Source organism: Muntiacus reevesi, chromosome 12 (genome assembly GCF_963930625.1).
Source record: "Muntiacus reevesi chromosome 12, mMunRee1.1, whole genome shotgun sequence".
Lineage (NCBI taxonomy): Eukaryota > Metazoa > Chordata > Mammalia > Artiodactyla > Cervidae > Muntiacus > Muntiacus reevesi.
The window spans coordinates 73191177-73479534 of NC_089260.1; the positions used below are offsets into that span (position 1 = coordinate 73191177).

Below are 288358 nucleotides of genomic sequence, written 5' to 3' on the forward strand. Positions count from 1 at the left end.
AGAATATATATAAATAAGTCAAGAGTCAAATGGAGAATCAGAAGAAAAATTAGAAGACATTTTAAATTGAGTGAAAACAAAAATATGGCAATAAAACATGTGCAAACAGCTACAGCAGGACTTGAGGCATTTGTAACATTGAATGTTTATGTTAGAGAGACTGAAAGTCTCATACCAGTGATTTGAGCTTCTAACTTTAAAAAATGGGGTGGGGGGGGGTGGCGGGAAGCAAATGAACCAAACCAAGTGAAAGAAAGAAAAAATAAAGAGGAAAAAAAATGTAATTGCATAGAGAAAAAAATAGAAAATCATTGGAAGAAAGAAAAGGTTCTTTGAAATGATCAATAAAAATGATAAACCGCTAGTCAGACTGAATAATGAATGACAGAGAAGAGACACAAGTCGCTAAAGTCAGAACTGAAACAGGGACGTCTCCATAGATCAATCCTTCAGACACTGTCAGGATAAGAAAAAATACATGTAAGGTTGTTTTGCTGTTTAGTCTCTAAATCATGTCTGACTTTTTGTGATCCCATGGACTTTAACCAGCCAGATTCCTCTGTCCTTGGAATTCTCCACAAAGAATACTGGAGTGGGTTCCATTTCCTTCTCCAGGGGGTCTTCCCAAGCCAGGGACCGAACCTGTGTTTCCTGCATTGCCTGCGTTTCTCACACTGCAGGTGAATTCTTTACCACTGAGCCCCCAGGGAAGCCCAAGTAAGGTTATGTACATGTGCGTGAGTGAATCAACAAATCACACAGTTGGTTCTTTGAAGAGACCAAGAGAATTGAAAAGCCCTAGCAAAAATGTTGTGAGACAGAGACATTATAAGGAAATATCCTGAATGATCAAAAGGCACAGTATTCTAACTCTTAAAGACACTAAAATATATAGCAAATAAGTTTACTAACATCTGCATTTGAAAATGCAGATAAAAAAGACAAATTCCTATGAAAACAAGTGTTTCCACAAACTGAAACAAAGTGTAACATCAACAAAATCTGAATAATTATAATAAATACTTCAAAGATGTACATAAAAATATCCTCAGGAAAAGATGGCTAGACCGATAAACTCTTCCAGGTATTTGAAATATATATATAGCATGCTTCTTTTTCCCCCTCAGAAAATGGGAAAATAGAGAAAATTCTCTAATTTGCTTTATGAAGCCTAGGCATAAATTTAGTGTGGAAACTAGAAAGGAGGATAACAAAACTGAAGAATACTAACCTATCTCTCTCACAGACAGAAAATGAAAAAAAAAATCAGTAAAATATTAATAGATATGTAATAGACATCAAATACTTTTCAACCAAGTTGGGTTTATTTCAGGAATTCAAAGGTGGCTTAATAATTGCAAATTAATTGATGTAAGTTAGAATATTAACAGAATAAAGGAGAGCCATCATATTGTCATCACAGGAGATGGAAGAAAATCAACACTTTTATCAACATCATCATCACTTCACAATAGAAAAGAAACACTCTAAGCAAAGAATAGAGGCAAACTTTCTTAATAGACATTATGAAGAAATAGTTCTGTAGCCAGTACAAAGGAATGAAATAAGATATATGGATTGGAAAGGAAGAAAAGAATTAGCATAATTACAGAAGTAAAATATGTAACAAAGTTGACTAATCACCATTTAGAATCAAAGAATGAACTTAGATAATTGTTGGATGCAGATCAATGTACAAAACTCAGTTGCATGCCTATATTCCATCAAAAAATTTTAAATATGCATTTTTTAAATGCCACTTAAATATCATTAAAATGTCAGATATTTAACAGTAAATCTAAGAAGTGACATGCTTTGCATGTGATGCCAGTGGTAAAGAACCCTCCTGCCAAGAGACACAGGAGATGCAGGTAAAATCTCTGGGTCAGGAAGATCCCCTGGAGGAGGGCACGGCAACCCACTCCAGTATTCTTGCCTGGAGAATCCCATGGACAGAGGAGCCTGGTGGGCTACAGTCCATGGGGTCGCAAAGAGTCAGACACGACGGAAGTGACTTAGCACAGCACAGAGCACAATAAATGACATATAAGACCTGTATTCACAGTACTGCAAAATACAAAAGAGAACAGTTAAATGAAACCTAAATATAAGGAGAGATACATCCTGATAATCCGTTGAAAGAATCACTATTAGAAATATTTCGGTTTTCCTCAAACTGAACCATAAAGTGATTGTAACAAAATGCCACATATTTTTAAAGTGAGTATTGATAGTTCAGTTCAGTCATATTGATAAGGTGATTCTAAATGTATGTGGAGTTTCAAAGTGATAGTCACTGCAAGGGCAAACTTAAGGAAAAGGCTGTGTCATTTATTAGTAGACAATAAGAGTTCCCCGGGTGGCTCAGCTGGTAAAGAATCTGCCTGCAATACAGGAGACCTGGCTTTGATCCTGGATTGGGAAGATCCCCTGAAGAAAGGAAAGGCTACCCACTCCAGTATTCTGACCTGGAGAATTCCATGGACTGTATCCATGGGGTCACAAAGAGTGGGACACAACTGAGCGACTTTCACTTTCACTTTCAAGACTTAATATAAAGCTACAGTAGTAGCCTTCATGACACTGTGGTATTGGTACAAACATAAACTATACACAGAGTCATGCTCAAGCAGCTTTCCAGGATTAACTAGGCAGAATTTGGAGTCAAATGAGTTGGACCTAGAATTTCTAATTCTTCCAGTTGTTGTCACTTTCAGTGGCTCAGTCACGTCTGACTCTTTGTGACCCCATGGACTGCAGCACACCAGGCTTCTCTGTCCATCACTGAGTCCCAGAGCTTACTCAAACTCATGTTCATCAAGGCGGTGATGCCATCCAACCATCTCATCCTCCGTTGTCCCCTTCTCTTCCCGTCTTCAATCTTTCCCAGCATCAGGGTCTTTTCCAATGAGTCGGTTCTTCGCATCAGGTGGCCAAAGTACTGGAGTTTCCCTTGTTGTGGCTTTGGGCTAGTCATTTAGTATCTCCAACCTTGTATATCATTTGTAATTCAAATATTATTATAAAAATTAAGTAATGTATTTAAGGTGTATAGCATTTAACACAATGTCTCACACCCAACAAACCCCAGAAATGTTAGACATAACTGTCAATGCATGTTAAACAGTTAGGAGTATATCTAGCCTGCAGTAAGCAATCAATGTTAACAGCAATCGTTATATTAATATTAACAAGGCCAACGTGGAAATGTTTGCCCAGTTCTAAGCACTTATTATTCACTCTCTAAAAAGGATTGTGCGTGAATAATCAGAAGTGACACTAAAGTTCTAGAGACAGGCAGACTTGTCCTCAGTCCTGAAGTGGGTAATTGCTCCAAATGTCCTTATTTTCTAAAAGACCTGGAGAGTGTAGAGGGGGAAAAAAAAAAAAAAAATGAGCATGCCTCTTTGGTAGTTATTCCTGAAGTATGGGGACCATGCTGATAATTACTAAAAATTGCAATTAGAGGAATTACTTCACAGCACCTCTGGGTCCCATCACCCCTGTTTCACTACAAGAGTGGCCGTTTTCCATCTGTGCCTCATCAGACAGCTAGCAGCAGGTGCTTCCTATAGAGACGTTCAGAAAACAAGCTTTGTGAGGGGGCGGAGGTGGGGTCCTCTCTCACCCTCCCGACCTTGTCTGCTCTGTTCAGCGGAGGCTGGGGGACGCTGGGGGGGTGCTTTGGAAGAGAGGCGTCTCACCGCTGAGCCGTCCGCACAATTTCTTTCTCAGTTTGCACGTGCGCACAAAGCCGGGGTGACGGTGGTTTAGTCCCTCAGTGGTTCCGAGGCTTTGCACCTCTATGAAAAGCGCCCCGACGGGCTCCTCTGTCCTTGCGATTTCCCAGGCAAGAACACCGGAGTGGGTTGCCATTTCCTTCTCCGGGGGAACTTCCCGACCCTGGAACCAAACCCGGGTCTCCTGCACTGCAAGTGTATTCTTTACCAACTGAGCCTCCAGGGAAGCCCCAAAGCGTGGGAGACGTTGCCGTTTTTGTCTCATCATGGAGTCCTTAGCTCTTGTGGAGTCCTTCAATTTCCTGTAACCTGACTGGGCATGCACATGGTCTGAGAGGTCAAACGGTCCAGCCAAATGCAGTCACTTTTTTCCTGGGCAGAAAAGACCTAGGAGAGCCCCACGACTACCCACGTGGCCTTGGCACAGCCACTTCACCTCTGCATACCCCGGTGTACCTTTCTGGGAAATAGGAGGGAGGTGGGGGGAGGCAAGAGGGAAGGGACATCGGTGTACCTGTGGCTGATTCCTGTTGCTGTATGGCAGAAACCAACACAATATTGTAAAGCAATTATCCTTCAATTAAAAATACATAAATTTAATTTTAAAAAATCATTATCAGGCCAGAGCTGAGGATTGAATGCAATCTAGAGTGGTCAGCTTTGCATGTCTATCTCTTCCTATTTGACTTCAAGGAATTCCCTCAGCTAAAGCTCTACCCACACCCATCTACTCCAGAATCCAGGAAATTTCCCAATAGAAACCTTCCAACCTCTCCTCAGGGTCTTTGCTCAGCAAATGACAATCCCCCCAAGATGTGCTCTTCCCTTCCAGGTGTGCCTGTGAAAATAAAACATTGCTTTCTAGGGAGAATATAGCTCTGTCTTTTGACCTGGTTAGAATAAACCTCATGGGATTCCAGGGGCTCTCAGTACGTGGTGATTTCCCTCTCCTGCTCCAGGGACATCCTGCAACATCAGCAGACAATCTTGATCATCAGAAGTGGGGTACACAGTGATGAAATGCTTCTACCATGCTACAGTTCACAAGTGAGCCCTCACAATGAAGAACTTCCCAGCCAAACATGCCACCAGTCCTAAAGTTGAAAACCCCGCCCCTTATTCAGCGTGGTGCCCGAATCCTCAGCTTGTCCTTCAGACCCTCTGTGACCCAGCTCTGGATAAAACGTTCCCATTTTATACCTTGGCCCTTTTATATGTCATTTTTAGTCTTCTAAAATGTCTTTTTAGAAGAAAAACATATCTTCTTTAAAGAAGAAATGACATCTTCTTTATGTCATCTTCTTAGTTTAATGCCTGAAACATTAGGAATGTGTGAATTCCATGAAGACAGGGTTTTTTTTTTTTTTTCCATTTTATGCACAGCTGTATCCCCAGGTGCTCAACAAACAATTGCTGAATGAGTCGGTGAACAGAAATTCAGTGACTGCCCCCAGGGTTTGCACAGACGCACTCCTCTTCCTGGAATGTCTTCTCTTCTCCTCGTTGAACTAACAAATCCCTCGTCATCATTCAACATCTAAGCATGCCCTCTTCAAGATGTCCCTCCTTGCCCCAGACCCAGTGTCCCACCTGCTCCGCTGGGCTGTTTGTACCTTTGACATCTGTCTGGCTTGTCTCCTCACATTGTTCTGTAATTTATCTTCCTTGGCATTCCTCTTCTCTGCGTGATTACAAGAGCCTTCAAGGCCAGTCTCCTGTCTTAATTATTTGAATATCTCCATCACTGTTCACAGCACCTGACACCGAAGAGGTTCTTAGTAAAGATATTTTGAATGAATGAGTGAGCAGGCGATGACTCGAGATGTGACAGGCATGGTGATAAGTGTGAAGCTGGAATGTGGGCGTCAATTCATCTATGAGGTGGCAGAGGGTACCACGCAAGCAACCCTTCTCCACGTGACTTAATAATTCTGCTTATCACTGGGGAGGATGCAGGGTCCTTGCACAGGGTACCAACTGTTTCCTAGTAGCTATTGTGGACATAAGCTGGGATTTGGGAGAATAGAGACAGCATGTTGCACAGATTCACAAGAATAGGAGAAATTGAGAACATGTATTAAGACAGATGCAAAGTGTAACTTGCACCATTCTGGGTCATTTCTTCGCTTTTTATGGAGGAAATACCACACTTTCATAGAGGCATTGGGGGAGAATTGATGTTTTCAGGGTTAAGGCAGACACTAAGAGGACTGATGGAGTAGACAAGGGTCAGGCAGTCACACTGCCTCCCTGCAACTGGTTACGATAAAGGTGATCCTCCACACAGGGCCAGGTGGGCTGAATGTCAAGGTGGCAGGGAAGGTGGAAGAGGAGAAAGAAGTCAGGGCAGGGGATCAGCCCGGGGGAGGGTACACATTTACCCCTGGAAAACTCTCCCAGGGTCGAGTCTGGTGGGCATAGTAACTGTGCTAATCCCTCAGAATTTAAGGTGACTCTGCAAGAAAATGGAGTAAAATGTGTTGTCCCAAATAGTTGATTTTAATGTGTTTGCTGATGCTCAGAGTAAGGAAGAACAGATCTAGCACTGGTACAGGTCTAGAGAAAAAGGGAAAGAGAGGGACCCAAGAAAGTTATTACAGAAAACTGCTGGCTAAATTGCTAAACAAAGTTGGCAGTCTAAGTCGTCTTGTTGAATAATTCCATAAATACAGCTTGTGAAACTGTTCAAGAAAATACTGCAGGCAAAGAAAAAATAATCACCCCTTAATAGAGAAGAATTACCTAAAATAAAATCCAGAGAGTATTGAACTTATGATGCGGAGCCACCATATGTAAAGGGGCTTCTGTCCATGGTATTCTTCAGATAAGAATACTGGAGTGGTTGGCCATTTCCTTCTCCAGGGGATCTTCCTGACCCAGGGATCGAAGCTGGGTCTCCTGCATTGCAGGCAGATTCTTCGTCATCTGAGACACAAGGGAAATCCCCTCAATTCTCTAAGGGAAGAGATTTTGGGGTCAGTCAGACAGCTGCACAAACAATTCCATGAACCAATGAGGAACAAACGCTTCTCTTAGAACTCTATGCAGTTGTCATGTTGTTCTGAGAGCACTCTCCTTTGAGCTTAAGAAGCTCAACAAGGACAGAGTTTTAAGTCAAACCAAGCACTTTGGAAATTTTTACAGAGATAAATGTTGGGATTTGGGCTCATTTGGCAGCAATGTTTATTTGAAGTTTTCAATTAGCAAAGTCCTTGATAGAATTACCTGCCCATTTTACATTTTACATCCATTGGTCTTAATTGCCCAAAGCATCTTTGCCATGGTATATTTAAGCTTGGGGCTTCCTTGGTAGCTCAGACAGTAAAGAATCTGCCTGCAATGCAGGAGACCCAAGTTCGACCCCTGGGTCAGGCAGATTGCCTGGAGAAGGGAATGGCTACCCACTCCAATATTCTTGCCTGGAAAATTCCGTGGACAGAGGAGTGTAGGAGGCTTAAAATCTGTATCAACATTTGAGAAATGAAGGATTTTATATTAAAATTCATATTTATTCTTTCAATAAAAAAATTCCTGAAGATCTGGCCACTTGGGACCTTCTTTTCCTCATAGTGTCTTTGAATGGATCTGCCCCCTGCCAGTTCCCTTGTTGCCTTCCATCATGATTTAACAGCATTTATAAATGTTTTTATTGAAACATAGTGGAGTTACAAAATTGTGCTTGTTTCAGGTGTTTAGAATCTTCTCCATTATGAATTCTGGGAGGGTCTTGAGGATTCTGGCTGCCCTCCCCCACCACCTCCATGGCCTCATCCCAATCTTTGCCCAGTTTGCTCTGATGGATATTTTGTTTCCCCAAGTCACTCTGTTCTAATGGTCTGTTGGTCCAGTGAAGCCCAAATATGGTCCCCACTTACAGACCCCACACAACAGCTCCTGCCCATCCAGAAGGGATCTCCAGATAGCAATTGTCAGGATCTCCAGACAGATCATTACCTTGGTCCTTAGTTAATAGGACCATCAGAGAGTTTGAATAGAGTGCTGTTTATCAGCTGTACCTGAAAATATTTTGTGGGGTACTTTGATGCTTGCAATTGCAGGATGCCAGAAAAGGCATGGATACCATCCCAGTGTGTGTCAGGGCTGGCACAATCACAGAGGCTAGCGCAGTGCTGACAACATGTTTTGTAAAATGATTGAATGATTTAATAGCTACTGTTTATTGAATACATACTATTTACCAGCTACTTTTCATATATTTTCTCAACCAACTGTCATAGCAGTCTAGTGATGTGGGTGGATGTCTTAGTCTCCAAAGTCAACATGAGACCCATGAAGTTTAGAGAGGTAAATCATTTATTTGTGATATCACAGTTGAATTTCAAAAACTATCTGACTCCAAAGCACTTTAGATGAACGGATAGTCGAATGAATGAAGCCATCAGTGATGGAATGAATGATTATGAAAACCCTAGTTGTCAGGCTTGAGTCTCATATCACAGTCAGACACAGTGATTGTCAATCCAGGTTGCCCACTGGATCAACCGTGGAGATTTAAAACCACATATGACCTGGGCTCCACCCCCAGAGACTCTGGTTGAATTGGGGACAAGAGTGGGTATTAGGGAATTTTTTTAAGCTCTGAGATGATATTCACATATACTTGGATCTGAGAGCCACTTGGTTAGGGAAAAGGACATTATTCACCAGGCCTGCTTACATGACAGAGATAAACCTCATATTGGATATTTCTGGAGGTCAAGTATATGCATTTTTAAGAATCACACATAATGATTCTTATCATCCAACAAGTTTGAGCACCACTGTAGTAAAACTGAGGCAGCTGATTATGTGTCTCCTGTCCAAGGATAAGGATTATGCCTGGACGTGGCAATTGGTCTGATTTTGCAAGGGGGTCAGAGGCAATAAAAACCCCATTGGTCCCACCTAGTGATGGACAATAGAGACCCACAGGACAGAGTGAAGTAGATGGCCAGTAATTTGATGCTCTTCAAACTGACCATCTTTAAGTGTTCTTTAACATTTATTACATAGGGGCTTGGAGTGATTGATTTGCTACTAACACAGACGTGTGTACATGAATGTGTTTCCTCCGTTTTCATTTTACTACTTTTTTATAACATTTTATTGCTGTGACAGCATTTTGTAAGAAGAAAATCACTTAACAGAGAAATGTTAGGTTTTTGTTTTGAAATTCATTTGTATTACTTTCTAACTTTGGCATAATAATAATGTCAAATTATATTAGGCCATTTTACTTTGTGGGTACTGAGAACTACTTATGTGATATCCCTTAAGAGACCAAAAAGCTGACCATATACTGTTAGAGGCATTGTGCTAGGCCCTTTGAAGGGCCAACAAAAGAAAAAGCAGTGAACTCTGCTCTCTAGTGGGGAAAATTGTACATGCAGGGACTCAGAAACCACACATTGTAAAATCTCAGGAATAAGACTGGTTTAAGGCCACCAAGGGGCTTCCCAGGTAGCTCAGCAGGTAAAGAATCCTCCTGCAAAGCAGGAGACCTGGGTTCAATCCCTGGGTTGGGAAGATATCCTGGAGTAGGGCATGGCAGCCCATTTCAGTTTTCTTGTCTGGAGAATCCCGAGGACAGAGGAGCCTGGAGGGCTACAGTCCTTAGAATCGCAGAATCGGACACGACTAAAGCAACTTAACACAGCGCAGCGCAGGGCCACCCATTCAGTAAGAAAATAAGGACAGGGCTTAGCCTCACCCCAGGCATCTCAGAGGGACTGGTGTGGCCGGTTTTGTGCTGTGTGCTGACCTAAAGGCCCTGCATAGGAATGAACAGAATGAACAAGAAAGATCCTCACTTTCCTAAAAGGTATATTCTAGCTGAGTTTTAAATTATCCATATTAAAAAATCAGCAAAGACCTGAATAGACATTCTTCCATAGAAGGTTTAGGCCCACAGACACATGAAAATGTGTTCACCATCACTAAGCACCAGGGGAATGCAAATCGAAACCACAGTGAGCTATCTCCTCACATTTTTAGAATTTTTGTCATCGTTCAGCCACTCGGTCATGTCTGACTCTGCGATCCATGGACTGCAGCACGCTAGGCTTCCCTGTCCTTCACCATCTCACGGAGTTTGCTCAAACTCATGTCTGGCTACTATCAAAATGACAAGAGATAAGTGTTGGCGAGGATGTGGAGAAAAGGGAACCCCGGGGCACTGTTTGTAGGGATGTAAACAGGGGAAACCGCTCTGGAGAACAGTGTAGAGTTTCCTCAAAAATTAAAAATAGAACTGCAAGGTGATTAGTGATTCAAATTTCTGTGTATATATTAAAAAACAAAACAAAACCTCAAGGAGATATCTGAAGTCCCATACTCATTGCATTGGTCATAATAGTCAAGACATGGAGACAAACTAAGTGCTCTTTAAATGAATGAATGGAAAATATATACACAAAATGAAACATTTTTCAACCTTAAAAAAAGGGAAATCCTGTCATTTGAAGCAACATGGATGAAAGTGGAGTGCATTATGCTGAGTGAAGTAAAATCAGATGGAGAAAAAAATTTCTTCATGCTAGCACTTACGTGTGGAATCTAGAAAAAATGTTGAATTTATAAAAACAGAATTAAAAAAATGATTGTCGTTTCTGATCTTACATTTAGATCTTTAATCCATTTTGAGTTCATTTTTATGTATGGTGTTAGAAAGTGTTCTAATTTCATTCTTTTATGAGTGGTTGACCAGTTTTCCCAGCACCACTTGTTAAAAAGGTTGTTTTTTATCCATTGTATATTCTTGTCTCCTTTGTTGAAGATAAGGTGTCCATAGGTTCATGGATTTATCTCTGAGATTTCTATTTTGTTCCATTGATCTATATTTCTGTCTTTGTGCCAGTACCATACTGTCTTGATGACTGTGGCTTTGTAGTAGAGCCTGAAGTCAGGCAGCTTGATTCCTCCAGTTCCATCCTTCTTTCTCAAGATTGCTTTGGCTATTTGAGGTTATTTTGTATTTCCATACAAATTGTGAAATTATTTGTTCTAGTTCTGTGGAAAATACTGTTGGTAGCTTGATAGGGATTGCATTGAATCTATAGATTGCTTTGGGTAATATACTCATGTTCACAATGTTGATTCTTCCAATCCATGAACACGTTATATTTCTCCATATATTTGTGTCCTCTTTGATTTCTTCCATCAGTGTTTTATAATTTTCTATGTATATGTCTTTTGTTTCTTTAGGTAGATATACTCCTAAGTATTCTTTTTGTTGCAATGGTGAATGGTATTGTTTCCTTAATTTCTCTTTCTGTTTTCTCATTGTTAGTGTATAGGAATGCAAGGGATTTCTGTGTGTTAGTTTTATATCCTGCAACTTTACTATATTCATTGATTAGCTCTAGTAATTTTCTGGTAGAGTCTTTAGGGTTTTCTATGTAGAGGATCATGTCATCTGCAAACAGTGAGAGTTTCACTTCTTCTTTTCCTATCTGGATTCCTTTTTATTTCTTTTTCTGCTCTGATTGCTGTGGGCAAAACTTCCAACACTATGTTGAATAATAGTGGTGAGAGTGGGCACCCTTGTCTTGTTCCTGATTTTAGGGGAAATGCTTTCAATTTTTCACCATTGAGGATAATGTTTGCTGTGGGTTTGTCATATATAGCTTTTATTATGTTGAGGTATGTTCCTTCTATTCCTGCTTTCTGGAGAGTTTTTATCATAAATGGATGTTGAATTTTGTCAAAGTCTTTTTCTGCATCTATTGAAATAATCATATGGTTTTTTCTTTCAATTTGTTAATGTGATGTATTGCATTGATTTGTGGATATTAAAGAATCCTTGCATTCCTGGGATAAAGCCCACTTGCCTTGACCAGACGGACCTTTGTTAGCAAAATAATGTGTCTGCTTTTTAATATGCTATCTAGGTTGGTCATAACTTTCCTTCCAAGGAGTAAGCGTCTTTTAATTTCATGGCTTCAATCACCATCTGCACTGATTGTGGAGCCCCCAAAAATAAAGTCTGTCACTGTTGCCACTGTCTCCCCATCTATTTCCCATGAGGTGATGGGACCAGATGCCATGATCTTAGTTTTCTGAATGTTAAGCTTTAAGCCAACTTTTTCACTCTCCTCTTTCACTTTCATCAAGAGGCTTTTTAGTTCCTCTTCACTTTCTGCCATAAGGGTGGTGTCATCTGCATATCTGAGGTTATTGATATTTCTCCTGGCAATCTTGATTCTAGCTTGTGCTTCTTCCAGCCCAGCGTTTCTCATGATGTACTCTGCATATAAGTTAAATAAGCAGGGTGACAATATACAGCCTTGATGTACTCCAACATGGTTACTACAATTGATAACACTGTATTGCCTACCTGTAGTTTGCTAAGAGAGTAGAACTTGAAAGTTCTCACCCTAAAAAGAAATGAATATGTGATGTGATGGATGTGATCATTACTAGTTGGAGAGGGATCCTTTTACAATGCATTTGCACATCACATCATCATGTTGTCCTCTGTAAATACCATCCTCCCCAACGAGGTGCTCCACACAAGAGCAGCCACTGCAGTGAGAAGCCAGAGTGCTGCAACCAGAGAGGAGACCCTGCTCACCACAATTAGAGAAAATCTGTGCAGCAACGGAGACCCAGTGTGGTCAAATACATAAATAAAATTATTTAAAATTTTAAAATATCTTATAATCGCATTTGCCAACTGGGTGAATGGATAATAGTGGACAGTTCAAAGTCCCATGATCAGTGCTCTGCACTAGGTTCTGGGGCTGTAATAATAAGCAAGAGACAGAGCTTATAGATGGCTGGAATAGGTCAGGTTTTACAAGATATTTAGCCTTTGCCCCAAGAACAATGGGACTCACTGTGTTGTTACAAACTGAAGGCAGCATATCACATTTACATTTTTAAAGATGAATTTGTGAAGTGAGAGTTTTGCAAATGTAAATGGGTGAATTTTTCCCCCATGAGGTCCTACACCCAAAACCCATGAATTCCACTACCTCACTTCTGATTATCATCCTTGAGGCCAGTGGATCAGCCACCATGAGCCCTATCATTGAGGGTGACTGTGGAAAGAGTATGAAAAAAAAGGAAAAAAAAAGAAAAACACATGGCCCAAAGCCTTTTCCGTTTATTATATTGGAAAATTCAATTTAATTTATTGAAAAATATATTACTGGCAGGAGTAATAATTATATGAATTCAAAAGGCAAATATTAACACTCAACCTACAAGCCCAGGACTTAATGAGAACTCATCCAACATCTGGTCTCGCATTAAAAGGGCTCAGAGGGCCCTTGTGATTTATGTCTGAGTAAAAGTCACTCTCTGGCTCTCAGAAGATCATTTTTTTAAGGGACAAGATGGAGAAAGGAAACTTGGGCAGAAAATTTTACAAAAGCGGCCCCAGATCCGACTGTGGGGTAACCCACTGATGGAGAAGCAGCTGTTAACAGGCCGAACTTCAGGCTCAGACAGTGTCAGTAAACCCCCACACAGACAGAAATCCAGTCTGCAATGGAGCCCGCGTGGGGCCTGGTCACGGCTCCTAGAGGCCAGCAGGCAAAGACCTGGGCCCTAGAGCATCTTCGCCGCCTCCTTCTGAGTCTCAGTTTCCTCATTTGTAAAATAGGTGCTTGAATCCATGATTTTTAAGGGACGTCCTCATTCTAAAAATGCCAGTGCCTGTCTGTCATAAGGAAAGAAGGGACTGGTTCCAGGGTGGCCAAGAGTACTAGGTCCTGGGGAAAGTTTGGCCAGTTCTTTGGATTTTTTGAAAACTCTGGGCAATAGATACTTTGGTCTGTGGCCACTCCATTCTCCTCCCTACACATTCATTGTCTGACAAACTTCAGAGCCTTTCATAAACTCTTGGAATAAACAAATTCATTTAACATATAAATAGGAGGGTTAAGAAGAAGTGGAAAGAGGGAAAATGGTGCTAGAAGTATCCTGCTGTAAGTTTTATAGAGTAGGAATTCTGGACCCCAACTCCCCAAGTGAATCCCTGGAGTCCTAGTTTCCTTTTTGACAGCTGGGGGTTATGGCTACTGTTTGCAAATGAGGAGCAGGAAATCTAGAAGGGTCAATCCCTGTTTTATTCTTATTCACATATTCCTCCGAGAAGAATACAATCTGACAGGGAAAAAAAAATCAAGCCCCCAACAATAGGAGAAGGCATCAATAATACTATTAACTATTAGCCACAAGAGTCATCAGCGGGCCAGCCCAACAGGAGCTACACTGACAAGTTTCCACTGGAAGCGGGCAGTGGGCATGAACTCATTGCAAAGGGCCTTTCCATGTAGCAAGAAACAGTTGGTTCTTTTTCCCATGGTGTGCTGCTGCTTTTCTTTATGAAAAAAAAAAAAAAAAGCTGTTATTTGTCCTTGTGATTTCTAGCAAAAAAAAAAAAAAAAAAGATAACAACAAAAAACACCTCTTTTTGGAGAGAAGGAAATTATCCATGTAAAATACTTAGAACACTTAATCCCAGTAGTTGACTTAAATATATTAATTCGGTTTCTCTCAGAATATTGATCATCCAGACACTTTCAGCCAAGCCACCACCCAGAGTCTGAGAGTTCATTCCTCCAGAAGTACTCTGAATGAGCAACTCCGATAGTTAAACTGTCCAAGTAAACAGGCTGCACTGAGCACATGGATGAAGACTTGGGTGTCCCCAGCTCATTGAAGGACACGGCCCCGTGTCCTGACCTGACCCTGCTAGAGTCCAGTTTGGAGTCTCCTCACTGCTCTGTTCAACCACCCCAAGACACCCTGGACCCTTTCTGCAGTGTGTGTAACAGAAATAACTTCCACATGCCAGACGTCCTCTGACCAAACGTAGAAATAACCCCTTCAGCCCTAGGAGCATTCCTAGAGAGAGGCTAAGGTATGGTTCATAAACACAAAGTCCTGGTCAAAGAAAGTCAAAGGATTTTATTATTATTATTATTATTGTTGTTATCATTGATACACATCACGAGCTACACAAAATGCCGACCAAAAAGCAAATGTAGAAAAATAGTAGAATTATATTGGTTCTGATGACTTTGTTATTCCCATCACCGTAATTTTACAATTTCCAAGGATGTTTGGGAGATTATAATTATTGTATACATTGTCACCAGAATAAATATGCATTAGGAATTCACAGTGGCATCAAGCTATACATTCAGGTTCTTTTTTCAGAGAAAGGGACCGTGCGGAAGACCCTGCCTCTATTTACCTTCTACAAGGTAGGAGGTCACATTTGAAAACTAAATTAAAACAGAATAAAACAAAATGAATTCCAGAGCCCCACGTTGTATGATGGATAAACAAAAAGCCACAGGCTGGTTCACCTGGTTAAGCTGAAGTGTGATAATGTTTATGGACACAATCAGTGGACCATTTATTTATTTGATAATCTGTTTCACCTATTAAGGGGCTTCCCTGGTGGCTCAGATGTTGAAGAATCTGCCTGTAAGGCAGGACACTTGAGTTTGATCCCTGGAATGGGACGAAACCCTGGCAAAAGGAATGGGAACCCACTCCAGTATTCCTACCTGGAGAATCCCATGGCAGAGGAGCCCAGCAGGCTGGACTCCATGGGGTTGCAAAGAGTCAGACAAGACAGAGCAAGTAACACTTTCACTTCCACACTTTCACTTATTAACTTGAAAAAAAATTAGAATAAACAGTTTAGCCACAGAGCATCCAGAGACTGTACTACAGACAAATAACATGCCATTCAGGGGGCGGTGCTTCTAGGCAGACTGAGCTGTAACTGGCACCACTGAACATCTCCTTTTACAAATTTCCTGACTTGACACAGACCTGGGGATGGTGTCAGTGTCACCATGGAAGCTTGGAGGTCCTGCGTGAGAGGCACAGCTTACAGCACTGCGGCATCTCCTCTGGACTGGTTTCCCCCTTCCAGACCCTGGCAGGATGCTGGCATCCCGATAAAAGCAGTTTGGCTTGTTCTAAGAGATGCTGAGATGGTACTGCTATTGATGTTTCTCATCTGCTCTTTTCCCTTATTACTCTAAGTGAACATTCTTCTGTGTATGTGGGTCTCCTCTCCTCCCCCCCAGATTATAAACTTTTGTATGGCAGGGTCTTGTCCAATGAACTTCTGTAGCGACCTGTAGGTAGCACAGAACTCAGCAGAGACTAAATAAACACTGTTTAAAAAGAAATGCATTCAAGTGTAAGCTATGGAAATATTAGGAATGAAGGTAAAATCTGACTTTGATTTTGTTACATACAAGCAAGACAGTGTGTTGGACAAAATGGGATGCTTCCTTAAAAAAAATAAAAGTTTAAAACAAGCAAAAGATAGTAATATATGCATAGGTTATCAGGATTATTATTAAGTTCAGTACCTGGATTATTATTAAGCTTCCTTGGAGCGAAAAGGATGGAGCAGGATATTTTGCCATATGCAGTAAGCTTAACCTTGGACTAAAGGATATTCAGCCCAAGTGCTAAAAGTCTTTTTTGTTTGAGGCAGTAAAAAGATTCTGAGTGACATTTGCAGAATTAACACTTTTGAACATCTTAAATTTGATGTAATATTGTTCTTAATCGGGTGTCAGGTTTCAGCTCTTCCTCTCAACTTAACCATGGCTCACATTATACCCTGAGCAGGAATAGAGTTTTACTACATAGATCATCCAGTTATTCGTAGAACCGAGCTGGAAAACTCCAGTTTAGAGGCTCCTGGAATCACAACGGAATGTTCTAACTTCTGGAAGTTTGAGTCTTCAAGTTTCAAACAGGGTTATCTCCCTCACGCCATCAAGTATGAATGTAAAAAGGCGTTCAGTTATTATAAAGAAAATTCTTCAGAGCTAACTTTTGCTATGAAATATTTCTGAGCCATCCCATCAGCACTTACTCTGCATGGGCACTGTTCTTCTCTGCTTACCCCTTTCTCATCCAGATGTCCCCCCAACCTCCACAATGACCTTTCAAAGTAGACATGTGAAAACCTATTTTATAGATGGAACACTAGCCCCCTGGCTTGAAAGCACACCCCAGAGATACAGTGGTTCTTCCCATTATAGGAAACTGTCACAGTGATATCTTCTCTTATAAAACTACTTTCCTCTTGCAAATCCAGAAGCCTAGAAGATAAACAGGAACCAAGGCCAAACTGTTTCTTTATGGGAATCAGTTGCCGGTGTTGGATGAGGTGCTAGAGAAGGAAATGCAAGCTTTCAAAGAACTGGCCCTGTCCAGAACTTCCTTACTGAACCCTGACTCTGTAATGGGAAACACTGGCAAATCAGACATGATTCCTGCTCTAAGGAGTGCACATGCAGGAGAACCACCGGGACACAGGAATGAGATGAGAGTGGGCTCATGGAAACATGAGGAAACTGAGCTCTGATGGGAAGACATCATGCTGTAGCAGGAATCTATAAGCCAAGGACCACTGGGTGCAGGTTCACAACCAATGGACAAGGAACTGATTCCCACATGAATATGAGCAGCCCTTCCAAGGTGGGAAAAGCAGAAAGAGACAGGAGGCAAAGATGGAAGGGTATGGTCTGGGCAGTTATGGAACGCATTGTGGTCTAGGGGAAAGTGGTTTCAGGCTGGTAGGAGAAAGAAAAACTTGAGACACAGTGATTGGGAAAGACAGATGATTAATCAAGAGCCAACAGGCCAGTCAATCACCCCATTATGATTATGGACAGTGCTTTATAAAACCACCCTTTTCATTGAATTATGTTTTCCTTTGCCATCTCATTTATCAGTTATGTAGGTGCCTTGAACGGGAATATGTTATGAGAGAAAGCTCATAAGATTACGGTTTAGGATTTGAATCCTGTCATTGATTTTTAATAGATATATGACTTTTGCAATCTATTAACTTCTCTGGGTCAGAGGCATTGAATAGCATGAAGGATAATAGGGAAGCTCAGGGCTTGAATCTTGACTTCACCATGGCTGAGTTGTGTGACTTTAGTCAAATTACCTGACTTCTCCCAACACCATCTGCACGTTGTATGAGTTTTAAAGATTAAATGAACTCATAGGTGCACATGACCTAGCAAACCAAAGTTGAGTGCTGCATGTTATTTCCATTCCTTTGCTCCTTCACATGTTAAAAAGAAGATAAATGAGAGCCTGGATTTGTCTTACCTCTAGAGGTCTCTGAATCCGTATTAAGTCATGAAGTTTTGGGTTTGAGGATCGTGCCTCGCAGTTATACGATCATAACCACATCTATGAAACGAAGACACACACACGTGGAGACATTTGATAATTTAGTTGTGAAAAGACCAGTTGTAGGGACATGACCTGGTTTAGATATAAACAGAGCATCACCCACACGGCCACATGTTTACATTTGCTCTAAGTGTCCTTCTACACATAAGGACATTCCTTTGTGTGAGAGAAGGCACTGGAGCTTTTTCCCCTAAAATTAAAACTGGCTCTTAGAATTTGACCCACTGAATAGTGAGGTGTGTGATTACCATTCAACATAAAAACAAGCACTGGGAGAAGTTCAAATTTTTCAAGACTTTCCATAGTGTTTTCTATTGCAATATCTCTAGCATCATGTGTAATGGTAAAGAGGTACTTTGGGGATAAAAAGCTTTGAAAAAAAGGCAAAAGAGAAAGGGACACAGAAAGACTTGGGAAGGCACCTTGAAGGTTTAGAAAAGTCTCCGTGGGGCAGTCCTTTATCTGAAAGAAGCATGTAGGCAGGCATGCATGTACCACTGCCTGTAACTTCAAAACAGTGTATGTCGACATACATGGATGAAGACTCACGTGGTTGGTGGAGGTCGGGAGAACAAAGCTCAGATGCTAAATATCAGGTAGAGTCTGGATGAAACAACCCCTTGGTCCTCTTCCAGTTCTGATATTTCAGGGTTTTAATTTAAAAACTAACAGCTAAAAATAAAACATAAAGTCTGATGGCTGATCCAGATCCTTGTAGTGTTTAGAATTACACGATGTATCTTAATATCTCTACAGCCTAGGACGACAACCAACACAAAAGAGATTTATAATAAAACATGGAAAGAATAAGTGAATAAAAAAAAGAAAAAATGGATCCAGATTTCAGTACATGGTGTTTGGCTGTATAAATTAAAGAACGGCATTTACCCTTCCTAAGGATATTGAGAAGGACTCCTTGGAAGAATGGCATAAGACAATGCCATTCCTCAATGTGTTTGGGGCCGTGACCTCACTTCCCTTGTATTCAACCTGTGCAGGTGCACATGGCGGCCTGGTTATCACCGAGGCTTAGAAGTAAATTATGTGAAGTCAGGGCAAGAAAAGTGTTACTTGCTCAGTCGTGTCTAACACCTTGCGACCCCATGATGGCCTGTAGCCCATCAGGTTCCTCTGTCCATGGAATTCTCCAGGCCAGAACACTGGAGAATTCCCTTCTCCAGGGGATCTTATCAAAGCAAAGAGCATGGCAAAAAAAAAAAAAAAAACCCACCTGTCAGTTACATTTGAAAGTGAAAGTCTCTCAGTTGTGTCCGGCTTTTTGTGACCCCATGGATTATACAGCCCATGGAATTCTCCAAACCAGAACACTGGAGTGGGTAGCCGTTCCCTTCTCCAGGGGATCTTCCCAACCCGGGGATCAAATCCAGGTGTCCTTCATCTCAGGCAGATTCTTAACCAGCTGAGCCACCAGGGAAGCCCTCGCTGGGGGCTTGTAAATATCTAAGAATAGCCTCCCTGGTGGCTAGATGGTAAAGACTTTGCCTACCAATGCAGGAGACACAGGTTCATCCCCTGGGAAGGAAAGCTCCCCTGGGGAAGGAAATGGCAAACCACCCTAGTATTCTCGCCTGGGAAATCCCATGGACAGAGGAGCCTGGTGAGCCACAGTTCATGGGGTCGCAGAAGAGTTGGACATGACTTAGCAACTAAACAGCAGCATGCAGCAAAATACCTAAGATGATGCTTTAGGTTCAGTAACCCTGGAGAGAGACGTGATGACAGGTGTGAACCTTGATTTCTCACGGTACCCTCCTTACTGAGCAGAAATTTCCCTACTAGTGTTAATGATGGAAATTTCCTCCTGATATAAGAAGACAATCCCCATGGTGGCTAACTTCCCGCACCTCTTTTCTTGTACCAAAACGGACTCTCTATCTGCCTGTCTGATGTAACAAAGGTTCTCAGCTCTCTCTCATCTGAAACCTTTCACTTACCCTGTTCCCTCCCTGAGGGTTCCCACAACCCACCCTCCACCCAGCCAACTCTTCTTCAGCCTGGCATCTGGGTGTAGACACGGAATCTTCTACAAGGCCCTTCCTGATCACATGCCACCCTACATCCGCAGGGTCCCTCCTCTAAGCCCCCATCAGATCCCTGCCACCTCTATGGGGCCCGCCTACTCTAACTTATTATCTGATTGGCCATATTCCTTGCTAAACTATGAACTACTGAATCTTACCAATACATTACTGGCACACAGTAAGCCCTCGAGATGTGTTTGTTGAATGAATGAGTGAATAAATGAATTGATGAATGCATGCACTTGGTGGTAACAGGCTGTGCAAGGTCAGTATCTCCCTTTTCAGGTCTCACTTTGAAAGCCCCATTCTTATTCTCCAGGCAATGAAGACTAGACTTCTAGATCCCTTTGACCCTTTCTATGTCTCATCAAAGCCCTCATTATACCACGTCTTACTAACAAGGCTGGATCTTCTTGCATTCTCTGAGGATACAGACTGCATATTAGCCCTGTGCTCCCACCTGGCACAGATGAAAGCTGTTCAGTGAATACCTGTGGGCTCCAGAAACCAATAGGAATCCATTCTCTCCACACCTGCTCCCCGGGTACACAGCACTCCAGCCGATTTCAACCTGCCATGGAGGTATCACTTTTGCCCCAAGGTGACATTAGCTTCATGTTTGTTTCTCTGGGTGTATCTGGCTCATGAACAACAAATTCCCATTCATTCTCAATATTAGTCATTTTTACTTCTAAACTAGTTCTGAGAAATTTAACAAATCATAAAGACAAAAAAAAACATTCTGTTGAGAATGAAGACATACTATTATTATCTTGGCAGGCATTTTGTTATAATTTTATAGTCAATAATAGAATGCCCCTGTTTTACATTATATGTATATTTATGTATATATATATATATTATATGTCTATACTTCGATAGAAAGAGACATAAAAAAGCCTTTCAAATGAGGCATGACACGCAACACTAGACACTCTTATTTACAATATAGAGATGTATACTTTCTACACAATTATAATAGATGCTCAGAGGCCAGAGAGGGTTTACAAAGACAGCAGAGCACCCCTATAAAAAAGAGGTGCATCACACAGCTGGATGTTTATTGCCATTAGTTCTATGTCCAGACAGCATATTGAAGTTAAAAATGGCATCTGGTTATTGGAAAAGACGACGGTCATTGATTCACCCTGGCTTCATAGCCGCTGGCTGCACGGTCTTTCAGATGACCGGGGAATGACAAACTTTGCTGATGGACACAGGAAACACAAACATGAAATGCTCCTCATTTGGCCAGAAAGGAGAAGATGCTATAAACCATGGTCCCACCCTGCACTTGGGCACTTGTGAGAACTGCAAGTTCCCAGGTTACGCTGTGGGGTCCACACCCACTCTGCATCATACAGCAGACTGGTCATGTTCACAAGTAACCAGAGTCTACGCCCATCAAGAGCTTGGAAAAATACCCAATGGGAGAGTGACCCGAGGCATTATTATCCCATGCATGTTAAGACTAAGATACAATGAGATTTCGAAGAAGACCCACAGAGACCCTAAATCTCGTGTGGGAGGTCTTTCCAAGTCCCTCTCCAGCTTTTCCTTAGAAATGCCTGGGTCTGCTCTCCTGCGAAGTTGTCTACCTGGACTTGACTGCCATGGTCTACTATGTTTTCCAAAGTCACACTGTTACTACCTGAGGAACTGAAATTCTCAGCTGAGTCTAGAATTCCTTGGCTTACTACCATGGCACTGGTGGGCATCGCTAAGGTTACGGTCTAGGTGCTGGGACCAGGAGTCTGTTTCCAGACAAATTTGCACAGTTTCAGAAGCAACTTTTGCAGAAGTGGGAGGAGCTTCTGTCTGCAGAAGACGTGACTCCTGTGTCAATGATCCCTATAGGCCTTGTTCCTGTGTTCCTTCATTACAACTACATGATCTGCAGGCTTCTGTTAGCCTGTACTGCATACTCAGTCTTTGGGACCATATTAAACATTCCAGTAATTTTTCAAAAGTCCCCTTAAGTCACTTACCGATAACAATTTGAGTCCCCAACCTGGCTGTTGTTCTCTCTGATCTCACATTTGCCCTGCTGTCTCTTGTGTGTATATGTGTGTGTGTTTTAATCAATGGTTAAATCAACCTTCCCTAGCCCTTTATTTTCCTAAGGCAAGAAGACATTTCTAGTGAAAGATAACCAGCACCCTTCTCAGAGCCCCCCCTGAGGTTTTAAATCCAGCACTCCTCCATTGAGATGTCTTTCCCCTTCCATGGAGAGGAGAAGCAGCTGGCCATGTGGATGGTTTTAATTTTTTGCGAGTGCATCAAATGCTAACATAGCATTTCTTTGGACGTGTATCAGCAGTAGCTTCACCCAGGTGTGTGTTCATTTTAGGGCCACCTTCTGCTAGGTTTAGCCTCAGTCTGTTTTCCTTACTACAGACAGAGATGTCAGAAATCACAAAAAATAATGTGTGAACCAGGGTTATGCATAGAAAAAGTCTGGAGGAGTAGGTGGAGCAGCCAGGTCACCAGTTAATTTTTTCTCTGCAACAAACTTGCATTTACCGATAGCATCACTCTATACCTCAGATCACCCCACCGGCTGCCGTTAAGAAATAAAACCAGAGTTTATGAAGCATTCCTTTGTCCCTTGTTGAGAAAATATGAGGAGAGCATAAGAATATGGGTTCACACGGTCTTGAACAAGTGGCACATTTGAATCAATTAAGGATTATATTTACACAAATATGTTCCACTTCTGCACAGAGGTTAACCTGAGTTCTGAAATGCTTGAGTGCATCAAAAATGATAAAGCTATGAACTAGTCACATACCCAACAAACCTAGTCAAGTTGGAGCCATCTCTCTGTGAGCCAGTGGGAGTTAAGAGGGTGGGCTCACCAACTCCAAGGATTCTGTTTCTTTATTTCTTCCAAATTTTGCTAGAAAGCATCTTGAATGAGACTCCAGGTGGCTTGACAGGTTCAGGCAAAGTCTGTTGTCTTTGACACCATCGATTCAGCTTTCCCAAACTCTCCGAAAACGGAAGCACCTCGAATGTCTGGTTCCATCCCACCCTCCACCCCTCAGCGCCTTCCTCTCTGAACTCAATCCTGGAATGACAGAGGTCTGTAAAAGGATGTCTCAGCCAGAGCTCTCACGGATCTTAAACGTTTCTGGCGAGCTCCCCAAGGTCCACGCGTTCAAAGCCACTACTTGAAGTAGTTGAGTCCCGCCACCAAGAAGAACTTCTCCAGGAAGAGCTCGGAGTCCAGCACAGCGATGTGAGCTGCTCGGCCAATCAGGGTGTTGGCAGTGTTGGGCAAGGCGTGGAACACGTTGTGTCGGATCAAAGTGCAGTCCTTGGCGTCCACCAGAGGGCGGAGAAGGTTGTTGATCATTTCTGCATAAACAGGGCCTAGGAGGAGGGAAGGTGGATGAGAGGCGGGGGCAAAAGTTCAGCAGTGGGATCTATAGAAAAACACCCGCGAGTGTGTGTTGGCTCCTAGTCCTTGGCAGAATATCTGATGCGCCCTACTAGGCAGAGTTGCCTTCATCATGGTTTCCTTCTGCTTTTCAAATCAGAAAGTCAAGAGAATGGAGAAGAAGGAAGAGGAAAGAAGGAGAAGGGGGAGGAGAAAAGAAAAAGAAGAGGGAGATGCAGGAGAAACGGGAAGGGAAGGGAAAAAAAGGAAAGGAAATGTGGCTTACCTGTGTGTCTATCTCTGAGGGCGGTTTTACACATCTCGATCCTGGCTGAATGAAAGGGCACGTAGCGGTCTTGGGGAGAAGCAACCAGCACAACATTTTTAAAATACTGCAGACCTGTAACAAGCCAGGTGGGTGCTGTTTTGCTCAGGCAGTTTCAACCCACAGCCTCTGATTTGCACACATTTCACAAACGTGCCCGAGAGAAAGGAAAAGTGGGAAGACACCAGACTCATGGGTAGAGTCACTGAATGATGCTCTCTGGGTCTGGGAGGGGGAAAGAGGCTCTGCAAGTTAGCGGGGAGGGCCAGCTTTGACCTCATCCACCACAGACACTAAGGAGCTCACGACCCTGAGTAGTGGAAGATAAATAACAGGTAAGTGACAAAAACGCCTCTCTGAAATGGGAATAGTAAGGTGTCCATAAGGAAGTAAATCTAGTATTTTCCTGCTCCTCCTCCCCAACTGCATGGCCCCCTGCATTCCAGCCCCAGTAATGTCACCTGCTGGAGGAAAACAGCCTCTGACCTCATCGCTCTGCAGGTCACCTCACCTCCCTGAATCAGCCTGCTCTGAGACAGAGGGATCTCCCAGTTGAAGCATCACAGCCTATTCTTTCAATCCCCGAGCTCACCAGGGATATCCCAGTGCTGCGGTGCTCCACCCAGGTCCCCCATCAGACAGCTTTCAGCCCAGGGACCCTATGGGGGGCGCCTCCAAATGAAATGAGCCTTTTCGTCACAGATAACAGCCAGAGACCACAAGCTGGGGGCTGGCGGACTCTCAGTGACCAGCAAGGGGCAGGTACCAGCCCTCCTCCCTCTGCAGGGTAACTCCGGAGGGACCACGCTGTGAGCCGACTGCTCCTCTGCCCAAGCCTGCTTCCCTCCTTTCCCCATGGGGCTGTGGCTCTCATGGTAGCACAGAGAGACAGACATGGGGGGTAAGGAATCTGTCCAAGGTTACCATCAGTCCAGGGCTACGCCAGACTCACACCCAGGGAGGCAGAGATAGCATCAGAGTCAGTGTTCTGACACTGACGGAAGATTGTGGGCCGTGAGGCAGACCCTGAGCTAGGCCAGGTTGCTGGGCAGGACTCAGTGGAACAACTGGTCAACCTCTCTGCTCCCTCAGTGGACATGAGGTCACTGTTGTGCTCTGCTCACTCCCTTGGCAGGTAGAGTCTTTAACACCTGTATGAGCTTCCTCATTGCAAGTGTGGGTGAAGGTGTGATCTCAGGCACCCCCGTGTCCCCCTGCCCTGTCAACAGAAATGGACAGTGTCCACCTGCCCTTTTGGTAGGGGAATCTGCACCTGGGTAAAGAAGCTGTCAGTTGGACAGAGACCTGGGGACATTGAAAGCTTGGTGGGAAGTGGAGGCTGCAGCTCTAGGGCAGAGGACACTGCACACACCTGCCTCTGGTCCCCAGGCTGCGGGGGAGGCGGTCCAGGGGCAGCTAGTCTAGGGGTAGCTGCTGGGCTTTCTGTGAGCTGAGGAGACTATGTCACACTGCAACTCCTGATGACATCCCTCTGTGAGTGAATTAACACAGCCTTGAGTCTAACTTGGCTCTCAAGGTTTGGCTCTCCAGCTCTCACTCATCACCACCTCGGTGTGCAGCTGGGGGATCTACTCACCTGTCTTTTGGCTTAGTTGGTAGAGGAAACATTTGCGCAGATCAGCGTTATCCCTGAAGGTCAGCTGCAAAAGTGACCCGGATTTCTTCAATTTCTGCATGAGCCACAAGCCTAGAAAGATGAAAACCAAGCCAAACCCACATCAAACAGATCCAACCAAAAAAAAAGCAAAAAAAGAATAGGGAAAGATTAACGTTCAACTGTGGCTTTTAGTTAACTTAAAAAGGAGAGTGTGCAATTTAGCAAATACTTGGAAAGTTAGAGGTACATGTGTATTGTTACATTCTGGAGGCAGAGATAAAATCTTATGAGACAGGCTTCAGGAGTCATGAAGTTAACCAAATCCTTTGATTTTTCAATCCCCTTCCATAAATCTAGCCTAAGGAAACAGTCTGAAATATAAAAAAAAAAAAAAAAAAAAAAAATCTTTAAAGACGCTTCTTATAGAGTTTTGCCAAGAGAACACACTAGTCATAGCAAACACCCTCTTCCAACAACACAAGAGACAACTCTACACGTGGACATCACGAGATGGTCAATACCAACATCAGATTGATTATATTATTTGCAGCCAAAGATGGAGAAGCTCTATATAGTCAGCAAAAACAAGACTGGGAGCTAACTGTGGCTCAGATGATGACTCCTTACTGCCAAATTCAGACTTAAATTGAAGAAAGTAGAGAAAACCACTAGACCATTCAGGCATAACCTTAATCAAATTCCTTACAATTATATAGTGGAAGTGAATAATAGACTCAAAGGATTAGATCTGATAGACAGAGTGCCTGGTGAACTATGGACAGAGGTTTGTGACACTGTACAGGAGGCAGTGATCAAGACCATCCCCAAGAAAAAGAAACGCAAAAAGGCAAAATGGTTGTCTAAGGAGAACTTACAAATAGTTGAGAAAAGAAGAGAAGTGAAAGTCAAGGGAGAAAAGGAAACATATACCCATCTGAATGCAGAGTTCCAAGGAATAGCAAGGAGAGCCTTCCTCAGTGATCAATGCAAAGATATAGAGGAAAACAATAGAATGGCAAAGACTAGAGATCTCTTCAAGAAAATTAGAGATGAGATACAAAGGGAACATTTCATGCAAAGATGGGCTCAATAAAGGACAGAAATGGTAGGGACCTAACAGAAGCAGAAGATGTTAAGAAAAGGTGGCAAGAATACACAGAAGAACTATACTAAAAAGATCTTAATGAGAGCCAAACATCCTGGAGTGCAAAGTCAAGTGGGCCTTCAGAAGCAAACACTAGGAATAAAGCTAGTGGAGGCGATGGAATTCCAGCTGAGCTATTTCAAATCCTAAAAGATGATGCTGTGAAAGTGCTGCACTCAATATGCCAGCAAATTTGGAAAACTCAGCAGCAGCTACAGGATCAGAAAAGGTCAGTTTTCATTCCAATCCCAAAGAAGGGCAATGCCAAAGAATGCTCAAACTACCGCACAATTGTACTCATCCCACACGCTAGCAAAGTAATGCTCAAAATTCTCCAAGCCAGATTTCAACAGTACATGAACTGAGAACTTCTAGATGTTCAAGCTAGATTTAGAAAAGGCAGAGGAACCAGAGATCAAATTGCCAACATCTGTTGGATCCTAGATAAAGAGAGTTCCAGAAAAACATTTTCTTCTGCTTTATTGACTATGCCAAAGCCTTTGACTGTGTGGGTCACAGCAAACTGTGGAAAATTCTTAAAGAGATGGGAATAGCAGACCACCTGACCTGCCTCCTGAGAAACCTGTATGCAGGACAAGAAGCAACAGTTAGAACTGAACATGAAACAACAGACTGGTTCCAAATTGAGAAAGGAGTACATCAAGGCTGCATATGGTCACCCTGCTTATTTAACTTATATGCAGAGTACATTGTGTGAAATTCTGGGCTGGATGAAGCACAAGCTGTAATCAAGATTGCCGGGAGAAATATCAATAACCTCAGATACACAGATGACTCCACCTTTATGGCAGAAAGCAAAGAGAAACTAAAGAATCTCTTGATGAAAATGAAAGAGAGTGAAAAAGCTGGCTTAAAACTTGACATTCAAAACACTGAGATCATGGCATCCAGACCATCACTTCACGGCAAATAGATGGAGGAACAATGGAAATAGTGTCAGATTTTATTTTTCTGGGCTCCAAAATCACTGCAAATGGTGTCTACAGCCATGAAATTAAAAGACACTTGGTCCTTGGAAGAAAAGCTATGACCAACCTAGATAGCATATTAAAAAGCAGAGACATTACTTTGCCAACAAAGGTCCATCTAGTCAAAGCTATGGTTTTTCCAATAGTCATATATGGATGTGAGAGTTGGACTATAAAGAAAGCTGAGCACTGAAGAATTGATGCTTTTGAACTGTGGGGTGTTGGAGAAGACTCTTGAGAGTCCCTTGGATTGCAAGGAGATCCAACCAGACCATTCTAAAGGAAACCAGTCCTGAATATTCATTGGAAGAACTGATGCTGAAGCTGAAGCTCCAATACTTTGGCCATCTGATGTGAAGAACTGACTCACCAGAAAAGACCCTGATGCTGGGAAAGATTGAAGGCAGGAAGAGAAGGGAATGACAGAGGATAGGATGGTTGGATGGCATCACCGACTCAATGCATCGAAGTTTGAGCAAGCTCTGGGAGTTGGTGATGGACAGGGAAGCCTGGTGTGCTGCAGTTCATGGGGCTGCAAAGAGTTGGACACGAGTGAGTGACTGAACTGAACTGAACAGATCCATTTAGGATACAGAAAAGTGAAAATCAACCTTTCATTTCGAAGTCCAGCTATTTACTCTGGTTATGCTGACATTAACATGGAAGAGTATTATGTCACATGCACAAATAAATAAATTTGATAAAGATGCAAGGAAATAAGACACAGGGTGTATATATATTATGATTGACGTGATGATGTGCATGCTCAGCTGTGTGACCCCATGGACTGTAGCCTGTCAGACTCCTCTCTCTGTGGGATTTTCCAGGCAAGAATACTGGAGTGGTTTGCCATTTCCTACTCCAGGGATCTTTCCAACCCAGGGATCAAACCCATGTCTTCTGCATTGGCAGGTGGGTTCTTTACCACTGAGCCACCTGGGAAGCCTTACTGCCATGCAAATGTGCGTGAATGCAAATATAAGGAGAGTGAGCCATACAAAATCACTCTAAATATGCTAGGTGGGAAGGATTATTGGTAATGTCTCATTTTTCAGTGAGACATTTCACTAGTGTTGCAAAATTACTATTGGGGAAAATGTGGTCTAAATCATTTATTTCTGTTCAAAACTGGCTTCCTTGGTTTGTGAGGAAAGACAGCTTGGCAAAGGAAAGAACTTCCATTTGTTATGTATTGATGTCTCAAATAACCCATGTTCCCAGCTTATGTTCTGCAATAATGTGAAAGCAAACGGATCTGAGCCACCTCCTATGAGGACATCAAGCAGCCCAGTCCACCCTGAGGGCAGGCGGATACAGGTGTGGGACGGTGGCTGACCAGTGCCACCACTTTGCAGAGGCTGGCTCTAAAGCCAGGAGGCTCCATCAGGAAGAGCCTCCATCTCTGCTTTGCCTCCCCTGGGCCCTGCATGACGCTGAGGGGTGCTGATGCTGGCGGCGTCTTACCTGTGCTGACCAGGGCACTGTTGTTGTACAGGGTCCCCAGGTGGGGCCCGGACAGCGACAGGAAGGTGTGGAGTTTGTTGAGGTAATACCGGAACCGGGGCCGCGTGAGGACCGATCGGATGATGATGTTGCCGAGAGAATGGCCGATGAAGCTGCGGAGAGACGGGGAGGGTCCACGTGAGTGACCGCAGGACGGCAGCAGCCAGGGGGATGCTACACCAGGAGCACCGAGGGGTGAGCCAGCCTCCAGCTCCCTCAGGACTTAGGGGAAAATGCAGGGTGAAGGTGGAGGCAGTAATTCATCCCCATTAGGGTTTCCAAATGCTGGATACGTGGAGCCCAGGATGGAGCCCTCGTGATGGAGACCCTGGGCCCAGTGTGGTCACAAGTACAGACACCTTCCCACTTTGTGTTACTAGAGCAGCCCCTCCACACAGTTCTGGTCTCTACGCCTCCCTTGGGGCACCTGGAGGTCCTTTCTGGAATACAAATGGAGCACGGACCCTCCGGTCATTCATAGGGTCAAGTCCCAGCTTCTCAGCCTGGCCCACTTCCACCTGCCTCTCCAGGGCTCCTCCACCCTCCGTCACCCCCTCAGGCCCCCATGCATACTCTGCTCCGGCCGCTCCACTGCTCCGAGATCTGTGGATCCCACACATTAGCACTTTCGGCTTAAATTATTTATAGAAACCCAACTAGATGAGAGGCAGAGTTCCCTAGCTCCCCTTGAAAAGTGAAAGTGAAAGTGCTAGCTGCTCAGCCCTGGCCGACTCTTTAGGATCCCGTGGACTATAGACTGCCAGGCTCCTCTGTCCATGGAATTCTCTAGGCAAGAATACTGGAGTAGGTAGCCATTCCCTTCTCCGGGGATCTTCCCAACCGAGGGATCAAACCTGGGTCTCCTGCATTGCAGGCAGGTTCTTTACCGTCTGAGCCATCAGGGAAGCCCCCATGTCCTCTTACTTTTTAGTATTATCATTATTAACTTTGTCCGTACTGTGGGGCTTGCAGGATCTTAGTAGCCCCAGCAGGGATTGAACCCAAGCCTTTGGCAGTGAGAGCACCGAGTGCTAACAACTAGACTGCCAGGGAATTCCCGTGAATTTCTCAGCTTGTTGACAGTCTGTTTGCTTGTCTGACTCTGCTGTGCAGCTTGTGGGATTTAGGTTACCTGACTAGAGATGGGACCCAGTCCCTGGCAGTGAGTAGGGAGCCCTAACCCCTGGACCCCCAGGGAATTCCCACGTCCTTTTATTTTTACCTAACTTTGTAGGCCTCTGCATCCTCATTTATGAAATAAAGAAGTGATAGTTCATCCCCAAGGCCTAAATGGGATCGTGGATATCGAGGACTCACTTCCAGATACGTCCACATCGGCAGGTGCCTGCAGAACACAGTATGGACTATCCCCTTAATCCTTTCAGCATTGACACCCAGTGGTCTGTTACAGTGTAAGGACACAGTTAGTGCTGAATGAAGCCCTTTTATGTGGCAGCTAATGAATCCCTTCAGGCTGGTCCACTTAATAGATGGGGAAACAGGATCAGAGATGTAGAAAGTCTGTTCAAGGTTACATGGTAGAATGTGGACACAAACCTGTAACTGTCAAAAAAACAAGGACTTAAAACCTAGAGTATTTATTTAAGGGCTTCCCCAATGGCTCAGCAGGTAAGGAATCTGCCTGCATACATTGACATGAATCAGCCATGGATTTAGCCTCCAACTAATAAAAATAAATGAAAAAATACATAAATAAATGAAATAGAAAACCTTCAAAAAAAGAATCTGCCTGCAATGCAGGAAATGCAGGGACACAAGTTTGATCTCTGGGTTGGGAAGATCCCTGGAGAAGGGCACGGCTACCCGCTCCAGTCGTCTTCCCTGAAAAAACCCTGTGGACAGAGGAGTCTGGCAAGCTACAGTCCAAAGGGTCACAAAGAGTTAGACAGGACTGAGCACACGGAACACAAATATTTAAGTCCAGTCCTCTGTCCTGAGCTGCACAAGCTGTAGGCTCCTACACAGCGGCTACGCCAGACAAGGGCATGTCAAGCAACCCTGGGACCCACGGCTGCTCTGAAAGTAATCTTGAAAAGCCCCAAGTTAACTAATCCCAGCCTGGTATTCAAGTGGCATCATGCTGAGCTTGTATACAGCAAACACTTAAAAATGGCACCGCTCGCCCCAGCATTAACTACCTGTGGTTTCCTTTTACCTAATTCTCGATATGGAGAGGTTGTACAACTGGATGTGCTGAATGATTTCATCCAGTAACCGATCAGTCATGGTATCAAAATCCGCAAATGTGTCCATCTGAAAGGAAAGAGAGGAAACTGGTATTGAGGGGCCAGTCGCACAAGGCCAGGCTCTGTGCACAAGCCCGTTTTCCTCCACCAAGCCTCAAGGTACATCCCGGGGGCATGCCCATGCTTGACCTCAGGCTACAAGTTAGGATTCAACATCAAGAAAAGTAACCCCCAACTGGGGCTTTCCAGGTTGGACTATGGGTTCCTTCTTCCACGGGGAGATAACAGGGTCCACCCTTTAAAGAAAGGTTGTGACGATTAAAAGAGCAAACAGGTGCCAAGGGCTCAGCACATCGTAGATGTTCGAAATGATTCTCTTTCCTCTTCCTCACATGTCTGTCCCTTCACCCTGCAGAGTACACGGCCTTGTACAGAGCAGGTGTCAGAGAAAAGGCAGAAGGACTGACCACTAAGCGGGAGCAATGAAGCTAAGTTCCGATGTTTGCTTGTTGACTACTCTCTGTGCGGCTCCCATGCCCCGTGGCCATGAGGCCCTTTAGTTACAAGCAGTACTCTGCCTCTAGAGGATACTTAGCCTCATCCGTTTCAAGTCCCCTGAACTGGGAATCAGTGACAACACCCAACCCCACCTCTTGGTCATGGACTCTTTCAAGTCTCATCTACCTTGACACCCCATTAAAGCTCCAGCCCTGAAATGGCAAAGGCTCCATAGTTCATAGTTTCCCTCTGATGATGAAAAGGTCATGATCCAGCTCCACTGGTTACACCAATACCAGTGACAAACCCCTTCCCCAGACAGACCCACAGATCGTTTATGCTCCAAGCTGTCACCCAACCTATGACCTGTGAGGTCGAGAGGGCCAGTCACCTGACTCACATGTTCCCCTTTCTTATTATTTCCTCCTCCCCAAGGAAAATGAGCTCTCCAGACCTGAGCACCTGGCCAGGGTCCCCTGGCAAAGTTCCATCCCACCTGTGTGGCCATAACCATCACGGTGAATTTAGGAGGCTCATCTAAGACATGAGTCAGGGACTGTTTCGGTTCTGATGTTTTTGTTGTCATACCTGATTCTTCTCAGACATGAGGAAATCCAGTTTTCCTCCAGGGAGCCCCAGTTCTATGAAAGTCTTTACCAGTCGGAGGTCGGCACTGTTCCCTAAAGAGGACAGATAACCCCACACAGACCCACACTGAATCATGTGACATCTGACACACTAAGGATTTATTTCTTATTTCTCTCCTATCCCTCCCATTTCCCATTTTTTCCATTAAGTCCATAACAAAAGCAACTAACACATGTCCGGCCCACTGGTCCCCACTGGCCATGTGCGGCCCCCTCCTCCCGTCCACATAGGCTCAGGGCCACCCTGGAAGCCCTCTCTCACTGGGATTAATCCCCGACCTATCAGTTTCTGGCTTGAGAACTTAACAGTCCAGGAACAGTTGAAGACACGCTGCCTCCCCCTTCTTCAATTAGTTCTGTTTATTCAGGACATTCTTCAAGTGCTGTTGATAAGCAGCAAAACCCAGCCTGATAGTTGTTTTTTTAATTTATTTTTAATTGGAGGATAATTACTTTACAATGTTTTGCTGGTTTTTGCTGTTACAGTGCAGATGAGCTGCAAGTGTGTGTGTGTGTGTGTGTGTGTGTGTATATATATATTCCCTCCTGCATTGATAGCTATTTTTTTTTTTTTTTTTGACGAGGACCATTTTTAAAGTCTTTATTGAATTTGCTACAATTTGTTGAACTTGTCCCTGTTTTATGTTTTGGTTTTTTGGCCATGAGGCAGGTGGGATTTAGTTCCCTGACCAGGAATTGAATCCTAGCTCCTGCACTGGAAGACGAAGTCTCAACCACTGGACCACCATGGAGAGTCAACTGCAGTAGCTGTGGGACCTTATACAAGTTACTTAGCTGCCCTCTTACTCAGTTTCCCCCTTTATAAATGGGCCAGATAATAGTAGCTACTCTGCAGGGCTGTTGTCAGGATCAACCCCATTAATATATATTAAGCATCTAAGAAGGCTCCGGGACCATGGTGAGTGACGTATACATCCTGGTCTTCACCATCATCACCACCACCACCACCATCATCATCATCTGAAGTGGATGATCTACCACTGGATTCTTGGCCACTTCACCAAATAGACCTATTGACTCAGCGTTCTGCTATGTGATGCGTATAGCTAGGACTGGATGCAGACAATTAAAGGCATTAGCCCCAAGAGTGAGAAAAAGTAAGGATATTAATAAGAGTGTGCCACAGAAGTGAAGCCATCACCATTCCCTATTTGATTATCATAAGAAGTATGTGACCACAGGTTTTGTTGCTTAGCAACAGTGAAGCCCTAGAGGGGCCCTTTCATTTCTCTGACCCTTAGTCATTTGTTAGATCCCATATAAAGTGGATGTGACTTATTTATCCCTCCATTGCATTAATTCATCATTTGGGTATTTCATTAACTCAAACATATTTTTTGCCAAAGAGATCTTTCCTTTGGGAGCAAGACCATGCCATTTTCCTAGATCCAGTATACTTAATATCATTCCACAGTTGCCTACTGAACATTTGTTGAACAAACCTCTAGATTCAATCATAAATGTGATAATGTGTCTATATCACAACATTTTGAGGAGGAAACCTTTACTCACCATCCAGGCCATGGACACAGACTACCAGGTGAATCCCATCTTCCAAATTTTCTTCCTCTTCCTCTGGTGGGAAATACGGTATGTCAGAAGCTAGTACAGATAAGTCACTGTACAGAAATCCATCAATCTTCAGCTCTTTTTTAAATTTCTCTTTGGCCTGATAAAAACTGGAGAATACACTAATTAATCACGAGTTGAGCTGTGTGCTCCACGCTGAACCGGAGATGAGTTGAGCTGAGATGCAGGAGTGATGAACATCTATAAGGAAGTCTGTGCCAAGCGGCAAAGGCTGAATATGGTACCTCATGGGAGAGGTTAGTGAGGAAGGCTTGGTTCTGAAGGAGGCAAGAAAGCAATCCAGGAAAAACAAAGGCTAGATTGAGTTGGTTTCTGCAGATGTGGTTCCTGTAATGAACAGAACCTCAGAGATTCTATCCAGCTTCAAGGACCCACACAATCTTTAATTAGTGCTCCAGGAATGAAAGTTTATTACCCTGACCTCCACCGACTTCTCCAGTATCATCCCCCAGCCCCCAAAAAGAACAGTTGGAGAAGATATTTCATTCCCTGCAGGAATTATGTCTCTTATCTTTATTTCCATGTGTTTGTGCATTCGGGTCCATCTGTCTGAAACGCCTTTTCCACCTGGTTATCATCTTCTTTGCCTGGTTACCTGACCAGGTGGTGATTAAAAGCATGAACACAGGAGTCAGAACTCCAAGGTCACAATCTCAGCTTTGACACTTACTATCTGGGGGTTTCCGTAGTGGCTCAGTAGTAAAGAATCTGCCTGTCAAGGCAGGAGACGTGGCTTCCATCCCTGGGTTGGGAAGATCCCCTGGAGAAGGAAACAGCAACCCACTCCAGTATTCTTGCCTGGGAAATCCCATGGATGGAAAATCCTGGTGGGCCACAGTCCATGGAGTGGCAAAGAGTTAGACACAAGTTAGTGACTAAAGAGTACAACCACCACCTGCGGGCCAACTGTTAACCTCCCTGCGCTGTTTCCTCATTTGTAGAAACAGAGGGGCATCACACCCTCATTGAATTCATGAAGTTGTCTTTGTTTTGTGTATGAAGCTATATAATCAATGCAAAATGCTTAATATAGTACTTGAAACAGATTAAATAGTGAAAGCAAAAGATGAAATCTATTACCAGCCATATCATCACCACCATCATTGTCATCAACATGATGCCTCATAGTTTCTCCTCCACTTAGGTGTCATCTCTAAAAAGCTTCTCCTGGCCACCATTCATTTCCATCCACACTGATCGCGCCACAGAAAAATTAGGTCCTTCTTTTTCTGGCTCAGCTGTGCACACATGAACCACCCCGTATACGCAACTGCCCTCGTTTGCTTCTGTCATCTCTCCACCTCCTTCTTAGGCTGGGAGCACAGGACACGAACCGGTACTGGACAGTGCCTGCCATGTGTTAATTAAACTGATGACATGGGCGTTACTAGGTATTTAACAGTCTTCGCAAAACACAGGATCCAAAGTTTACCTGTCTGTGCAATTTCTTTTGGAGATATTATAAATGTGTAACTGTTCAGCACTTTTTTGAACAAGTGAGTGAAATGGGATATTTTGGTTAGATGGTTCAATACTATATTTAATCAAATGCATAGTTTATAGGGGAAGGACTGCTATGAATATGGACCCAAGACAAGGATAAAGGGATGGATTCTGGCATTTCAAAAGAAATGATAAACTTAATAATCACCCAAGAGGTGTTTAGGAAGAAAATCTGATGAATTAGTCCTATTCTCAAATGGCTCTTAAAGGAATTGTGCAAAGACAGAGGTGGTTCATCATAAGAAAAACTGAAAAAAAAACATTTACGGTTTATCTTTAAAGGATTTTGTTAATAATTCATGGTACATTTATACAATGGAATATTATTTAAACACTAAAATGGCAATGCAAAATAGATTTATAAATATAGAAAGATGTTTCCAATATATGAAGCTGCAAAAAACTTGGAGCTTGTAAAAATTATCTTACTTTTGCAAATTAATAATATATACATTAGAGAAGGAAATGGCACTCCAATGTTCTTGTCTGGGAAATCCCATGGACTGAGGAGCCTGGCCAGCTACAGTCCATGGAGTCGAAAAGAGTTGGACACGACTTAGTGACTAAAGAACAAGAAAATATATACATAAAAGTGCTCATAGGAGAAAACATAGAAGAACTTACACATGGGTTCTATTTGAGAGATGAGGTTATTGATCATTTTACTTCCTTTTACTATTCTACCTTCCTGACTTGTACAAGAGGAGTATATTACATTATCTAAATCAGAAAATACCTGATACGCCATCCTGACACAGTATGCATGAAACTGAGCAATATGTGGGAAAGTCTGAAACATGATGTTGGGATAGAAGCTGGCCATCAGCAAACCTACCTGAACATCCTCTCGCTGACTTCCTCCTCCAGCTTCCTGGAATGGTTGGGAACGACTCCAAAGGAGCCCAAAGGTTGATGAGTGATGGGGAATGGGGTCTGTTTGGAGGAGAATCCAGCCCTGGCAGGGGTCTCCTTGGGCACAGACGAGAAAGGGAGACAGGTGGCAGTGCAAGACACAGACAGGTTGACAACCTCAACAGATTTCAGGCTGTCCAGAGAGAAGGTCTCTGCAGAGGTCACGTGGGACAGCATGATGGAGGTGCCTGCCCTGGGCTCTTGGTTTCCCGTAACCTGGGAGGGAACGGACTGAGTCACAGCGGAGCCCATGGTGTCTGCTTCTCGGACATCCTCTGGGCAGGTGTCAGCTCCTCCGCTCGGCGCCGTGTCCTCCACGACGCCAGGGCAGCTGCTTTGCTCCCCTGCAGAGTCCACGTCGATGGTTTTGGCACTGCCTGCACAGCTCACGTCAGGCACCTTGGCGTGGGTGAAACTCTCAACGTCCAGCATGCCACTGTCGAGAGAAGCTCCTGTCCCCGCAGCAGAGTTTCCAGGCACACCTTTCGGGGTCTCCACGGGTTCTCTGGGCAAAGCTCTGTGCCCAGGCGCTGCAAGTCCGAGGAGGTGTGGTATTTTTAAACCCAGACCTTTGGTTTCAACACCTGGAGGGTTGTCAGTCCTGCCATCCAGACAGCAGGGGCCTTGGGGGTCAAACCGACCCTCCTGACCTTTGGGGATATCTATGTAACTGGGGCCCTGCAGGTTGTTAGCGTCTGAGACTTCCTCCACAAGGGCATGGTCGACCCCAGCTTCCTGGATTGCGGGGCCATCGCTGAGTCGAAGGCAGCGTCCTGAGGGGTCGGTGTTCTCGGTGGGCACGGCTGAAGTTTCAGAGGGACCACCCCCATGCCGCGCGGAGTCCGCATCCTCAGCAGACTCCTCGGGGCTACTGATCTGGGGCGCAGACACTGACTTAGTCAGTTTCGTGAGTGCCAGTTCCCGCTCCTCCTCCTCAAAAGGCAAAGAGCTGATGGACGTGAGAGAGGCCTGGATCCCGCTAGGCAGGCTCGTGTTGCTCTCGGTGTGCCCCCCCTCCAGAGAGTTTCTGTGCAGGGCGTGTCTCCGGACCAGCTGCTGCAAGAAGTCTCTGTCACTGGTTAGCTCCAGGGTTCTGCTGCGAGCCTCGGACCAGGCCACGGAGCTTGGCTCGCTCTCAATGCCTGAGTCAGAGATGATGGAAGAAGATCTCTTGATGACCCCAGAGAGGACAGACACTTCCTCCTTCTCCTCTGCGTGAGGGTCCTTTGGCAAACCCTTGATGTCCAAGGGGTCCCTCAAAGAAGAGTGCAGGGGCTCGCAGGGCTCCGAGGGCGTGACCTTCAGACTCAGCAGCACCATCTTGCTCCCTTGGTCCACGCCCTTTCCTAGACAACTTAACTCATGTAGGGTGGTTTTCTCTGAAAAGACGGCACTGTGATGACTTCCACCTGCCACCCCCTTGCTTCGCTCAGTTCTGCCGAAATCGTGCTTGTCTCTGGAGCACCCACTCTCGTGCTGGGCACCAGTGAGCACTGTGGGTTCTGCTCTGAAGGGGTTCTTATTGCTAGATTTCACATCAATGTAGGTCCGCACTGGGGCCTGGCCATCCTCTGGACCAGGGCTCCTCCTGGGCAGGTCCTCATCTGCCAGCGGATGCCCCTCAACATCAGACCTTGGGCCAATCTGATGGTCAACTTCAGGCACACCCACCTTGCTCTGGAATTCACCTACCGTCAGATACACCTGAGACTCAGAGCACACGTCCACATGACCGGGTGTGGCGGCCTTCTTACTGGGCCCGGGACACCTAATAACCTCCTCACCAGACTCCCTGCGGAGCGGTTTCATGGAGGCCGAGACAAGGCTTTCCTTCAAAGGTGATTTTCTATTTACAACAAGGTCCTCCTCTCTGTCGTTTAGGTTCATTATTGCTGGACTTGTTGCTGGAACATCAAAATTAGGGTAAATACTCAAATTACATCCTATAGAAAGAAAAAAAGAAAGAAAAATGTGTTATACTCTTCAGACTCTACTTTCACAAGTGATCCACCTGATTGTATGATAAAGAGATTGTCTGCACTCTATTCCTTGATCCTTGACCCTGAGAGATAACCTCTAAATTCCTGAAATTTCACAAGTAAGAAGGGCTTCCCTCATGACTCAGTGGCAAAGAATCCACCTGCCAATGCAGGAGATGCAAGTTCGATCCCTGTGTCATGAAGATCCCCTGGAGAAGGGCATGGCCACGCACTCCAATATTCTTGCCTGAGAAATCCCATGGACAGAGGAGCCTGACAGGCTACAGTCCCTAGGGCTGCAAAGAGTTGAACATGATTTGGCAACTAAGCAATAACAAAGGATGTCAGTTGCTCATGTTGGGTTCTGATAGACAGTGGTGCTTATTTTAAATATATTTTCCAACTGTTCAAATTTTCTGTAGTTCAATCATATAAATATAATGAAGATTAACACACATATAACATATTAGCATAGATATATACATATATATACACACCTGTACACGTGCATGTGTGTATGCACGCACACGCACAAACACACACACACACACACACACACACACACACACACACACACAAGCCAATGTTTTGCGCTTGTTTTGAGCAGCTGGGTTGGCTGCTATCTCTGGACCTTATACACATTCAAGCTGTCATGCACAGTGTAGACACTAGATGTCAGGGTACAACTAACTGAAAACCCACTAACATGTTTTGTTTGAAACACTGCACTGTTTTCAGAAGTTACCTAGACTTTTATGTTTTAATTGGTGGATAATTGCCTTACAATACTGTGTTGGTTTTTCTGCCATACATCAACACGAATCAGCCATAGCTATACACAACATCCCCTCCCTCTTGAACCTCCCTCCCACACCTCACCCCAGAAGTCCAGAAACAGGTCTTTCCTGTAACTGTCCTTGAGTTCCATGAGTTTGTCCATTCACTGCAATGAAGTCACTTCCAATAACAAGCTTAATCTTAGTTCCTGTTTCTCCTCTATGAACTGACAAAACACCTCACTGATTTGTTCCCATGGCTATTGGGATGTAAGCAGAATAGCTGATGGGAACCCAATGGTAATTCCAACCCTGAGTTTTTCCAAAACTAAAAAGACACACCTGTGGCTGGGCAGTCCACATATCTGTCCTCGAAGATAACGGGCAGGGTGTTCCAATCTCCGTCAATGTCCAAGCACTCTGCGGGCAGTGGGGGCATGGTGGTGAGGTACTCTGAATTCCGGATATCCAGGGACAGCTGGCTGTGGGTCTGGATCCTGGGGAACATGGACCCGGTGAGCATCCAGGGGTGATTTAAAGGTTTTATTCTTGCTGCCCCTTTCCTCTCATCCCAAGACAGCATTTAGAAGATGTCCAGTAGACTCTAACAATTGCCATCTGTCTATCCACCCTTCCTTTATTCCCAGCTACCTATCCAGCCCCCAAAGCCCTGGCTACATGTCTTCGTACTATCAACATTTTCATATTCATTCATTCAACAAACTCATTGAACACTTCCTTCCTGTGTGAAAAGAACTGGCTGGCAGTGGTCAAACAGGAAGAGGGGTGATAAAACATACCCTTGCTACTAACCAGTAACTTTTAAACACTTTTTAAATAGTGCAACCCATGGCAAGAAATGCCCTTCATTTTCCATGACCACCCAGTACAATCACAGACACTCCCAGAAACACACATGCTGAAACAAAAGCTTCTTATTACTACCTGGCCTATCTTATTTCATTCAAAAAGTGTTGTTCCAAAGCCATGAAGACAATTTCACAGTCCACTAAATGGCTGTAACCTATTACTTGAGAGACACACTCTAGTCTGTGCTTGAACAAGACAAGCCTTGACAGCTGAGTTTCACTTGTCCACCCTGATTTGGGAGGATGGTTCTGTCTCTGATGCAAACAGCATGACCTCCCTCCCCTCCATCTCTGACTCCTAGATGAGAATGCCCGTGTGCATGCTGAGTTGCCAGCATCACGGAGCCCATGTTCACTATCTCAATCTAAGGTTTAATTCTGTTTACAGCACTTAGGACCTGAATCTGAAATAAAATTTTCCTCTCAATTCTATAGTCCTTATTCTTTTATTTTTTTAAATTAACTTTTAGTTGGAGGATAACAGCTTTACAATGCTGTGTTGGTTTCTGCCATACAACAATGTATCATATAAGTAAATATAAACCCCCTACCTCTTGACCCTCCCTCCCACCCCTCCATCCCACCCCTTTAGGATATAGTTCTTATTCTTAATGACTTAAAACTTATGTTGTTGTTGTTCCATCACTAAGTCATGTCTGACTCTTTGTGACCCCATGGACTGCAGCACGCCAGGCTCCTCTGTCCTTCACTATCTCCCAAAGTTTGCTCAAATTCATGTCCATTGAGTCACTGATATCATCTAACCATTTCATCCTCTGTCGGCCCCTTCTCCTGCCCTCACTCTTTCCCAGCATCAGGGTCTTTTCCAGTGAGTTGGCTCTTCGCATCAGGTGGCCAAAATATTGGAGCTTTAGCTTCAGCATCAGTCCTTCCAATGAATACTCAGGGTTGATTTCCCTTAGGATTGACTGGTTTGATGTCCCTGCTGCCCAAGGGACTCTCAAGAGTCTTCTAAGTTTACCTCCTCTTACATAGCATCATTGGTATCCTAGTGTATGCTCTTTATTATAGGTTAATATCTACTACTAATTGAATGGTAATCAATTTCTCCAATATCTGAAGTTACACTATGGGACAAATGATATAATCACTTGGTATCTACAGGGCTCAGTCCCTCACCTGCTTTAGAGCTCTGCTCAAATGTCTCCTCAGGGAGCCCATCTCTGAAATGTCAGAGAGATAGCACCTTCTACAGCCTGCCACACTGATATGTTTCTCCAAAGCATTTACTACATTTGGCATAGCACATTTATTTGTTTATGTTTAAATATGTTTTCATTACTAAAATATGAGCTCCATGAGAATGTGTCTGTTTGGTTCACTGCTGGATGTCCAATGCCCAAACTAGTGTCTGGCCCACAGTCAACACTAAATAGGCACTTGCTGAATGAAGGAATCTCCCTTCTACACCTAAGCGCAAGCTAAGAGACGCTCAGTAACCAGTCAGATGTCACAAGTAGCATAAGTTCCAGGATCAAAATTTCAAAACATGCATATGAGATTTGAAATCCAAGGTCTTTCCACCACAGTCACTTGCCAGTTTTTAAGACGTTAGTTATAATTATCATAGCATGAAGTCTGAATTCTTTATCCTGGCCCATAAGATCCCACATAGGCTGGGTCCTACCCTACTTCTCCTACTTGCTCACTCCAGTGTAGCTATACCTGCTTCTTGATGCTTTCAAACACCTTATGTTCCCATATAAGAAATCTTTACACCAGCTATCTCCTCTGACTCAACAGTCTTCTCTCATATCAGGATATGACTTATTATAACCCCAATTCAGTTCAGTTGCTCAGTCGTGCCCGACTCTTTGTGACCCCATGGACTGCAGCACACCAGGCTTCCCTGTCCATCACCAACTCCCAGACCTGGAGTTATAGTATAACCCCAGTCTCTGCTCAAATACTACACCCTCAGAAAAGTGGTATTTTACCACTTTGGCCAAAACATTCCTAACCTCTAAGTGATGCTTTAGCCATATTACATTGACATACAGGTTGTTCTCCAGTTGCTCCATTGAGTCTGAGTCTGAATCTTTGCCACCTCATGGACTGCAGTACGCCAGGCTTTCCTGTCCTTCACCATCTCACAGAGCTTGCTCTAACTCATGCCCATTGAGTTGGTGATGCCATCCAACCATCTCATCCTCTGGCATCCCCTTCTCCTCCTGCCTTCAATATTTCCCAGCATCAGGGTCTTTTCCAATGAGTTGGTTCTTTGCATCAGGTGGCTGAAGCTGCAGTTTCAGCATCAATCCTTCCGATGAATATGCAGGGTTGATTTCCTTTAGGGTTGACTGGTTTGATCTCACTGCAGTCCAAGAGACTCACAAGAACCTTCTCCGACACCATAGTTTGAAAGCATCAATTCTTTGGCACTCAGACTTTTTTATGGTCTAACTCTCACATTCACACATGACTACATACAGGTTTTACAGGTGCAAAAAAGAAAGTGAAAAGATCTTCAGGTCTGTCCTAAGTGATAGATGAATTTCAGCGTTTCTCCTACTGGATTTACTGGGGCATCTCAAACATTATTCCATTCAAATGTATTTTGGAGGCAAACATACTATTTGGAAACAGAAAGAAACCTCTAAACTTGTGTAGCCAAGACCAAACATCTTGGAGGAAGCAGGAAGCACTGACTCTGCCCACCAGGGAAATCTACAATGAGAGACAATGACCTCATCTTCTGTCAACCCTCTGACTTTTTTGAGCATTTTTACACTTTCCCCGTCTATCCTCTTAATTAGGTAGTTCAGTATTAATTCTTATGCTAAATGCATTTCATAGCTGCTGCAAAGTCTCAGGTGAATTCTGTGGGGTTTTTTTTTCCCTGACATAGCTTGTGGCCATACCACCTGCTCCTAATTCATTTTGCAAAGAGGACTCAGCACAGATGTCTTCAAGGACCTAGGAAGTTTCGAATCTGTCTACAGAAACATCATGATACTCAACAACAGCAAAAACTCTGGCTATTGACCTTCTCTGCCACCTGCCAGCTCCAGCCTCAGCAATCTGTCTGGCTCTTGCCTTCAGAGAAAATGTACCTGAATGTAAGAAGATGGGCAGACTCTCTCCTTCATGACCAAGGATGAAGGGAAGAGCTAACTTCGAACACGAATGTCTTTGGCGCTCACAGTATGATGTGGACATGCCATTGGTTACTTACAGATTTTCCTGAAAAGTCAGGACTGCAAGTTTTTGGTGCTCCATATAAAAGAAGGCTTCGGAAAACCTTCGGACCTGAAGAATAAAACAGTATAAACAACGTGACTCACTGGGTGGGTTTGGCCTTCAGTTTTTAAGTGGAAATTAAGGCTCAATGAGGGAAGTAACATATATTAATAAGACAAGAGCTGAGCCCACAACCCAAAGGTTCTGAAACACCTTTCTGCCCTCCACAGCTGCCCTCTCTCATTTCTAGTTCTTAACACAAACCTGATTTATGGACACAATTGAACACATGTTTATTGATCTGCTCTTGTTTTGCATTCTGTCGTTTTTTTAAATTTAAGTCTTATTTCTTCTATTAGAATAAAAGACACTTGAAAACAGAGGCCATAAATAAATGCAGATGAAATAGAAGGTGCAAAATCAGTCATGTAAGTGTGTCCACTATGGATTTTGTAGACAGCTCTCTGTCCTGTTTCTGGAAATGAAAAGACCAACATCTTTTATTAAACATGAGTCCCCACCCCCTGTGCACTTCCATCTGGTGGCAAAAAAAAATGGCCTTAAGAACAATGGATGACATGTGAAGATACTTCTTCAAAATACTTTCAAAGCACTTCATCATATTCTTTAAGATCGGCTCGCCATCACTTGGTAGCCAAGGCTGGTACTCTATGAACAGTAGAGCAAAGAACTTCCCTAGAGCAAATGGGCTTCCCTTGTGGCTCAGTTGGTAAAGAATCTGCCTGCAATGCAGGAGACCCTGATTTGATTCTTGAGTCAGGAAGATCCTCTGGAGTAGGGAAAGGCTACTCACACTCCAGTATTCTGGCCTGGGAGAATTCTATGGACTGTAGAGTCCATGGGGTCACAAAGAGTCAGACAGGACTGAGCAACTTTCAGAGCAAAGAACTGAGAACCAAAGGAAGTTCACAAAATTTCTCTGCAAGTTCATGGTGGGTCAGGACTAGCACTTAGGTTGACAGAAGCCAATCCTGACTTTTATTTTGCCCAATGAACCAACTGTTGAAAAGCTTCCTTGAGTTATCTCTGCCATGTGACTACAGAACTTATACTGTTTGACCCCTTACCCGCAAGGTGTGATGCTCCTGGGTGAGATAAGTGGTCACTTGGGAGTGCAGTGTCACTGTGTCCAGGAACTGGGTCCACAGGGCCATCAGGTGGGAGGCCAGCCAGGCGAGATCCTTGCTTATCTGCTCAGCTATCTTCTCTGGATTATTCAACATCTGGGGAGGCAAAAGTGTTGTAGTGAAGGACCTCTGCTCTATGCAGCTACTGCCATCTTCCTCTGAAGCCTTTACTGGCTTCTCGGCTTGTAATGAATCCCTCTCTTTCTCCAGACTCTCCTCTATAGCCCATTATGTTCTGAACTCAGTATCTGGCCATCATGATAGCTTCCACTTATTAACAGCGAGTACTTGGTAAGTAAAACACAAAGCGTCTTTTTAAATATATACATGAACTACTTAATCTCTACAATGAACCTATGTTAGAATTATTGTAACCATCATTTTACACAAAAATAAAATGAGAGAATTAAATAGAGCATACCCAAAGTCACACAAAGCTGGGATTGAGCTGTAAGATCATCCCCCCACAAAGCCAGGGCACCATGCTGCCTTTCCAGAGTAGGTGCTGGAAAACATCTACTGAGAAACGATAAAGTCTTTATAACTTCACACACAGCATCTAACTCGCTAGGTGATTTCCTCATGGCTGGGCTCCACAGACCCAGCACCAACTTGCTGCCACGACTTCACATTTCTTAAGGAGAATCCTAGGTTGCCTTAATGAAAGCTTGAAGGACTCAGCCTCAACAGGGCCTGGAGCTGGTGGAGGAACCTCGGGCTAGCTTCAGTTTAAAGCTGGGACAGCCATCTGCTTGGGGGTGACTTTTATTCTGGAGTGGTGAGAGAGAGATTACATCTCTGAGTATAGCCAGAGAACCAGTGGTCCAAGCCTAACACTGAATCCTAGGTGTCATCATTTATCTATCAGTAATTTAAAGTGCATCTCCCATGACCCAGGCATATGCTTAGAATACATGGGGACATGAAGATGAATAAGAGAGTGTCTCTGCCTCCAGAGAGCCTCATCCAGGGCAGGAGGTGGGAAGGTGAGTTTACCATGAAGAGTAGAGCCAATATTTTAGAATAACTAAATTTAGTATAATCTATAAAATATCAAAGATTATGTTGTACACCTGAAATCAATGTAATATAATTCAAGAATACTTCAATACAAATGTGTATAGTATCCTCTTCCTTAAGATATGGTTAAACATGAACTCAAGAACATTGAAAAAAAAAAAAGTGTAGGGATCTATCTGCCCTGGAAAATAATGCAAAGATACATAACCACGGCCATTTCAAACTCCTCTCTGAACTCCTTCTTTGATGGGTGCCTCAGTTTCTCATCTGCAAAACGAAGGTGCAAAGCAAATAACTGTTTATTGGACATAATGATGTCCAAAGCCTAGCTTGAAACACTGAAAGTTCTCTTCACTCTTCTTAGACTAACAGCTGACACTAGCATAATGCACATAGGGTGGTGTAAAGCATCTGAGAGCAAGAAAAACAGAGAAAAAGAAATCTGACACCCAGTAAGGCTCTTTAATTGCTGGGTATTGCAGCTTTGTAATTAAAGACTAGCTTCCAGATACAAAGCATCATTTAACTATAGCATCTCTAAGCTGCTTCTTCCACGGGGAAAGATATGTCTTTGATGAAGACACAAGGTACAAAACTCCAAAATGAAAGAATGACCCTTACTTTCTTCTCATGGAAGCATTGCTTCCATCACTGGTTCTGTTGGGAGTCAGGGAGAAAACAGGATGTTCAGTCTTGATTCAGGTCCATAATCCATGACCCAAAGTGTTAAGAGTCAGAAAAGGAAGGACTTGGAGGGTGAGGGACACAGTCAGCCACTGGAAAACCTGTAGGCTGGAGAGTAAGGCTTTTAGATGGACTACTAGTGGCTTATCTTTAAATTCTCCAACCAGTTACCCTCATTAATGGACATCAAGTTCCTGCATCAGCACAGGGCACTTTTTGCCCTGATCATGTTCCCAGCTGTACCTCCGGCCTGGGGCTACCCATGGCTCCAGCCACATCAACCTGAACACACAGCTCTTTGCAAACACCAGACCCTTGATCAGCTTGTACTTCTCTTTGGAAGGTCTCCTCTCATCTTCCAATCTCTTTTCCTGTTCTCTCCACCACTTTGGACTTGTCTGTTCTGCACCAGGGAACTGTTTCCAGAGCAAAGCAATTTGCCTTGTTTCTTTCTTTTCAAATTAACTTTTATTAGAACTGCTTTATAATGTTGTGTTAGTTTAGATGCAAAATGCATCAGTCATACATATACACACATCAGTCTGCCTTGTTTCTGATGGTTCTTTTGAAACTTCCACTGTGTTTCAAGTGTAAGACCAGCCCTCCTCTCCTTGAAGTCTACTTGACCTTGCACAGACTATTCTCAGGATACCACTTGCCAGGTATTGCTCAGTGCCCTGCTTGGCCTGCACACTGAAGTTTATCCTTTTCAATATTATCTGTTCCTTCTCCACAGCTGATGGATGATGAAAGCTCAGCAGCTCTTTTCTGAGTAAATGGGTGATTCTGCATCTGTTGAGAGGCACCTGGGCCTCAGCAACTGAACTTCCCTCACTGGGCTTCTTATCCTGACACTCCAGCCCTCCCCACCCTCCATTTCAGCAATACTGGCAAACGCAGCATGAATTCTGAGCTCAGCCACCAGAGAGGAATGGCAAAGCCATTCATTAAATGTGTCTTTGCGAGAATTATTTTTTCCCCTAGTTGATGACAGAAATGGCTCCAGGTAAGATTAAGAAAGCTTCTAATTAAGCCACAAGAGGACTTCCTACCTCACGGAGGCCTGGGCCTGTTCAATTACAGATGATGGGCGTGGAAGGGTCTCTCTTGTGAGAAAAAGAGAAGCCCTTCAAGCTAACAAGGAGGCAGCTTGGACCCAGTGCCATTTCAGGGGAAGCTGCCTGCAAACACACACCTGTTCTGCTTTGTGACTGCCCTCTTGCTGTTCACCTGGGCCCAGCCAAGCTCCTTTGCTCAATCATCCCTGACCCCCACCCCCTTGTGTGGTTTACTGATGCCTGTTGTGAGTTTGGAGGATGTTGAGCTCTGGGGAGCCAAAGATAAATACGTCCAGTCCTGGAAGAGGCACATGGTCCAGTTATAGCTATCTATCTCCATAGTTAAACCTACAAACTGCTATGAAAGAGATGGATCCTGAGTACTGTAAAAAGGTCATGGAAGGCTTCCTGGAGGAGGTGATGGCAGCATTGTGTCTTCAAGGTAAGCAGGGGTCAGGTGGAGAAAAGCCTGCTTCATATCCCCTAAACTAACTGTGTTCTCTCATCATGGGCCTCAGTCCTGGCTGCAAACTGAATCATGTGCTAAGTCGCTTCAGTCATGTCTGACTCTTTGTTACCCTAAGGACCATAGCCAGCCAGGCTCCTCTGACCATGGGATTCTCCAGGCAAGAATACTGGAGTCAGTTGCCATGCCCTCCTCCAAGGGATCTTCCCAACTCAAGTATCGAACCCACATCTCCTAAGTCTCTTGCACTGGCAGGCAGGTTCTTTACCACTAGCACCACCCAAAGCCCCAAACTGAATCACTGGGAGACTATAAAGGCTTTGGGCTCATCTCTGAAGGTAGGACCCAAACATCAGGATTTGGTGGATACTCTGCATGATTTGACCCCGTCTGCTGTACCGAAGCGTGTAGCTGAGTTTCACTAGAACCTTCCCATCGGTTACGGAGAGCACAACCCATCCTTTCTTAAAGCACTGCACAGCAGGGCCCCTGACCAGCTGCTCCAGCTCACCCTTCCAGCCCAGCCTCCCATAGCCGGCTTCAAATGCCCCCACCCCCCCGACCCTGCAGCCATCCTGGGTCCCAAGCACCAGTGGCACTCCATCAGGTCCAGTCTCACCCTGGTTTTGCACGGTGGTCCCTCCCTGCCTCTCTCCTGACCTCACTGAGAGCTGCCTGTGCTCCCAAAGCCCTGCCCCCCATGTTATGCTCCTGGTCCAGCAGTGATGCTACCGACAGCTCCTGCCTCACGTGGGCTGTTAGTCCTGGGAAGCTCTCTGCCATCTTCGTGTCTGTTGTATTCCCAACAGAGTAGTCGGCACATAGTAGGTGCTTAAGAAATGTGAGTAAGAGTCACATAGAGTAAAAGTGCAGGCACACCCCTGGCAGTCCAGCGGTTAAGAACCCACGGATCCATTGAAGGGGGCAACAGGTTCGATCCGTGGTTGGGGAACTAAGATCCCACATGCTGCATGGCACAGTCAAAATATAAAAATAAATTTAAAAAAAAAGTGCAGGTGAATTGCTCTGTGACTGCAGAGTTCTATGTTTGCTTTCAAATTGTCTTAAAGCACCCAAAACAGTTTCCACTTCGTAGTCCACCCTTGAAATGGATGCTTTTGTGACCATATGCTTGGTTGACCACTTGGTGGTGATGCCCTGCCTCTAAACACCCTGTGGGCAGTGATGTGCCTTTCAGGAAGGTTCTGGGGAGGGAGCTCTTTTTCTTTCACTCCCAGCAGTGGGCTAGCCCTTCTGCAAACCACAGAGCAGCCCGATGCACACCCGAACTCCCCCTTTCCCTCCCTGACACCCAGCTGCCTCCCTCCCTGCAGCTAATCTGGTTACTCTGAACCAGATTAAAGTCTGCGGCAATACCATCACTCAAAACCAGGGGCCATTTCCCTGCAGCTTGTGGGCTCCGTGCCAAAGCAGGCAGGCAACCCACCGGCTTTTCGTGAAGTATGTCCAGCAGCCCCAGTTGTCGCCTGAACCACTGCGGGGACCAGATGCATCAGTACCACAGTGGCTCCCAGATGGCCTTGGGTTCAGGCCCCAGGTCCACCCTTAGTGGTTCAGGGCAGCATGCTCCTCTGTGACAAAATGAATGGGGACACACATGTGTCCCCCGACCCCAGGCACTCGCGGCTGCCGTGGGGGCAGCACCTGGGGAATGTGCATTTCAGGCGCACAGCATGATGATACACATGTATTCTGTGACCCCGACACAGGCTGGGATCTGGGATTCTGTGCAGCAGTGCTGCAATGCCTGCATCTGGACACCCCTCTCCTCCAGCAATAAATACAAAGAAACTGTGTGAGACTACAAGTAATGGGTGCATGGGCACTTGAAATAAATTCCGGGCAAAAAATACAAAGAGACCAAAACCCAACTGCCAGTTTTGAAGAACCCGAGGCAAAAGCAGAGTTCTGCACATGCCCCCTGTACATGACACCTCCTAAGGGGTGGACACAACACCTAAGCCCTTCCCCTGGCCCTGGACACACCCTACCCTCACCCCATATAAAGAACCAGCTTGCCCCCACCTTGGGGAGTGAGCAAGCAAGGGAACCTGTTACTTGTTCTCTCTCCCTCCTTCTACAGCAGGGACCCCAATAAAGCCTCGCCTGAATTCCCTGTCCGGCCTCTGATCAATTTCTATTGATTAAGAAGGCTGAGAACACTAGTTGGTAACAACATGACTGCCACAATAAAGTTATTTAATACGCCTATCACCTCATAGAGATAAAACATTTCTTCTTGTGATAAGCACTTCTAAGATCTACTCTTCTGGTAAATTTGAATATATAATACAGAAGTGCTATAATCACCATACTGTATATTACATCCCCAGAACTTAATTATAATGGAAGGTTTATACCTTTTGACCACCTTCACTTGCTTCCCTCACCTCCACCCACCCCTACCCCTGGCAACCACCAACGTGGTCTCTTTTCCTATGAGCCTCTTTTTCTTTTTAAGATTCCACATATAAATGAGATAATATAGCATTTGTCTTTTTCCAAATGACTTATTTCACTCAGCATCATGCCATCAAGTTTCATCCATGTTGTCACAAATATAACGATTTCCTTCTTTTTGTGACTGTATAATATTCCACTGCACATAGACACAGTGCATCTTCTTTATGCATTCAGGTCGACATTCAGGGTATTCCCATGCCTTGGCTATTGTACATAAGGTTACAATGAACACGGGGGTGCAGATATCTCTTCATGATTTCATTTCCTTTGAATAAATACCCAGAAGTTAGAATTGCTAGATTGTATGGTAGTTCTATTTTTAATTTTTTTGAGGAAACTCCATACTGTTTCCCATAGTGTCTGCACCAATTTACATTCCCATCAACAGTGCACAAGGGTCCTCTTTTCTCCACATTCTTGCCGGCATGTATTTTTTGTCTTTTTGATGAGAGCTATTCTAACAGGTAGGCTTTCCTAGTGGCAAGGATGGTAAAGAATCTGCCTGCAATGGGGAAGACCTGGATTCGATCCCTGGGTTGGGAAGGTCCTCTGGAGGAGGGCATGGCAACTTACTCCAATATTCTTCCCTGGAGAATCCCCCTGGACAGAGGTGCCTGGAAGGTCACAAAGGGTCAGACACGACGGAGCGACTAAGCACAGCAGAGCACATTCTAACGGGTGTGAGGTGATTCCTCACTCAGTTTTGATTTTTTAATATCTGGGGAGCTTTTAATGAAAAACGCAAACCCATGAGCTCCACTCCCACCTCCCCTGTTTCAACCAGTTTAGATGCGACACAGGTCAAGATGTTAGTCCAAGTGTATTTCTACTGAAAGGCCAGGGATAAAAAACACTGGTTTAAAAGACAGAATTGCTAGTTTGCAATAAGACCATCTCAAGTCCTACCCAGACATGGATTAGCCATGTCACCAACCCTGAAGGGCATGCTCCCTACCACTTCATGTGCCTCTCATTACATGAGGATAACCGTGTTCACCCAGACCTTCCAACACCATGGGATGTAACAGTGCTCCAGAGACTGTAAACAACTGCTTGCATCAGCTGAGTACTTATTAAGCACAAACTCTTAGTACATGCTTGATGAACTTTTGGTGAACATACATTACTGTTTCAACATCATTGTCATCATTGAAGCTAGCCTCATGCCAAGTGTGAGCCATTTGAGCCAAGGTGCAAGATTTCTGTCACTCTCCATGAGAAGCACATGACCCAAAGTCAACAAACATTTGTTAGGTGGATGGGTAATGGACAATAAAAAGTGTGAGTGCTAGGGTGCTTTAGTCATGTCCGACTTTGCAACCCTCTGGACTGTAGCCCACCAGGCTCCTCTGTCCATGGGATTCTCCAGCCAAGAATACTGGAGTGGGTTGCCACGCCCTTCTCCAGGGGATCTTCCCAACCCAGGGATGGAACTCACGTCTCCTGTGGCTCCTGCATTGCAGGCAGATTCTTTACCACTGAGCCACTGGGGAACCCCAGTAAATAGTGTAAATGTCAGGGAAACCAAGACCTGTTAACCTGTTTGGTGTTTTAAAAATATCTAGCACATGGCCGGGCACACAATAGATGTCTAAGAGACCCAGAGATTTAGGGCAGTGGGATAGGAGACTGTTTCTTCAGTTGAAGATATAACAGGAGGTTACCAGTCGTGTCTTTTCATCTCTGATCTCTACACCAAGCAAGGAACTCTGCCCCATATAATGACTGCCGTTCAGAACCAAGGAGTTAGCTCCCTGATTACCTGTAGCTCTGAGCACAGCTGAGAGAGTGTTTCTTCAACAGCAAGTGACTCTAGAAAGAAAAAAAACAATGAAACAGACACATACTGAACTGTGGAATTGCTAATGGAAGGAAAGAAGCACAGATTTCAAGTCAGCATTGACGTCACAGAAAAATTACAGGCTCTGTGAACTCCTGTCATCTTTTGGGTCTAAAAGATCCTATTAATAAAAAGCATGATTTGAAGCCATGTGATGTCACCCTGGGTTAAAGTCAACATGCTCCATGGGTGCATTTCTGAGAAACAGAAGATCCCCAGGTTCACTTAGTGAGGTCCAAAACAATCCCACATTCTGCTGTGCTTTTGTGGGTATGTGGGCGTGCACACACACACACACACACACACACACACACACACACCTGGGTCCTGACATCTGGTACCTAGATCTAGATCCCCTTCACACAGCTGGATGTTCAGAAGTCCAGGAAAGTGAGGTCGCAGAGCCTAGCCTCCTGCTCAGCACCACCACCTCATCATGACCTTCCCAACAGGCAGCAGAGGAGCCTGCAACCTTGCCATTTTCTCAGTTGGAACTGGGTGCACTCTGGCCATTTGTGGTTTCAGAGTTTTGCCTGTGTTTGCACTCTCCCTAGTTCCAAGAGGCTGTGATGAGTTTTCACATCACATGTGGCTGAAGCATGAGTTTTAACGAAAGCATTGCTGAAAAGCTGAGAGCAAGGAAACCTTCAGCTCCGATGGCCCTCATGAGTGGGCACTCGCTTGTCCACCTGGCAGCTGCCCTCCACCCCCTACGAGGCAGCACAGACTTTGGTCCGTGCCCATGGCTGTGACTTGGTGTCTGGCACAATGCCCAGTACACAGTAAACCTTCAATAAAAATATGGTGAGTGAGAGAATGGACAAATAAATTCAGTTCTTTGGGTAAAAAAAAAAAGTTGAAGCAAGAAGCCAACTATGAGTACACGTGTCTTCACTTTCTGCCTGAGCTAAACTGGCTCTGAACTATGCGGATCTCCTTTGAGTGCATCTGACCTGAAAAATTTCAACTCCAAGATCATGTGCTTCAAAGACAGCATGAGAGGGACTTCCTCGGCAGTCCGGTGGTTAAGAAGACTCTGCGCTCCCAGTGCAGGGAAGATGGGTTCAATCCCTGGTCAAGGAACAAAGATCCCTCATCCCACGTGGTGTGGCCAAATATAATTTTTTTCAAAAGAGGACCATAGAGCTGACAAAACCCAGATGGTAAGAGGGCGCCAGAGGTCAAGGCAACAACCACAATGTTGCATCTACTCCTTCATTCTGCACACCAACCACTGGGTGTGAGAGGTCTGGGCTCAGGTCCAGCTTCTGCCCTTAAAGACCCCCAGCCTAGTGGGGAAGAGAAATATGCAACTACACGATTGTTGTATGGTGTGTTCAGTGTCATAACAGACAACCCACAAGGCTACCGATCCCACCAAAGCTATGACTCGCTCTGCAGGTGAGATCTCAGGGCTCAGGGAGAGACGCTAAGGTTCCCTGCAGCAGGACAGTTATTAACTGTGAAAACCAGGCCGAGTTGGAGAAGGAAATGGCAACCCACTCCAGTGTTCTTGCCTGGAGAATCCCATGGGCAGAGAAGCGCGGCAGGCCACGGTCCATGGGGTCGCAGAGAGTCAGACACGACTGAAGCGACGAAGCACGCACCAGGTTGAGGGCCTGGCTTCTGTTCTAAGGACAAAGGGCCTCTTTAGGGGACTTTGAGCAGAACTATGACCCACCACCTGCTGTGAATGAGTGTGACCTGATAATAAAAGGCTGCCCTAAGCACAGAACCTCTGTACTCCTGCCTCATCCTGCCACACCAGGCTGTGTGACTGAGTGGTCATTTCACGTCTCTGAGCTGCAGTCCCACCATCTGTCAGTCAAGAGGGAAGGGGCCCAACGATCATGATGTCTGATGATGGACAAGGAGCCATCCACCCCTGGAAAACCAAAGACGATGACTACTGAGAGCTTTCTCTAATCACCCATTAAACACATACATGTAGGTATTTCTTGGACGGTTTTACACTCTTGTAAGTTGCAATCCCGTAGCTACAGCCTCATTAAGGAAAAGCCTGTAAACAGGCATTTTCCCTTAGAAAGCAACTTCACATTATGTACCCAGAGTAGATGTTTAATACATGTTTAATAAATTTAATCACTTGGTGGATGAATGGATTAATGAGTAAATGAACATGATGACTAGAGGCACATGTGTCTTTTCCTGCATTGGCATGCCCAAGATGTCTTCCTGCTAGAATGATGTAAAATGCCAAAACACCAAAACAAAAACCAAACCAAACCCACCCGAAACAGGGCTTGCTACTGTGACATTTACAAGAGCGTGCTGACTCTTCTAGGGCCCCAGCCCAAGAGCGGAGGGTGGGCTGCGGGGGTGAGTCTCCCCCGCATGTAAGTTCCCAGCCCCTTACCCAGCTCCATGCGTGGCAGTTCCGGGATGTCCCTCAGGATGGTCAAGAAGTAGGCACGGAGTCCCCGGTAGGCGTGCAAGAGCAGGAAGCACAGCTCCCGGTGCCACTTGTAAGCGTGCTGCATGCAGTTCTCGGAGGGCACATAGAAGCTCCCCTGTGGGGGGAAAACAGAAGCAGAAGCTGAGGACCACCCTGTGGCCTGGTCCTGAGAAAACTGGCGAAGATGGTCAAGACTCCAGCAGAAGAGCTGGAGTCTCCTCCCTACCCTTCTACATGGGAAACCCACTGAAATTGGCCAAGTTACTGTCTAATAATCTTCAAATTAAAGCAATAATGATAGTAATAACAACCTTAGATGATGATGATGACCACGATGAGGGCATGGACCTCACAGGTTTGGGGCAAGTGAATGTCGCCCCCTCTTGTAAGCCTCTTTCTCTTGCCACTGTAAGAAGAAGCCACGTGACCGACAGAGGGGGCTCCTTTTCACAGGGAGAGAAGGCACTGAGAAAAACCTTTGTATTGGTAAATGAAGAGCACAGTGCTGAGAAGGAGAAAAGTGCTTTGGGATAAAATAAGAAGTTGGTGGCTTTCAGCTCTCAGTGTTGAAAGTGTCAGAGGCTGTGGGTGTGACCATGGAGTTTGAGAATGCTGCATATTGTGTTTGCAGGTGTAAGACACATCACACCCATAATTACACATCCCAAGTCATTTATCTGAAGAGGAAAATACGCCTGAGTCCACAAGCTACTTGTAGGCGAGACATGATGGAGGAGGACCAGGACAGTTCGGAATTTCTTGCAACCCCTCCAGAGAAGGATGACTTTGGGTGAATTTCAGGAAGGATTTAAAAACGAGAGATAGGATTCTCACAGAATGGGTTTGGACAGAAAAACAGAGGTACTGAGTACTGTGAGCTTCCCAGGTGGCGCTAGTGGTAAAGAATCCAGGAGCCAATGCGAGAGACATAAGAGACACGGGTTTATCCCTGGGTTGGGAAGATCCCCTAGAGAAGGGAACGGCAACCCACTCCAGGATTCTTGCCTGGAGAGTCCCGTGGAGAGAGGAGCCTGGCGGGCTACAGTCCATACAATCGCAAAGAGTTGGACGCAACTTAGCACACACCCACGCACACACACCGAGTACTGAGCTGGAGAATTTCATGGGTATAGGAATCTATGGCTCGTGTGGCTATGAGCGGAGCAAGTAAATGTCTCTTCACCATCCCGTGCTTTCTAGCCTGTCCTGCTGGGTGAAACTACAGGTAAAATGTTGTCGGAACTACATCCTCTGGGCTCCTGTGAGTTGACCTGCATGCTGTCCATGAGGCAGCCTCCTGCCCTCGTTGTTGCCTTCTCCCTTGGCTCCTTCTGAGAGGGCTGAGTCGGTGCAGTGGGGGCAGGACAGGTCTGATAGGGGTCAACAGCCATCTGAACTTCCTCTACTCCCAATGGTGTCGCAAAGGTGGGTGCAATTGCATGAACTCTCATCACTACATCATGATTGCTGGGTCATGGAATGCAAAGTGGTACAAATTAGGAAACCTGGCTGGAAGTCTCAGTCAGGTCTGCTGTGACCTCTCCCTGAGATAGTTTTAGGTTAATTCCTTGTTGTTTATCAGGCACTAAGTCGTGTCTGATTCTTTTCAATCCCATGAACTATAGCACACCAGGTTTTCTGGTCCTTCACTATCGCCCAGAGTTTGCTCATATTCATGTCCACTGAGTTGGTGATGCCATCCAACCATCTCATCCCCTGTCACCCCCTTTTCTTGCCCTCAATTCTTGTCCAGCATCAGGGTCTTTTCCAATGTGTTGGCTCTTCATATCAGGTGGCCAAAGTATTGGAGTTTCAGCATCAATCCTTCCAGTGCAAATTCAGGGTTGGTTTCCTTTAGAATTGACTGGTTTGATCTCCTTGCAGTCCAAGGGATTCTCAAGAGTCTTCTTCAGTGCCACAATTCGAAAGCTATCGAATTACTTTTTGAATTCCCTGGTAAAAGACTGCAAGACAGACATCAGCCTGAAGGAAGATTGTGGTGTGTGTTCTGGGGAGCAACACCCATGGGAGGGGGGGGTGGGGCAGAGGGAGGAGCCCACTGTACCCTCCTGCAGGCAGAGACCTCAGTCAACCCCAGGGGGAGCTCTGGACCTGCAGAGCTCTCTGGCCAGGCCTCTGTACTGCATTAACTGTTACTAGTCACCCAGGGAGGAGGTGTGACCTTGGTCAGCTGCTCTCTCAGACAGAGCAGCCTTCATAGAGGGAACTGGCCACCCACTATTGGCCACCATTGTCCTTGGTAGAGCAGGAAGGAGAGATTCAGATCTAAAGGTGGAAACTAGGCATCACAGAATTCCCTATGGAAAGTCCCAGCAGCGTGCTTCACTCCCGAGCACCTCAAATTAACCCTGGCTTTGCCTCACGAGGTCACTACTGATTTGAACTGAAGAGAGACATTCAACAATCTTTGGCATTGAAAGACTTCTCCATTTCATCAAGCAGAAAACCCAGGTAGGACACCTGTAGTCACCAGGGGCCCAGGGTAATCTGTATATTCCTGATTCTCATCTTTCCTATTATATTGAGATCAGAAGCCAGTATAGTTGTGGGAAGACAAGCGAAGCTTGTGCATAGCAGGGAGTGTGTGTGCTGGACTCTCCAGGTCTACGGAGCAAGAAATAATTCACTGTTCATAAACCACCTAGACGTTCCCATCACCCTGTATCTCACTGAATCCTTAACAAGCACCTTATAAGGCAGATATTCTCACTTTGATTTTCAAAATATAATATGGTAAAAAAATTCAATATTACCAAAGGAAAAACAATATAAAGTTCCCTGTTCCCCAGAGTCCAGTAATTTTCTTGTACATCCTTCTATGAAGCTTCCATATGCATACATACTGATGTATATTTACATGCACTTACATGCACGTATGTCCTAGAACAGACAGACTCACACTGGAAGATGTTCCGGAACATTTCTCTTTTACTTATTTTTGCCACTTATGCCTTGAAGTTCTTTCTATTCAGACCAAATAAGTGATAGGACTGCAATTCCCATTTCGCAGGTTAAAGGCTGTGGCTCAAAGAATACAGTGAGCTGCACAAGGTCACTCTGCATTTCTGCCTGCAGCAGGAAGGATTCTCAAGTTCAGGTGCTCAACGAAGGCAGTCCTTGCTCACCTGCCACGTGTGCTTCTGGGAACCATGCTGGCAGAGGACAGCTGCTCTGCTTAACTGTGACAGAGGCCTGAATACAAGCCCTGCGGTGCCTCCCTCAGCTGTGACTAAGCAGAAATAAAAGCGACAGAGGATTAACAAAGGCATCAGATCCAGTGGCTCTGAGTTCCCAGCTTGTTTGCTTCCAACACCCCCGAAACCCTCCGTTTTCCAGTCCTGCTCACAAGTGCATTTTCCTATCACCAAGGCCTCCTTTTGACAGTGCTCCAGGACCCATGGATGAGGCAACGGATCTATAAAGTCCATTATTAAGTTCCACTTTTCAGACTAGACACGAATCTTAGACAGATGTTCTTATGCAGAGAGACATACAGAGAATGTTGGAGAATCTTCAGAAGGCTGATTCAACGTGATTACTGAGATAACATGAAGTCAGAATGCTAACCCAAAGAGAAATCCTAATAAAATATGCCTGGATATTATATGCCTATTACTATAAACAAAACAAAAGGTATTTTCCATAAGTATTCAATGGCACAACATTTGGAAAGTGAGTGATTATATTTGCCATAGAAAATTGCATTTGCCAACCCTCCAGGCCTGCAGAGCCAGTATAGAGGAACCTATACTCCTAATAGAACTGCAAGAAGTGTAATGAAAAATCCTGCCCAATCTTCCCAGCACAAAGGAAGAACTCTTTAGCCTTCCTCCTGATCAACGGTCTGGAATGGAAACCCTAAAGAATACAACAGGATTCATGCAGGGTGAGCCAAACACAAGGCTGTGAGCAGACCCACAATGGAAGGCACTCCTGGCCAGGGCCCACCCCCATGGGGTCATCTGTACAACATGTGCATAAAAGGGGTGATCATAGTCTGGTCTATTAGGGTTAAGGACTAAACAAAACCACTGGGTAAAACACAGACCTCTGTGATGGCTCAGTGCAATGCCAGGGTACACCAAAAGGAAATTTAAAAATCAGGACACATCCATTGACGGCCTCTGAAAACCCATCTATCAATTATGCAGCTCGCACCTCCACGGTCAACCAGGTAGAAACTGACAAGTGGACTTTAACTTAATGGAACTCTTCAGGGAGCTGTGCAGGGATAAGGTTTGGTTGGAACACAGAATCCAAAGTCAAATAGGGTCTATTCCTTGCTTGAGGACTATCCATGTGACTAAGTTAGTCCTTCAATATCTAAAATGTCAGTTTCCAAACATGGAAAATGGGGATAATAAGTTCAATTGTTTAGTACAGTGTCTGGTTTATATTAGGTATCTGTTAAATGTTAGTTAGGAAGTTCTTCTTTCTCCTTCATTTATTACCTAATGAAGATAGTTAAACTTTCCATCAAATCAGACCTTTATATGCATGCCTCTCAAATCTACATTTCTGCATCTAATCCCTGCTCTGATCTCTAGATCCCTATTCCAAACTGCTCAATGGATAGCTTACCTGTTGTCACAAAGGCATCTTAAAACACCTGTTATACAGAGTGAAGTAAGTCAGAAAGAGAAAAATAAATATCATACATTGATGTACATACATTGAAAGGACTGATGCTGAAGCTAAAGCTCCAATACTTTAGCCACCTGATACAAAGAACAGACTCATTAGAAAAGACCCTGATGCTGAGAAAGATTGAAGGCAGGAGGAGGGGATGACAGAGGATGAGATGGTTGGATGGCATAATTGATTCAATGGACATGAGTTTGAGCAAGCTCCGGGAGATGGTAAGGACAGGAAAGCCTGGCGTGCTGCAGTCCATGGAGTTGCAAAAAGACACGACTGAGCAACTGGTGGTTGCTCAGACACAACAACAACAAATGGCATCTAGAAAAATGATACTGACGGACCTATTTGCAGAGTAGGGATAGGGACGCAGATGCAGAGAACAGATTTGTGGACACAGCGGGCCAAGGAGAGGGTGGGATGAATTGAGACAGTGGCATTGAGATATATACACGACCATGTGAAAAGTGGCTAGCTAGTGGGAAGCTGCTGATAGCACAGGAAGCTCAGCCTCGAGCTCTGTGATGGCCTAGAAGGGTGGGATGGGGGGAGGTGAGAAGGTGGCTCAAGCCAGAGGGGATGTATGTATCCTTAGAGTTGATTCACATTGTTCTACAGCAGAAACCAAAACATTGTAAAGTAATTATCCTCCAATTAAAATTTTAATTTTTTTAAAGGAGATTACTGTCCCTCTTACCTGATCCTTCTCTTCCCTCTGGTCTTTGTCAATGGACCCATCTTGCCCAACATTCAAGGAAGCCAAGGAATTCCTCTAGTCTCCAGACCTCTCTCATCTCAAGAATCTAAGTCTTGAAAGTTTGAAAGCACTATTGCCTCTGCTCTACCTTGAGTCTTCTCTATAGCTTACTTTAATTACTACCACACCCTTCTAATCATTCTCACTGCCCAGGTACCATCTTTCATCTGCAGCACTACTATATTCAAGTTGGTTTAGAGCAGCCCCACTGACATCTGAGGTGGCGCTAGTGGAAAAGAACCCACCTGCCAATGCAGGAGATGAAAGAGACACAGTTTCCATCCCTGAATTGAGAAGATCCCCTGAAGTAAATGGCAACCTACTCCACTATTCTTGCCTGGAAAAATTCCATGGGCAGAGAAGCCTGGCAGGCTACACTCCATGGGGTTTCAATGAATCAAACACGACTGAGAAAGTGAGCACACAGACACTGTCTACAAGATTGAATTCATATTCCTTAGAATGGCATGCAAGGCCTCAAGCCCCAGTCACAACTCCAGGGTCAGTGGCTGCCTCTTGCTTCACTCCAGAATCCACTAGTTGCTATTCCTTCTTTTAAGATCCTGTCCCCTTGCTGCTCGAAGCTCACCACCAAGAATCAGATCAATGTCCTGTCCCTTGTGAAGCTTCTCCAACTACTCCCTCCTCTCGGGTCCCTTACACATACCTCATTAGACCAGTTATTTCTGTAAAGTTCTCTCTCCAAACCTCCATGCACATGTTGAGGTTAGACAGTGTGCTATGTCTTTGAACTTGAAACATTTACCTAAAGAATGGATGTTTTCAAACTGCGGTGCTGGAAAAGACTCTTGAGAGTTCTTGGACTGCAAGGAGATCAAATCAGTCAATCCTAAAGGAAATCAACCCTGAATGTTCACTGGAAGGACTGATACTGAAGCTGAAGCTCCAATTCTTTGGCCACCTGATGAGAAAAGCCGACCCACTGGAAAAGACTCTGATGCAGGACAAGATTGAGGGCAGGAGAAGAGGGTGACAGGATGAGATGGTTGGATGACATCACCAACTCAATAGACATGAGTTTGAGCAAACTCCAGGAGATAATGAAGGACAGGGAAGCCTGGTATGCTACAGTCCACAGGGTCTCAAAGAATCAGACATGACTTAGCTACTCAATAACAACAACTGTTCATTGTATGCCTGATGTGTGCCTGGTACTAATTTCTGGTGCCTGAATTCCTCTTCTTGGTGATTTAGTGAGTTTTTCACCACTATCTTTGTTTTAACCAATAAGAAAATAACAATAATAAATGCAACATCATTACATAGCCAACATTTATTATTTAACTCTATTAAATGTCAGGCAATAAGTGTTTTATATGTATGAATTATTTAATTCATATGCCAACCCAATGAAATAAACACAATTATTTATCCCCACTTTATAGATTGGGAAACTGAACTCCAGAATGGTAAATACCAAATCACTTGTTTGCAGGCATATAAAAGATAGACCAGCAATGCAGACACAGTCTGACACTGGAAACCATACATTCCTAGCCTTAATGCTGAATTTAATCTTCAATTTGAGCTTCAGGGAGTTGAAAGAGTCTGTGTTCACACATCCAGGAGGCAGAAGAGTTAAGCTTCTAATCCCTGTTAAAGCCTCAATTTTCAAAGGAAACTAGCTCTACAGATTTCAAGAGGAATCAAAACTTCCTTGTACTAACCTTCACTTTGTAACTAACTAGCTGCAATCCCAGGAAAACAGCTTTAACTTTCTGCCCTCTTAATTGTCAGCAGTACATTGATGCTGGGCTTCCCAAGTGGTAAAGAATCTGCCTACCAGTGCAGGAGACACAGAAGACCTGGGTTTGATTCCTGGGTCGGAAAGATCCTCTAGAGGAGGAAATGGCAAGTCACTGCAGTATTCTTGCCTGGGAAACCCTGTGGACAGATACGACCGTGGACTATGGTCCACGGGGTTGCAGAGAGTCGGACATGACTGATAGAGCATACACAAAGCACATTGCTGCTACCTTAGTTAACAGTTCCCAAGTTTTGTGTCCCAACGCACTGGATCATGGTGACTAGCTGTGAGTTGAGTTACAAGTATTTCTTACCAAAAATGGTTAATATATAGAAATCACAAATTCAAAGTCGTTCCTATCACCCTCTTACTGGTAACCCACAGAGTTTCCTTTAGCAGGAACAAAGGGTTAGAAGAGTTGCCAGGCTTGGACAGATGAGCAGACACGATGTGGGGAAAGTAATTCACAGTCTCAAGCCTAGGCCATGTTCCCACCTAGGCATCTGCTCCAATTTGCATGTATGTCCTTGCTGCCCTCCAGCATCACACGGCCCCAGGTAACTGAATGATCATACAAACGACTGTTGAATGATCCCAGGGAGATCTATGTGGCTCCAGCCATAAAATGAATACATTTGGTTTTGTGTTTCTCTCCCTCTGCAAGTTGGATGTACCCCCGCCTTCCCTCCTGGAAATGAGGAACAGAATGTTATTCATCTTCTAATCCCAGCTACTTTCACATACTTTCCATCCATGTGGCTGACTGAACGGAAATTTAGATGAAAAGAAGGGCAGTAGTGAAGATAAAGAGATGCTCTGTAAAGGACTGTCATGGTGGTGGGAGGGGCAGTTATGGCATAATGTCCCACTGAGGGGAGCTACAGACAATGGATCAAAGTCATAAAGGCACACGTTGTGGATAAGAACACTCTTTCTCTACTCTAGATGTGTTTTTGACGTGGAGGGACATCCACTAGCTTCATACTTCCAGTGCCTCTCCACCCACTTATTGAGCAAAAGGTGAGTTTTGGATAAAAAGTGAGGTTCTTCCCTGGAGTCTTCCTCTCTTGGTAGCAAGTCCTCTCTCATCCTGAGATGGCAGAGTCTCCAAGGGGGGCCTGCATTTATCTAGCACAGCTGTATCTGATTAAGCAAGCAGCTGATTCTGGAGTTCAAGATCTAGGAACATTCTTGATCAAATATATAAACCAAGTGTTCTCACATCTTCATTTTAATTCTAATCTGTCTTATTATTTTGTCTTATTTTCCAAATGGTGCAGCACTCAGTTGGGGGGAATAAGATATTGTGTAGCAGTTTCCCTTCACACCTAGCAGATCTGACCTCCTTTGAGGACATTAATTCTTCCCTGTGTCATATTACCTGGGGTGCTTGGGAACAGAGGGAGCAAACAGAAGAGCTGGTCACTGATGGCTGGAGGGTTAGAATAGATCAGTGGACTTCAGTCGCTATTTTGAGAAGTCATGGGGCTACCACAGCAGCAGCAAAGAGGCAGGGTGGGTGAGGCCCCCACTGCATCAGAGCCTTTCTGTTCACAGCAGTTGTATGTTGGACTCTGCCTAGGCATTCATTTGAAAAAGAAGTCCTTAGTTAAAAAATAAATAAATAAAACTTGAAAATCACTGCACAAAGCTAACGCCCCTGAGTGCTCAACTGTTCTACTGTGGTCCAGAGGACAAGCCTAAGTTGTGTGGCTGAAAATCAGACCTCAACAGTCTTTGTTGTTTATTGTTTTCCTTCCTGATTCTTGATTGTTTTCTTTCTTCTTTATTCATACTGCCTGTTTTAAACAGCAGCTTTTAAAAGACTTTAAAAAGTTTTTAAAAGGAAAGAAATGACCCCAGGTCATTTCTGTAATTCCAAGTTCAATGAATTTTTATGGAATTCTGTTGCTTTACCCCACAAAAATTACGGAAACACTGAGGGGTTACAATCCTGCTTTTGCTGCTCAATAACTTCAGCGCCTCGGACAGTAGCTGATTGTCCTCATTGGACAAGATAAAGGAAAAATGCTCTTTGCCTTTTTTTCTAAAGCACAACAAACACCAGCCCAATAGTCTTATAATCATTATTGGTAAGAACTCCATATGAATTCTCCCACTGATGCACTGAAGGGATGGCATTTTCTTTAATAATTTTTTAAATCTCTATATCACCAAGACATTGTGACTTATTTAAAAGTTTAAAAAGTAATAACTCATTGGTTATTAGAAAAGATGACATATTGACTCTGAACAATTCATAACTATCTTCAAAGTTTCCTTAATGCCTATTAAGTAATTTGGGTGAATGCATATACTGTTGTTTTGGATCCACTTGACTTCAGAGAACTGTATCCTTATATTAGAAGTACTATGACTGGAAGTCCCATTGGGTGTCTTCAGCATATCAATAGGGTCAGTTCAATCCGGCTTATCATCATGATCCTAATTAGTCTATGTTCAATGCTTCCTGTGTGCCTGTCATTGTCTTAAACACTTGGGCTCCAGACATTAGCACACACTGCCCTCCTCCCCCTGGAAGAAAATAGTCCCAAGTTGGAGGAACCAGGGACATGAATGCAAAATTGTAGTGCAACATGGCAAGCATCATACTAGACAAAACCTTAGGATGCTATGAGTATGTGGAAAGGAGCAGTTAGGGAAAGCTTCTTAGAAGAAGTGTTGCTACAGCTGAATCTCAAAAGTCTGGGCGGGTAGACCATGGATGAGGGAGGGCACCAGAACAGTCATAAACAAAGGTAGTGAGGGAACCAATTAATAAAGTGCAGGGAAATATAATCAGTACTTTGCTGCTAAGAGAAATGAATCAGGAGAGACAAGCAGGAGATGATTCGGGAGAGACAGCCTGGAGGGTCAGGCATATCATGTTGTGTGTGTGTGCTAAGTTGCTTCAGTCATATCCAACTCTTTGTGACCTTACAGACTGTAGCCCCACCTCAGGGCTCCTCTGTCCACAGGATTCTCCAGGCAAGAATTGGAGTGTGTTGCCATGCCCTCCTCCAAGGGATCAAAAAACAATTCCCCGGCAAACAGAGACATGTAAAAAATGGACAATACATGGCTGGTATGCCCATCAGTGGGGGATGGGAAGACACATATTTAGCCCTCTTCTATGACTGGCTTCTCATTAGTCATTGCATCTGGCCCTCCAAACATTCAGGGAAGTTGAAATCATGATGTAAATATGCAAAAATGGAGCAGTCCCAGAGATGTTAAGCAAATAGCTTGAGGTTCCATAATCACTATAAGACACGTCCAGGGTTCCGAAGCAGCACAGCCTTGCTCCATTCTTCCACCAGGTCCTATTCTAAATTCACCAGAAACAACATCTTCTCAACAGAGGATAAGACAGCAAGAACAAGGACAATAAAAATGGCAGAGGTAAGGTGAAATGGCCATCAGATACCGTGGGTTAATTATGTAGCATGTTAAGGGTCAATCAATTAATACTTCCATCCCAAGGGACTAGTTTCAAGATCATAAACCCAGACATATCTGCAGAATAAGTGAGCGATCAGTCTCAGCGCCTTGGGATATGGTGACCATGGTAAATGTCTCTACTTGGAATGCTGAAGGGGTTCACTACAGTCTCTTAAAGATGTAAAATTCTATGCCTTTGTGACTATAATTATCAAAGGTATTAAATTCCTTTAGCTGCCACTGGAATTAAGTCAGCATAGAGTCAGCATCTATAATTACTCTCCTATTTTAGAGTTCCAAAGTCTCCTATGTGAATTTGGTCCTTATCTTTCTCCCTAGTACTTTGGGTAGACTTTCTATTATACACAGCTCATTCTATGGGGAACCGGGAAAGCAGACCAGAATAGGGAAACACTGAAAAAAAGATTCTATGCTCTGATAACAAACATATAAACACCACCCATGTGACTCCTTATAAACCTTATCTGAGACACACAGCACTCAGAGTCATTTCTAAGTGAGGTGGGGGACGACTGGCTCAATGTCACATGGAAGGTACAGGTCACGGCTATGGCTGGAATGAGGTGTGACTAATCCCAGAGCCCACTCTCCTAACCACCAACAAATCCAGCCTCTCCAGAGTGAACACTGGTTCTCTCTTGGCCTCTGCAGAAAACAGATCATGCTGTTCTGATATATTATTAAGGCAAATGGGAGGCCACTGCACCAATACTGTCATTTTAGAATGTTTATTTCTATAAGAAACCAGCTCAGAATACTTGTGACTTTTATTGGAATGATTATAGCCATTGCAGAAACCAAAATAAGAGTGTTTGCATAAGAAGCTATAGTATAGCTAGAGCTTTTAAATCAATCCTATAAAGGGTGTGTCATTATTATCCTCATTTTATAGATAAAGAGACAAAGTGTCAGGAATTGAAAAAGAGTTTTCTATAAAATCCTATCAACATTTATAGACCAACAATAATCTTAACACATGTTAAGTAAAATATGGATTGTGTCCACAGCCATGTTGCATTCAAATATTGCTGTGCAGTTTAAGTAGCTGCATTTTCCTTAGTGTTCAAGACCAAATTGTTAAATGTAAGGCCACTAAAGTGACAGCATTAATAATGCAACACTTCTTAACTGAGGCTAGGGCAGTTGACTTATTTTTATGCTGGTCTATACGCATCATTGTTTAGTTGTGAAGTCGTGTCTGACTCTTTGCGACCCCACAGACTGCAGCACACCAGGCCTTCCTGTCTTTTACTATCTCCCAGAGTTTGTCCAATTTCATGTCCATTGAGTCGGTAATTCTATCCAACCATCTGTACTTATTGACTGCTTATTATTTGCTATTACTCTGTTGAATACGGTGAGCACCTTCTGTATGACATATAGCCCAGTTTGAATGTATGATTAATATCTCACCTACAAAACAAGAATAGTAAGAACAGTTACTGCCAAGAAATATAGTGAGGAACAACCGAGACAGGAAATGGAAGCAGAGTACTTAGAAGAGTATCTGGCAAAGAATGAATATCTCACAAATAACAGGGGCTTGTGTTACGGCAATACAGAAAAGGTGCACGCATGCCACTTTATAGATGTAGGAGGACAGATGACAGAGTTCTAACTCACACAGAGAGGACAGGTCAGATAACCCAGAAGCTAGCATGATGCTGGTGGCCATCGTACTTGTAACCACACTATACAGACACTGTCTCCCTTTTCTCTGTGCTCAAGAGATCGAGGCATAGAAGTGGGAGGTGAACCAGAACCCCATGTCCCTGCTCTCTTCCAAATAGAGGTGATTTTTTTTTTATAATTTTAATTTTAAAGTTTATTACAGACTTAGTTTGAGAGGATGAGTAATACTGGTTTTGTTTTTAATTAGTTTTTGTGTTTTTGGCTACATTGTGTGGCAGGCAGGATCCTAGTCTCCTGACCAGGGATTGAACCCATGGTCCTGGCACTGAAATTGTGGAGTCTTAACCACTGCACTGCCAAGAAAGTCCCTAAATATGGGTGATTTTGACTTTCAGTATTATAGACAGAGCCTTCAAAAGTATGAATAGGCCACTTGAAAATTGTGTGTACTAATGAAGGTTCTGCAGACAGTAGATTCTTTAATTAAGGTGACTGGAATCAATACACATCCTTACAATGCAGAAAATTCTGAAATATCCCACATTTGAAAATGCTGAATCTCTCCATTAAAACATTTATAGCTTTGACACTTTCATTTTCTAGTATGTTACTTCCATTTGTTCTTCATTAAAAGCAGTTCCCCAAACTGTGTGTAACGTTCAGCAATTTTGCCAGCAGTTGGCAAACTGGATGCTTAATATTTAATCTAATTGAGAGCAACATTACACAACTCAAACTGAACAAGCAATTGAGTTGTCAGATCATCATAAAAACCCCAAACACCTTTCTGATGAATGTCTTTATTTTTAAAGTCTAGTTTAAAGGAAGGCTCTGACTTAACTAAATAACTATCCATCAATGCAATTGGATGCATATCAAAGCTCTTTAAAAATTCCCAAACAGTTGCTGTGTGTAATATTATAAAAACACGAGAGACCACGTGTTGAGTGAAATGAGCATGCCCTCCATTGTCAGGGTCAATCTGAATTGACGTGTTGGCGTAGCAGACTCTAACCCCATCAGGGCTCCACTCCGCATGTGTAATCGCTGAATCTATCTGTTAAAAAAAATTTTGGAATGAGATGTCATCCATAATACAAGACTGATGACAGATTTTAGTTATGTAATAAATCAAGAGCCTGGTAGATATTAAGTACACCAGATGGCCACTCCATAAATAGTAGATACAATGAATAAATAATAATGATGACTGTTATCACTATCACAGCTAATTCTATTATTTTTATTAATAATATTTTAGTGTTACTATAATGTCATCTCATTTCTCCTCATAATCAGATCACACTCAAGAGTTACAGGAGCAGGCAGTGGCAGCAATAAGAGAGGTCAGTTCCACTCTGGGCATTATTTCTGATTTCATGTAATTCCTTTTTTGTTTTACTTGATGCCTTTAGTTCTTAAAGACTTGACTCCCTGTTCTGGCATGAACATCTTTTGGGAATCGGATTTTAGCTTGTTCAGGATCAAATACTGAGGAGGTTTATCTCCCTTGCAAATTGCTGTTTGTGGATTTAAGCAAAAGAAGGGTAGAGTCAGAGGTGAAAGGAAACAGAGTGCAAAGGAGGGAGGGTTTACTGCGCTTGACGAGCAGCAGAGAGAAGGCCACCAGCCGGAGTGGGCTAGGACCCACACAGAGGCTGGCACCAAGGAGGCACCACACAGAACAGGAAGGCGTGATGGATGTGGATCCCTCCAGCCTGGATGTGTGTGGATCTCCAGCCCTGGAGACCAGTGGCTGGACGCCTGGCTCTCAAGCTCACTCGAAGCAACTTGACAAGTGGGCCCCCTGGGTTTGTTATGAAAACCACTCTAATCCGGAGACCAAAGCCTGGGCCCTCTGCCCCTGGCTTCCCCTTGCCCTGACTTCAATTGTCTGGACACCAGCCTATTGTGATCCTGAATCCAGTCTCCCATCCCCACCTGCCGACATCTATATGCCTTCACCTCACCAAACCCAAGTCACAGATGCCCTAGGGCTGGCCACTCGTTGCTTCTCAACAGGAAGAAAGAAAGTGAAGTTGCTCAGTCGAATCCGACTCTTTGCGGCCCACGGAACTGTAGCTTACTAGGCTCCTCCATCCATGAGGTTTTCCAGGCAAGAGTACTGGAGTGGGTTGCCATTTGATCCTAGTATATTAGAGCTGTTCTCTTTTTACAAACTATTCCACCATTTCCCTCAGGCAAATGTTACTTTTAGTAATACTTCTACACACAGGCAAGAGAAACTTTCAAGAAGCATTTTGGGTGGTTTTAACCCTAAGTATGGTTGATATTATTACAAAGAGCCACTATCTTAGAATGAAGAAGAATACGTCTGGTCTTTGTTAACTAAATCATGTCCGACTCATTGCAACCTCAGGGACTGTACCCCACCAAAGGTCCTCTGTCCACGGAGTTTTCCAGGCAAGAATACTGGAGTGGGTTGCCATTCCCTTCTCCAGGGGATCTTCCTGACCCAGGGATCAAACCCAGGTCTCCTGCACTGCAGGCAGACTCTTCACAGACTGAGCCACCAGGGAAGCCAGAAGTAGAATATACATATGTAAAATATTTAGCGTGGTGCCCAAATCAATCATGTATATAGTTTCTTCAAGAATCATTTATTGGGTGTTGTTTCTGGGCTAAGCACTAAGCAGAATGCTGTTAGAAAATTTTAAAATATTATTGGTACATAATTTCTGGATTCAGGTCCCTTGTAGCTGAGTGTGTGAGGCAGCACACAGATGAAAGGCTTTGGCACAGCTTGGTAAACGCTGTGATAAATTTATATATAAATGCTGCAGCAACACACACACACACAGGGTATCTGTATCATTCTTGGGCAAGTCAAGAAAAAATGCCATGTAAGAAGTGACCCTATAATTTAAAAGACATAGTCATATATATTTTTTTAAGGAGGATGAAAATTCCAGGCATGTATGTGAAAGCTCAAGTAAAGGAAAACCTTTGGCAGAAGTGAAAAAAGAAAACAGGCACAATTTTAGCACAGTGCACATGTGGGAAGAAAGCTGAAGATGAGTGTAGATTTAAAGATGTAAAATAAGTGAGTATGATGGCCCCTCTTGCTTGTCATGATGACACACCTACAGTCCATCATCTCAGATCAGCCCGGGTGAGACGAGCAGAGGGAAGGGATCAGAAGATGAGCAACAAATGGGGAAGCTATGCATTTTCCAGGTAAAGGGGATCTGCTCAGGCTGTAGAAGAGGGATAAGGAGTGAGGGGTACAAACTAAGACTCCTGGAGTTTGAAGGAATCAGTCACTGATGAGGATGGAAGGGAGAAGGAATCATAGATGATTTTGAGGTTTCCGGTGACTCACTCAGATAAGCAACACAGAAAATGTGTTTGGGTCCCTGGAGGATGACCCCAACTGAACAGATATAATGGCTAAGGGCAAATCCCTAGAGTCCACCAGCTTGGGCTGAAAGTCCAGCACCATCATTCACAGTCTCCCTGGACTTGGGCCGGTTGCTTCTCTCTGTATGCTTCAGTTGCATTGTCTGTGAACGAGGGAAATCACAGGCAGCTTCTTCACAGGGTGCAAGCAAAGAGCACATCAGAGAGTGTACACAAAGGCTTAAGACAGTGCCTGGGAAAGATATTTTAGTTAATATTATTAGTATATTTTAGCTAAAATTATTCTATTAATTCACAGAGAGTACAGAGTCTGATCTGAATCATAGTCATGGAACAAAACTCCTTACATCTCTATGAATTCCCTGCCATGACACCAAGACAACTTATGTAGCAGACAGAACACTGAATGCAGTCTTAATTTCAACATCTAAGGTTTACCAGATGGACAATCCTAGGCAAATCACTTTCCCCCTCAGGGCTTCAGGGTCCCTGTCTATGAAAGGGGTTCAGGAATCAAAGGGATGTGATTGGCCGTTAAGTAAAACAGGATGAAAGGCTTTGGGACAGAGGGCGCACTATGGTACTCAGGGATCATGCTGCTGAGACTCAAAGTATCAACGATAAGTCTCAAGAAGCGTAGCTAAGGCACCTTGGGAAGTTCTCAGGGGCTCTCCACCCTCCAACCCTCCCTCCCTCCCGTGAATGGATCAGAGCCTACAGGCAGGGCTGAGCCAAGGTTGGAGTGCTCCCTGAAGCCTCCAGCTGACATCCCGGCAGCCACAAGCAGGCATCATTTTCATTGAAAGTTCTCTTGGGAAAGACAATGAGATGAGTATGAAACAGGACTCTCTGTGCTACCCAGAGGCAGCATCCAAGGAGGCAGAGAGGATGGCAGAAGTCAGCGAGGAATGAGATTCAGTTCCAACAGTTATTAGCGGAGCAGACTCTGTTAAAGTGAGAGGTATGGTCTCGCTCCCCGGTCGCGGCCAACCCAATACCATTCACTCAACAGTGGCCACGTGCCCGTCACTTTAAATACATTAACTGTGAGAACAACCCATGGGGGCCAGCGTTATGCTCAGAACCACAATGTAGTTTAGGGCAAAACACAAAGAAGAGCAATCACTTCAGAACTGCATACAGGTGGTTTAGAATTATGTTTCAAATAAGTGCCCTTAGGAAAAACGCTTGGCCTCTCAGATCCTTAGTGTCTTCATCTATAGAATGGGATTCATAATATGAAATGTTCATGGATCTTACAGGGCTCAGAAGAGATCCTGTTTGCAAAAATTGAACATTCTGTACACCATATAGTACTTGCTCAATAAAAATCCCTCTCCAGTTTTACTGGATTTCTTGCTTCTTATAGTGTGCTATAGCTGTTCAGTCTACACTCCAGAAATCCTGTTCAATGACCTGCCTCCCTGAAACAAACACCTACACACACACTAATAAAATGTCTCTCGTAAGACTAAGCAATATCGCCAAGAAATATCTTACCAAACACTGGCAACATGCCCTTCAAAAAATTAAATGGAACCAAACTAGAAAATAAAGCCATTTATAAAATCCCAATGACAAACATAAGTTGAAATGAGTTGAACACATTGCAGGCGATGATAAATATCATTTGCTTACTTACCAAGCTCACTGACTGTGCCTTATATGAGCAGATGCCATTAATAATCACACAACTGAACACTGGTGATTTGGTCTCCATGGGAACAGAAGGTAATATCACACCACTGTTCTTTGATGGATCTTTTATTATTTCAATATTTGAAAAGTGATTTTTCAAGATGATAGAAACTATCAAATATATTCAATTATGCATAACACAGGAGATAGAAAGTATGGAGTTTTGGAATATTCCATTGGTCCTGCTCATTTTTCAGTGAGAGAAAAAAAAGGACACTGATTAGGAGAACAGGCTGATATGTGGGGGGAAAACATCATAATATCCAGTTTTCCTGTAATTTCTAGAACTGCTTAGCCTGGAGCCTGACCTAGGCAGCTTTTATCATGGGCTTGAACTCCTGCCTTCAGTCATGTTACAAAAACCCACCAGGAACCAGTGAATGTTCAGAGCCTTGTAAATTCAGGGAAAACACTCAGCAATCACATGGTAAAAGGCATCAGATCTGATTAAACATTGCAGATGAAGATTGAGAAAAGACCAAAAAAGAGTTTAAGGGAATAGACGGGAAAAGCTACATATACCATTCCCAATTAACCAAAAACAAAACCAAAGTTGTCTTTGAATTTTTTCTCCCTCACCCAGATCTATTTATTCTCCCTCCAAAATTCTTCTCACCCTTGACACTCCTCCTCCCATTTCCTGGGGTAAATATCTGGGGGCAGGTGCTTTCTTGGATTAGTGCAAGACCCCTCTGGTTGTTCACCTGTTTCGCTCTTTCCCCCAGGAGCCATCGGTGACAGGCATACAGGCGTGCAAGTGCTCATGGTAAGCAGTTGGTAGGAACTACACGTACAGAGACTGGCGGAAGGTTGACCTTGTACTTTGTGCTATGCCATAGGTTTTCATACATTAACACATTGATTTCTCATCCCAAACCTATACTTTGTCCATATGAATATTATTTATATTTTACAGATGAATTTAACTCAGGTATAGAAAGAATAAGTGACCTGTCTAAGTGACACACGCGCGCATGTGCGTGCGCGCACACACACACACACACACACACACACACACACACACACACACCACACACACTCACGCAGAGAGTCAAGAATGCAACATTAGCAACCTGGATCCAGAGTCCAGGGTTCATGGCAGATACTGTAGACACTAAAACGGGTATATACATATAGGTCTTTCGTATCTTTAGGTAGATATACTCCGAAGTATTTTATTCTTTTTGTTGCAATGGTGAATGGTCTTGTTTCCTTAATTTCTCTTTCTGTTTTCTCATTGTTAGTGTATAGGAATACAAGGGATTTCTGTGTGTTAATTTTATATCTTGCGACATTACTGTATTCATTGATTAGCTGTAGTAATTTTCTGGTAGAGTCTTTAGGGTTTTCTATGTAGAGGATCATGTCATCTGCAAACAGTAAGAGTTTTACTTCTTCTTTCCCTATCTGGATTCCTTTTATTTCTTTTTCTGCTCTGATTGCTGTGGCCAACACTTCCAAAACTATGTTGAATAGTAGTGGTGAGAGTGGACACCCTTGTCTTGTTCCTGACTTTAAGGGAAATGCTTTCAATTTTTCACCATTGAGGATAATGTTTGCTGTGGGTTTGTCATATATAGCTTTTATTATGTTGAGATATGTTCCTTCTATGCTTGCTTTCTGGAGAGTTTTTATCATAAATGGATGTTGAATTTTGTCGAAGGCTTTTTCTGCATCTATTGAGATAATCATATGGTTTTTATCTTTCAGTTTGTTAATGTGGTGTATTACATTGATTGATTTGCGGATATTAAATAATCCTTGCATTCCTGGGATAAAGCCCACTTGGTCATGATGTATGATCTTTATAATATGTTGCTGGATTCTGTTTGCTAGAATTTTGTTAAGGATTTTTGCATCTATGTTCATCAGTGATATTGGCCTGTAGTTTTCTTTTTTTGTGGCATCCTTGTCTGGTTTTGGTACTAGTGTGATGGTGGCCTCAGAGAATGAGTTTGAAAGTTTGCCTTCTTCTGCAATTTTCTGAGGAGAACATAGGCAAAACACTCTCTGACATAAATCACAGCAGGATCCTCTGTGACCCACCTCCCGGAATATTGGAAATAAAAGCAAAAATAAACAAATGGGACCTAGTTAAACTTAAAAGATTTAGCACAACAAAGGAAACTATAAGCAAGGTGAAAAGACAGCCCTGAGAATGGGAGAAAATAATAGCAAATGAAGCAACAGACAAAGGATTAATCTCAAAAGTATACAAGGAAAAAAACATATATACAAGCAACTTCTGCGGCTCAATTCCAGAAAAATAAATGACCCAATCAAAAAATGGGCCAAAGAACTAAACAGACATTTCTCCAAAGAAGACATACAGATGGCTAACAAACACATGAAAAGATACTCAACATCACTCATTATCAGAGAAATGCAACTCAAAACCACAACGAGGTACCATTACACGCCAGTCAGGATGGCTGCTATCCAAAAGTCTACAAGCAATAAATGCTGGAGAGGGTGTGGAGAAAAGGGAACCGTCTTAAACTGTTGGTGGGAATGCAAACGAGTACAACCACTATGGAGAACAGTGTGGAGATTCCTTAAAAAACTAGAAATAGAACTGCCATATGACACAGCAATCCCACTCCTGGGCATACACACCGAGGAAACCAGATCTGAAAGAGACACATGCACCCCAGTGTTCATCGCAGCACTGTTTATAATAGCCAGGACATGGAAGCAACCTAGATGCCCATCAGCACACGAATGGATAAGGAAGCTGTGGTACATATACACAATGGAATATTACTCATCCATTAAAGAGAATTCATTTGAATCAGTTATAATGAGATGGATGAAACTGGAGCCCATTTTACAGAGCGAAGTAAGCCAGAAAGATAAAGACCAATACAGTATACTAATGCATATATATGGAATTTTAAAAGATGGTAACGATAACCCTATATGCAAAACAGAAAAAGAGACACAGATGTACAGAACAGACTCTTGGATTCTGGGGGAGAAGGTGAGGGTGGGATGTTCTGAGAGAATAGCATTGAAACAAGTATACTATCAAGGGTGAAACAGACCACCAGCCCAGGTTGGATGCATGAGACAAGTGCTCAGGGCTGGTGCACTGGGAAGACCCAGAGGGATGGGATGGGGAGGGAGGCAGGAGGGGTGATCGGGATGGGGAACACGTGTAAATCCATGGCTGATTCATGTCAATGTATGACAAAACCCACTGAAATGTTGTGAAGTAATTGGCCTCCAACTAATAAAAATAAATGGAAAAAATTTAAAAAAATAAAAAATAAAACAGGTGTATATTTTCAAATGTTTGGGTTTCCCAAAGATGATCATATATAATAAGAGTTCTCTGGCACATAGTTGAATCCTCCTAAACAGGACATAAACATGACAGAGAGAGTAGAAGTGCAATCACTTGCTCTACTCATTTTTAACTCATCACAATTGTAACGTATGATTTAATAATATAATGGCTTCCCTGGTAGCTCAGATGATAAAGAATCTGTCTGCAATGCAGGAGACCTAGGTTAAATCCCTGGATAGGGAAGATACCCTGGAGAAGGAAATGACAACCCACTTTAGTATTCTTGCCTGAAGAATTCCATGGACAGAGGAGCCTGGTGAGCTGCAGTCCATGGGGTAGCAAAGAGTCAGACATGACTGACAAGCTAACACACTTAACAGTTAATGATATAATTACTTATTTAAAATATATACCCTCCACTAGTATCCTGCTTGTCCGTGACACAAGAACACGTGGTTTACTGCAGTCTCACTAAAAATGACCAGATACAGGAATACAGTGAGATGGCCAAGTTACTGATTATGTTAAAGAAAAAAGGAACAACTATTACTGTTATTTTCCTGACCAGGGCTCTGAATCTCAGAAGGTTCACTGACTTACTAAAGAACAAAAGCTAATAAAGGTCAGAGTCCAATTTAATTATGGGTTTCTTAACTCCAAGTCCAGGGCATGCCTAAGAGCCAGAACATAAAATGATTTCTTTTCAGTAACTCTGGCCAAGTCTTTAACTCCTCAATGAGTAGTTATGCTCAAATTACAGTTTTTATTTTCTCAGATGGAGCAATTATGAATACAGAGAGGTTCGGGGAGCATTCCTGCTATATTTAGGAGGAAGAAACATTCTATAAAGCTGCAGGTGAGGGTGAAGCAATGGGATGGACAAGGGGTGGCAGAGTGGCAGGCTGCTGCCATGAACGTGAGGTTCTTATGCACTGTGGACCGGGTCCCTACATGGGCAGTTACTAAGGCCAGGCACACGGGTGTTAGACACACTCTGCCACACTGGGTTCTCCTCTGAAGCTCCACACTTGTGTGATCTGAGCCTCAGATTCCTCGTGTCCAAAGCACAAGTGATGATTTAGCTCAGAGGGTTATCATGGGCATTAAATAGGATAAAGCACAAAAAGCATCAAGAGCCGTGCGACCGGGACTTCCTGGTGGCTCAGTGGTAAAGAATCTGCCTGCCAATGCAGGAGACACGGGTTCAATCCCCAGTCTGGGGAGATTCCACATGCCACGGAACAACTAAACCTGTTTGCCAGAACTACTGAGCCTGTGCTCTAGAGCCCGGAGTTGCAACTCTTGAATGCACATGCTGCAACCACTGAAGACTGTGAGCCCTAGAGCCTTTGCTCTGCAACAAGAGGAGCCACCACAGTGAGGAGCCTGCATACCCCAGCTGGAGGGGAGCCCCTGCTTGCAGCAACTACAGAAAAGCCCACACAGCAACAAAGACCCAGCACAGCCAAAAATCAATTAATTAATTAAAAGAGTCATGTGACAATGGTTGTTCACATAGGGTCCTTTTTGGGGGGCACCTGTGGATTTGAAACAACACAATGAGTACCAACTGTCCCCAATACTTACAATCTAGAAACTTGAAGTCTCATGAGAGACTGGCTAGACAATGAGCAATGACAATCAACTACAAAGTTTGTGATGATAAGAATGAGCAAGAAGATATTGGGGTCCAGGAAGGGCCTCCTAATGCAATCTGGGATCAGAGGAAAGGGTGGGAATTAGAGGGGAAAAAATGCTGCAATCAACAAAGTCTAATTAGAATATGCAGAATCATAGATGTTAAAGCTTGGATTGCCTTCTTCATGGACTGAAACAAATCTCCAATGAGCAGAGAGGTCATTGAGCTTTGCCTCCAAGTTGAGCACTTGTGTCTGCACATTATCTCAAGCTCAGAGAGGTGATAAACTCAAGGACTAGAGTGACCCATCCTGGGTTTGTACCCAAGTGAGCCCAAATCCAAAGTCTGTACCTTTTGGTTCATTCCAGGAGACCTCCACTCAAGGATACACCAGAATCAGGGGAGATTTTTTAAATACTGCTCTCTAAGCCTTACTCTGGCTGAGCTGAATCACAATCTCTGGAAATAAGACTCAGAAAACATCATCTTAAAAAGAAGTGCTTCCCACGAGATTCTGATGTGCACGCCTGGTTAATATAATAACTATCCCCAACTATAGACCCCAGGGAAAGGCACTCTCTGCCTGTGACCTGATACCACATTCAAGGTTGTTTATTGCCAATAAGCTACTAAGAAGTGTGACCAGGACTTCCCTGGTGGTTCAGAGGTTAAGAATACACCTACCAATGCAGAGGACACAGGTTCGCTCCCTGGTCTGGGAAGATTCCATATGCCAAGGAGCAACTAAGCCCTTGCCCCATAACTACCGAGCCCGTGCTCTTCAATAAGAGAAGCTGGAGCATCGAAACTAGAGAGTAGATCCCACTTGCCACAACTAGAAAAAGCCACACGCATAGCAACCAAGACTCAGTACAACCAAAAATACAATAAATGCATTTGTTTTAAAAAATGCAAATATCCTGGACTTCTGATGTCTATACTACGATAACAAATATAACTGAAAGCTTAGACGCCATGGAGCTGGACAAGCACAAGTGAGCAGTGGGCAGATCTGCATTTGACAGGGTGGGTTTGACAGGCTGAGTTGAACTGGACCAGTTTATTGGGGGTGAGTGGCACGTATGAAATTGCCCATCCCAATTTCACTTTCTTCCTTTTCAGTACAAGAGCACCTTCAGTCCAGGGCAAGCCTTGGGGAAAGGAGGAAGGAGCGAAGAGGGTAGCTGGGCTTGCAAGTTCTGCCTGCACTGCAGCAAGAGACCCTTGATCACCCTCCAGTTACCAGGACTCTCTCCAGCCATCTGCCTGCAGCACCTGCTCCTCCTCGGCCAGCACACATCTCAGGCCAAAGACAGAAGCCAAGGCCTCAGGAAAATAAGTGCGCACTGCCCTGCTTGTTGGCTGATTGCGTTCAAACCAGAACACAGCGACTTTAGGGGGACTGCTTCATCTTTCCTGCAAATATAACCACATGTGCCTCTGTAAGCACTTTGTGTGTGTGTATGTGTGTGTGTGTGCACGCGTGCACACACCACACTCACTTGGGCAACAGTGTCACCAGTCCATCAGCCGGTTGCTATGTATTTCCATTATTGGAGAAAGTCACTTAAAGGAGGATCACTGGGTTCACGACGCTGTGTGCGCTTTCTCAGCACCACAGCTTAGACTGTCGGGGCATCTGTTTCTAGTCTCTTCCATGTGCTCTTAAATTTGCTCCATTTCTTTGATTTTCTGCCTCCGGGTTTCTCTTAGGAACTAAGTGGAAGTTGACTTGAAGGTTTCTGGGTCGATATGTAGGAGATTTGGAGCATTAATCTGATTTCTGCCCCAGCCCCTGTCACTTTATTTGTATGTTTATTTATTTGGGCTATGCTGGGTCTTCATGGTTTTGCAGGCTTTCCTTCAGTTGCAGAGCGTGCGGGCTGCTCTTCCCTGTGGCACGCAAGCTTCTCATCGCAGTGGCTTCTCTTACTGTGGAGCACGCGGGCTTCAGTCATGGTGCGGCGTGGGCTCCTGAGTTGCAGTTCTTGGGCTCTAGAGCACGGGCTTAGTTGCTCCGAGGTGTGTGGAATCTCCCGGGACCGGAAATCAAACCCTTGTCTCCTGCATTGGCAGGCGAATTCTTTACCACTGAGCCAACAGGAAAGCCCACTGTCATTTTATTTAAATGAGAAGTTTTCCTGTCACACAAAATTTTCATTTGCTTTTAAAAAGACTTTTGGACTCTGTGGGAGAAGGCGAGGGTGGGATGTTTCAAGAGAACAGCATCGAAACATGTATATATTATCTAGGGTGAAACAGATCACCAGCCCAGGTTGGATGCATGAGACAAGGACTCAGACCTGGTGCACTGCGAAGACCCAGAGGGATCAGGTAGAGAGGGAGGTGGGAGGGGGGATTGGGATGGGGAATATGTGTAAATCCATGGCTAATTCATGTCAATGTATGACAAAAACCACTACAGTTTAAAAAAAAAAGAAAAAAAAAAGAATCTTCTTAATGTTTGTGTTCAAAGAGAAAGAGACTTCCCAGCGGTGCCATTCCCCAAACTTCTGTACAGACTCTCTTGTCCTTCCCGTGTGTGTTTGGAAGACAGTTACTTCTCTCCTGAGCTCACCAGCTTCCTGTAACACCTCTCCAAACAGAGCCACACACAGTACAGACACACTGCTGCTAACTTTCTGTTTTCCGACCTCTTTCCCCAGAGCAGAGGTTCTCAACCAGGGAAAATTTGGCCTCCTGGGGAACATCTGTCAATGTTTGGGGATATATTTGGTTGTTACAACTGAGTAGCAGGTGCTGGGGCATCTAATGGGCAGAGATGGGGGATATTGCCAAATGCTCTGCAACACAAGGACAGCGAAGAATTACCCACCCCCCAGTGTCCTCAAATGTCCCAAAATACCAAACGTGCTGAGTCTGAGAAACCTCCCTTCAGAGACACATTTCGGCAAGCTTGTGGTCTGCCTTCCAATTCTCAGCGGTGACAGTTTACCAGATGCCCTGCCACCTGGAGCATGGGTCCTCACGCATCTATCTTCTGATACCAAAGTCTCCATTTCTAGATTACGGATTGCTAAGGTCAGTGCCATGCATTTTCAATTTCCACCATACCTGACACATAGAAAGGAACAAATTCTTCTTAATACTAACTATATAACAAGCAACCGCCTCATCTCAGTTTCTGAACATTATTTTTTTTTCTTTCTATTTTCAAAGTCTGATAGAGGTCAGAGAATCTCCTGTGTGGCTCTCCTCCTAAGGGTGTCTGTAGATCCAAATTCTTCCGTTTGGTGCCACTGCCCTCCTAAACATATGACCACTGAGGTCACCATGGAAAGGAAAGAAAGACCAGACCATCAAGCAAGATGTTTTAAGAGTGGGGAAAGAGGTCCGTATCACTTCTGTTCCCATTTAACCAGAATCTAGTCTCAAGGCTTACACCTAATTCCAAGTGTGCCTGGGAAGTGCAGTCCTTCAGTTCAGTTCAGTTCAGTTGCTCAGTCATGTCTGACTCTTTGCGACGCCGTGAATTGCAGCACGCCAGGCCTCTCTGTCCATCACCAATGCCCGGAGTTTACTCAAACTCATGCCCATCGAGTCGGTGATGCCATCTAGCCATCTCATCCTCTGCCATCCCCTTCTCCTCCTGCCCCCAACCCCTCCCAGCATCAGGGTCTTTTCCAATGAGTCAACTCTTCACATGAGGTGGCCAAAGTACTGGAGTTTCAGCTTCAGCATCAGTCCTTCCAATGAACACCCAGGACTGATCTCCTTTAGGGTGGACTGGCTGGATCTCCTTGCAGTCCAAGAGACTCTCAAGAGTCTTCTCCAACACAACAGTTCAAAAGCATCAATTTTTTGGCGCTCAGCTTTCTTCACAGTCCAACTCTCACATCCATACATGACCACTAGAAAAACCATAGCCCTGACTAGACGGACCTTTGTTGGAAAAGTAATGTCTCTGCTTTTTAATATGCTATCTAGGTTGGTCATAACTTTCCTTCCAAGGAGTAAGCGTCTTTTAATTTAATGGCTGCAGTCACCATCTGCAGTGATTTTGGAGTCCAAAAAAATAAAGTCTGACGCTGTTTCCACTGTCTCCCCATCTATTTCCCATGAGGTGATGGGCATGTGGTCCCATCACCTCATGGGAAATAGATGGGGAGACAGTGGAAACAGTGTAGATGTCTAAAAGAATGCAGTAAAAAGGAATGAAATTGTGCCATTTGCAAAACACGGATGGACCGAGAGACTGTCACACAGAGTGAAGTCAGAAAGAGAAAAACAAGTATCGCATATTAACACATACATGTGGAATCTAGAAAAGTGATATCATGATCTTACTTGCAGAGCAGAAATAGAGACCCAGATGCAGAGAACAAACGTAAGGAAAAGAGAGGGGTGAGATGAATTGGGAGACTGAGGTTAACGTATACACACTATCAATACCATGTATAGAATGGATAACTAATGAGCGTCTACTCTCCTCAGAGGTCTGTAGAGACCTGAATGGGGAGGAGGGTCAGAAAAGAAGGGATGTATGTGTAACATACGCTGATGTGTTTTACTATACAGTAGAAACAAACACAACATTGGAAAGCTACTATATTCCAATTAAAAATTAATTTACAAAATAATGAAGGGTATGTGGGAGCATCTCTGCGATTTCTTCCAGACCTCCGTTCCACCCAGCTCCAAGGTTCTGCATCTCCTGATTCAGCCCATCTGCAGGGGGTGGGCTCTGCTGGGGTCTCACAGCATAGACACTGGGGAAATCAGTTCTAGAATCTCCAGCTTCTGACTCCTGCATCAGTGTCCCTTCCACTGAGACCACAGTAAACAGAAACGGCCTTCTCTCTGACAGCAAGACTTCCATTGGAAGATATCTACCCAGCTAGATGTCAAGGAAAAACCAAATGAATGACCACTATGCTGGGCAAAGTCAGTTACAGGCCCTTGCCATCTATCAAGAACCAGCTGAGAGAAGTGGGTCCCACAAATCCATTAGCAGTGAAATGCTTTATGTTCAGACCTTGTTTTCACATTCACACAATGCTAAATATGTCCTGGCAGAATGAGAGCCAACACCCAGCCAATTGCCTCTGTGGCCAGAACTGTGCCCTCAGCTCTAACTTGGTCATTAGTTTTTGCAGTGGTCAAGCGTTTGGGCTCCATTTCTTTTGGCCCCCAATTTCCTTGATGTAGACCCCCCCCCACCATGACCTGTCATTATATCCACAAAGAGGACAAAGGCAAAAAACTCTGGACACTTAGTTAGGACAAGAGAGGATGGTACCCTCCTTTCCAGACCGCCCTGCGTTTCCTCACTGCATCATCAGGGTCCAGGGCAGCAGACGCTCAATAAACACATACGGAGGGACTTCCCTGGCGGTCCAGTGGTTCAGACTCTGCTTTGCGGAGTCAGCTCACTCCTAGGGTCCTTAATTCCTCTTCTGCTTAAAATTCTGGTTATTGACCAAGTCTGTCATCTGTTTCCTCAAGGGGTGACCTGGTTTCACCCTGAGGAAGGAGAGTAAAATGTCCTTGGAGTGATTTAATTTTGAGTATTGAGATGAATGACTATGCCCTCATGGAATGCTTTCAAATGATGAAATAAAAAAGACTCATTAAATAGTTATTACTTTTAGGCAAAATGAGATAAGTATGCTTAAAGTGCAAATGTAGGACAGACAAATTAGCAGCTTAGGGTTATCTGGGGTAGTCAAAGAAAGCTTCACATAAAAGGTAATGACTGAATTGGGTTTTGAAGGCTAACTAGGAGTTCTCTGGATGGAGGGAGTGATGGGAGGGGCCAGAGAAGGATATTCTGGGCAGAGAGAATAGCATATATCCCCTTTTGTGAGATAAACATTCATCTTTTTAAATGTAACTCCTAGATTCAGGTGAGTAAACCTTCCCCTTTCTCCGTTGCCTTTTGCTTCTCTTCTTTTCCCAGCTACTGGTAAGGTTTCCTCAGACAACCACTTTGCTTTCTGGCATTTCTTTTTCTTTGGGATAGTTTTGGTCATCGCCTCTTGTAAATGTTATGAACCTCCATCCACAGTTCTTCAGGCACTCTATCAGATCCAATCTCTTGAATCTATTCATCATTTCTAGTATCTAATCATAAGAGATTTAATTTAGATCATACCTGAATGGGCTAGTGGTTTTCCCTATTTTCTTCAATTGAAGCCTGAATTTTGCAATGAGGAGCTCATGAACTAGACTACAGTCAACTCCCAGTCTTCATTTTGCTGACTGTATAGAACTTCTCCATCTTCAGTTGCAAAGAATATAACCAATCTGATTTCAATATTGACCACCTAGGGATGTCCATGTGTAGAATCATTTCTTGCATTGTCATAAGAAGGTGTTTGCTCTGATCAGTGTGTTGTCTTGGCAAAATTCTGGCAGCCTTTTGCCCTGTTTCATTTATCCAAGGCCAAACTTGCCCGTTACTCTAGGTATCTCTTGGCTTCCTACTTTTGCTCTCCAATCCCCTATGTTGGGGCTTTCCTGTTAGTTTAGATAGTGAAGAACCCACCTGCAATACGGGAGACCTGGGTTCAATCCCTGGGCTGGGAAGATTCTCTGTAGGAGGGCATGGCAACCCACTCCAGTATTCTTGCCTGGAGAATCCCCATGGACAGAGGAGCCTGGCGAGCTACAGTCCCTGGGGTCACAGAGTCAGACGTGACTAAGCGACTAAGCACAGCTCCTATGATGCAAAGGACATCTTTTTTTGGTGTTAACTCTACAAGGTCTTGTGGGTCTTCACAGAATCATTTGACTTCTTTTGGCATTAGTAATTGGGGCATAGACTTGCATTACTATAATATCGAATAGTTTGCCTTGGAAACAATCCCAAGTTCATTCTGTCAAATTTGAGACTGCACCGAAGTACTACATTTCAGAATCTTTTGCTGACTATTAGTCTTCTGCTGACTACCATTTCTTCTAAAGGATTCTTGTCCACAGTAGTAGATATAATGGTCATCTGAATTCAATTTGCCCATTCCCATCCACTTAAGTTCACTGATTCCTAAATTGTCAATTAGGGTCACCTAAAATGGATTATTCCAGCCATTCACACTTGAGTGTGAATCAAGTTTACTCTCTTTATTAGGAACCTAGTTCACAACCAAGTTGTAGTGATCCCTGACCAACAATTACTTTGTTGATTATTTGTAGTGATCCCTGACCATCCACTTATTTTTCAAGTCTCCCCATTCTACTTCAATTGCAGTTCTGACATCCATTTATCTTTCTTCCCTGCTCAACTCACCTCTTCACTGCCCAGGTAATTATTCTGTTCTTTACTGGGCCACTGCGCTAGCCTCCAACCTTGCCTCTCTGGCTCTAAACTCTTCTTTAATCAGTCCTCTACATAACAGCAAGGATGACAACCCATCCTGTCATTCCAATCCCCTACTTGCCATATTTTTGTGGCTAAGCTAGCTTCCAGGGTTCCTAATGATCAGACCACTGTTACCTTCCCAGCCCCATGTCTGTCCACACTGACCTCCCTGGAGTCCCCGGATGTATCCTCCCCTCTCACTCCCTACCTGTGGCCCTGCTATCACTCCTGCCCACCCCTCCACTCCCAGCTACAATCAACAATCCACTCATTTTGACTCAGAGATGCTTCACTCTGAGAAGTGTTTCGTGACTATTTCTGAGTTCGGGAAGCCTGACCCTCCTTGAGGCCTCCCTAGCAGACCCCAAACCAAAGACTGACCCCTTGCGATGCGGGGTCCACATCTCTCCCTTGGCTGAGCTTGTCTTAATCCATCAGGAGGGCAAGGAAAATAGGTATTCTATAGAAACATGCTAAATAAAGCAATATATAAAAACTCCAAGCAAAGGATATTCTCTTGAAAAAAGAAAGATGGGCCACATGCTTTTGGAGGCCCCTAGTGATGCAGCAGCAGCAGCAGCAGTGATGCCTAGCTTTGGAAGATGGAGGACTTGGGAAGCCACTAGTCATGGCAAAAGATGGACCTAAACTCAGTCTTGCATCCTGAGTACCTTCCAGCTGAACAAGCAGATTCAATTTCCTCCTGCAGAGAAGCCTGCCGTCAATCACTCTGATATTTTTTTTTTTAATATGGTATGACTATTCTGAATATTTACTTGTTATCTTAGTTTCAGCATGTAGGATTTAGCTGCCTGACCAGGTATCAAAATCGGGTCCCCTGCATTGGAAGCATGGATTCTTAGCCAATGGACCACCGGGAAAGTCCCACCCCAGTATCCTTGGGATCCTCCCCCAATTCGTGTTCCAGCAGAGCTACAGCACTGTAGATGACCCTTCCTTAATGCTTACCTTGCATGAAATTATTTTTTCAGTATTTTTTTCCGGCCAGATTGTAAATTCCATGAAACTAGAGATGGGGCTAATTTGTTCATGGTGAAATCACTCAACCTCACACGTGAGCATTAACTAAAAACACCGTCTGAAAAAGTACACACAGAATGGCTTCAACTTGGGTTCTTCAAAAAGTATTATTATTTGCAAAAAAGGAGCAGACATTACTATAATTATTGATTCAAGAAATACCTGTGTTGAGTGCTTGATGCCCAGAGTGGCAGACATGGTCCCTCACTTACTGGAAGATTAAAGGAGACAAGCAGGTGAATAATGATTCCAAGTGGACAGAAGGCAGGGCTCAGATGCAGTCATTCCTGGGCTCATGTGCCAGGCCTATCAGGGACCTGCTGTCTAATGCTGAGCTATTTGCTGAAGTTGTTAGAGCTTTAGTTTCCTCAACTACAGCATGTGAACCTATGCAGGGAGGTGAGAGACAGCATATTAAAAATATCCAACAAGAGCCTAACATGGGGAAGTGTTTGATATATTTAGCTGGCACAATTACGTTAGAAAGCAAATGTGATTCGTGGTGTCATCATTTCATCATCCCTGGAGAACAGGATGGGAGAGAAGACAGTAGAGAGAGAGGGGTATGCCGAGGGGAAGCCCACTCTCCCATCTGAACCCCAAGCAGAATTTACAAAGTGAGCAGGTTTCTTCTCTTGTGAGTCCCTTGAACTGCAAGAGATCAAACCAGTCCATCCTAAAGGAAATCAATCCTGAATATTCATTGGAAGGACTGATGCTGAAGCCAAAGCTCCAATACTTTGGCCACCTGATGTAAAGAACTGACTCATTGGAAAAGACCCTGATGCTGGGAAAGATGGAGGGCTAGAGGAGAAGGGGATGACAGAGGATGAGATGGTTGGATGGCATCACCAATTCAATGAGCATGAGTTTGAGCAAACTTCAGGAGCCAGTGAAAGACAGGGAAGCCTGGTGTGCTGCAGTTCATGGGGTCACAAAGAGTTGAACATGACTTAGTGACTGAATAACAACAAAAGACAAGAAGAAACAGGCTCAGAGAGGTGACCTGATGCCCAAGCTCTCACAGTTCACCCATGGAAGAACCTGACCTTAGCCCTACAGGTTTTCTTCCTCTAAACCTGGTGATATTGCCTGTATGTCCTGCTGTGTCCACATCCTGTATTCACTCGGTATGTGTTTATTTTTTTTTTAATATTTACTTATTTAGCTGCATCGGCTCTCAGTTCCAGCACCTGGACTCCAACTGTGGCTCGTGGGGTCAGAAGTCACAGCACATGGGCTCAGGTGCTCTGTGGGTTGTGGGATCCTAGTTCCCAGACCCAAGCCCAAACCCGCATCCCCTGCACCGCAAAGCAGAGTCTGAACCACTGGACCGCCAGGGAAGTCCCTCCATATGTGTTTATTGAGCATCTGCTGCCCTGGACTCTGATGATGCAGTGAGGAAACGCAGGGCGGTCTGGAAAGGAGGGTACCATCCTCTCTTGTCCTAACTGACACCTCTCATCGTGCCTTGATTCTCTGGAGAGGAGCAAGGCCTCTGAAAGTAGGCAGTGTGGAATAAAGCAGCTCTTCACTAATGAAAAGGGTGGTGCATAAATAGTCAATACTGTAGACTTCTGCACATAAAGCCCATTTCCACTGATTTATATCCTCTTTTAGAAATAACCTGTACAATTATATTGCATCCATAAGCAGGCTGATGTAACAGAAAGCCCATCATTTTATTTAGCAACCTACTATTTATTCCACAGGATTTTAGGAAATTAGATAATCATTTAAACGAGAATGCTGAAACTGTTTGGCAGAGAGGGAGAGGGAGAACACAACAGCGTTTGCCAACTTAATTCTCAAAATAGGAGAAGGTGGACTTCCCTGGCGGCACGGTGGATAAGAATCTGCCCTCCAGTGCGGGACACGGGCTTGATCCCTGGTCCAGGAAGATCCTACATGCCCTGCCGGGTCGCTCGGCTCCTGCGCCATAACTTCTCAGCCCTCCGGAGCCCGCGGGCTGTAACCACGGAGCCCATTAACCACACTTACTGAGGCCTGCACACTCTAGGGCCCTTGAGCCACAGCTAATGAGGCCCCGTGCTGCATCGACTGAAGCCCGCGCGTCCTAGAGTTGTGATCCACAGTAAGAGAAGCCACTGCAGTGGGAAGTCTGCACGCCGCAACTAGTAGAGTGCCCCCCACTTGCAGCAACTAGAGAGAACCAAGGGTCCAATGAGGCGGACTTCCCTGGCGGTCCAGTGATTAAGGCTCTGCCTTGCAATGTGGGGGAGAAGGCTTCAATCCCTGGTTGGGGACTGAATCCCACCTGCCATGGAACAACCAAGTCCACATACGACAACTAGAAAGTCCCAGTGGCTCAATGAAAGATCCTGCGTGAAACGACAAAGATACCAGCTAAGACCCAACGCAGCCAGATGAATATGTAAATAAACATTAAAAAAGAAATCCAGTGAGGTCTCATCTCACCTCAACTGTGTCTCCAACATTAACTGAGCCCCTACGATGTGCCAGCAGCTCAGAAGGGCACCGAGATCAACAGAAATGACAGCATCCCACGAGGTGGGAGTCGAGGCTGCCATGTTTGTCCACCCTACATCACCACCCTTGGGCAGAGCCTGAGACACGGGACGTGTCTGATGGTTACCCGATTAGCGAGCAAACCAGCGGCAGCATCTCTCCTCACGGCATCCTAATGAGGTGTTAACAGTAGCAACAAACGTCCATGCCTCACCCTCATGACTCCGGATCCCCACGAAAGGGACCTGAAGATGCTGACAACAAGGAGCAAGGCTGTATTTACAGCAAAGAACCCAACAGAAATGGAGCAAAAAGGAAAAAAATAAAGAGCACAGTGCACCTGGGAGAGGGGAGATTTCCACGTGGAAGTCAGGCCTGTGCCTCAGTTTCCCTCTGCACGCCCACCCCCTACAGGCACACGCCTCCCATCACTGAGGGCAGGGCTGTCAGGCCACAAAGCCACGCACGTGTGTGCACGTGCTGGGTGAGCACCACACCCTTCGAGGAAGATGCTGCTCTTCACTTCTCAGTGATCCAAACAAAAGGGAGCCAGCATTTCCTCTCAAGAACACACATTCCTCCGTCTGGGGAAGCACCTTCTAAGGGAAGTGGAGGAAGGAAAGCTTTCACATTGGTGGCCAGCGTGTTCATCTCAGGCACAGTCGTCTGCTCGGGCAGCATGTATTCTGTGATCTCCACCGGAGGGCTGGCGAGGCTCAGAGCGCCAGCACAAAACAGATCTGCAGGAAAGTTAAAGGCCTAACCGCCTCCCGGCTCGGGCTTTTGATCTCTTTCCTCCTGATGTTCTCAAATTCCAGGATCTTAGCCACTCATTCACTCAACAAAGCCTTCCTGAGCATGTGCCCCATGCAAGGCGTACCCACGGGAACCAATCAACCATTCATCTGCATGGGCAGAGCAGACAAGCCAAAGCCCTTTCTCTGGTTAACATCAACCTAGTGGCTGGTTAACCGAGGGGCTTCCCTGCTGGCTCAGTTGGTAAAGTATCTGCCTGCAATGCAGGAAGCCCAGGTTCAATCCCTGGGTTAGGAAGATCCCCTGGAGAAGGGCATGGCAACCCACTGCAGTATTCTTGCCTGGAGAATTCCAAGGACAGAGGGGCCTGGCGGGCTACTGCCCATGGGGTCGCAAAGAGACACAACTGAGCAAATAATACTTTCACTTTTTCAGCAGCTGAAGACGGGTGGGGAGTTGGCATCAGGCTGAGTTAAAATGCCAGCTTGGCCCCTGCCCAGCTGTGTGACTTTACAGATATGGCTTAACCTCTCTCTAAGTTTCTTCAGCTGTCAAAGGAAATAGGAAACTGTTCTGTGGAAACGGATGGAATCCACATGCATCAGTGGTTTAATAGAATATCTTGGTGTAAAGCAGGCATTCAGAAATGTGATTTCGGGGACTTTCCTGGTGGTGCAGTGGTTAAGACTGTGCTTCCACTGCAGGGGATGTGGGTTCGATCCCTGTTCTGGGAAGTAAGATCCCACATGCTGCACAGTGAGGACAACAAATAAAAACAAAATTAAAAAAAAAAAAAAAAAAAAAACATGATTTCAAATAATGAGTATCATACTTTTCACTTGGAAAAGTGAAAAAAGAAGTGCTCCTTGGAAGGAAAGTTATGACCAATGTAGACAGCATACTAAAAAGCAGAGACATTACTTTGCCAACAAAGGTCTGTCTAATCAAGGCTATGGTTTTTCCAATGGTCATGTACAGATGTGACAGTTGAACTTTGAAGAAAACTGAGTGTCAAAGAACTGATGCTTTTGAACTGTGGCGTTGGAGAAGACTCTTGAGAGTCCCTTGGACTGCAAGGAGATCCAACCAGTCCATCCTAAAGGAGATCAGTCCTGGGAGTTCACTGGAAGGACTGATGCTGAAGCTGAAACTCCAATACTTTGGCCAGCTGATGCGAAGAGTTGACTCAATGGAAAAGACCCTGATGCTGGGAGGGACTGGGGGCAGGAGGAGAAGGGGACAACAAAGGATGAGATGGCTGGATGGCGTCACCGACTCGATGGACATGAGTTTGAGTAAACTCCGGGAGTTGGTGATGGAGAGGGAGGCCTGGCGTGCTGTGATTCATGGGGTCACAAAGAGTCAGACATGACTGAGTGACTGAGCTGACTGACACTTTTCACACAATCATGGAATTTAAACATTTTAATTACTCCTTTGCCTCACACACTAGATCCCATGACCTATTGAGGGTAAGGACTGAGTTTTGTTTGATTTTGTCCCTGAGGCACACAGATGCCAGCAGAGTGGAGGGCTGAATGAGGGACTAGCAGATAAGTGAACAGACACCCAGATTCCGCTGCTCAAGGAGGCAGAGCTCTGAGAACGAGGGGAGTCCTCACATCTGTGTGTCTCCACCACGAGGCTATTCCTCCCCCGGGCAGTGGAGTGACCCCACTTCTTTCAGCGAGAAGAAAGGGAGTGTGCCCCAGCTCCTGAGGAAGAAAGGCTTTCTCCTCACTTTGAGTCACTGGATTCCTGACCTTCCTGAGCACTGATGGTCAATTTTACGTGTCCATGGGGCCCATCCGTGGTACCCAGATAGGCAGCCAAACATTATTCTAGACGTTTCTGTGAAAGTGTGCTTCAGAGGAGATTCACGTTTAAACCATGATTTGAATCACGAGTAAAGGTGATTCACCACAGCATGGGTGGGCCTCGCCCAACCAGTTGAAGATGTGAAAAGAAAAAGACGGACACACACGTTACTCATCCTCCCCACTCGAAAGAAGGAAGCAGCTGCTCATTCGGTCAGCAGATGGCCTTTGGACTCAAACTGTATCTCTCCCCTGGGTCTCCAGCCTACTAGCCTGACCTGCAGATTTTGAACTTGCTGGCCTCCATATTCACACGAGACAATTCCTTAAAATAAGTCTGTCTACCTCTCTGTCTCTTTATACATGTGTGTGTGTGTGTGTGTGTGTGTGTGTGTGTGTGCGTATGCACACGTGATCTTATTATCCTGTTGATTCCATTTCTGTAGAGAATCTGAATTCGCCAAGCACAAGTCAAGAGTCCCCAGTTGTACCAAGAAGTGTCAGGCTATTACAGTACAAGGCAGCACCAAGGACTGAAGCAGGCCGCCAGTGTGATCTCATCCCATCCTCTCTCTAGACATTGAGAAACCGAGGCCCAGAGAGGGCAATTATCTGGCTCAGGGTCACACAGTGGGGTGGAGCGGAAGCCAAGAACAGGGAACATCTAAGAGCCTCCACGTCGTTCCCACACGACAACACGAGGCTCTTGGAGTAACATTCAATTTAATTATGTGGATAAACTCAAAGAAAAATAAGACCAGCAGAGGATTTTATTGAGCACTTTTGTGCCAAGCTCTCTGCTGCAGGATTTTATACGCTTATTTCATTTAATCTTCTCAGCAACCCTGCAAGGCAGGCATTAGTATCCTCTTTGACAGAAAAGCCATGAGTGGGAGAGGGAAAACAGTTCCCCTGGGGCAAAGCTGCTGGCGTTTCTGGAGGTAGGAGGGGAAGGGGATGCGAGCTCCAGCTTCAACCCTAAATTTGAAGCCCTGTTTGCTTAAGATGCTGCAGGAAAGAGCAAGGCTGCAGGGCCAGAGACATCTGGGCTCCTAGGGAGGGAGGCATGCCACGTCATGGCAACCCTCACCCCCCAATGATTTTTCATGCCAATGACCTTCTTTTGCTGTGAATCTCTAGTTCCTGCACATGTCTCTGCACACAAAGGCTTATTTTGAAGGGAGCACCTGTTCCCTAATCACTCCAGCTGATGCTGCAATCTGCACGGATTGCGATGTTATTTGCTAATGCACTGGGCTTCTCGGGGACTTGAAGGCACAGCCCGCGAGGGAGGCAGGGGAGTGGATTTTAGTCCTTGCTTGGCAGCCCTTGCCTTGCAGGGGGCGGGAGGGGAAGGCGCAGGATGGGCACGGGGCTCTGAGCCCACATAATTGGATGGGACCCAAATGGAAAATGCACAGGAAAAGAATCTGGTCCTGAAAATAGCCCATTGAGCTGTGAGCAAGTTCACCACTGAGCACCCACCAATAAGCTATTTTATCTGACTCTTGTGAAAGACAGAGATGTCTTCTTTGACACACATCCCCAAAAATAGCCAAGAAAAGAATGGAGGGGGAAAAAAAAGATACTGTATCTTGCGCCCGCTGTGAGTCTATTTCTGTACTAAAATCCTTTCTAAGATATAGGTATTGTGCCATTTTAGATTGGAGGAGGCTGAATTTTTACAGGGTTAATAGAGTCTGCCACATCACAAAGTATTGAGCAGAGCAGCTATTTGAAAGCATAGCCTTCTCTCTGCCTCATCACTGCAGTGATGCTCGGCCTCTCCAGGTGTAACAGAATCAGACAGGCTGGAGGATCTACACTGTTCCTCACCCCACACCAGGTCCAGGGTTTCTGAAAAGTCCCTGCTTGGCATCCAGGTGTCCATGGAAATGCCGCACTCTCCCCCTGCTGTCTGCTGTCGTATAAGGCAAGGAACCCCTCTGTGACTCAGCGCTCTCACTGCTCAGAGTTCTATATGAACATAACCAGGTATTTGGATCAGTCATCCATCCAACACACATTTCCTGAGGGTTAACCACATGTGCCAGGCATGGTGCCAGGCCCTAAGGATGTGGAAGTTGAAGGCATTGGGCTCTGTCCCCAGCTGTCTGGAGCCCAGTGGAGGAAAGACAGAGATGCCTAGAGTTGACTGTAGAGAAAGCATTTGGGAGGGAGAATTTCTTGCTAGGAGATCAGAGAGTGCTTCTCAGAGCGGGGTGGCATCTGAATGAGGCATTCGAGGATGTGCAGACAGGCACCCAGGAGTTCCTCCAGGGCAGACACCCGATCACCATCACACCCTGTGCTCCCGTGGTCCCAGCAAAGGCCCCTGTCTGGGGATGGAAGTGTCGTCAAAGATTCACTGAATTGATCTACAACCTCTGATCTGCCCTGATGTTCCAAACCATGTTTCCGGGAAAACAGAGTCTGAGCTGGAGATTTTCAGGTGAGCCCACTGGGGAGGTCTCAGAGGCAAAGCATATGCAGCAGTGAGAAGCAGCATGGGATAGAGGAAGAGGCTGGGTTGTGATGCGGTCACAGTAAACCTTTGGTCAAGCCTTGGGGGGTCTGGAGCAGGGCTGGAACTTAGCCATTACAGCAACGAACACACATACTCACCTGTGAGGTTATTAAGTATCAGCAACCCCACTCTACAGGTGGGAAAACTGAGGCTCAGAGAAGTGAGCAAATGAAGGATGGCGCCAGGTTTTGAAATGAGCTTATGGCCAAAGGACTTTTGAGGTTCCACATCGTCCTGAGGAAGCCCCTTACAATGTGCCACCTGGTCCAGAGGAAGCCCCTTACAATGTGCCCCATGACCTCCATGCAACCATATTTTTCAAGGGGCCATATGACAGGGGTACCATGTGAAGAACCTCCTCTCTGCGCTCTCCTGGGGCCTGGCATTAGGAATACGTTTGATAAATGTAGCAGCCAACCAAAGAAGGAACAGATGGGTCAACAAGAGACAAGGATGGAGGGAGCGAAGTAACTCTGCGTGGGGCATCTGAAATGAACAGAAGTCTCACAGAGCAGGCACGGCCTGCCAAGTGAGGTCTGCAGTCTTGGGGCCACTGTCCCCATGCAGACGTTACCTCTGAGGAGGTCGGCTTGCAGTATCCAGCTCCGAAGACCAGGTTTTCCAGGGAAAGGCTAGACTGCTCTGGTCCTGTGTCTGGGCCGCCTTTCCCAAGCCAGGAGCCTCTTCCTGGGCGAGTAAAACTGTAAAGAAGGGAATTGAAAGAATTGAAAATGTGTCTAATTTTTGTCAAAGGAAGTAGAGGGAAAGATGGTGCTATTGATTCAGCCTCCTTGACGCTGCTGCTGGGGAGCCTGTGAGACGAGCCGTTTAGAAGAGATAGCAGGTGGTCCTAGAGGTAAAGAACTGGCCTGTCAATGCAGGAGACGGGAGAGATGTGGGTTCAATGCCTGGGTCAGGAAAATCCCCTGGAGGAGGGCATGCAATCCAACTCCAATATTCTTGCCTGGAGAGCCCCATGGACAGAGGAGCCTGGCGGGCTACAGTCCATGGAGTGGCACGAAGTCGGACACAACTGAAGTGGCTGAGCACGCACACACAGCTCACTCCCGAGGGATGCTTGGGTGGGACATTTTTGGATGCTGCCAGGACAAGTGGCTGTAACTGGCACATGAGCTTTGGGGCCAAGGATGACACTCATCCCACTATGTCTATAAATGCCCACAATCTGCCTGATGAGACACACCGAGGCAGAGGTGACTTAACCACAGGGGAAGGTAGCATGGGATCCTGATCAGAAAGACAAGGGGAGGCTCCATCTGACATGGTCTGAGTCCTACACCTACTCTTGTCATTGGTACAATCCAGAGTGAAGTCCTTCAACCCCCAGGCCCCTTCTGAACCTCTTTTCTTCTGTGGAAGAAGGGAAAACAATATCCACCTCCATGACATGACCACACAGAAGTTTCATAGGATCGTGCATGTCAAAGATTTTCACTGTGTCGATACTAGTTAGAAACTCTGTACCTGTTCCAGAGACAAAAATACAGACCCTGCTCAGCTCTGCAAGTCATCACAAGGTCAGCGAGCACAGAGTGATGGTGACCATCCATTTTAGGGTCAAGGGCGATCAGAAAAGCCCTTGTGAGCTGGTGGTGGTTTAGTTGCTAAGCTGTGTCCGACTCTTGCGATTCCATGGACTGTAGCCTGCCAGGCTCTTCTGTTCATGGGATTCTCCAGGCGAAAACACTGGAGTGGGTTGCTATGTCCTCCTCCAGGGGATCTTCCTGACCCAGGGACTGAACCCCCATCTCCTGCATCTCCTGCAACTGCAGGTGGATTCTTTACCCACTGAGGTCTACCAGGGTTTAAATTTCAGCAGCACCATTTGCCAGCTCCATGGGGAACATTTTAAACCTCCCTGTATCCTCATAAGTCAGAAAGGTTGATACCAGCACCTTAACAGTGGGGTTGTCTGAGGATTCCATGAGTTTAGCCAAGTGAAAGTACAATGTCTGGCAAAGAGCAATGATTCAATAAATGCTAGAAGAAGTTCTTGTCGATAATACCACAAAATCATAAAATCTAACATAACCATTATTCTATTTATATAGCTATTGCTGATAATACCACAAACACAATCCACTCTAATATAATCAAGTCTTGGAATTGTTTAGAACTGAGATTTGAAGCAACTCTGCAGTTCAGCGAGAATGTGGATAAATGGAACACTGCAGTAGAAATGGGGAATTTGTGTATGAGCCATGATGCTCATGGCACATTCAGAGGACCGACTGCAAATTAGACACCAGAATAACTCATTGTTGACTTCAGTGTGACCCTGAGCTGCCGAGTCCCTCAGGTGAACTCTAGTTATACCCAGTTAAGGGTTGGACACTGAGCGTTAAACAGACCTGAGTCTGTTTCAGGGAAGGATCTTATAAGATTAAATTTTCATTCTACTCCTGCTTCTTCCTGGCTGGATTTAACAACTGATGCTAAAACTGCTTTTCTGGAAAAACTGGAGCTTGCCCTATTTGACAGGTATTTCCCATAACCTTAAAGGGTTCCCAACCACTGTGAGTGAACTCATAGGAATCCTTCCTGCAGAACCCAGAGAACAGAAGGCAGGTCTATTTTTACCGCTATCCCTGGAGAAGCCTCAACTCCGCTGGTGAATTTCTATCTGAACCGCTCTCTGGCAAGGTGCTGTAGACAAACTTGCAAAGAATTATTTCTGTTAGGAGGTTAAACTTTCTACGCAGAAGAGCTGAAATAGCCCCTTTAACAAGCAGAGCCCAGGACGGAGCTCAGCAGGCAGATGCGCACAGTAACTGGAGAAGCACGGCATGGTCACATCAGAAAGATCTCGTTTCCTACACGCTGACCCCAGCAGGGGATCAGGACCCCTGCCCAGCCATGAGTGGGGACTGGAGTCTCCCCCACCTGCATTTCAACCCCCAGCACTGAGAAGTGTCCTGAAAAGGGACATCAGGAAAGTTCCCTTCCAGAAACTGCATAATACAAGATTCCATCCCCAAATATCTCTCTGCTCACATGTGGAACCCACACCCTCACACGTGGGGGACATTTGAAGTGAACTGATGTCACTTCTGGTCCTGCCAGGCACTTGGATGAAGATGCCTGGGTACCATAAGACATGCTCATTGTTGTCAGCTCGGTCCTTCCGTTAGGGCATTCATAGAACCTCAGTGCACCTTGAGGCCATGGTGATGCTGGGACAATTCCCTGAAGAGAAAGCATAGGACCACTTAGGTGGTCCTGCCCTTAAACAAAGAGCCACTGGAGGAGGGGGCAGAAAACTGCATGCCGGGCACTGTCCTCATGTGAGGCTCACTAAAACCTATGTGGACAAGCCCCATGAGCGTCCTGGCTTAGAGATGGAGAACTGTATGTCCCAGAGATGTTAGGTGACTTTTCAAATAAGATATAGTTAGAAAGGAGCCAGGTCAGATGGAGGCATCAGGTCACAGCCATTTAGCTCCGAGGTTCTCCACCCAGGTCCTCCCCAGGCCCCTGCCCACCTCTCCTCTGCAACTCAGGGAGGCTCGGAGCTGAAATTTGCAGCCTGGGGGTGCTTCGCTGATCTGGGCTGATGTCCCCTGGGCAGTTCTCAGCATCTCAGCCACACAGGAGACTCAAGTGTAACAAGGAACCTGAAGCGGCCACCCTCCCCCTGGTACTGCAGGACGTGTAACCTCATACCTGATCAGCGGCTGCTGCAGGGCCACGAGGGCGGCATGGATGGTCACTGAGATCACCGACAGGTGGAAATAGTCGAACATGACGGGCACCTGGTGATGCAGGCCTCTCCAGGGATGGAAGTGCAGGCCCAGCACACGGCTGCTGATCGCGGGGACCCCGGCCATGTCCCTCAGCCTGGAAGGCAGACGAGCGGTTTACGTGAGTGGTGCTGGCATGTCCCTGCCACCCCCCAGGTAAGTCCACATGGCAACCTTCCCCACACACAAACACTGTGCGTCTATCAGCTTATCCAATCCCTCCCTGCAATAACTCTGCTAGGTAAAAACTTTTTTTTTTGCCATGATGGGAAAATGAAGCAACCGAGGCTCAGAGATGGAAAGCAACCCCCGGGACCTCACACAGCTGCTATGCGGCAGAGCTGGGCTCACACTCTGCTATCACGGATGCCAAGCTCACCTCGCAGTGATGGAAAGATGCCCACATGCTTTTCCAGGCTCAACAGTGAAGCCCTCCTGGACTCCCATGTCCCAGTTTGCTCTTGTATTTCCCCCATGGGCCCCCAACACAGCACTTCCTTGGTACCACTGTGTTTTCTATAAGAGTCCTATCTCTCTTTTTTTTTTTTTAATTTTATTTTATTAGTTGGAGGCCAATTACTTCACAACATTTCAGTGGGTTTTGTCATACATTGACACGAATCAGTCATTGAGTTACACGTATTCCCCATCCCGATCCCCCCTCCCACCTCCCTCTCCACCCGACTCCTCTGGGTCCTCCCAGTGCACCAGGCCCGAGCACTCGTCTCATGCATCCCACCTGGGCTAGTGATCTGATTCACCATAGATAATATACATGCTGTTCTTTTGAAACATCCCACCCTCACCTTCTCCCACGGAGTTCAAAAGTCTGTTCTGTACTTCTGTGTTTCTTTTTCTGTTTTGCATATAGGGTTATCGTTACCATCTTTCTAAATTCTGTATATATGTGTTAGTATGCTGTAATGTTCTTTATCTTTCTGGCTTACTTCACTCTGTATAATGGGCTCCAGTTTCGTCCATCTCATTAGAACTGATTCAAATGAATTCTTTTTAACGGCTGAGTAATATTCCATGGTGTATATGTACCACAGCTTCCTTATCCATTCATCTGCGGATGGGCATCTAGGCTGCTTCCATGTCCTGGCTATTATAAACAGTGCTGCGATGAACATTGGGGTGCACGTGTCTCTTTCAGATCTGGTTTCCTTGGTGTGTATGCCCAGAAGTGGTATTGCTGGGTCATATGGCAGTTCTATTTCCAGTTTTTATGCAAATCAAAACCACAATGAGATACCAGAGTCCTACCTCTTAAAGGCAAGAACTGTGACTAATTCACTGTTAAATCCCTAACACCAAACACAGAATTGGGCACACAGCAGAAATCATTCAGATATTTGTTTATCAAAAGGGATATGTGACTGAATGAATAAATGACCCCCAAAGAGCAATAGAGTCTGATCAGTTTCATCCAGGATTCCCCCTACCTTTTCTCTAGTGTTTTGTAACTGATGGAGACAGAATTCAGTTATTTCGGGGGGAGGGGATCTCAATATAGGAAAGGACTGAACTGCCTCTAATCTTTCCCACCCTGATGATGGGGAAGATTGAGGGCAAGAGGAGAAGAGGGGCGGCAGAGGGTGAGATGGTCAGATGGCATCACTGACTCGATGGACAGGAGTCTGAGCAAACTTCAGAAGAGAGTGAAGGACAGGGAAGCCTGGCGTGTTGCAGCCCACAGGGTCGCAAAGAGTCAGACACAACTGAGTGAATGAACAGCAAAAAAACAAGGTGGGAGAAAACAGAGATGAACTGGATAACACTGAGAAGAAAACGCTTAGGTTCTTATAAAGGAACTAAAAACCAACCTCCAAAATCAAACAAGCACAAGACACAGAGAAAGAACCCTGGCGTTTACCTGGAGGGGAAGAGATGACGCAGAGAGTCTGTGTGTCCAGGCTGAGAACTTTCACGTGTGGCTGCAAGGACTGGACCTGAGAGCAGCTAAGGGGAGGCCCCGGGGTGACCTGTCCCCTGAAGCAGAGGAACGTCCTGATAGGCAGGACTGTCCAGGACAGGGTGGGGTCTGTCGAGGAGAAGTGAGTCCCTCATCCCTGGGCAAGTACGTGCTCAAGGCTCTTTGCAGAGCAGCAGTTTCAAATGTGAGATCAGATTAGAGCAGGTTTCCCAGCCTCAGTGATACAGACCCTTGGGAGTTGAACAATGCTCTGTTGGGGAGCGGGGTGCAGTCCTGTGCATCATGGGATGTTTAGGACTATCCCTGGACCCCACCCACTAGAAGCCAGGAGCACCCACTCCCTGCCCAGAGTGACAATCAAAAATGTCCTCAGAGGGACCTCCTGGCCATCCAGTGGTTAAGACTCTGAGCTCCCAATTCAGGGGACATGGGTTTGGGTTCGATCCCTCCTTGGGGAACTAAAGTCCTACATGCATGATGTATGACACAGCCAAAAATTAAAATGTGAAAAAAAAAATTTTAAATCATGAGAAAACGTCTCCATATTTGGCCAAATTTCCCTGGGGGACAGAATCGCCCCACCCACACTGAGAACCACTAGATGAGGTGGACATACAGAGCCCTTGCACCCCGACATCACCTGGCATGCTCCTTGTTTTGATCCTGCTCAGGCCTAAATGGCTCCAAAAGAAGCTGACTGCCTGGGTCATGTTTCAAAGCCTGAAGTGTACCCCCAGGATGTAATGCAGATGCTTTGTCATCCCCAAACCCAATTTATGAAAATTAAAAAATATGGCATTTCCAATTCCTGCCCGGCCTCTGGCTTCCTGTTCCTCTTTGCTAATCTTATACTCCAAGAAAACACTCTGCTCTGATGGTTATTAAGTGCTTTGTACTATAGGGAGGAAGGGACACATGGAAGCTTGCCCCACACGCATCTAGGAAGCCAGAGAGGAAGATGGCACGGAGCCCTGGACCGTGCACTCGGCCCGGCTTAGACATCACCTCTCTTAATCTTCAGAGCAGACCTATGAAGTGCAGAAGCTATAACAAAGCCTGTTTCATAAATGAGACTACTGAGGCTTAGAAAAGTGCAAGAATGCACCCAGCATCTCATAGTCAATGAGCTCAGAGCCTACTGCTGAGTTGTATATATTTTGGGCCAATCTTCGGTACACAGCCTCTCTGTTAACTACTATTTTCATGGCAACAAGGTCACATTTATTGTATCTACCACACCTGATCACATCCCACCCTGGAGGGCTGGGTAGGGGATGACTTCTAGGCTGAGTTTGGGATCAATGACAGGGTTCTGTGATCCAATGGAAATGTGTGCCAGGGAGCTATGGATGAACACCTCTGAAGGAAGAGGCATAAGAATATAGATTAGGGGCTATTAATAAAATTAATAAAATGAGTGAATCATAGAAATCCTAGAGAGTTGAGAGGGAACATGAGAACCACAGAGACAAGGACTTCACTTCTGAGTTTATAGCTTAGGAAGAAGGCCAACTTTATATGGGGCTTCTGAGTTCCACATGGTGTTAGAACATTAAGTCCTGGGGATGGGGTGAGAAAGATAAGATTTCTCAAGCATCCACAATCCCACGAAAAGGTAAGCAGAAGTGATGAGAGAAGCAGGTGGCCAGAAGGGCTTGGGGTCCAGATAAAGACAAGCGTGAGGCATCTGTGATGCTGAGCACAGATCCAGTGGCAGGACCACGGACAGGTCCTCCTGCCTGACGAGCGTTACCATCCATATACATCAGCAGGTGTCTATTCTCAAAGCAGAGACACAGTCAGGTTTCTAACATTTTAGTCACGGTCCCTCTGATTCAATGCCCCGTATTATGAAAACTCCCATAACAATCAGACACATCTCAGGGATGGGACAGTCCTTAAGAAGGGAATCTCTAACAGGGACTCTGAAATTTGAAGGGTTGGGGAACCATTCCACCAGCATCAGTCCCTTGGCCACTTGATCTCCTATTCCCCACTGGAGAAGGGGAAGCATTTGCTGAAGAGGTTGTGGAGTTCAGAAGTGAGGATTAATTTGCAGAAAGTGATCAGACTGTGCTGAGATTGTGCTAATAAAACCGATGGAAAAGAAGCACCTCCATCTTCACCTTAAGCCTAATCAAGGGAGTCTTCAAGGGGGAATGCCCTGTGGCCCCTAGAATCGAAGGAACACAGGTCCTGGTGCCTGATGTATCCTGCAAAGGTCCTCAGTAAAGAAGGTGAGGGTAGCTGGGACGGCCAAAGAAGAGTGAACCGCAATGGAGTGGGAGTCCCCACCAGCGTGAGATGAGGATGAAAGTGCTGTGATCATTACCCAAGAGCCAGATGTGCATTCCCAGAGAAGAATCTGCCAAAAGAGCTTCCAGCAAGGAGTGAACGACCCCACCATAAGAGGCATCATCATTTCAAAGAACTGGCTGTAGGAAAGGGGAACCACCTAAAAGGCATAGCTCCCAGGAGTCACAAACACACCCCAAGAGTAGATAAAGCAGCAATCCAGCAGCTACCCTGTGAAGAGTCCTGTCTGCAGCTGAACCCATGAAGCATGACTCCTGGCGCCATCTGCAAGCTCCTCCCTCCTCTGTGTGCCTGACCCTGAGAGGCCCACACGCCCAGGCGGGGAGGAGGCAGGAAGCTTTACAAGAGGTCCCGCAAACCCTGCTGCTACAGTGGGACTTTCTCAACCTGAGAAATCTCGGAGTTGGGGTGCCGTGGAGTCGAGAGGCAGTGCCGATGAAAAGAAATTACACGTTGAATGATCGAGTTTGGGGAATGCATTCTACTGGACTTTTTCATACCTGAAAAAAGAACTATTTATGGCATGAAAGAACATGAAACATGACTGTTTCACCCCTAGGGTAGAAGGAAGAGGCCACAGAGCAAGCTTAAAGGAAGCAGTTATGAGAAAGAGGAGGGTTGCTTCCTTACTGAATCAGTGGGTTATACATCAGTGGATTTTCAGAGAGTTGAAACATAACAGCAAAAATTCAGTGTAAAGATGAGGATCCTGGCAGAATCTCCTTTGATTCAAAAGGGGCATTGAGGTTCGCAGGCTTATAGGGTCATTAATCTAAAGACCTAATTAATATTGCATTGCAAGTGTATGGGGTGAGTTCTGGAGATAAAAAGGTGCTAGCGAATAAAGCTGGAAAGTCAGGAGTTGCCTGTGCCTACAGCCTCTGAGAGAGCTGCCTAAAAGGCAAGCAGCTTGAAGTGACCACATAAACATTCCTTGCCCAGGTTTCTTAGGCTGATCAGGAACCAGGTTTCCAAGGAAGGTTCTGAGGTTCATGGCCATCAAGATACCCTAGGGCTGGAGAAGGGCTGAGTGGAGGAAATTGTACCATCACGCTTGAAGGATTCCAAGGACACTCACTGTTGTTCACTGTCCGTAAAGTGCAAATCCACCTTGAGCTGGAAATCCACTTCACTTATCGCCTCTTCTACCTGGAAGAGAAACAGTGTTTAAGGATTGTAGGAGTCAGATCTGGTGCAGATCAAATACTGAGCTGGTCAATTTCCCAAAGTTAAAAAAAAAAAAAAAGCTCATTGCAAAATAAACATCATTTATGTGTAAAGCGGAATTTCCATGTTCTATGGAATTCTGGTGGCACAGGGCATCTGTATTACATGGAAAACAGAAGGGATTGATGTAGTCAGATTTCAGGAAAAGTCAATTTACAGGGGAAAAAAATGTTAAGTGAGCTTTCTAGCTTGTAGGATGGTTGAGAAACTTATTTCCAAAAGAGATTTGATCTGGAAACTTCAGAAGCAGAAGTGAAATGTTCTCTGGCATCTGCTTTGGAAAAGTGAGAGCAGGGAATTTCCACAGAGGAAACCCCACTTAGTTAGAGATGGAAAAATGATGGGAGTGGCATTATTTCTGTCCCCTTCAAGGGGCTGGAGCTATCCTTCAGGTTCACAGAGGAGGAAATAAAGTCATTTCCCAAGTCAACTCAGGTTTACAAGAAAGCGGACCCTGCATTTTTGTCTTATGATCCATTACATTTAACCATTTATGCTTTCAGACGCTTCAGCATTTCACATCCTACCTATGACTGTTTCCATTCTCAACTTTTAAAAAACCATATTCATTAACCAGCACGGGAACCTATTTGTTCTACTTGCCAACTTCTCATGTACATCTAAAAGATGGTGACCCCAGGAGTCACTTGCTAAAACTCAGATCCCACTGATGCCCCCGTTCAGGAGACCCAGGTAAGTACTGCACGCCTGGGACAGGTGGCGTCTCCTCCTCACCCTCAGGCTGGATGGGACCATTCTGTTCTGTGAACCACAAAACCCCCTTGTTGTTTTGTTTTGTTTTTCCTATCTTAGCATTCAAAGCTTCCTATAAAATTGTCTCAGCTTTATAACTTTGGGGTTACAAGCCCATGAGACAAATATTAGGTCGGCGAAGAAGTTCATAACATGGTACGTAGAAACCTAAACGAACTTTTTAGACAACCCAATGTTAACTTCTCAATGGACATGAATTTGAGCAAACTCCAGGAGATAGGGGAGGACGGAGGAGCCTGGCGGGGTGCAGTCCATGGGTTTGCCAAGAGTCAGATACAACTTAGCAACTGAAAAACAGCAACAATATTAACTGCAGACACATTCTGTTTAGTCCTCATCGCATTTCTACTGTGTTTTGAACAAGCAGAAAACACTTAGAAATCAGGCAGTTTTCACATTTCCATCGCAGGTTTCCAGCTTCTGAAAAAACAATCCCCGGATCTGGCCACGCTGAGCTGGCATTCAGAAGCTCCACTTGGCTCAGGGGACTCACTGAGAAAATCCATCTGCCTATGGCTAAACCCCTCTGGCCGTTGTCTTGCCTGGTGTCCCCTGTAATCTGGTATCATTAAGGGACTGACACGAGGCTTACTCCGTTCTGGATCCACAGCTCCAGGAACAGTGCCCCCCACGGAGAGAGCGTTCATGAATAAAGGCCGCTCTTCTCCACCCCCACCCCTAGTTTCTGTCTCTTTACAAGAATGCCCTCATTCTGCAGGGGGGGATGTCTCCTACCCAAAAGCCTCTTCGGAAGCATGTTCCTGGTTAAGCATAACTCAGTCAGAGACATATGGATGGAATTTATCTTTAGCTTCCCAGGGTTTTAAAATTTGTGAAAAAAAATTTTTTTAAGCACTTCAAAGTTAACATTTTGCTGAATCCGAGTGCTATGAATAACATCCTCTCCTAGTTTTGTTTTGCATAATCATGCACCCCGCTTTATACACACAACCCAAGCAACTCAGCCTCTTGTCACCAGCTCCTGGGGAGTGAGACTGGCAAAACCAGCCCTTCTAACCACCTCCGAGCATGCATTTGCCTACTGAACAAAAATTCACTGTAGGCTCCAGTTTTAAACTTGCTGCAAGGCTCTTTGGAGCAAAGAGAGAAATTTGGGAGCAGGATCAGCTGTCGCTAGATGGAGCCTGGCTATGACTTCACTGAGGTCCCAATACATCTTCAATTGCAAGATGCTCCAGAAGGCAGTCACTCGTTTCTTGAACCATTCACTTCTCTCATTTCTTCATTACCTGCCTCTCTCTCCAAACACACACATTCACAGGCGCATGCGTGCACACGCTCACACAAACTTGCCCTTCCATTGCCCTGCCTTATTCTGGTTAAAGAGGTGGCTTCCTTGCAAGGGTGCTTTTTGTTTAATTGAAGGAGAGCTGACTTACAATGTTGTGTTATTCTGCTACTTAGCAAAGTGATTCACTTATGTATATATATACATCTGTATATATATATGTGTGTGTGTATATATATGTGTGTGTGTGTATATACACATAAATACGTAAAGAACATAAAATCATTTTAAAAGAATGTAAGAGTACATACATATATGTGTAAAGGATATATAAGTATAATATAAGTAAAAAATATAAAAAAGAATGTGTATATGTATACATGCTTTTTTTTTACATTTTTTTCATTACAGTTTATCACAGCTTATTGAAATAGTTCTCTGTGCTAGACAGCAGGACCTTGTTGCTTATCCATCCTATCTACAGTAGCTTACATCTGTTAACCCCAGCCTCCCAGGCGGGTGACTTTCTAGCACCAGGGGTCAGTTGCATACAGTAGTAGGAACAATAACATAGCCAGGATTTACAGAAGTTACTATGTAGCAGACACTACATAGGACACGTACCACTGCCTTATACTATCTTATTTAATGTGGAAATAACTGAAATAAGACACACTGTCCCCACTTACAAATGAAGAAATTGAGACTCGGTGTAGGAAAGTCACTTCCAAGGCTTAACTAGTCAGTGGGTCCAAAGCCCAGATTTAGTCAAGGGTTCCTCGCTTCTTCAATCTTCTCCCACAGTCTAACCTGTGTTGTAGGTTGTACGGTCTAAGGTAACTGATTTCAACCCTACTTATAATAGTAACTCTTGTATCTTCTCTTCCCTTATGAACCCCTTTTCTGAGCTGTACCACGTCTGAGGGGATAAGAAAGCAGCTTTGGAAGCCAAGTTACATGTGTGCAGATCTTGCTCTGTCTTTTAGCATCTGTGTGACCTTGGGCCAACCAACCTAAGTTTGTTTTTCATCTGTAAATTGGGGGTGAAATGATTATGCTTGCTCCTTGCCTACATGCTAAGTTGCTAAGTCGTGTCTGATTCTTTTGAAACCCCAGGGACTGTAGCCCACCAGGTGCCTCTGTCCACGGGATTCTACAGAGAAGAATAATGGAGTGGGTTGCCATGTCCTCCTCCAGGGGATCTTCCCAACTCAAAGGCTGAACCCGAGTTTCCAGGGCTCCTGTACTACAGGCAGATTCTTTACTACTGTGCCCACTCAGTGGGGAAGCTCACACTTACTCCATATATCGCTGCTTTTATGTAACTATGCAAGAAAATGCACAAAAAGTGTGTGAAGAAAGGCCATTCTGCACTTACCGTAGCACATGAAATTGTGTGCTGACTGTGTCAGCATTGTCTTTGCCTCCTGCTCACACCCAGGACTGTGTGCATGTGTGACCAGGAACTCTGGCTTCGTGGTCATAAGCAATGCTTTGGCTACCACAAGCACACATTCCCTAGAGCCAATGCATCCATTCCAGAGATACAGCTTTTATGAACGTATTCAATTAACTCTAATTGTCACTCATCCAGATGCAATGATTAATGATAACACTCTTTGCTGCCATAAAGATTAACCCCAACACAATAATAAATTATTAGCTTGTAAAGATAAGTGATTTTCCATGCAGAAGAAAACACAGTGTACCATAGGAACAACGTCTTGTACAAAATGAACACAGGAATAAGTGCTGGCAAACATGCCCTGTTTGTGCTCAGAACTTGGCTTGTGGCAACCTCACGTGATCTCAACTTGAGTGCTGAGTGCAAACCTTGAAAAGATTTGAACTCATAGGGGCAGGAAAGAAAGAGAGTCTGATGGAATTCAGATGGAATAATGACTGAGAGACCTGAGTCATGTCCAAAACCCAGCCTCCAATCATAACCATTCTGCCCAGGAAGCTCTCTGAGATCAATGTGCCGAAGGACAATGGCTCATGAGAAGTCAAGTGACCTTCACTTAGTAGAATTCAGGGAAGTTGAGCTTGGGCATGCAACCTAACCGGGAGGCCCTAACCCCCCAAAACCACTTCCAGTATCTTTTCCTAAACTGCATGTATCCACCAGAGTCCAGGAAAGAAGTAGATGATGAATTCATTTCATTAAACAGAGATTTACAAAGGTGTGGGGAGAACCTAGGGAAAGCAACCAGTGATGATGGCTGGGTACCTTGGGGTTTAGTAACCTTAGGACTCCTCACCACCTCCTCATCCCTACCTCAGGTCCTTTGTTCTAGCTGCACCCTCCTCCGGGGATGCCTGACTCCAAGGCCTCTGGGCTTTGACTCATACTGTTCCCCCTGTATGGGGATGCCCTTCATCTTTCTCTAAGTCTGATGAAGTCTTAGTCCCAGCATCTCAAAGCCAGCTTCTTTGTGAAGGCATTGATGTCTTCCTGCAGAGTTCATCTCCATCCTCGGTGCCCTGTGCTCATTTGCAGATGAAGCTGGCACTGTGCATTTCAGCTACCAGTTCCTTTTCAGTCGCTAAGTCGTGTCTGACTCTGCGATCCCATGGACTGCAGCATGCCAGGCTCCTCTGTCCTTCACTGTCACCTGCAGATTGCTCAAAGATTCATGTCCATTGAGTTGGTGATGCTATCTAACCATCTCATCCTCTGCCACCCCCTTCTCCTTTTGCCTTCAATCTTTCCCAACATCAGGGGTTTTTCCAATGAGTCAGCTCTTCACATTAGGTGGCCAAAGTATTGGAGCTTCAGCTTCAGCATCAGTCCTTCCCAAGAATATTCAGGGTTGATTCCCCTTAGGATTGACTGGTTTAATCTCCTTGCAGTCTAAGGGGCTCTCAAGAGTCTTCCCCCAGCTACCAGTGCCTGTCTGTATGTCTTTTTTTTTTTTCTGATGAAGCATCCATCCTTTGAGGGAGTACTCCTGGTGTCTTCTTCAGCCTTGCCCATCATCTGAGGGCCCACTCCACATTCCTTCACAAAGTAGGTACTCAGCAAATACTTGATTGACCCACTGACAGAGGCCCAGCAAGTTAGTCAACAGGATTCACTCGGTACGTGAAACAAGCAAGTAAATTAACAAAAGCATGAGTACAAAACTGACTAAATCAGGAAGTGCAGGAATGCTCTAAAATCCGAGTCCTAATGTGTCAAATTTCAGAACAAACCTAGAGCATCTTCTTTGCATCCCATTCTCCTAGCAATGGGGCTTCCCAGGTGGCACAGTGGTAAATAAATTACCTGCCAATAAAGGAGACATCAGAGACATGGGTTCAATCCCTGGGTCAGGAAGATTCCCCTGGAGGAGGGTGTGGCAACCCACTCCAATATTCCTGCCTGGAAAATCCCATGAACCGAGGAGCCTGGTGGACTACAGTCCGTACGGTTGCAAAGAGTCAACATAACTGAAGTGACTTGGCCTGCTCCCAACAATGGATACAAAAGGCACAGGAGGGCTCAGCATTTGTGGCTGGTGGTAGGTTGGGGACTTACCCTTTCACCATCTAAGAGTAAATGAGCTCGGAAGATCACGGCATCATTGATGGGCACCTCCTCATTCCTGTATAAGATCTGGAAGACCCGGCTGTACACGGTGCTGTCCTGGACGCAGGCTGAGTGTGGGCTGCCGCTGTCTGCAAAACAAGAACCAGTAGAAGCCCATGAACGCCCGTCCTGCCCTGGATCCTCAGCCTCCTGGGGAGTCAGTCCAGCTGAAGGAAAGCAATGGCCCCAAACTGCATTTCAATTCCCAAAGACCAGGTCTACCAGTGAAACGACTCCATCATGGAAGATTTATGGTCACCAAATCTCAGAAAGAACATTCTTCAACCCTTTATAAGTCATAAGAGCTTAGCTAAATCACTTGCCATCACGTGGGCAGTGCTCCTTGGCTGGACAGTGAAAGTGAGAAAGTGTTAGTGGCTCAGTTGTGTCCAACTCTTTGCAACCCCATGGACTGTAGCCCACCAGGCTCCTCTGCCCATGGAATTCTCCAGGCAAGAATACTGGTGTGGGCTGCCATTCCCTTCTCTAGGGGATCTTCTCCAATGCTGGGATCGAACTTGGGTCTCTCACATTGCACGCAAATTCTTTACCATCTGAGTAGCCAGGGAAGCCCCTGGCTAGAAATTAGCATCTGCTAAATTCTTCTCCTGCTTACACACCCCTTCCTCCATAATGTATCCCTTAATCCCCCTCTCCAAGAAATAATAACACAGAGATAAAGATGGAAATTCCCCTTCCTTCTACAGAGACAACCTAGTGCCCACAGAATCTCTCTCTCCTGAAAGTGTGGCTTTCATACCACACAGGATATGAAGGATAACCTGTCTTTCATTTTAGAAAAATGTGTTAATTCTCATTATATTAGATATCCAGTTTATTAAGGAACATGTTCAACTCCATGTCCTCCAATACATTCTGTGTGTGCGCTCTCAGTCATGTCCAACTCTTGGCGATCCTATACAAGCTCCTCTGTCCATGACCCTATACAGGCTCCTCTGTTTATGACCCTACACAGGCTACCCTGTTCATGGGATTCCCCAGGCAAGAATACTGGAATGGGTTCTAAATGTACCCTAATCCCTAAACACTGACTCAGAGTTAAGTTGAATTTCAGGATCTTCCTGTGTCCACTGATCAGGATTACTATGGAGGAAAAAATGGGTGAATTCCTCCAAATCACTTGAACTGCACAGTTAGAAAAATAGAAATCTTCTTAAATAAATAATGTTAATATTTATATAAAGCAATCATTATACGTTCATAATAATGCCCAAACAAGTGGTATTTCACAGCTTCCAACATATTTTTCAAATGTGTTTCTTTCCTTAGTCCTTACAGAAAATTGCTGGGGTAAGTCCTCATCACAGATGAAGAGACCAAGGCACAAGGAGGAGGAGGCAGGTATCCTGTCAGTTGCTATAAGAGGAAGTACTGTGTGGATGCATCCTCAGATCTATCTGTATTACATCTGGGAAGAGAAGTCTCCAGTGAATGAGCAAAATGCACCCATTTCAGACTTCCCTGGTGGCACAGTGGATAGGAGTCTGTCTGTCAATGCAGGGGGCGCAGGTTCGATCCCTGGTCTGGGAGTATTTCACATACCACGGAGCAACGGGGCCTGTGTGCTGTAGAGCCTGAGAGCTGCAATCACTGAGCCTGCCGCAATCACTGAGCCTGCTGCAACTACTGGAGCCGGCCCACCTAGAGCCTGCGCTCTGCACCAAGAGAAGCCACCACAACGAGAAGCCTGCGCACAGCAATGCAGAGGAGCCCCCGCTCACTGCAACTGAAGCCCACACAGCAACAAAGACCCAGTGCAACCCAAAATGAATACAAACCTCATCTTTAAATGCACCCATTTCTAGCAAAAGGTAAGTTTTCTGTAATGCTCTATGGAGAAACTGAACTAATGTGACTGCAAAAGGAAGCAAGAAAATGTTTTACAACATGAGCTCAACCAGCAAAGGAAAACAGCTTGAGTGCCTTGTGCAATGTCCCCAGCTGACTCAAGCTGTCCCTCAGAAACAGGGACAAAGGGTCACGGTCACCACCCCATGCACAGTGACGCTGCACACCTGCCTTGTCGCTTCAGAGGAGGGGGGGAAAAAAAAAAAGAAATGTAAAATCCCAGGTTGCTTCCACTGCCACTCAGATTGGCACTTCATCATGAAAGAAATAAAATTACTGGCTCAATGCAGCCCCATTTAGACCTGTTGGATTCAAATTGATGTGGTTTTTAAACAGAAATGATCCTTGTGTGCAAGTGCCTTTGTGTTTTTATTTGCTGCACCAGCCCTTTCTCTATCACTGTCAAGGCCAGGTTGATCTATAAGTCACACCGACATCGTGGCTGAGGATGGATGGAGTAAATACTCTGAAGGTCGGAGCAACGCAGAGCCGTCTAGTACCTGGAGGGACAGCCAGCAAAACAGTTCAATCACTTGCCTTCTTGGGCGAGTGACTCATCCCTTGTAAGAGCAGCTTTCCACGTGAAAAATGGGCATCTCCACACACTGACCTTCTGTGATCAGTGTAGACCAAAGAGGATAAAATAAATCAAGATCTGAAGACCAGGCACGTGGCTGACACGCAAAATGCAGTGGGATGATTTTTCAATTGTGTTGTGGGAAAGGTCATAGCACTTTCTGGTGAACACATTTCCACTGGCTACACATGTGAGCCTGAGCTCCTCTGATTTTTCAGCAGATTGACAAACAGGACTTACAGAGACCCTCACACCCCAAGATGCCCCATTAAGCCCAGGACGAGGCATTTCTGATGCCCTGTGGGACCTGTGGCATTTTCTCATCACTAGTAAGTAGGACATAAACAAATGCCTCCTTGCCAAAGAAGGTTCACTGATTACAAGGCACCCTCTGGGCTTGTGGGCATCACGGTGACAGTGCCTGCCAGCTTTGTTCTCACCAGGATTCTCCCTTCTTCGACAATGACAACCCACACTTGGACACCTTGCTTATTAACCTGGCACCCTCTTCCTGACTTTCTGCAAGGCCACTTCCTGAATTTTCTATGATTGGCTCTCTTGCTGGGTCACAGAACCTTCCTCGGCAGACAGAGGGTGCTCATTCACACCCGATGTTCCACACCCTCTCACGCACAAAGTACTGGGCACCCAGAGGTGAAGATGGTGCGCACTCTCTCTCTGTGCTAAAAGACCTTGCTCAGCCTTTGGGAGGTTGCCCCTTCCTAGCTGCGGGGTAGAAAGTCACTTTTGTCCTTCAACTGTTTTTTGTTGTTGAAATGACACTCATTTCCTTTTTCTACGCTTTAATACTTTTACATTAGTGAAAAGAACATGTCTTGGCATATCCCAAATGTTATCTCAAATATTCTGACTCACTTTTTTCTTAATTTTGCTGGAATATAGTAGATTTAAAATGTTGTGTTAGTTTCAGGGGTACAGTAAAGTGATTCTGTTATACATATACATATATTCATCTTTTTCTGATTATTTTCCCGTATAGATTAGTCTAGAATATTGAGTTCCTCATGCTATAGCAATAGGTCTCTCTGGTCATCCATTCTATATACAGTAGTGTGTGTAAGTTAATCCCAGGCTCCTAATTTATCCCTCCCAGCCATGTTTCGCCTTTGTTAACTATATGTTTGTTTTCAAAATTTGTGTTTATGTTTTATAAATAAGTGCATTTGTCTCATTTTAATTAGATTCTATATATAAATGATATTATGTGATATTTGTCTTTCCCTGACTTACTTCACTATCGCCAAGTCACAGAAGCAGCCTGAACGGCCACCAACAGAGGAACGGATGAAGATGACGTGGTACACACACACAATGGAGTATTTCACGCGCACTCAGTCATGTTCAACTCTGCAACTCCACGGACTGGGCCTGCCAGGCTCCTCTGTCCATGGGATTTTCCCACCAACAGTATTAGGTTAGGTTGCCATTTCCTCCTCCAGGTAATCTCCCTGACCCAGGGATCAAACCCTCATCTCCTGCATTGCAGGTGGATTGTCTACCTTTGAACCACCAGAGAAGCCACAATGGAATATTACTCGGCCATCAAAAATGAGATAACGCCATTTGCAGCAACATGGATAGACCTAGAGATTATCTTTAGACTGCTTTTTGCATATTTGGTGACCAGACCACTGGTCCACTGAGAAGATATAGCTTAGAGTCTTCCCAAATATGTGTCTTATATTTTACATGTCAGGATCGATATCATGGATGAGGATATAAAAGGAGAGTTATAACTTTGAGGGGAAACAAGATTGATGGAAAGAAGGTGGGTGAATCAAGAGAAGGAAACAGAAGGAAGGCGAGATGAGTAGAAAGAAAGGAGCAGGTAGATGAAGGAGAGGAACTTTCCAATGACTCCCACTGTCCAAAGAATACATTTCAAATAGTTCAATCTGGAACTTCAAACCAGAAAGCAATGGTAAAACGCTTTTGGGTTCTCCTCTTTCTTTGCCCCCAAATGAGTGATATCAATACTCTGCATATTTACGTGCCTCTAAATGCCTATGACTCCAACCACCACCTTCCCTCTGCAGAGATGCCCTCCCAGCCCCACGTGGCTCTGAAAGCACAGATTACACAGCGCAGGCGCTGCTGATCCGGCACAGACCCTCTGTCCCGGAGTCCGAGCCAGGATGCTCGCAAGGGCATTGACTTGTGGCCTGAACTCCCCTCCCACTCCAAGCAGATGGCCACGACTCTGCCTGCACACAGGAGCCCCCCAGAGAATCAGGCCTGTGCTGAGCAGTCAAAACTCTGGGGGAACCCTTCCAACCCTCCGGGCCTGAATATGTCTGGGTGAGGTCTAGGCTAACTGAAAACAAAGATGCTAAGAAGTTATAACATTTCTTGTAACCCAGGACACATTCACGTGGGAGAACTTTCCAGAACATTAGAGTTTAGGGAAGTTGTAAAAGCCAAGTCAGATTATGAACAACTCAAGGTCATGACCTTGAATTTTGTATGGTTTAGAACAGGCCGTCCGTCAGTAAAGCAAATAGAGATGTTCTAGACTCGCCCCCGCTACTTCTCACTGTGTGGCTTCGGGCAGGACAGTAAACAGGAGCTTAAATGAGGCAAAAGTCATGCCTTGCTTATTTGACACAATCAGTGTCAGGTCCAGACGAGATGAGGATTAAAGAAGTGTGTGTTTAACTGTGAAATTCTCAAAACCCAACAGATTTCCTGGTATTATGCAGATGACAAGGATGATGACTCTTTACATTAGATTATTTTCTGGCCATTTCTAGGAACAGCAAGGACAGAAAGTCACCTTGAAGCCAAGCTTCATTATTGTTTCTAACCATTTCAAAGAACAGGCAGAAGAAAAAAAGCCACCTGAAGCAGACGGTCACTATTCCCCAGAGAATAAGAAATAGTCTCACTTGACCCTGAGGATGAGAGCTCTTCACTTCCTTTGTGAGGGAACTCAGGATCATAGGGTTATGTTACACTGTTGCTGTTCAGTCACCAAGTCGTGTCCAACTCTGCAGCATACCAGGCTTCCCTATCCTTCACTATCTCCCAGTTAGAGCTTCCCTCCTAGTTCGGAAGGTAATGAATCTGCCTTCATTGCAGGTGACTTGGGTTTGATCCCTGGATCGAGAAGATACTCTGGAGAAGGAAATGGCAACACAGTTCAGTAATTTTGCTTAGAAAATCCCATAGACAGAGGAGCCTGGTGGGCTACAGTCCATGGGTTTGCAAAGAGTCAGACACGACTGAGCAACTAACACACACAGAGTTTGCTCAAACCCATGCCCATTGAGGAGACGATCCATCCAACTGTCTCATCCTCTGTCAGCCCCTTCTCCTCCTGCCCTCACATCCTCAGCAGCAAATGTCATGGAGATTCCAAATCATGTGCTTCTTTTCATTCTTTCATTTTTGAGTTTGTTGACTCATTGGAAAAGACCTTGATGCTGGGAGGGATTGGGGGCAGGAGGAGAAGGGGACGACAGAGGATGAGATGGCTGGATGGCATCACCGACTCGATGGATGTGAGTTTGAGTAAACTTCGGGCGTTGGTGATGGACAGGGAGGTCTGGCGTGCTGCAGTCCATGGGGTCACAGAGTCGGACATGACTGAGCGACCGAACTGAACTGAACTGAACTCATTAATTATGTAACTAAACGACTCCACAGGCAACGCTAGACATCATACCAGTCACTGGTCATGGTACACCAACAATAAGGAATGGTCTGCAACATTTGTGTTTTGGTTTTTGTTTTTAATATAGTATTTTTAATGAAATATTATCCAACTTCTTTTTTCCCTCATCGCACTTGCGTTACTCCATCACAAAATTCCATCATGTTACTCACTTCTGTTTTGCAGAAAAAGAACTGAAGTCCTAGCATGATGGAACAGCAGGGCTTGAGTATTATACCCAAATAAATATGCACAAATCCATCAATCAATTAGTTATTAATGAGGGCGGGGATGAAGAGGGATGGCTTTCGGAAGGTTCCCTATGTTGAGGGTAGCTCAGTTCCCGGGACACTTGACTCCTATCTTAGTCTGCAAGAAAACTCAAGTTGCAAAGCAGAGATCGTGGCCTGGCAGAAATCCATCCCTGCAAAAGGAGAGCGACCAAACCAAAGAATGCAGGGGAAAAAAATACCCTTAAATTCCTGAAAATGAACAAGGGCTGCTGATGTAATTTAGCCATGAGCATCCTCCCATCAACATTGAGTGGGCTTAATGACTTAATTATAAACCCTTGTCACCTACCTATTAGAATGAGCCCAGAAAGGCCAGCACTTGATAACACTTTATTAGCCAATGACGTGTGTTGCTATGTAATTTCAGAAGTAAAAGACCAGCAGGTCACCTCTAACACACTCCAATCCCCCAGTGGTTTCCCTGCTGGGCCTCCTTCTGATCCGTCCTAACCCTCTGCAGTCTCAGGCATTTCCACTTGTGTTCTAATTAGAGCCCGGTCCATGGCCTCATCCCTCTGGCTTTTGTAAAGACAAGGAATGGAAAGAGTGCCAAGATCTGGGTTTTCTCGGGCCTCTGTCATGTGGCCTCACACACCTGTTAACAGGAATGTACCTCGTCTGCAACTGGGTTTCCTCCCCCTGTGATGGGGGATGGGCACTCAAGGGTAGGGAGGGTTGAACACCCAGATTACTGTGCAGAGTCTAATGTTAACAGGTACTTGGAGAGAAGGCAGGGCTTCACTGGTAACTCAGTCGGTAAAGATTCTGCAGTGCAGGAGACTTGGGTTTGATCCCTGGGTTGGGAAGATCCCCTGGAGAAGGAAATGGCAACCCCTTCCAGTATTCTTGCCTGGAGAATCCTAAGGACAGAGGAGCCTTGTGGGCCACAGTCCACAGGGTCACAAGAGTCAGACGCGACTGAGCAACTAAGCCACCATGGGAGAGATGGCAGTGAATACACCACTGGATGGGGGAGGAGGGTATTGCTGATACGACAATGAAACATTATCCAGAAGGGAATTCCAGCAGCTTCTAGCAGAACTCTTGGGGTAGTGGAAGGGAAACCCTTAATTGTTTCTTTTTCGTTTGGATCTTTATTATGATCAGATAGACAAATGTCTCATTGCATTTCATAATATCTTAACTGTTCTTGACTTTTGTGGGCTGTGAGGCTCATGAGATCTTAGCTCCCTGACCAGGGATCAAACCCATGGCCCCTGCATTGGAGACATGGAGTCTTAACCACTGGACCATCAGGGAAGTCCCCTCAACTGTTTCCTGATGCTGGGAAGAGATCGGGCTTGGACCAGGGCAGTGGGTGCTGCCTGGAAAGACAGAGCATCAGGGATCTCCCTGTTGACTAGCTGGGAGTCCTTTGGTGAGATGTTAGCTCTCCCAGCCTTAGTTCCTTCATGAACAGAAGATGACAATAAAGATCTGACTCAACAGGGTAGACAGACGAAGACTCTTTATTTCACCCCACTTGCCTGCCGATTGAAAGTGGCTAAGTTCACGCCTCCCCTCTCATCTCCTGACTCCCCTAGGAGTCTCCTGCTTCTCCTGCCCCTCCTGTCTCTGGCTTGTAAACCTCCCTCCAGGTCTTACTGTTTTCAAGATTTTATATGCCACTCATTGGAAAAGACCCTGATGCTGGGAAAGACTGAAGGCAAAAGAAGTGGATGGCAGAGGATGAGATGGTAAGATAGCATCACCGACCCAATGGACTTAGTTTGAGACAACTCCAGGAGATGGTGGAGGACGAGGAGCCGAAGTGCTACAGTCCATAGGTCCCCGAAGAGTCAGACACGACTTAGTGATTAAACAATACACGACAAAACAATATGCCACCTACAAGCCCAGGGCCCTCAGATGTCTGACTCCAGCTCCATTGCTCTCTAGAGCAGACCTGATCCCTTGCTCACTTGATATTATTCCTCTGATGTCAAATCCACACCAGAAACTTACATAACCCAATACAGAGCCTTCGCTTGGTTGTGTTTCCCACATGTGTCCCTTACCCAAAAACTTCACCACAAAGAGTAAAACAGTTCCTACTCTTCATCGATTCCTCTTCCTCCCTCAGCCTCGTATCCAATCTTGCACAAATGCTGTGAGTTTGCATTCAAAATGTGGTTCTGATGAACCCGTTCCTGGGTCACTTCATAATTTACTCTCAACAGACAACATGGAAAACTTTATTTCTATTTCTACTATTACTACTCTTTAGTTGATTAATGTGAAATCTCAACCAGACTTCATCAACCCCCGTTGCACTTGAAATAAAAGCTAAATTATTTACTATGGTGGAACCAGTTGCAAATGATCACTTTGGAGGCTTGCAGTCCAGGTAAGGGTTTATTCAGCACATAGGCAACTCTTTTCCTGATGTCCAGGCTGGGCAAATATTTATAAAACGCATGACTGACCAAGACTGAGGGATCCGATCCCTGAGAACTTGGCAGCCGTGTTTCATAAACATTTGTGGACATGAACTGGATCTGGGCTCCAGCAGCTGGCTCCCGGAAGCTGGCTCTGTTTCCCACTCTGTCCTCATGATGACCCGTCACCCACCCCTACCCTGTTCTCTTAAAAACAGCCGGCACTAAGTCTGCCTGAGACATACAGCCTGGGGTTTTCTGAGAAGAGTAGAAGCAAAGCTCCCTCTTCTAACTCTGAATCTAAAAAGTCATCAGGAGACCCAGCAAACGGGAGGCAAAGAGCCCTGTTAACGTGCTTCAGTCTTGACCAAGCCATCTGTCTCAGCCATATGCTTCGCAAGGAGAACTAAGTATAGCACAATTGCAACTAATCAAATATTTGTAAGAGCTGCAGCACCCCCACCCAGTCATGGTCCTGGCGTGTTCCAAGGAGCGCAGAGCCCTTCTCCAGCTCAAGGTGACCTGGTCCTTGATGGGAGACCATGGAATGGAGGGGGCAGTTGAAACTTACTAGGAAAATATCAGGGTGTCCCTGGAGGCACTGCTAAATAGATAAGAATGGGTGTCACTCTGCCTTTCTCTTCCATAGACATCAAAGTTCCCTCTGAAAGACCAGCTCCAGGGCTATGGCTGAGCCAAGACTGATCAGTCCAGCAAGCTCTCTGAAGCCTCGGGCCTCAACTCTCTCCAAGGGTTGAACCCACCACTGTCTCCCTCCTAAGCTGTGAATGAGTGGAGCTACCCCCGAGTCATGTATGGATGTGACAGCTGGACCATAAAGAAAGCTGAGCACTGAAGAATTGATGCTTTCGAACTGTGGTGTTGGAGAAGACTCTTGAGAGTCCCTTTGACTGAAAGGAGATCCAACCAGTCCATCCTAAAGGAAATTAGTCCTGAAGATTCATTGGAAGGACTGATGCCAAAACTGAAACTCCAATACTTTGACCACTGATGGGAAGAACTGACTCATTGGAAAAGACTTTGACGCTGGAAAAGACCTTCAAAAGATTGAAGGCAGGAAGAGAAGGGGATGACAGAGAATGAGATGGTTGGATGGCATCACTGACTCGATGGACATGAGTTTGAGCAGGCTCCGGGCGCTGGTTATGGATGGGAAAGCCTAGCGTGCTGCAGTCCATGGGGTCGCAAAGAGTCAGACTGAGATACTGAACTCCCCAGTCAAGGCCATTCTCACCTGGACTCTCCTCTGGTGCCTCACCCTCCTTGCTTAGACCCCTGCTCCTATCTGTTAGGGCATGGACCCTGTCTGTTGGACAGGTACCAACTGATCAGAATGCACTCCAGGCACAGTGATGAGCAGTGTCCTGCAGGCCATCTGCTGTGCCAGGCACAAAGCCTTTATTCATGGACCATGGACTACAGGGATGCAAGGGCCTGGGCAACAGCCCAGGTCACTGGCCAGTGAAGGGGCAGCTTAGAAACTGGAGGGCAGTGGCTGCTCTGACAACTGCTCCTACCAAATGCACTGGCTGAACACAGCCCCTGGTAACAGAGCATGGCATGTCCATACCGTGTGGGGGTCAGCCCAGCCTCCCTGCTGAGACCTGGCCCTGCAGCTGGAGGCATTTTCCTTCTCGATTTTTCAGGCTGTTGCCTCACTCCTTTTCCTTCTAAACTCAGTAGCAGCCCAGAGACACCTGAGAGCCTGTCCTTCAGGACCTAGACGGTCTCGCAGCCTCAGCATCTTTTCTTTCAGCTGTGCATCGGTACCACGAGCCCGCATCTATGTGAGGACACAGATGCAGAGTCTGTGTGTGACTGGGAACGATCCCAGGGCCAGCTCTCCTCTCTCCAGCTCAAAACATCTCCATCACTAGATACCCTAGGCGCTAGGCCTCTAGGCAGGTGCATGGCATAAAAGGCACAAAACTACTCTCTTTTAAATGAATTGATAGTGTGGATCTCATCTCAAAACTCTGTGTCTCTTCCCAAATGTCACCTCTTCATGGAGATTTTCACTTTCAGTGTAGTTACAAGCAGCCCAGGCTCTGAAGTCAGATCTGCATTCAAGTTCATACTCTCCATTCACTTGCATTTTTTTAATTCTTTAAAAAATGTATTGAATTATAGCATACAACTGTTGTTTGTTTAGCTATTAAGTTGTGTCCAACTCCTTGTGACCCCATGGACCATAGCTTGCCAGGCTCCTCTGTCCATGGGATTTCCCAGCAAGAATACTGGAGTGGGTTGCTACTTCCTCCTCCAGAAGTATATAGTATATACTCCATTATAGGTTATTACCGATAGTGGGCATAATTCCTTGTGCTATACTGTATGTTTCTTATTTATTTTATACATAGTAGTTTACACATGTTAATTGCATGCCCATATTTTGCCCCTCCTCCCTTCCCTCTTCCCTCTGTCTTCTATATGTGAGTCTGTCCCTGTTTTGCTGTATACATTTGTTTGTATCATTATTTTAGACTCCACATATAAGCAATATCATACAGTATTTGTTTTCTTCTGCATGACAAATTTCACTAAGCATAATATTTCCTAGGTCCATCCACATTGCTGCAAATAGCAGAATTTCATTCTTTTATATGGCTGAATAATATTCCATTCTTTCTCTGTCTATATTTTTTTTTCTTCATCCATTCATTTGTTGAGGAACACTTAGGAACTTTAGGCTGTTGTAAATGGTGCTGCTATGAACACAGGTGTGCATGCATCTTTCCAAATTAGTATTTTTCAGTTTTTCCAATTATATACCCACCTGCAAATTATTTTTGTTTTCTAAGCCTAATGTTCTTCATGTGTAAACTAACCATGAAAGTCTCTTCTTTTAAAGTGTTATGGTGAAACTTAAATAAGACGGTGACTGGTGTCATTATTTGTATTAACAATACACTTTATCCTTCCACATTCATACCTCTGTTGTGCATATTCCACCTTCTATTTCATTCAACTTGGCATCACCTCATCCTCACCCACATGCCCCCTTCTTTCTTCTCCATCATCCTACAAGCTACCTGACGACACAGACAACAGGATGGTCATTTGGGTCTCTTCCCTGTGACTTTTGAGTGCTTTGAATAAAGGTGCTCAATAAGACTCTAGCGAAGTAATAGGTAGAGCATTTGCCTGGCTACCCCCAAATGTAGACTGAGTCCTCATTGAGGAAGGAAAATTTTCTTTTTTTCATCTGAGCCACTATCCTAAGTCTGAGAATCCATACATCAATGTGCGGATTGACAGCTAAAAGGAAAGCACATAGTTCTATAAACCCATTTCACAGACAAGAATCCACAGGTCAAAGTGGGGACTAAGAGCAAAGAGAAAACAACACGGTTCTATAAATCCAATTCAGAAAGGAACTGGGAGGCTCAAGAAGATGGCAGACCCAGCCCAAGGGCAGAGCTAGTACCGGGACCCAGAATTCAACCTCCAAGTCCAGGGCCTTCCTCCCGTCCCACAGTGCCCTCCCTTGACGCTCAGTGGGGCACCGAAGGGCTGTTTCCAAGGATGCTTTAGTGCCTTTGTGTCTGAGCAAATTCTATAAACAGCATCTAAAAGTCGCAGCAGCACCTGGCTGGGTGTCAGCCAACGCTTAGCCAGTTGGCTCCAAAATCAATGCACGCCTAGGCCTAGGTCCTCAGAATTAATTACTGAAGCCTTAGATTCAATTACCAGATGGCCTCTTCTCTCAGGCTCATTTTTCTCAACATCTCCACCCTGGCGCAGAGGGGATAGTGCAAACTTGCTGATGTGTGCCACGACCACAATCACCTAGTTGGCATGAGCTGGGGTCAGGATGTGGGGGGTGGCAGCTCACTGCCTGGACACCCTCCCCCAAGGCTGGGCCACCACAGCAGCACGTGTCTAATGATCACACACGCTTGGCTCATTAGTCCTGTCCGACTATTTGTGACCCTATGGACTGTAGCCCACCAGGCTCCTCTGCCCATGGGTTTTCTCCAGGCAAGAATACTGGAGGGTGTTGCCATGCCCTCTTTGAGGGTATCTTCCCAACCTAAGGATCAAACCTGCATTTCTTATGTCTCCTGCATTGGCAGGTGTGTTCTTTACCACTAGCGCCACCTGAGAAGCCCCATGATCACGCATTAGCTCCTAACTGTTTATTTACACGTCTGCATGCATTTCTCCGGATTCAGTCATGCTGTAGTTCATCTCAGCAGCCATTGGACTGGAACTGAGAAAAGTAAACCTTTAATGATTGGAGAGTTTCAATGACTTTCCCTACTTTATTTTACAGATTTAACTTCTCCCCGACTAGATCTTTTCCAATGACTTTGAAGTGAAGTCAACTTTCTCTCGTTAGAAATAAAATACAAACAATAGCCAAAACTCACAGCCCTTCTGGCTACCACTCTGTCTCCCTCCATGCCTCAGCAGTGACACTTACCCAAAGAATGCCCGTACTGGCTGTCTCCATTTCTTCATCGTTTTACTCATACTTCAGTGCCCCCCCTCCAAAATATACTCTCTGGACCCTTCTCACTGCCCAAAGAGCTCTTATCAAGGTGATGAATGCTCTACCCGCCTGCAAGATTTTCAGAAAAGTTCTAGTGCACATCGTACTTCAATCCTCAGAAGCATTCTGCAAAGTCGGTCAACCCTTCCTCCTTAAAATACTCTCTTGCATTGTCTCGGATACACCAAGTCCCACCAGTTTCCTCTTGATGCTTGGGTAACTTTCTTCTGCCTCCTTATCACAGCCGCCTCTCTGCCATCCTTAGCATCACTCCCTACCTCCCTTATGGTATTTGGTGTTACCCCAAAGCTTACGGTACCATTGGAGGCATAGTGACTGTCTTCTCTTCCAACAAAAGGTAAGCCCTGTGACTGAACTACATTTGCCTCTTTCACACGTTCTCTAAGTCCTGTACATAAAATGTAGCACACAGTCAGCCAATGAAATCCATGCATCTGTTAATCACCCAGACTTCTCAACATTCAAGACCTCTAAGGCCGGTTGCCTAGCTGTGATCTTCTGTTTGGATTTTCAAAGGCGCCACATACCTAACATGTTCCAAAGTAAATTCTGCAAACCCCAATGAGAAGGGGGGCAAAAAAAAAAAAAAAAAGGTTAAACTATCTGTTTCTTATCTGGCATTCCTTATTTTAGTAAATGGCTCTATGAGCCAGCCTGTCACGTGAATGAGAAATCTGAGAGTCACCATCTCCCTGGCCTTCCAAGTGTGATCCTCACTGAAGGCTCACTTCTCTCTATCCTAACCACCAACCAACTTGCCCACTCTTAGCTGGCCTCTCCCCTGGACAGTTCAATCGCCTTCAGTCTGTGCAACCTGTCTCTGGCTCCAAAGCTTCACAATGTTTCCGAAGAAGTGTATTTTCTATACACAAATGGAACCAAGCTGCTCCTCTGCTTCAAGCCCTTCAGTATCTTTCCATTCCTTTTAAGATAAACGGAAAGCTTATCCCCCTAATATTGTCCTCAAAGTCCACCTGCCTCTGTTTAACCTCATCACCTTCCAGGCTCCCTAGTTCATTTTCCTGCAGCCACAGTTGAATGCCACCCTCCTTGTCACCACATCACCGTTGCCTCTGCTGGTCCTTCTCCTTGGTGTGGCACTTCCCTTCCCTGGAGACCACACCCACTTCCTCGTAGACCACACCCACTTCCTCATAGACCACACCCACTTCCCTGGAGACCACACCCACTTCCCTGGAGACCACGCCCACTTCTGCTCACCATCTCCTTCCCCAGAAAATGTTCTCTAATCGCCCTAAACATTGTCAAACCTGTGATTACAAGCTCACATAATACAAAGCATTTCTCTGAATATTGTGATATTAGCTGATGTAGAACTGACTAATTGAATAATCTACATTAAATCTTCTGCAAAAGATAGATTCTTTTTGCTCAAATAGACCTAGGAAATCTATCTTTTGTTGACTTTTATTGAATGTGAAATTTTAAAAATATACATTTTTGGCTTGAAAAAAATGTACAAATACTTAAACCTATTGGCTTTTTAATATTAAAAAAAAAAAACATTTCTTTCTCATTTTACCATTACTAAAAATAATAAAAATAGAGAGAAGTCAAGTTATCCATTTCAAACAAAATTAACACTCCAACTGTGGCAATGATTCAGAAATGCCCGACTCCTTGATTCTACTGATTTATAAAATCTTTGAGATGGATTCCTCCTTTGAAAATGGAAACAGAAAACTTCTCTCCAAAGATTGTTATGAGGATTGATAAAATAGTATTTATGAAATACCTAGCACAGTGCCTGGTATATTCAGTTGCAAAATCAATAGAAATTCATTACTGCCATTGCTACCAATCCATGAAAATATGGGTCATCCATTGGCACATATTTCAGAAGGCTGAGGCAAAGTACATTTACTTCAATGAAGATAAACAAGAACATTCATTTTCAGGAGTCATGACTTTTATCATGTTTTAAACTTTAATAATATCGACCTGAACTGCTCTAAACCAAGGCAATCAATACTGGAGAACGTGTGCTCAGGTGAAGCTTTCAAAGAGGATTTAGATGAAACGGAAAGCATCTTTCAATGAGGTCTGGAAGTGATGTGAATTCTTGGCATTCATCTACTCATCCTTTCATCCATCCATCAGCCCACTGACTCAACATATCCGCACTGAGTCACAAAGGTGTGATAGCAGGTGCGTGAGTGGTGTCAGTAAGCGAGTTTCTGTCCTCCTGAGACTTATACTAGGGTAAAGGGGAAAAACAAATGCTCAAGCGACCATTCAGTTACAATGTCATAAATACTGAAAAAACAGAAGCCAAAAGGACACACTTAATTTGGAATGGGGGAAGTGTACCACCTACAGGTAAAAAGAGGCATCCTATGGGTTATTAAAATTAAACTTTGACAGCGACCACAACACACCCTGCAAACCAATGTCAAAGGCTAGACTCAAAATCACAGTTCACAAATGGAGTGGCTGAGAACCACCAATCTAAATTCCTCAGTTAGACTAGAGGAATAATATTGCATCAGGTGGAGAGGGAAGAAAGGGTTTTGGAGAGAGCATCCATACAGTTGTTTGGAGAAAGCTACGTCTGTGAAGTCAGTCTCTATTTACACCACTTCCAGTGGAGGAGAGAAAAGAGGAGTCACTTTCTTTCAGCCAAAAATGGAGCACCTACTCAAACAGAGTGATGTGGATCCCCCGTCTGGGGGCCAGGGGACCAGGGCACGTCTGCCTCCTCAGGGAGTTAAGGCCATCCTGCTTCCCTGATAGCTCAGCTGGTAAAGAATCTGCCTGCAATGCAGGAGACCCCGGTTTGATTCCTGGGTTGGGAAGATCCCCTGGCGAAGGGAAAGGCTACCCACTCGACTATTCTGGCCTGGAGAATTCCATGGATTGTATAGTCCATGGGGTCACAGAGAGTCGGACAGGACCGAGTGACTTTCACTTTCACTTTCTTGCAGATACACTGACTCTGCCCCTCGCAATGATGCTACAAGGAGGAGCCTGTGGGCATGGTGTCACATGTCAGATCTGTGCATACCGGGACAAATGAAAGATGGATGTCCCTGCCAAGTCAGTTCTGCAGGGGTGCACAGCTGAAATATGGGAGAGAGAACAGGAGGAGGAAAGGAGCTGACACTTGAATGCTGCTGCCGCTTGTCGGGGATGAGCATCACCTAACCGAATATTCAAGGGGAGCCTGTGAGAGACGGTCTGGTCTTGCTGTTGGTTTCATATGTGGAAACAAGGCACCAGGCACTTGTTTCACTGTATCAAAGAGGGGGACCCAGGATTTGAACCCAAATAGACTGTAACCACTATTTTGCACTCTTCAATAGGTCGTCCAGGCATAAACATTCATTAAAATAATGATAAACATTTGGCTCATTGCGTCTTTTAAAAAAACGTTGGATATATTTAAACAGCAAAATTGGGATGACATGTTCAGTATACTGGGTGATCCTTCTCAGGTGGTGCTAGTGGTAAAGAACCCATCTGTCTAATTCAAGTGACATAAGAGAAGCGAATTCAATCCCTGGGTCAGGAAGATCCCCTGGAGGAGGGCATGGCAGCCCGCTCCAGTATTCTTGCCTGGAGAATCCCATGGACAGAGGAGCTGGGCAGGCTTCAGTCCTTGGCACCACAAAGAGTCGGACAGGACTGAAGCAACGTGGCACGCATGCACATACAGCAGCCTCAAAGCACGTCCCTGGGGCCCTGGCAGGGCAGCCCCTAAGGGTCTGACTTTGCTCCTGCAGCATCTATGGGAGTAATGAGGGCTGAAGTGTGAAGGGAGCGAGGCTGGGAGAAGGTTGAGATGAGGAAAGAAAACTGAGCATGACCAGAATGGGGTCTGTGAGCTTGGAAGGGACCCAAGAGACATGAGGAAGAGGAGAAAATCTCAAGGGATGGGACTTGAAATTTGATGCCATGTGGAGGTGGGCATGGGGAAGTGGTCCAAGGAGTAGTTCTGGTTCATCCTGCTGGACCAGCGGGGTAGCAAGCCCACTCTTCAGCACAGCTGATGCCTTCCTCCAGCGGATGCTCAGCACAGGTCTGGCCATCAGCACTGCGGGTGGAGCAGGCAACACACAGGATCCGCCAGACTCTGGAGTCAGACTCACTGGGATTGAATCCTGGCTCCATGAACCACTACCTGGGGGACCCTGAACCAGTCCTCAGGCGCGCCACATCCAAATTTCCTCTTCTAAAAATCAGGGCCTATTCATGTAACTTATCGCTTAGGAAAAGTGTGATAATAAAGTACATCCATACCCATAAATACTAAACACATTTGAAGCATTCTATTTCCTGGCACATAGAAAACACTCAGTGATGATTTACTGAAAAGCAGCATTATTATTAAATTGTAGAGGAGACACAGACAATAAATATGTAATAAAACTAGTTGAAGTAGTCTGAAGAAAAATAAAGCAGAATAAGAAATTAAGTTACAACAGGAAATCTATTTTTTTTTTTTTTTAAATGAGCAAGAAGCCTCTCTGAGGAGGTGACATTTGAGCAGAGACTTGACCTGAATTCATTGAGAGAGCAAGCCAGGCTAAGACTGGGAGAGGAAAGACCAGTTTCCAGGGGGAGGGGTCCCCAAAGTTCAGAGCTCTGAGTTGGGAATGAGTTTGATATTTAAGGAAGAGTAAGAGTGATGGAAAGAGGACACAACATGAGTTTAAGGGCAAAGTCAAGGATCAGACCATGCGGGGCCACCAGTACCTGCTAAGGACTTTGGATTTTGTCCCCAGGTTCGCAGGAAGCAATGTGATGCAGTGGTTAAGATCTAGACTCTTGGATGGGATCCTGAACCCACATCTTCCCAAGCATTCCCATCAGTATCTTCATCTGTAAAGTGGCAATAAGAATAACACCTACCCTGTAGAGTTGTGAGAGGTGAGAAAATGTAATATATGCAAAGAACAGAACAGTGCCTAGCACACAGTAAGCATTTTGGGTTTTTGTCATCATCATCACCATCATTAGCAGACTTTGAGTAAGGGCCTGATGTAATCTGAATTGTCTATAAAGTACATAACCCTGGCTTCTGTGTGAAGGTGATGCAGGCCGGCCAATGGCAATCTCATCAAAGTGAGATGAGTCTGAGAGGGATGGAGAGAAATTGCTGCAATGGACTTGGACGGAAAAATTCTGGGGTTGATTTGCAGCAACATGGATGGGCCTAGAGACTATCATTACTTCACTTACTAAGTGAAAAAAGTCAGAGGAAGAAAGACACACACCATGCGATGTCACTTACACGTGGGATCTGACATGTGATACAAAGGAACTTACCTACTAAACAGAAACAGACTCACGAATCCAGAGAACAGACCACAGACTTGTGGGCGCCCAGGGGGAGGAGAAGGTGGGGGAGGGATGGACAGGGAGTCTGAGATGAGCAGATGCGAACTACGATATACAGGACGCATAAACAGCAAGGTCCCAGCGCACAGCACAGGGTTACATATTCTGTATCCTGCGATAGACCACAGTGGAGGAGGGCATGAAAAAGAATGCATGTACTGCATATGTACAACTGAATCATTTGGCTGAACAGCAGAAATTAACAACTGCAAATTAGCTATACATCAGGAAAGTTTGGGTTTTTTTTGTTTGTTTTTTTTTAATTCTAGTCTGGATGGCTCTGTGCATTTAGATTTCCAAGTTTCCCTGAGAATGTGTGTGTCTGGGGTCAAGCCAAGTAGTCTTTTAGAACATCACCATCTACTTAAAGTGGATGTATTATTACAGAAAAAAAAATTGTGGAGTAAAGAAAAACAAGTTTTTCCTTCAGGAACATTCTGAGTACAAGGCCATGCTCTTCAGAGGTCACGCATTCCTCACAGCCTCTGGTATGACTGTCACAAGTAGCCACCAAGAAAAAACAGTAACTCCTGTTTCTGTAACTGTCCAAATACCCTACAGATACGAAAAGGTAAGACAGGCATTTTCTGTTCATCTTCCTGCCTGAGCAGTTCTAACATCAATCCATCCTCTTATCTTGGGCTTATTAGACAGAAGCCTGGAGAGCCCATGTGTGGGAAAGCCTGATCCAGTAACCCCCTCTCCAGGACAACCTCACTCTGCTTTCACATGGATCTTATTCAAATCATCAGGCACCTGTCGAGGAATTTTGCTCTGAGTGGAGCCTCAAGTAACACTTTCCTGATATTTTTTTTTACTGGGTGCACGGAAATAGCACCATGAATCAAAGGCACTCTATAAAAGGCTAGAGTGAGCCTGGATGGGGTTTCGACATGGCTCTGGGGCTCCGCGGGGACAGTGCAGAAGCTCCGGCAGCAGGGGCTGTGCCCTTCAGTATGCTCCTCCTCCCTCTATTCCAGAGGTTCTGATGCATCTGACCCTGCCTCTGTGTGCGCCCTGGAATTAAAAAGAAATCCATATGTAAACGGGGCTGCAGACACCCTCATTCTACACGTGAGAATATTGACAAGACATGTATGTATGTGCTCAGGGGTGTCCTTCTCTTTGCAACCCCGTGGACTGTAGCCTGCCAGGCTCCTCTGTCCATGGGATTCTCCAGGCAAGAATACTGGAGTGGGTTGCCACATCCCCCCTCCAGGGAATCTTCCTGACTCAGGGATCGAACCCTCATCTCTTGCATCTCTTACATCGGGAAGCATATTCTTTACCATTGTGCCATCTAGGAAGCCCATTTACAGGATGGACTTAATCATTCATAATGGTAAAAAGAGAGCTTATGCCCGAGTCAGGGTACACATTTAGGACAGTTTGGACCAAGGAGAAGCAGTCTTTCTGCAGTATATGGCAGTTACTATTCTACTTGCCTATCAGCCTCAGCCAGCTCAGCAGAAAATATTCCTTTTCATTTCATGATCGCATTGTTCTCCAGAGGAAATGGATAAAAGCACACCTGTCAGCAGATGGGAAATAAAGACCCTCTGCTGCTTGGGCCCATCCTCAGGGACCTGTCTTTTACATTAAGGTGTTAAGACTTCAGCATCTCTTCTTGTAACTGTTAGTCACCAAAGGGAGAAGACTAAATCATCCAATTATCCATCATTAGCGTCAACTCCTTAGCTGCAATTACGGAATTCTAAGGTTCTGCTCTTGTGTGTCCCCCTGTGAATTTCCTCTTCAGCATTTTATCCACGTATCATCTCGCCTTACTCTGACAGTCTGACTTAGGAGGCGGGGCAGGATGGATCAAGAAGCTGACTGCTTGTGAGTCCCTAGGGGATCCTGTGAGGGGAGGCCTCTGGACCGCACTGGGAGAAACTGCAGTGGATGGAGAGGTCCTGAACAACCCCACTCCCCGCCACCCCCTCCTGGACATCCACCACATCATCACTCCAAAGTCCACACCCTGTGGTTCATTCTCAGACCCTCAGTGACCACTTGACCGAATCAGAAAGAAGTTATCCAGCCTCTGCTGCATACTTTGGGGCTTTTTCTAAATAATCATCAGCTTTTTTTTAAACAACTGCTTGACTATCGAGAACTCAAAACAGCATCCTTTCCCACTGAAATGCTTCCTTTCAAAACAACCTGTTCACTGAGGCTTCAAAAGCTTATTATTATTATTTTTTTAATTGCGTGGAATTCAGCCTCCCTGTTCCTTTCATTAAAGCCCAAGCTCTGCCCTCTGGTCTTTATTCACTAACACAATAAGCACACCTGTTATGCCAACAGTGTCCCAGGCACTCCGGCAGGCACCAGGGAGCCAGAACTGAATAAAGAAGCAACGTGGTACCAGGTCTCTGGTGTGTAAACATAAGCGGCAACTTCCACACTGAGGATTAACTCATTCCTATAAGTACATAATGATAACAATAATAATGTCTCTTCATTTTAGAAAAGACTGGGGACTTTCCTGGTGGCCCAGTGGCTAACACTCTGAGCTCCCAGTGCAGGGGAATGGGGTTCCATCCCTTACCAGGGAACTATATCCTACATGCTGCAACTAAGACTGGCACATTGAAATAAATAAATATTTTAAAAATAAATAAATAAATAAAAATTAAAAAGACTGGAGTGGCTCTGCATATATATATACATGTACACTATCAAGCAATGTTCTTTTCATTAGCACTGCCTTCTGCCATGTGAAAACTTCTGCATGAAGCCTCCAGAGATGAGATGTTCACTGCTTCTGCAGATAATAACATCAGGAGTTGGGCATCTGGAGGCCCAAGAGCTCCAGAAACAGTGCCTGACACATAGGAGGCCGCAGAGAAACAGGTACTGAATAAACCGCAAAACCCATCAGGACTAACATTTCAGTCCATGTAAATTTCACCCAAGTCTGCTGATTCCGGCTTTTGTAATAAAACTAAAAATAGCTAGCATTTACTGAGGGCTTAGGGTGGCAGGCTCCCCTCTAAGTACTTACATGTATTCCTACTTAAAATGCTCACAACCCCATGAAGAGGTTACTATTATTAATATTATTACTGTTGCCATTTTACAGAGAAGGAAAATGAGGCACAGGGAGGCTAGAACCGAGTCCAAGGTCATGCAGGGAGCGTGGGATGCAGCCTCCTGCTTCTCTAGCCTGTGAGTGGGGTAGAGAGATGAAGACTGTTCTCTCTGCCAGCAGCAGGCATGTGTGTCTGATGCCTATGCATCTTCTCTGGCTTACGCTTCAGGGGTCCTGCCCTCTCCCTCACCTTTCTCTCCAGGTGTGTTTCCCTGAAACATGGTTCCCCGGGTGCAAGGTGTCCCCACGCACATGCAGGCGCACCCTGATGCTGCTGCTGCCTGAGCGGGACTGGGCAGGGGGCCCAGGAGCCTTGTTCAGCAAGGAGGGAGGCACCTGGGCAGCTGATGGAGGGAGGCACCCAGGCAGCTGATGGAGGGAGGCACGGGCAGCTGATGGAGGGAGGCACGGGCAGCTGATGGAGGGAGGCACGGGCAGCTGATGGAGGGAGGCACCCAGGCAGCTGATGGAGGGAGGCACGGGCAGCTGATGGAGGGAGGCACGGGCAGCTGATGGAGGTAGGCACTGGGGCGGCTGATGGAGGGAGGCACCCGGGCAGCTGATGGAGGGAGGCACTTGGGCAGCTGATGGAGGGAGGCACGGACAACTGATGGAGGGAGGCACGGGCAGCTGATGGAGGGAGGCACGGGCAGCTGATGGAGGGAGGCACCCAGGCGGCTGATGGAGGGAGGCACCCGGGCAGCTGATGGAGGTAGGCACTGGGGCAGCTGATGGAGGGAGGCACCCAGGCAGCTGATGGAGGGAGGCACGGGCAGCTGATGGAGGGAGGCACGGACAACTGATGGAGGGAGGCACGGGCAGCTGATAGAGGGAGGCACTCGGGCAGCTGATGGAGGGAGGCACCCAGGCGGCTGATGGAGGGAGGCACTCGGGCAGCTGATGGAGGGAGGCACTCGGGCAGCTGATGGAGGGAGGCACTCGGGCAGCTGATGGAGGTAGGCACTGGGGCAGCTGATGGAGGGAGGCACCCAGGCGGCTGATGGAGGGAGGCACCCGGGCAGCTGATGGAGGGAGGCACCCAGGCGGCTGATGGAGGTACACTGGGGCAGCTGATGGAGGTAGGCACTGGGGCAGCTGATGGAGGGAAGCATCCGGGCAGCTGAGGCTTTACAGACCTGCTCACTTTCTGAACACAGAGAGATTTGCACTGGCGACCTGAACCGAAGGCAGGACACCTGGAAGTCAAGTGTGCTTACAGAAGACCGGCTCAGGAAGGTAGCAGTCAAGCCTTCCTGGGGAGGCTGCCTTGAGGTCAAAGGCCCCCCTCCCTTGTCACTCTGGTGGTTGTCACTCACCCCTCAGTTCCCCACCCCAGCCCTGGAGCTCTAAGAAAGCAGCCTCAGCCATCCAGCTCTGTGATAGCTGGGCCTCACACACAGCCAGCTCCAGGAACCGGGGTCTGATACTGTGTAAGTATCTCCACTGAAAGCTCATTAAATGTGGGGTAGAGAGATCAGGGGACTCCTCCTGACAAATGTGGTACAAAGGTGACCCAGGACCTTATGTTCTGATGTGCAGGTATACACTCAGGCTCCCAGGCGACAGGAAGTCCATTAAATACCCACACACAGTACTTTCACTGATGCCCCAAATGGTCCTTCAGGGTCATTTCTATAGAGGTTGCTGGCACAGGGTCACGGGGAATGCCGGGGAACACGGGTTTGGCTGACTCTACACCCTGCCTCCCTCATGCTAAAGAGTGGCTGTACCACTTCCCATGGTTTCTGGGGACAGATGATAAAGAGCAGATGCGGAGATGAGGACCTGTGTGCAGATGGTTTAGCACATGTGTGTCCCATGAGATCAGGGAAGCAGGGACCCAGGGCAGGGGAAGCGGGGAAGGCAGGCAGAGGTGCATCTCAACAAAGGTCCCCGCGAAGGCAGCGCCAGCCTGCTCCTGCAGGGGACTCTGGAGGGGGAGCTACATCTCAGCCTGCTCCATCCCCCGACAGGAGCGCACCTCCACACGCGTGCACTGATAATCACAGGCTCGTGGCAAGGGCTGGGGGTGGATAATGGGGGGTGTTGGGCTTCAAACTCCCAGACAAGTTCAGATCTCGGACAGCATGTTCCCGGGAGCCTGGGGCTGGGTCCTCCAATGCAGAGGGCCAAAGGCAGGTCCCGAGAGCAAAGGGGCCGGGGAATCACACGAGACGGGGAGCAACACACACCGCGTGTGTTCAGGCAGTGAGGACGTTCAGACAGGGAATGAGGGATTCTCACAGGGACAGGGATCACCGGGAGAACCAGCACAAATCCTTTCTGCCACCCGAGTGGACTAGAGGGGTGGAAGGTGAGGAAGAAAGAGACAGGCATTAAAAGCAGTGTGTGTGTGTGTGTATGTGTGTGTGTTCAGTCACTCAGTTGTGTCCAACTTTGCAACCCCTGTAGACTGCAGCCCAAGCTCCTCAGCGCATTAAATTTTCCAAGCAAGAATAATGGAGGGGGTTGCCATTTCCTTCTCCAGGGGATCTCCCTGACCCAGGGATCGAACCTGCGTCTCCTGCACTGACAGGCAGAGTCCTTATCACTGAGCCACCTGGGAAGCCCCTTAAGTCGAAGCAGAGAGGGATGAAACCAGGGTACAAGAGACTGAAGAAATCTTCCCAAAGAGGGACCTTGGAGGTTGAGCAGACTTTAAGATTTGATCTCAAGGACAAAGATGGACAACAATTCTGGCTTGGACCCCCAGGGAGCTGATCACTGAACCAGCTGGCAGAGCAGATTCACGGTCTAGACTGGGAGCCCAAGATGAGGGACCCTGGTTTCAGAGTTTCCAAGATGACTTTTGTGAGGAGCAGAGGTGACAACATCCTTCAGGTCTGGAGACCCCCAGACACATCCTTTTTGACAGCCTTCTTGAGCAGCGCTCTCCTCTGACCCCAGGAGGGCTCTCAGTGCCTAGGAGCTGGGGCGTTTTTTACCTGACTAATACTCTTCATGAAAACAGACATATTTGATATTTAGCTGCACTTTAATGGGCCCTGAAAAGAAATTAGTTTGATTCATTTGAAGAATAAATGTCTCTCCCCACCCCTTACATGGTGAAACTCTTAAAAGCTTTCACTTAATGAAAATGTAAATTACCTCTCAAAACATTACTAAAACTAATCATGGCAATTTTTTCACGCTTCCACAATTTACTGCTCATCCTTTCTCTTGCTTTGATGAGCAGTGACTAGCAGATGTCTGTTTGTGCCGAACTACTTAACACAGCCTCAGTAAGTTTAAGCAGTGTCCCTCCCCCGTATATGACTTAATTGATCATCCCCCTAAGAGAAAATAATATTTTTTGACATCTCCAGGTAGGAAGGGTTGCAAAACCTATTAAATAGCATCACTTGGGTGAAAGGAAACAGCCAAGGGTAAGTATACATAACATTCATTCACAGATACAGACAATTACCTGTAACCCTGAACTCAGCAAATAAATCTGTGAAACCCACAAAATGCAAACCTTCAAATCAGGCAGAATCACATTAAAAACAAACAAACAAAAAAAAACATTTTACTTCTGGTTTCTCTTCCTGGAACATTGTAATCCTCATGTTTTTATTCACCATTAGTCATCTCTGTATCTCTCAACATTAGGATTTTGGCTTATAGGAGGAATCTGAAAAGTTTTGGAAGAGCCAGAGGTATCTGGCCTTGGTGGAGCATTAGAGGATCACCTACAATTTATACTTTCATAGTTTTGGTGATGACCAAGATCCAGTGGCCTTTGGAATCATACTGACCGCTAAGCCCAAACAATCCACACGTCCACATCCACAGAGAACAAGCTCCCCTGACGCCCTGCACCCAGTGCCGTGAGCAGATGAACGCACTGTCACTGTTGGGGCGTATTCAGCTCTTTATACACGTGTCCCTTCTGTAATGTGGGGGTCTTTCTAGAAGGCCTGGAGAAGATAACTCTTACCTGGTGCAAACTCTGAGACAGTCCTAGTCTATCTCACAAGATATGATGCTAACTCAGACAAGAAGGAACCATCCATTTACCATAGCAACTTTTCCCAAGTCACCTTTTTAAAAAGTACTGAAAAAAGAAACACTGTAGTATATCAATTAAGGCTACATTTCCCAGGGGAAGTTACTATTATTTTTTCTTTTTCACAAAATGAAATCATAAACACCTACCTTGGAAAACCCAGTGAGAAAGTTAAGTCCCATCCAGAGAAGTAGAATCTAAATCACCTGCATAATTAAAGTGCATTTCCATATCATATGGTTACCAGAGAAGGAACATATTTTCAAAGACAACAAGAATGTATAATTCTGCCCCTTAATTTATGAGGCAACATCTTCTGTGTGAACTGCATTGGGTTTATGGCTTCCTAATGCTTTTGTTTCATCTGGCTGTGCCTTTGAGAGAAAAATCTCGTCTCAGCCCCCACCTCTACTGTATTAATTACTGTGACACTTCTGTCTCCCCATGAAGACTGGGAGCCTCCAGAGCAGGAAAGCATCTTCTCATCCCCAGGGATGTGTTCCACAACACCAACCTGTGGCAGATGCTACTAAGTCAACAACCTCTGAATAGGTAACAGCATCACTTACACTTGCTGGTGGTTATTGTGAGCTTACTATGGGTCATGACCATTCTAGACATTTCCTTGCATAATTCATTCAAACCTTAACACAAACCTATGAGTTTGGGACCTCCTACCAGTCCAACTTTATAGGTGAAGAATTCAAGAAACCAAATAGGCAAAATAACTTTTCTAAGTCTACAAGGTTGAGAAGTGTCAGAAGCAGGATTTGAACTTGGAAATTCTAGAATGTGTGGCCTATACCACTTCTGAATTCTGCCTTGCTAGACACAATGAGTTTTTCCTATTTCTATTTTAAAGCAGTTATCTTCCAATTAATAATAATTTTCAAAAAAGTTTTAAAAAATAATTTAAAGATTTTTTGAAAAAGGTTCTGTTTCTAACTTGGGACATTTCCTTTAATAACCTCTATAACATGTAAAACACCCTTTACATTTATAATCTCTAAGATACACATCCATACAAAATCGATGGGATGCAGCAAAAGCAGTTCTTAGAGGGACATTCATAGCAGTATAGGCTTTACTTAAGAAAGAAAAAAAATCTCAAACAACCTAACCCATCACCTAAAAGAATTAGAAAAAGAACAAAGCAAACCAAAAATTAGCAGAAGAAACTAGATAATAAATATCAGTGATGAAATAAACAAAATAGAGATGTTTTTAAAAATCAGTAAGACCAAGATCTGGTACTTTGAAAGGGTAAACAAAATGCACAAACCTCTGGCCAGGGTCACCAAGAAGAAAAGACAGGGCCCAGACAAACAAAAAAAGACACATAATGTGTAAGACAAAGCCCTACAGAGGACGGATATTTATCCTCATGTTTCAGGTGAGGAAATGAAGCGCAAGTCGTCAAGGCCTGGGATCATGTGACTAGTTCATGCAGCATCAGGGTTCAAACGTCCTACTTCCTCAGTCAGCTCCATGCACCTTCTCCTGGCAGAAGCTGGGGTGGGAGGAGTCACGATACAGGTGGCAGCACAGTGGGAACCTGCAGGCACCCCGAATGAGTACAGGGCACAAGAGAGGGGTGACCTCCAGTCTCAGATGTCTGACTTATTCCCTGGGGGAAGCAGGAGTGATGAGTGGAGGAGAAGGGCCTCCTTGGAAATGTGAGAGTAGGTAGTAGTCTGCGGAGTCAGGGGAGAAGCCAGCGGTCTCCAGGGTCTTTCTCTTTCTGGATCACAGGCCCCAGCCAGCCTGTTGCCCATAAACCATCAGCCTCCCTGGCTTGCCCCTTGCATGGTCCATGTAAGCTCCCTCTGCCCTGCACCTCCCACACCCTCCCCCAAGGAGGAGCTAAACAGACCACCACATCTGCACTAACTTTGCAGTCATTCAACTGCATACAACTCTACTCGCCATAACATCACTGTCAACAGTGGGGTAATATAATTGCCAAAGCAACCCAAAATGAATTTTTGGAAATGTAGCTATGAATGAGCAGAAATCTTGACCTTACTGAATTTGATTTCTATGATATTCTTGGCTACCTTGTAGAGTGAAAGTTATGCAGTTTTTACATGGTTCTGTCTTTTTGTCTCCTTACCTTCTCTCTCTTCCATTCCAAAGTATGTCTCCTTCTTCTTAAGGTATGGTTGATCTATACATTCTCCCAAACTTACTAATGCAAATACTTCTGCCAGAATATAATTCTGATGTCTAGCTTTACTTTTTACGTAATAAGTTCTGTATTTCTGACTCAACGCTATCACATTGAACCTGCTGATAGCCTGGGATACCTTAGTGATGCTCCAAGGTGAGAACCCGGATTGTCCTTGGCAATCCTTCTTCCCAAGGAGTATTGCATTTGACTCCTGGTCGTGCAAAGAAAGTGCTACCACACCTGCCTACTGACTCAGTCCCATTCACCGAACTGATTATTAACTCCTCTTTGACAACAGGCTTCTTCTTACCTGCCAGCTGGATGCCATTTCCCATCTTCTTCCTCCCTGATTTGATTTTAGCCAGCCTCTACAGCCAGGTTTGGGGCTTCTCAGGTGTCTCAGTGGTAAAGAGTCCGCCTGCAAATGCAGGAGACCCAAGAGACTCGGGTTCGATCCCTGGGTCAGGAAGATCCCTTGGAGGAGGAAATGGTAACCCATTCCGTATTCTTGCTCAGAACAGTCCATGGACAGAGGAGCCTGGCGGGCTACAGTCCATGGAGTCACGAAGAGTCAGACACACCTGAGCGACTAGGCATGAACTCACAGCCAGGATTATCCTCAGATACCAGCTGCTCCTAGGACAGTGTTTTGTTTTGTTTTGTTTTAGCCAGGTCCCCCTTGCAATAACACAGGGTCAAAGCAACAGTGGGTCTCCATTTCCAAAATCCACTTATTCAAGAGTCAGCAATGGTTCGCTGAGTGCCTCTGCATACCCTGCACCCTGCTAAGCCCTGGTTGCAGTGATAAACGAAGGCTTACCAGTGGGCAGCAAGTGCCCCCCTGGCATCCTCCTGCTCACCTGTCTGCCCAGCGATGGAGGCGCTCAGTCTGTGGGGGATCCTTGAGGACACCTTCAAGGTCACTCGGATCTGATAATACCTAAGAAAAGAACAGAGGACAGGCTGCTGAATATCAGGCTTCTTATTATCGCCTGCTTCTATAAACACCTAGACTTAATCCTAAAGACTGTAGGCAACAGGCTAGTTTCTGGATAGCATGCATGTCTAGCATCAGAGAGAGATTTATTTTGCCAGCACTGTCAGGGAGGGGTGAGATGGGCCAAGATGGAGACAGGAAGTACATCTGAGGATCCTATGAGACACAGAGAAGGTTGGTGGTAATAGAAATAGGAACAAGGGAGCAATAAGTCATATGCCACAGGTACGTTATGAGAGATGGCTTTTCTCTAGGCGAAAAAGTCCATTTTACGGAAAATAGGAGTTGAGTGCATGATGGACAATCCATACAAAAACTGAACTGCTATCACATTGCAACACAAATATTGCCTTTAGAAACACAGCAGCTGAGCTGCTAATCCTGGGGGTATAGGCAAACAATGTCACCAGTGTATTTCTGCGCTTTGGGTTTATCACGTCACCCCCATTTCTAGATTCAGTCATTGCAGAATGTTGAGCAGGTTCCCATGCTGTCAGGAGACTCGTATTTATCCTCTTCTGCCACGTGTGCAGAAGCACGTTTTGAAGTTCTATGCCTCGAAGTTAATGATTCTTTCATTTGCAAGAACATGTCTGGCCTCATCATTGTCCTCCCCTTCCACTGTTTTCAAACCCATTGGGTAAAAGACTTGGAATAAAACAAACTGAAATAGAAGTAAAATAGATCATGAGCACACATCAGTTTCCCATGGCTCACTGAACGCACAGCTGGGAGCAATTCTGCTATTGAGTCCGTTGCACTGTGAACACAGTCAGAGAAGGGCCCTGGTGACGCGTTCACGTGTGTGCGGTGATCCGAGGATGCTGTGAGCAGGAACACAGGCACCGCCCTCGTGCAGCCTGGGTGACGCCACGTGAGAGCTGCGTGACTCTGAGGACATCACACATCTTCTCTAGCTTGTTCTGGATCTGTAAAATGAGGTCTCCTGCATTGCAGGCAGACTTTACCCTCTGAGCCACCAAGGAAGCCCCAAAAGAAAGAAGGAAAAAGATCTGTCATACCTTCTGCTTCCAGGAAATATGGAATAGACTTATTTTTCCCTATTCTCACTAACCATAGCCAAAAGTTCTAGACAGTGTATAGACAACAAACAAAAGGAGATTCTCAAAGGTGAAGAAGAAAGCATACAGTCGAGGGACCTCAAGGTCCAAGGAAACACATGCTGGTGGGTTTTCTGTATATTCTTTTGCCTCACAAACTTCTCCTCACTGTAGTTCATCTGTCATTCCTCTCTATAGCACATTTAAAGAACAAAGGTTTTTAATCTCAAGGAAGCTGAATTCACCATTTTTTATGGGTAATGTGTTTTGTGTCAAGTTTAAAAACTCTCTGCTTAGTTCTAAATCCGAAAACTTTCATCTATTTTGTTTTCCTAAAAGCTTTCTATTTTTCATTGAGGTCTATGATCCACTTTGTGGTCATTTTTACATGAGGAATGAGATAAGCTAAGTTTCTCTTTTGTCTTATTGGGGCCTATGGGTGTCTGGTTGCTTCAGGACCATTTATTGGAAAGGCTTTATAGAATTACTTTTGAAATTTTGTCAAGGATCTCCTGGGTGACCTCTGACTGCTGTGTGGGGCTATAGGTGCAGGCTTCCCATGTGGTCTCTGTTTAAACCAGGCCAGGTGGAGTTCTAGTTCTCATCACTGTCTGCTGGTAGTGAAAACCTAGCTTCCTACTTGAGACCTCTTGTTGTGGAAGAGGGGTGAAGGTGCTTGTTACAGCCTGGCAACGGTGGACATCTAGGATCCCACTTGGGCTTTGCTGGTGTGGGTGGAGGTCAAGCAACAGTTTTTCCTGTGCTGCTTGGTTAGTATAGAACTACTATTGTCGAAACTTTTCTGTCTTGCTAGGCTGCTTCCTATTAAAAAGCAGAGACATTACTTTGTCAGCAAAGGTCCGTCTAGTCAAGGCTATGGTTTTTCCAGTAGTCATATATGGATGTTACAGTTGGACTATAAAGAAAGCTGAGTGCCAAAGAATTGATGCTTTTGACCTGTGGTGTTGGAGAAGACTCTTGAGAGTCCCTTGGACTGCAAGGAGATCCAACCAGTCCATCCTAAAGAAAATCAGTCCTGGGTGTTCATTGGAAGGACTGATGTTGAAGCCGAAACTTCAATATTTTGGCTACCTGTTGCAAAGAGCTGACTCATTTGAAAAGACCCTGATGTTGGGAAAGATTGAAGGTGGGAGGAGAAGGGGATTACAGAGGATGAGATGGTTGGATGGCATCAGCGACATAATGGGCATGAGTTTGGGTAAACTCCAGAAATTGATGACGGACAGGGAGGCCTGGCATGCTGCGGTCCATGGGGTCGCAAAGAGTCGGATACAACCGAGCAACTGAATTGAACCGTGGCTGCTTCCTTCCTGGTTCTGTGTCTTGAGAAAGCAGACATTTTTGGTTGGAGCTTTTATTTTGATATTTTAAATGGCCTCTGAGTGTAGAGCTGAAGTGCTGTCTAGTGTCCCTAAAAGCAAGAAGCCTGTGATGTGCCTTACACAGAAAATAGGGTGTTTAGGTAGACTTCATTCAGGAATGAGTTACACTGCTGTCAGCCATGAGTTCAATGTTAATGAATCAGATGAATATATTTATATAGACAGATACATATATACGAATATATGTATATATGCTACATTTTGCTTAGTCGTTCAGTCATGTCCAACTCTTTAAGAACCCATGGACTGTAGCCTGCCATGCTTCTCTGTCCATAGGGATTCTCCAGGCAATAATATTGAAGTGGGTTGCCATGCCCTCCTCCAGGGAATCTTCCCAACCCAGGGATCGAGCCCAGGTTTCCTGTGCTGCAAGTGAATTCTTTACCTTCTGAGCCACCAGGGAAGCCCAAGAATACTGGAGTAGGTAGCCTATCGCTTCTCCAGGGGATCTTCCTGACCCAGGAATTGAACTGGGCTCTCCTGCACTTCAGTTGAGCTACCAGGGGAGCCCATGTAAAGGCAAATATACATACACACTTATTTTAGGTGTTTCCACATACACCTTTAAACAGAAACACACCTAAACAAGTTATATATTGATCAGGTGATGAGAACATGACCAGAGGCTGTCAGGATCATAACCCTGTGTTTCTCCTGGGAGCAAGATCTCATTACACAGATCGTTTACCACCATCGTGAAATCCAGAGAGGAAGCATCAGAGTCAGGGAGACAGAGGCAGAGTGGAAGGTTCTTGCATCGTCTACAGCAGACAGTTCCTACTTAGCAGTAGTTAATGACCACTGTGCTGAGATGCTGGCCGTGTAATGCTAGATCATTTTATTTTTCCAGGGAAGACAGTAATTCAAATTTTTAATAAACCATTTTAAAATTTTTGAATGTTGGTTCATAAATCAATGACAACGCCAAGAGCAACAGCAAAAACAATTAGCAGCAGCAACCGCGGCCACCGTGTTAACAATAAAGCCCTGTGCTGACAAGATAAACTACACTCGCAGGCTGAATCTCCATGGGCCAGCAATTGGCAAACTCTGATTTATACAAATACAAGATGTCACTTCTAGTGTTTCTATAATAAAAGACCAATGCATGTTAATAATTTCATCATCAAAGGAAGAGGCACAAATCCTGCCACCACCAGCAGCAGCAGCTGTAATATTTAAATGGTTTCCTCTCCAAACATAAAATAGGTCAATTACTGCCAGAGGCTATGCATTGCTTTTCTGCTGGATTATGCTCAGGGCAGTTACAGTTATGCTCAAGCTTTATTAAGCATCTCTGTGCTAGGACTTGTCCTAGGAAATCCCGTGTATGCAATCTTGTTTGGTCCTCCACAAAGGCTTTATAGGGCTTCCCTGGTGGCTCAGAGGTAAAGAATCTATCTGCCACTGCAGGAGATGTGAGTTTGATCCCTGGGTTGGGAAGATACCCTGGAGGAGGAAATGGCAACCCACTCCAGTATTCTTGTCTGGGAAATCCCAGGGACAGAGAAGCCTGGTGGGCTACAGTCCATCGGATCGCAAGAAAGTCACACATGACTTAGCGACTAAGCAACAAAGTCTTTGTAAAAGAAAGCATCATCTCAAGTGTCAACCAAAGAAGAGACCGAGTTATTGGAGGAGGAAAACTACTTAGCTAAAGTAGTTAAGTTAGCAAAAAGCAATGAGATTCTAACTTGAGAAACAATAGTAATTTGTTTTTGCCTATTATATCTGATGGAAGTCATATTTTGTTGCACAAATTATAATTCTTTTGTTATCACCTCTGGAGCAATATCTGAATTGCTGCTCCTTAGAACCACTGACGCTATCAAACCTTATTTCAAGGAACTAGTCATCTTGACTTCAGATGCTTTATAAGCATACGCTGAAACAAACAGGTTTCAATTAGGTTGGCCCATTTGGCTTCTGCTTTGATTATACAAAATGTTTCAATCCCTTTAGCAATTATCTTTTGTCTGAAATAAAGTTTCTGCCAGGTCATAAACTCATAAACCATGACATCTATGACATAGATGATTTTGTTTGATTCTTTCAGGAAATCTTTTATGCCCTTACTGTGACTTCCATCTTAAAGATTAGAAAACTAAAGTTAGAGATGAAGGAATCTGTCCAAGTTCACATATTCAGTAAATAATGCTAGCACATCTCCTAGAATGACCTTATTGCCTCAAATAGATATATTTCAACCATTTCAAAGTCACCTTCTTCTAGTTTCGGTGACTCAAGGAAGACCCCATGAAGAAGGGAGCGATTAGTGCCAATCCTTGGGGAATGGACAAGCAGTAGGGGATGATGGGGGTAAGTACCAATCAGAAGGGGTGGAGAAGTGAAGACCGGAAGTGAAAGCCTTCAGACTACCTGCTGGTGTATTTGAATAGTCTAGATCTGCAAAGGGCCCTTTGGGGAAATAATAGGAAATTGGGCATCCTTTATTGGCTTCCACCTGTAAAAGTGACACTGAACTATGCCCCTGACATAATGTGGCAGGTAGAATAATGTCCCTTCCAAAGATAGCTACATCCTGATCTTCAGAACCTTCAAAAAAGAATTAAGGTTGCATGTGGAATTACAGTTGGAATTACAGAATCAAAAAGAAAAAGTATTTTAAGTATAATGAGAGCTGTACTTTTGTACACTGTTGGTAGAATGGAAAAATCAAGATAGCATTTCTGAAAGGCAATTTGGCAAGAATATAAAACATTTTTATTTTCCTTGATTCAATAGTTCTATCTTAGGAATCTAACTTTATTTTCATTTTTTGGCTGCACTACACAACATGCAGGATCTTAGCTCCCTACCAGAGATCAAACCTGTGCCCCCTGCAGTGGAAGCATGGAGTCCTAACCACTAGACCACCAGGGGAGTCCCTAGGAATCTAACTTTAGAAGTGTGGGTGTGACTTTTATAATTATGAAAAATCAGAACATCAAAGAAATGGTTAAATAAAATCCTATGATGACACATTATATAACCTATAAAAATTACGATTCTGAGGACTACATAATAAAAGAAAAACATACAACACAACATTTTTAATGGGAGTATCCTCATTAATCTTTTCCAATATGCTGTTTAAAAGTTAAAACAATGCCAATAAGTTAATCAATAAAGTTTTAATAAATTTTTTAAAAATCAGGAGATTACTCTGGATTACCTGGGTGTGTCCAATGCATTCACCAGGCTTCTTCTCAGTGAAAGAGAAGTGAGTGACAGAAGAATGCAATGTGAAAAAGGCTGGCTGCGAAGAGGGAGAGGCAACCAGCCAAGGAATGCGGACAGCCTATAGGAGCTGGAAAAGATAGGTTCGTAGAACCTCCCCTAGAGACCCCACAAAGGATCACAGTCCTACCAACCTTCTTATTTTAGCCCAGAGAGACTCATTTCAGACTTCTGACCTCCAGAATTGTGAGATAATAAGTTTACATTGTGTTAAGCCACCAAGTTTGTGGCGATGTATTACAGCAATAATAAATTAATGTGTACAGGCTTTCAAATCCCCTCCTCACAACAAAACTAATAGACAGGAAAGGTTATCTCTATGTTAACAACATACAATCTATAACTCAGAAAGATCACATAATTCTACAGGCACACAGCTAGTTAATGGCAAGATTTAGTGGGGATTAAAAATGCAGGTGGTGGTTGTTCAGTGACTCAGCGTGTACTACTCTATGACCCCATGGACTGCAGCACAGCAGGCTTCTCTGTCCTTCAGTATCTCCCGGAATTTGCTCAAACTCACGTCCACTGAGTCCATGATGCCATCCAATCATTTCATCCTCTGTCACCCCCTTCTCCTCCTGCCCTCAATCTTTCCCAGCATAAGGGTCTTTTCCAATGTGTCGCCTCTTCCCATGAGGTAGCCAAAGTATTGGAGCTTCAGCATCAGTCCTTCCAAGGAATATTCAGGGTTGATTTCATTTAGGATTGACTGGTTTGATCTCCTTACTGTCCAAAGGACTCTCAAGAATCTTCTGTAGTACCACAGTTCAAAAGCGTCAGTTCTTCAGTGCTCAGCCTTCTTTATGGTCCAACTCTTTTTTTTTTTTCATTTATTTTTATTAGTTGGAGGCTAATTACTTTACAATACTGTAGTGGTTTTTGTCATACATTGACATGAATTAGCCATGGATTTACACGTATTCCCCATCCCGATCCCCCCTCCCACCTCCCTCTCTACCCGATCCCTCTGGGTCTTCCCAGTGCACCAGGTCCGAGCACTTGTCTCATGCATCCAACCTGGGCTTGTGATCTGTTTCACCCTAGATAATATACATGTTTCGATCCTGTTCTCTTGAAACATCCCACCCTCACCTTCTCCCAGAGTCCAAAAGTCTGTTCTGTACATCTGTGTCTCTTTTTCTGTTTTGCATATAGGGTTATCATTACCATCTTTCTAAATTCCATATATATGCGTTAGTATACTGTATCGGTCTTTATCTTTCTGGCTTACTTCACTCTGTATAATGGGCTTCAGTTTCATCCATCTCATTAGAACTGATTCAAATGAATTCTTTTTAATGTCTGAGTAATATTCCATGGTGTATATGTACCACAGCTTCCTTATCCATTCGTCTGCTGATGGGCATCTGGGTTGCTTCCATGTCCTGGCTATTATAAACAGTGCTGCGATGAACATTGGGGTGCACGTGTCTCTTTCAGATCTGGATTCCTCAGTGTGTATGCCCAGAAGTGGGATTGCTGGGTCATATGGCAGTTCTATTTCCATTTTTTTAAGAAATCTCCACACTGTTTTCCATAGCAGCTGTACTAGTTTGCATTCTATGATCCAACTCTTACATTCATATATGATCACTGGAAAGACCATAGCTTTGACTATACGAACCTTTGACCATTTGACTAAAATTTAAGTTCTTATTTGTGGTGGAGGCAAAGCCTGGTGCTTTAACATTCATAAGCTCACTTAAATTTCCCCATTGTCCATTTTTCCCCAGAAGCCTAACCCCACTCATTCTGATCACTAATGTACTTTTGTCTGTTTTCTCAAAAATGCAGTCAGAATACGAATGCTGCTTTTTGCTTCTATGTTTCTTAGAGCTCTGATTAAGAACACTGTACAAAGGGAAGAAAATTATCTTATAAACATCGGTTATTAGTTGATTATAAATACCCAGTCTGGGGAGACAAGCTACACCCTATTCTTCTATTTCCAGCAACTAACATGGTGTTGATACAGAGCTGACATTCATTCAGTGCCAGAGGAATGCATGCATGAATGAATGAATGCATGCATGAAGATTCCCTCAATAAACCACAAGCATATACAATCCAACCCCAACATCTACAACTGGGTGAGTGGTTCAGAACCCCTGTGCGATTCTTCTAATATTAACAGAACTAGAAATAGGGACTTTCCTGGCAGTCCAGTGATTGAGACTTCATTTTCCAAGGCAGGAGGTGTAGGTTCAATCCCTGGTGAGGGAGCTAAGCTCCAATGCTTCATGGCCAAAAAACCAAAGCATAAGACAGAAGCAATACTGAACCAAATTCAATAAAGGCTTTAAAAATGGTCCACATCAAAAATAAATACACAGTAGATATACTATTCTATAATGGGAATACAGAGGTCTATGGCATTTTGTCATAACCACTTTCATACCAGACATATTATGAAACCACCTCTCTGACCCAGGGACATCTGACATGACTTAAAATACAAATCACTGTGCTTACAGAAAGGTCAGCACCATTCTGGAGCCAGAATGTTCCAGAGCCAAGCAGGCCAACTTGAGATAATAACTCTCCTTCTCTGAGCCTCTTTCCTTGTGGGTAGTGACACCACTAATGACACAGAACTGTCATGAGATGTGAACAGGGCAGCGCCTGCAAAGCCCTGGATGATTCTCAACCCCGTATCTCATTAAGGACAGAATACTGCTGCTACTACTGCCTAAGAAGGGTGTGAAACACACATCCTCCCCAGACACGATCCCACTCTATCCTCCAACCTCACAGCTCGGGTGAAGCCGGGGAAAGGTGAGGGTCTGGGTGGGACAAGGTTCAGAGATGCCTGTGGCACAGAGTACTTCATAATACAAACGGCAGACACAAGACGGAACACTATTCTGATACAGCTTTGCTCATACGGCTGGAAAAAGAAGAATCTTTCTTTGAGCCTTCAGAGTCAATATAGCATAGTGGTTAAGAGTGTGAACTCTGAAACTCTGCCTGTTACTGGTCATGTAAAAACATCAAAGTGGAGGGCCTGAACATCAGACATAATTAAAATTTGTGAGATTGAAGAAAAGTAGACTGGCTCCAAATCAGGAAAGAAGTACGTCAAGGCTGTATATTGTCACCCTGTTTATTCAACTTACATGCAGAGGACATCATGCGAAATGCTCAGCTGGATGAAGCACAAGCTGGAATCAAGATTGCCGGGAGAAATATCAATAACTTCAGATACGCAGATGACACCACCCTTATGGCAGAAAGGGAAGAAGAACTAAAGAGCCTCTTGATGAAAGTGAAAGAGGAGTGTGAAAAAGCTGGCTTAAAACTCAACATTCAAAAAACGAGGATCATGGTATTTGGTCCCACCACTTCATGGCAAATAGATGGGGAAACAATGGAAAAAGTGACAGACTATTTTCTTGGGCTCCAAAATCACTGCAGATGGTGACTGCAGCCATGAAATTAAAAGATGCCTACTCTTTGGGAGAAAAGCTATGACCAACCTAGACAACATATTAAAAAGCAGAGACATTACTTTGCTGACAAAGGTCCATCTAGTGAAAGCTATGGTTTTTCCAGTGGTCATGTATGGATGGGAGAGTTGGACTATAAAGAAAGCTGAGTGCCAAAGAATTGATGCTTTGAACTGTGGTGTTGGAGAAGATTCTTGAGAGTCCCTTGGACTGCAAGGAAATCCAACCAGTCCATCCTAAAGGAAAACCAGTTCTAAATATTCATTGGAAGGACTGATGCTGAAGCTCCAGTACTTTGGCCACGTGATGTGAGTAGCTGACTCATTGGCAAAGACCCTAATGCTGGGAAAGATTGAAGGCAGAAGGAGAAGGGGACGACAGAGGATGAAATGGTTGGATGGAATCACCAACTTGATGGACATGAGTTTGAGCAAGGTCCGGGAGTTGGTGATGGACAGAGGGGCCTGGCGTGCTGCAATCCATGGGGCTGGAAAGAGTTGGACACGACAGAGATTGAACTGAACTGAAGGACATACTGTTTTTGACTGTCTTTTCAACTTTTATGTTTTTATATGCAACTATTAAAATTTCTTCGTAAGTCAAAAAATAAAATAGATAAAATAAAATTCCATTTATGGCAAATTAAATCAAAGTGGAAGACCTGCTGGCTTTAGGGTGAAACTCCCTGGTCTAGCAGGGAAACCAGCGAAGGCCTGCCCGTAAACAGAGGCTTAGTGTTCTGAAAATTAACAACAACAACGACCCAGGAGAATGACCGATATAGTGTCACTACACACTCATGGACTGATTCATCTGTTCTGACAGTATCCACCCACCATGACAGGACTATAAGCCTTTTGGCCCCAATAACAAATGATAAGATACTTCTTGAAGAAAAGTTCACTTTACTATTTCAACAAAACTTATCTGGATACTTCCACATGGTCAAACGATGATTATAACAATTCAGTCAGATTCCACTAATATTTACACTGAGGACCCTCCTCATTCCTTTATCCATACCTCCTTGTTGATCCAGAGGGTCTGTGTGTGGTACTCACACTGTGAACTGTCTCAGAATCCATAATCCCAATGCAAGGGGGTGTGGGTTCAATCCCTGGTTGGGGAACTAAGATCCCATGTGTCTCAGGGCATGGCCAGAAAACAAAAAAACAAAACTACAACAACAATAACAACAGCCATGATGCTTTTGTGTGACTTAAGACAATTTAAACTCTCTGAACTTCAGTTTTCTCATTTACCAAAGGACATATCAGTTCCCTTCTGGAGTTGACACTGATAAAAATAAAAACCAAGAGCAACCCTGAGCTGCAAAAAATGATGGATATTATTTTTGCTATTGTTATTTTTACATATCAACCCCAATAGGTTCAGAAACAAATGCCCATATTCATAAAAGCAAGGCCACTTAAAAGACGCAAAGCTGCAATCCAAGTAGCCTCATAGAAAATGCTATCTGTAAAAAATGAGGTTGTGAGCCTGCTGGAACACTGAGATGCGCTTCCCCATCCTGGCATCTCCCTCCGCTGTTTTTATTCACACAGGCTGCTGGACCTGTTGTTCCCACCTAATGAGTCAGCCCAGATGGGGCTTCTAATCTGCATGAGTGGCCATGTGTCAGCGTTGCCGGTGCCAATCTTTATGTCGTCCAGAAAAGCACCCTTTGCAGGTAAAACAAAGGCGCCTTCTCAAGAGCCAGTATAGGATCAAGAGGCATTATAGATGCCTGACACCTAGTGCATAACCAACAGGTATAGGTTCTCTTCCTTTTTGATTGGAGGCAGTGTTTGATTTTCTTCACATTTGTGTTGCTTGATTAAATGACATTGGGTGGAAGCAGACTTGCAAGCTTCTCCTGCAGCTTGAAATGACAGGGGTAATTTAAAACGTCAGACCAGAAAATCTGCTGTGCAGTATCACACTGGGGTGAGGGTCTCTGCAGAGGGAATTTTTCTGATAGGTGATAGGTGAGATAGCTACCAGTTCCAAGCTGTCTGCGGACAGAGGCAGGGTTGGAAAGCAAACACAACTCACAGGTCTTTTGTGCAGAGAGGTCAGAGGCATGGGATCGAACCCCAAAGCTTGTACCTCACAGAGGCCAGGTGTTAAACAATGACTCATCTCTTACGAGTGACCTTCAGCAATTCATTTGACCTCTCTGAGCACTGGTTTCCTCATCTTAAAAATTAATGGCTGTGAAGAACAGATGGGGCCCTATAGGGAAAGCGCACGGCACAGTGCATAAGACATGGGAGGTACCAACTCCTTTTAAAATTATAATTGTAATTATTAAAAGAATCGTGATTTATCTAGATGCAGCCATTGAGAAGTAGATGCATCAAAAGGGAAGACGAGGCCCAAGACCACCAAGCTGATTTGCAGAGTCCATGCTAACACCATGCTAGAAAAAGAGGCTGGCTCATTCTGGTCCACTGTCCAACCCATCCTACCAATATATTTGCATACAATTTAATTCTAGGATATATATTCATATTAACTGATAAGGTCCTCTACACACAGATGACTAAATTATCTTACTGTTGCTTTGGATACTCCACACATACTAACAACAACAACCACAATATCATAGTAAGAACAAAGGAAGCATACTTCTTACGAGCCAGCCTGAGTCAGGCACCATACCAGATATTTCATATGCAATGTCACATTCTACTTGAATAATATTCATAAAAGGTGGTCATTATCTCCTCCACTATTCCTTTGAGGAAACTGAAGTGCACACACACAAAAAAAACAAAACTAAATACTCAGACTTATAGCTTGTAACTAGAACTGAAATGCAAACTCATCACTATATAACTCCAAAGATGAAAATAAATTTATGTATTTCAAATTAAGCTGAACTCAAAACAAAATGACACATGTACCCCAGTGCTCACTGCAGCACTGTTTACAGCAGCCGGACACGGAAGCACCACAATGTCTATCAAAAGATAAAGAAAAGCAGATGTGATGTATATATACAAAGGACTATTACACAGTCATAGAAAGGAATGAAACTTAATCATTTGCAGAGATGTAGGTGGACCTACAGAGTGTTATCCAGAGTGAAGTAAGTCAGAAAGAGGAAAACAAATATCATAAACTAATACATATATGTGGAATCTAGAAAAATAGTGTAGATTATATTATTTTCACAACAGAAAGAAACACAGAGGTAGAGAACAAACACATGGACACCATGGGGTGACAGATGGGGGTCAGGATGTATATTGATTGATGCTACTGATGTAAATTGACTGACACTATTGATACTATGTGTAAAATAGATAATTAATGAGAATCTGTTGTGTAGCACAGGGAACTCTATTCAATGCTCTGTGGTGACCTAAATGGGAAGGAAATCCAAAAACGAGGACAAATATGTACACACATGGCTGATTCACTTTGCCATGAAATTAACACAACATTGTAATGCAGCTATACTCCATAAAAATTAATGTAAAACAAATCAAGGTCATTTCAAATATATACTGGTCACCTGCAAATGTAACTGGGGTGCAGTGATGACTCATAATAACAGGAAGAATCCAAACATTCAATCATGCCAGTGACAATAATGGTGACAAAATTTGCAAACTTTATGTCCATCCACTTTATCCACATTCTTGCTACTCAGTTATGGCCAACTGGAAATTAACCTATGCCAAGTACAAGGCATCAAGACAGGGACTGAGGGCCCAGAGACAAATGAGAAAACAGCCCCTGCCTTTAAGGATCTTACAGTCTAGCTTACAGTCTAGCAGATATGAAAATTAATTTTATAAATCATTCTAATCATAGGGAAGCTCTCAGAGTTTTCAAGAGAATGAGACAAGGGGCAAAGTTAGCTCCGAGTGGGAGATCTTCCCTTCAGTACAAAGCAGGGGTCCATCCAAGGCAGAAGTGAATTAAAACCTGTCCTTAAAAATAGCACAGCATACTGGAGAGGCCTCATATGTCAAGAGAAAGGAGGGCAAGCCAGGTGTTCAAGCCCAGTGAAGACAGCAGAGTAGCTGGGGCAGAGAGGGGTAACTCGAACGCCACCCATTTTCAGCAGGCCCGCACTGTAACGCTGTTCTCCAGGAACCAAGGCTGTACCCTCACTCAGCAGAACCACAATGGGCTTCTTAGGTATTAGAGTGCAGGCTTTGCCCCAGAGCGTGACTGAGATCCTGGCAGGCAGGGGTGCTCTGGAACAGATTGTGTTCGTGTTGCACGTAGCTGATGCAGCTCTGCGTGAGCTCACCTGACTTCTCTGTAGGGTTTGACCCATCTCACAGGCGTAGCTTAGAACTGATGAAGCTCAGTGCCATTTTGGCTCACCCTTGAAGAATGGGTAGATCTTGGCCATGCTGGGAAGATGGAATGATATTTTAAAGTGGAAAAGCAACTTGGAGACCTTGCAGAGGGGTGATTTCTGGAGAGTGTGAGTGAGAACAGTACGGAGCTAAGTTTGGCTGGACTGTAGGATGGGGAAAGAGGAACTATAAAAACATATTTCCCAAATATTTACTCTAATGTGCACGTTCACTCAGTCATGTCTGACTCTTTGCTGCAGCCTGCCAGGCTCTGCTGTCCATGGGATTCTCCACGCAAGAATAATGCAGTGGGTTGCCATTTCTTCCCTCAGGGGATCTTCCCAAACCAGGAATTTAACTCTTGCCTCTTAGATCTCCTTCATTGGCAGGAGGATTCTTTACCACTAGTACCACCGTTTGCTATTATAAACAGCAAGATACCCAAGATACCCTCTGCCACCAGAGGATTTAAGTGTCATGGTTAAAGATACCAACTGTGAAATCAAAGAGAATTTGGTACCACATTCATCACCTCTCAGCTGTTTGACCTTAAGAAAGTTACGCAATATCTGTGAGCTACCATTTCCTCCTGTACAACATGCAGATAAACAATTAGACCCAACTGATAGTGTTTCCTGAGGGTGACATATGATAGTTTAGCACAGCACAGAGTCAGTCCTCAATAATCGTTAGCTGAATTAATTACTACCACGACTATTCTAATAAGGGTAGCTTTGTGGAAGGCATTGTGCAACACCAGGGAAGACCAATCTCTGGAGTTAAACCTAGGTTGATTGATTTAACCTAGTTAAATCCTGGCTCTGCCACCTGCCAGGAGTGTGACACTGGGAAAATCATTGCACCTCTCTGAGCCTCAGTTTGTTCATTTGTCAAAGAGGGGTAGCAACACCCATTTGGAAGGTCTGTTGGAAAAATAAATGTGATAGTGTATGAAAAGTGCCTCCACTACACATCTACTCAGAAAATATAAGATGCTTCAGACATCATTTTGGATGATATTACCTTCTACTCTGCTTTCTTCCTGAAAAAAACACAAGGAACCTGCTGTGAGTCATATATCATGCATGGGCTATGATGACGAGCAAGTGGGTACTAAACCTGTGTTAAAAACAGCTTGAAAGATGATGAGTGTACAGAGATAGACGCATAAACACACTCACCAACTGTTCTCTCGGAGGAACCCCTGACCGATTTCCAGCCCTTTCCAAGGAGAACATGTCTCTTTTGAGAAGAAACTGTCACTACCCTGCTTTATTTTCTTCCCTTGGCTGCTATGTCTCTTGATTGCCTTTTGCTAGAAAAACTAACAAGAGTTTGAAGGCATCCTGGAGACTTCAAGGAATTTCCTTGTCTGCATAAAAATGTCCACTTCCTCACCCATCAGATCTTTATTACTGCAAAACTGTTCAGACAGAACCACCACAAAGAAGTCCCTGAGCTCCATTTGACTAAGAGATGTGATCTATAATTACCATGGGGGAGGCATTTTGAAACCAAAATATCCTTCTATGAGGCCAATTGTCTCTGCTGGAGGAGAGGGGAAGAAAGCAAGGACTCAGGGTGAGAAGGTCTCTCAGTTTGGCTGTGATGCTCAGAGGAAGCGGTGGGTGTTCAGAAGGCAGCATGACGCCCAGCCAAGCCTCCGTTCTCTGGTCACAGCTGGGAATGCTAATACAAGCGTGATCAGCAAGTGTGGACAGGACCTGCGCTCAGTGCAAGTGAGAAGACCTGGGTCAGGAAGTTAAGAGACAGATGACACCGTCTAAATGTTAAGTGAGTTGAACAGATGGACAAGGGAAAAGAGTCCCGAATGTTTAAGAGCAGAGTTCAGAGGCAGCTTAATGAAGCTGCTGCAAACTGAACCCAGGAATGCTAGCTTAAATCTGGGGTGCCTCTCACCCTGGTGGGCAAATAGACTGCTCCTTGATGGGCTGTATTTGTTCAGTCTCTCCCTAAGCAAACTCTCCAACCATTCTCTCTCTCCTGCCCCACCATCCACCACTCTCCACCCCATCACTGACACCTTCTTCTCTGACGATAAAGCTGAGGCATCTGCTTGTATTTCTGCAGCAAGGCACCAGCTGCTCGATTTTACTATCAGTTGCCTTTTCTTACAATTCTCCCTTAATCTACAATCAAGGGGCCTTGAGTTCAAAACTCCGGCTGCTGGGATAGGCCCTTCGGGGCCATGTCAGTCGTCTTTATGGATAGCAATCCATCACTTCCAGTGTCCTCCCTGCCCTTGAGGACTGGGCAAGACAAACACCTAACCAGCATCTGCAAGGGAAGGGCCTGCAGGGAAGCTCTAAGCAGTCTGGATCCACAGAGGACACAGGAGAGGGCTCCCTGCATGGTCACAATCTCAACACTGTCCGACCAAAAGGCTCTGCCCTGTCCTGTGAAATGAGCACAACTTCCAGCGGCCAAGCCCTGACCCTGCAGTGCGTGCAGCCCAGTCCAGGAGGACACCTCCTGTCTAGGGGTCAGGGAACCACCTAAGTGCAGTCATCTTCATTTTACCAATGAAGGAAACAAGTTCTCAGAGGTTAAGTGGCTTTCCCAAGGCTCTGCTCCTCGTAATTAGCTGAGTGGGAACTGAGAGAGACCCTATGCAGCCTCAAAGCCCATGTCCTCTCCCCACCCCACTTTTTCTTAGTGAGACATGTATCCTGAAGGCGATTGATCACCTCCAGAGTGAGATGTCAGCCCTTCTCAATAAATCTGTCATTTTTATCCCCAAGTCTTTGGCATGTCACACATAGTGGGTATGAGGGAATGTTTGCTGACTTAACACAGAGTCCCCAAAACATGAAGAGCTGAGTAATGAATGGCATAGATCATAAATGCAGTAAATATATATGTCTTACATGCTTCCTTCAGCATGCATTTTGTCACTTGACCCAAGCATACAAGGTACTAATCGAGAGTCTCTGGGTTGTTTTAACCAACGATATGCCAAACCCCTCCTCCAGGGGATCTTCCCGACCCAGGGATTGAGCCCATGTCTCCTCAGTGATGCCCTGAACTCAGTTTTAAGGGGAAGCAGGAGTTCAGAGAGAAACCTGTATATGACAAAAGGAGGTGACCCACCACTCATCCCAGGTAAAGAGATGGGCAAGGGTGTGGAGGTAGATGAGACTGGCCAGGTCAGACTTTGCTGTTACATGTGCTTCAGGAGGGGCTGTGAGGGTGTGTGTTGGGGCAGAATCCAGGGTTGATGGAGAGGAGTCAGAGAGCACCTACTAGGCACTGGGTACCAGGATGGATGCTGTCTTATACATGACAGCATCCAACCCTGGCAGTCATGCTCCTCAGGTACCGCATCCCAATTCACAGGAGATGAACCTGAAAGTCAAGGTCAAACCAGCCCATCTGTTGAAGCAAGAGAACTGGGATTGGGACCCGACCTGGTTGCAAAGAGCACACTCATCCTCTATACCACTATTCCCTGCCTGAGTTCAGGCAACTGATGCATTATGATGCCATAAACCCTGACAAGTGAAGACCCGGGTGAGGGTGCGTGTGGTCTATTATGGAGCTGGGAAGAGACCAGAGTGAACACAGAGCACAGTCAACCCATGCAGGAGTCAGGAGAAGCCCACTGAACTCCAAACCAATTTAACTGGACTCCGAAAACACCAGAGGAAGAATGACCTCTAAATGAATGCAGCCAGCTGCAAGGTCACAAAAGGCACCGCCTCCTTCCAGATCTGAGGCAGGGGAAGGCACTTGAAACTGTACTTGTGACAAAGAGTCCTCCAAGTGACTTTAAAGGACTGGTGCTAGTCACACGGCTCTTAGAACACAGCCACGCAGACCCCTGGGAGAGGAGAGTATGTCCGAGAGGGCGGCTGAGCAGGAGACTGTGACATCCGGCGGAGACTTCACTTTTAGCACAATGAGGTGGATAATTAAAGGCTGACTCCAGGGAAGGAAACGAGAAACCACAGAACCAAGGTCCCTCCTCAAACTCCAGAGCCCCCAGTTCTGCATGACAGAGTTCAGATACATTTGCTAGTGCAATTAAACATGTGTACACGTGTGCCCACAAACATGCACACACAACCAAGCATGTCCACAACGATGCATGTCAGTCATGTGCGTGCACCCATGCACGCCCACAAATGTAAGCACACATGACCACAGGCATCGGCACATGGAAACAAGCATGACCACAACCATGCACGCCCACAAGCAAGTGTGCACTCACCATGCACTGCTGCAAACATTCATGCACGAGCTTCAGAATCAACTGCACTGAAGTTTTATGTCCACAGACCAGCAATCTTTTCTTCCTTAAGTTCCATGCTGCAATGACCTGCGCCTGTTCTTAAGGTATGCCTACATTTTTTTTTCTTTGAAAGTTTGGGCCATGAAGAATAGTGGAAGAATGCACTCACTCGTAGGGCACATCCTTTTTTTTAACTGCAGGATAACTGTTCTAAGATGTTGTGTTACTTTCTGCTGTACAACATGAATCAGCTATTGTATGCATACACCCCCTCCCTCATGAGCCTCCCTCCCACCCACACCCCCATCCTACCCCTCCAGGTCATCACAGAGCACCGAATGTTAGGAAGGATCTTCAGGATTTGAAATTCATCAGTGAAAAGGACAGATAAAAATCACAGTGTCTGTGCAGCTTACGTTTTAGCAAGAGGATCAATAAAGAAAAATGGGACAAATGGGTTATGTCCACAGTATGTGGGAAGGTGATGTGGAGAAGCTGTGGGGTTAAACTGTGATTAGAGAAGGTGACAAGAACAGACTTAAAGGAGGTGAGAAGTTGTGCTCTGCAGACATCGTAGGGAAGAATGTTCTGGATAGAGGAAGATACCCCAAAGGCCCCTGGTTGGTGGCCAGAGCAGGAGCGGGGGACAGAGGGCAGTGCTGGAGGAACAGGCCGGTGACGAGTGGCCAGAGCATCACGAAGGGGCTCAGAGGTCATCACAGGGACTCGGATGCCATTCTGAGTGAGACAGGGAGTCAAGCCCCTGGGAAGTTTTGAGCAGAGAAGTGACACTCTCTGACTTAGGTCCTAAAAGGACCCTCTAGCTGCTGTGCTGACAACAGAGGGAAGAGGGAACCAGGAGGAAGCAGAGCCTGGAAGAGCAGTGGAAGGCATCCAGAGAGAAAGGACCGAGCCTTGCGGAGGGCCTGGGGTACCTGGTGAATATAAGTCCAAGGCACTGCCTGAGGCATAAGAAGCACCAGGAATAACTCTGAGGTTCGACTGTGTGTGGTTGCCTGTGATTCTCCAAGACAGGATGCCTGAGAAGCTACAATGGAGGACCTTCAATGGCGCACCGAGGCCATGCAGAACCAGGCAGTCTTTTTAAAAATATAATTCACATGGATATTTTAAAATCAAACACAAATAGAGCATGGTTTAAGTACATGAATACTTGGCTTCAAAACAACAGAAGTGGTAGATAGTAACAAAAATGTATACACAGCCCTGTAGCTTCTTCTGTTGATGAAAGTGTTACCTCTACAGAATCAAATATTGCAGTGGAAAAATCCTCTATTCATTCAAGACTTTTTCCAGAACAGTGATTATTACACACAGAGAGACAGACATACATTTGAAGGGCTTCCTAGGCACAATGATAAAGAATCCACCTGCCAATGCAGGAGATGAAAAAGACTCGGGTTCAATCCTTGGGTCAGGAAGATCCTCTGAAGTAGGAAACGGCAACCCTACTCCAGTCTTCTTGCCTGGGAAATCCCATGGACAGAGGAGCCTGGCAGGCTACAGTCCGTGGGGCTGCAAAGAGTCGGACAGGACTGAGCCCACACAACATGCACACACATGCCTGAAAGCCCGAGCACAAGCAGTAACACCCAGGAGAGCTGGCCCTAGCTCACCTTTCCAGCAGTCACAGCGGCCTTCTTTCAGCTTCTGGATGGAGCCGCTCCTTCCGGGGCCTCGTACCTGCCCTTTCTTCCTGCTTTCTTTCCTCCCACTCATACTGGGCTATTATTTTTCGTAACTTTCAAGTCTCCTTTCAAATGTTCCTTCCTCCACAAGATCTCTCCTGAGCCCTCATCTATTAATAAATGAAGCATCTCCTGTCATACTTCTTATGGCCACCTGCACTTTACATCACGGCACACATTTCATACCGAACCGGCTCCTTTAGAGAAGGGAGCTTAGATTCAATGACTTGTCTTGCCCACTGGAGTAACGTTCTGTGAGAACAGGGACTGTTTTGTTTGGGTCATCATCCTGAAAACAGCACCCAGAACTGTGTCAACTACACAGCTGACCCTCAATGAATACTGTTGTACTGTTCAATACAGGGGAGAGGAGGGTCAAAACATTTCAACCCAGGCTTCACTGTGTGCCAGTCCTGAATGGCAAACCTGGGAACCAGGAGTGGATAGAACCTGGATGCCAAGACCTAGCAGGTAATGAGGAGGTGGTTGGCACTAGTGATAGGACAAAGGGAGGCCTGAAGGATGCTCCTGACCAGGCTAAACTATAATAAAGTCTCCTGAGACAGGGGATATCTTAGAAGAGACAAAAAAAAAAAAAAAAAAACCTGAGCAGGAGTTAGCAGGGAGAACACTGCAGACAGAATACTGCAGCAATTGTGGGGCAGACACAAGGCTTGGATGCAACAGCACTTGCAAAACCCCATCTAATTTCCAATGCACAGGGTGGGTGGGAAGCAAGTAAGCTGCCAGAATCATGAGAGGACTTCCCTGGTGGTCCAGCAGTTGAGAGTCCGCTTGCCAATGCAAGGGACATGAGTTCGATTCTTGCCCCGGGAAGATTTCACATGCCATGAGCACTGTACTCACAGAAAGGGGCAGCCTGCCTCTCCTCCAGTGAACAGCCCTCTTGCAGTCTCCTGAGATATTTGAGTTGCTTTTCAGATAATCTAGGTAGCAGCCCTCGGTCACCCACCGTCCACTCTGCTTACACATCTACAGGGGCTTCTGGCTAGTCAGGACTGGACTCAGACACACCAGTTCTGGGAGAATCAGAGACTACTAAAGAATTGGCACAACCTTAGAGACCCTGTGATCCGTGTCATAACACGCGGCCAGGCTCTGCCTGAGCCCAGCTGTGTCAGCTCAAATGTGTCCCATCACCCGTGTGACCCTCTGCTCTTTCATCTGCTTAACAGTCCACACAATCATAGCCCTGACTTCATGAGGTTGTTTGAAGAACTGAATGAGATAATAAATATGAAGCCTAGAAGAATTTCAGGCTCAGGGTTCAAAAAAATGTTAGCCAATGTGGTGTTTACACATTTACTGGTGGTTTCCTAGTGGTTTTCAAACAGATGCAATGATACGCCCATGTCCTGATGAACAGCCTCGGAGGTCACACCTCAAGAAATGTCGAGCAAACCAATTCTACTTATCCCTTTTACATTTCAGGTTTCCTTGAAGATTCATTCTGAGGAAAGGAATTCAAAAGCTTTTTACAAACGTTTGAAGGTTTATGATCAAATACATCATCACCTTTTCATCAAATATGTAGTTTTCCAAGATTCTCGATCATCTGAACCCCATCTTCCTCAGAAGGAGGACATTCATGATGCTCCAAGGACCCTGGACCACTGAAGACCAGTCCACTAGGAAACATTTCCTGACATCGAGCACTTAAAATATATCTTCCTTTCATTCCCATGGTCTTAGTTCTGGTCTCAGTTGAAGAAACTATTGATGAATCTCTTTCATTTTCCTGGAAAACTGTTAGTGACCCTGAAATGGTGATCACAGTCCTGAATCCTCTCCAGTTCACTTAATCACTCCTTGTTGGGCAGAGCTGGGGCATTATTTGTAAGCTTAGAGAACTCAGGCTTGTCAACACGCTGCCAGGTGTCCTGGATGTGAGACACGGAGAGGCGTTCAAAGTCCCTGAGACGTGACCGCAGCCTAGAGGAGGGAGGGATGCCCAGCCTCCCTCTGGCACCAGGACTGGACAATGCAAGCCAAGATGTCTGAGTTGGGCAAGTCCTTCCCAAGCTCACTCTGGACTAATGCCACGTGTGAAGTTACCGCCAACAAAACGAATGGTGTTTGTGACTTTCCTCAATTCTTCAGTCCCCGGGAAGATGTGTGGACGAAGAGGTCCAGGATGTGGGTTTTGGAAGGGAAGCCGTGTGGCTTCTGAGAAAGCGTGTGGTGTTGGAAGTGAGACAGACTTGGAATAGAAGCTGTAGTAGCCTACAGGGCTTCAGTCATTTTGCTTTACTGTTTGTCAAAGGCAGCTTGCTCATGTGTAAAATGGGAAAGATAATATCTGCTTCTCCAGGGTAATTAAATGAAATGATGGAGATGAAATGCCTAGCTCAGTTCCCGGGATACTGCAAGGACTAAGCTCAGGCCAGTTCATTCCTTTGTTTCTTTTCTTGTTTGCTTACTTCCCCAGTATTTGCATAGGTCGGGCCACCCATTACCTATCTGATATCTGCATGATGAGAGGAAGCATAAATGGGGGGGTGAAGGTATAGACATGTGGAGAGATGAACGGTCAAATGCTCAAGAGAGGTGGTTCCGTGCCCCCTTCTGCAGGCTGAGATCAGGAGTGTGGAGCCAGCAAGGCAAAGCACGCACTGTGAGCTTCACAGTAAGCCAGAGGCGGGCTTAAATCCTGGGCTGACACCAGCAGTAGGACTCCTTCAGGCAAACTGTGTAATAACCATAATGATGGCAAGGATAAATAATAATTAGATAGCTCAAAGTCATGGAGCACAACACACACTCATGCAATTTTTTGTTCACAAAAACCACAGGAGGTAGCAACTACCATCATCTGGCTTTCAGATGTGGAGAGATGAAGTCATGTGTCCAGGACCATACTGCTCTGGGGGTTTGGGACCAGGACCCAGAATCAGATGCTCTGACACCAGAGCCCAAACCCCAGCCACTGAGCAAACCCCTCTGAATTTCCCTTGTGGGCTCATCTAAGAAGTTCCCTCGGTCACACAGTATCTCGAAAATGTAAACTAAAAATTCGATTCGACATTCTTAATACAAACAGAAGGCAATAAATGTCACCCCGGATCCTTCACCAACATCAGCATTCATATTGCCTTATTATTCAAAAGAAGGCTTCGGGACAAAATGGAAAAAAGTAATGTATCATCCTCCCCACCCCAAATTAATTCTAACTTTGAACAGTTTTGCAGTTCTACCTTTGTGATGGATGGACAACAGCATGAGGGAAAAAGCAACCTCCAAGAGATGTTCTTTGGAAAGTTAGTATCACACAGCCCACTCCACATGTGTGCCCACACACACAAATACACATATGTGTGTGCACACATCTGTGATATCATGAGTAGAGAAATACTGTTGCAAGGAAAATCCCAAGAGAGGACTCTGGCAGGAGACCATGGAGGGACTAAAGTTCCAAGGAAGACACTGGGGATATTTTGGTTGTGAGACAAGAGTTATTGATTAGGAATCAGGAAATCTGAGATCCTGAGAAGATTTTTCCACTCCGCAGCTGTCTAACTATTGCAAGGCAAAGCATCCTGCTCTGCAGCCAGTTTCCTTATTCATATATTAGGCAAACTTGAAAGAGCTGATGGGAGAGCATTCCAGGCAATAGGAACAGACAGCACAAAGGCTCTAAGGCAGGGCAATGCCCAGTATATTCAAGAAACTACAGAGAGACTATTGTGGCTGGAGGTAAGCAAAAGAGGGAAAGAGTAAGCCAGCCATATGGACTTTGGCTTCATTCATAGCAAATTGGAGAACAGCGAGTTGGAACAGAGGCGCATCACTGTCTGACTTAGGCTTTGCAAGGACCATCTGGCTTCTGTGTTGTTAGGGAACTAGAGATGGGCATGGATCAGTAGGATCAGATAGGGGAGATTATGGTGCAAATCCAAGTGGAACTTGATGGTGGCTAGAGCCAGAGGGCATTAGCAGTAGAGGTGAGAAATGTTATATTCTGCATAACCTTAGATGATAAAGCCAGTAGGGTTTCTGGATAAAGTGTCCACGAGGCGTGAGGCAGACAGAAGTCATGAGTTGCTCTAAGATGTTGACTTCAACAACAAGAAGGATGGAGGTGCCATGAACTGAGATGGGGTTGTTTGCTGGAAGAGGTTTGGGAGGGCAGGAGATCAGGTTTACTGTTTGGATAGGTCAAGTTTAAGATGCCTTAAGACAGCAAAATGACAATAGATGGAGAACACCTACAGGCAAGTGTGAAGTTGAGAAGAGAGGAGAAATTGATGACCTAATAGGGAAGTCAGTAGCTTATAGGTGGGCTTTCCAGGTGGTCTTGGTGGTAAAGAACCTCCCTGACAATACAGGAGATGTAAGAGATGCGCGTTTGATCCTTAGGTCTGGAAGATCCCCTGGAGGAGGGCATGGCAACCCACTCCAGTATTCCTTCTTGGAGAATTCCATGAGGGGCCTGGAGGGCTACTACAGAGTTGGACACAACTGAAGTGACTTAGCACAACACAGCTTATAGGTGGTAAATAAATCCACTGGACCAGGTGACCCAGGGAGTGAATGTAGGAACGCACTGCCAAATTGACTGGTTAAACCCTGGGCTACCGAAAGAGATGTATTTTAATAATAGATAATAAGAGATGTATTTTAATAATAGATAATAAATATCAAGCACCGTGCACAGTCTTCTGCTATTTATTCCTTGTATTCTGTAAGTACAGCTCAGTCTATGAACACGGGGCCCCTCTTGGGCCCGAGGTATCCATTCATCTTTTCTCCTTCCCTCTTCCTCCTCTGCCTCTAAACACTGGAGTCTAAAGATTTATTTCAGTTGGGGTAGACAGAGACAGAAAGAAATCCCATTTTGGCATGCAGGCCTATGCTTAATCCTTATTGCTCAATCGGTTTTCTCAACACCCTGCCCTAGGAGAGTATTAGGAACTTTCCCAGCTATAAATAAAGGACACTGGTTCAATTTCATTACTGTTTCTTATGGGTCTAGAGCTCACTAAGTCATCTGAAGACAGAAATCAGTGGTGGGATTTGAGCTTTATACAAACCTCAGAAACTACCAATCAACAGGATTTGGAGTGCAAAGAGAAACTTCCTTGTCACAAGGCTCAGTAAATATCCCCTTCATCATCATGACTGGACTCAGATAAGTAACCTCACCCAATGACTAGGATTCAAATATATGAGTGTCAACGATCTGTCAGGCAGCGCCTGCATTCTCCATGCTTCAGCCAAAGGATGTTGTAACCCAGATTTGATCCTCTCTTAAAACATGCCACACTCTCCCCTCCTGTACCATCCTTGGGGCTTCCCTGGTGGCTCAGATGGTAAAGAATCCACCTGCAATGTCGGAGACCCGTATTGGCTCTCTGGGTTGGGAAGATACCCTAAAGGGAATGGCAACCCACTGTAGTATTCCTGCCTGGACAATTTCACAGACAGAGCAGCCTGGCAGGCTACAGTCCATGGGGTTGTAGAGTCAGACACGACTGAGCGACTATCACTTACACTTTTTTTTTTTTCATGCTATCCCTAGAGGCGAAAGTTCAAACACTTTGGTCTGCATTTCCAGACCTGCCCCTCCAGCTAGGAGTCTTCTCTGTGTATCTTCCCCAACCTCAGCAGCATCAGCTCAGACAGGCCATCAAGTGATGGGTGACTGTGCTCATCAGCCCATCAGCCCGATTTTGGCTTGATTACATTGAACAGCAAACCCACTTTACCATGCCAGCTTTAGGTGGTCGCTCGCTCTCCCCAGCACCAGGGGCAGTTTCCCTCTATGGGACCAGTTCACATCCAGATTCGCAGACCATGCACCCACCACACACACCCAAGCAGCTCTGACAAAGGCTCTGTCTGTTTCACCAGGGGCCATCTGCACCACAGTTGCATGGGAGGGACACCACACATTTCTTCTTGAGAAGGATGACAACAGAGAAAGCTTTAATGGGTAGAAAATGGGGATGGCGTCACGCACCTGGTGATGTATGTTTGCCTGATGCAGGGCACCCGAAACTGGTGCTCTGTGACAACCTGGGGGGTGGGGTGGGGAGAGAGGTGGGAGGGGGCTCAGGATGGAGGCGATAGCTGTATGCCTATGGCCGGTTCACACTGATGTACGGTAAAAACCATCACTATATTGTAAAGTAATCATCCTCCTATTTAAATAAATAAATAAAAAAGAACAACTAGCACATTCTTCAACTGAGGTTCAGCCCAAGGCTCAAAAAGAAAAAGAAAAGAAAAGGGGGAGGGCAAGAGATCATCTCTGAGGATTCCATTCACTGAAAGATCTTTTGTCTAGGAAGTGTGAATAGATTTGGGTAAGAAAATGCCTCTGGGGCCTGCCAGTCATTGGCCAAGAGGATCTAATTCCCAGTACATCATCCTCTGATTATTCAAGGTAAACAGACAGACAGTGTCGGGCAGCCAGGAAAGGAAGTCTGAGTGAGAGTTCCCCCAAAAGTTGTGCTCTGAAGTTGTGGTGTTTGCAGAAGTGGGAGCATTCAAAGAAGTGGAAGTGGGGAGTGTCCGTCGTAACATCTGAACACCTCTGTCTGCTCCAAGTGGAACGAAACATGTCAGCGGGGCAGAAAGCACATCGTAGACTCGGGTGCATGCAACCCCAGGAGAAGCCCTTCACTTGGCCGCTTGCTCAAAGTGCAAACCTGAACCAGACTTGGAACTCATGTCAGCCTGTGCTTCCTCTGTGACTTAGGGACAACACTGCATCCTTGCAGAACTGAGGGCTTACACGAGGCTCTTCATAATGGGCTTCCCTGGTGGCTCAGTGGTGAAAGAATCTGCCCGCAACACAGGAGACCTGGGTTCAATCCCTGGGTTGAATTTTACAGTTTTCAACCCCAAATATATTGTTGACTCTAGTGGGTTGAGACATAAAAGTTTCATGCAGTGGAATTAAAGAGACTTTTTTCAAAGAGAATAGAGAATTTCCCCCTTTCTTGGAACATAGAGCATGCTGATGAGAGTTAAGTTCTATCTACATTTAGGAGGAGCTGCAAAGGACCAGCCTTGCAGGGGTGTCTTTTCGTTTTCCCAAAGTTCCCAAACAGTAACTGCAGGGACCTGAGTGTCCGTTCCTGGGACCTGTGGAGCCACCCAGACACCAGTGATCTGGGAGATTGTTACATCCCTACTGTTCACAAGTGCTCCTCTGCTCAGAAGGTAGAGATTTGCCTCGTGCCATGAAGACTCTTAATCGGTGTTTAATTCCTCTAAGCTTTGCAAATGCCTTCTGCAGAAGTCTAAGAGGAGATGGAACAGGGATCTGGGAGTAAGTGGGGATGGTTAGGCTGAAGATCATGTCCTCATGCCCTCCCTCACCTCACTGGACGATAAAAGTGCTGGATCAATTTACATTCCCACCAACAGGGAAAGTGAGAGTCGCTCAGTCATGTCCGACTCTTTGTGACCCCATGGACTATACAGTCCATGGAATTCTCCGGGCCAGAATACTGGAGCGGGTAGCCTTTCCCTTCTCCAGGGGATCTTCCCGACCCAGAGATTGAACCCAGGTTTTCTGCATTGCAGGCGGATTCTTTACCAGCTGAGCCACAAGGGAAGTTCAAGAATACTGGAGTGCACAGCCAATCCCTTCTCCAGGGGATCTTTCCACCCCAGGAATCAAACTGGGGTCTGCTGCATTGCAGGTGGATTCTTTACCAACTGAGCTATTAGGGAAGCCAACAGCGCAAGAGGGTTCCCTTTTTGCCACACCCTGTCCAGTGGAATCTAGAAAAATGGTACAGATAAACCTATTTGCAGGGCAGAAATAGAGATGCAGATGTAGAGAATGGGCCCATGGACATGGGAAGCAGAGGAGGGTGGGATGAATTGGGAGGATAAGATTGGCATGTATGCACTACCATATACGAAATGGATAGCTAGTTGTATAAAACTGGGAGTGCCGCTCGGTGCTCTGGGATGACCTAGGTGGGTGGGGATGGGGTTCGGGGTGGGAGACTCAAGAGGGAGGAGATACATGTATACACGCAGCTGATTCACTTACTAGTGCAGCAGAAACCAACACAACATCGTAAAGCAACGATCCTCTATTTTTTTAAGAGGTGCTTGGTCAAAGAGTATTCATCTTCATCAACGTCACCAGAGACTCAGAACCAAGACGGGCTTCCCTGGTGGCTCAGCTGGTAAAGAATCCGCCTGCAATGCGGGAGACCTGGATTTGATGCCTGGGTCACGAAGATCCCCTGAAGGTGGGAAAGGCTACCCACTCCAGTATTCTGGCCCGGAGAATTCCATGGACTGTATAGTCCATGGGGTCGCAAAGAGTCAGACACGACTGAGCGACTTTCACTTCACTTTCACTAGAACCAGGACACATGGGGAAAGTTCTTCATTTTTAGGGTGTACAGTTTATATCATCAAGAGTAAAGTGCTTCCTAATTATTCAAGAATAAAACGTCACAGTAACTTCTTAATAATGAAATGCATTTTAATATGTAATAAAAAAAAGAAGCAAAATGTCCCAAAATAGAGCACTGGTTAAATAAATTATGATAGAGTCATATGATGAATTCTTTGCAACTGTTAATCGTGTTGTAAAGGGACATACAGGTGATGAAAAATGTTCACCACTTGGAAAGAGAAAATAGAGAACAAATTAATATCACACATTTTTTTTTTTTTTTTTTTGGCCAAGCAGCACAGCATGTGGGATCTTACTGCCCTGACCAGGGATCGAACATGCAGCCCCTGCACTAGAAGCATGGAGTCCTAATCACTGGACCACCAGGGAAGTCCAATATTTTACATTTTTGTAAAGGAAAACACATGTGCATATGAAATAATGTTTGCCCAGTGAAAAAGGAGAGGAAGAGGGATGGAATTCTGATTACAAAAGTGATGACGTGTATCATGAAAAGTAAGAAAAAGCACAAGGATGAAAATGTCACCATAATTCTTTCAATAGGCAAAACCGCTTTATATGTGTGTGTCTGTGTGTGCCATTAAACGTTTAAAATGAGAAAATGATGAAATACATTTAAAATTGCTTTTGAGCAACATTTGACAACTGATGGGAACAAAAACAGCACAGCCGAAGAGCTCAATGTCTTACATCTACTCCTCTGACCGAGATGCGCCCAAAGACCCTTCCAGGGAAGAAACATGCTACAGTCAGCCTATCTCTGGTGATGACAGTGTTTCACCAGCTGCCGACCGGGTCAGCTCCAGACCTAGCTAACCAGCTGAGGACCATCTGGTGCACATTTCAGTTGTGACCAATGAGAGAGAAAGGCTAGGATGGGCTTAGCCCACCTTGCCAGCACTGCCAAGCCTGGTTCTAACTAGATGCTTTACAAACATCACCTCATGACTTCCTGCTGGTGTGTTATTTATTTTTAATTGAAGGATAACTGCTTTATAGTATCATGTTGGTTTCTGCCACACATCCACATGAATCAGCCATAGGCATACACAAGATACTGCCAAGCAGGAAATGGAGGCCAGAGAGTCAGCGATGCACCCACGATGTCCAACTCGTAACAGAAGACGTGGAAGCAGACCTGGGTCTCTGCTGTTCCCGCCACCCCACGTTCATGACCACTTGCCCTTTCGTTCCCCTTGAGAGGCCTGAGCAAGCACCGCAGTGAGCACAGAACTGAAGGGACCGTACTGCCCGCTGACTTTCTGGTCCACCTCTACTCCTCCCGGAGGCCAGTAGGCCCTGTGGGTGGCTCTGAGCTCACAGAGATGTTTCAGTCTCTGCGGGCCGACTCTCAGCCCCCTGGAAGCGTCTTTTCTCTACAGATCTGCCGAGCGTGTCCTCAGCCAGGGGTTAAGAGGATAAAAGGCCTAGAGCCGTAGGCTTATGAAGTCACAGATTCAAAGCGGAAAAAAATGGGACAGGGTAATTCTTAACAGGAATGTGGATTTGCTAGAAAAGTAATCCGGACGGTCCATCTACATAAGCCTGTGGGTATCTGACGTCTGTTCCCTCTCCATAGGAATAATTTTTTTTAATGTCATTTCATGGGGAAAGAGAGATCAAATTTTTATTAAAATAATATGATGGAATTTCACAGAAAGAAGGACAGTTAAAGATCACTGAGTCTTATCTACTCTCCTTGTGCTAGATGGAACCCTTGGCTGCAAGTGATAGAAGTCCCAAATCAAACCATGTGTGATTCCTACTCCCTTTCTGAAGGTGGGAAGGACTGAAAAGGACGGCAACAAATTTTAATAAGAGAAGAGACGAGAAGGGTTGTTTCTGACAGAATCAGACAAATCAATTAACTGATCTCTGGCAAGCAAAGATAATTGCATTTCTGAGTCTATTAAGGCGCATCAGGGCTAGTTAGCTGATTTCACAGGGAGTTTAGCTGTCACTGGGCATCAGGCACAATGGGAAATGTCAGGGCAGCAACACAAGATGGCATTTTCTTTCAGGAGCCTCTTGACTTAGGAGTGAACCGTTTTCACTTCGGCAGGGATGAGGCAAGTGAGTTTCTGCAGAGGGGATTTCGACCCTAATATTTCTACAAGTGTTTGGCCTTACACATCAGATCCTGATTATAGGTCCTTTTTGTGCAACTCTTCTGTGGGCAGGACAAAATTTACACATAAAATCATCTAAAACTTCTGAGCAGAAAAATCTTCTAAATGACATTGTAAAGAAGGAATGGAGGAAAGACAGGAAATGAAGCTGAATATCAAGCATGAAAACCTTCACATAGATTATAGTCATGTGTGAGTGAGTGTATGACAGAATAAAACATAAAAGATACTCTTTAGAAGCAGGGGGAAAGAGGATTCACAAAAACTAGGCTGAACAGAGAAGGTGAATATCAATCAACATACAGAAATAGTTTGGAGAGGAGGTTATATTTGAGCTGGAGCTCGCAGAGGGTAGAATTGTCAAGGCATATATTAATATTAAGGAAATGGCAACCCACTCCAGTACTCTTGCCTGGAAAATTCCATGGATGGAGGAGCCTGGTAGGCTACAGTCCGTGGGGTCGTAAAGAGTTGGACACGACTGAGCGACTTCACTTTCTTTCTTTCTACAGTTCCTTTTGGAGAAGGAAATGGCAACCCACCCCAGTGTTCTTGCCTGGAGAAACCCATGGACAGAGGGGCCTGGTGGGCTACAGTCTATGGGGCTGCAAAGAGTCGGACACGACTAAGCAACTAACACACAGGGTCTGAGCACAAACAATAACACAGAAGAAGTTTAAGATCAAACCACTGAGAGTCTGAGCACGGGGCTGAGAGAGAGCAGAAGGAAGCTGGGGGATTTTTAAACAAGGAAGCAAGATGGTAACATCAACCCTTTGGGGTAATAACTCCACTAACAATGTGAAGGATAGACTGGAAGCCAGGATTCACAGGTAGAAGGGACCATTTAGATAGCCTCTACTCGATACCAGTTGCCATGCTAGCTGTTTGCTCTGCATATATTAGTTAATGCAATTAGCGCCCTACCTGATCAGATTACCCACGAGATGGACTTTGTCATTACCATTTTAGAATGACAGCTGCCTCACGTTGTCAGAGCCTGTACGTGGCAGAGCCCGACGTCAAAGCCAGGTCTGACCCACAGTCAGGCTCCCCAGCACCTCCCCACTCTGCCTTTTTATCAGGATGAGGCTCACTACCAAGCACGGAGGTGACCATTCATGAAGCCTTTGACTGGTTTCAGGAGATGCTCTTCTTTGAGAATTCGCCTTAGCCCTTAGCCCTAAATCCTTGAGCTCACATCAGTATAAACTTCCGGTAAATGCAAGTTGATTGCTTGTTCAACATCACCAAAAAGCAGTATACATTCTGGAACTAGAAAAAACTAATGATAAACGTAAAAGTGCTGTAAGCAAGTAACTCCCTGATCAGGATAAATCCCCGTTCAGTATTCTCAGTTCTGTATCCATGTGATTTCAACACAGCATCTCACACAACACAGCATCTCACAGCAAATCAAGAGTGGGGGAGGTGGCTGGGACCTCCCTGGTGCTCCAGTGGCTAAGACCCCATGCTCCCAATGCAGGGGCCTGGGTCTGATCCCTGGTCAGGGAACTAGATCCCACATGCCACAACTAAAGATCCTACTTGTTCTAACACCTAGTGCAACCAAATAAATATTTTTTTTAAAAAAAGAGGGTTGTCTATATTGTCAGACAGGGTAAATGAACTGGCATATCTGGACAGAGGCTCAAGAAGTCTCTCATTAACTGGAGAAACCAAGTGGAACACAGATGACCACAGTCAAACACAGTTCAAAGAAGGACATGTTCCTTCTTCTCCAAGCTCCAGCTCTATTCTCTCCCATCCAAGGACAGAATGGAGCACACATCACCAAAGCCCACTTTCTCTCTCTTTGACGACATCAAGAGATCATCCACCATCTTTCACACAGGCCCCCATTGCACCTGCGAGGTCTGGATGGCAGGCATCACATCCCCATGGAGTGCCTGCTAGGAAAGTAATTACATTTCACATACACAGGGTGCCTGTGAGGTTCAGAGCAGAAAAATCCTTAGCCCTTGAGCTCCAGGGGTCACACCTGTCAGGAACTGCCCCGGCAGAGGCAGAATCCTGGAGAGCATCAGGCCCAGCTTGCCCACAGCTCCCTGCTCGCAGAATCCGGGCGGGGGGGCGGGGGGGCGGGGCTGGGGACCATCTGCATCCAGGTCTTCCTGGAGCTGGGACCTCAGGGGTCTCAGAGCTCCTGCCATCCCCCCCGAGAAGTCTAACGGATGTCATCCAAAAGTTGCCCTGGCCTGTTCCTGAATGTGGCTAAACTGAAACCCACTCTCAAGCAACTCTGATCATATAATTATGCCCCCATCCACACTGAAGTGTGCCTAGACTTCCACACTCCTTGATGCCATGAAATGGAAGCATTAAGAGCTGAAAGAAAGTCTTCCTTACTCTGGGAGATGAGATGGACCAGTGGTCTCCAAACATTCAGGATTTGCATATTTACCCATAAAAATATTTTCAGGCATGCAGCCATAATATATGTGTGTTTATTTATAAATCATATGCATGTACAGTTCTACTCATAAATGGTATGTGTTATAAATGTAAGAAAAGTATTTAAAAGATAAGAAATGTGATAATTCAAAGTTTAAAAATAATTATTTTATGTGTTAATGGAACACATAACTTTCTGTAACATACACAGTCATCAAAATATATATAACATATATGACATAGATATACAGTGGTAAGTATACATACAATGATATACAATAATAAAAATTACATGTATTATATATTAAAATATACATATAAAAATGTAGAATAGTGATTCAAAGTTCTGGTTTTAATTCAGCCCTATTCAATATTAGACTTTAGCAGTGAACAAGGTTAAATAAGATACCTCCCCAAACCATGTAGATATGGAAAGAAGAGTACCACAGACTTACTGGATAACTCATGAGTTCCATGTGCATTTTCAACCAGTGTTACCACCCGCACAGAGCTCTCTTTGTGCCCCGGATGTGCCATTTTGAAATGTCTTGCTAACAATAATGATTTCACACAAGCTTCAGTCAATATCTGAAAGTCAATATACAGCTCAGATGGGGTGTATTATTAATAATTAGGGTTACAAATCCATGTGTAAGTTCACATTTCTCAGTCTACTGAGTGTTGGCTCTGATGAACTGGTCACTCTTTGTCAGTGTGAGATTCAAATGCCAAAGTGAGAGTACATCCTCAAAAAGTGAAGCCAGCTGTATTTTAATTGTGTATTTTTAAAAGACATTGTAAATTCTCCGTTTCTGAGCGAACTGGGTACACGTGTATGATATGTGGTTTGGTGAGCTGGCCTCTACAAATATTGATCCTACAGACATCTTTTTATCAGAGTTACACAGGCAAGCTTCATTTCCAATAAATTCACCTTCCTTGAACGCTGACTGACAGATTTAATGGGAAGAGCAAGTAGGTAGAGGTGCAGGAGGAAGAGAAAAATTAGCATTTTCTGGTCTTTGTCAACTTATGGCTCATTTTCAAAAGCACTAAAAGTCTGGGTTTCCACTTGGCAGGAAAAAAATCATACAAATTCTTTCCTCGTGAATCCAAAATTCCCTCTGACCTCTCCTCACCACCATCATCTCCTGTCAGAGGAAAAACAAAACAAGAGAAACGAACAAACAACAATATAAAGAAGCACAATGAGTGAAAGCATACTCACCCTCTCTGAAACAGATCCACATTATAAAATTTATGTAGCTCTACAGAAAACTCAACCGTTCCTTGTACTTCAGACATGATCTTCTTGGTTCATTACCTAAAAAAAATAAGAGGGAAATGAACAGGTTGAGGTCTCATCAGCCAAACACAGACAGCCTGGGCTTCTACAACTGGACCCCAAGCAGCACTGATGTAGACGGATAAGAGCATCTGGCCAATGGACCATAATGTGTCCACTGGATGTCATCACTCAGGGGGGCTCCTTTCAGAAGAAAGATGGAGAGAGATGAGATGACTTACATGATGCCAAACAGCTCACACTTCCAAGAACTAGGACTCAGACCCAGATACCCTAGTTTTTAAAGCTGGGCTAGTCCCCTGCCCTTCCTTACCTGTCAATGCCTGGAGGCGCTAACATCTGGCTATGAGCACATGCATAATGACCAACAGTGCAACAATCCCTCCTCTACTTGTGTGACCTTGAGTGGGTCACTGAACTTCGCCCAACCTCAGTCTCCTCATCTGTAATGGAAGGGCTGGTAACAGCACAGAAGTCTCATAGATGAAGGGAGGTTAAATAAATGTGCCACAGAGAGCACTTTGCACAGTTCCTTGTTGCTGTGGTTCGGTGCCTAAGTCATGTCTGACTCTTTGCCACCCCAGAGACTGCAGCACACACCAGGCTCCCGAGTCCTTCACTCTCCCTCCGGAGCTTGCTCAAACTCATGTCCATTGAGTCGGTGATGTTATCTAACCCTCGCATCTTCTGCCGCCCCCTTCTCCTCCTGCCCTCAATCTTTCCCAGCATCAGGGTCTTTTCCAATGAGTTGCCTCTTCCCATCCAAAGTATTAGAGCTTCAGCTTCAGCATCAGTCCTCCCAAGGAATACTCAGACTTGATTTCCTTTAGGATTGACTGGTTTGATCTCCTTGCAGTCCAAGGGAGAGTCCCAGAAGAATGCTGAAATAAAAGTTCTTGTCCCAGATCAGCCAGTCTCTAACCTGAAGTCCCTTTGTGACTTTAGAATGTTCCAGTGGTATGTGCTTTCATCAGCAGCCTCTGCTTACTACCATGTGTAATGGGACAATACAAGCTACCTGGGAAGAAGCTAAAAGGTAATTACTTGAAATTCCTTGCAAATGAGCAGATTCTTGGGGGACTGTTCCTGCTGCCGCTATTTAGTTGCTCAGTTGTGTCGGACTGTTTGCGACCCCATAGACTGTAGCCCACTAGGCTCCTCTGTCCAGGAGATTTTCAGGCAAGAATATTGGAGTGGGTTGTCATGCCTTTCTCCAGGGGATCCCCAAGGATCAAACCTGTGTCTCCTGCATTGGCAGGCAGATTCTTTACCACTGAGCCACCTGGGAAGCCTCGAAGAACTTGATCTTTCTAAATAGGTCATAGTAGTAGCTGGCAGGATCTTGGAAAGGGGAGAGAATAAGGAGGCAGTAAGAAGAGATTTGGTCTCTCTTGGCTGGCAAAGGATGATTGGCACCTATGTTTCCTTTCAAAGGCCCCCCTCTTTCTGCCCCCACGTTGCCTGGAGGACCAGACCACCATTGCTGGGGTTCAGAATCCAACCTCACTGCAGGTAATGGGGTCATGCTATTCCAGACCCAAAAATAAGAGCACAAGGGATTAACTAGGCTTTAAGACTGAGTAACTAAACAACGACAACAGCTTTGTCTCAGCTCCGGCCAGAGTGCCATCTGGGGCACCATGTCTGAAGATGCAGGATTCCACATGCCATGTTAAAATGCAGCAGATCTTAGGATCCAAGCTCTATAAATTCTGCAGGATGGAATTTCAAGCTGATGAGCCTGAAAGGCCAAACTCAGAAAATGTGTTAAAAACCTATTTCCCTAATGGGTGAGCCATTGAGGCATGCCCCAGTCCTACCAAAGGCATCAGAGCCAGTCAAGGTCAGAAGCCGCTGCTCAGTTTCAAGGCATTTCTAGTAAAAACTCAGTGGAGGGACCGACGAATAAAGCCATTCTGAGCTTCATTTCATTATCACATTAAACAGGAACCATGCAACTTCCCCTCTTTCTCATCACCCCTCTTAGTCTCAATTCTCGAAATACTACAGAGCTGGCAAAGGTGTCTGATACCCTTGCTTGTAGATATCAGTTCCAATAATTCCTGAACCCTCTGTGATCTCTGCTCCTGGGGGGGAAGTATCAGGGGGAGGGCAGGAACAGGACACCCCAACACCCACAGACTCAAGGATTTCCATTCATTATTTCCTCTCTGAGGCAGGTAGTACTGACCCCGATGCATACAGGTGGTTATCCATGCCACACGAGGCAAGAACACTGACCCAGGGGCCCACAGCTCTGGTTTCCCAGAGCCATGCCTCACCTGCAGAATAGCTAGTGTCTTGTTTTGGAGCGGGGAATTAATATTTAGAAGAAAATAATAATAATAACACCTGGAAAATATCATACAGAATATTTTCTCCTGGGAAGTCACACCCTACCCTCCTACAGTGCAGGACTAGTAGGATGCAATCCTGGAAGTTGTAGATGCAAACACAGCTTCTTGGTGAGAAGCTGCCTTTTCCTTTTTAACACGATGTGGTTCGTTATAACCCAACACCCAGTAATTCAATGAGGGTGATGAGCTCACGTGCAAAATCTCAGTTTTAAAACTCCACATAGATTCTGCTGGTAACCACTAGGTCCACTTTGAAGGAGGTGCAGGAATCTGCAGGAATCCAATGTCACTGGTTCTGTTTCCAGCCCCCTCCCTGGTCTTTGAGGCCTAGAGAGAGCTCAGTGACGGCAGGGGTTTACAGGGCAGGCCACCCAGGCCCGCGGCACCTGGTTGACCAGATCACCATCCTCTTGCGGGACAACTTCCACACGCAGATGCAACAGAGCAGGACTCTGTGGGGCTTGCCCCTCCCCGATCCACCCCCACGTCGTCTACCTGCCTTTTGTCTTCGGAAAATTTTAGTCAAAGATTAAATTTAATCAGAGAAGTGGGAAATGGGGAAACCAAGGAAATCAGTCAAAGGAGCCTAAATAATAATCATGCAGTCATTAAGCATAGTCAGGGCCTTTAGTTCTTTCTCAAGGGCTATAGACAATAGTCTGAGCTATATCCTGTGAGCTGTCTTATAGATACTAAAACACCAGGTGGAGAAGTTACCTACATGATGACCAAGACATAACTGCCACAATTCTGAGAACTGGCCATAAAGCAATGGGAACAAATGCACCCCACTAGGAAGCGATTAGGACTATTAACTGTACTAATTAAATATTAATTAGGGAGATTAACTGTGCCTGAAACAACCAAGATGATGCTGGTCAGACCACTGGTGATCAATTTGAAGATGACTGTTAGAGAGGACTATGCTGTTTCTGCGTGTAGTTCCCTCCCACTTCGCCTGCTTTTGGAGGCAGGGGTTTAGAGTTTGGATGGATGTCTGCCACTCTCCTCCCGCCACCCTCCTCCTACCACCCTCCTCCTGCCACCCCCACCCCCCAGTTGCCAGCATCTGAAATAAAGCAAACTTTCCCTCCCCCCACCTGGCCTGTTTATTGGCTTTTGAGCGGCCAGCAGCCAGACCCCACACAGTCGTTCCATAACACGGCCACAAAACTCTCCTCCCCTAAAACGTCAGAGCTGAGTTTGACCCCTCCCCTTAGTTCTTACACCCTGAGGTCTTTCCAGGCCCCATCTTTCCACGGGTACAGTGAAATAAAGCCAGTGAATTAAGGAGGTTCAGGGAATTGAAGATTATCAGGTATATAAAGAGCTTCCGTCATTTTCTGACAAATCGTCAATCATTCATCAGAGGAAGCAGCGAGTATTTTTATTTCTGCCTTCGACACCACTGGCAGAAATTCAAAAGCCCCCTTATGCAATGCAGACCCAATGAAGACTCATTCTCTCTCCTTTATATTAGAGGTTCTGGGGTCCCTGGAGGCTTGGCCTCCATGTCAATTAAGGTGGAAAAATTGTTTGCACTTTTCATTGCAATGTTTCTTAAATGTTTCATTAGTGACTTACACTTTCAGAAAATGTTTCAGAACATCCTCAAAAGCCTCTGAGGAAATTTGTTAAAAATATTAAGGCTATTTTGGAGAAATACCACGATGCCAAAACCTCATCAGATACTGCTTGGAAACAAATCCCTTTACAAACACATCTTCCTTTAAAACGTAATCTTTCCCTTCAATCTTCAAAGTGTGTGGCCTTTGAAAGATTAAATGAAAAAATGCATGTTGATCTTAATGGGCATCAGCATTGACTTTATGAAAAGGGCATGCAAAGTTACTGTGCTCAAAAGATTACACGCCATAGAATTACATCATGGCGGGTGGAGAAGGTTCAGGATGGGACCGTCTGATGCTACAAAGCAGAAAGTGAGGGCAGAGAAGGCATGCCAGAGCACAACCCAGCACATTCCAGGGGGACCCCAACACTCTATCAGACCCTGCTGCTTCCTCTGGTCTGACAGAAGCAACAGAAACCGTCCTCTGACCTCCCGTAACTGCATTCACGAGTGACCTTATCGCCAGGGCAGTTTTCTCCAGGCAGCCATTCTAAGGAGGTAGATAGCTCCACTTTTCTGCCCAGTCACTGCAATGGGAATCAGCTCTGCATTCAAAGAAAACGATCTCACTGGGAATAAAGACCAGCATCTCTTCATTGGAAAGGGAGCTTCACCTGCGAGGAAGGCGTGTGCCCTGCTTCAAGAGCACCCCAGCTGCATTAGATGCCAACCCCTGGCCTCACCCTGAACGGGACCTTGGACCAGCCAAGCAGCATCTCTGCGTCTCCGTATTCACATCTGGAATGTGGACCAACACCCCGCTTTCAGGCAGGATTGCTTAGGATCCAAACTGGAGCATCTCCTGGAGGTGTTCATTCCTGTCACACACCAGGAGCAGAGTCGAGCACAGGGACCCACCCAGAGCACCAGGGATAGACAGACAACCGTGTCATCAGACGACACAAGCCAGAAAGGAGAGAGCCAGGTCACAGCTGTGGCCCACGGGGATAGGTGCCCTGACATAAAGGTGTACAGGGAAGGCCCACCAGGGCAGCCTGCAGGAGGCTGGCCCGTCTCCCAGCCACCACGCTCAGCCCCTCAGAGCCACAGGACCTCAGGCAAGACCTTGGGCACTCTGCCTTGGTTTTCCCAACTCAAAACTGCTTTGCAACCAGCCTATGATACACGCTTAATAAGTACAAGTCATTCTGATACAGAAGAAACCCTAAAAACAATATGATGAGCATGGCAGGAAAGAAATGATAACTGCCTTCCTCCTATGAGTTACTGGACCCCCTGGCAGACTGTGAGCTTCCCTGGGGTCTCCCAGCTGGCAGGAGGCAGAGGGGAGGTTGGAATTCATGTCTCTGATTCCCACATATCATAGCAAATGCAACCTCAGCCATTTGGCCCCCCTGATGTTAAAAATTAGTATTTTCTTTCCTTCGGTGTAGAAATTAAAATGGGCTGTATATGCCTATTATTTTTCACGTCTGAAGACAATGCCAACCGAAGCATCCCACACCGCACTGAGGTCTTATTTCCCATGGGGTGCTGAGCTCGCCTTAGGCAGCATCTGAAAACCCAGGCATGAAGGCACATAAGGTTCACAACCTCGTAAAAGGATGACAGAATTGTAAACTCAGGTAGAGTCTAAAAGCACCGCAGGCAAGGGAGCAAACACCATTGTTGTTGGCAGCTCCCCGCGCAGAGCCAGCCCCTTCCCACCAGTGCTAGTGGCGCTCACCCAGAAGTTACGCATGTAGCCAGAGTGGGCAGCAATGCATCTCTCCTTCTACCTCCTGAAATGCACGTACACAAATGGGCACCTAAGTGTGTGTGTGTGTGTGTGTGTGTGTGTGTGTGTGTGTGCGCGCGCACACACAGACACACATACTTAAAATGCATGTTGGGAGTGACCTCTTGGAAAGACGACACAGAATCACGCAAAAGGCAGCAGCCCTTGGTCACGTGAAGACCATTTTAAGGGCTAGCAGCAAACGGCAACCCACTCAGTGTTCTTGCCTGAAGAATCCCACGGACAAAGGAGCCTGGCGGGCTTCAGTCCATAGGGTCACAGAGAGTCAGACACAACTGAAGCGACTTAGCAGCAGCAAAGGCCTGTTAAACCAAGTTTTGTCCTCCCAGCTTCCACATCTGTAACCCTAAAAAGTAGTGGCTATTTTGCAGTGACTTTTTTTTTTCCCAATGGACACTAATATATTTCCAGCAACATTATGAATGCTCAATAAACAGCATATAAGGCTAATGCTAGAATAGTTAATAATAACAATAGGGGTTTATACAGAGCAAAGACAAGCTTGAGCACCCAAAGAAGTTCACCCTGGAGGGTGGGGGAACCAGCAGGAGAACCCAGGCTGAGCCCAAAAGACAGAAATGCCCTTCAAACTCTGGGGCACTCTGCCCTGCCAACCTGTCTTCTCCCACTCTGTCACCCGCCTCCTCCAGAAGTTCCGAAGGCAGCCTCATCGAAGCACTCCACCTCCTCTGAACAAGGCTTCCCTTTGCATGACTGTCATCCACTCTGTCCACCAGGTGGGTCACACATCTCCTCCCTCCGGGACCTGTTCCCAGTGCTTAAATGTCCACCCCAGCTCCCCGGGACCATTCCTCAACAGTTATGCCCCCAACAGGCTGTGCTCCCACTGCCCTGACCAGCCTGCCTTCTCGAAGTACATTTGTCTTTCAGGTTATTCATGTGAGTTCCAGGGGCTTCCCTGGGGGTCCAGTGGGAAGGATCCGCCTTGCAATGCAGGGGACATTGGTTCAAACCCAGGTCTGGGAAGATCCCACACGTCACGGGGCAGCTAAGCCTGTGTGCTACAGCTACTGATCCTGTGCCCCAGAGCCTGGGAGCCACAGCTACTGAAGCCCAAATGCTCTAGAGCCCGTGCTCTGCAACAAGGAACGCCTCCGCAAGGAGAAGCCCGAGCCCCGCCACCAGAGAGTAATCCCTGCTCTCTGCAACTAGAGAAAAGCTGGGGCAGCAAGGAAGACCCCGCACAGTTGGGGAAAATGTGAGCTCTTTACAGGAAGGACATTCACTGAGGTTAGCAGAAAACATACCAGAGAAGAGCATGGAATAGCATCTGTGGGACAAATCAGAGAAGGAATGAAACAAAACCAAATGCAAGAGAAATTTACATACACACTGATAAATAAATGAACCAATGAGTTGATTCTCTTATTTCCAATCAAGTAGAAAGTTTCCCTGAGCACCTGGCACCAGCCCCTACTTAGGACTGAAGAGTCTGAAATGATTCATGGCTCTTAGTTTCAATGCAAGCCTGACCTCCTTCTGTGCTCGATGCAGGAAACGCAAGGCTGTTCAATCCATCATGTTTAAGAAAATTCCAGAGAGGAGCCAACATCCGAGAGGGAGGCAGTCACTGATGGTGGCTCCACGGCAGAGGACACTCTATTTATCCTTCCAGAAGCCACAGTGTAAATAGGAGAGGCGGTGAATGCCAGCCGCGAGGCTCCCACCCAACGCGTCGAGGCTGGCATTTCAGACACGCGCTGTGTTGTTGCCCCGTCCACAGAGCTCAGAGATCCGACTCTGCTGACATCTGTCACTAGCTTCACAAAGGCAGCAATGACTCAGTTGGAGGCGGTGTTCCCACGTGGACCACCCACGAGATCTGGAAGTCCCCACTGTCAACCTTCTCACACACACGGACCGACACCCTCCTCCCAGCCACGCTTTCAGCCAAAAATAGAGAGGAAGGGACTTTAAAACAATGTGAAATGATGTTTTGTGGAGGCTCCTGGGGGCCAAGAGGAAGGGGAGAACCAGCCTGCCTTGGCACTTCTTTTTTTTTTTTTTTTTTTGCCACATGGCATGTGGGATCTTAGTTCCCCAACCAGGGACTGAAGCATTGGAAGCATGGAGTCTCAACCACTGGGCCACTGGGGAAATCCCAGCGTCGGCTCTTCTTAATGTAGAGCTTATGCCGTAGGCTCCTCCTCCTCTGGGACCACAGGTACCTCCAGGGTCCGTGCGCCCCACAGAGAGTGGTCTCTGTTGAGGCTTCGGCTGTTGGCTCACAGACCCACAGGCCTTGGCATTTAGAAAGCCCAACACCCCGTGACACAGAAGAGAAAACCAGACCCCAGGGTACACGGAGAGGCAGCCAGATGCAGAGGAGGGAGCGAAATTCGGTGACATCAAGGCCATGAACTGCCACAGCCACAGATCCTGGCCTTGACTCATTCCTGCTTTTGTGCAGGTGCCTTTTTCTCTGATCCTCAGTGTTATCACCTGTGGATAGGGCTCCTGACTCCTTCCCAGCACAGCTAGTGTGAGGAATGGAAGAATTTATATGTAAACTATACTAAGCACATACCACGAAAGCCAGCCCTCAGAAAACAGTCCAAATAGCTGCTACTGTTATTGACATGATTTCTATAGTGACAACAAATACTCAATAACAGTGAGGGAAGGAAACAAGCCTTCCATTCAAGGTCAGCAATTCCTGCTGTGCAGTCACCAAGTTCTGTCTGACTCTTTGTGGCGCCATGGACTGCAGCACACCAGGCTTCCCTGTCCTTCACCACCCCCCGGAGTTTGCTCAAGCTCAAGTTTACTGAGTTGGTGATGCCATCTAACCATCTTATCCTCTGTTGTCCCCTTCTCCTCCCACCTTCAATCAGAAGACCCAGCATCAGGGTCTTTTCCAGTGAGTCAGCTCTTCCCATTAGGTGGCCAAAGTATTGCAGTTTCAGCTTCAACATCAGTTCTTCCAATGAATATTCAGGGTAGATTTCCATTAGGATTGATACGTTTGATCTCCAATAAAAAGAAATGCCCAGATTTTTGTGGACTAATAAATGTCATGATGGTTCTACAACAACACAGCCTTGGCTGTGAGTCCCTGATCAGTGAGAAGGGGATAATAAGCATCCTGGAAAATGGAAACCAGGGTTGTGCTGAGGACATGGGGTCACAGGGAGTAAGGATGGAAGGTAAGACTCCAAAGGGACAAACAGTGCAAGACCGGGCAGGGTGAAGGATTAGGGTGGTTACTTTCGAGTGTGAGACAGAACAAACTTGAAATAGCAACCTTCACACTGGCGTGAATATTAATCTTTATAAAATGATGATGACAATGGGTTTGGGGGTTCGAATGAATCATGAGCTTACACTTTTTAATTTTTAAAAACAAGTTTCCCTTTATAAACATCTCAGCAACACCTGCTCAGACTCCCTTTGTGGCCATGATGAGACCACTGGTTCAATCATTCTGAAAATGCTGATACTAACTAAAGGCTTCACATGTGTCAGCAATGGTACCAGGGAGACATGCATGTGTAAGTCAGGAGTTCAAGAAAGAGAGAGAAGACAACGGATGATTATTCTGTGCTACAGTAAGTGCTGCAAGGGGATCATACAGGAAGTCTGTCCCAGGGCCATGGAGCTGGCCCACCTTTGCCTCACCTGTGTAAGAGGTGAGGGGGATGAGACCATGTAACAGGACGCACACCTGTGAAGGCTGAGCACACGTGAAGTGCAACTGCCAAGGTGAACGTCTCCCACTCAACCTGACCTGTTTAACCACACACGAGGTGTTATCTGATATTTAAGGATGAAGGATGGGGGATCCTCTGGTGGCCCAGTGATTGAGAATCGCCTGCCAGTGCAGAAGACAACAGTTTCAATCCCTGGAAGGGAAGGACCCCACACACCACTAAGCCCGTGAACCACAACTACTGAAGCCTTCACGCCCTGGAGCCTGAGATCCACAGCAAGAGAAGCCCGCACACCACAACTGGAGAGTAGCCCCCACTCACCACATCTAGAGAACGTCCAGGCCATAACAAAGACCCAGCACAGCCAAAAATAAATAAACATAATCATATGAGAAAGAAGAAGAACAGATAATAGACAGTTCACACAAATACCACGCTTGATTAGACAGAGGCGCATGACAGAGCTGTCCTTGCAGGGAATGCAGGGGTAGCACCAAAGCCAGGCTCTCTAAGTCCTGCCTCTAAAGGGCCACACCCAGCTGGGGCCCAGGACTCACCCTACCCATCTCTCCCAACCCGCCAGCATTACACACACCCTGCTGATTTACAGAATATTCAAGACAGTTCACAATTCTCACCTCCTGGTTAGGGGGGAATGGATACATGTATATGCATGGCTAAGTCCCTTTGTTGTCCACCCAAAACTACTACAACATTGCTAACTGGCTGTCCTCCAATATAAAACAAAAAAGCTCAGAAAATAATTAATTTATTAATTAAAAAAATAATTCTCACCTCCCTATCTCTGCACAGACTATTCTGCTGCCCTGAGCTAACCTCAGAGAACTTTGAGCATTACTTTGCTAGCGTGTGAGATAAGTGCAATTGTGCAGTAGTTTGAATATTCTTTGTCATTGCCTTTCTTTGGGATTGGAATGAAAACTGACCTTTTCCAGTCCTGTGGCCACTGCTGAGTTTTGCAAATTTGCTAGCATATTGAGTGCAGCACTTTAACAGCATCAAATTGCCAACATCTGTCAGATCATAGAAAAAGCAAGAGAATTCTCGAAAAACATATACTTCTGCTTTACTAATTATGCCAAAGCCCTTGACTATGTGGATCACAACAAACTGGAAAATTCTTCAAGAGATGGGAATACCGTACCACCTTACCTGCCTCCTGAGAAATCTGTATGCAGGTCAAGAAGCAATAGTTAGAACTAGACACAGAACAACAGACTGGTTCCAAACTGGGAAAGGAGTATGTCAAGGCTGTATATTGTCACTGTGCTTATTTAACTTATATGCAGAGTACATCATGAGAAATGCCATGCTGGATGAAGCACAAACTGGAATCAAGATTGTCAGGAGAAATATCAATAACCTCAGATACACAGATGACACCACCCTTATGGCAGAAAGCAAAGAGGAGTTAACAAGTCTCTTGATGAAAGTGAAAGAGGAGAGTGAAAAAGCTGGCTTAAAACTCAACATTCAAAAACCTAAGATCATGGTATCCTATCCCATCACTCCATGATAAATAAATGAAGAAACAATGGATACAGTGAGAGACTATTTTCTTGGGCTCCAAAATCACTGCAGATGGTGACTGCAGTCATGAAATTAAAAGACACCCACTTCTTGGAAGAAAAGCTATGATCAACCTAGATAGCATATTAAAAAGCAGAGACATTACTTTGCCAACAAAGGTCCATCTAGTCAAAGCTATGATTTTTTCAGTAGTCATGTATGGATGTGAGAGTTGGACTACAAAGAAAGCTGAGCGCCAAAGAATTGATGCTTTTGAGCTGTGGTGTTGGAGATGGTTCTTGAGAGCCCCTTGGACTGCAAGAAGATCCAACCAGTCAATCCTAAAGGAAATCAGCCCTGAATATTCATTGAAAGAACTGATGCTGAAGCTGAAGCTCCAATACTGTGGCCACCTGATGTGAAGAACTGACTCATTGTAAAAGACCCTCAGGTTCAGAAAGATTGAAGGCAGGAAGAGAAGGGGATGACAGAGGATGAGATGATTGGATGGCATCACCGACTCAATGGACATGAGTTTGAGCCAGCTCTGGGAGTTGGTGATGGACAGGGAATCCTGGCATCCTGCAGTCCATGGGGTTGCAAAGAGTTGGATGTGACTGAGCGACTCTCACTCACTCACTTCACTCAAGAAGAAATTATGCGCCAGCTGCCCTCTGACATCAAACAGCCTAGCTGCTCAGGCCTCAGTCCCGACCCCGCTCCCGTCTTGCTCACTACGGTCATCCTCTAATGATTAGAGCAGCTAATATTTACTGAGTGCTCCCTGGGTGTCAGGCCCAAATCTAAGATTTCCAGTAGAACTAATTAAATCCTCCCAACAGTCCCACTGGTAAATACTGCTATGGCCATTCCCATTTTATGGATCATGCACAGACAGGTTAAGCAACCTGCCTGAGGTCACACAGCTAAATAGAAAGCAAAATTTAGATCAGAATCAAGGCAGTGTGGTGATGGTCCTGGCTTCTTGCTGCAGTGCCTCCTGCAGACACCACACAGGAAGGAAGGACGCTCACCGGTCCAACCCAGCACCAAGCCCAGGAGGCAGCTCAGGGTGCTCGGTGAGTAGAACGGGATGCTGCTGTTTAATCACTAAGCCATGTCCAACTCTTTTGGGACCCCGTGGACTCTAACCCACCAGGATTCTCTGTCCGTGGGGATTCCCAGGCAAGAATACTGGAGTGGGTTGCCATTTCCTCCTCCAAGGGATCTTTCGCACCCAGGGAGAGAACCCGTGTCTCCTGCACTAGCCGATGGATTCTTTACCACTGAGCCACCAGGGAAGACTGAATAGGACTGGATATTAATTCATTAATTGAAAGGAGTTGGGTCACATATGGAAACCACCTTGCCTAGTCACACACTGAAATACAGTTTGGAATGTAAACCTCTCATTTGAATAAATATTTGCCTTTACTGTCTCTGTAACAGTCTTTGCAAACTGCTCTTTCATCTCCTGGCCCCCAGCCCAGGAAGCCCTCCCACCCATTTGAGCTTCTACTCCCAAATTGCATGCACCTCTAGGTCTGCTTCAGAGAATTCTCTAGGCCAGAAGACTAAGCAGCACTTTGCTATGTGTGAAGACATTAGCTTAATGGGGTAATTCACACTAAAGTGTGAATGAAGCCAACAGTGGGAGGTGAGCAGGAGAAGAAGGCATTTTAAGGTGGGAGCTGAGTAAATCCTCTACTTGTTGCAAGCACCTCAACTTTCTGGAACTCAGGGTAACCAGGACAGTCCTTATCAGGCTGCCCACCTTGATCTTCCCCCTCAAAGTCACAGAGCCAAGTTACTCAGTTGCCCTCTGGCATCGTATTTTTACTGAGCCAAATGAGAAAAGAACAGTGTTTTAGAATTAGACCTGAGTTTGAACCCTCCACTTTTGAGCTTTGCAACCTTAGACAAGTAACCTAACATCTTCTGAGCCTCTAGTTTCTTATCTGTAAAATGGGTCTGGAGAGAATTAGACCAGCCCAAGACAGTCCTGGCACAGAAGGGGGCAGTGCGCTGAGCGTGGCTTTCTCTTCCTTTTGCCAGCCTCACCCCTCGTCTTTCCCCCTTCTCCGGGTCTCTGGAAAGGACTTTGAAATTACACCAAGTCACCTACATACGAACCTTCAAGTTGTGAACTCTCAAAGATCAGAACGTGTGTTCACGTGTCCAGTCACGTAAGTTAGTTCACATGTCTGGCATACCCTGTCACAGGCATGCATCCTCTACAAGGCTGTGCTTTTGTGACCTTTACTGAACAGAATGTGTAGAGAACAGTAGAACAGTATCTGTATTTCCAGCCCAGGATGTCCAGTAGCAAGCGTAAAAGGAGCGGTATACAGACAATTGTGTTAGCTGGGTACTTAGGCTAACTTTGTTGAACTTACAAACAAACTGGACTTAAGAATGTGCTCTCAGAACAGAAATCATTCACATGTAGGGAACTGGCTATACCTCCCAGACTATATTCTGAAGATATTCTTACCAGATGTTTCTTCCCAAAATAATCTCTTGGTTCAATATGCTTGGGAATCACCAGATGATGCAAGGTTAATTCTTGAGCCTGAAGAGCTTCTCACAACCTTTAACACAATGCTACTTGCAGCAACTCTTCCAAGGCAAGGACTATGATGCTGATTACATTTTAAGAGTACGCTACATGCCATGAACATTGCTATCTACCAACAGTGAACTTACTTCCTGAAACTTCACTTACAGGCTGGAGGGGTAGGTGCATTAGCAGGAAATCCCCTTTTGCCTGAAAGGATAATTGTGACTTCAGTGTAGGGACCTCTGCATGGTAGTGAAGGCTCAGTGAGTATCCAGGGGCTGGAACCTTCAGGCGGTTTACTTTCCAGGCCCCACTGAGCCCATGCCAGGCATCTGCCCTCCTTCACGCCCACCTGTTGTTTCTTTCCATCATTTATGTGTATGCCTTGCAGGGTCTCTGATGTCCTGGGAAGCAGAGCAGAGTGTGAGACAAAATAAGTATCTGCAATAATTATGGTTGAAAGGAAGGATGGAGGAATGAATGGATGGATAGATGGATGGACGGACAGATGGTAGATAGATGGATGGGTAGATGAATGGATGGACAGATGGATGGTTGGAAAGATGGATGAATGGATGGACAGATGAGTAGATGAATGGGTGGATAGATGGAGGAATGGATGGCTGGGTAAGTGGATGGATGGATGGGTGGGTGGATGGATGGATGGATGATGGAGAGATGGATGGATGGACAGATGGATGAATGAATGGACAGATGAGTATATGGATGGATGGAGGAATGGATGGATGGGTGGGTGGATGGATAGATGGATGGATGGGTGGGTAGATGGATGGATGGATGATGGATAGATGGATGGATGGAGAAGAGACAGAATGATATGAGAGTCAAAGTGCTAAACAAGGATTCATACCACCCACATTGAAACCCAGATCTTCTATGAGCATATATATGCCTGTGACTCCATCTCTCCATTTATGAAACAAGTGACCTGCATGAGTCAGTGGAGACCACGGGGCATGTGATGGACCAGAGAACAGCACCCCAAGCCCCAGTGATGGTGGCTTTTGAGCTAAGTAGACCTGGAGCTGCCCAATCTATTTTCCAACAGAAAAGACAGACATCTTCTTTACTAGGTGAAATCTCCTGACATCAATTGTTGGAAATGAATTTAATAATTTTCAAAACCATCTGCAGTCCAAACAAATTCCATCTGTGGAACGTGTTTGTCCCACTGGTCACCAGCTCATGAGACGTGGAGCAGATAGTCATGAGCCAGTGTTTATTCAGTGGCCGTTAAGGGCCAGGTGTCTATGTGCTTTACCACAACATCACATTCAACCTTCCACCAATTCTGGGAGTAGTTATGATCATTATCCCCACTTGACAGATGAGAGGACAGAGGCTCAGAGAGGCTAAGAAGTAACTTCCCTGTCATCAGAGAACAGGGTCGGAGCTGGGTGACCTGGGAGAGCCTCCTCCTGGGAATGGCACGGAAGCTCATGTTGCTTGTCCTTGGTTCAGCTCTCATTCAACCCCACGGCAGCCCTGAGAGGTTCCAGTTTTCCTGGTGAGTCCACTGAGGCTCAGAGAGTCCCCAGAGTAGTGCAGGCAGGCCCCAACTTGGGCCTGTGCAGCTGAAAATAGCGGCGCCACAGTTAGCTGCAGGCTGTGCACATAGAGCTTCCCTGTGGCTCAGCGGGTGAAGAATCCGCCTGCGATGTGGCAGACCTGAGTTTGATATCTGGGTAGGGAAGATCCCTTGATGAAGGGAATGGCTACGCACTCCAGTATTCTGGCCTGGAGAATTCTGTAGACTGTATAGTCAGTCCATGGAGTTGCAAAGAGTCAGACACAACTACGCGACTTTCACTGTGCACCTACAAAGAAACTGGTACTTCATGCAATTTCCTGAAAGATGGGGGAAGGAAGCACATATAACCATTTAAGGAAAATCACTTAACAGCGTGGTACAATTAGGTCATTATGACCCTTCTCAAGACTTTCATTTTCCCCTATTTCTCTGCCTTTCTCCACCCTACTCTTTTTAAACTACCCCCACTGACCCAGAAGGACATTCCTGATGTGGTAAGTTAATGCCTTTGCCTTTCTCTGTGGGCCCATGTCTGCAAGGGAAACATGCCCCAAATCCCAAGTGCTATTTATCTAATAAGACTGCAGTTACGTTAGTTATATTTCAGTGTCTCAACTTATCCAAGAAATTTGCCTGCACCGCCCTGCCATATCTCTGCTTCTCTAGCCGCCTCATGGTCTCTGGGTCCTGTAAGGAATTCCCCCCAGAACAGCCAGCCCCCAAACAGAAGGAGCCTGGCGGGGAGACGGCACACCCGCTGGTTAGCAGGGAAGGTCTTCTCCTACTTCGCATTGCAGATGTGTTCCACACCAAGCCAGACAGAGCTCAGAAGCCAAAGGAGCACTAATGTGGGGGCAGGGGTGGGGGCAGGTGAGGCTCAGACACACCTGAGCTTCCGCATCTGGTCTCTGCCACTCACCACCTGGATGGCCTGGCCATCACCTGACCTCACAGAGATACAGTCCTGTTAGATTTCAGGGTTTGGATCGGTGCAAGTATAATGATGAATGCCATCCTCCCAGGCCCCAGGTGGGTCTTCTTGGGATCAGGTCTCATTTACTCAACTAACATTTACAGAGCGCACATTCCGTGCCAAACAGTACGTTTGGCACTGGGCACTCGAACATGAAAGTGGATTGTTGGTCCCTGTGCTTTGTGGGGAGAAAGCAGGAAAATTCTGACTCACAAAGGACTTTGATCTTAACCCGTCTGCTACTTAATAAAAAGACAAGTTTAGGCAGATGATTTAACTCTGCAGCACCTCATTTTCATTATTTGCACAAAGAGAATAGTTACCTTTTCCCATATGCCTGTGATTACTAAAATAATACAGGTTAAATCCCTACCATGGTCTTTGGATCACAGCCAGTGCTTCACAAATCAAGGCAGTTATTCAACTGATAACTTGTGAACAGGATGCAGAGTATCAGGGCTTCAATGTCAGTATCCCTGGCGAAAATTCATATCATTTATTTTTCTGTTTAAGGACCTCAGTTTACCCATCTGTGCAATGGAAGGACAGTTCTGCCTCCTGAAAAGAACCCAGGTTTTGGGGGCAGACTCGCACCAGAAGGCCAGCTCTGCCCCTTAATTGGGCAGTGTGACCTTGGGCTCTGACCTCTGAGGGCTCCTCTCACAGGCTTGTAGATCCTGTGTGTGTCCTTGACCTTGTGTCCATAAGGGAAGAATGGCGACCAGCATGTGGCAGGCTCCATTTTCACTGAGAGTGAATAAAGTAGAAAAAGTGATAAAATTAAAGACAGCCACTTTACAGCTCTGCTATAAAAGACCATATGAACTAGCAAACACTCGCTTTTGATTCTTTTCAGTCTCCATCTAAACTACCAAGTCCCAAGGACACAGGGATGCGGTGGGGAGGATGAAAAGGGGACGACAGCCTGAGCAGATTCAGCTTGTCCTTCCTCCACAGCATCCAACACAAGTCCTTAGGTACTGTTAGTGCCGCTACTGCTGTTTAGTCACTAAGTCATGTCCGACTCTTTGCAACCCCATGGATGTAGCCCGCCAGGCTACTCTGTCCATGGAATTTGCTCGGCAAGAATACTGGAGTGGGTTGCCATTTCCTTCTCCAGGGGATGGTCTCAACCCGGGGATCCAACCTGCATCTCTCTCTTAGGTAGACTGTTTACCACTGAGCCACCTGGCATTCCCAGACACCGTTAGTGAGGGCTCCGTAAATAGTCTGTGGGTGCACTCAGTCATTTATTCAAACCTCACAGCAAGTTTCTGGATAACAACTATAGCACTGGAGAAGTTGAGGTCCATGGCAGAAGTGCAGATCCGAACACAGATCTTCCTCCACAAGCTTCCCCTCTGTCCACCTTGGCACACACGGAAGAACCTCACCCAGAGGTGAAGGTGCTCTGACTCGGCTTGCCCCGTCTCCCCACCCAGAGAGCATCATCAGGAGCCCATCTGGTTCCCTGGCCCTGGACCTAAAGCCAGCCAGCACCTCCCTCACGTGCTTCTGTAGGGGGTGCATGACTCATTCAGTCACGTAACCAGAGCATCTGCAGAAACACACCAAACACATATCCAAGGAGGTGTCCTTGGCTGAGCTGCCCCAGATCCCGGCAACCCTGTGCCTGAGCCAGGGTGTACAGTCCGCACTCTGGTTTGGAGAGCAGGGTGGTTAATCACCCCCGATCTGGAGCTGCCGGAGAATCAGCAAGCTGTTCCAGGAGACTGAGATCACAGGTATGCATCTGTGATCCTACACGGGGCCCGGCTCTGTGACAGGTGAAATGTTTCTGGGAAATCTGGAGCCAGAGAGCCGGAGTGCCGAGTCCCACAGTGAGGATGGATCTCGAAAACATTAAAGCCAGAAACAAAAAGGTCACGTATTGAATGATCCCATTCATAGGAAACGTTCGGGACAGGCATATGCAGAGAAGGCAGTGTGGGGTTTCCAAGAACTGGGGAGGGGTGTGGTGGTGAGTGATGCTAAATGAACAGAGACTGTCCCTTTAGGGCAGTGATGGTGTTTTGGCACTAAAGGGGATGCTTGCATGACCCTGAATGTGCTCGGGGCCACTGAATTGTACATTTCAAGTTGTAACATTGATGTTTTATGAATTCTATCTCAGTTGAAAAGATATCATCTCCAGGAGCACACACACTTGTTCTAGGCAACTCACCTATCCAACGGCTCAGTAAACACTGCTTCATTCTAAAAATAACTCATAATTTTCTTATATCTTAGCTCTGACGTCAAGGCTGCCTGCCCCTCCTGGATTCCACTTCCTGTGGTTTACAATCCACAGATTAAGCCTCCTTCTCCCATAGGACAGGGCTTTAAGAGTCTGACACCAGAGATATGTCCCAAGAGCATTTTCCTCTGAAGATGACACATGCTGGGATCTTTCAGCCCCAGACAAGAGAGAGGTGCTGTCAACAGCCCTTGCTCACTGCACCCCCGAGTGTCTTCTGGACAAGCCGAGGAGGCCCCCTCCCTCCCCTGGACACAGCATCTAAGTGCACTGCAGCCCTGAGTGCCTCTGCCCATCCTCGGCTCAGCACGGGGTTCTCCTGGACCTCAGCCTGCCCGTCTTCATCAGCTCCAGACAACACAGCCTGGGAGTGAGGATCTGCACCTCTGATCTTCAAGGACTCTGTGATACTGGGTCAGCTACTTGACATCTTCTCTAAAACAGGGAAAGACCACCAAACTGCACCCACCAGGGCAGTGAGGAGTCACAGCACAAGACACTCCAGCGTGTAAGTGCAGAGGCACCGACTGGCTTTTCAAGGGTATAAGGGACATCCGTAGCCAAAAGGCTGCTGCTGAAAATATTAATAGCAGTTCTCCTATGGGTTCTCCTATTAAATCTGCTCAACTTAACCTCGTTACCTTCCTTCCCCATGCCTGCAGGCCTCAGGGAGCTAGTAACAGATGCTCTCACTGCACAGAAGAGTAAGCCATGGGTTTTACTAGAAATCAGTCAAGTTCAGAGACTCCAGAGCGAGGGGTCCAGCTTATCAATCCTGCAGACCCTACCTCAGGGTGCAGACTGAAGGCTTGACTGGGGGACAGGGCAGATGTGAGAGGGTCGTGCAGGTGGGGTGGGGGAGAGGGTGGTGCAGGGAGCAAAGAGTGGGTGGATGACATCCCCCAAGTGTGCGAGCGGGGCTTTCATTCATCTTAAGGCAGCATGTTAATGTGGCTATTTTAAATGTGTAGTGAAAAGCTTTCTGGAGCAGCCATGGAAAATATGCTATTGAGACGTCCACACTCAGACCCCAAGAGAAAGTGCCAAACATGCTCTGTGCTCAGTGCCCACTGACAGGCCCCACCTGGCCCTGTCTCCAGCCTCTGTTTCCCTCGATTCATCATCCAGTCAATTCCTTGGGGTACTCTTGTTCACAGACAGACTAGGAGCACACTATGCACTTTCTTACTAGAACTTGAACCTGGTTCCTCCAGACTCTGAAACAGTTCGTTCTACCATGCTCCCTTGCTGTGGGTATTTGGTCTCAAACTCCCTATCAATAGAAGAATAACAGGAGCAACTGATGCCAACTAAATAACAGAAGAATTGATGCCTTTGAACTGTGGTGTTGGAGAAGACTCTTGAGAGTCCTTTTCACTGCAAGATCAAACCAGTCAATCCAAACAGAAACCAACCCTGAATATTCATTGGAAGGACTGATGCTGAAGCTAAAGCTCCAGTATTTTGGTCACCTGATGTGAAGAGCTGACTCACTAGAAAAGACCCTGATGCTGGGAAAGATTTAGGGCAGGAGGAGAAGGGGACAACAGAGGATGAGATGGTTAGACAGCATCACTGACTCAATGGACATGAATCTGAGCAAACTCCAGGAGATAGTAAAGAACAGGGAAGGCTGGTGTGCTCCACTCCATGGGGATCCCAAAGAGTCAGACACAACTTAGTGACTGAAAAACAACAACAAATAGGGGCAATAATAATAAAGAAACATCCATTTAGGACCTACCACATACCATCATCTTAAGGAACCTGCATGCCTTTATTTTCCAGGGAACATCCCACTTAACATCTACTGTCCCGACTGAATTGTTAACAGGTCCTCACTCAGGCTCGGACGTGACCAGATATGAACAAGACATGCTCTGGTCCATGGCAACCCCCTAAGAGATACCTCACGATCGCATGATCACTGCCCATTTACAAAGAATGCAATAGAGGCTCAGACAGATGAATTATTTCAGCCAAGTGTCAGAGAAGAATTCAATCTAGTTGGTCTGAAATAGAGGCTGAGTGCTAATCTCTCCCCCAATCCTTTTCTCTCAATATGAGTGGTTTTCAGATAGTACACCTAAAACCCAGGGCAGGGGAGAACCCATTCTTAGAACTCATCAAGGGAATTCAGGGTAACCAAGTAGGTGGAACTCAAAGATTCTCCCACCCCTACTACTGTCAGCAGATCAAGCCTCTTCTCTCTATTTTACAGAGGGGGAGGGAGGACTTTTGTAGGAGTTCCTTGGGGGAAAAGTCTATTATTTAAAACACTGAACAAACTCGCCTCCCATCCAGGCTGCCACATAACATTGAGCAGAGTTCCTTGTGCTATCTACAGTAGGGAGGGGAGTATGGGGTTTTTCCAGTAGTCATGTATGGATGTAAGAGTTGGACTATAAAGAAAGCTGAGTGCTAAAGAATTGATGCTTTTGAACTGTGATGTTGGAGAAGACTCTTGAGAGTCCTTTGGACTGCAAGGAGATCCAACTAGTCCCTCCTAAAGGAAATCAGTCCTGAATATTCATTGGAAGGACTGATGCTGAAACTCCAATACGTTGGCCACCTGATGCAAAGAACCGACTCATTGGAAAAGAACCTGATGCTAGGAAAGATTGAAGGCAGGAGGAGAAGAGGACAACAGAGGATGAGATGGTTGGATGGCATCACTCACGCGATGGACATGAGTTTGAGTAAACTCTGGGAGTTGGTGATGGACAGGGAGGCCTGACGTGCTGTGGTCCATGGGGTCACAGAGAGCCAGACACAACTGAATGACTGAACTGAACTGGGGAGTTTGGGCAAGAATGGATACATGTATATGTATGGCTGAGTCCCTTTGCTGTCCACCTGAAACTCATATTATTAACCAGCTATACTCAAATACAAAGTAAAAAGCTTAATAAGATAAATCATTAAAAAATAAACAGAATTTCAGTTTTGCTTACTAAGGGCCTGAAACAATGCTGGATACACTGGGTCCCCAATAAAGGCTTATCAAACAAACAGATGAACTATAATCAATATCCAATAACTTCCCAGGCTGATGCTTACTCTGAACATGACTGACACAGACTTTACATTCATAGCAAAGTTCACTACCAAAATCTTCAAGTCAGAATCATCCAACCCTGACTGCAGAGGGTACCACATGGAAAAAAACAGAAGTCCTAATTACAAAGGAATTCTTGAGGTCACCTGAACTTGCAAGTAAAAAATATGCCCTTGACAAGGTTATAAAGCAAAGCCAAGCCATGAACACATATCATTATCTGCTGAAACTACCTAGCAAACCACATGCTTTTGATTTTCTCCTGAAAACTGGCCTTTAATCAGCATCCATCCTCTCTGACCCCCCAGTGCCTGGAAGGGCATCATTATATTTATCCCAGGGCATAGACAATCCTCGTTTGCTTGTCTTCCCCATCAGGCCAGAAGCCTCGGGGACTTGGTTTTTTCATAACTAATTCCTCTGGGGCTCTGAAGAGTACTTAGCGCTGTGTAAAGATTCGATAAATATCAGATGGGTGGATGGAGGTTTGGGGCTTCCCAGGTGGCACGAGAGGTAAAGAACCTGCCTGACAGTGCAGGAGACACAAGAGATGAGGGTTCAATCCGGGGGTCAGGAAGGGCATGGCAACCCACTCCAGTATTCTTGCCTGGAGAATCCCATGGACAGAGGAGTCTGGCGGGCTACAGTTCTCAGGGCTGCACAGAGTTGGACACAACTGAGGCAATTTAGCACGCACGCACGGATGGATGTTTGGGGTGAACGATTTCCCCTGTGCTGGCTCTCTTTTGAATGGGGGTTCAGGTGTTTTGGGTGCATCGCAAGACTTGGCGGGGATTCTATGTGCTGTGCTGTGTTTAGTCGCTCAGTCATGTCCCTCTCTTTGTGACTCCGTGGACTGCAGTCCACCAGGCTCCTCTGTCCATGGGATTCTCCAGGCAAGAATACTCGAGTGGCTTGCCATGTCCTTCTCCAGGGGATCTTCCCAAACCAGGGATCGAACCCAGGTCTCCCACATTGCAGGCAGATTCTTTACCATCTGAGCCACCAGGGAAGCCCAAGAATACTGGAGTGGGTAGCCTATCCCTTCTCCAAGGGACATTCCCGATCCAGGAATTGAATTGGGATCTCCTGCATTGCAGGCAGATTCTTTACCAACTGAGCTACCAGGGAAGCCCAGGCTGACATTCTGCTTGAGGTCAAAAGGAAGGCTGGCTAATGCTGAAGTCAGAGATATCCCAGCTAGGATGGGACTCGAGGAGAACCTGAGTGTCCCGGAACAGGAGCCCGAGCGGCCATTTACCCAGAGTCCATCTAGAATGGCATGCTGCCTGTTACCAGTTCTGGAGTGGCTGGGAGCAGGATACAGTTCCAAGGATCAGAGAGCAGGTGGTGGGCCTGAAACCCGGTCATTTCCACAAGGCTGATGCGTTTCCCTGGTTTATCCCAGGCTCACCTGCCATCCACCACCTCTGGATGGAAGTAGGAGGAAGGGAAGAAAGAGAGGAGGAGGACGGGGAGAGATGCGTCAGGGAAAGTAGGTCAGACGCCTACTCTTCCAGCAGAACCCCAAATGTGGAGACGATGCTTCCAACCTGAGGAATCCCCTCTGATTCCTTAGCATGCCGCTGCTCACCTAGTGTTTAAACTCCCAGAGACAGGGAATTTCTACCTTACAAGACCGCCATGGCCATTTCCCCCCAAGGCTACTCAGTCTCACTCCACACTTATGGGCAGGGACTCTTTCCCCTAACTTTAGGTACCTCCCTATCCCACATTCTAAGGTGCCCTAGACGTGGGTCCCTGTTCTAAGAAGGTTTGAGAAATGCTGTCTAAGATGAAGAATTGAAACGTTGGCGGAACGTTGGATGTGCAGTTTGCTGTCAAACAGTCTGGTGAGTTTGCAGAAATGAAGCCATCAGCCAAGTCGAGACCTCTGATGACATTTCACAGTGCTGAGTGGGCAAGCTGGCGATTTAGGAAACTCACAACATGTTTGAGGTCCAAAGAAAGACCTCTTAGTCTTCTAAGATTATCTAACTGAGCATATCTTTATAAAATTTTGAGCCTGGATGCTCTTTTATATATGAAATATTTGTTGGCATTATATCAAAGGAGGTGTCCATGCTCACCCAAGCTTAGGAGAAACTGGGTTAGGCAGCTGTCAAGACTACAGGACTTCTCAGAGCCTTTAATAGGACAATTTCCGCTGTGACAATCCAAGCAAATCTAGTACAAGGTATCTCTCCACCTTCCTTGAGTACGATAATCCTATTTTGTGGGTTATCACCTGGAATAATAGACTACAGTCTGCTTCTTGAGAAAAGTTATTAAATAATATGGTCGAATTCCATTAAAGATAAGGAAATCCTCATTTACCAGCTTTGCAACCCAAAGACACCACAGACACTTTCAGAGCTTGGCTGCCTCCTTTGAATTCCCACCTCCAGCTCCAGACAGAAGAGGAATAGCTATAAACCAGGAGTAAGCACACAGGAGCCGTGGCACTCACGTCGCCCTTCCTCCCTGAGTGACAGCCACACACTTGCAAGGGACCCATCTGTTCACCAGCCCAGGCTCTGAGCCGAATGTTGGTCCCAGAGACATCTGCACATCTATTTTCCCAGGCTTCAGCAAAAAGAAAGAAAAATGGCCTTTTAACCCCAGCTGACGGCGCTGGAACCTGGAAAGTCTAAGGAGGCCAGTCTTTCTAGTGAATGCAGTGTTTTTTTCCTGCAGAGGTCATGACCAATTGCATTTCCTTTCTCAGGAGCTGGGTGATGAATGTGGCTGACGGACAAGAAGTATCACCTCTGGATGATGCGTTTTAGGGGAAAACTTTGCAAGTGAAGTCACCTCATCACTTCTGAGCACCGCCTGGCTTAGGTGGATCTTCACAGAAAGTAGAGTTCTGGGAAGCCAGGCTTGGTTTTCCTGGGTGAGCTGTCTTTCACAGATATTTATATTGTTCAGAGGCCAGTCAAGGGGCTTATAAGAAGTTATTGAGTGCTTACTGTGTGTGTGCCCCCAGCATGAGAGTGTGTGTGTGTGTGTGTGTGTGTGTGTGTGTGTGTGTTAGGGAGAATTGGCAGAAGCTCTCCAAACAAAAGGGTTCTCATGCACAGAGAAAAAGAAAAGTCAAGGGCAAACTCCTCATTCATGGGGGTTTTAGGAGCCTACAGACTCAGAATTACCTGGAACATTTCCTTTCAGACACAAACAACCTTTCCTGTGGGGGTGACACACACAGGATATTTCTGGAATTGTTCTAGGTCCTGTAAAGCCTAGACGCTGACACATCAGGGGTCTATTATTTCATCTGGGAAACAGAATGCACATCCAGGAAGCAAATACGGTGGGAACATAAACAGGCGCAGCCATCATGGAAAACAGCATGGCGGTCCTTCAAAAGGTAAATCCAGAGCCAACATATTATCTAGCAATCCCATCTCAGAGGATTCCTATGAAAAGGGTTCTGCTACTATGAGAAATAAAGTTTCCTCACAGTGTTACATGAAGATTATTTGATTTAAACCTTACCACAATCTAAAAAGGAATAGGGCTTTTTATAACAATCCAAACAAGAATAGGGCTTTTTAGCCCATTCTACAGATGACAAAACTGGATGCCAGACAGCGGAAGAGGCTTCCAAATGCCAGTGGAGACCCAGGCTGGACCCTGTGCTCAGGACACAGTGACCCTGAAACACTTCTCCCTTCAGCGCATTCTACACACCCCTCTGGGGCTCTCTCTACCCATTCCCTTCCCAGAAGACATATAATCCTCAACAACCACCCAGACATTCATTAAAAAAAAAAAAAAAATCCTGAGTTTTGATTAGCACAGGGCAGAAGTCCCCAACTGGAGGGAAAGGCCATTTCTTTCTGGCAATATCTGGAGGTATTCTGGGTTCTTACACCTAGAGAAAGTCACTGGCATCTAGTGAATAGAGGCCTGAGATGCAACTAACTGCAATACGGTAGTATAAAGGTTGAGAAATTCTGGGTAGAGTGTATACAGTGAAAATTATAGGGAGTTCCCTGGTGGTCCAGTGGCTAAGACTCCAGGCTCCCAATGCAGGAGGCTCAGGTTCGATCCCTGGTCAGGGAACTGGATCCCACATGCCTCAAGTAAGAGTTCACATGCTGCAACTAAGACAGAGAAGCCAAATAAAACAATACACATTTTTTAAAAAAGAAAATTGTATGTTAAGAAAATTCTGCATAGTTTTGTGTTTTTATATATTAAACTAACCAGTCTTCAAAATGGCATTATGAGATGAGTAAAAACACTATTCTGTTTAAGTGGAGGAAATGGAAAGCTGAGAGCTGACTACAGTTGCTCTGGATCATAGAACGGAGAAGTACACCCTAAAGTCCAGCCTCAGGGGTGCACACACTCTAAACTGCCCTTCAGGGTGGAAGAGGGCACTGCCTGCATCTTAATCTGGTGGTGGAAGTGGAAGGTTCCTCAGCAGGCACAGTAGATCCAAGGCCAGGATGACTGGGGTGTCAGCTGGTACAGCCACGGTGCCCGTAGCATAGCTGGAGAAAGCAGAAAGCAATGGGGCCGAAGTTATCAAGATGGGCTCCAGGCCCAGGAAGGGCTGAAAGGCCTCTGGGCTGTTGTCCTCAGTGGCAAAAGAGGATCATGTCCCTGGGACAACTGTAAATACTGAACGCAACAGAGTCTGTGTGGCAGGCAGCCTCTAAGATGGCCCCAGGAACCCTATCTCCTGGGATCCATGCCCCTGTGGATCCTCTCCCAAGACTACAAACATCCTGGTTCCACTCTGCTTGTCCTCTCCTGTTCTGTCAGATAAACTCACCGTGGGGTCGTAAGCTGCCCCACAGCAAGGACCAGCCATAAAGGGACTGAGGGACATCCCCAGCCAACAATCTATGGGACCCCAACCCTGCCAATGCCCCTTTGAGTGGACTGGCAGGGGACCATCCTTAGAAGGACCGCAGCCCCGGACAGCACCTTAGTGGCGCCCGGGTGAGAGACCTGGGCTAGACTCCCCGGCTGAGCCACGAGCACCCACCTGACCCACGGGCACCGGATCATACACGTTTGCTCTTTCAAGCTGATAACCTTTGTGCTAATTTATTTCACAGCATAGAAAACTAATACAGCATGCCTATCAGATGCTTTCTGCAGGCTGTTTCAGACCCTCTTGGCCTCACCCAGCTCTGATTCCAACCATCTCAGGGTAGACTGAACTGTTTGGGCTCCAATCACCTTCATGCATGTAGGTGGAATCTGATCTCACCTTGCCTGATTCTTAAAAAAGACAACTTTAATTTAATAAAGGACATGGAAAACCCATAGCTGTAATGAAACTCAGTAAGTAAACCCTGAAAACCTTCTCTACACAGACACGAACAAAGGAAGGATGCCTGCTTTTGCCACTTCTATTCAACATAGGACAGCAATTCCTAGCCAGAGCAATTAGGCAGGAAAAAGAGATACGAAGTCATCCACATATGGAAGGACAGAGTAATATTTTCTCTATTCACAGATGTCATTACCTTGTATGTAGAAACCACTACAGTTCATCACACATATAAACACACACACACAAACAGCAGGATACACACACATTTTCAGAGCAAATAAATGAATACAGCAAAGTTGCAGATACAAATCAACATGCAAAATCATTTCTGTTTTTATACACTAACAATGAACAATGCAAAAAGGAATAAAATTTATAGGAGTAAACAGAACCAATGAGACAAAACACCTGTATATACACATACATATAAAGATATATATATACACATAAGCACATATATACACACATATATATACACATACAAATAAAGATACACATATACATATGCACACATATATACACAAACATACATACATGCATGATGAGACAGATCTTTGTTCACCTTGCCTGAGTCTTACCACACCCTTCCCTCCTCTCACCTGCTTGACCTCAGGCATATCCAGTCTGGAAGTGCAGGCAAGTTACTTAGCTGGGGAACAAACCTTGACCACAGGCAGGCAGGAACAATGAATAAACAGTCTCCTCTCCCCTGCCACCCAGGATGGGCATCAGAGATGCAATGTAAGCTGGCCCTCGGGTGAAGCTCTATGGGCCCGTGGGCGTGTGGAACCACTGGGGGAAGAGCTGGCTGCAGGTATCACCTGCACAGGCTGGCCCTCCTTCCTCGGAATGACTCTCCCCAGAGCTGTGGGCACACAGGCCCTTGTCTCTAGTTCTGCCTTCTGGACCAGCTGGGCTGAGATAGACAATGTCTAGCACAGAGGGAGGTGCAGTCAATGGGAACTATTGAGCCTTCTCTCTCTCTGGATGGGCGACCCCAACTGTGTTCCTTTGACTTTGAAAGTTTTACAAGTCCATAGCTTTTTATTTCGCTCTCACAGCCTCTCACCTTCCTGGGGCCCAAAGCTCTTGAGCAATGAACAAGTTGTGAAATCACATTAATGAAGAGTTTGCATCTTAACTCTCTCCTTCCTGTGTCTCCGCCTTCTTTCCACACCACCCCCACCCTTGTCCTTCCCACCTTGTTGATACTTCCCAGCTTAGCTTTCCTCCATCTCACCATCTGTTCATACTTCCAAGTCTTTGCTCATCTGTTCCCTCTGCTTCCCTCCCACCTTATGCTTAATTCTTTTAAGATTTTTTTTTTGATGGACCATTTTTAAAGCCGCTACTGAATTTGTTACGACGTTGCTTCTGTTTTGTGTTTTGGTCTATTTTGGTCCAAGGCATGTGGGATTTTAGCTCTCTGACCAGGGATCAAATGGCACTCCCTGCATTGGAAAGTGAAGTCTTAACCACTGGAACTGCAGTGAAGTTCCTAGTTAATTCTTTTCTTAAATTTAATTTTTAATTTCAGGACAATTAATTTACAATATTGTGATGGTTTCTGCCATACCTCAAGATGAATCAACCATGGTACACATATGTTCCCTCCCTCTTAAGCCTTCCTCCCACCTCTCTCCCCATACCACCTTTCTAGGTTGTCACAGGGCACCAGCCTTGGGTTTCCTGCATCATACAGCAAATTCCCACTGGCTATCTACTTCATATATGGTAATCTATACATTTTAATGCTACTGTCTCAAATTATCCCACCTTCTCCCTCCACCGCTGTGTCCAAAAGTCTGTTCTGTTTCTGTTGCTGCCCTGTAGGTAGATTCCTCAGTACCATCTTTCTAGATTCCATATATATGCATCAATATATACTATTTGTCTTTCTCTTTCTGACTTACTTCACTCTGTATAATAGGCTCTAGGTTCATTCCTCTCATTAGAACCAACTGAAAGGCATTCCTTTGTATAGCTGTGTAGTATCTCATTGTGTATATGTACGACAACTTCTTCACCCATTCATCTGTCGATGGACGTCTGAGTTGCTTCCAAGTCCTGACTATCGTAAATAATGCTGCAATGAACACTGGAGTACATGTGTCTTTTCAATTATGGTCTCCTCAGGGTATATGCCTAGTAGTGGAATCTTGTAGTTTTATTCCTAGTTTCTTCTTTATTCATTTTTTTAAATATTCCTAGTTTTTAAAGGAATCTCCAAACTGTTCTGCATAGTGGCTGTATCAATTTGCATCCCCACCAACAGTGCAAGAGGGCTCTCTTTCCTTCACATCCTCTCCAGGATTTATTGTTTGCACACTTTTTGATGATGTCCATTCTGATTGGTGAGATGATACCTATAGTTTTGATTTGCATTTCTCTAGTAATGAGCGACATTGAACATCTTTTCATGTGTTGATTAGCTATCTGTATGTCTTCTTTGGAGAAATATCTGTTTAAGGCTTCTGCCCACGTTTTGATTGGATTGTTTGCTTTTCTAGTACTGAGCTTCATGAGTTGCTTATATATTTTGGAGACTAGTCCTTTGATAGTTTTCTCATTTGCTATTATTTTCTCTCATTCTGAGGGTTTTCTTTACACCTTGCTTATAGTTTCCTCAAGTTAATTAAGCATTTTAAATTTTTTCTTTATTTTATATTGGAGTACCATTGATTAATAATGTTGTGTCCAGGTGAACAACAAAGGTTTTATATATATATATATATATATATATATATATATATATATATATTCTTTTAAAGAGCTTTTCCCAATTAAGCTGATACAGAATGTTGAGCAGAGTTCCCTATGCCATACACTTGCTCCTTAATTTTAACAACCCATGTGAAAGGGCATCCTATCCTGTAATCTAGGACATCTGCCCCAAAGACACCTCTTCGGTCTAAACATCCCTTCTTCTAGATCTTGGAAGAACCTCAAGCATTTGTCTGCCTTAAATTATTCATTTTTCTCCAAAAATGCCACAAACTCAACTGGCACAAGGATGCAATCTTCTCTCGTCTAGCTTTTGAGTATGTTGTGCGTGTGTGCTAAGCCGCTTCAGTCATGTACGCCTCTGTGTGACCCTATGGATTATAGCCCCCCAGGCTCCTCTGTCCATGGGAGTCTGCAGGCAAGAATACTGGAGTGGGTAGCCATGCCCTCCTCTAGGGGATCTTCCCGACCCAGGGATTGAAGCTGTGCCTCTTATGTCTCCTGCACTGGCAGATGGGATCTTTACCACTAGCACCACCTGGGCAGCCCTGGACTATGTCACTATTCTTTATTAAATAAATGATAAATAGGATAAAGAAAGAATGGCAAAAGACACTTTTCTCTTGAACACTGTTGACAATTTCAATGTAAACCTGCAAGCTGCTCATTTCTGCGTTCAAAGAGAGGGGTTGGAATAAAAGCACATATTCTTTCAACCAATTCTCTGCTTTCAGCCCACAGTTTGACAGGCCCCATTGGCACTTTTCAGCGAGGCCAACAATGTGGCCCTCCTCATACATTTGAGACCTTGTGAGACGATGCGATAAAACACAGCAATTCAGGGGAGAAGGTAACGAGTGCTTTTCACCTCCCTGTTTACCTTGACTAAGCCAACAACCCTTACCTCTCAACACGTCACCTCCCATGCTGACTGTATTTCCAAAAGTGAAACATGAGGAATCCAAACTTCTGCAGACTGAGAAATGTGTCTACAGATCAGCAACTTTAAATCAAGATCCTGAGGAACTGCTGGGATAACTTAATAATTCAAGCCACTTAAAATTCCTTGGTTGGGGGCGGGGGGGACTTCCCTGGTGGTCCAGTGGTTAAGACTCTACCCTCCCAATACAAGGGGAGCCCGGGGTTCAATCCATGGTTGGGGAACCAGATCCTACCTGCTGCAACTGAGATCCCACATGTGGCAACACAGATACTGTGAGCCAAAACTAAGTCCTGGAGCAGCCAATTTTTTTCTTTTTCAATCCGTTGGGTCATGTGCACATGCGCACACACACACATGCACCACAAAATGGGAAGCTCATTCATACCTGGGGCAGCTCATTCAGTTTCCACCCAAATAATGAACACAGAGGGTTTTCGATTTGTCTTTGTAAGGATGTGACTGTGACAAGTCACCTACCCACCCTCAGTTTCTTCATCCACAAAATCAAAACCATGATGGGCCAGCGTGGCTCCCCCACAAGGGGTGGAAGCGATGATTACAGGAAATAATACGAACGGAGTGAAACTCTGAAATATAAAGAGCTTCCCTCTTCCATGCAGGTGCAGACGGCTGTCCCAGCAGTCTTTCACTTGGGGCCCCTGGGCATCCAGCCTTCCGTAGTCCCAGAAGAGAGACAGTGCATTTAAATTGCAGACACCGAAAGAGAAAATTGGGTCCCTGATTTTAAGTTTCAAAACAGACTTTTGAATGTAATGAGAAAGACCAAAATTTGATAGCAAATATTTTGGAGTTTCAAAAGTCTAGGAATTCCAGCCTGAATAGTAGCTTTAGAAGATTACAGTGTAATCTATTCTTCCCCCTCTTCAAACTAGAAACTACCTAATGTTTGACTGGAACAGGGCAATTTGAGAGAGAGTTGAAAGGATGAAAGATGGCACATCCCCTGTAAGAGGCTCCATGCTCTTCCCCACCTGCAAACTCAGCCAGGTGTCCCTACTTACAGAAACAACAAGTCTCTCCTGAAGACCCAGAAGAATCTCTGTGCAGACTGCCCCTGTATCTGCTCATCCTGGGTCAGGCTGGGGGACACAGCATGTCCTCAGCATTTCCCAGGCACTGACTGCTGTCCTAGAAAAAAGAACCTAAAGTCTTTATGGAGCCAGACATGGAAGGAAGCCCTTGGCTAAGAGCTGAGAGGTTAAGGCTAAGGCTCCTATAAGGAGACATACAATTCAAATGATGATGATGAGGACAAATAATAACCAAGGATTAAACAACTCCATCTCCCAACCTCCACCCTCACCTCTAATACTGTGACTTTCTGCAAGCCCAAGAACTTGGCTTCAACCTCACAGAAGAGTAAGGAGAGATTCTGGACTCTATGACTGCTATATATAACCTGGAGATTAGAATAGAAATGGAGTTCAACTTCAGAAAAAGAGCTACATTCCTTGTGAACCTGGGTTGGTGAGCTATGTCACCATGAGTTAAGGGCCCCGTACAGTATCTGATCTGGAGCAGGTGTAAGCTAAGTAGCAGTCTCCTCCCCAGGATGTTGAACTGACCCTGACCTTCCTGCGAAGCTCTACAGTTTAGCTATCTGTGGTGACAATGACAAAGGATTTAATCATAGAATTTTTGCCCGGTGGGGAAATTGCCGGGCTGCCTCCCTCAATATAGAATTTGGCACTGAAACCACAGCAGGTTAAGAGATACCCCAGGGACACAGCAAAGGAGCAGCAGAAATCAGGCTGGGGCAGGTCTCTGATTCATGACAGAGTCCCTTCCACTTTCCATGAAGCTTCCCAAAGAGCAAAGCTGAAACGGCCTTTGCAGGAGATCATCAATGATTTAAGTGGCTGAAGATAGAAGGTCAAGAGGCAGTTAATTAGTATAAAGAGCCAATTAAGAGGACGTTGTCTCAAGGGGAATCCTTTACTCTCTGGAGTCTAGGAATGAAAGGCAGTGATATAGTAACTTACTCTAATAATCCCTCAGCTCCCCTTAGGCTCATCCCCTGAAAATTAGCTTTATCTACTTCCTCTGTCAAACATCTCCACTGGCTTCCCAATGTCTGGAGACTAAAGTCCATCCCTTTGGCATAGTGCACAAGGCCCTCCTTGATCTGGCTTAAAGGCACTTTCTTAGCCTCATCTCTCACCCCAGCCTTCAAGGCAACCTCCTCTCCATCACTTTGAAATTTCTTGAGCCATACATCACACTGCATTTTACAAACATTACTTCTTAGGTAGTTCTTCAAAGTGCCCTTATGCACAGATATCATGTAACCTTCATTAGGCTTAGTTAGTCAGTTTGTTTACTCCACTGATTTGCCTCTTACTTTACAACATGTCCATCACAAATGCATCCCAAAGCAATGTAGAGCCAAACACGTGGTCATCACTATCTTTTACTAAATCTCAAAATTACATACTCTAAGTATCACCATTAATAATAAGATCTGTCACTGAGTAAGTGATCAGTCTTTGCCAGGAGTTCTCCCAAATATTTCACATTCATGGACTATTTGACCCTTACAATGACCTTGGAGGTGGGGGAGATTAACCTAATAATAAGCTGGAACTTTGGGCAAGTAACTTGACCAAAGCTCAAATGGAGTAAATGAAAAATGGAACTGGATCCCAAAGCACATACTTTTAGGCACTGTATTTCAGCCATAAGCACTTACCTGGAAGCATTGAGTGTAACTGGAAGATCAAGGATCACTCTGAGTAGGCTCCACATAAATGAGATGTGGCTGTGGAGGGAGCCGAGACAGAGCCCACTCCTGTATCCATAAAACCGTTGTGAGGGAAGGCAGGTGTTCCCCCAACAGTGGAAGGACTCCACTTATTGGCCTAATTGAGCATTCCATTTGGAATGGCTCTGGTGCAATGGAGATGAAAGGGGCAGCTAAGCCTTCTTCACTCTCTTTAGGGCATCAGAACATACGATTAGCATCCTCCAGGCTTGGCTTTCCATCATGGTTTCACCTCTTTGAATGAGAAACTTATGTGAACCCTGAGCTTTCACACAGACTTTGGTGAACAGGTCTGGTAGGCACTGTCCTTGGTGCTGAAGCCACACAAAGAAAGGAGGCTTAGTTCATGGCATCCAAGAGTTTAAAGGAACTGGATAATTTTAGTACAATTTGGTAAGCACAGCACAAAAGGAACATATGCCTCGAACTATTCATCAAAACACTGCACCAAATGACTCTTAATCAAATGTAAAGGTGCTTAACTTCACTTACAATCTTACTAACATGAGTTAAAAATTGTAATATATTAGTTCACACTGACCAAATGGTCAAAATGAAAAAGGCAGATGATGCCAAGTGTAAGAGAATGTGAAAGTGTCAGTCACCCAGTCGTGCCTGACTCTTTGTGACCCCATGGACTGTAGCCCACCAGGCTCCTCTGTCCATGGAATTTCCCAGGCAAGAATACTGGAATGGGTTGCCATTCCCTTCTCCAGGGGATCTTCCTGACCAAAGGATCCAACCTGGGTCTCCTGTATGGCAGGCAGACTCTTTATCATCTGAGCCACCAGGAAAGCCCAATAATCAAATGTAAAGAGGCTTAACTTCATTTACAATCTTACAAAAACAAATTAAAAATTGCAATATGATATTAGTTCACACTGACCAGATGGCCAAAATGAAAAAGGCAGATGATGCCAAGTGTAAGAGGATATGAAATAAATGAAATTTCTTTGTTTAGATGGGGTTAGTATAAATTGATATGACCACTTCGAAAAACTATGTAGCAGTATTTACAAAAACTAAATGTGCACATACCCTATAATATAGCTATGCCAGTCTTAGCAATGTATTCAACAGAAATGCTCACAAATGTACATTAAGAGGCATGGATATGAATATTATCATTACCTATACTACTTCAATACTGGAAATTATACAAATCTTAGTAGAATGAGTAAATTAAATGAGGTATATTTATACTTTAGACACTAAATGGTAAAATACTACTATAAGCAGGAATATGGATGGATTACATAGTCAGGTTTGAACAAAAGAAGCCAAATGCAAAAGAATGTATGATCCTATTTCTATAAAGTGCAAAATAGTCAAAACTAATAACCTATGGTGTCAGAAGTCAGGACAGCACGTTCTTAGCGGTGGTTTTCTGTGCCCAAAGGGAACAGGGCAGAGTGTACACGATGCCTGTTTGCTTGATATACATGCTGGCTAAGCTGAGTTTCTGAGTTTTGGAAAATCCACTGAGATTATACAAATATGCATTATTTCAATCATTATTTTTACATTTTCTTCCACAATATTAATATATTGCAATATGACTTTTAACTTGATTTTTTTCAAAAGGCTCATGTTTTATCCTGAAACAAAAATACACATTCATGTCCACTGAGTTAAGTGATGTTATCTAACCATCTCATCCTCTGTCATCCCCTTCTCCTTTTGCCCTCAATCTTTCCCACATCATGGTCTTTTCCAGTGAGTCAGCTCTTTTTGCATCAGATGGCCAAAGTACTGAATCTTCAGCTTCAGCATCAGTCCTTCCAATGAATATTCAGGATTGATTTCCTTTAGGATTAACTTATTTGATCTCCTTGCAATCCAAGGGACTTTCAAGAGTCTTCTCCAACACCACAATTCCAAAGCATCAATTCTTTGGCACTCAGTCTTCTTTATGGTCCAACTGGGGATTCAATAACAAATAGCTAATGAGGTCACAGCTTCCTTTGTGGCTGAAACAGTAAAGAATCTGCCTGCAATGCTGGAGACCTGAGTTCAATCCCTGGGTCAGTAAGATGCCCTGGGGAAGGGCGTGGCAACCCACTCCAGTATTCTTGCCTGGAGAATCCCATGGATTGACAAGTCTGGTGGGCTACAGTACATGATGTTGCAAAGAGTCTGACACAACTAAGTGACTAACACTTTCACACTTTCAATTTCAAAGAGGTTATACCTTCCTCTTAAATTGTCAATATTTTTATATTTATTTTTGTTCCTATTACAGATGCATACTTCTATTCATCCTTCAAAACCTAATGTAAACATCTCATTCCCTCAGAAGTCTTCCCTGATCTCATACTCCCTTATTCCATCCAACAAACTGCCCCTGGGTGCCTACTGCGTAGATGTCACCAGCCTAGCTACTAAGGATTCCATGGTGAGTAAAACGCCCTGTCCTTCCAGTGCTTACACTGTTGAAGCAGGACTCATGTGCATCAGTCTCAAATGCAATTTCCAGCTGTTGTAAATGCTATGAATGAACAATGCACAGAGCTTTAAAACAGGGAGCATCGGGGCCAGTCTTGGAGGTCAGGGAAGACTTCATCAGGCAGAGTTAATTAACCTGGTACCATCTGGACCTCCTGTGTTTGCACTCTCTTCACTGCACTGTAATTCATTTTCTATCTGTCTCTACTATCATCTATGAGCAACACGAGGTCTGGACTATGCCTTATTCATGCCTTGATGTCATGTCCCAGGAAACTTGGGTGGTCTCTTATAGGCAGTCAATAGATCTCTCCTGAATTGACTTGTATGATCATCACCATTATTCCTGCTCTCCTTGTGGCTGCCACTATTACCGGAGAAAAATGTAGGAAGCATCTAAGTGAGAACAGACCCTGTGTGATGAACTCTATATTAACTGTAACTTCTTGGCAGCTAAAGGAAGAAAACAGCCATTTGCTGATGATAAAAGAGAAGAGGAAGCTGAGGCACTCTGACTACTTCTCCGGAATGTTCATTTGTTTTCAGCGTCTCCTCTCGAGTTCCCTTGTAGCACTGGAACAAACTTGCATGGGGGCAGCTTTCTGTGGATGACTATGGCCAAATTCCATATCATGATTGTGTTTTGCAAAAAGCCTGGTTAAAACCCCTGCTTACAAGGAGGACAGCAGACACAGAGGTGGCATCCGGCCCAGAGCAGATATCAAAGAAACTGTCCTGACATGAAACAAAATCTGCTCTTAAGTACTTTAAATATTGGAGCTGCATTTATTTTTTTATACCTGAAAGGCCCCTTTCAGAAATCCTGCCCTATCATAAAAGGACAAAGGCACGGACTGAGACCTGGGAAGATCAATTCCAGGACATGAGCAAACAAAGGGCAAAACCGTGTCTGGGGCCCCAGCTTTGAGGATTCTATATGCAAGAATCCCCCCACTGTGCCTGGTTATTTTAATATTTTTCCTTGTACTTTGTGAAATATTCTGTGCATCTTTTTTAAAAATTGTGGTGAAATCATTTAACATGAGATCTACCATCTTAACAAAATTTTAAGTGTACAATACAGTACTGTGAACTATGGCTAAACATTATACAGCTGGTATCTAGAACTTACTTAATCTTGTATAACTGACACTTTATATCCATTGCACCAAAATATGAAATTCTAGCTAAGAGAGTACTTTCTAGAGAGGAAAGTTTACAGAGATGGCAAAGTCAGTATTGTCACTGTTCCATTTAATCCTTTCAACATCTCTGCAGCCCCACCCTCCCCAGGCCAACTTTCATATGCACCTGACTCGGCTCCTGTGGTTTCTAATTCCATCTGTGCTGATGTGAGCAGCCATTGCTTATGGATCACCCACGAGCCACACATACCCAGACACTTGGCATACACCACTTCTCATGCTAGAATGGACACTGAGAGGACATTCACATGTGCCTTGGGTATCCTCTGATGCATAACAAGGTAGCCCTGTAACTCACTGACTTAAACAACATGTTATTGTCAGCTCCCAATTCCATGGATCAGAAATTTGATCAGATCTCAGCTTCCTGACTCTACCTCCAGCCTGGGGGCTCTGGATCACGGCTGGGATGTGCAAAATGGCACCTGGCCTGTCCGTACTGAGGGGCAGTCAGAGTTCACGCTGGTGCTGGTCTCCATGAGGGAACATTCTGGAAGGTTATAGTAGAAGCTGCAGACTTCTTAAAGGCCCAGGCTTGGAAGATGAAAGACAGCACTTCAGCCACATCCTACTTGTCAAGCCAGGTGAGAGGACTGACCCAGGTATAAACGGAGGGGAAAGAATTTCAGTGTCCATGGGGGAGGTTGGGGTCACCTTGCCAAGGGAGGGATATTTCATTACAGGCATCCTTGGGCATGAAATCTACCAGAATATAACAGTTAGGGCCATGTTCCTTGGAGTCAGACACGTCAGTTCTGCCACTGCTGTGTGTCTATGAACACGTTATTTCTCCTTCTGAGGTTTTGTTTTGTTTTTTTTCCCACCTCTAAAATGGGAATAACAGCAGCCATCTCATAAGGTTCCCTAAGGGAACAGATAAAATAACAAATGAAATGAGCTTAACACTCAAAAGATTTCCTAAGGGAGCAGACAAAGTGATACAAGAAATGAGCTTAACACTAGCCCCATGCACAGCAAGACTCGATAAACAGTTACTAACGTTAAAGGGACCATACAATTTATCATCCAATTTGGGGTAGTTTTGAGAAAGGGGGAGGGGGCTGCTTTGTGTAATCACATGGTGACAACAGGTATCCACTGAGGTTTATATTCACCTCCAGCTACTATTATCACTCACCTTCCAGAAAGGAGGAAATCAAACTGAAACTCAAAGAGATGAATAAGCTGGCCCAAGTCCATGCGCTTGCCTGCATGCTCCCTCACGGACTCATGGAACTCCCCTTCTGTGCCGGGTGTCGAACAAGAGAATACACATCCCTGTCACCACAGAACTTACCTTCCAGCGAGAGAAACGGAATTACCAAACAAGTAAATAATCCGTTTGCAGTAATACTGGCAGCTAAGGAAATGAGTCAGGGTAAAGGAAGACAAAATGCATTCGTGGCAAGGCTTCACCGGAAAGGAGCAGAATCCTGAGTCAGTGATTAAACCCGTCCTGGCCCATGGGCGGGTCTGGGTAGCCCCTTTCATGAGAGTTTTGCTGGAACACAGCCACACCCTTCTGTTTACATATTCTGATGGCTGCCTTATGGTGCAAGGGTAGTACCAAACACTTGTAACAAGTCACAAGCCTGCAACTCATAACAGATTCCTACCTCTGGATTAAACAACACAACAAACAAACATAACAAATGTATACTCATCCCCTCCACATACACACACACAATAAGTGCAGAGTCAGAGGAAACGGCTGTCATGCCGGGGCCCCTGCTGTTCTGAGGTTCTCAGACTCTGCCCATCTTTTCATTCTGTGGCTTTCAGGTTATAGTTTTATCCAAGCCTGGAGCCTTTCAGGTTTGCAAAGTGGCTACAGTTATTCCACATATTGGCATCGCATCAATGTCAGAAGGAGGAGAGACATCTCCTAAAACCGCCTCTCTTGGGAGAGAAAAAAACAGTCCTTCCCAGAGGTCCCCATGATCCCCAGGCCTCACTGTCCAGGACTAGGTCACAGGCCCTTCCCTAAACCAGCCACTGGAAGGAAAGGAGGCTAAACGGACGGATACCCCTCAGGAGAACCCCTGGGACGGGCAGGACTCCTGTCTCCTAAATCACGTTTCAGAGAGGCACACACGTCAAAGAACTGGGGGCAACAGAGGAAAGAATTAGACACCGACAACATCTAACATGAAGAGCAGTGGGCAAAAGGGTCAAAGATTCCTTTACAAAGGGAGTTCAGTGAAGGACTCATAGGATATGACATCCGAACACAGGCCTGAATGATAGAAAAGAAGCAGGTCTTCAAATGATTGTATGAAAGAGCTTTGCAGGTACAGGAGCTGCTGGTTAGAACCAGGGCTGGTATTCAGAGCCCCTCTCTGGATCCAAGCCAGTGTGGTCCCCACCACTCCAAGCTGCCTATTGAGTTTGTCCTTGGTTCTTCACCAACTGTCACTTATTTCATGTTCTTCCTTAAAGTCTTTGGTCACGTCCTCCGGAGCAGATGTGTCCCCTGTCTCATTCAACCTGTACGGCCCAACCATTCTTGGAACTTTTCTCATTCTTTTTGGTATACACGGATTAGCTCAGCCTTCTCTTCTATTATGATGTAAAGTCCTGAAGGTCAGTGGTCAATTTTGACTCAGGTTCATAGCGACTCTGACAATATCGAACAGCGTGAGCACACAGCAGAGACACAGAGCAGGACCTATGAGCCTTCCCTGACCATGTCCTCCCCCTGCCTGTTGTCATGGAAAAGGTTTAGCCAAAGAACAGGTTCAGTCAGAGAAGGGAGAACACACAAGAGCAAAGAAAGACAGTAAAACAGACAAAATAATAAGTTTCATCAGTAAATAAAGTCAAATCCCTCCTCGAGGGCTGTAGATAATATTCTGAGCCACATCCTGTGAGCTGCCTTGTAGATACCAAAACCCACACCAGGTGGGAGAAGTTAACTGTGTGATGACCAGACCGTGGCCATGACTTAAGCTGCCACAATTCTGAGAACTGGCCTCAAAGAAATGAGAGCAAACCAACCCTGAAACTGAAAACTAACTGTACTGAAAACAGTCAGGATGACGCGGTCCGACCCACCGCATGACCAATTTCAGGATGACTCAGAGCTGACTGTGCCGTTTCTACACGTAGCCTCCTCCTTCTGCCTATGAAACCTCTTGCTTCTTGATTGGTGGTGAAGTGTGGGGGAAGCCGGCCCTTGGACAAGCATCTGCCCCCCCACCCCCCCTCCCATTGTCAGCATCCAAAATAAAGGAAACTCCCCTTTCCAACAGCCTGGCCTCCTCATTGGCTTCCGAGCGATGAGCAGCTGGAGCCTATTTTTGGTCACAGTGAGCACGGTCTTGGTAGTGAGTGTGTCTTGTATTAGACACAGTATAGATCTGTGGGGCTATCTGCTTCACTTCCTTGGGGGTGAAGGAACCCCACAAGAACTTGATTTTCTTGCAACAGTCTAGGTACTCAATCATCGACAGAGGAATGGATAAAGACGATGTGGTTCGTATATGCAATGGAATATTACTCAGTTGTAACAAGGAATGAAATTGAGTCATGATGTGGATGGACCTAGAGTCTGGATATAGAGTCATGATAATCAGAAAGAAAAGAACAAATATCGCATATTAATGCATATATGTGGAATCTAGAGAAATGGTACAGATGAACCTATTTGCAAGGCAGGAAGAGAGACACAGATGTAGAGAATGGACATGTGGACACAGCGGGGGAAGGAGGGGTGGGATGAGGTGGAGGGTCAGGACTGATGCATATACATTACCACACATAAAACAGAGAGCTAGTGGGAAGCAGCTCAGCTCGGAGCTCTGTGATGACCTAGACGTGTGGGACAGAGGTGGGAGGGAGGTCTAAGAGGCAAAGGATTTATGTACACATAGAGCTGATTCCCTGAAGTAGGAAATGGCAACCCACCCCAGTATTCTTGCCTGTAAAATTCCATGGACAGAGGAACCTGGTGGGCTACAGTCCATGGGGTCACAAAGCGTCAGACACAACTGAGCATGCACGCATAGCTGATTCAGGTCATTGTAGAGCAGAAACTAACACAACATCGTAAAGCAATTATACCACCATACAAAGGCACACAGAAGACGAGACAAAGGAATGGTATCCATTCAAGCATCAGTTCCTAGAAGACGCCAACGGGAAAACGCAAAGTCAGAAGAGGAGGCAGAGAAGCCATGTGCAGTATACAGTGAAGGGAGGAGATACACATGAAGGGCCTCAAAAAGCATAATAAAATTAGGTCTGACTTTTCCAGCAATACAAAGCCACTGACTGATTACCTATTGTATTTCAGGAACAGTGCAAGCTATTTTACACACGTTTCATCCTCATCAAAGAGACCGTTAAGTGAATGTCATTTCTGTTTCATAGATGATGAAATTCATGCTCGGCAAGGTGAGGCAGCTGAGGGTCACATGGTGAGAAAATGACTAATGCCCGAGTCTGTGACCTTTCTTCTCAGTTGACCGATGCTTTAAGAATTCACTTTGGGCTGGGAAGATCCAGAGGAATCGGGTGGAGAGGGAGGTGGGATGGGAGACCGGGATGGGGAATTCGTGTAACTCTATGGCTGATTCACATCAATGTATAACAAAACCCACTGAAAAATAAAAAAATTAAAAAAAAAAAAAAATAAAGCTCAACATTCAGAAAACTAGGAAAAAAAAAAAAAAGAATTCACTTCAGTAAGAAGAGAGAGAACAGGTATGCTGGAGAGGGACAGATACAACAGGTGGGGACACCCATTAGGAGCTGGTACAATAATCCACAACAGAGAAGGTGAAGCCCGGCTCTGGGCATTATTAGTAGAAATCAATCATACTTGGAAGCTCAGTGGGTGAAGAAAAGGGAGCAGATGCAGATAATAGAAATGCACCCACCTTGGGGAGGTGGGTTACGAGGGAACAGCAGTCTCTCCTGCCCATGTCCCTGTGATTAAGTCAAAACATGGGCAAAACTGCCCTCAGGATTCTTTGCTTAACTCTGGGTCCGTGTTCTAAGATTGGACGAGCTTTAGTCACAAGGACGAAATATTATTAGTTTAGCTGTGTTTTAGCTCCAGCTTTCTCTATGAATCATGTGTGCATGAATCATAATCACCACTCTTCATATTTTAGAAGCAAATGCATAATTTTTCTTACCCAAGGAAAAAAATCAATTGCTGTCTAAATATGAATCTAATGTTGTTTCTGCAGCTCTTGAATTTTTTTCAATTCTGAGCCTTCATTTTCTTTGGAAGGGAGGATAATCAGGAAAGCTAAGGAGAAAGAAAAGAAAAAATGACATGTACTGAGTATCTGCCCTGTTTAGGCTTTCCAAAGCCATGACAGATATAAATGGTTCCATTTTATAGATGAAGAACCTAGAGGTTATAAAGCAATGTGTTGACCCAGCATCGCACACCTAGTAAGAAGCAAAAGATTAGGATCCATTAACAGACTGCAGACACCAAATCCTACACTTCAATGCTTCTGACCACCTCACCAGGTCACAGCATAAAGAATGGACGTCAGAATGACTCCATGACATGGTTCCTTCGGGAAGTGACATTCAATGCTCTTTAACATGGCTATGACATTTCTTACCTACAGTCACCTTGTTCTTGTTCAGTAGCTAAGTCGTACCTGACTCTCTATGACCCACCAGGCTCCTCTGTCTATGGGATTCTCCAGGCAAGAATCCTGGAGTGGGTTGCCATTTCCTTCTCCAGGAGATCTTCCTGACCCAGGGACTGAACCTGCATCTCTTGCAATGGGAGGCAGGTTCTTTACCACCAAATGACTGGAGAGGCCCAGCTACCATCTTAGGACCCTGTGTTAACAGTTGAGAAGCAAATCATCTCAGAACCTGTTAACTGTGTATGAACTGGAGACACCAGCCAAGCCTGGTTCTCAGAGTTCATGTGAAATGCATGGTTCAAGTAAGTGCATTATTACCAAAGAGTGGCTCCAGTCAGCCTGGCCATCTCTCAGCTCCAGGACATGCCCTGAGCAGCCCCACCACCTGCATTGACCGCTCCAGGCACAACCTCTGCTCTTCCTCTTGGAACTTTTGTCTCCCAAGTCTGGCTGAAACATCCCCAGGCTTAGCATCCCACCCATACCTCCTCACCACGGGGGAAGCAGAGGTGTCACCTTCATTTTACGGGTGTGCTGCTTTCCTATGTGGTATCACTACTGTGTCCAAATACAGTAACACTAGTAGCGTCTTACTCATTAAAATGCAATAGCAACATTATTATACTAAATACTAATTATCAAATGCAACAACAATTATATTTATAATAGCTATAAATAGCTTAGATATAAGAGTTTTGAAACCTTTTGTGTATTTTCAACAACATTATCTCACCCAGGCTCAGTCTGCTCTGAGAATTAGGGCCACGATAAATGTCTCTAAATAAATCCACAGTGGAATATTACTCAGCCATAAAAAGAGTGAAATAATGCCATTTGCAGCAACATGGATGGAACTAGAGACTGTCATACTGAGTGAAGTAAGTCAGAGTAAGACAAATATATGATACCGCTTACATGCGGAATGTAAAAACATGGTACAAAGAAACTTATTTACAAAACATAAATAGTCACAGATCTAGAAAACAGCATTATGGTTACCAAGGGGGAAAAGAGGGGGGGATAAATTGGGAGGTTGGGACTGACATATACACTCTTCTATATATAAAACAGATAACTAAGAATCTATTAGATAGCACAGGGAACTCTATTCAATACTCCAATGACCTTTACGGTAACAGAATCTAAAAAAAGAGTGGATATATGTAGATGTATAACTGATTCACTTTCTGTACAGCAGAAACTAACACATTATTGTAAATCAACTATAAAAGTCAAAAGGTAAAGGTAAATCACTTCAGTCATGTCAGACTCTTTGCGACCCTATGAACCTGTAGCCTGCCAGGGTCCTCCATCCATGGGATTCTCCAGGCAAGAATACTGAAGTGGGCCACCATGCCCTCCTCCAGGGGATCTTCCCCACCCAGGGATCAAACCCAGGACTCCTGCATTGTGGCCAGGTTCTTTATCACCTGAACCACCAGAGAAGCCCAAATCAACTATACTCAAATGAAAAATAACTTTAAAAAAGAGTCCCCACATATTTAAAGCTCACAAACTACCCTCTACTCTCAAAATGATTTTTCTAAACCACAGTCCCTTTGTTTAAAAACTGTAAGAGTGACTTCCTATTTGGTTCCCCATTGGAACTGAAGCAAGCTACCCCCTTGTCCAGCTGGAAGGCTAGGATCTGGATTCAGCAGATATTGCAAAACTACAGATGTGTTGAGCAGGGCTGTTTCAACTTTCTACCACCTGCATCTCCTGGACTGTGGACCACACCATCTGTGATGATCAGCATGCCCTATTGTACTGGGAGGGTTGGGTACCCCACTTTGTAATAACAGTGTCACTAAAGAGGTGGGGCTGGTCTTCTTCCCTTAACACGAGGAGCATTTAACCTAACACATATCTTAGACATGACAGATGGTCACTGGAGAGGGAAATCATGGAACTCAGCAATATCCTTGGTAATAAAATGATGGGAGAACCTATATTCACAAGAAGAGTTCACTGGGCATAACGTAGGAGGCCCAACGTACCTGATTTGGTGATAAGATCATATTTACATGCACATCTTTTCCATTTCTCTGCAAAACACTCCTGCACTGTATTTTTATGTTATGTGTGTTGTTACTGTGATGGCAATGCAATGCAGAGAAGTGGCTTCCTCCACAGAAATATTTGTTGAAAGGTATTAATTTGAGTTGGACAGCAGGGATCGAAGTGCCCGCAGGTTTTGCCAGTGACCACCGCGTCCTAAGTACAGCTCTCTGTGAAAAGAACATGGCGATCTGGCCTGTGTGCCCACCCCCTCTGCTTTGTGTGAAATCAAAGACTGAGGCACAGGGGGTAATCTTGGCTTCATAAACAATTCTGTGAACACAACAGGGGTTAGAACACAGGAGTACCCCCAGGCTTACTCTGGGCAAGGCTGTCTGTAACATAAACATGCCAGGCTGGCGCAAGGATAAGGGAAAGGACACTCTTGTATTTTGCTGGTATGAGCAAGTCATAAAATCACAATAGTCTCCAAATACAAACTTGGCAAACTTGTGTCCACCTTGAACAGAAAATCCTCACATAGTAACATCCACACAGGGCTTCCCAGGTGGCTCAGAGGTAAGGAATCTGCCTGCCAATGCAGGAGACACCAATTTGATCCATGGCTCAGGAAGATCTCGAAGAGTAGGAAATGACAACTTGTCCAGTTGCCTGGGAAATCCCATGAACAGAGAAGCCTGGCAGGCTATACTTCACGGGGTCACAAAGAGAAAGAACTGAGCAACTGAGCACGCATGCAGAGTCCACACAGGTGGGCATATTGGATTCAGATGGAATTTGCCATCAGATCAGATGAAAATGTGACTTTTTAAATGTATGTTATATTGGAGAAGAGCTGACCAACACCGATGTGTTAGTTTCAGGCATATAGCAAATGGAGTCAGTTACATGCACACATCCATCCATCCTTTTTCAGATGTTTTCCTGCATAGGATACTGCAGAGCAGTGAGCAGAGCCCCTTGTGTATATAGTAGGTCCTTGTTGGTTATCTACAGAACACGGTTTTTTAAAGAGCATGAGTGGTAGGAACCTGCCTTGGCAATTAAATAAGCTGGTGACATTACTTACAGGTGATGCAACCTTCAGAAAATCCTTTCATCTTTCTAAGTCTTGGTCCATGGCTCTATATAATGAAGATAAGAACCTATCTCATAGAGTCAGCGGCAGCAACACTTAGTAATGTTGTTTCCTAAAGTGTCTGTCCACAGTATATGCTCATGAGCATGGGGTGCTCGCTCCCTTTGCCTCTGGGGAAGACTGACCCTGACAAATGGATGACACATAAGGCAGAATAAGGTCCAAGGCATTAGCCTGTTCTCCAAGCCCCTCGTGGTCCAACTTCTATCAATAGCCTCTCAGCTTCTTTAACCCCCAACTCTGAACTCCCACTCCAAGTCAGCCGGTCTGTGATGAGCTGTTATTTCTGGTGAGAATGTATTATATTCCTCAGCAGTTTAGGAATAAGGGGGAAAGTCATAGCATTTGGGCATGATATTGGTAGAGAAAAAGTCTAGGCGTAAGAATCGGACAAATGAGCCAAACTCCCAGGTTTGCTACCTCCTAGCTGGAGGACTCAGGCCAAGCGGCTCAAGTGCTTTAAGTCCAGTTTCCTGGACTGTGAAGTGAAAAGAAGACCTAACTTACAGCAGCAGAAAGCAAAAGGAAGACCTACTTCCAGGGGCACTGGGAGAAAGCAACGTGCGACTGCCAACCACGGGCCAGCCTGATTGGCAGGTGTTTGACCAGTGGTAGCACCGAGACTGGCAAGAACATCAGTTTTCACGAATTTCATGAGCCACTGATGTTATCATTATTATTCTGAAGAGCAGTGGGATCTGGCAGCATGGATGGTGTGCTCGTCTGAGTTCACCCGTTTTCAGAACATCGTGGTTTGACTAGTTCAAGAACTTATTGGTGCCTCAACTCACTCACCTGTACAAAACACATGTGAAAGTACAAAAACAGTCACCTTCTTTGTCTGGGAAATCTGCTCGTTTTAATTAACCTAAAAGGTTTCCAGCAATTTGTGTTTGTAAAGCGCTCTGACATGCTGAGAATAAGAGGTAATTTAAATGCAAAATTTTATTACAACATCTTTTATGATTACTACTCAAGGGACTCTCAAGTAAGGAGCTCCTACAATTCCACACCTCTCATCTCAAGAAGGTGCTGTATCTTCTAGCTGAGGGTAGGATTCTATGGATTTCCCGAGAGTTCTTGGAACTCTACTTACTCAGTAAAAGTGTGGAGTACGGTTGGAATCTATAAAAGACAGTAAGAGAAAAGATATTTTGAGTGATTTCAAACACCAGCTAAGTTCTGATTCTGCCTAAATCTACAAATCAAGTTCAAATCACACTCCTGTTACTGCCTCACTGTTTCCTTGTTAAGTGGCTTTAGCACGCGGGCAGGGCACGACTCTTATAAAAGATGATAGTATTTTCGGGCCTAAGGGACTATAAGACAGAATTCAGGACAATTTCAGCCTCTGCAAAGTAAGGCAGAAACCTAGAAATGAAAGAAACAAAGAAAGGAACCACACATTCTGTAGACATCCTGTCCTAATCTCTGGCTACCCCCAAAACCATGTATGTGTGGGTCAGACCCCAAGCATCTGGACTAAGGTAAAAATTTTAAAAATAAGAGGTTGATGTATTACTAGGTGCATTTTCTGTATAGATTGAAATGTTCACTTGGCCTTCCTCTTCTAACTTATTAATGTGATTAATTGCACTAGTAGAGATGTTTCAGCAGATAAAGAATCTGCCTGCAATGCAGGAGACACAGGAGATGCGGGTTCAATCCCTGGGTCAGGAAGATCCCCTGGAGGAGCAAATACCAACTCACTCCAGTAGTCTTGCCTGGAAAATCCCAAGGACAGAGGACCCTGGAGGGCTACAGTCCATGGGGTCGCAAAAGAGTTAGACATGGCTCAGACACTAAGCACCACAAGACGACTTTCTAATGTTGAATCAAACCTCTTAGAATAAACTCAACGTAGTCATGAAAAAACAAATAAATAACTGAACTCCAATTTGAGCTGCTGCCCCAAAGTCAGAGGATGCCACTGGAGTTCAACCAAGTTAATTTTGCTCTAAACAAACAAACCAACAAATGACAACAATCACATCAGCAAGAACATTAACAAAACACACTCATTGGAAGAATATTATAGACAATAGCACAATGTTCACAATATCCAAGATAGAGTCCAAAAGGGTTCACCATGAGAAGAAATATAAAATCGTGACCCATTCTTAAAAGACAATCAATGGAGACTGACCTCAAGAGGATCCAGATGTTAGAATTAGCAGTTATTAACTCTGCTCAATGACATAACAGAAATATGCTCAGAACTAATGAAAATTAGCTATAAAACTTGCATATCCCTCAGACTTCAAAAGAAAAAAATAAGCAAAGACTCCTATATGACTGGAAAGTTTTTATCTCACAAAGACAACAGTTTCAGGAAAGTTTCCATTTTTTTGCTGGGGGTGGGAAACAAAGTATTTGAATAAACCAGCTACAAGAACTTTTGTACAATCATTAATTAATTCATTACTTAATTAATTATTCAGAATATTATTGAAAAGATACTAGGCTTCAGGCAGAGTTCTAGAATTGACCTAAACAAGCTACCAGCTTTCTTGGGCCTGCTATTAAATATTCATCATAGGTGATCATCACTTTGTGTGAGATAATTAGCTTACACTATATAATTGACCATTGAAACTATTGTATCTGGGTCTTCTTAAATCTTGCTTCGTGCATCCTGTCCTCACAGTCTCCCCAAAAGTCTTCATTTATTGTACAAGGTATTGCCTCTCCCTGTTCTGTGTGTGTGTGTGTGTGTGTGTGTGTGTGTGTGCGCGTGCATGCGTGGGTGTGTGTGTATATGAATACATATACATATATATATATATATATATATATATATATAGAGAGAGAGAGAGAGAGAGAGAGAGAAAGTGTTAGTCATTCAGTCATGTCCAACTCTTGGCAACCCCATGGACTATAGCCCACCAGGTTCCTCTGTCCATGGAATTCTCTAGGCAAGAATACTGGAGTGGGTTGCCATTTCCTTCTGCAGGATATTGTGTGTACGTGTGTGGGGGGTATATAGAAAGAGAGACAGAGAAATAATAAATCAATTGTGAATTTTGATAAGTAGTATGAAGACAATAAAAGAGAGGAAAGTGTGCCAAGAGTAAAAAATGGGAAATTTGCTTCCTTCTATGAGTCTATGATATGGGATTTACACTTTCCGTTGGCAATTAGGAAGCCTTAAAGACACTGACATAGCATTCACTGTCCTAAATGATGACCCATCTTCATCTCATACCTATTTTATATGGAATTGTGGCTCATAATATTCATTGAGATTTTATTTCAAATCTCACTCCACAATAAAAAGGCCAGCCCTGTGAACATGGAAGACCAGGCTTCGTCCCCTTGGGTGTATGCCTAGACAGATGCCTGGAAAACAGTGCTAAGTCATGTTCGACTCTGCAACTCCATGGACTGTAACCCGCTAGGCTCCCCTGTCCAAGAGGATTCTCCAGGTAAGAATACTGGAGTGGGTTGCCACGCCCTCCTCTAGAGGATCTTCCTGATCCAGGTATTGAACCTGAGTCTCTTGCCACTCCTGCACTGGCAGGAGAGTTGTTTACCACTATTGTCACCTGGGAAACCTTAAAGGTATACAGTGCTAAGTCACTTCAGTCGTGTCCAACTCTTTGCGACCCCATAGACTGCAGCCTGCCAGGTTCTTCTGTCCATGGGGATTCTCCATACAAGAATACTGGAGTGGGTTGCCATGCCCTCCTCCAAGGAATCTTCCTGATCCAGGGATCCAACCCACATCTCTTACGCCTCCTGCATTGACAGGCAGGTCTTTCCTACTGAGCTACCAGTAGGCCTAAGCAAATACAGATCCTGCTGCTTAATGAAATGTAGCCATGATTCAAGCCAAGTTTGAAGTAGGCTGCATTTCACTCATCAGCATTTTATGTCTTTTAATGGGATGAATTTTCCCTCTCTAATGGCCATGGAGACTTTGTGGGTGGGGCAGGAGAGGCCACTGTGCAAACAGGTTAACAGAGACAGATGTGAATTCTGTTTGATAACTGGTACCTGAAAAAACACGTGTGCCATCACATGAGCTTGACTTAGGACATCTGTCACCAGACCATTAGCCTTTATAAAACACAGTTCTCAATTAACTTTCACGGAAATTAGATTATTTCCTGTCAATTTGGAGGATTTCATTTATCCAGGGGGAGCTTTACCAGGCAAAGGTTCCAGCATTTGTATCCATGGAAGTCTCTGTGGAGGGCTGCATAAAGATGGTACCCTTTCAGATTACAAACTACTGTCACAGATTACAAACTCGATGTCACACGAGCTGTCATCCCATGATGGCCCTGTGTGATCACCATAAGGGAAATCTACAGCACACAGAACCATAAAAGAGGCTTGAGGGTTAGGTTCAGTTCAGTTCAGTCACTCAGCCATGTCAAACTCTTTATGACCCCATGGGCTACAGCACACCAGGTTTCCCTGTCCATCACCAACTCCTGGAGCTTGCTCAAACTCATGTCCATCGAGTCAATGATGCCATCCAACCATCTCATCCTCTGTTGTCCCCTTCTCCTCCTGCCTTCAGTTTCCCCAGCATCAGGGTCTTTTCTCATGAGTCAGTTCTTTGCATCAGGTGGTAACCAATCACAAATGTTACCATGGTGAGTCAGCCAAGGCTTGATGATCACGAATCCCATTCTCTCTTCACTGCATGACATGATACAAATGCACAGTCTCATGTTCAATCCAAAAGGAAATGCTTCACACTAACCCACAAAACACTAGAGGAGGACTTAATCTAGGGAGAGGGGGCATTGGGGGCCCCCCTGCAACAGGAGGTCTCAAGGGATCCTCAGGTTCTGTGGATGGGGTGCCGCAGAGTGACCAAAATTGAGCTGACTTGTCTTGGCTCAAGCTCTCCATGTGCCAGGGACTCTCCTAGGTGCTTCACCACTGCTCCCTGTTGTTCTTTAGTTACTGAGTCATGTCTGACTCTTTGTGATCCCATGAACTGCACAGCACACCAGGCTCCCCTATCCTTCACTATCCCCTGGAGTTTGCTGAAACTCATGTCCACTGAGTCGATGGTGCCATCCAACCATCTCATCCTCGGTCATCCTCTTCTCCTCCTATCCTCAATATTTCCCAGCATCAGGGTCTTTTCCGATCAGTCAGCTCTTCACATCAGGTGGCCCAAGTACTCGAGCTTTAGCATCAGTCCTTCAAACGAATATTCAGGGTTGATCCCCTTCGGGACTGACTGGCTGGATCTTTGCACAACCCAAGGGACTCTCAAGAGTCTTCTCCAGCACCATAATTCAAAGGCATCAATTCTTCGGTGCTCAGTCTTCTGTACGGTCCAACTCTCACATCCGTACATGACTACTAGAAAAACCATAGCTTTGATTATATGGACCGCTGCTGACTAATTCAATCCTAATGCCTGTTCAGGTATGCATTATTGTGCCCCAGCTGCACTGCCTCCCAAGAAATGGCATGGACCACACAGCACATCAGTCATAGAGAAGGCAGGACAACTTCTGAAACTATATGTGCATTTATTATGTGCTATGTGTCAGACAGTTTTCTAGGATTGCCAAAATCAGAATGATGATGATGAACCTGCTCCTGACTTCAAGGGGCTTAGAGTCCACTGGGGTGGGAGGAGGGGTGACAGGCTGTACTCAAGTCAAAGAAAAGAACTGATGGTTGTAAAAGTTTATTATGGGGACTTCCCTGGTGGTCCAGTGCTAAGACGCTGCACTTCCAATGCAGGGAACCCAGGTTTGATCCCTAGTCAGGGAATGAAGATCTCAGGCAGTATGAGGGAAAAAAAGAAAAAGAAAACACTAAGCTAGATCATCAATGGCCTTGTAAGCCAATACGCAGGAGGTCTGGATTTATCCATGTGCCACAGTGAGCCATTTAGCTGGAAGAATTATACTTTTTTTTTTTAGAAGAAAGATTATCTGGCATCAGTAGGAAGGAATGTTAAAGGACAGCACATGGGATTTAAAAATAAACTAAAAAGAAAAGGACAGTACAGGAAAGGAAGGAGATCAAGTACAAGGAAGGAAGGAGATCAAGCAAGTCTTTTAGTAATGGAAGCAAAAAATGGTGCAAAAGTGAAGGAAAAAGAAGGAGACAGGGGTTGTCAGAATACTCAACAGGTAAGTATTGCAAGACTTGATCAGATTAACTCAAGCTGGAGAAGGAAAAAGATGGAATCAAAAGAGCCCTACTACACAAATAAGATTGGGTGGGTGAGTATGTACACATACGAACCTCCAATAAACAGAAATTATCCTTGTTGACGCCCATCGCGGTCATCAGGACAATATGATGGGGATATCTAGTCACCAGCACTCAGCAGAGACCCTGGGACTGCAGGCTTGAGTTCTGCCTCTCCATAGCTCTATGTGGGTTATTTACCTTTTGTCACACAGCTGCAAGCCCACAGCTTTATGCTCTTTGATTCTGAAGCTAGGTCTCTGCAAACCACATTACCAGTCACACTAGTAGGCTGACTTCCTCTTAGCTGCTGCTAATGGAGGTACCAGAGGGAGAACAAGAAGCAACAAAAAGGGACAATGAACTTCTTTCATCTTTTCAGACCCTTCTATGCAGCACTAGCAACAGAGCACTGCTCCACTTCAGACATCAGTTCCGTTTGGCACTCCTACCCTCAGCTTTTCAAAGCTGCCACCAACAAAAACGGACTGTGCCTCCCTGTCAGTCAAAATATCACCTGCAGAGAGCCCTCCCCAGAGGACCATGCAATAGCTTTGCAACAGCCCCTCTTAGAGGTCTGAGCATGGACTACACAAAGCTCCACCTAGAGATCAGAGTTATTATATTCTGGGAACGCAAGTTCCTCAGCCCTAGCAATCACTGCCTCTTCTTACAACAGTGTTGATCCCTGAGTCATTAATAATCATTAACGATAATTATTAACCATTAATTGTGAAGTCATCCCAATGTCCCCTTCTTGTTCTGTCAACCTTCCCACACTTATATAATCAATTGCCTCTATTAAATACCCTCTGTTTGAAATAGTTAACTGTGGATTCTGTCTTTCTGATTAGGCTTTGAGGACTACTTTGCTTGGTACCAGAATTACTCCAAAGATACACACCCTCAAAGATAGGATTGAAAGAATGGCTGGTTTATATCTTTAGAGTTGAATGCTGTGCTGAACTCCTTATCAATGAAAAAATGGAATACTGATGACCCACAGCAAAAAGAAGCCTGAAAATTAATTCATTTGCTGCCCAGACAGGCATTCTTGGGAGAAAGTTCCTATTCTAGCAAGTGCCAAGTAGCTGTTGACCTGGGTTACAGTGTTAAAGGTGACTATAAGGATACCAGGGGGAATGGACCCTTCTCACTGCACTGCACAGGCAACAGGAAGAAAATAACAAGATGCAGGTTTCAAATTGTTGCATCAGCTCAACTCTCATCAGAGAATAAGAGTGCTTCTACGGTAACCTTAAAAAAAGTTATTTCTTATAGAAAAAGAGCAGATACTGCTAAAACTCAGAATTAAATCTTATTTATACAGCTTGCATAATGACAAGGGACACTGAAGTCCCATACTCATCAAATCTCTTGTGTGAACTTTAGATCATGAATTGGGAAGGAGTGGGACACTGACACTTGAATAAGAGCATTTGGTGGAATTCAAACTAGACTGGGAGTCTTGAACTATCATCCATCACCACCATTATCGTGTAAAGAACTAACACACTGCATTTAGCATAGCCTGACACACTATTTGCTTATTATTCTTTTTTTCTTCTTTTCCTCCACTAGCAAATATACTCTATGAGAGCAAAGACTTTGTTTGCCATGCTACTCAGTATCTAAGACAATACCTTCACATAGTGTGGCGTGACTAGAATCAGCTTTTCTAAGTCTTTCGTATTTCCCATTTTAAAATAATCAGGTTGAATTTGAAGACAAAGAAGATGGAAATTATAACTGTTGACAGTTGAAGATCTCTTTTTGGTCACAGTATGTGTGTGTTTCTGTGTTTAATGTTTCTTTTGCTCAACACATATTAACTGAGCACCTACTGTGTGCCAGGCACACACAACACCCCTCACATAGATGCTATTTATCATCCCTTTTCAATGGGTTTTAAAATAAAATGACGGAGACTCAGATTCCGTCTTTCACATCTAGAATTGATATATTTTTCCATTATATTATCTCCACCTAATCTCCACTGCCAAACACAAAGGGAAAAAGAAAACAAAGCTTAAAAATAAATAGAGAGAGAGAGAGACTGTGGGTGTGTGTGTACACATATATATGGAGAGACCAAAGCAATCAAAATGATTCTGGGAAGTAGCCATAACTTTATACCAGGCACTGCACAGAAAGTAAAATGTAAAAAGTAATAGCTCTTCAATTCACCAAGTCCCTGGAGTAATGGATTCCAAGCAAGCCACACTGTGTCAAAGAGCCTTGCTCTGCAGGGGAGCTCCCGCCCTGGGGGAGGGCAGGTCACCATATCAGGCTGTACAATTGGATGAGTAAAGAACAGCAGTTGGGTTTGGGAAGTGAGTCGATGTTAATGCATTGCCACTGACAAATCAGAAGGAAACAGACAATGGTTCTCAGGAGAACAAGTCTGCATCACCTCATGCTTTACCTTAAGGATGGTTTATACTTAACTAAGTTAGTAGATTACCACTACAGGGCAGCTTCACCTGATGATGAGTCAGGAGTATTTTCAAGGTTTGCATAAAGTGGACAGTAACAACCCCACTAGGTCCTGTGTCTAGATAGAACTGTGTATTTGTGGAGAATCTGCCCACAATGTGGCAGAACTGGGTTTGATCCCTGGGTTGGGAAGATCCCCTGGAGGAGGACATGACAACTCACCCCAGCATTCTTGCCTGGAGAATCCCATGGACAGAGGAGGCTGGTGGGCTGCAGTCCATGGGGTCACAAAGAGTTGGACACGACAGAGTGACTAAGCACACATGGCATGCAGAAATACAGTCCATGTTCTACCAGGATTCTGGGCAGTGAATTTTCTCATCTCAATTTTCATCACACCTAAGTGAAGTAGACTGTGTTCTGTTCAGTTCAGTTCAGTCACTCAGTTGTTCCAACTATTTGTGACCCCATGAACCGCAGCACACCAGTCCTCCCTGTCCATTACCAAATCCCGGAGTTTACCCAAATCCATGTCCACTGAGTCAGTGATGCCATCCAGCCATCTCATCCTCTGTTTTCCCCTTCTCCTCCTGCCCTCAATCTTTCCCAGCATCAGGGTTTTTTCAAATGAGTCAATTCTTTGCATCAGGTGGTCAAAATATTGGAGTTTCAGCTTCAACATCAGTCCTTCCAATGAACACCCAGGGCTGATCTCCTTTAGGATGGACTGGTTGGATCTCCTTGCAGTCCAAGGGACTCTTGAGAGTCATCTCCAACACTACAGTTCAAAAGCATCAATTCTTCAGTGCTCAGCTTTCTTTATAGTTCAACTCTCACATCCATACATGACCACTGGAAAAACCATAGCCTTGTCTAGATAGACCTTTGTTGGCAAAGTAATGTTTCTGCTTTTTAACATGTTGTCTAGGTTGATCATAACTTTCCTTCCAAGGAGCAAGAGTCTTTTAATTTCATGGCTGCAATCACCATCTGCAGTGATTTTGGAGCCCAGAAAAATACAGTCAGCCACTGTTTCCCCATCTATTTGTCATGAAGTGATGGGACCAGATGCCATGATCTTAGTTTTCTGAATGTTGAGCTTTAAGCCAACCTTTTCACTCTCCTCTTTCACTTTCATCAAGAGGCTTTTTAGTTCCTCTTCACTTTCTAGCATAAGAGTCCTGTCATCTGCATATCTGAGGTTATTGATATTTCTCCCAGCAATCTTGATTCCAGCTTGTGCTTCTTCCAGCCCAGGGTTTCTCATGATGTACTCTGCATATAAGTTAAATAAGCAGGGTGACAATATACAGCCTTGACACACTCCTTTTCCTATTTGGAACCAGTCTGTTGTTCCATGTCCAGTTCTAACTGTTGCTTCCTGACCTGCATACAGGTTTCTCAAGAGGCAGGTCAGGTGGTCTGGTATTCCCATCTCTTGAAGAATTTTCCACAGTTTATTGTGATCCACACAGTCAAAGGCTTTGGCATAGTCAATAAAGCAGAAATAGATGTTTTTCTGGAACTCTCTTGCTTCTTTGATGATCCAGCAGATGTTGGCAATTTGATCTTTGGTTCCTCTGCCTTTTCTAAAACCAGCTTGAACATTTGGAAGCTCATGGTTCACACATTACTGAAGCCTGGCTTGGAGAATTTTAAGCATTACTTTACTAGCATGTGAGATGAGTGCAATTGTGCGGTAGTTTGAGCATTCTTTGGCATTGCCCAAACAATAAAACAGGAAACCCACTTCTCCCACTTAGATCCAAGTGAAAAAAAGAAAAACAAGTAAAATGATGCCCTTCAGTCTCATCATACCTAGGACCCCTCAGCTGCACAAACCAAAGGAGTTTCTCCCTGAAGTTTGGGATTTGCTCAATTAGCAGCATTTGAACTGAAGATCAGTTCAGAAAATGAGCAGAAGGAAGAGGACTTTCTTAGGCTAAAAGGCAGGGTCCATTGTCAAGGTTACCGCTTGGGATGAACAGGGTCCCTATGCTGCCCTGAGTACCTGTACCCTGAGAAACAGTGGAGTGTGGTGGTTCAGAGAGAAGGCTCTGGAGCCACGCTGCCTGGGTTCAGCTGATAGCACTCGGCACACAATAGCCTTGTGTCATCTGCCAATTGACTTAAACTCTATGGGCACGATTTCAGCATCTGTATAGTGGGGATAACAGCTATACAGGCTCCATCAGGTGAGGTACAAACTAAATTCACTAATCTACCTAAAGTATGATGATCTTCACTGCTCTCTTGGCAATCTTATACTCTGTTCATTTCACTAAAGGAGAATCTGATTCCCCAGGAGGTAACTGGTTTCTCCAAGGGTAAGGCAGATGATCAAGTTATATCCAGGACTCACGGGTCCTAACTTCAAGATCTGGGGCAGGGCTTTCCTGGTGGCTGAGTGGTAAAGAATCTGCCTGCCAATGCAGGAGACATGAGTTCAAACCCTGACCCGGAAGGATCCCACATGCTGCAGAACAATGAAGCCCTTGTACCACAACCATTGAGTCTGTGCCCTGGAGCCCTGGCCCACTTACTGAGTTCCCTGAACCACTGAAGTTCATGTGCCCAAGAGCTTCTGCTCTGCAACAAGAGAAGCCCCCACACTGCAAATAGAGCAGCCCCTGCTCGCTGCAACTAGAGAAATGCCTGTGTAACAACGAAGACCTGGCAGAGCCAAAATTTAATTACTTAATTGATTTTTAAAAACCAGCTGGGGTAAAAGTTGAGTTAGTATAGGCAGGTAACAGAAGGGGAGAATAGTTCTGCTGAGGCAGGAGAAAGGAAAGGTAACTGTGGGATAGTTCTTTTTAAGTCCACTGCTTTTAAAGTGGGAAGAATGATTTTGAGAAAATTCTTTTGTGACAAGCAGCTAGAGTTTAAGCCATTGCATTGGCCAAGTTTCTCCTCAAAGGTCAATTCTCCTGGCCGAGAAATGGGCTGAGCTAGAGGGAAAGTGGATTACTGGAACACAGCCATGTTTCACTGTCCCAATTCCTCCCTCATCCATCAAATGGAAAATAACTGCCCTCCGCACCTCTCTGGAATGATGGCTCTTGAGGGATTTATAGCATTAGTTTCCTTGGCAGGAATGACAAAATGGTGGTCAGATTCTAGTGTCTTCCCCTGGAAGGGACCAGGGAGTTTATCTACCTGAACCACCTCATTAAACAGAGGAAGAAATGAAGTCAAACATATTATAGAATTGTCTCAATATTATCAAGCAAATAGGGCAGAACCAGAACAAGCACTAAGGTCTGACTCTGCACGTTTTCTTCCTCTGTCACTCAACATGTACAAACAAAAAGGAAAGGATCCTTTCTACTCAGAATTAAGTTCTGAAATTAGGTTCACTGGAGAAGGCTCACTGGGATGCTGTTGTGAGAACATCCCTGAACCTGGAATCAGCAAGGATGAGAACGACTCATTGCTGTGGACCTACTGTGTGCCAAGTGCTCTACTACAGGTCCCATACAGAGCCTGTGTTCCCCACAAGACTGTAGTCTACAAATACAAGGCCTTCATCCACCCTTTCTGACCTTTGTATTATTAGCCATCACCCAGAAAGCTTGGCATGAAGCATTCAATGAACATGTTGAGTCAATGAATGATCCCACTTAAATCTAAGAAGCCAGAGACTTCCTGGTGGTTCAGTGGCTAACACGTCACCTTCCAGTTCAGGGGATATGGATTCAATCTCTGGTTGGGAAGCTAAGACACTACATGCCTCACAGTCAAAAGACGAAAACATAAAACAGAAGCGTTAATGGAACAAACTCGGTAAAGACTAAAAACTGATCCATATAAAAAAAAATCTTTTAAAAAACCATAAGACACCAGATGATAGGAGAGATTGAAGGCAGGAGGAAAAGGGGATGACAGAGGAGGTGATGGCTGGATGGCATCACCAACTCAATGGACAAGAGTTTGAGCACACTCCAGGAGATCGTGAAGGACAGGGAAGCCTGGCAGGCTGCAGGTCAAGGGGTCACAAAGATTCAAACACACTTAGCAACTGAAGAACAATGAAGAAATCAGATAAGGCCTGAGCTTAAAATGATAGACTGAGCTTCAATCAATGTATGGCCCACTCAAGGTATAAATGTGGCAACGAGTAGTAACTGTATGAGCTTCAGAAAGAGGAAGTCCTTTGGTGATCTATTTTAATGTAGAAGTAAGACTGCTTTTTGAGCAAACTCCAGGAGATGGTGAAGGACAGGGAAACATGGTGTGCTGCAGTCCATGGGGTTGCAAAGTGTCGGGCACGACTAAGTGACGGAACAAGAACACTTCTACAAATCCAACAAAAACAGTGTTATTGGTACCAGATTCTTTTAAAGTGCTTTGGAGGTTAAATATGCCCCCCAAGCAATTAGGTTAGTTCTGCCTGTTCGCTCAGCAATCTATTGACCCTAAATCAGAAAACCAGACACCATAATGGGACCATGGTCTGCACAGCTGTCAGATGTCAGTCCCTGAAGGCCAGAGTAACCAGCATCTCATACTCCATAAATCCCAAGCAGTTGGTGGAACTGATTCTCTTAGTTTCTGCCAGTTACGTGAAATTGAGTATAATGTAGTTGAAATAATAATAATAAATAATAACGCTACAACAACAACTACAAAGAGCCAAACACTGTTCTAAAAGCTTTACACGTATCACCATATTTAATCCTCACAACAAACCTAAGAGGTAGGTTGTTATTATTATCATCCCCATTTTACAAATGAGGCAACTAAAGCAGGAAGAAATTTTTTAGCACCACAGACCAACTACATCTAAATGCTGATTCTGCTTCTTCTTGTCTGGCGTCATTCGTCTTGTGAATGGATGGGTAGGTGGGTGGATGGTGGATGGATAGATAGACGGATGGGTGAATGAAAGAACGAAAAGAGGCAGGAAGCAACCGAGGCAGTGTCACTGTTACAGATACACAGTCTCCAAGTAACCAACCAAATCCATAATTCAGTGTGGATAACTGTTGTGTAGGCTGAGTCATGCTGGATTGTTGGGGAGGCCAAGAATAGCGGTTGTATATGCAGGCTCTGAAGTCAGATACGCCCATCCATATGCCAGCTCCACAATTACAAACTCTTTGCCCTTGTGTGTGATTTCTCTGAGCCTCAATTTCTATCTCTATTAAATGGGAGAAATACATTATCTACTAAAAAAAAAAAAAGTACATGGATCAAAAATTATACTGGCTCATAGAAGGTGCTCAGTAAACGTATGTTGAAAGGCTGTGTAAATAATTTGACAACACAATAGCATCCCACCCATGAAAGTAACCTGGATGAAAGCCACAATTCAGTGGGTCTATCTTATGTTATTGTGTGAGCTACAAAATCTACAGAATCCCCCAGATGCAACAAAACCATCAAAGTCTCCAGATTTATATTGTAAATCCTCAAGCATATTATCAGACTTGTAGTAGAAATGCTCTGCTTTTGCTTATATTTAAATCATCAGGATGGACTAACTGCTAATTGTGATCCACAAAGCCAGGTAATCTCCCTAAGACTTTGTATCTTTGAACTGCAGATTTCCACCCTGCCAAAAACAAGTGTATGGTGTGAGAGTTGGACTATAAAGAAAGCTGAGTGCTGAAGGATTGATGCTTTTGTACTATGGTGTTGGAGAAGACTCTTGAGAGTCCCTTGACCTGCAAGGAGATCCAACCAATCCATCCTAAAGGAGTCCTGAGTGTTCATTGGAAGGACTAATGTTGAAGCTGAAACTCCAATACTTCGGTCACCTGATGTGAAGAACTGACTCATTTGAAAAGACCCTGATGCTGGGAAAGATTGAAGGCAGGAGAAGAAGGGGACAACAGAGGATAAAATGATTGGATGGCATCACTGACTCAATGAACATGAGTTTGTAATCTCCGGGAGTTGGTGATGGACAGGGAGGCCTGGCATGCTCCAGTCCATGGGGGTGCAAAGAGTCAGACATGACTGAGCGACTGAAATGAACTGAACTGAAAAACAAGTGCATTTCTTTTTTTTTTTTTTTTTTTTTTACAAGTGCATTTCTAAAGACTGTGAAAAGAGTTGGGAGGAAGTATTGCACTGAGAGACTGTAAGGTTAAGATAAGGTGTTAGCCTTTCTGGATCTGGTACCTATTTAGCCCAGGCACTCAGCCTAGGGAGATGGTATCTCTTGGCTTCAGGTAGCCCCCAACCCCAGAGCATGGAGAGCTTGTAAGTAATGGGTTTATCTGGGTCTCCTATGAGCAACTCCACCAATTCCTATGTAATAATTATGCACCAGCTGGAAAAACAAGATCACTTTAAAGCCTTCCCAGCCTTCATCTTCTCTAGAATATACACCAAAAGGTGTTTCCCCCATATTCCCTTGAAGCTCTTTAGAAGCACATTTTTCCCCGTCAAAGAGAAGATGAAAAGGATGTTCATACTGTGAGAGTGATGTTCTACACAGATCAGCACTTAGCAAGATGAAGGGGAAGTTGGGTGGTGTAGATATGAGCCACACTCCCTTCCTTGAATCATCCCCAGTTTCTCTGATCTCTGACATGGAAAGTTGAAACAAATGAAGGGCCAGGAAAATCATTTTGGGAAATCTTTGGGGAGAATAAAACTGGGACACACAGAAGATGTCAAAAGAAAAATAAAAGGAACACCAAAGGAAACTCTAATGCAGAATTTAAAGTACAGGGTAATAAAAGAATAGCCAAGATGTGTCTGGAAAGGGGAGGGGATTGCAACCAAGTGTCTGGGTTAGACCTCAGAAGATGACTGGAAGGCAGACAACAGGCAAAGGGGCATAGGGTACGTGTGTGTGCTGATAGAAGGAGGGAGACAGGGGCTTGGGGACATGGGGAAGGGCGAGAAGAGGGACTCATCTAATCACTACACCGGTGAGAGCCACGCTGGACCTTCCTCAGCATGTAGTCCCCACCAGAGTTTCTCCATGTGGAATACTCAGGCCAAGCAGCTCACTATCACTCAGAGATGGGCATTACAGCTCAGGCCTGAGCCCTTTATGAGGAGCCATGGTCTATATCATGTCCTCCGAATCTGCACTGAATGTCTGTGTCCCCTCATGATTCATATGTTGAAGCATAATCCCCAAGCAAAAGTGAAAGTGTCAGACGCTCAGTTGTGTCCAATTCTTCGCAACTCCATGGACTGTAGCCCAGCAGGCTCCTCTGTCCATGGGATTCTCCAGGCAAGAATACTGGAGTGGGTTGCCATTTTCTTCTCCAGGGGATCTTCTGGATCCAGGGACGGAACCCACGTCTCCTGCATTATAGGTGGTGGGGCCTTTGGGAGGTAACTAGGTTTGGCTCAGGTCCTGGGGGTGAGGCCCCAACAATGGGATTAGTGCCCATACAAAAGGATGAGTTACCCAGAGCTCTCTTCCCACCAGGTGAGGTACAACAAGAAGCCAGCTGTCTGCAACTCCAAAGAGTGATCTCACCAGAACCCAACCAACTGGTATCACGATCCTGACTCCAGACTCCACAATGGTGAGAAGAAAGTTTCTGTGGTGGACCAGCCACCTCATTTATGGTATTTATTTTTAGACACCTCCCAAATTTAAAGATTGAAACCTTTGGAAATGGGAGTAAGTAGACATAGATGTGTCCAGGGAATTTCATGCTTATAACCTGTCTATATAAATAAAGCATTATTAGAACACAGTCACAGCCATTCATGTATATATATCTAAGGCTACTTTCTCACCACAAGAGCAGCCTTGACTAGTTGTGACAGAGCCCTATGGACTGAGAGCCCAAAAGATTGACCTCTCATCTAGCCATTTACAGAAGTTGTTTACTGACCCCTGATGGAGTGGTTTACTTAATTCTCTGTTGTTTTATGAGTTATGCTGAATTCAGAGAGAGTTAGCAAATGATGACTTTTCTGCCAGCACACAACTAATTTCAGCAGAGGGAAACAAAATATGAGATTTCTTCCAAAACTGTCAGCATGTACCAGTGGCCACACAGGGCATGGGTGTTGGAATTCCTTACACACAGAAGCCCAGGAAAATACAACAAAATCTTGGCTTCTGAATCCACACAGCCCCCCACCCTAAAAAAAAAAAAAAAAAAAATGCTCAAAGCAAAAGGAAGTGAGGAAAGTCATGAGCACAGTGGCTATGAAATTCTGTGATGGAGAATGATAGAGACTCAGCAGAAATCGTAACCGATGGAACAATCCAAGGAAGACATTAAGGACTCAAGTTACTTCGCCATTAACATCAGCAGGCTCCGAAAGCTCCCATTCTCAGGCATTAGGAAAATTTGATGATATTGTTCAAGAACCACCTCTCACAATAGTCAAAATGCTATGATGGGGAAAAGCCAGAAGCACAAGGCAGAAACAGCAGCGGGGATCTGGCAGGGAGGCAGACCAAGGGCTTCAGAGTCAGGGAGAGTTGAAACCTTCAGTATGCCAGAATTGTGAAATCAGAAAGTCAAAAAACCACTTCAAAAACTCCAATTTCTTGCCCAGCCAGTCAGAGGGGGCTGCTTTCTGATTATTGAAAATGATGAAGTTGTTGAATGCCTTATCAGCAATCTCCTTAAGGACCAGCGTGATCACGGGAGGCACAGGCTGTATACAATATTCAAATTAGGAAGACTATGACACATGGTTAGCTCACCCTATCTGGTCCTTTTTAAGAAGAACCTCACCCTGAACTCAGTTCTGTGCAGACTCAGATGCAAATCCAACTAAGTGGGACCCAGACCCTCCCACACACACAGAGGGGTTCCCAGCATTCTACAGTCAAAGGGCTCATATTATGAGAGCTCAGGCCTTCCCATCTCCTCTTCCAATCCCAAGCAAAGGGAACTGGAGAGATTAATAATGTGAAAGTCTCTGTGACATCTTAATATTGCGATTGGACCAGGGAGCTGGGTCTGGATCACCTTGGTTGGAATCCCAGGTAACCTGAGGTGGTTACTTCTCATCTGTGCTCCATTCCTTCAGCTGTAAAACAGGCAATAAAGAAGGCTTCCTCCTGAGCTTATTTTGCAGATGAACTGACTTAAGGGTTGCAAAAACACTTTGAATGGAGCTGTGCTCATAGAAGGCATCCTATAAGTATTAATTATCATTCTTTGATTTATCTGAAGTTGAAGCATTCAGGTGCGCTGTGCAGAGCACCTTCCGTTCATCATCACATATATATTCCTCACAGCCTCACTAGAAGACAAAGGCATCACTGAGATTTCACAGATCAGGGACATGATCTGTTCGGAGGCATACAGCCAGGAAACAGTGGAGCCAGGAATGGAAGATTCCATGGACTGTCTGGTTTTAAGTCCAATGAGAATGACAACCCAGGGCTATGCTGCTATGCCCAAGACACCCACAGACCTGGAGCCTTCTTCTTAGTCCAGAGCACAAGCCTAGAGGGTGAAACACACCCAACCCTGGAAGTGGAGGGGAGAAAAGGACATGGCGAAAGCCCATGAGCCAGTTCAAACCCCCAGGGTATTAATCCCAGTATGGCAGATGCTACTGGCTGTCCAACCCAAGAGCTGTTCATTTCCAGTCTTCTCCATTCACACCTGTCTCTGCCTCTAAAGACATGGGCATGCATGCTCAGTCGTATCCAATTCTTTGTGACCCCATGGATGGTAGCCCTCCAGGATCTTCTGTCCATGAAATTTTCCAAACAAGAATACTGGAGTGGGTTGCCATTCCCTTCTCCAGGGAATCTTCTCAATTCAGGGATCAAACCCAGGGCTCCAGCATTGACAGGCAGATTCTTTACCACTGCACCATCTGCTGCTGCTGCTGCTGCTGCTGTCACTTCAGTCATGTCCGACTCTGTGCGACCCCATAGACGGATGCCCACCAGGCTCCCACATCCCTGGGATTCTCCAGGCAAGAACACTGGAGTGGTTTGCCATTTCCTTCTCCAGTGCATGAACGTGAAAAGTGAAAGTGAAGTTGCTCAGTCGTGTCCGACTCTTCACAACTCCATAGACTGCAGCCCACCAGGCTCCTCCGTCCATGGGATTGTCCAGACAAGAGTAGTGGAGTGGGGTGCCATTGCCTTCTCTGACTGCACCACCTAGGGAGCCCCTAAAGCCTTGGGAAAAGAGGAAAGATATTTACCTGCCCAGACTTAACCTCTAGTTTAAATAGCTATGCCATCCTGCTTTGCTAATTAAATAAAAGAGGAAATATTCTATGAGGCTTCTGGAAAGACTTTTTTGTTTCTGTGACAAAGCGACTGACAAAGGGAGTGAATGGCTGGGGTTGAACTTCCCATCCCTTTCTCCTTGGACACAGATGTGATGTTTGGATCCCTGGTCACTGTATTATGGCATGAGGCAAGAAGACCTTAGCAAAGGAGGGCAAAGAAGAGCTTTATTTGAAAAACAGAGTCAACCCCTTGTTTTAAAGCATGAAGGAAAAAAAGCCAAGAACACATTACCCCCAGGCAATGCTGTCATTAAAGAGCAGTTGAAGCCATCACCTTTGGTCAAGTCTGCTATGACTTAGAGATGACAGGAGTCTGGCTGACACTGCAAGGTACTCAGGTCTGCACAGTGCTAAGCACTCACCAAGAAGGACATGTCCATGTTCAGGGGACACCTCCTTGTTCCCCCACAGAACACTCAACCTCTGGGATATCAACTCTCACTTGTAAAATGAGACCTGTAAAAATCAAATGTCAGGAGAGATTCGTTTCAGTCTGGAGATTTTGACTTTCTGCAGCGAGGAACTACATGACAAGATACTGAACAGAGTGTGACTTGATAAAGGCAGAGTACACAAGTAGAGATTTCCAGATAAACCAGTTAAAGACACTTCAGAATTGACAAGCCTCTCTCCTGCTTCTTGAACTCCTATTAAGACATGCAAGTGAAATGTTAACAAACGCCCTATTTAGATACACATACCTCACTTAACCCTCAAGCGAACCCTATGAAATGAGTGGTGGTGGTTTAGTCGCTAAGTCGTGTCCTGACTCTTACGACCCCACGCACTATAGCCTTCCAGGCTCCTCTGTCCATGGGATTCTCCAGGCAAGAATACTGGAGTGGGCTGTCATTTCCTTCTCCATACGAAATGAGTCGGGTTAGTTAACAAAAGATAAAGTTCTGACCTCAGGAGTCTATGTCACAGCCAACTGAGGCAGTGTTGGGACCAAAGTCCAGGCTGGATCCCTCCATAAGTCACGGTTACAATGGCATTGCTCCCTGGTTCTTCTCAAATCCAACACATGCTCAAGAATGGTGATCTTCTCTCTGTCACATTCAATCACCAGGGTGGGAGAGCGCTGCTCATAACCACCTACCTACAGCAGCATGACTCACGTGGCCGTCACCCTGCTCCAATGACACACACCCTACAGAGCTCTTGGTCCTCTTTCAGAAACCTGAGTCACCTTCATGGTCCGCTGAGCTCATTTTCCAAGGCTGCCTTGATGGGCACAAATAATAATAATAGTAATAATTAAATATATCTATCTGATGTAAAGACGTCCAGAAACCAAGAAAATAAATACGTAAATATGTACCTAATACTTCAATTATCTTCTTCTCCTTTCCACTGATTTTTCCTTTCTCATGCACCAAAGGCCATTTGGGGACAGCACATTTGTTCTACTGCTTTTGCATATATTCTTGGTTCTGCTGTCCTGCAGAAGGCTCTCCTATTTGGTAGAGGAAGTCACATTCAAGTTCTTTCAAGGATTCAAGAGGGTGAGGACTAAGCCCCAGTGTTTTTCTGCAAGTTTCCCAGGTGGTGTAGTGGTAAAGAATACACCTACCAGCGCAGGAGATGCAGAAGACTCAGGTTTGACCCCTGGGTTGGGAAGATCCCCTGGAGGAGGAAATGGCAACTCACTCTGGTATCCTCGCTTGGAGAATCCCCTTGCTTGAAGGACAGAGGAGCCTGGTGGACGACAGTCCATGGGGTTGCAAAGAGTCAGACATACCTGAGTGTGCACACACACACATTCTGCTATAAATCAAGTCCTCTCCAAAGGAGGAGGTTTTACTGTTCAGCACGCATTTACAATGAGAGACAAGGAATAACTGCAGAGCAGTGGGTTTTAAAACCTTCTCCTGAGAGTCCGTGGGTCCTGGAATGCTGCCCCAGACACAGGAGAGGTGGGCAATGGAAAACCCAGGGCCACTGAGTCAATCCAAGTAGCTCTCCTCTCCCATTGTCTCTGTAGGAATTTTTTTTACTCAACTTCATTTGAAAAACAAGGAGCTGGCACCTCTTCATGAGTAAGTTGGTGCCCTTCCCTAGAAAATGCTAAGGAGCTATCCACCTAGCAAGGACCAGCATGTGATGTAAAGAAGCCAGGTGGTCAAGAGGCAGAAGGAGGAGGAGGAGGAGGAGGAGCACATCTGGACACAGGCCCAGGTGAGGCAAAGCCACTGCCTAGTCCAGCCTGCCCGAGACCTTCACCTACAGCCTCTCCAAGGGCTCTGAGTCACTGGGATCCAAAGTTTGCTCTAGGACTTCCCTGGTGGTCCGGTGGTTAAGAATCCGCATGTCAATGCAGGGAACATGGGCTCCATCCCTGGTCCAGGAAGACCCCCACATGCTGTGGGGCCACTAGACCCATGTGCCAGAACTACCGGGCCCGCACTCTAGAGCTGGTGCTTCACAGTAAGAGAAGACACCAGGATGAGAAGCCCGAGCACAGCAATGAAGAGTAGCCCCCACTCACCCCACCTAGAGAAAGCCCATGGGCAGTAACGAAGACCCAGTGTGGCCAAAAACAAAAGCAATCAATCAACTAATAAATCAATATACAACAATCAATCAAAAGATAAAGTTTATTCTATATACTCACCCAAAAATTAACTACTGGTAGACCATTTACATCACATTGATAAATGAGAGAGTAAGAAGTCACAAGAAATTATTTGTGGAAATTATCCACAAGCACTTAGTTGTGTGTCAGGAAACAGCTGAAGATTTTCAAGTCCTAGGAGAGGATCTGCTCCTGAACTTTTGGTCAAAAAGCACTGATTTGGTATGTCCTTCATCAGGTTGGAAGAAGAAGAAACAGAAAAGAGGGCATTGCTACCTTCAAATTCCTGAAAATCTAAGAGGGCGAAAAGGCCGACTATCAAATAATCAGAATTCAAGACAGAACCCACACGGCGCAGGTGATCAGAGAGGAGACACAGGCCCAGCCAGTTAGAGAAGGAGAGACAGCTGAACCAGAGAATTCAAAGAGGATGAGAGGATTATAACGGAAAATGCGATGTCAGGCTTCTCAGATAGAGTGAAGATCTGTTATCACAACTTATGAAGCCAAAACAAAGTGAGAAAAGCACAGAATCCCAGATCCACCACCTCCTGGAGGCACAGTCTCTGCCTGAGCTCCTCCGTGTAAAGTGGGGCAGAGGATAGAATGGTGTGCTTCACCCTGCCTGGTTCCCAGAGCATCGGGGGCCCTAAAGCTCTGGGGTCCTTTAACAGAGCAGGAGTTTGGGAGGAGGCTTGGGAGAAAGGGGAAGCAGCCTGTGTGGGCATCTCTTTCAGGGAGGGAGCTAATAAAGAGAAGGAGATGCAGGATGGTAATCTGAGATGTGGCAGAACAGAGGGACATTTCTGGAGAAGGGCCCTTGAGTCTGCAATTAATTCAAAGGAGAAGGGTCCCAAGGGAAGGGAACCATCTTACGTTTTAAGATGGAAAGAAAAGCCCACTGGTCAAGAGACTCTGAGGGGAGATCATAGCAACAACAACAAGAGCAATAATTGACAGGTATTGGGCAGTGAGGGGTTTCCCAGGTGGCTCAGTGGTAAAGAATCTGCCTGCCAATGCAAGAGACGCGGGTTCAATCCCTGATCCAGGAAGATCCCCTGGAGAAGGAAATGGCAACCCACTCCAGTATTCTTGCCTGGGAAATCTCATGGACAGAGGAGCCTGGAGGGCTACAGTCCATGGACTCGCAAAGAGTCGGACACAACTTTGCAACTAAGCAGCAACAATGTTGGGCAATGAAAAAGAGAAATTTTAATGGGAAATCCTGAAGTTGTCTGACCTCATTTAATGTGCTCTAAAATTAAGAGCATAAGTACTTACCAGGCTTCCTTTGTAGCTCAGTTGGTAAAGAATCTGCCTGCAATGCAGGAGACTTGGGTTGGGAAGATCCCCTGGAGAAGGGAAAGGCTACCCACTCCAGTATTCTGGCCTGGAGAATTCCATGGACTATATAGCCCATGGGCTTGCAAAGAGTCAGACATGACTGAGCAACTTTCACTTTCACCTTCAAGTACTTACCACTTACTTTCACAGATAAGGAGAAAGAGAAACAGGGAGCTCACATAGCTGGACTTGCTCATTCCTTCATCGGGTATTATTTGACTATCAAAACCACGTGTCAAGCATCACCAGACAGTGACAATGAATGATTAAAGTGAACACTATCTGTAATGCCATGAACTCCGCAGGGCAGCACCATGCAAAGGTCCGCTGAGTGGATGCGGGAGGAGCTCACGGGGCTCAGGGTGGCTCCTCTTTCCTCCCGAGCAGGGAACGGACACCTCCTTGGTCTGCTGGGGTTAGCCCCCAGAGGGTGAAAGTGAAAATGTCAGTCACTCAGTTGTGTCTAACTCTTTGTGACCCCATGGACTATAGCTCACCAGGCTCCTCTGTCCATGGGATTCTCCATGCAAGACTACTGCAGTGGGTTGCCATGCCCTTCTCCAGGGAATCTTCTCGACTCAGGGATTAAACCTGGGTCTCCTGCATTGCAGGCAGAGATTCTTTACCATATGAGCCACTGGCTCATCAAATAGCCCCACTCTCAGATCCAAACTTCCAGAGAGGGACTTCTCAACAGCCCGCCCCCACAGGACACACAAGCACCCTCAGTGCAAGAGTCACACTTGCACCTCTGAGCCCTCTGGCCTCAGGGACACCCCTGTCTGGGGTGTTCTAAACACTTGAAGAATTCGTCTTAGAATTCAGGCTGCGGTGCCCTGAGAAAAGAGGGAAGGGAGACGGGAGGTTTGCTGAAGTTACACTGCAATTCTGCGATGGAAAAACACAGAATGGAAGCAGTTCAGGATAGTCTGCCTTCACCCCAACAGAAACCCTTGGGGCTGGATGGCAGTGGGCCTGCTGCCCAGAACGCTGGAAAAACAAGTTCTTGTGGAAAATGCCGCCAAACACTTTGGACCGCGGTATCAAGTGCCTCGGCAGCACCACACCCGCACCGAGGGCCTTGGATACACGGTTAAAATAGCAGAAACCGTCTCTCTCTTGTACCTGGCACTTGGAACGTACCCAGCCATAGTGCCACACTTCAGTTACTGCAGAGAAACACATTCCGAAGTTGGGGGAAACTATCATTGGCTGGACTCGTTGTTTAAAGAACAATTAATAAGGGAACAGCAACAAGCTGGAATCACAGGCTTCGGGGCAATTTTGCAATTAAGAAAATTAGAGGCTGCTGTTTCAGAAAGCAGACTGTCAAGTTGAATGCAGAGAAGTATGCATGAGCCGAGCATCCAAGTAAATATAGGGTCACCATTCGGCGAGTCCTGAAGTGGGGAAAGGAGGGGAGGAACATTGATGGAAGTTGTGTATGTCAGGTATTTTACACCCAAATTTCACTCAATTGCGGCCCCATTGACGGTAGCCCGCCAGGCTTCTCTGCACTTGGAATTTTCCAGGCAAGTGTGGGTTGCTATTTCTCTCTCCAGAGGATCTTCTCGACTCAGGGATTGAACCCACATCTCCTGTGCCTCCTGCATTGGCAGGAGGATTCTTGATGACGAGTGCCACCTGGGAAACCAAATGCCATCTGTCAATTACCCTAGTAAGTGGTGAGGGAACTCCAGCGCTGTGCCTGGCCCCACACTAAGGTCTTCCCAACACATCATCTCATGTGGTCTTCACTTTTCTGTGAGGGGTTAGTCAGATCCCCAATTATAGATGCAGTCACCGAGGTTACACAAGGTCAAGGACTTTGCCTTCAGATTACATGATAAGTAAGAGGTGTGGTTCCCAAAGGAGCTCAAGGCTGTCCTGTCCCAGATTCCTTGTCCTTTTCACTCTGAAACCCCGTTCTTCCTCTGTGTTGAGCTGCATTTCTGAACTCTTCTTCTATATTCGTGAGTCCGTTCAAACCTCCAACAAATGCAATCTCTACCCTTCAAGTCCTACCTGGGTGTCGTCACTCAAATTTGCCAATGGAAGGGAGCCCAGCTCTGCCAATAGCCAAAGCCTCTGACCTCTCCCCTGAGTCTGGCGGTGCACCTAGCCTCCTGCTCAGCCCTGTTCACTTGGCAGGGAGGAAATAAAGCTCATCCAAGTCAAGAAGAAGATATGGACTGCCCCCACTCTTAACACCTCTTTTCTAGCACAGAAACTATGACAGGTCGAAGTCAGCAAGAGAGCTGTGCTGTGACCCAGTTAAAGAGAGCAGGTCAGAATCTCGGTCAGGAGTGAAACTGGGTCAGAGCTAGGCTGAGATGAAGTACACCTCCGGATGATTGGAAAGGCCCAGGAATAGGCACGAGGAGGAACTAAGGCCTCACAAAGGGAACATGATCAGGCGGGCAGGTGAGTCTAGAGTGTGCAAGACTCACAAACTTGGAGGGAGCCACCAGAATGCCCACAGGCAATGCTTCAGGTGGAAGAGCTGGAGTCCGGTACTAGAAGCTGTTCGCGCAACGTTTGCTCGAGAAATAATGGGAAATAATGGCCAAACAACTGAACCAAAAACCTAAAAGAAGAAAGAAATTGTGCCTTAGGGGATGAGAGGTAATGGCAAATTAATATATCTTGGGGACTTGGACTGGTGGTCCAGTGGTTAAGGCTTCGCCTTCCAATGCAGGTGGAGCAGATTCAATCTCTGGTTGGGGAGCTAAGATACATGCCTCTTGGCTAGAAAAACAAAAACCATAAAACAGAAGCAATATTGCAACAAATTCAATAAAAACTTTTTAAAAACTGAAAAAAATTAACATATCTATGCCAGTGCAACTAGACTGGGTTATAAGAAACTTTTCTGTTTTTAAAGCTACTGTGCTAAGCCACTTCAGTCATATCCAACTCTTTGCGACCCCATGGACTATAGCCCACTAGGCTCCTCTCTCCATGGGATTCTCCAGGTAAGAATACCGGAGTGGGTTGCCATACTCTCCTCCAGGGGATCTTCCCAACCCAGGGATTTAACCTATGTCCCTTATGTCTCCTGCACTGGCAGGCAGGTTCTTTACCACTAGTGCCACCTGGGAAATCCCTTTAAAGCTACTAGTTAACAAGAATGTCGGGCTGGGATGTTGTGTTTAGGCCTAGCTCAGAAGATGAGACATCATTTTTGCATCAATCCCTGTTGATAAGTTCCTTCTTCTTCCTTAATAAGTATGGTTGGCAAATTTATATAAGCTTTGTTCTGATGATTCAGGATCAGGCAGTTGTGTCATGGATGAAACACTGCCAATTATCACACGGAAATATGTATTAAGGAGGTGTGACAAAGTGTAAAGAACGGAAGACAATCCCAGAAATAAAGACAGTGAAAAAGTATTCTTCCTGGTGGTTTTCAAAAAATCTATCTACGCAATCAAAAGGCAAACTCCAAATAAGTCCTTGGTCACTAAAGTTCTACATAATTCTTGGCTACCCTGAATATTGATTGAAGATTCTGTCTGGCTTATTCTATAAACCTGCAGAAGGACTTGGGAAACACAGTCTGAATCACCACCTGCTGCCTTATGTTAGTGGTGAATCAATTTAACCTTGATGTTCACCTAAGGGTGAACAGAACTAGAATCTTTAAAATTGTAAAACATATTTAAAGTATCCCTGAGGCATTACAGCTGAAATATTTTATCTGAATTTATTCAAGCCCCCAGATCTGTGCTACTCAATATCACAGCACCAGATACCTGTGGTTACTTTAAATAAACTAAATACAAGTAAGACCTCGTTTCCTTATTGGTTGTACCAGCCACAGTTCAAGTGCTCAGTAGATACCTATGGTCAATGGATACCATATTGGATGATGCATACAGACATTTTCATCATCACACAAAGTTCAGCTGGACAGAAATGCCTTAGACCTAACTTGTAGTGTTTCTGAAATGCAAGGGGGAGAGAACCAAGGTAAATGGCATTACAAGAAAGCAGGCAACTTCAGTATGTGAGAATTTTTGCAACACAACTGGCCTCTCCTCTCAGTCAAATGAATGAATGAGGAGAAATTTGAAGGACTCTGCTAGATCACATCATATAGTTATTCAAAGTTCAGAATCTAACGACATAATGCAACTTGCTAGTATCAGCGAGACATGTTACTGTCTCTGATTGAGGCTAAATTCTTTAACTGGTATATGTGTGTGTGTTTTTTCCTTTTTTCAACAGCCAGGCTGGAAATTTAAGGAAGAAATTATACCAATTCCCTACAAAATCTTTCAGAAGATAGAAACAGATGGAATATTTCCTAATTTATTCTATGAAGCCCACATTACTCTAAAACCAAAACCAGACAAAGACATTATAAGAAAACTACAGATCAATAATTTTCATGAATATAGATGCAAAAACCTTCAACAAAATATTAACAAATTAAATTCAACAATACATAAAAAGAATTATACACCACAACCAACTGAGAGTTATGCCAGGTGTGCAAGGCTAGTTCAACATTTAAAAAAAAAAATCAATTAATGTAATTCATCCCATCCCCAAGCTAACAAAGAAAAATCATATGAATATAACTTTAGACATAGAAAAAAGCACTTAACAAAATTCAATACCCATTCATTACCAAAACTCAGTACAGTTAGGAGAACTTTCTCAACTTGATTTAAAAATATCTACAAAAAGGACACATCAGATAAAAGGTTGGTATCCAAAATATACAAAGGACTCCTAAAACTGAAGAAGAACACAAACAACCCAATTACAAAATGGGCCAAAGATCTTCACAGATATCTCACCAAAGGAAACATACAGATGGTAAATAAGCATATGAAACTACATCACATACAAGTTAAAGCAACTGTAATTTACCACTATACCCCTACTACACCAGAGAATACTGACAGCATCAAATGCCAGTGAGAACATGAAGCAACAGGCACTCTGATTCACTGCTAGTGGAGACGCAAAATGGTACAGCCAAAAATAACTACAAGCGCCTTCCTTGAACAATTGGGGAATATGAGTATAGGGCAAAATGTACTACGGTAATTTTCTTCAGGGTGATGATGTCATTCAAGTTGCACTGAAGAATATCCTTTCCTAAGATTTATTGTGTTGTATTGTCTTGAAATCTGCAGCTTTTCAAAGGATCTAGAAAAATGTGCATATATTCATATACAGATAAAACTAACATCCTAGTATGTTAATAACTGCCAACTCTAGGTATAGGAAATGCAAGCATCATGCCTTTCTTCAATTTTTCTGGATGACTGAAAAGGTTCATAACAAAATTTTTGTGACACAGCATCCCAGTGGAATTTACAGAAGCTGACATGTGTCAAAACTCTATGGGAGTTCGTATTTGAAAGCCCTGTTTGCTTTTTTTTAACTTAGTAATGGAAGATTTCCATTCTTCTAACAGTTTTATTTACATGTGTCAAGGAGATCAAGTGAGAGAAATAGCTTGATTGTACTTTGTAACTCAACAGCTTTCAGCTTTTCATGGCTCATCATCCAAGGGCAGAAGACAACCTGCACATTTTCCTAACATGAAATCTTCAACAAACTTCTCCCAGTCCCAAAGGAATAAATTTCACTGCGATCCTGCTTCAATGGCCTCCCTTCTTTCTCCTCTTTCTTCCTCTCTTCCTCTTCCTGTGTGTTGAAATGCACACACCTATTTCAGGTTGCCCGTTAAACACCACACACCTCATTTCTCCTGCATAGATCCCAACTGGCATTTGATTCAGCCAGCTCACAAGAAAGCCTCCTCATCAACTCCAAAACTTAAAATTAAATACATATATGAAAATATTTTAATTGACAATTAGAGTTGCTCCCCTGTGTCAGGACAAGCCAAGGAAAATGAAAAGGACTCAAGTTCCTAGAATTAAGAAACTCCATGATAAATGGACCCTAGCATGATTAGACACAGGAAAGGGAAGACAAGGCCATTTGTACAGAGCGACTAGTAAGCAGGCACTTCTCTGAGCAGACCCAAGTAGCTTAGGTGGCAGCTAATTTAGTGTAAAACCTAGGTGCTAATGGGATACCCTGAGAATGAAAGGCGCATCCATATGGCACAAAAGATCCTGCACACCTTAGGGACTGGATGCACGGAGGCAACAAGGAAGAGAAATGTCAAAGAAAGAAGAAAATGCTGAGCTCACCCTCTACAAATGAACAATGGGCCCATCCTGACACCAAGAGAGATATACAAAGCCCTCTGCCCTAGAACTTCAAATATCAGAGATTCCTCGATTAATCATGTAACTTTGTGTGTCTTGACACAGGGGTCACAGCAGGAAAAAAGCAGGGATTAGAATGGGCAGATGTAATCTCTCTGAATCTTTTTTTTTTTTTTTTTGGCCATGCCACAGGGCACACAGGATCTCAGTTCCCCAAACAGGGATTAAACCCTTTCCCCCACAGAGGAAGCACAGAGCCCTAACTGCTGAACCACCAGGGAAGTTCCCTCTCTGAGTCTTTATGCTAATGCTACCTAATATCACTGTGGGAAGAAGGGATGTGAATTTCATCCACCGATTTTTTAACAGGCTTGGGTGACAGTCTCTAACCTAGAGCTCCAAGCACGCTCTACATGTGGCAACATTCACTGGGAAGATATAACAGCTGCAGTGCAAATGGCACAAGTGCTGACCTGTATTCATTGACAACTTTAGTTATTAATTCAACCTCTAGGATGTGGCGGGGCACACAGGAGGGGCTATAGTCCCAGACGTCAGCAAAAGCAAACATGCCCCCTTCCACATGGAGCATGCAGGCTAATGAAATAACCGTAGAAAAAAGTGAAACATAAGGACAAGTGCTATGAGTGGTATGATATCTGAGCTGAAATCTGAAAGACATACAAGGGAAGAGACCAATATATCTCAGGGAGAGGCCAGAGTATCCTCCTACAACAAAATACATGCAGCTTTCACAGGGTGCTCTCTAAACATTCCCTCACAAGCAGATAATAAAGATCATACACACACAGCATGCACATCATAATCTATATACATTTTACATTATTTCATTCATTAATATTTCAAGTCTCAGTATATCTAGAGGTCAGAGCTCATTGGGCATGTGGGGAAACAGACGTCTCTATTTCCAAGGGTCTTCTTGATAGTGCATTTTCAAATTTCTGTATTATTTCATTATATCAGCTATTTTTTAAGTTGTAATGTGACTGGAAAAAAAGCTATTTGATCTTCATTCAAATTGTCATTATCAAGTATTGTCTTAAATCTGTAGTTTTCTTGTAGGGATTTTTTTTTTCATTTATTTTTTATTAGTTGAAGGCTAATTACTTTACAATATTGTTGTTTTAAAGTCACTCATGCATTCGAGGGCAGTTTAATTAAAAGTAAATATGATATTAACCCACAAATGTACCTATCTGGGTTCTGTAAATGCCACATTGTCACAATAAATGAATCTTAAAGGACAAGTAAGGACACCACTTCACCCTGCCTTGTTAGGAGGCTCCTTTTCTCTCTGGACGCCTGTCATCCTGCAGGTGACCTGTGTATGGGTGAAGCCTCTGAAACCAGGCAGAATAGTCACCATTCAGAAGCCCAATTTCTTACTTTGTACTTACAAAAGCCATATAAGCAAAATGCTGAGCATTTTCTCTCTGGAGAGGAAAAGAGCTGAGGTCCAGAGAAGGAGGAAGTGGGGATATTTAACCTTCAAAGAAGGTCTCTCCTTTCCAGGAAAGGATGTGCACAAACAGAGTGACACTGAGAATGGGCGGGGGGGCGGTTCCCAGGGAAAGCACCCACCTTGTCAGTGTTTCATCGTGTTTGCCTAGTGAGGAGGAGAGGTGGATCTCCCCCCAGAGGTGAGGGAAAGTGCTGGCCAGCTCCAGGAGGGTGGTGGTTTGGAAGATTTTGAACATCTCAAGTTCCAGTAGGAAGGCAGAGCAGATTAAGAAGGTTTTGAAGAATTTCCTAGGCAATGTTAAGAACCAAGCTTAATTTTAGAGATGACGATTTAAACTGGAAGGGCCAGGGGTGTCTTTCAGCACCCTGGACAGCTCTCGAGCAGGCTGAGAGAGCTGTGCACGTTCAAGCCTGGATGCTACCTGGTGTAGGTGTCAGGGCTTGTCTCTGCTGACTGCTTTGTTAAAGCAGCTATACTAACTACTGCCACCTGGCATCTGCCCTAAAGACAAAGGGGTGGAGCACATTTTACCCAGAAACTATTCGATCCTGTGAGTCCCTTGAAGAGCAGTGCTTATCAGGAACTCTAGTCAGAAGCACAGCTGCTCATATGAATTATTACATTCTGGAAAAGTCAGAATAAACTGAAAGTAATTAAATTCTCTGCTCAAAATGATTTCACCTTTTGTTCCACATAAGACTGTGATCACATGATCAGCTTTTCTCATGACTAATTACAGCTTTGTATCAATCATGAGAGACAGAAGCCTCAAGTCAATGAATCTGAATCCAAGTGTTAAGGATCAAAAGTACTGACCTTATTTATACCCAACCTGACCTAGCCTATAGCCACATCCTCATTGCCACAGAACAACCTGTAAAAAGTTCTAAACTCTTTCCATGTCATTCTTTGCTCAAAAATCTTTTAAGGATCCATGATGCCCACAGGATAAGGCATACCATCCTTGGTGTGCTTACATGACCCTCTAGGATAAAGTCTCCAACAATTCTCCAGGCTCCTGTCTGGCTCCTTTCCACCACAGGCCCCATATTCCACATGAAAATGAATACCTTGGAGAGTCTTAAACTCTTATAGCCATTTTCTTTCTAGCTGCTAAAAGACAGTCATTCTTGAAATGGGAATAAAAAGATGAAAAAGTCATTGCTCTGAACTTCCCTGGTGGCTCAGAGGTAGAGAATCCACCAGCCAATCCAGGGGACACGGGTTCGATCCCTGGTCTGGGAAGATTCCACAGGCTGTGGAGCCTGAGCTTTAGAGCCCAGGAGCCACCAACTACTCAGCCAGAGTCCTCCAACTACTGAACCCAGCTCACTCTAAAGCCCATGTTCTGCAACAAGAGAAGCCACTGCAATAAGAAGCCTGCACACCACAACTAGAGAGTAGCCCCCACTCATCACAACTAGAGAAAGCCCACACAGCAATGAAGACCCAGCACAGCCATAAATCAATAACAAATAAATATTTAAAAATGCTGAAAAAGAAAAGTCATTGCTCCAACCAGATTCAGCCTCATGTCTTTTAAAGCAGGTTCCCAAAGATTCTCTGGATACTGAAGGCAGCTACTTGCTGTCAATGGGAATGGTGCACTGGTAATTCATGAGCACACAACCAGGAGCTCAGTCATCATCACAGCAATTAGGAAACAATAGTGAAAACAAACAGAAACAGAATTAATATTGACCAACTGATAGTATTTTGGGTTACTCCTTTTTTACATACCAAAGTCAGAAAAAAAGAGAGAGATCGTGAATTTTTCTATTCAACTGTAATTTTATTGTTTTAATTCAGGCTGAGCATTGTGTAAATGTGCATAAAATTATAAACAGAATGAGCTCTCTCAAACACAAGCTAGCCCTGGGGACTGCAACACTGCAAGGAGTGCCTTCGAACAGATTTGCTATGCACATTACATAAAGATCAGTGTCTTATGTTTTATTTGACTATCAACTCGTCTTGAGCAAAACTTTAAATAGATTCAGTGATTCTATATGAGGATTCTGAAATCACTTTCAAGCCAGACAACAGAAAACAAATATAGCCCTGGTGCCTTCTTTCCAGTGCAGACAGAGTTGAAAATTGCTTGTGGAATATGCTGTGGATGGTATGGTCACGGCCACGTGTGGAGGATGGTATAGACAGCTGAATGAAGAGTGCGGACCTTGAAGGCAAACAGACTCCCAAGTAACATTTTCCTCATCTCATTCATTAACTGTGTGATCTTGGGCCAATTGGTCCTTTTCTGAGCCTCAATTTCTCTCCTCCAAAATGAGAATAATAAGACTGCCTCTCTCACATGGTTCTAAGGGACAAATGAGAAAAGGTCAAGAGGTGAGTGCAGAGACCAGCACCTAATGGAGACTCCATCCCATCTCTTTCTGCTTCTGGAAGTTTCATGTCTATGTTATTCTTGCTCTAAGCAATGCAAACCTGTTGACAATCTGGATAAAGTTCTGAAGATGTCATCCTGAGCATCCCTGACTTGACTGAAGTCTCCATTCAGATGATCTTACACCAGACAGTGTCCCCAACCCCTCGATCTGACTCACTTACCATCTTTTATTTTGCTGCTTACATTTATTACATTTATCTATTCTTGAATTTTGACTCCCTCCACTGGATCTGAGGCTCGGGAGACTGAGCATTTGGTCCAGTTCATTTGCCTTCTCTTCCCATGGTCTCCATCCCAGAGTAAGTGACAAGAAACATTTGTCAACAAGAAATGAATAAAATAATTTACATGCTCACTTTGGGACCAGACCTGGTACCACCTTGTGCTGTTACCAAACTGTGTAATATTTGCTCTTTTTACTTCCAAATTAACCAAAAATAAATCCAAAATTATCTTTTGAATGCCACAACTTATGTCTCCTAAGGATAACAGGGAGCCAGAAATAACTGGGTAATTCAGTTCAGTATCTGCTCTGTCGGGCTCCAAAGTTCCTGGAAGATGCTGTGCTGTTTGTTGTAAGCTCACCTTTCTCTCCGGATCCCATGTGAAGCTGGCTTCTACACCATCCATACTTCTTTCTCCTGTCCTCGTCTTTTCCCTTTCTACAGGAAAGAATCCAAAATGCTCTAACTGGGGAGTCACATCAAATCTCATGAATGTAACTACAATCTTAATGCCAATAACACTTGTATTTCTATCACCAACCGAGATCTCTCCAAACATCCACACACTCCATGGATATCTCATAACAAGACACCAGATTGTAGTTCTGAAAACTTGTCTTGGTCCTTCACTTTTCTATGCTTGCAAGTAGCATCACTGTTCATCCTGTCACCCAAACTAAAACCCTAGAGTCATCCAAGATCCAACACATTTCCGTAACACAAAAAGCCAATCCATCACCAATATCTGTAGATGTGAAATCTGCAGCAGTTCTGCGTGCGCCATCTCCACTGACCCAGCCTTAGTTCAGACCCCATCATTTTTTACCAGGAAAATAAAACCCTGAAAATGCAAAATGATGATGAGGATATGAAGCAATAGGAACTATCATTTGATGCTGGTGGGAATGCAAAATGAAACAGTCACTACAGAAGACTGGCAGTATTTTATTAAACAAAACACACCCTTAGCATATGATTCAGTAAACCTGCTTCTCGCTACTTACCCAATGAGTTGAAAACTTAATGCCTACACAAAAACCTACACACTGATGTTTACAGCAGTTTTATTCATAATTACCAAAACCATAATCAACCAGGGTGCCCTTCAGTAGGTGAATAAATACAGAAAGCATGGTACATCCAGACAACGGGATAGTACTCAGCACTAACACAGAACTATCAAGTCATCAAAGACAAGGAGAAAGCTTAAACGTATATGAACAGGTGAAGGAAGCCAATCTGAGAAGGCCACATACTGTGTGATTCCAACTATATGACATCCTGGAAAAAATCAAAACTAGAGACAGTAAATCGGTCAGTTGCCAGGAGTTAGTGAAAGAGATGGATGAACAGGCTAAAAGTGGAGAATCCTTAGGGCAGTGGAACTATTCTGCATGACTGTAAAATGGTATTTTGTCATGTCACAATGAATTTGATACACGTCACTACAAATTTTTCCAAATGCACAACATCAAGAGTGAGCCCTGATGTAAAATGTGGACTCACAGTGGTAAGGATGTGTCAACGTAGGTTTACCAGTTGTAACTGACATTCCACGTAGTACAGGATGAAGATGGTAGGGGAAACTGTGTATGTGTGGGGCAGGGAATACAGGGGAACTCAACTTTTCCACAAACTTAAAACTGCTCTAAAAATAAAGTCCATTAAAAATAAAGAAACAAGGCTTCCCTTGTGGCTCAGTGGGAAAGAATTTGCAGGCCAATATTTGGGACACAGGGTCAATCTCTGATCCCACATGCTGCAGAGCAACTAAGCCCATGCATCGTAACTATTGAGTCCACACTCTAGAGCCTGGAAGTCATAACTACTAAGGCCCGGGTGCCCAGAGCCCACGCTCCACAACAAGAGAAGCCACCACAATGAGAAGCCCCAGCACGGCAGCTGGAGCAGCCCCCGACGGCCGCAACCAGAGAAAGCCTGCATGGCAAGGAGCACCCAGCATGACCAAGGATAAAATAATACATAAGCAACAAACAAGCAGCCTCCCAGGTAGTTATGTGGGCTCATCATGGTCCTACCTCATCAATCCACCACAGAGTCTAGAAGTCATTTCTAAACAGAAAATCTGATCAAGGTATCCACTACCAAAAAACACTTCCAGGGGCTTTTCAACAGCTCACAAATTAAAGAGCAACAGGTTAGCAAATCTTTCCCTTCCTGTGTTAGGACTCTGACCACTGGATAAGCTTTCTAAGTCTGTTTCCCTGGAAACAGATAATGATGTGAACTATATCTCTAAACAGTATCACTTATTGTAAAATGATTCCTGCTGGGGAGACTGAATCTGGACTGGGAGAAGTATGGGTATCGGATGGGGGTGCCTTGTTTTGGAATTATTCTCTGAACTTAGAGACTCCGGTGCTGAGCAGGTATTTTCAGGCATCCTAGAAGCTCTCCATATGGAGTTTTGACAAGAGATAAATGGCTCCTGACAGGCAGGAGGCTCTTAAGCCAGGGTGAAACCCCCATCATTAATGTGGGCTGTTCCTCTTTCCTCCAAGCTGTCTTGCATGTGCTTATTTCTTTGTCACCAACCCATGTTCTTTCTTCAACCCCTCCCATCGTCACATCTTCTGGGAACTCCTACCCAGACCTTGCCCCACTTGGGGTAAAGCGCTCCTTCATGTGGCTTCCACATCACCGCGGACTTCCTCACTCTATCCTATTATCCTCTGTTTTTCTCCCTGCTTCTTCACTTGACCACTACTTGATGGTCATGGTTGACAGCTGCCAAAGCCATCCCTGTAATCCTAAGCTGATGATGTCACTCCTAATGGCAGGCGCTTCTTGTTTGTCATCCAAAAATCTTCCCTTTCTCTCTAAATGGAATCTTGGTACTATCTGGCTCAGTCACATACCACCGTAAGCATTCTACAGACACCCTTCTAGTCTGTAGGGGGTCACAAGACCTTGTGCAGACAAAGCAGATGCTAGTGGAAGCCTGTTGGATGGGATTATGAGAAAGCAATTGTTCTCTTTAACAAAAGAGAGAAACCAGGTAACAGGAGCCTTTCACTCTTCACCCTTCCTGCTTCCTGTGCATCTGAAATACGGACTCCATGCCTGATGGTAGAGAAAGGACTGCACCACCGTGAATCTGAAAAAGAAAGCTGCATGCTAAAGACGGCAGAGCAGGAAATTGGGCAGAACATCAAGCTGTATTCTTGATGTCTTCGTGCAACCAATGGCAGAAGCCAGACCTGTCATTACACAAAACTCCATTTGGATAACCAACTGTCATTAGGTGTCTATTGTCACAGCTAAACCCAGTTTTTGCTGACATACAACTATATATAATTCATTCTCCAACAGGGAAAAACCCTAACCCACTGCCATGGCACCTCTTTCCATCTCAGAGCCCACATACCTTATCATTCGCATCTCCTACCACCTCCTTATCACCACATGCTCTCTGAGCCCCAAACATTCTAATGGGTCCATTAGCAAGTACCCTGAAAACCCCATCTTTCCACAGGACCTTGTCTTTGCACAGGTTCTTCTGACATAGAATATTGTTTCCCACTAGTTGGAGACATGCAACTAGTCTACAAGGCTGGGTCACCTCCTCTACAGTCTTCCTTGATAGCTCCTCCCTCTTTTGAATTCCAGAGACCAACCCATGGCTCATTTTGTTACAGAAATTAGTAAATTACTTTCAAATTATTAATTATCTGCCTCCTCCCCCATAACTTGAAACCCAGAGAGCAGTGATCTCACCTTATCAGGCATTCAACACATGTTTAAGGTTGCCTCTAAACCTACTGCTTCCATCTACTGAAGCTGTGACCTTCAGCTTCTCCAAATTATTAAAATAATGTATAGAGATAACCCTAGGGCCACCACAGCATTCTGTATTCTAACAAGTGTCCCACCCTTGGGTGTGTGCAGAATAAAATCCTAACGGATCCCTGGAGGAGATCACCTTGCAGATTAAAAACAATAATATATGAAAAAAAAGTGTTTTTTTTCCATTTATTTTTATTAGTTGGAGGCTAATTACTTTACAATATTGTAGTGGTTTTTGCCATACATTGACATGAATCAGCCATGGATTACCACAATGCCTGCTAAATAAGGTCAATAAATATTAACTACTGGGATGATAATGATTGTCTCTTTGAATCCTCAGCCCTGAATTTGACCAAAGGTAAGTACCCAGTAATATTTTCTAGATGTAGAAATCAAATGAAATCCAGGTTTATTCTCGGTTCTAAATTATAAAGCATTCTGAAGTCCCAGCCTAAAATAATACAGAAATCATAATGGTATCCCTGGATACCTAATTTTCTCACCAAAATATCCCCTGATATTCCTCCCCTGGAGCTTACCCCATCAGGCAGACTCAGTGCCTGCTTAAGACAGTCTGTTTCCAAGCACAGTGAGACCCTGGGGCAGGAGCTTTCTGAGAAGGACTCGGTGGAATCCATTGTGCCGGCAGGACTGGGCTAATAATAAACAAGGCTGAACAATGCAGCTGGTAGTTGGAACTGGATGTCCTTGGGCCTTTGGGAGTTTGGCTCTGGATATTCCATTCTTGAGAATGTAATCTTCCTGTGCAGCTTCCATGGGGGCTCCCCAGACAAGTGAGGGCTGGTGAGAACGGAGTGGCCGTTCACAACCAGAACTCAGCTCAGGGGGGCAAGGCTGCATGAGCAGTTCTCAGCCTGTGCTGGTGGCACAGAGGAAACCTCAGAACCTCAGTGATTCTGATCCATCTTGTTCCAAAACAGTGCACATTGACATGCTGGGATCACCCTATTTCTGTGGGTCATTGCACTGGGTCATACAATAAAATCCTAATCGAATGACTCAATGACATAACCATTTAAAGCACACCTATGGTATGAAAGCATTTCATGAAAAGATTGGCACAAGAAAGGACAGAAACTGTATGGATCTAACAGAAGCAGAAGATATTAAGAAGTGGCAAGAATACACAGAAGAACTATACAAAAAAGATCTTAATGACCCAGATAACCACAATGGTGAGATCACTCACCTAGAGTCAGACATCCTCAAGTCCAAAGTCAGGTGGGCCTTAGGAAGCATCACTATGAACAAAGCTAGTGGAGGTGATGGAAGTCCAGCTGAGCTAATTCAATTCCTGAAATATGATGCTGTTAAAGTGCCACACTCAATATGCCAGCAAATTTGGAAAAAATCTGGATGAAGCACAAGCTGGAATCAAGATTGTCAGGAGAAATATCAATAACTTCAGATATGCAGATGACACAACCCTTATGGCAGAAAGTGAAGAGGAACTGAAGAGCCTCTGGATAAAAGTGAAAGAAGAGAGTGAAAAAGCTGGCTTAAAACTCAACATTAAGAAAACTAAGATCATGGCATCTGGTCCCATCACTTCATGGCAAATTAATGGGGAAACAATGGAAACGGTGAAAAACTTTATTTTCTTGGGCTCCAAAATCACTGCAGATGGTGACCGCAGCCATAAAATTAAAAGACACTTGCTCCTTGGAAGAAAAGCTGTAACAGACCTAGACAGCATATTAAAAGGCAGAGACATTAGTCTGCCAACAAAGGTCCATCTAGTCAAAGTTATGGTTTTTCTAGCAGTCATGTATCGATGTGAGAGTTGGACTATAAAGAAAGCTGAGTACCAAAGAACTTATGCTTTTGAACTGTGGTGTTGGAGAAGACTCTTGAGAGTCTCTTGGACTGCAAGGAGATCCAACCAGTTAATCCTAAAGGAAATCAGTCCTGAATATTCATTGGAAGGACTGACGCTGAAGCTAAAGCTCCAATACTTTGGCCACCTGATACGAATAAGTGACTCACTGGAAAAAACCCTGGTGCTGGGAAAGATTGAAGGCAGGAGGAGAAGGGGATGATAGAGGATGAGATAATTGGATGGCATCACCAACTTGATGGATATGAGTTTGAGCAAGCTCTGGGAGTTGGTGATGGACAGGGAGGCCTGGCGTGCTGCAGTCCATGGGGTCACAAAGAGTTTGACACGACCGAGTGACTGAACTGAACTGGATGGTATGAAACCATTGGGGAGAAAGATAGACTATGAAATAGATTCAGTTTTCACACTGCTCACAATCTAATATGACAGAAAAATATACATAGCAAATGCCTCTATTAAAAGGATAAATACACTATATATGAAAGAAATAAGGGGGGAGGGGAGAGAGCATCAGAAAAGGAGCAAATTCAAAAGAAATTTGAAATTATTCCTTAGTGGAAGAAAGCCCAACAGAAATAACAACAGGAGTTACCTCCTCATCCCTTCCTATTTTAAAAATAGGGAAACAGTAGCCACTATGGAGAACAGTATGAAGGTTCTTTACAAAACTAAAAATAAAGTTACCACATGACCCAGTGATCCCACTCCTGGACACATATCCAGAAAAAAAATGAGGAACTAAAAAAAAAAAAAATACATGCACCCCAATCTTCATAACAATACTGTTTACAATAGCCAAGACATGGAAGCAACCTAAATGTCCATCAATAGATGAATGGATAAAGAAGATGTGACATGTGTGTGTGTGTGTGTGTGTGTGTGTGAAACATATATAAATGGAATATTACTTATTCAGCCATAAAAAATAATGAAATACCATCTGCAGCAATTGGATGAACCTAGAGATTATCATACTAAAGTGAAGTCAGACAGAGAAAGACAAATATCCTATGATGTTACTTATATGTTGAATCTAAAAAATGATACAAACTAACTTGTTTACAAAATAGAAATAAACTTACAGACGCAGAAAAGAAACTTATGGTTACCAAAGGGGAAAGGGTGGGAGAGAGAGAAATGAGGCATTTGGGATTAATGGATATATACTGTATATAAAGTGGATAAACAACAAGCACCTACTGTATAGCACAGGGAAATTTACTCAATGTTTTGTAATCACCCACAAAGAAAAGGAATCTGAAAAACAATATGTATACATATATTTAACTTAAAAACTTTGCTGTGTATCTGAAACTAATGCAACATTGTAAATCATCTATGCTCCAATAAAAAGTTGCTTGTTTTGAAAAAAAGTGAGCCTTAGAGAAGCAAGTGAGCTGGTTTCCATTCACATCATCCTGTGAGCACTCTGTCTGCATCTCTGTTTTATAACTCAACCTCATGAAAGGGCTTGGGAATCAGAGAGCCATAAGTTGGAATTTGTATTCTAAGTGTGATCATTTGTGCAATTTTTGGCAAGTAATCCCATCTCTCTAAGCTTCAGAATCTTCATTTGTGAAAATGGTCTAGAAAGAATCCTTTCAGCTCAAAAATCTGTTTTGACGATTCCACGAGAAAATCCACGTCAAGTGGCTGGTTCAGAGAAAGGGCTCACATACGTGTTGAAGGTAAATATGCATTAGTAAATGAATGAATGAATGAAGGTTTAAGTGCACTGTCTGGAAGAAGAAATAAAACAAGTTACTACTGCCTGGTGTGTCTGGCTTCCCCTTCTCTCCCACTGCAAAAAATGTAAGTCCCGAGAGAGAAAGAAACCAAGTCTGTCTTCTTCTCAACAAGATTCCAGAATGTAGCATGAGGCTTGGCCCAAAGTATGTGCTTGAGTAAACTTCTTTTACTAATAAAATAGCTCTTCCTTCTCAATTATTTTGCTCTGTGTCAGGCATTTTTATAAGCTCTATGCCTGAGGTGGGCATATTGTCCAGGCCACCTATGAGGAAAGTGGCCTTGCTACCCTTCTATTTGACAGATAAAGCAACAGATTCTGTCCCAAAAAAGAGACAAAGAAGGACTTAAATCAATGTTTGATGTGCAGACAGTAGCATTTGAGTCTTGCAATATGCCAGATACCATTCTAAACATTTTACATTTATTAATATGTGTTCTTTAATCCTCACAAAAACCTGAAAGCAGCACCATTTTTATTATTTATTCATTCATTTGGCAGCACTGGGTCTTAGCTGCAGCATGCAGGATCTTCCATCTTCCTTGCAGCTTGTGGGATCCTGACTTGCAGCACGTGAACTCTTGGTTGCAGCATGTGGGATCTAGTTCCCTGACCAGGGATGGAACCCTGGTCGACTGCATTGGGTGTGCAGAGTCTTAGCCACTAGACCTCCAGGGAAGCCCCAAGTGATACTATTTTTTAATCCCAATTTTATAAATGCATAAATATAATGACCATTATATTAGTCCATCCTAAAGGAGATCAGTCCTGGGTGTTCATTGGAAGGACTGATGCTGAAGCTGAAACTCCAGTACTTTGGCCACCTCATGCGAACAGTTGACTCATTGGAAAAGACCCTGATGCTGGGAGGGATTGGGGGCAGGAGGAGAAGGGGATGACAGAGGATGAGATGGCGGGATGGCATCATCGACTCGATGGACATGAGTTTGAGTAAAGTCTGGGAGTTTGTGATGGACAGGGAGGCCTGGCATGCTGCGATTCATGGGGTCCCAAAAAGTCGGACATGACTGAGCGACTGAACTGAACTGAACTGAAATATAACGACAGCGGGATGAGTAATCCACCCATGGGCACACAGGCCACCAGAAGCAGAGCCAGGCTTTGAGCAGAGCCTCACTGTCACACTCAGCATCCTTGAAGGGTTTAATTCTGTGGTCAAGCTACATCCAGCTCCTGTGGGAGGCCAGAGAAGATGATGGAGTCAGCCTTCAGAAGAGTGCTTATGCTCAGTCAGGTCTAACTCTTGGACCCCATGGACTGCAGCCCACCAGGCTCCTCTGTCCATGGGATTCTCCAGGCAAGAAAGCTGGAGTGGGTTACCATGCCCTTGTCTGGGGAATCTTCCCAATCCAGGGATCAAACCCACATCTCCTGCATTGGCAAGCAGATTCTTTACTGCTGAGCCACCTGTGAAGCCCCTCAGAAGGGTGGAGAAAGGTTTTTCAAGAGATGATGACTGAGGTGAATCTGAATCAATGAAGAAGTTGCCCAGATGAAAATGTGTCAGGGTAAGACGTGGGGTATGTGTGCAGATGTTTGTGTGTGTGTGTGCATGTGTATCTGTGTGTATTCACTCTCCATTTCTCTGGTAACCACAATCAGGACCCCAAGATTTTCTGCAAAGGAAACCTCAAGCACAGTGCACACTTCATTCCTGCCATGACTCACAGTATATGTCCCTGGGTGCTGATCCAGTCTCAGTTTTAACTTAAAATGAGATGTATCTCAAACCACATATTGAATTAAAGTTTGGATGTATACATTAACATCCCAGAAGTTTTGACATGTACATTAATCACTGAATTTTGAATGAAAATTTCCAGGAGGACATGCAATTAAACCACGCAAACAAAGAAGGCAAGACAGATCTGCTGTTTCAGTAAGTATATTTTCTTTCATTTTGGATGGAGATAGTCAACAAAGTATAAAGTGAAAAGGCAAACACTTAAAATTCAAACTGCTTACCTACACAATTAAAGAAGACACAGACTTCTCTGGATTTCTTTTTTCTTCCTTTTTTTTAAAGGCCCCTAATTCCATAAGTGTATTTTCAAGTAAACATGCTGTACTCCTTTCATCCATAATCCAGAATGAAAAGATGCTGGGAGCAGACCTGTATGAAAGGTCATCAAATAAATCCTCTTCTCATCTCCTTCATATTCCAAGTCAAGCAGAAGCTCAATTCCATTTCCCAAGTTTAAACAACTGAGTGGTTAAAAGCCAAATATTTTGACTGAGTAGTTTTTGGCTTTTACTTTTGGTCTTTTGTTTTGCTTTGCTTTTATGATCTATAGCTTAATTTTAAATGCCCTTCACAAGGGACACCTATTGGGTGGCTGAAAAAGAATAAGCCTTTGGATCAGACCAATTTCAGGGACAATTCAGGCTTCCTCTCTAGCTATCTGTGGGACTCAGCAAGTGACATCCCCCTCTCTGTACCTGCATCTCCTCGGCTTTAAAGACCACTAGTAACACCTCTTGCATGAAGATTAAATAAAACTATCACCAGGGAAATATTTACGACAGTCACCAGCACAGAGAAGGTATTCAGAAACGCCTTCCTATCCCTCTCATCTGTACTACACAGAACTCAATATCTGCCTGTCACTTTAAAAGGATTGATGATCTTTTTTTTTGTCTCCAATACATGCATGTTTTTGGAAAGAAGGAGGAAAAGAGAAAGCCAGGAAATCTCATTCTGATATTCAAAAGCAATTATATTAATATTCATTTTATTCTCCCAAAGGTTCACAGCAGTCAGCACGCTAAAAAAAAATCATGCTTGATGAATTCTACCTTGGGCACAAGATTCCAAAGATAATCTTATATTTAAACATTTCCTCTAAGCAAACTGAAAAAGGCCATTTATTCTTCGGTGCATTTTATATTCTGATTTAAAATCAATAAGATTTCACAAAAACCACCGTTCAGTCATCCACTCTTTGCCTGTAGTAATACCTCTGCCATGAGGATGTGTGCCCAGAAATTAATTTTCAAGATGACTTATACCAAATGCTTTAAATATCAAATACTTTTATATTTAATTTTAGCAATTTTCGATGTAACTCATTTTAGAAATTATACTCCCATGCCTTCTTTCAGGAGAGTTTACAGACTGTAATTTAGTTCTTCCTTGATGACTCAGTGTCACACTTCGGAACATAACTTATTGCTTTGTGCTATTATGTCTTGATGCACTCAAAGACCCCTCAAGCTTGAACATCTTCAAGTTCCTTCACTTAGGATCCACTTACGGGATTTCCCTTCGTCCACCCCATAGAGAGGCTCCATTCAAACAAGAGTCTCACTCAGGTTCTTCAGCTCTCACAGCAGGATGCCAACCTCACCATTCTCCGTGTGTGCTTACTCACTCAGTCGTGTCCAACTCTTTGCGACCCCATGAACTGTAGCCCGCCAGGTTTCTCTATCCATGGGACCCTCCAGGCAAGAATACTATGGGTTGCCATATCCTCCTCCAAGGGATCTTCCCAGTCCAGGGACTAAACCTGAGTCTCCTGTGTCTCCTGCATTGCAGGTGGATTCTTTACCCACTGAGTCATTGGGTAAGCCCTCACCATCCTCTGAGATGGCATTAAAGTTCACAAATGAGCCTTTACTTACAATAAACACTGATTAATCACCTATTGCATGTCAAGTACTACAATAATGTTGAGTTTGCTTTATTTTTTCATTCAATTTTCATTAACGTCTTCTTATGGGTTACCTGTTTTTGTTGTTTTAGACTTAAAGAAACTAAGATCAACACAGGTAATGTAACACAATATCCTCAAGAGAAGTTGAGGTTATGGCAGGGTTATCAGAAGAGCACTGCTGGAATTATATACCATAGACCCATGAGGAGGGGATTCACAGAAAAGAGAGATAATGGATGGGCCTAGAGATTATCATGGGGCTTCCCAGGTGGAGCCAGTGGTAAAGAACCTGCCTGCCAATGCAGGAGACAAAAGAGATGCTGATTTGCTCTGGGTCAGACTTCCCTGGTGCCTCAGACACTAAAGAATCTGCCAGCAATGTGGGAGACCCTGGTTCGATTCCTGGGTTGGGAAGATCCCCTGGAGAAGGGAATGGCAACCCACTCCAGTATCCTAGCCTGGAGAATCCCATGGACAGAGGAGCCTGGTGGGCTACACTCCATGGGGTTGCAGAGTTGGACATGACTGAAATGACTTACCACGCACAGAGATTATCATACTAAGCAAAGTAAGAGAAACACAAATACTGTGTTGTATCACTTATATTGGAATCTGAAATATGACACAAATGAACTTATCTACTAAACAGAAACAGACTCATAGACACAGAGAAGCGACTTGTTGCCGGGGCTGTGCAGGGGAGGGATGAATTGGGAGTTTCGGATTAACTATTATATATAGAATACAAAAACAACAATGTTTTACTGTAGAGCACAGAGAACTATTGATATATTGAATATATAAGTGTAATATACAGCAAGCAAGCTCAGAGAGGAAGCTAGGTTCAATAGATTATTTGGTGTGTCTATAACAAGTATGAGGCATGAATGAGAAGCAAATTTATCCAAGAAGAAATTTATCCAGAAGAAAATTTATCCAAGCTGAGAAGCTGAAAGCCAAGGTACTATAGGGGCATTTAGCTGGATTAGAAAGGCATCCAACATAATGGCAGGTGCTGAAGAAAACAAGACCCAGGGACCAGAATGAATGGAGACTGGACAGCAATGTGTGAGCAAAAGACCCATCTATGACTGGTCAGTCCAGTAGGCACCAGCGTAGCTGGCAGCCCACTGCAATTTTCCCTGACCAGCAATGCTCTTAAGAGAAGAGTAAGGGGGAGATTTCCCTGGCAGTCCAGTGGTTAAGACTTGCACTTCCACTGCAGGGAGCAAGGGTTTGATCCCTGGTTGGGGAACCAAGATCTGGTATGCTGTGTGGCATAGCCAAAAATAAATTTAAAAAAATTATACTGATTCAAAAATATCCATGATGAACTAAATTGTTAATGTTTTTAAGAAATATATGAGCAGGAGAAGGTGTGGCTAAATGGGGAAAGGAACTCACAGCAGGGCTCTTGGGTTCCAAGCATTACAAAGTTTAAGGAGATCCTGTTAGTCTTGTTTTCACAACTGCCTTATGGGAACAGAACTCTAAGAGGATCACAGGGTTATACGACTGAACATTGTGAGCTCCCGAAGCAGCAGCTATGGGAAGCTTTGTTTGTCTTAAAGGAGGACCCGGGGGGAGCTCTAATGGGAAGAAGTGGAAACCCCAGTTAGAATGTAGTGGACCTGCTGGTGCTTCACCCTGCCCCCCTCCCCCAGCTCGTGTGTGCCCATCACTGAGTGACTTTGTTGGCTGAAAACAACTCATTATTGCTCTGTCCTCCGAAGGACTTTCCTGAGCTGACAGGAGCTGCTTGCCCCAGAAATACCTGGGTAGACAGATTCAGAGTTATATCCAGGAAAATGGTCTTGCTTGCCTCACGATGGAAAGCTGATCTGGCTGAGCTTAGGTGAGGCACCCACACCTTCTTCCCTGTCTGTTTCTGCTCTCCTCACTCCCCCTGGGGTTTCCACTGAGAGCAGCCTCTCAACCGATCACCTGTACAAGATCCATCTTGGGATGTGACAGATGAGTCTGTGTTACAGAACCTGAGACAGAAAGCGGGGGGGGACCACTCCACGGAGTGGACGTAACTGTCCAGGGTCACTTGGCTGACAAATGTCAGAACAGGATAACCATTCAACCAGGTTGGTCTGGGACTGAGGGTGGTCCCAGGATGCCAGACTCTTAGTTTGCAAACTTGAACAGTCCCAAGGAAGAAAAAAGAGAGAAGTTGGTCCCTGTAGTCAGACTGGGATTCAGTCTCAGGTCTAGGGAATTCCCTGAAAGCCCAGGGATTAGGATTCCAGGCCTTCGCTGGGGAGAGACGGGGTTCTATCCCTGGTTGGGGAACTAAAATCCCATGAGACAAACCAGTCCAAGGCAGTCACATTCTAAACAGCCCCCAGTTCTAGAAAGTGTCTTTCATTTACATGCGTGCCGGCTCATGTATAACCTAGGCACCTACTCGCTCAGGCATCAGCAGAGAACACACCACCCCATGATGCCCACAAAAGGATGTCTGTAGGCTCTGAAACCATCCCATCCCTCTCCTAGAACACACATTCTTATTTGGGGTCCATGGAAGGGCTTCAGGGGATCCATAACCCTTCTGATAAGGTTGTTCTTCCTTTCTTTCTTTTTTATTTTTTGGAGAATGACTGCAGATTTCATCAGATGCTCAAAGTGGTCCTCGACGTAATTAAGGTTAAGAACCACTGTCCAGGAACATATTGCTTTTATCTCCAGATTAAGTTGAACGGTGGGGTGCTGCACTTCTGTCTCATACTTGCTGGCCTCAAGCAGAGCTGTTTCCCACTTCAATGGCCAAACACCCACCTCTGCATTTACTAGAGCATAGTGGGTGGGAGTCATCTACCTTCATCCCCAGCTTGTCTTCATCTCAGTACCAGGAGAATTTTTTTCCTTTTCTTTTCTTTTTTTAAATTTAAATGGAAACTTGAAACCTATTTGTCAGGGCTGGCTGAGGAGACAGGAAGGGGAGGTTGTTCCCTGCAGGCAGCGGGAGCATCAGGGACCAGGAAGTGTTTCAGTGTCCCCACCTGATGATCAGGAGCTCGGAACAGCACTTAAACAGGACTGTGGGTGTTTGTTTTAATTGGAAGAGTGTTATTCTATTACTGGAGATTCCTGGTACTAATTTCTCTGTATGCACTTTAATGAATATGGGATCCATGTTCAGTGAGTGCCAGGAAATCTCTTCTAGGAACTTGGTGCAGCTATAAACATGACAAACTCCCGCACCGCAGAGCTTGCCATCTTGCAATGCAGAGAATCAACTTTAAAAAAGCAAATACATATGTAATAATACTAAAACAGCTATATAGTGATGAGTGATATAGGGGAAAATGGGGCAAGCTCTGAGGGGCTATTTGACTAGGGTGGTCCAGGGAGACCTCTAGAAAGAAAAGACTGGATGAGAGGAAAGAGCCCTGGAAACATCAGGGGTGACTTTCCTAGCCAGCAGTGTGGAGACAGAGTAAAAAGCCCTTAAGAGAAGAGGAAATTCTAGAGTGTGTGTTTTGTTTTGCTTTGCTTTTTTTGAATGGGCAGTGTTATTGACCTTGTGAGTCTAAAAAAACACTTTTATTTCCTCATTCTATATACTTCCCTAGGGTGATCACTGCTATTCCCATGCTCTCAACTAACATCTATGTGTTGATGATCTTCTAAGTTCAGATTCAAGTCAAGAACTCCTTTCTGAGCTTGACTGATACCTCTAATTGCCTAAAACATACATGGATTTCAGGAGAGGTCTAAAAATCTACTTATCCAAAATAGAAGTCATCATCTCCCCCTCAAAATCTCTTCCTTCCCCTGTGTCCCCAGGCCAGTGAACAACATCAAGGCCAATCCATTAGAAAACTAGGGGTCATCCTTGACAATTCTGTGCTTTCAGATACTCTTTATTGAGTCATCCATACTTCCCAATGTTTGACTGCCTTAATATGTCTCAAGTGTGTTCTCCTTTCTACATCGCTGTGACCTTAACTGTGCTCAGGACCATCACTATCTGCTGCAACAGCCTCCAATCACGTCTCTACCCTTCTTGACTTTCTCCCCTCCCAGGTACTCTCCCCACCGCAGCCAGAATCCAAAACACATATCTACGTCTGTCATTTCCCACTTTAAAATCCTCTCACTGCTGAATAAAGCTGGAGGCATCACATCTGCTGGTTTCAAATTACATCACAAAGCCACCATAATTAAAGCAGTATGGTCATGGTATAAAAACAGACACACAGAATGGATAGAAATAAATTCACACATATACAGTCGACTAATCTTTGACAAGGGTGTCCCAAATGCACAATGAGGAAAAGATATAACCTCTTTGAAAAATGGTGTTGGGAAAACTGGATACTCACATGCAAATGAATAAAGCCAAATCCTTATCTTCCACCTTGCACAAAAATCAACTCAAAGTGGAGAACATAAGATTTGAAGCCAAAAACCTCCTGGAAGACTACATAGCGGGGAAAGTTATTAATGCAATGGCTTTTTAGATACAGCACCAAAAGCACAGGCAACAAAAGTGAAAATTAAATAAGAGAGATCACATCAAACTAAAAAACTCTGCATAGCAAAGGAAATAATTGACAGAGTAAAAAGGCAACTTACAAAACAGAAAATTTTGGAAGCTATATATCTGTTAAAGGGTTAATATCCAAAATATCTAAGGAACTCAGACAACTCAATAGCAGAAGGAAAAAAAAAAGATAAGTATTGGCAAGGATGTAGAGAAAAGGGAACTCTGGTGCACTGTTGGTGGAAAGATAAATCAGTACAGCCATTATGGAAAACAGCATGAAAGTTTCTTTAAAAAAAAATTAAAATAGAACTACCATATGACTCAGCAATCCCATTTCTGGGTATATGTCCAAAAGAATTGAAATCAGGATCTCAAAGAGATATCTGCAATCCCACATTGACTGCAGCGTTCTTCACAACAGCTGAGATACAGAAGCAGCAATGCACACATGTGGATGAATGAATGAAGAAAATGTGGATACAGACAATGGACTATTACTCAGTCTTTAAAATAATTAAGGAAACCCTGTCATTTGTAACAATATGAAAGGAGGATATAATGCTAAGTAATATAAGCCAGACACAAAAATTCAAATGTTGTAGAATCTCACTTAAAGGTGAAATCAAAGACAGTCAAACTCACAGAAGCAGCGAGTAGAATGGTGGTTACCAGCAGCTGGGGGAGGGGAACATGGGGACACATTGGTCAGAGGTGCATGCGTGCTAAGACGTCTTAGTCGTGTCCAACTCTTTGTGACCCCATGGACTGCAGCCCACCAGGCTCCTCTGTCTATGGGTTTCTCCAGGCAAAAATACTGGAGTGGGCTGCCATTTCCTAATCCAGGGAATATTCCTGTCCCAGGGATCGAACCTGAGTCTCCTGAGTCTCCTGAATTGCAGAGGGGTTCTTGACCACTAGGGCCACCTGGGAAGCCCTTGGCCAAAGGTAAAAAGTTTTAGTTATGCAAGATGAGTAAGCTCTGGAGAGCTAATTCAGAGAATGGTGACTATAGGTAACAGTACTGTATCGTATACTTGAAATTTGCTGAGATGGTAGATAATAAGTGTTCTCATCACATCTGATTTTAGTCTTTCAAAGATCTCTCTAGCTGCCTTATGCAGGGTATAGTGAAGGAGCACATACAGAGCAGTGATGCCCATGTAGAGGCTCTTGTGTTAGTTCAGGTGACAGATGAAGGCGCTGAGTGCAGTAAAGATGTAAAGAAACCTCTCAGAGTCACCCATGATCCCTCCCTCCTCTTGACCTACATTCATGCTCAAAAGGCCTTACGGTGTTCCTCTGATATTTTTCTGACAAAGGATGTAGTTTGTTCATTCAACTGACCCCACTCCATCTCTCCCTCGTTAGGATTCCTGCTCTCACTATCCCCTATCCATCACTTCTCTTCATCTTAATTCCCATTCTTGAACTCAAGACTTTTTTTTTTTTAGGTACCCAGTGGCATGTGGAATCCCAGTTCCCTGACAAGGGGTCAATCCTGTCTTGGAAATAGGACGTCCTATCCACTGGACCATGAGGGAAGTCCTAAATTCGAGACTCTTATCTGAAAAGTCTCCAGAGAGGCCATCATATTTCTGGCTTGAATCATCTTCCCGACTTCAAACTCTATTCTGAAGCTAGGGAGAGGTGTCTGTCCATGTCTAAACCTCTCCATGTTTCCCAAGACCTTCAGGTTAGAGGACAAACTCCTTAGTTGGCCTCAAAACTCTCTCCAAGACCTGCTCCTCTTCTGTCTCCAGCCTCAACAGACACCACTTTACTTGTGTTCCAGCCCTGCCCATTCATATCACTCCTTCCCTACCTCCAGCCTCCATGGCTTTACATGTTACCTACTACTCAGGGCCCCTCCCTCCACTTGGAAATTTATGTAGATTTCTTTTAGGCTTTCTCTCTTCTGTGAGGTCTTCCCAGGTGGCACTAGTGGTAAAGAAACCACCTGTCAATACAGGAGACAAAAGAGATGAGGGTTGGATCCCAGGGTTGGGAAGATCCCCTGGAGGAGGGTGTGGCAACCCACTCCAGTATTCCTGCCTGGAGAATCCCATGGAGAGAGGAGTCTGGCGGGCTACAGTCCATGGGGTCACAAAGAGTCCAACATGACTGAAGTGGCTTAACACAACGCACTCTTCTGTGAAGACTTTCCTGACAGTCCCTCCCAGGAAATGGATCAAATGTCTCTCCCCTTTGCTCTCCAGAGCCCTGACTTGCTTGGTCATTCTTCTGTTTCCACGCCTGATCCCCAACTACCTGGGGCAGCTCTTGGCCTTGTTCACAGGTGAAACCCCTGCCTTGGTGTGATTAGTGACACGTGGCAGGCTGTTGATTCAAACTTCCTGACCTGGGCACACACAGTGCCTGTCCAACCACATCAGAGGTGGAGGGCCATGGGAAAGAGCCCCGGCCCAGACACCAATTTCTTTTGTGATGCTAAAACCTCCCTCAGGAAGTGCTCCTGAGATCAGTGTGCAGCCATCTAGAAATGATTCATGCTTGAACAGAAATATTTGATGTTACTGAGCACCCAGAGGCCAGGAAGCTCAGTGAGTATTAGGGATATCCATGAATCCTTTCCAGCTCTTGCAGGTAAGACAGGGCTTCATCCACACAATGTCTTATATTTTTAATGAAAGAGATCTTCCAGGATGGACAGAGCAGCAGACCATCTTACTTGAGGCCAGATAAGAAGCAGGAGTGGGACAAGAGGAGACGGTAGGGTGCACTCAATACCTATTGTCCCATGACAATCGGACAATTCTAAAAGAGAAATATGGTGGGGAGGAAGTGGGTATACATGCATGCACTATGCTTAGTCAATCAGTCATGTCCAACTCTTTGCGATACCATGGACTGTAGCCCATTTATCCCCATGGACTGTAGACTTTGTCCATGGGGATTCTCCAGGCAAGAATACTGGAGTGGGTTGCCACACCATCCTCCAGGGGATCTTCCCAACCCAGGGATTGAACCCAGGTCTTCCACATTGCAGGCAGGTTATTTACCAACTGAGCCACCAGGAAGGCCACGTGCATTAAAATGTAATATTTGGACAAGTGACAAGCTTTGCCCCAAAAGACAGCCAGAGGGCCACAGAGGTAACCTTGGTGAGGAGAAACGTTAATTAACAGATGGAAACACTGAAATCAGGAAGGTGGGGCCTCCAAAATCACCCAGACTGTTGCTAGATGAATAGACAGAGGTGCATAGAGGTGAGAAGGCCAGGTCAGCAATCCTGTGAGCAGGCAGGTCAGAGTACGGAGGAGCATTCAGCGCTCAAATCTAAACCTTGAGCTTATTCCACTGTTTCCTGGTGTCTTACATGGAAAGAGGGCTCTTAGAAACCACCATCTTCCTATCAGTAGCTTTTCTCCCCCTGCCTGTCCTCTGCCCACAACACCCTCTAAAAGATAAATGAAACACAGGGATAGAGAGAGAATGCATTTGGGGACATTTCTCAAAAAAGTTGGAACTTCTATTATGGGCAATTACATCTGTCATTTGGAAATTACAGATATCGTGAATTATGTGCCAGGCATGTCACTTTTCTTATAACGTATGCCTTAGCAACCCATCGTGACAGGTAGCTACCATTATAACGTACAGAGACAAGGCAGATGGCTGAGGGGACAATTTGATGCACTGGAGGTCACAGAGAGCTAACGAGTGTAAGAGTCAGGATTTCCAGCTCACTTTGTCTTACGTTGTGTAATTAGACATAGAGATTTTGCTCATTTTCCAGGACCAAAAAAAAAATTAAAAGAAATAAGGTACTGGGATTGTTTTTTACTGCACAGCTGCCCATTCATTCCTAACACTTGGCATCTTTGTGAGATGGGGATCACCATATTTCACAAATGAGAAAACAGGAAGACCATGTGCCCTTGTCCCTGGTCCTCTTAGAACCAGGATTCAAATCTAGGCCTTCCTGATCCAGCCTTTGTGCTTTTTCATTACGCTGGAGCTGAAATCAAGGAAACATATTGAAAGGAGAGAAGTACATTTTCAGTTTAAAATACTCCATCAGATGTTTCCAGCAAACGTTATAGGAAGGCCATTCAACACCAGATTACCGTATTCTAAAGTACCCACTCAAAGAAGATATGAGCATTTTTAAGACAAAATATGTGTTTTTGTTCTCCTTCACTCTGCTTCAGTGGGTTGACCCTAAATAAGGCACTACAACCCAGCAAGCATCCTTCAGGCTTACTGCAAAGACAGGCTGAGGAAGGCAGCTCAGTCAGCCTTTGTGCAGCCTCTTCTGGGGCCGGTGGTCATGCTGCAGGTAAGACTTGTGCATGCCTTCAACAACCATCCGTCACGACAGCGGCTGTGCCAGGTGCAGGGACCACATTTGGGACAGAATAGAACCCAGATCCTGCCCACAGGAAGCATGAACTCTAGAAGAGTCATGAATGCAAGCGACAACGGCATGACACAGCACAAGCTGTCACAGAGCACGTCCAAAGTGCTGTAGGAGCAGGGGGGGGAGTCCAGAAAGGCTTCCTGGAGGAAGAGGCATTTGAGTTGTGTCATGAATGGAAAAAGGACATGAGAAGTGGTCCGTTTGAGGCAGAGAGACCAGCGTGAGCAGTATCAGGGTTAGAAAAGAGCAGAGGATGGTATAAGAGAGTGCAGACATGCCATCAAGCTGTAAACCTTCAAATTAGGCAAACACTTGGTAAACTTCTGGCATTACAGAGCTGGATGAACGTGAACTTTGACCCAATGAGCTCACAATGTGTGTCCAACAAATCCACGTAACCAACACTGAAATGAGTCCCCACCATGTGCAAATCACTGTTCACAGGGTAAAATGCTTAGTCCAGCCCTGCGGAGAGCAAACCTCAGTGTTCCCAAACTAGTTAAGTACTGCATTTGATGCCAAAGCCCTTGACCTTCAACATCTGCAAGCAAGGATGACATGCTGTGTTTCCTCTGATAAAGCCCTCTTTATATTTTCCTGAGTGTATCTTGAACCAGAATACAGGGTTTCAGCTGTGAGTCACTGACCAATATTTCTACTCCTTATTCATAGCTGAAGTGCGTTGAATGATTTGCTGATCTGAGAAAGGGAGTTTCTTTAGAAAATGATAATTCATTTTATTTGCATGAGATATTAGGTTTTGTTAAGTTCTTCCCCATCCATCCTCCCCATAATCCCACCTGATGGTCCCAAGAGCCTGGCAAGCATCAAGAACTGTTAGCATCCCCATTCCACAGATGAGACAAGGGAGTCTCAGTGAGGTGGGGAAACTCAAGGTCACATAGCAAGTGTATGAAGAAATCAAGGCTCCCATCCATGTTTCCTGGCTCCCAAATCATGTCCTCTTTTTTTCTACACCTCACCATCTGCCCGGAATACAGTAATATCATCCTCATTAAGACACAAATCCCAAATGAAAGGCTGGTCAAATCATAACCCCACAGGCAAGATAACTACAGCATAAATTAAAAGCCCAATTAAAGAACATGGCCTTTTTACTGGGACTTATCACTATCCCCAGAAGCCCAAGTATAAAGAGAGAGCCTGTAAAAGTCAATGGCTGCCCATCTCAGAAATTACCCAGAGACCCACTTACCCATATGCAAAGAGACGTTAGACCCAAATTATTCACCCAACTTCATCTCCCTCCTCTACAGTCTTCTGGAGCCCTGACCCCTGCCGAGCTGGGTTTGGAATCATGCCCAAACCTTTGCCCCTCTCTCTGGTCTGCAGACAAGGTTAACAGTCCATCACTCTGGGAATAGCACTGGTGCCTCTCAGCTCTGACACATCCCCTAATATCAGGGAAAGAAGAACCTGATGGAAAAACAATGCCTCTGTAGTTCAAACAAAGAACTGAAGCTGAATTTTCTAGCTGTCTGAAAGTGAAATAGTTTGCCCATGGCTGGTATCCTCTTTGGCCAAGGGGACAAAGAGTGTTATTATAATCCCTGAAAGTCTTATTTTGCTGACAATAGTTGTAGGGACGGCTAGAACATGAGTTAAGGGGGAAAAATGAGGGAAATTTTTGACCGTTCATTTATAATTTTATATCTATTCCCACTCCACCCCTTATGGCTAAAGGCAATCATGTGATAAACTTCAGGGATACCCCTGGGTCCAAAGATGATAACAGTTACTACTCCCCCTTGTCTAAATATCCCTTCCAGTTGCTAGGCTTGAAACTGACTTTACAAAACAAGACCTGGTGAGCCCTCTGCTCCCTTTCCACGTCAAATGCCACCCACCCTTGCCCCTGGCCAAGCCACAGGGTCAGCCAGGACCACAGAGAATCACTACCCCTACCTTAGTTCGCCCCAACATGGTCCTCTCCCCAGCCTGCTCTGGGTCAAGGGCTCCGAAAACCTGCCAGCAGAAGGGTCGGGATGTGCCCTCTCAGTCTCCATCTGGGACTTCCGTGGGGACCACCTCATTAACCCAGCATCTCCCCACCAAGTCACATCAGATTGCCCCTCGTACCCTCTCAAGACGAGTCCAGATGTGCCCTGAGACTAGAAGACAGAGAGACTGGGGGAGACAGAAGGAGATAAAGCACATTTCGCGGTGGCGGAATCCCTGTTAAGTAAGCAAGGCATCCAACTAGCAACCACGCTTCCAGAAACGTCACTGCCACAGAGGACAGAGTTTTGCAGCTGCCGAGCCGGAGCGCTCTCACCTACCTGTCTTCCCGCTGCAGGGCTCCCCTCTCTCACCTCCGGGGCCAGCAGCTCCTGGGTCTCTCACTCAGCTCTTTCCTCCTCCTCCAGTCGCCAACACTTGCAGCGGCAGTGGGAGGACCGCGGAGTCCGGGCACCTGCGAGCTGGGTCTCGGGTCCCCGCAGCAAGGCTGCCTGGAGGAGGAGCGAGAGGCTGCTGCCCTCGCCGCCGCCGCCGCCGCCGCCGTGGTGCTGATGCGGTTGCTATGGTTATGGAACTCCGCAACTGCCCCCCTCTCGGCGCAACAGCTGCCCGGCCGCGGCCTCTTCCGGGGCAGCCCCGGTGAAGCGGGGCCGGGTGGCAAGGCTGTCAACGCTGGCGAAAGGGACCCGCCGCCACCACTGCGAAAAGGAAAAAAAGGACCGAGCGCCCGCGCCCGCGCTCTCGGCTCGCGCCCGCTGGCTCCGCTCACCTCAGCGCCCTGGCTTCTCCCCTTCCCTCGCCGGGACGCGGCCAGACCTCGGCGCCCGGCGCGCAGCGCGCCCTCGCGGCCTGGAGAGCCGTTCCTGCCGCCGCCGGCTGGCCCGGTTCCCCGCAGCCCTGCGCACCGCCCCGAGGCTGCGCGTCGGACGCGGAGGCGCGGCGCCCCCTTTCCCCAGCCTCGGCCCTCTCCGCCGCCAGTCGGCGATGGGAGCCCGCGGGCCGGGCCGGATGCCCAGGGGCCAGACCCCGCCCGCTTGCCCGGCCGCCTGCCTGGCCCTGTAGGGGGGCGCAGACCCGAAGCCCACCGGCTCCCACCAGCCAGTCCTGGCCGCGAGCATGCTCAGTCTTCGCCTCGGGAGTTGCCCTCTGAATTAAAGACTAGGATGCCCCGGGGAAATAGAAAGGTTCTCTCCAGACCTCACTCTGCCCTCTCCCCCGCCCAGGGAGGCGGCGGACCGATGACAGGGGTTAGGGAGGGCGGCAGTGATGGTCAACTTTGAAGAGGGGCCCAGGGGCAACACATGAGATGCCTGAGAAAGGGTTAATGCCCTAAGCAATCAATATCTCCTATACAGTCAGCAGTGGCTGTCAATCAGTCGACTAACCCATCATTGGCTAGTCACTTACTTCATGCTGGACATTAAAGATTCAGACATGTCTACGATTCGGTCCACGGAAGAGGGGAGAAGATTGAGCAGAGTGTAACTGACTGCCTGTCTAGTGAGCACCCTTCACCAGGCATTGCACATGGAGAGGTCTCTAATTCTTGCCATCTCTGTTTTAGGAAGGATTCCTGGTACCCATGATACAGATAAGAGTCTCAAAGAAAAGAGCCAAGATTGCGACTGTGGAGACCAGTGCTTCCTCCTTTAGACTGGGTTGCACTAATTCACAATCCAAGAAGAGATGTGCTTATAAACAAACAGTTACAACTGGGGTGATTAGCGTCTAACCCAAAGGAATGTGCCCCAAAACCTAGTCTTCCCATTCACCCCCAATTCCTTATGTGGTAAAATAGCATTATGGCTTATCACTGTGAAGTCTTCCTCTTCATTTCCTCCTCTGCTCATGGTAAGGGGAGGAGAAGCACAGAGATATTATAGAAACTGAGGCCTCCAGGCAGTCAGGAGTAGGGGGCTGTGTGGACATGACCCATGTATCAGGACCCAGGGGTCTCCCCATGGACACCAATCCCAGATCCCTGGTGGTCAACAGAATATCCAATATCATGCAACTGGAGCACTGCCCTCTGGGTCCTAAGGTTCCCTCGCCCAATGCCTTTATGTGGACAAAAACTCAGGGCCCTGCTCCAAACTGGTGTATTCTCAGCCCCGCTGAAAGAGGCTCTGAACAGCTAGGGGACTGCAAGAGGTCTCGAGAAAAGCCCTGACCACTGCCCAGGGGGGTCTAGGTGGAACCAACTGAAAAGCAGAAATAACCCTCCACAGTTATCCCACCAGCCAGGGAATGACCCACCATCCATCAAATCACACAAGCCAGAGACCTAGCAGCAGCCTGGGGTCCTGGGCTCCCTGCTTGCTTTTCCCTACCCATCCGGTTCCACTCCACCCACACACACCTAATGAAATATACCAGCTTCAGTCATTTCCACCATGTAAGCAGCAATCAACGTTGTCATTAGCAGGGACCTCACAGGAATTTTTTTTTTTATGTCTTACAGCAGGAGGCTGTGAATACTAGTGTCTAAAGAAATGGGTCTCAGCATTATGGTTTGAGGTGAGCATCTCCAGATGGGACAGGAGGACACTGATAGATACAGAGCCCAATGCAGCCCCAGATGAAAGGTAACACTCCACGTGGAAGAGCTGAGAGATATAGCTAAGTGTGGGGAGCTCCTGGTTGAGTTTGGTTCTGGAGGGAAGGAGGTAGCCCCCCTCACAGGGCCACAGGGCTTCGAGCCCCTTCAGAATGAGCAAGCGATGACAGCTGAGTGGACCCGCATTGTCTCACTTTGTTGCAGAAAGCAGGCTTTCGATGGTGACATCCTGTGGCAAAAAGAAGCAACTGTCTTTTCATGTGCCTGTTGGTCATCTGTACGCCCTCTTTGGATAAGTATCTATCAGATTTTCTGCTCAATTTTTAATCTTAGTTTGGTTGTTTTCTGTTGACTTGTGTGAGCTATTTATATATTCTGTATATTAACCCCTTACTGGTCATATCATTTGCAAATATATTTCCCGTTTGGTAAATAAACATCTTCATTTTGACAATAGTTCCCTTTGAGAAATGCAAATTGTAACTACAGTGAGGCTTCCCTTCATAGCTGTTAGAATGGTCGTCATCAAAAGGGCTATAAATAACAAACGCTGGAGAAGATTTGGAGAAAAGGGAACCCTTGTACACTGTTTGGAGGAATGTAAACATGGTTTACATGGTTCTATGGAGAACCATGTGGAGGCTGCTCAAAAAACTAAAAACAGAATTACTGTATGATCCAGCAGTTCCACTCCTGGTTATTCGTTGTTGTTGTTGTTTAGTTGATAAGTCAGGTCAGACTCTTTTGTGACCCCATGGATTGTAGCTCACCAGGCTCCTCTGTCCAAGGGATTTTCCAGGCAAGAATACTGCAGTGAGTTGCTGTTTTCTTCTCCAGGAGATCTTTTCAACCCAGGGATTAAACCCACATCACCTGCTCTTCAGGTGAATTCTTCACCATTGAGTCACCTGAGAAGCCCAGGAATAGAACTACCATATGATCCAACAGTTCCATCCCTGGGTATGTAGCCAAGAAAAAACAAAAACACGAATTTGAAAAGCCACGTGGATCCCAGTGTTCATAGCAGCAGTGTTTACAATAGTCAAGACATGGAAACAACCTGTGTCCATCAACAGATGGATAGATGGGCCTACTAGGCACCAGACACTATTCTAAACTCACTTCATCTTCACAACAACCCCTATATAACCCTCTTAGGAGGAAACAGAGGCAAAATTGCAGAACTTCACTGAAATCACACAACTAAAGGGAGCTAAGCCTGGATTTCAGCTCCAGATTACTGTGTAACACAGCCTATGTTCTCTGTTGTGACCATGGTTTACATTATCTGTCATTTGTATTTGTAAATTACATAGGAATCCTACCAGCATCATCTAGTGCTGGGTTCTCAACTTATGTGTTATTGATAGTTGAGAGCAGGTGATTGTCATGAGGACTGACGCTGAAACTGAAGTTCCAATCCTTTGGCCACCTGATGCGGAGAGCTGACTCATGGGAAAGACCCTGATGCTGGGAGGGAGGGGGGGCAGGAGGAGAAAGGACGACAGAGGATGAGATGGCTGGATGGCATCACCGACTCAATGGACATGAGCTTGAGCAAGTTCCAGGAGTTGGTGATGGACAGGGTGTGCTACAGTCCATGGGGTTGAGAAGAGTTGGACTTGACTGAGCAACTGAACTTAACTGAACTGATTGTTGTGAAGGCTGCCCTGTGCATTATGGGATGCTTAACACCTTCCTTGAACCCTGCCCACTGGATACCAGTAGCACCCTGCCCCCCACTCCACCACCCTCAATTTTGACAAACCCAACAATCTCTAATGTCCCTGGGCAGGGAGCCGGGTGAGAAAAATCATCCTATATTGAGAATCACTGATCCAAAAAATAGACTTAGGGTAAATTTTGTAACAAATTATAATGAATGCAGATTCAATTTCAAATAAAATTACTTACATTTTAAAAAATCAGGCCAGAATTCATTAGGTATGATCAGATCATCTTTGTTTTTCCTTGAAGATTGGGCTGGCAAAGGCTTTCTTCCGGTCAAGGTGCTTGCTTGATCTTTTCTTCTTCTTCGCTCATATTTCCATTGCAAGTACATCTATTTTTAATCAGGTACATGTATTTCAAAGGGGGTCTTTTCAAGTTGTTTAACCAGTTTGAGAGGATCAGTTTAAACTCTTACATGATCGTAATTTAATTCCCTGGTGCCTGAGATGGTAAAGAGTCTGCCTGTGATGCAGGAGACCCAGGTTCATTTCCTGGGTGGGGAAGATCTGCTGGAGAAGGAAATGGCAACCCATTCCGGTATTATTTCCTGGAGAATTCCATGGACAGAGAGAGGAGCCTGAGGGGCTACAGTCCATGGCCTCACAGAGTTGGATACAAGTCAGTGACTATCACTTTCACTTTTCAAGCACTGATGGGCTGTAGCATTTCCCATTACGCTGAATGAAGGGCAGCGCCATCAAGTTCTACTCGCCATATAGTGCTTGGAGCCACCCCCCGGATCATGCAAGGCAGGTGCCTGTCGACATGTGGACTGAAGGCATCCTCAACCCATCTTCATATTTAACGTTAATGAAACAATCATTTTTAAAGGCAGAGTTCAATGTAAATGGACACTTCAGTATATTCGGACTCTAGATTCTAAAATATGGGTCGTGTCGCATCTGCCCACTCCCAACCTAGAGACCTGCCTTTTTTTTTTTTTTTAATCAATTAGGGATCCATTAGAATCAGAAGGACCCAATGTGAAAGCAAGTTCCGCCGTTTCCCACGTATGTGAGCTAGGACTGCATGCCTAGGACATAATCTGCCTGAACACGTCCCCTCATCTGCAGGTTTAATACACACTGGAAAGGACGCTAACCTCTGGCCGGTCATGGCGGCCGTTCTAATTCATTCTCATTCTTCGCAGCTGTGAAGCTGCGTCTGTCAGCCCTCCTCATAGCTGATGCGGAGCTTCGCGATGGAGTCCGTGCCAAGTCGGGTAAGCAGAGGTGAGGTGACTTCCTTCGGGAAGAAATAGAGTGGATGTGAGTTACACACACAGGCACAGACACACACACACACACACACACACACACACACACACACACATTCACATAATGTTTCTTCTCCTGGTACAACTGAAAACAAAAAAAATGAATAAGCCCAGACAAGAAAATGGCTAATTCAAACTGGAGACACACCAGAGGTTGCCTCTGAAGCTCCTGACAGTGGTGGCCTGACCTGCATCAGACTACGATGGGGCAAAAATTAACTTATCTATGTCACCGAGATTGCAGTTAATCTGTTTACAGGTTAGCATTGAATACCTGACATTGGCTAACACTGAATAAAGAAACTCAAACTTCCAAACCACTAAATAATCCCTGGAGTAGAAAATAGCAACTCGTTCCAGTATTCTTGCCAGGATAACCCCATGGACAGAGGAGTCTCGTGGGTACAATCTACGGGGTCACAAAGAGTCAGACACGTCCCACACATCACATCTGAGAGTTCACATGTTGCAACTAAAGGTCCCGCACGCCACAACTACGATACGGCACAGCCAAGTAAATAAATAAATATATATATATATATATATATATATATATATATATATATATATATATATATGTTTAAATCCACAAGACCAGCAGCAGTTGACATGGCCACACCAGGAGATGCATGCTATTACTGTTCACTTTTTTCCTAGATGAGAAAACTAGGCACAGCTAATTGTTGACTGGAAAAAAAGCACTACCTAAAAGTTGAAAATCATTTTACTCAGTGGATTTTCTGAAGACTTTGGCCTGGAAAACAGCCTCTCAAATCCTTTGAGGGACTGCTCCAAAGAGATAAGAGGAGAGCCAGGATATATAGGCGCTATGCCACAGAAAACAAGTAGCTAGAACATCAAAAGATTATTGTTAATTAAAGAAAACAAAATATCTTGAGTTGATGAATTTAGTGCTCTTCTAGGTATGTGTTGTTTGCATATGGGAAGATACAAAAGTCTGGACTCACTAGAATCATTGCTTTGATACCTACCTTAGCCACACAGGGCCAGTACCCTGTTCTTTCCCACCTCGAGTTCTTTCAGTTCAGTTCAGTTCAGCCGCTCAGTTGTGTCTGACTCTTTGTGACCCCAGGGATTGCAGCACGCCAGGCCTCACTGTCCATCACCAACTCCCAGAGTTTACTCAAACTCATGTCCATTGTCAGTGATGCCATCCAACCATCTCATCCTTTGTCGTCCCCTTCTCCCGCCTTCAACCTTTCCCAGCATCAGGGTCTTTTCAAATGAGTCAGTTCTTTGCATCAGGTGGCCAAAGTATTGAAGTTTCAGATTCAAAGTGCCCTATTCTAGGTGGTTGTCATGGTCAAGGGCTTGTCTCCATCCTAAATTCCCTCAGCTCTCCTTTAGGGTGATGACTTGATGCCTGTAGCATCCTTTGTTTGCTGATAAGGCAGGCAGCATTTCTTTCATCCTCAGAAGTTCCCCAAGTTGGACAGTGGCAGAATCAGGGTTTGACCCTAACCAACCGGTCCTAAGGTCTACACAAGGCTTCTGCTCTGTTGCTTCGAAACCTCGGGAGCTTGTCAGGGTGAAGTCTGAAACTGGTTCTGTTACTCGGAAGGTAAGGAGAAGCCAAAGAAAGAGGCCGCTTCAGATGGGCTGGTGGCGGGTTTAATAGGTAGGGGACGTACCTCAAAGGCTTGTCTTGGGTCTCAAGAGACAAGTAAGTCTCCACACATGCCAGCCCTGATCACCAAAGTTTGTAGAGAGGCTGTCCTGGGGTTCGATCACGTATGACCATCCAGAAGGTCCCAACTGCTGCTTAGTCCTCAAGGCTGCTTTCCAAGTCCTTGGAAACTGTTCTCATTGCAGGGAAGGTGGGCAGAGTTTAGAGTCCAAGGACAGGGGAGAGGTAAGGATCCTCTGAAATGACCCCAGCTCTGGGGTCAAGGGGCGATCTTGTCCTCTCCATAACCTTCAAAGAAGGTTTGTGTGATGAATGATGGAATGTCAGGCACGGGATTTACTAGCATTTACTTGTCACACTTCAGGGTGTTCATTACTTTACTGCTAAAAAAAGAAGTTGCAACACATAAATCATTAGTGTCTTTTAAAATTCAAACACTTTGAAAGAAAGGGGGAACTATTGAGTTGATAGTGTGATGACATTAACAAATAAACACTCCTACTAAATTATAATTGATGCTTTTGAACTGTGGTGTTGGAGAAGACTCTTGAGAGTGCCTTTGACTCCAAGGAGATCCAACCAGTCCATCCTAAAGGAAATCAGTCCTGAATATTCATTGGAAGGACTGATGCTGAAGCTGAAACTCTAATACTTTGGTCATCTGATGTGAAGAACTGACTCGTTTGAAAAGACCCTGATGCTGGGAAAGACTTCCTGAAGTCAGGAGGAGAAGTGGACGACAGAGGATGAGATGGTTGGATGGCATCACCAACTCAATGGACATGAGTTTGAGTAACCTCCGGGAGTTGGTGATGGACAAGGAGGCCCGGCATGCTGCAGTCCATGGGGTCTTAAAGAATTGGACACAACTGAGCAACTGAACTGAACTAAACTAACTGGGTTAAAATGATGTCATTGTTTAACTCAATAGGAAATGGGAGCAGAACCCCATGGGGCCTTCCAGAGACAGACCCTTCCTCCGCATCCTTTGCTTTAGCTCCTCTGAGAAGTACCTCCATGATACGTTTCATGCATATTTCCTGAGTTTTTCAGATGCTAAAACCACCACCAAATGGAAGAAGTCAGCTACTTGATGATCACTAGCTGGTAACTCTCAGACCTTCTGGCACCCAAGGATTGATCACCATCGACCAGAGAACTGTGCACGACCTCATCACATATCCTGGGACACCCCTCCCTCACCTGCAGTAAATCTTTCTCTGCTCTGAACTCCAGTGTTCTGGTTTGTCTGGCCTCACTGTGCATCTGAAACACAAACTTGCCTTCGGTAGCAAAGGATATTTGTGTTATATACATATGTATATAATTTTAAGTGGGTGAATCATTAAATTAAATGGCTACAGTAGTTCTTTGGGGACAAATTCTTCCTTTTCGAAATGACACAGCATTGGGAGGTGGCCAGGACCTTCTCACTTCTCATAATTGAAGTGTCTGGGATGTCAATATCGTTCCTGTCTGCAGAAGTGCCAGGCCCTGTGCCAAGGCCTTTCCCTCGGTGAGTTATAAAGGGGAGGAATTCGTCGTGAGCCTGTCGCTGAGGCTTGCTTCCTCCTCTGTGAAGTAGGAGGTGAATGCCGTACCATATAGGATGGTCCTGGGGGCTGAAGGACCCCTGCGTGGCTCTGACACCCCGGGGACCCATTCCTCCCTGACTCCTGCTGCCTCGCCAGACCTGCTGCTCACCTTCATTCCGAGATGCCCTTGCAGGGGATGTAAGAGACTCAGTGATGAAGCAGTAACCTCCTAAGAAGAACACAGCCAGGGAGCCACAAACCTGGCTTCTAGTCCTGGAGCCTGCTAATAACCAGCTCAGCGACTCTGGGAAAATTACTCTGACCCTCTGAGCCTCAGCTTCCTCATGTTTAGGATGGACAGGACTGAGAAGAGGAACAGCAATGTCCCCCCTAATGTTGATGGTTGTGCGCCTCCAGACCTTTGCTCCATTCCCTCTGGGTCTCTCATGGTGTGTGTAAAAAAGTGCAAGTTCAACACAAAGCTCGTCACAATATATTACTTTATTTGATATCAGTGTTTTCTCCCTTAACTGAATGTATTTCCTACTATCTTAAGGTTTTTTTTTTATTTTGAAATAGATTAACCAGATAAAATATGGTTGTACACATATATGATACACATACATAGAGAGGGAGTGTACTCATACATGTTCATTAAAAATTTTTTAAAAACTGGATGCAATCAATTCAGTTTAAGGAAAAGATCACTGCCCACACCCCTGAAGTGTTGTGTGTGTCCTTTTGTAATCCTGATGCCGTTCTCTTGGCTTTTTCCCACTGGTTGGCATTATTCTGAATTTTGAGTTAATCAGTCCTATGCTTTCTTTATGTATTAATATGAAATGCATTGCTTAGTTGAAACTTTGTATTGAAATATAATGAAGATGCATTTTATATGCATTTGTATTGAAATATAATGGAGATTCATTGCTTACTTATTTGGATAAAAATAATTAAATTATATGTGTTCTTCTGAGATCTTTTTCCTCACATGTTTTTGAGAGAGAGTCATATTGACTCAAGTACTGTAAATTCATTCTCTATTTCTATAGAATATTTCATTTAAAAAACACAGTGGAACTCATTTAAGGAATTCTACTATTAAAGGACATTTGAGTCGTTTCCCCTGTGTGTATATGTGTTCACCACTTCCAATAAAAATGCCATGAATATTCAGGTACTCCTGAATATCCATGAATATTCAGGTATGCGCCTCCTGGTACACCTGTGCCAGTTTTTCTTTCTATTTAGAAGGACAACTGCTGAATTATAGAGTACATGTGTTCCAATTTTTCTGGGTAGCATACATTACTTTCCAAACAAGCACTTCACTTCACAGGGGTATCAGCAGTTGACACGAGTTTCCATGGCTGCATATCTTTCCAACACCTGGAAGTTCAGACTTTGATCTTGCCTGTGTGATGGATTGGAAATGGCGTTTCATTCAGAACAGGTTTTAATTTGCACATTTCTGATGAGTAATGATGCCCCAATGACTCTATACGTTTGCCGCCATTCATGTTTCATGTTCCCTGGAAATGCTTGCTATTTGGCTGATTTTTATTATTGGACTGTTTATCTGTGTTTTATGGGCTTGTATGAATTTTTCCTTTATTTGTAGAATTTCTTAGGTTTATGTGTCCAGATATTATCTCACCATGTGTGGAAGTTGTTTATTCACATGTCCATGGTGTCTTTTGAGGAGTAAAAGTGAAAGGGAAAGTTGCTCAGTCATGTCCGATTCTTTGGGACCCCGTGGACTTATACAGACCATGGAATTCTCCAGGCCAGAATACTGGAGTGGGTAGCCATTCCCTTCTCCAGCGGATCTTCCCTACCCAGGGATCTAACCTGGGTCTCCCACATTGCATGTGGATTCTTTACCAGCTGAGCCACAAGGGAATCCCAAGAATACTGGAGTGAGTAGCCTATCCCGTCTCCGGGGGACCCTCCTGACCCAGGAATCGAACTGGGATCTCCTGCATTGCAGGTGAATTCTTTACTAACTGAGCTATTCAGGAAAGCCCCCTTTGAGTAGTAAACCGCCTTTTATTTATGTCAATTTAACCACTTCTCTCTTTACTCTCTGTTGATGCTATGTATTTTGGACCACTTCTCAATTTTGAGGACATTAAGATCCTCCTCTGTATTATTATTTCTTAAATGATAAGTCATTGCTTTCTTTCTTTTTTTTTACCTTTAAATCTTTTGTCCACTCCCCTCACACCATTCATTGCCCAGACCAGCCTCCGCCCAGTAATCTTCAGCACCAACTCTGGTGCACACAAGGCTATCCATCCATGGAGGGGGTTGGCTCTGGGTTCTCTATTTTGCTCCATTGATAGAGTTGTTTTCCCCTCTTATCAATAATATGCTACTGTTTATCATGCTCTAGTTTTACAGTGAACTTTTCTCTTCAGTAGGCTAATGCCACAGGCTTCTCTGGTAGCTCAGCTGGCAAAGAATCTGCCGGTTTGATCCCTGGGTTGGGAAGACCCTCTGGAGAAGGGACAGGCTCCCCACCCCAGTATCCCTGGGCCTCCCTGGCTCAGACAGTAAAGAATCCACCTGCAAAGCAGGAGACCTGGGTTAGATCCACGGAAAGATCCTGAGGGAGGGCATGGCAACCCACTCCACTACTCTTGCCTGGAGAATCCCACGGACAGAAGAACTTGGCGGACTTGCAGTCCGTGGGCTCACAAAGAGTCGGACATGACGGCACAGCACAGGATAATGCCACAGACCTGGTTCTTCTCCAACTATATATCAGCTGTTCTTGGTAACACAAGACTGTAGGAGTTTGCAAGAGATGGAACTAAAGTTCCTTTTAAATTTTAGAGAAGATTTTGTTAAGTTTTGTGACATCACCAATTAGGCTTTTCATTGGAATTGTACTGAATCCACAGAGCAATTGGGAGTAACTGACATATTTATGAAAATGACTATACATTTATGTCAGTATTCTAGTGCAATAAAATATTACCTTTTCTATTTAAACTGCTTACAAATATTTTCTTAGAGTTGGACCTAGGTACCATTGACATACATGTTACTAGTTTAAATGTATCCCTTTGAAAGTCACTTTTCGAATTATCAGTAGCTAGAAATGGCAATTACTATAGCATTGTTTGCTGGAGAGATCTGTCTAATCGCTAGCTAATTCTAATAATCTGTCTATAGATTCTTTGAGTTTCTTATGTAGAAGAGCATGTGTTATCCATAAATAATGAGAACTGTTAATTTTTATTTCTCATATTTTATATACATTTTTTCTCTTTCATGTCATGGTTCCCTGGCTGAGCTCTCCTGCAGAAGATAGACTAGAAGAGCAAAGGGGAGCAATCTTGCCTTGATCTTTATATTAAAGAGAGTGGTAAAAACCACAGTCCAATATTATGTACATTGTTCCATTATTTTATCTGTAGATACTCATCAGTTACCACTTTAAATAAGTTCTTGTTACACATATATTGCTAAACTTTTACAATAATGAATAGTCATTGAAATTTTATCAAATATTCTTTTCTAAGTCTATTAAGATAAGGTGATTTTTCTCTTCACTTCTGTGAATAGAGTAGATTACATTAATCTGTTCTATAATGTTGGTATGAATGTGCATTCCTGGAATAAACCCTAGAGGCTCACAATATACCATCTTTTTTTTTTTTTTTTTGATGTGTGTGATTTTCTTCATTTTTCTTCTGCTTGGGTTCCATTGACCTTCTTGAATGTGTAGATTGATCACTTATACTAAATTGGGAAAATTTTTTGCTACTTATTTCTTCACTTTTTTTTTTTTAAGAAATATGACCCCAAACCAGTTTTGGTAGGCTCATGGCCTATATATGCTCCTCTTCAGACTGCCAGTGTTTTATTTAGAATTATTTCATTATTTGAATGCAATTTTCCTTTGCTTTATCAACCTTATTTGGTTGTAAAATCAAAGTGACTCCATATTCTTAAAATAAGTTGTAGGGTCTCCTCTGTTTTTTCACTTCTTTGGAAAAAAATGTATGACATATTAACAAGAATCTCTTTGTTGAATTTTTAACTCAACTGTAACATTATTGGGAGCCTTAACATTCTCTTTGCAGTAAGAATTTCAATTATTGATGCAGATGCTAGATAGAGAAGTAGTTACTAAGGGAGGTCCCAGAGATGGAGGAGGGATGCTTGTTCAGGACTGAACCTTTTTGTAAACGGAGAGGAAAGAACCATCAAGAGGGAGACTGCAGATAAAGGAGAAAAAGGGAAGGAAATAGAAATCCTCAAGGAACTAGTTGCTGGGCTTGGATTCTGGGGTCTAGAGCAGGAATGAAGGGAGCTCTTGGGCTATGAGTTAACGGCCATTGCATGAAGTTGGTTGAAGAGATGGGTCATGATAGACCAAAAGAGAATGAGAGAACAGGGGAGTGGATGTCTGTGAGGTCAAAATAAAAAGGAAGCTTAGTGGAAGAATGGGAGGGAGCAAGAAAGCTGAAAGACACACGTTGTGATCAGGAAAGACAGGCCCGAGTTTATGCTGCTCAAGTTTCCAGGTTTGGGGTTGGGTCACGGATAGGACCGATCCTAGTGGCAGGATGGGAGGGAGATGGGAGGCACCTTCTAGGTAAGAAACAATGGAGACAGGGCTGAGAGCAAAAGCTGCAGTGGCGGTCTCCCTTTAGGCCACCCTCCCATTCACTGCAGGGTGTTAAGGGGTCTGCAGACATCATGTAGTTCAATCCCCACACAGCACGGTGAGGCGAGTCCCCATGTTATCTCCAAGGTACAGATGAAAAGCTGATACTCAAACAAACAAAAATAAAAGCTGATGCCCTTGGGATATTTCTCAGATGGGATTTAAGTGCAGGTCTTTCTAATCCAGGTTCAATCGCTGGGTCGGGAAGATCTCCTGGAGGAGGAAATGACAACCCACTCCAGTGTTCTTGCCTGAAAAACCCCATGGACAGAGGAGCCTGATGGGCTACAAGTTCTTGGGTTGCAAAGAGTCAGACATAACTGAGCAACTGAGCAAATGTGCTCTTTCTAATCCAAACAACTTTACATTTAATGGACCTCGAACACTATTTAGGAGGTCAAGAATGTGGATAAGTCATTTTCAGGGCCTTGAAATCTCACAGTAATAGCAGGACTTTGGGAGGAAAAAAATGTCGGTGAGAAGTGAAGCCTGGGAAAATCCATTGTCACAGATTTCAGGAGCCCCAGGTTCCATGCCTTCATATCCATCGAAAATGGGGGTTCCGAGGCTTTGCCGTGTTTGTGGGCACTGCACGAGGCACAGTGGCCTTTGTGGTCTGGGAAGGCAGTCCTGTTTTGCACACTTGTGTGTACTCTGTTGCTCTGTTGTGTCCAATTCTTCGCGACTCCATCCACGGGCTGTCACCTGCCAGGCTCCTCTGTCCATGGGATTTTTCAGGCAAGAACACTGGAGTGGGCTGCCATTTCCTCCTCCAGGGGAATCTTCCTGACCCTGGGGTCGAACTCATGTCTCCTGCATCTGCTGTGTTGGCAGGCGGTTTCTTTACCACTGAACCACCTGGGAAGCCCTTTGCATAGTAACAGACAGGATTTAAGAGTCTCCCCTTTCTTCCCCAATCCTCCTTCCTCCAAAACAAACAACCCTCCTGCTCTGATTCTGGGTGCCACCTACTTCCCAAAATTGGCAAGAGAACTGAGTGAGGCATTTCACACTTAGCATCTTTTTTGATCCCTGTTGCCACTCTGGGACTTAGATATTATCATCCTCATTTTACTCACAACAAAACTTAAGCACAGAGATTGAGACTTGGCTTGGTACAAATATCCCTTGCAATTGCAGAGCTTTTTGAAAGAACAAATCATTTACTGTATGATTTTGTATCCATGTTCTCCTCTCGATTTTGTTCTTGCCAAGAACTCCTGAAGGAGACAAGACCTGCAATCTCCACTGGCAGAGGAGGAAGCCTTCTCTCACTCCAAGCCTCATCACCATGAATGCTGCTGCCAGGACAAAGCCCTGCCTTGTCCGTCTTGCTCTCTGTCAATTTTTTTTTCTGACTGTACCATGCAGAATGTGGGATCTTAGCCCCCTGACCAGGGATCAAACCTGTGCCCCCTGCATTTGAAGTCCAGAGTCTTAACCACTGGACCTAAGGGAAGTCCCTCCTGTGATCTTTGTAGGAGGGTCATGGGCCGTCTTCCAGAACTCGAGAAAAAAGGCCAATCTCCAGGCATGACTGTCAGGCTAACCATAGTGAATATCACCAGTTTGGTTCAGGGCTCCCTGAAGACCTTGCTAAACTGGCAGCTACTGAAGATCCCTTGTCCTGAATCATCTGGGCTTGAAGGAGTACCTGAGGGGCCACCAGAGGGTCCTGCAGGAGACAGACCACAGGCCAGGGTGGTGAGTGCCAGGGCCCCTCATCCTAGGTGGACCAGCTGGCCTGGGCCCACGTTGTATCAGCTGTATTAATCCTAAAGGAAATCAACCCTGAGTATTCACTGGAAGGACTGATGCTGAGGCTGAAGCCCCAATACTTTGGTCACATGATATGAAGAGCTGACTCATTGGATAAGACCCTGATGCTGGCAAGATTAAAGGCATGAGGAGAAGGGGACCAACAGAGGATGAGATGATTGGATGGCATCACCAATTTGATGGACATGAGTTTGAGCAAACTACAGGAGATGGTGAAGGACAGGGAAGCCTAGCATGTTGTAGTTCGTGGGGTTACAAAAAGTCACACATGACTGAGCGATCGAACAACAAAAATTTCTAGTTTAGCCACTTACCAGCTGTATGTTCCTAAGTAGGATGTGAACCTCTCTCTACCTCAGTATCTTTGTTTTTCAGAACTCCCAGTGATATTCCTATAAGAGAATTGTTGTGACAAATGATCCTTGAACACAAGCATTCTATAATTGTTGCTTCTCATATTAATGATGATAACTGTTATTGTTATTTAAACATACATGAAAACTGAGGCCCAGAGAATACAAGGTAACTTCCAAGTTCTCACGCTGAGCCAGAAGCCATAATTCTGTTTTTCGTAAGTCTGTTTTTCGACTTCAGCATTTTTCTTCCCTTTGGAGGATGAATTGAGGTAATATAAGTAAGCTGTGGTATTCATCAGCTAGAGTTGCCATAACAAAGTGCCTCAGACTTGGTGGCTTAAACAACAGAAATTAATTTTTTCTCCATTCTGGAAGCCAGAACTCCTAGACCAAGGTGTTCATGGAGTTGACTTGTGACAAGGCCTCTCTTTGCCTTGTAGATGGCTGTTTTCTCCTTGTGTCTTCATAGGGTCTTCCCTCTTTGTGTGTCTCCATCCTAATCTCCTCTTCTTACAAGGACTATGGAATTAGGGTTCATTCTAATGATTTCATTTTAGCTCAGTTACTTCTTTAATGACCTCTTCTCAAAACACAGTCACATTCTAAGGTGATGACGGAGAGTGGAAGGGGAGGTTCGGACTTCAGCACATGGGCTTTGGAAGGACACCATGCAACCTATCAGTTCAGTTCAGTCGCTCAGTCGTGTCTGACTCTTTGCAACCCCATGAATTGCAGCACGCCAGGCCTCCCTGTCCATCACCAACTCCCGGAGTTTACTCAGACTCATGCCCATCGAGTCAGTGATACCATCCAGCCATCTCATCCTCTGTCATCCCCTCCTCCTCCTGCCCCCAATCCCTCCCAGCATCAGGGTCTTTTCCAATGAGTCAACTCTTCACATGAGGTGGCCAAAGTACTGGAGTTTCAGCTTCAGCATCAGTCCTTCCAATGAACACCCAGGACTAACCTGCTTTAGGGTGGACTGGTTGGATCTCCTTGCAGTCCAAGGGACTCTCAAGAGTCTTCTCCAACACCACAGTTCAAAAGCATCAATTCTTTGGTGCTCAGTTTTCTTCGCAGTCCAACTCTCACATCCATACATGACCACTGGAAAAACCATAGCCTTGACCAGACAGACATTTGTTGGCAAAGTAATGTCTCTGCTTTTTAATATGCTATCTAGGTTGGTCATAACTTTCCTTCCAAGGAGTAAACATCTTTTAATTTCATGGCTGCAATCACCATCTGCAGTGATTCTGGAGCCCAAAAAACTAAAGTCTGACACTATTTCCACTGTCTCCCAATCTATTTCCCATGAGGTGATGGAACCAGATGCCATGATCTTAGTTTTCTGAATGTTAAGCTTGAAGCCAACTTTTTCACTCTCCTCTTTCACTTTCATCAAGAGGCTTTTTAGTTCCTCTTCACTTTCTAGCATTAGAGTTGTGTCATCTGCATATTTGAGGTTATTGATATTTCTCCCAGCAATCTTGATTCCAGCTTGTGCTTCTTCCAGACAAGCGTTTCTCATGATGTACTCTGCATATAAGTTACATAAGCAGGGTGACAATATACAGCCTTGACACTCTCCTTTTCCTATTTGGAACCAGTCTGTTGTTCCATGTCCAGTTCTAACTGTTGCTTGCTGACCTGCATACAGGTTTCTCAAGAGGCAGGTCAGGTGGTCTGGTATTCCCATCTCTTTCAGAATTTTCCACAGTTTACTGTGATCCACACAGTCGAAGGCTTTGGTATAGTCAATATATGCCAATTACAGATTCTGACACAGAGAAGATGCTCAGGAAAACGGTATTATTTTCACGATATGGAAACTACTGTGTCTTATCCCTAGAGTTAGGTGAAATTCCCATACTGAAAAGGTATGATGTCCACAGCCAAAGACCCTCAAACTTAGCCCCTTGTATGTGCCGTGCAGAGGATTTTACATGGTTCCAGAAACTGCTGTGTGCCCATAGTACCCTTCTGAGGGAAGAGAACACATGAACTCTCTCTACATGGAGTTGCTTTGGCTCAAGCCATGAGCACTGAGTGGATTAAGCTCTGCCTCCCCACCCACGGATCTTCCCTGTAGCTCGATGGTAAAGAATCTGCCTGCAAGGCAGGAGACCCGGGTTCAATCTTTGGGTTGGGAAGATCCTCTGGAGAAGGGAATAGTAACCTACTCCAGTATTCTTGTCTGGAGAATCCCATGGACAGAGGAGACTGGCAGGCCACAGTTCATGGGGATGCAAAGAGTCAGACTCGACTGAGTGACTAACACACTCCCCA

The 288358-nt window shown here is 44.9% G+C and overlaps 1 protein-coding gene and 1 non-coding gene across 2 annotated transcripts; one reads left to right on the plus strand and one right to left on the minus strand.

Moving 5' to 3' along the window:
* Nucleotides 1-23153: 23153 nt before the first annotated feature.
* On the minus strand, nt 23154-169991 carry FAM135B (family with sequence similarity 135 member B). The gene is made up of 19 exons (XM_065903154.1): nt 169915-169991; nt 136160-136239; nt 107285-107424; nt 101593-101663; nt 96186-96359; nt 93076-93202; nt 54226-54379; nt 51771-51820; nt 44237-44392; nt 43144-43217; nt 39421-39575; nt 36247-38266; nt 33831-33997; nt 32239-32330; nt 31122-31219; nt 28907-29058; nt 25289-25399; nt 23653-23766; nt 23154-23359 (listed from the first exon to the last, which is right to left on the minus strand). Exons 1-19 carry the CDS (start codon nt 169989-169991, stop codon nt 23154-23156), a joined length of 4218 nt encoding a protein of 1405 aa, XP_065759226.1.
* On the plus strand, nt 88383-88454 carry TRNAC-GCA (transfer RNA cysteine (anticodon GCA)). The gene has a single exon. It is a non-coding gene; the product is annotated as a tRNA-Cys (tRNA).
* Nucleotides 169992-288358: the final 118367 nt, after the last annotated feature.

What these genes read in the sequence shown, in the direction of transcription:
- FAM135B (XM_065903154.1), bottom strand. Translation starts at nt 169,991, where the DNA reads ATGTCTGAAGTACAAGGAACGGTTGAGTTTTCTGTAGAGCTACATAAA. An exon ending in CTCCATCGCTGGGCAGACAG is followed by an intron (nt 107,425 to 136,159) that starts GTGAGCAGGAGG and finishes CTTGTTTTGCAG; the next exon opens with ACAGCGGCAGCCCACACTCA. An exon ending in GTCAGCGAGAGGATGTTCAG is followed by an intron (nt 33,998 to 36,246) that starts GTAGGTTTGCTG and finishes TGTATTCTCCAG; the next exon opens with TTTTTATCAGGCCAAAGAGA.